The sequence below is a fragment of the Sceloporus occidentalis genome, unplaced genomic scaffold (genome assembly GCF_023333645.1).
Source record: "Sceloporus occidentalis isolate IW3139 unplaced genomic scaffold, rSceOcc1.0.p SCAF_6, whole genome shotgun sequence".
In the NCBI taxonomy this organism is placed as follows: domain Eukaryota; kingdom Metazoa; phylum Chordata; class Lepidosauria; order Squamata; family Phrynosomatidae; genus Sceloporus; species Sceloporus occidentalis.
Window position 1 is genome coordinate 79084434 of NW_028316986.1, and position 224695 is coordinate 79309128.

At 40.6% G+C, this 224695-nt stretch overlaps 1 protein-coding gene across 3 annotated transcripts; it reads right to left on the reverse strand.

Annotated features, from left to right (window-relative positions):
* Positions 1-6657: 6657 nt before the first annotated feature.
* Positions 6658-117933, reverse strand: SCAF8 (SR-related CTD associated factor 8). Of its 3 annotated transcripts, XM_089530154.1 has the most exons (21): positions 117671-117933; positions 99419-99502; positions 97569-97613; positions 95440-95601; positions 93011-93167; positions 90971-91101; positions 89778-89954; positions 88452-88534; positions 84812-84926; positions 74779-74910; positions 74338-74450; positions 73915-74108; positions 72271-72371; positions 71537-71650; positions 70014-70170; positions 68247-68377; positions 64590-64734; positions 63717-63770; positions 62210-62422; positions 59310-60966; positions 6658-7845 (listed from the first exon to the last, which is right to left on the reverse strand). In XM_089530154.1, the coding sequence occupies exons 1-20, from the start codon at positions 117698-117700 to the stop codon at positions 59324-59326; spliced, it is 3981 nt and encodes a 1326-aa protein (XP_089386280.1). In that variant the 5' UTR covers positions 117701-117933; the 3' UTR covers positions 6658-7845; positions 59310-59323. The 3 variants fall into 3 exon arrangements, with proteins under 3 accessions (XP_089386280.1, XP_089386281.1, XP_089386279.1); XM_089530155.1 differs by lacking the exon at positions 6658-7845 and having other exon boundaries at positions 58349-60966; positions 88452-88531; positions 117671-117932; XM_089530153.1 differs by lacking the exon at positions 6658-7845 and having other exon boundaries at positions 58349-60966; positions 117671-117932.
* Between the last annotated feature and the right edge of the window lie 106762 nt (positions 117934-224695).

Consider the following 224695-nt stretch of genomic DNA (forward strand, 5'->3'; position numbering starts at 1 on the left):
CATGGTATTACGTCATTTTTAAACTGTATCTGTTTTAACTTTTGTAAACCATCTTGAGTCCCAGACAGGGGAAAAGGAGGGATATCAATATGACAACAACAGCAACCAGAACCACTACCACCAACACCACAACACAATTGGACTAATCAATTTGCTTTGCAGGCCTGGAACTCATTAACCCATGATTTTAATCCAGATTCAATTAATAGTTAATAATAAAAACTGACTGAAAGTAAACATTCCAACTGAGTATATAAATGTTCAGTTTTCAAAAGCATGTTGAAAGGAACTACAAAATGAAATAAATGCTCAGAACATATCAACAGTGTGCTTTATTTCCCCTATCAGAAAAATAGTCTAGTTTGATTCTGTCTTGACATGTATAGAATTATGAACACTCTGCAACGGTAGTGTAAAAGGCACAGTAGGCTCTCATAAAAGGTTGGTGGATAGTTCCCCCTTGTGTTAACTGAACGAAGCACAACTGTTTATGATGGAGATAAATTTGCTAGGTGGCTAAATATTACGTAAAAGAATTTCACAAGAGGCATGTTTGTTAACAGCTACTAGGCATGAGAACCAAAAGAATCTAATTGTTTAGAGGCAATCTACCTCAGAGTGATAAATACTGTACTAGAATTAAACAGCAGGAAATGGCCTTCACTTTGAGAATATGCTAGTGAGCTTCTAGAAGAGGCATCTTGCTAGCCACCAGAGAGGAGGAATATCACAACAAGAATAAGCACAGACAACTTGGCTCCCTCAAGGTATTGTTGAACTGCAATCTGCACCAACCTAGTCAGCATAACTAATGGTGAGCAGTGATGAAAGTTGGAGTTGGAGGTTGTCCAGGCTCTGTTTAAATACTTCAAGTGAAGGAGAATCTAACACATCTCTGAATCAGTTGTTCTGTTCTTGAGTAGATCTTCCTATTAGGAAGTTTCTCTCAAATGTTCTATGAAAATGTATTTTTATGCCATTTCCACCCATTAAGTCTAGTCTTTTAGAACAGCAAAACCCAAGTCTTACTCATCTTCCATAGGCCTGTCCTTCAGATTTTAGAAGACTACAGTTGTATTTTTCCTTCATCTTCCCAGTCTAAACATATCCAGGTCTTTCAACCATGCCTCATGGTTGGACTTGCCCTCCATGACCCTCATCATACTAGTTACGTTACTCTGTGTGTTTCTACATCAAACATGTGTGCATACTAGTTGTCTTCATTATGTCAGATTGACAGTGATCTGATCCAGCACAGTAATTCATCTGTTCCTCTGTGGGACTCACTGAGAATCCTTCAGCTTAAGCCTAAAATAACACAGCTTCAAAATCAAAGCCAACCTTTCTCCACTTATATTCTACCTTAAAAATAAAATAAAAATCATACAGGTCTCATACATGACTGCTCTAGGGAAAACAAATAGAGAGAATCTGTCTAAGGACATTTCTGTGTCCTATCTATGGACATTTCTGTGGCTAACCAAAAGCTAATGCTGGAAATCTGGATATTAAAAATATTGAGAAAATGCCATAGTGTGCTTCCAACATGACCATGTAAAGAAAATACAAGCATGGTGTGATGCAAATGAGGAGAAGGAAAGCTGGGTTTTGCTCAATAGAACAATCTATTCTATTGTGCAATCTGGGGTGAGAATCTCACCTGCACACTCCAGTCACAGTTGTTATGGCGAGAGATTTGAGATCATTGAAATTAAATGGTCAGTTATTTCCACAAAACACTTTTTCACTTGTTTCCTCCATCAATCTGTGTTAATAGCCAAATATGAAAGCACTATAGTGAGAAATGTCATCTGAGTTGGTCTAAGTATTTTTAATTTCCATTTCTCTTGTCTATTTTACTCTTCTATTTCCTTCTCTATTATTATTTTGTCTGTTTTTGACTCTCTTTTTGTTGCAACACTTATTAACATCATGTTAATCACCACTAGTTGTTTTTGTGACAAAACTGAAGTTCTCATTGCCCATTTACTAACATATGAGAATGTACAATAAGATTTACCTAAACTTTGGTTGCCTCAGAGTTTAATGTGGTCACTTGGGATAATTTATGGGTGTTTTAAAATGATGTTAGCTACTTTGGTTATTTTGTAGATATATCTTTGGTTAGATATTTGTCTATCTAACTGGCAAAGTAACTCGCTGGCACGAGAGGCCCTACTTTATTCCTGCCTATAACAGTAATAAGATTGGGAACATGAGGAACCAGACTCTCTTGGTGGTGGCACCTAGTTGTAGAAATCTCTTCCAGATGATGTCTGACAAGCCTTTTCATTACAGCCCTGATGATCCCTAAAATGATCCCTAAAAACCTACTGGTTTATCTTGGCCTATAATACAGTTTTCATTCTATTAGAGCTATTATACATTTGCGTATAGTTAATTGCCATCAAGTCAGCTTTGACTTATGGCAACCCTATGGATAAGAGACCTCCAAATATCTGTTATGGATGGCTCTGTTTATGTCTTGTAAACTCAGAGCTGTGGTTTCATTGACCTGGGCCTGGAATAGTTTGCATGGAAGAAGAAGCCAGAGGCAGCTCCAGTCATGATCAGGCTGGGACTGCGGTGACCACATGACCCGCTCCTGAAGTGGGCTCCCAAATCCTGTCCTTTAATCCACACCTTTTTGATCTGGTCAAAAGGACCAGATTATGGTGCTGTAGCAGTGTCTGGCCACTTTGGGGGAGTGCATCACTTTTCTTGTTTAAAGTTTTGTTCTGGGTTTTGGAAGGGTTGTAATTAATTGTCATTTTAGTCTATTGTAATCAAACCTGTGTGTGAGAGACAGGGAGGGAGAAAAAAATGAGAGAGAGAGGATCTGTCTGTCTATCTATCTATCTATCTATCTATCTATCTATCTATCTAATCAGAATATATTTTAAAATGTCCTGCTTCTTCTGACAACTAACTTAGAAGACATCCAAATTTCAAGCAATTTTCAGACAAAAGGCAATGGCTAGGGCATCACGAAGTTGACCTGAAAGCGTAGACATGAAAGATGAGAAAACATATAAAAAGGAAGAGTGTTTAAATGTAGAAGAGAGTGGACCTGGAAGCTCCCAGTTCAAATGGTAGCTCAGCCAGTTCAAAATGTGCACGGGTCCTGCATCCATTTAATCTTATTTCCTTTGATCAATTCACCTTCTAGTTCAATACCCAGTAATATTCCATTGTGTGACTGGGAAAAAACATGGAAGAAAAATCTGAAATTTACTAAAAGCGCTAACCTAATTGAAAACTATTATAAGATGCTATATAGATGGCATTTGTCCCCACAGAAAATGGCAAAAATTAAAGGGATGAATGATAGTAATTGTTGGAAGTGCGGAGAAAACAATGCAACATTATTTCACATGTGGTGGGATTGTAAAATCGTGGAAAAATTTTGGGAAGAGATTCATAAAAGAATTCAATATATTATGAAATGTGAAATAGTAAAGAAACCTCAACTGTACTTATTAAATATTACCGAAGACTTTAAAGGAAAACTATGTCGAGAGGAAATAGAGGTAATATTGTATTTAGTGACAGCAGCACGTTTAGTCTTTGCTAAACATTGGAAAGGAGGAAAACAAGATCTACAGGAAGAATGGATGATTAAGGTAAATGATTTGATGGAAATGGACAAAATAACTATGATGATCAAAGAAAAGACAGACCAAAACTTTCAAAGAAAATGGAAAACAGTATATAATAATACGTTTATATATATAATAAACTATAGGAATGAAAACAAAAGGCGAAGGGAGAAAAGTGAAAGGGAGAGAAGGGAAGGGGAGAAGACGGGATAGGAAGAGGATTGATTATATATATATATTTCTTTTATATATCCCTTATTTATTTCTTGGCTGGAAATAAAACAATACCAGTCCTAAAGGAAAAATGGATATGCTGCACAGTAATATAAAAATAACGAAAGACAACAAAGAGATAATGCCGTCTTTTCGTTCTATCAGTATAACTGTGTTAATAGGTTAGAGAAACATTATAAATATGTTTTTGATTGTTAAAAAAAAAGCTAAATGTGCACGGGTGGCTTTTAACACTTGAAACATATTGTTTAAAGGCTTGTTGTTGTTGTGTAAAATACTGTATAGGATTGTCAATATGTTGTTTATCCTTTATAAGCATCCAACTATTCTCCTGATTGTACCCACTTTCTAAGAAGTGCCTTAGGGTTAGCTTTTTTAATAGCATAGTCACACTGATTTCTCTTAACTTTTTAAAAAAAGATTTATAAAGGTTTATTTTTTCAACAACTAGTAGCAACCTTATGCTTGCTGTGGTCAATCCTTTTGGATTTTTTGGATCTTTGTAGCATTCTAGCTATAAACTTGAAGACAGTAGACCTAAATATAGATACAACACATCCATTATCTAAACAATTTGGAATCAACTAGCTGACTTAATTTAGATCAAGTCTAAAATTATGTCAAAACAGATGTTCCTTTAGTTCGGCTGTTAAAGAAATTATCAAATGTCACCCATCTTATTTGAATGTGAACATGATATTGTTCCAATTGTGTAGGTGATTGATTCAATTTGTCAAAGTCAGCTAATATTATGTAGGAAGCAAGCTCTGCCTTGCATCAAAATATCTGAAGGCCCCAGAGGACAATGGCATTTCAAAACTTGTCTTTGAAATGTTGGGAAGGAAAAGAAGGAGGATAGATCTTGTAAATATTCATGTGCCTTCACAATGACAGGCTTGTCCAGATGCTTAGGAGCAAAAGCTTTTCAAAAGCAGATTTAGCCAGAGAACAAAAACTTCCAAACCATGGCCTTGTTCAAATGCCACAGGATATTCTCCCTCTCCCTTTCTCTTGCAACAGATGGAGCCTCCCTTTTGCAGCTATGGAGAACTGCCCCCTGTTGAAAACCATTACTCAATGGGATAGCCCCAGTAGGCTTGGCACAAATATTTCAGATATCATATAAATGCAGGCAAACAAACAATGCGATCTACAGATCATACAGTGAATATTAGCCAGTCAAATTGAGGCATTTTTCTGTCCTTTGGATGATACACATGTTTAAGTGTCCCAAAACTCTGGCTAAACTGTAATCTACATTGTTTGCCAGAAAGGGATTCCTGTGTCTAATCATGACAAGTTCCACAAGTCTTTAACACCTACATTGTAATAGAGATGGCCAGCTGATGAACCCATAAAGCATTTTTTCCAGGTCCACCGTCACCATATTTTAACAAAGAAACTTGCTATGATTTAACAACCAAAGGTTAATATTTGACCAAACCAGCTCCCAGATGTTTAAGGTAATGTTCAGAGATTCTAGGGGTTGACGTCCAAAATATCTGTAGAGTTAAAGTTTGAGCATCGCTTCTATAGACACTACAAGATAGCACTTATAAGACTTTTGCATCCAGGATTTGACAATACAGTTAATATTGCAGCAGATGCAACTCTTCTTACTTCTGTAATAACTAGGGGATTATATGTGGTCCTATTCTCATCCCAAAATGAGGCTGCATGTGCACCAAATGTTTGTGCTATATATGGATTTTTTTAATCTATAGTTTTTAGTACAAAAGACAAAAATAAAATTAAAAAGCTAAAACCAGACCACTTGTAAATATGTCCAAGTCATGAGGGGCTCTAAATATTAGTATCACTCCTGAAATTGGCAAATGCACATTTTTCATTCTGGTTTGTTCAGCCACACAGGAAAAAAAAACAGCCAGATAGATATTTTCTAGTACAACTACAGAGGCATAATTTGGAAAATTCAAATTGCACATAATGTAGAAGGTCATATGTAAAATGACACAAATTTAAGTAGAAATCAGATCCCAATAAATGAAGCCTAGGGGCATAAAGTCAGTGACAAAGAATTTAAATGTTCTTCACTCAAATATTTCTTGTTTGTTCTTTTAATTAAAGAACTTTTAATAAAACCAGAAGGGAACTGTCATAGACTGCCTTGAGCCTGACTTAGAGCACAGTCAGATTCGGATTCTGAGATGTGGAGGAGTCTGAGGCAGGGGCAAATCTGGTGCTGCCTGGATCTGCAGTCCCTTTACTCCTTTGTATACTTCCCTGTTCTGCTGTCCTTATTAGAGGTAAACAGGACAGGAATGCACTAATAATAATTGGTCCAAGCAACTCTTTTGAGAATTTCTCATAGGGGAAACAGAGTTATGGTGGCCCATTGGACGGGGTGGTCAACATTCAATAATAAAGTAATACCAATATTAAGGCCAATTAAACTGTCACAAAATTGAGATGTCTTAGCAGATTGTAATAAATATTCCCCTACTCAAAATAATAAGAATGTGGCTACCACAGTGTCACATATCTCTCGCCAGAATATGTGGTCTAATTGTACTTATATGTTTCTTTCCCTCATGCGCTCTGTTTTCTGGTCTTCACATACTAGTAGAGAAAGACATACACAGATACAGAGAAAAATGGGTATCATAATGACAGCACTGAATATATCAGCAAAACAACAGTGCTATGCAGAGTGGGGGGTAGGCCAGCTTTGTGCAGGGGACTTTTCGAGTATGTGGTTCTGTATGCAGCATGGCAGATTGAATAAGTCAGATTTAAAAGGCATAGTGTACAAAACAAAAAAGTGGCAAAAAAGGACAATGCATCTTAGCTTTTCCCCCTTTTCTTTTTCATTTATTGTTACAAACGTTCATAGCTATGGTAATCATGCAGGTACAGCATAAAGTGAATGATCTTGCTGAAAAGTTTTGATTTAAAGAGATCATAAGCCACTACATTCCAAGTGACTGGCCCTTTACCTTTGAGAGAACAAAATATAAATAGAGGATAGACAAAAAACGACATTTTCATACGTGGTGAATGACCATGGTTCTCTCTCTCTCTTTTCCTGCTGTAGTTGAACAGTAAACTTTGGTCCATGGAGTTTAACCAGAAAAGCACAGATTTTCTTTGGGAGCTCAGAGAGATCACTTAATTTAGGAATAAGCAGACTCTTCTCTGCTGAGTGCATTTTAAAATCAATTGATTTTTATTAACTCATTTTCAAATTTTGCTAATTAGCTTCTTTGGCTTTCAGTGGGCTGCCAAGAGACAAGTCTGGCCAAGTGACTGGCCCTGGGATTTTCCATTTCCAGTTCTTCTGAAACTCTGAAGGCTTTGAAATTTATAAACCTAAAAATGTTCAGGCCTTACCTAGGCTCAAAAAACCAACTGCAAGTCTTCCTGTGCCACAAATTAAGCACTGTCAATGCAAATGTCTGGAATTTAGGGGATCAGCCACAATACATGGTCTACACAATGACTATACATGTGGTATTACATGAAATTGGATCTCCAAAGAACATAATTTGATGTGTCTAATGCTAGATAGGAAACAGCTTTTCCACATAAGATATTCTCACTTTACAACCTGTCCTATGATTGCCAATGTTAGAAGATACAAGTGAGTTTCAGTCATGATTTATAATTTACAGTCCAGTGTTATCTTCCGGTCCTGCAGAAGAGCCTTTCTCTGTACTAGATGCCGAACTGTTCATTTGAGCAGATCATCCCCAAAAACACAGAAAAGGAGGTCTTTAAAAAAACAACTCACAGAGTTTATTGCTTTCAATTTATAAAATTAAGCCTGCTCCAGACAGGTAATACTGGTGGGTGAGTTCATAATCCCTGGGTTTTATCAGAAGGTATGTACTGACACACAGTGCCACGTCAATATGGAATGCCAGGTTCCTTCCTTCTAATACTTCACAACCAAGATCCGATGTGATGCCCATTAGAACACTGATGTAGTTCTCATTTAACTCGGCCGAGCCCAGCACACGATAAGTTGCCACAACATCCTTCATTATATTGCCTGTTGACAAAAGGAATAATTACTAGTTATCATTGAACATGTTTTCTGAGTTTAAAAATCAATTCTTGAAAGCTGAAGATGTCAACATTTGAATGCAAGTACAGGGTACTTCCAGAGTAATGCTCAAGCTTTCAGAGTATCAATAACAACTCAGAAAGTCTAATGATTGATTCTGCCTATTTCCTACATGTTATGCGAGATATACTGAACAATTGTCTCTGCTTCCTGTCACTTAATTAATGTTGACTAATATTTAACTGCAGATTTTTAACTACTGATAAAAGCTATAGAATTGTTATACACATTCCATAGTTTTTCCCCCAAGTCACATGCACATGGTTATAAAGATCACCAGATGAAGAGATGTGCAAACAGAACTTCTAAACATCCTTAATACATTGTTCCTTTTAATTCTCACATTTATGTCATTCCATATTCACATGGTTATAAAGATCACTAGATCAAGAGATGAGCAAACAGAACTTCCAAATATTCCTAATACATTGTTCCTATTAATTCTCACATTTATGCCATTATTAATTCCTCACCTAAACACTGTATTAACTCATTATACAGTGTGTGTGTGTTGGTTTTATATTAACAGTATTGCTTTGACTTATGTACAGAATGTATTCATAAATAAAATTAGCGTTCAGATGGAACAAAGTATTTGTGTATTTTATCTGGCCAGAATCTGCTGTGAAGGATTAGCAAGTAGAGTTACTGTAACACAAATAATGGGACTAGCAATTCATTATTTACTAAACTGATAGCACTATAAGCCACTACAGAAATGTTTGCATTTGGTGAGAAGAATTTTCGTATTATTGATCTAGCACATTCAAACCTAACTTACACTCCACCCATGGCTTAAATTGCACTGGTCCACTGGATTCACAGTCCAATGGAATTGAGAAGGAAATCATAATGTCACAAGGGATACAAACATTCTACTCTACATGGCTTTGTCCCTCCTCCAAAACAAGTATAAGCACCTTCAATTTTATACTTCACTGAAAACACATGAATTATTGATCTAGCACATTCTAACTTATGCTATGAAATTTTTGAGATAAGTGACAAAGCTTAGTTTTAGGTCAAATTGCACAATGTGTATACTCCATGCACGGTGGTGTGTGGAAGCAAAGTCTTGACTTAAGGAATCCACCATACGTAAGACATCCAGTGCAAGCAAGCATGTTTACAAGATGTTTACACATCTGTATACAAGAAGGCTCCATCCTTGAAGAAGGCTCATCTCCTTCTTTATGAGAAATGTTCCTGTCCATACTGTATAAACTATAAATATAAAATACTTTAGTGTCTTTTTAACGGGGGACTTTGGTGGCTGACAATGATGCCTTCCTGGTGGGAACCCTGCTACCCCCACTCATTTCAGACCATGATTCCCATGGTCTCCTAACAAGGACCAGTCACATTCTGGAGTCTCTGTGGGCAATCTCTTTTTTCTCTCCTCACCTGGAGAGAATTTTTAAACCAGCTAGAACTCCCTTTAGCCTGCAATTTCCATACCAAAGCTGTCTGTACCACAAGCTGCACAGAGAAACCTTAATCTGACAGAAGTCCCTAAACTCCATGGATTTTAGAAGTCTTGAATATGCATGAGCACAGTGGTAGAGCTATGTCAAGGCTCACAATGGTTGGGCCAGGTTCTGGGATATCTGACATTTCAGGCTTAGAGTTCTTTGATTCTATGGTGACAGCTCATGTCATGGCCCCCCTTCCTTGAGAGTTTGTCATCATTGGAAGACAAACCAATTCTCAGACAGTATTTAGGGAGAGTGTTCCACAGCTGTACTCCTTCCAATGCCTGGATAGCCTCCACCTATCTCTTGGACTGGGGCCACTCCTCCAGCTCTTCTTCCTGCTCTGAACCTGACCTGACCTGCAGAACAGAAGGAAGAGTTGGCTGGATATCAGGCCTCTGCTGTGAATCCTCCAAAGGCAAGTCTAGTTCACTTTCTGATGAAGATGAACTCTCTTGACACTTAAGCCTTGTGTGTCCTCTACTGACTCCACCAGTTCCTGAGGCTTTACATCTGTGTTCTGGTCACAGGAGTCAAGATATCCACAACCATATTATGTAGGCCCAACTGCAGACATCTTTACTTGATCAGAGGCTGTATGTCAGTTCTGTTGGACTCACAGGGAAAATGGTGGCATAAAGTTTTGAATTTAAAACACTTCCTAGGTGGCTCCTGTAATGCCCAATCGGTTTTGGATTTTGTACCTAGCTATAGCTTATTTATTCAAGGCACCACTGCTCCAACATTAATAACTTTCAAAAGTTTGGATTTGGTTAAAAGTAGTAAGTAGTAAAATTTTATTCGGTCATTGACCAATATAAAAATTGACAGTATAACAATTACACAGTACAGTTATTAAAAAAATTCAAATACAATTTCAGTTAAGCTGTAAACATCAGCTTTCGTCAACAACCAATTGGGGGCATAATTTACATACAATATAGCAAAATTTTGCCACCTTGTGAAGAACATCTGGTTTTCAGTTATCCAAGAGATAACCAAATACTGTTAATAACCAAATAATGTTTCTCATTCAGGAAACATTATATGCTGATTAATCACTGGCGGGATACAAACCGCCGCCGCCGGTTAGTCTGCGGGGGAGCCGGAGCCTCCACACGGCGCGGCTCCCGTGCAGACTGAAAAAGAAGCTCCAAAATGGAGCTTCTTCTTGAGTCGCGTTTGCGACGTAGCGAGGCGCCAGGGGCGCACTTGCTATGTCACAACGCCCGTGACGCGTACGGACGCTCAGCGTCCGATATGTCAAGATGGCGGCGCCCATGTAGAAGGGGCGCCACCATCTTGTATGTATTGAATACGTACTAGGGTTAGGGGGGTGCGGAAGCACCGCCCCTTCCTAACCCTAGTACGTATCCTATACGTACTAAATGGCGGTATGTATCCCGCCACTGTTATTTCAGAATGCCATCAAAGGCATTAAACAGATAATCAAAAGATACCTGGGAAGATGATCTTATGTCATCAAAAATAAACTGAAATTCAATCTAGACAAAATGAGGAAATTGAAATAGTTAAAGATTCCCATATCTAGGATCAAACATTGACCAGAATGGAGACTGCGGTCAAGAAATAAGAAGTAGACTAGGAATAGGTAGGGCAGCTATGAAAGAACTAGAAAAAATACTGAAGAGCAAAGACAAACAACTAAGCACTAAAGTCAGAATCATTCAGACCACTGTATTCCCAATTACAATGTATAGATGAGAGAGCTGGCCAGTGAAGGAAGCAGACAGAAAGAAACTCAACTCATTGGAAATGTGGTACTAGGGAAGAGTACTTAGGACACCATGGATAGCAAAGAAGACAAACAGATTGGTCCTTGAACATATCAGACCAGGGCTCTCCTTGGAAGCAAAGATGATCAAGTTGATACTATCATACTTTGGCCACATAATGAGAAGGCATGGATCACTAGAAAAAAACAATAATGCTAGAGAAGGTAAAGCATAGAACAAAGAGAGGAAGACCACAGACAAGATGGATAGACTCAGTCAGGGGGGTTATGGGCAAGGGCTTGCAGGACCTGAGCAAGGAAGTAGAGAATAGGGATTCTTGGAGATGTTGCCATGAGTTGAGGTTGACTCGAGGGCAGCTAACAACAACAAAGTGGAAACATGCACGCAAATTCAACACCCAGATTGCTGTTTCTACCTTGCCATTGGAGCCACTGTACAAAGCTTTAAAAAACTTTATAGAAAGACATGGACACTGCTGGGTATGAGGGTCACTACCAGAAGCTGTAACACACACACACACACACCCCTTATGAACCACCCACTGCAGGTTTGACACCATACAAAATCCATGGGTCAAACTCTGTCTTTTAAAATATGAATTCAGAACTAAACAGGGTAAAGCTCCCAACTATACATGAATATATCTGAGAACACAGTACAAGCATAGGTTGGAAAGTCTTTTATATTCAGCCTAACAGTTTTATCAGTGCAGAGTAAAACAGCCAAGGAAGCATTTGGCAGAACTGCTGCAAGACTGGGGACGAAATAAATAGCGATTGAATTCCCTCAGAAACATTAAAGTATCTGAAACCTAATATAGAGAATATGTTTAAACAAACAGCAATCTGCCAGCTCTCAAAAGAAAATTCAGATCTATTAAAAAGCCATGTACTTAAAATGCTGAAAAAGAATGTAGCCCAGCATATTAAAATATTTTGGTTAATTTCCTGTTCAGAAAAATTGCCCCATAATGACTGCTTATGGTCTTGCTTGGCTCAGTATAAAGCTCTAAAGTACTTGGGTCAGCCCCTTTATTTCTGCATATTTCTATATGTATGCAATTGCTAATTTTAGCAGGGGCACCTACTAGCATTGCAATTCTCTCTTCCTTCAACCAAGACTGTAAAGCTACTGTGGTCCTCTCGCTATGGAATCACTGTCCCAGAGAAAACTGACCCACCTCAGTCCTTTGTTTCAACGTCAGTGCTTCAGTAACTTAAATGTTTAAAGATTTCTTCATTTTGTTTTGCAGTTGCTTGGATTTCCTTGTGATTTTTAATGAATACATCTGCAGATTCATAAACACTCAAGAAAAACCCTGCTCAACCAGACCAAAGGCCCTACATGGGATTCTGTCCACTTTGGCCAAACAGATGCCTATAGGAAGCCCAGAAGAACAATATAGGTTCAATAGGAATAGGGCCAGAATCATGAATGCAACTGGTCAATGATTATTGCACAAGGATAAAGAGAATTACTGCAATAATTACTGCAGATAGACAGAAGCTGAAAACAAAAAAGGAAGAACAAGATAACTTTACTGCAAGATCTGAAAAATCAAAGAGAAATTTCAACCAAGAGTGGGGATGCTCTGCAACCAGCAGAGAAACACAATGCATGACCAAGATAAAATAAAAAGATGATAGAAGCAATACATTGAGTAGCTATTCAAAAGAGATGGAAGGATGAATGACACATGGGAAACAGATCCATATAAAGACAAACCTCAGATTTTGAGAAGTGAAGTAAAAGCTGCACTCAGAGCAATTGGGAAGAATAAATCATCAGGAACTATTAGATGGCATTCTAATAGAGTTGCTTCAAGTTAGATACAAAAGCTACTCTTGCCCTAACTACAATCTGTCAACAAATGTGGAAAACAAAACAATGGCCAAACAACTGGAAATGATCAATATGAATTCCTGTTCTCCAAAAAAGAGATGCAAAAGACTACAGTAACTTTAGTAATGACTGACTGCTTAACTCTTCCTACTGACTTGTTCTGGCTGAAGTGCTTTGAAAACTTACATCTCTTATATTACACCTTATATATCTCTTTCGTGTTGGTGGATGTATACAAAGAGACTTATGTATGTCTTCTTTGTTAGTTGATAGAAGCCTCTCTAGCTCTGAGCTTAAGAAACCTGTATCCAGCATGCCTAGGCAGAAACTGAAATCTCTCATGGATGCTGTTCCCCTCAGGAACTAGATCATGGCCAGTTTTACATAACTATTGACAACACAGTAGTCCTTAAAGGATTTAATGGTGGCACACATGATTCCTCCACCCTCATTTTATTCTCACAACAAACCTGTTAGTTAGATTAGATTAGATTGAAACAGGTCCAAGTCACTTCAGATACATGGTTAAGTAGCTCACGACAGCCAATATAAAGCTGCTTCGAGTCACAGTGGAGGTATGGTGTTTCAATGATACATGCGTCCTAAGAGTCCAGAAGTCGCACCAAAGCCACGCTCCAGCCCTAAGGACTGGAGCGTGGCTTTGGTGCGGCTTCTGGACTCTTAGGACGCATGCATCATTGAAACACCATACCTCCACTGTGACTCGAAGCAGCTTTATTTTGGCTGTCTGTAACAGGCCTCTGATTAATTCAGTGATTACTTGATGAAAACAGAAAGTTTATTCTTAGCTATTTAGTTTGAGTCAACTGCTTCTTCTGTATCTGACATATTCTTCCATGCACAGGGCTAAAACAATGCAAAAATTTTTTTTCTCACCCTGGCTCCATGGATCCATCAGTAGACAAATAATTTTATAAAATAGATACATAGCTAGATAGCTAATACCCAAGTTACCCAAATGAATGAATGAAGCTACTGACCAAGGTGTTTAAACTTCCCTTTCTTCTTTTAAGGAGCAGCATGCCTGATTATGTGATCTATTAACAAAAAGATATGAATATCACTCTATGGTTCTGCTTGTGAACTTGCCTTTAGCTATATCTATATCAGGCTAAATGTATTGGTGTAACATAGCATCTCTCTGTTTGTAGGGATTTCTAACTTTACCTTGTGTTAAAGAGACTATAAGTAGGACTGTCCCTTTTACTCTCTAAAAGGATCACAGCTTTATTTCCTCCTGCTATTAATATATACAGTTAAGATTAAAATAGTATTAAATCACCTGTAGAATTAAAACTATTTAAAACAGTAGCTTAAAAGCATAGAGTAAAAGAACACTAAACAAAAAGGCCTTTACATGTAAAAAAATAAAGCCTGCTGGAACAGAAAGGGGCTCACTTGTGGATGAATGGCCAACAAGGATGGAGCCAACCTGCCTTCTGAAGGAAGGGAATTCCCAAGTATGGTAGCAGCCACAAAGAATTCTTCTCCCACTAAATGTACTTGTGGAGATTAATTGACATTGACAGAAGTGCCTCCCTAAAAGATGTTACAGCTTGGGAAGGCTCATATGGTAAAATATAGTCCTTCAGATAGCTTAGATCCAGGCCATATAGGTCTTTATGAGCAGCATTTTGAATTGTACTTGGAAACAAAACAATGCCAACGTATAGCCAATGAAACAGTGTAACAAAAGAATTACATGCTTCCTATAACCAATCTGTGCAGCTGTTTGGCTGCAGTTGTTTGGAGTAGCTGAAGTTTCTGAATATTCTTCAAAGACAAACCCACATAGAGCATGTTACAGTCATCCAAATGGGATGTAACTAAAGCAAGTGCCACTATGACCAATTCAGATGTCCCTAGCAATGGGTGCAGTATGTCCCATTATGCTGTGGAATTACTCCCATTTAAATTAGTATAGCATTGCAACCTTAAATTTCCATTTATTAAATCCATTGGAGAATTCCAATTAGTATAGCATACCCCTATGCCTTTAAAAACAATTTCCACAGAGATTATTAGAAGTATGAAAGATTTTCCAAAGATGGAATGGGCCATTTTGGTGTTTTTTCTACATGTGCTCAGTTATCATATACTGTACTTCAGTGCTAAGAAACGTAAGTTGCCCTTGAGTATTTTTAATGCAGATGTTAATAGTTTGCTTAGTGCTAGTTGAATTTATTCAACAGAAACATCAGATAAAGTAAGAAGTACATTGTTTCTTACTTAAATATGAAAAATTCAAGTAATATACAGCATCTTACCTATGGCCAACGTTGAAAGGCCAAAATGTGAAATGTCACCTACAGAACCCAATAAGAATAAAATAATAACAATCAAATGATGGACCTGAAAGGTCATCTTTGCTAACACTTCCACCCCGGTGTAGAAATCTGCAGCTAAAATATTCCTAAAAGGTAGCCATCTCATCTGTTTACTAGGATAGTTGTTTATTCCAAAATACTACCAAGCTTGTGTTAACCTTTATGGTAATCATGAAGCCTGACTAATGAAATAAGCTCCACATGGAACTTCGACAGAAAATCACTAGAAGGAGGAGGAAGATGTTAATCACAGCTGCTGGATTAAAACAAAAATCCATGAGGGAAAATATATCAGATAATGGTTCTTCCTGTTTTCTTATAGTCTCCTATGTTAAGCTGCGGGTAGATTCTGAATGGTGCTTGCTTTGTAGTAGGTTTAGACATGCTTGACTGTCACTACTGCTTTTGAGAATGTCTTCCTTCCTCAAGGCACAACTCTGTATATCTTCCAAAAATGATAGCAACTCTTTTGGGAGATGCTGAGTCTTTTGCTGGCAGTGATAGCAGGAAATTACTTTACTCTTGGATTAATTTTCAAATTTTTGTTATGCATGATTATTTTATAATATAGTTCTGTTAATCACTGTTGTGAATTGGTGGGGCCTATGGAACTTGTTCTAGTTTCAGCTATTTGCAGCTCCTTTTTGAGCCCTGGAAAGGCCAGACTGGGGCCACAGCGTGCGGTTGCTGCAGCCCTGATCTGGCTGAAACAGGGGTGGCTCCATGCCGCCCCTTCAGGGCTGTCTGAACAGCCCCTTTGATACCTAGTAGAAGATACCCCTGCAGATTTTTAAAAGAACTCATTGAGAATTGTTGTTTCTTAAAAAATGCAACAACCATTTTCTTAAATGTTTGCCATCAAGTTAATGTCTCTGTACCCAGCATGTCTGCTGTGTGTGCTGAAAGTATTTTCATCTGGGGAATCCATTTGGAAAATAATGTGAGTAGCCTAAACAACAACAAAAACAAGCAAACAAACAAATCAGGTAATAGCAAAATATAAATCAAAAGCCTGTAAATGATTTGTGCAATAAGTGAAAGTTGTTGTATTAATGATAATCTTTCCTTGCTTTCATGGAAAGCCATCAATGCATATTCTCAAAGAAATAATTTTATTAATTTTATATTTTTGGTGCTAAAAATAAGAAATAATAAAATAACTGTAATCACTAGTGGGGGTGTCAGGAGAGACCAGTGGGAGATTACTGCTTAGTCCCTTGGCATTACAGTTGTGATGCCCTGGAGAACAGAAAAATCTCTCATCTGTAAGAAACTTCTGAGGGCTCTTTCTTCATGTTTTAAGGTTGAGTGTTACGAATATCTAGATGACACCCAGCTCTCTCTCTTCATTTCTCTGAATCAGGAGAGATGGTGCAAGCTCTAGACCAATAAATACACTTAAGTAAGTAAGCAAGTAATGTCTGGAGGAGAAAATAGGTTGGATGAAGGCAAATCAAGTAATACGATGGTTGAGAACCGATAAACCAAAAGGACTGAGATTAGCAGTTTACAAATTCAGGCCACTTATTTTGGGTGGAGTGGCATTTCCCATGCGCTTTGATTCCAAGATGTCAGTACAGGTCCAGGTGGGCTTGATAATGAGAGGCAACTATTAGTATCTTTTGGCTGATTTGATAGTTGTGACTGATCCTGGATTGACCTATGCTCTATTAACATCCCACATAGATTAATTACTAAAATGTGGATTGCATGGACCAATTCTTTTTACACTTGGCCCTCTATGTTCATGGATTCAAACATTCACGGTTTGAATTATATATATATTCCAAAAAGCAAACCTTGATTTTGCCATTTTATATACTTGAGTATCCATGGATTTTGGGATTCACAAGGATGGTGGTCCTGGAGCCAAACCCCAGCAGGTACCAAGAACCCACCGTATTTGTGAGCTGCGTTGGGTCCCTTTCTGGGAGAAAGGTGGCATAGAAATTAAATGAATAATTTCTGAAGACTGAAAGGTGCAGAATGCTTTATATAGGAGCAGTGGTGCGGAATGACAATGCCCTGTTCCCAAATGCACTGGCTTTCTATGATCCAACTGTACCCAACTGAAGGCCTTGCCACTGGCCTTTAAAACCCTAGATGATTTGGGGTCTAAGTACATGTGCAAGCTGTCTCCCTGCTGCCAACTAATCTGAGCCATTTGTTTACTGTATCATCTACAGAAGAGGCTAGATAGACAAGAGAAGGCATTTTCTGTGACAGTTTTCTGTTTGTGGAACTTCTTTCCTGGTGACTCAGTTTGTAGACACTTTCATTTATTTGGGGTTTTGACCCTTAATGCAAGTATGTTTGGTGCAGAGTGACCCAAGAGGATGTCACTGCTGCTCTCCTATTGAATTTTTAGCAATGGCATTATAAGGATCTTTATATTTTCATTAAATGGTCATTCTTTTTTCTTGTTAGCTGCCTTGTGTTTTAGTATTGGAAGAAAGGCAGAACAAAAGAAGCATAAACAAACAGAAAGAAACAAGAAGTTAGTGAAGAGAGAACCACTAATACTGAATGCTGGGATGCTAGAATTTTAAAGTGATTATTTAAATTGCAATAAAGCAAATAACTAAGAGGGGATAGCAGTGGATAGCAGAAGGAGTAGGAGTAGGACACAGTTTATTTTTCTGACACTAAAGTGATAGGAAATGGCAGAGTAATTGCTAAAAGGCAAGTCTGAAGGAAAACAAAGTATTTTTTTCACAGCATGAATATCCAGTTCATTAAATGTAATCCATGATTAAGTTCATTAAGAGGAATAGTATGGTAAGAAAAATAAAGTTTAAGCTAATACCACAAAGCTCCAGCAATGGCTATCAGATCAGGAAATGTACTGCACACACCTCACTGCATTTCTATACATTTCAATTAGCTTAAAGGAAATGCGACAATAGCATATTTTCAAACTTTTCATTTCATATAGATTTGCTACCAAGGAACCTCTGTGAATAGTAATGGATTCTGAGGTTTGGCCTAGGATGTAGGCCAAACATCCTAGGCCAAACCAATTTTTAAGCAATGACAGCTAGGCCTATTTCCCATAGAGTTTAAGTTGTAGTTGTTAACTGCCACATGTTAGACTTATAAAGTCTGTACAGGGCCTTAGTCTTTTCTATCAAAGAGCTCTGGTGCCACAATAAATTACAATCCCTAGGATTCCCTAGCACTGAGCCAGGGCAGTTACAGTCATCTCAAACTGGATTATTTCTCCAGTGTGTTTTGCTCCATAGTTAACTCTGTCCAGATTAACATCCAGAGAGAATTAGTTTTTGTATAGATTCCTGCCTATGAGAAACATATGAGTACCGAAATTGTTTTAGACCCTTGTGGCTCTGAATAATTAGTCTTATAATTAGCCTTATTTATTTATTTATTTATTTATTTTGTAACCTACCAACATTCACCAATGTTGAAAGACCTTCATTAATTTCTAGAAGAGCATGTTTATATAGGTCAACTAAAGAGAGGTGTTGTTTCTGTCCTGTTGTTCAACTACAGAAATCTCTTCCTATATGCCCAGGACTACTTTGGTTTCCTTCAAATATTTAAACACTATGTTATTTACTTAACACTTTTTGTGTATTTTAATTGTGGATATCTTTAAAACATCTTTTTAGCATTACTTTTTAAATTTATACCTTTATAGATATACATTCTGGTCCACAATTAATATTTAGCTACTGCTGTGTGATTAAATTTTATTTATATTTTTATGTCTTGCAAACAAACTTGTGAGGTTAAAGGTGAGATGTAAAAACGTTTAAATAAATAAATTAGTAATGTCTGTTTTATGTTTTCAATCTGTTTTATGATGTGTTTTGTATTCACTAAATTTCTGTACTTTTCATTTCAGTCTGCTGATTTGAGAAATCTTAAAATAATTTTTAAAATGACCACATTGCTTGGGTCCAACTATAGCAGGACTGGTGTGAATCTTCCCAAAAAAATATTTAAGCCAAGGGTGTCTGGCCTCATTTATGTGATAGACTTTCTTCAGAGCTTAGTTTTAGAAACCATTTTAAGATGCAGTTAGAAAAACTAGAGCCTTATTTTCTGTTTTTTTTACAAATGAAGGTATGCACGTGAAAAAATCTGTGGCCAACAATGAGTGGAACATTGTGAGGTCAAACAAGTGTATGCCATGTTCAAATGTCTTATGAATCTTCATGTAGTGTTTTGTATTTAGAAGTAACTTTGTTGGCCTTTTAATAGCAGTCCAATGTGATTGTACCAAATCAAGGCTACAATCCCTAGGACATCCCAGGTGCTATAAGCTTACTTGCTACTTAGCTTACTTGCTGTTCACCGCTATGATCTTTGGAATAGCGGTATATAAATAAAACAAATTATTATTATTATTATTATAAGAGCAAATGGAATTTCTCTACAGAGAACAGAGCTTCAACGTTGGAGGAAGAGGTCCACTCTTTAGATCTCCCTGCTTCATTAATCTTCCTGGGTTCTTTACTTCTGAGAGGAAAAGTAGGCAGATCAGGAACATGTAGTGCAGTGATGGCAAACGTTTTAGAGACTGAGTGCCCAAACTGCAACCCAAAACCTGCTTATTTATTGTGAAGTGCCATGTCCCTCTGACTTTCTAGTAACAAACTCTGGCAAACTCTGTGCTGAGGTGATGGTGTGTGTGCCCATAGAGATGGCTCTTCTGGCATTCGTGCCACAGGTTCTCCACCACTGAAGTAGTGAGTAAAGACTATGAGCTTTATCACACTAGCGGGCAAATGGGATTTAAAAGAAAGTTAAGCTAGAGAAAACCAGCAAATGCCTGAAGTTTATCACATGACATTTCCTGATTTTCTCTAGTTTAACTCTTGTTTAAATCCCATTTGCCCATTAGAATGATAAACCTCTACAGCCCTCCAACACCTACTTTAGAGAAATGTTAAACTAGTCCAAGGGCTCATTTAAATTACTGATTAGAGTGGAAAGGAAAATAGTAAAAGAATATAACAAAAGAAATAGAGAAAGAAAGAAAAAAATAAGAAGGAAAATTAGAGGAAGACCAGTGAATGCTATTCATTCCCTTTTGCTCTGCTGGTAAAAGCCAAGCATGGCTAGGAAATGTTCAAGAACTTCAGCCTAGTAAGTTTCTCCAGCAATTTATGTCATACTAGCTATAAGAAACATTTCGAAATACTTTCAGAATGGTGTCAAAAGTAATCATGTTGTGTGAACCAAAGGACAAAGGTCTATGGTGAAATTATTAAGAGCCAGTGAGGGAAAGCTACATTGTAATTACTTCATAGTCAACTGTTTCATAAATTTATAAAACTATAGCCAAGGTGCAATAGCACATACAACCAAGCATTTGCGTTCTCATTACAACAGTGCTTTCACAGCAGTCATTGTCAGGATTTCAGCCACTGCTCTGGCATGTGTTCTACACAAGACCAGTAGCATTACAGTCTGAAGATAGTTGTGATGAAGTATCTTCAAGGGAAAGAAAACAGTGGACCATGGGCCACATGCAGCTCCAACCCCATTTTAGCCTCCCCTAAATCTCCCTAAAGGCCTCAGATCCTCCAAAATGCAGAATCAGTTATATCTGTGGTTAAAGGAAGCTGAATCACCATGGATTCAGATGACTAGCATGTGTGATGATTATTAACAAAGCACAGGTTTCCCTCTAAATTGCTGGACATCATTGCATACTTCCTTGTGATTTCATAATAGAAAAAATAGATTGTTCTACCAAATGTTAAGCTAATTTAAAGTGCAGCTTTAAAATGTGAATATTACAGGGTTAGGGCTTCAACAGGTTTATTATGTGTTTAATAAAGCAAACCCATCTTAAACATATATGCTGTTTTCTCCAGCTACTGGGGCAGTACAATGCATTGGTGTAATATTATGTGTAACACTGTCACATTTTTTGATAATACAGTGATGGAACTGTTGGTTGGTGACAGCCTATGAAGTTCTGTAGAGATGAACTAAGCTTCAACATGGGACAACAATGCTAGAGTTCAGAGAAACAGTGATGTTAGTCTGGAATATCAGTATGCAAAGGGATCTTGTAGCACCTTTGAGACTTACTGTGCAAAAGGGCAACACTTTACTCCATGTATCTGAAGAAGTAGACCAGGTTTATGAAAGTTTATGCTACAACTTCTTTGGCACAGTTAGTCTCAAAGATCCCTTTGCATGGGACAATAACAAAGGGCCTCCAATCCTATATTTTTATTTACGCATTTGTTAACATGATAAATCAAACAATAATACTACAGCAAAACATTTCAACTTATGCCTTCTTCAACTGCTCTCAATCTGTCTGTATCTATCGTTTATAAAGATATGTCAATATCTTGTGTCACTCCAGATATGTTTGGACTTCAAGTCCCAGCAGCCCTAGATGGCACAGTTGTAGTTGGCATAGTCAATGATGAAGAATGCTGGAATCAGTAGCCCAAAAGCACCTGAACAGTGAGGAACTTTATAGGAAATATGCGTAACGGTGCAAAAAAATATACTTAGGTCTGCAGTCCTTCACAGACTTTATTTGGAAATAAGTATTAAACAAATCAATAAGGTGTGGTTCCACCTATGCATTTTTTACTCAGAGATAAAAGGTAAATTGTATCTGGCTGAATAGATTTTCTTCCCAAATAGCCACGCATAGGATTAAGCTCTGAGGAAATGTTATTAGGATCAGACTATTGAGTCAAAACCACTAAGTGTACTTCAGGTGCTGAATTATTATTAACTGTTAATAGTAAAAGGTCAAATTGGTAGTTACTCTTTCTATTCTGGGTCAGGAGCAAAATTTTCCACTTCAGTATGGTGCTGATATATACAGTAGAAAAGAACAGATTATCTGTATCAACATTTGAACTCTAGTTTTATTGAGATAACACACTGGTGAATGTAATTAAAACTTTATTTTAGGCAAGATTTATCATACAGATGCTTTACAGAAAGAAATAATACAGTTTCAAAGTTAATGTAAAAGGAAAGCAGGTGAGAAACAATTTCATTGTGTTAAATATTTTTCAAATGTCCACAAATTCAAAACAAATTTTGTAAGATTTTATTTTTGTTTTTGTAAAAGTTCACTTCATTGTTTCAAAAACTATAGATTTAATTTACTGTAGGTCAATTGTAAATTGTTCTGAAGCATAATAGGATTAGGACTATGGCGCTTCTCCAAATGACCAATTACATTTTTACACCTACATCAAAGATAGTACTTCTTCACCACATGCAGGCAGAAAAAAAGGCAAGCAGTTAGGCCAGCTTTCGGACAGATACCTTGCTGCTGGCTATACATTAAATTTTTGGTTGTATAATATATACTGGATAAAATGAGGATGTGCAGTTAGAAGCTAGACTCAGTAGACTTCTGGACATTCTTCAGCTTCGTGATTCTTCTATTTAGTAGCACTATATAATCCAAATCACACTTAAGTCAGTGGGATTCTCTATCTTGTATGCAAAATAACTAACACTTCAAATATATAGCACATCTCATGCATTCTAAATGCTTCTCATATTCTATTACAGTTATTTTAGCAACACCTTTGTATACTACTTTGGTATTATTCCCTTATGGCAGATTAGATATGGGGAGGTTACCACTTAGAGTCTTTCAAGGCAAATGAACAAACAATTACATTTTTTTAAAGCCGTAGCTGATTTTTGAAGCCATTTTCAGAAATCAACCTAATGGCATGATTTTGCAGGTCAATCCAGCCATTATTTTATCAACTGAGGTATTTGCATGCCTCTCCCAGGTTCACATGGAGGATCTACTGAGTGATGCAGTAGTACACCCATAGACTGGAGCAAGAAAATCCTTTCATTAAGGACCAAATATAATATCTATTTTTCCAACTACAATTGTAAGTATTGATGTAATACATGTAGACAGAGGGGAAGTAAGGCCATTTGATCAATTCTGTTGAGAGACCAGCTACCTTTGCTTCTTCATTAACCTTAGCTGCCATCTAGCTGCTATTCTATCACCCTGTAACAGAGAGAACCATTTCCATTCCAGCTGATTTTTGTTTCTTTAAGAACTGGTGCCTTTTTCCTTTGCTCTCTTCTTCCTTTTGTGCCATGTCTTTTAGAATATAAACCTGAAGGTGAGGATTGTTGTTGTTTTTTAATTGCTCTGTAAGCCTAAAGGGCAGGGTAAAATGCTTTAAATAATAAGTAAAGAATTAAAAACAACATATGCACTTGTTATTATTATATACCTCTACCCATCTGTGAATTTTCTTGAGGTTGAGATAATAATGTGGAACATAAAAGTAACTGAGAACTGGCCTTGCAAATATAATGTACAAAAGCCACCAGCCACTGAAGATCTGCAGCAGGTGATATGTGTAGATTTAACATCTTGTTTTTGCACAACACTAGTTTCTTGTTATACTCCTTGCTTCTTTTCTTCTTCCTCATCTTCTCCAATCTTCTCACCTTTGTAGTTGTTTCACAGTCTTGGAAAGATGATGGGAGGCAAAACAATGACCCTTAAACCATTAAATCAGATTGCTGGGGGCAGGGAGAGAATAATTCCCTTGGGTTGGAAAATTAACTGATGGCTCCAGTTGAGCAAGTGTGTGGTTGCACACATGAACACCTATTTCTTTTTTGCATTTACCTGCAAAATGAATAAAATGCCCAAGAAATGACACTTCATTATGAAACATATTTTGATGTGGTAGGCTACTATACTTTATCCTTCAAATACTAAGCAAAATCCTTTAAGATCTGCCTCCCACCACCACAAAGCAATTGTTAGAGGTCTTATTCAGTGTTCCTAACATGAATGCACTAATTTAGTGCTCATCTAGAAGTACTATAAGCTGCCAAAGGCCCACAAGGCTCAGGGGAGCAACACTTTGTTAGATTAAACCTCAAGGTATGAATTTATGCACCCATTTTTTCAGCTGTCACTTTGTGCAACACCTGCAACTCAAGAAGTATCAAAGACTCATGTTGACCCAGTGGTTTCACTTTTCAGCCTGAGAAAACTGCCAGATACCCACTGGAATCTGATAAAACAGAGTCTGTGCACCTGTAATCAAGGAAGGACATGTACATTAAAATGAACCCTGCAGATCAGTACATTAAAAGACACCTGATGACAGGTCATGGAAATATTTCTAATGGTACAATGATCAGGAGACAAAACCTCTAGTGTATGGGAATACAGTTTAATCCTGGATTTTAACATGATAACCTGAGTGGGCATGAGGGAATAAAAAAGAGGTAAATCAGTCATAAATCAATCATAAACCTTTTTTTTAAATCCATGGACTCATGCATCCATGGCTTGAAAATATTTTTAAAATATATAAATTCCAAAATGCAAACCTTGGTTTTGCCATTTTATACAAGGGACACCATTTTGCTATTCACTGTATTTAATGGAATGTGAACAGCCATTGATTTTGGTATCTATGGGGATTCTGGAACTACAGTACAGTACACCCGCATCATACGTGGGTGCATTATACGCGGTTTTCAGCATATGCTGAAAGCTGAGTGGGAGCATGCGGGGCACAAGGGGTGGTGCATCCTATTCAGATGAATGGGGTGCGCACCCATGGTGCACGTGCACCACCGCATGCATGAGCCCCATTCACTTGAATGGGGCTTGAGCATGCACGGTATTTGGCTTATGCGGGGGGGGGGGGGTCCGGAATGGATCCCCCGCATAAGCCAAGGACAGACTGTATATAATGCCTTAAGAGACACTATGGGAAATCATGAAATTATAGAAGAACTTGATTATGATGGTATTTATGATGGACAAAGGACTATGTTAACTGGTTTAGAAGGATAATGTTCTTACATATGTTAATTATTATCAGGTCTGTTACAGAGATGCAGAGAGATCAAAGTTCAATTCTTATGACAATTCCCATGGGAATGTAACATTCTAATAGTCATAACCTAATGTAATTTTATGAATGATGTCATACATGCAATGTAGTGTTACATAAATTAGCCAAGAATCTAGACATTGCTGTCTTTGTTTTCCCTATGGGGAATGCATATATTTTTATGTTTTTAGATCTATGAATATTTACAATAAATAGCTTAATAGTACCAAAATTACAACTCATTTTCAATATAAAAATCCTGAAATTCACATACTTAAAAATGCTTAAGATGATTGTTGATGTTAATTTGATCTGTCTAGTTTAATGCCCATCATATGTTGGGGACTAGACATTGATAATGGAACTCCAGACAAAATCTAGTATTAGCTGACAAGCGCCAAGGCTCCTTAATAACTCAGTGTAATATATAGGGGTGGGGAACCCCACCTGTTTCACTGAGATATCTTGTCAGGTCAGAAACAGTATGAAAGGTCAAATATCTTCCTCCATGTGACCTGCCACATCTGTGTCATATCGTTTTCTTCCTGGAGGATCTATTGTGCTATATTGGAACCAAGTGCAAGCTGGTTGCCTTGCTGGAACAAAGAATATAGCAGCTTGAGAATATGTATCAACACTTTGGCTTATCAGGAAGGCTGACACTTTTTTAGAAAAAGTGGAGCAGACCCTTCTGGGAGGGCAAGAAATGGGGGATTCCTCTAGTGTGGGAGACAGGTCTGGAACATAGGAAGAAGATACTTGGAGGAATGGGACACAGAGAAGCACAACTATCAAGAACCATGCTTCAAGCTTGGAGCTACATAATAGATTCCAAGAAATCCCCTTAATGGGTAATTATGAGGAACAAGTATTGAACACCTTTAAAGGCATGGAGGTGACCTTGGTGGATTCTGTGGATGGAAGGGCTATAGTTTATTCCCAGAGGAGCAAGAAATGTGTGATGGTATTAGGAGATTCCCTGTGGAGAAGAAGAGAAGCAGTAGTGTGAGAGCCTGTAAGATATCTCAAGAGGTATGTTGTTTCCTGGGGTGAAAATCCATAGCTGACGTGACTCATCAAGCAGACTGACCGTTACCCTTCAGTCCTGATCCATGTTGGACCTAATGACACTGCAAGATATAGCTTTAAATGTATTGCAAGAGACTATGAGGCTCTAAGGAGGAAGCTAAATGAGCTTGAGGCACAAGTTATTTCTCCCTTCATTCCTGTTAAGAACATAGCCAAGGAAGAGAGAGAAAAATACAAGAAGTGAACACTTGGTTCTACAGGTGGTGCCATTAAGAAATATTTGGCTTTTTGGACCATGGTCTATGCTTTCATGAAAATGGAGTTCTGGCTGTAAATGGGTTGCTGGGAGTCTCATAAATCTGATTGGGAGGGCTTTAAACTGAATTACATGGGGGAGATGGTATTCTAGAGAGCAAAGGTACACCAAGTACTGGGGACAATGGCTCTAATGATACAGGGAGAAATGAGCCAATAATACAAGGGCCCAAAGGTGGGTTGGAAAAACCAACAAGGAATCAGCTGGATAGAATGACCTAACATCTTAGATGTCTCCACACTAATAACCAGAGCATGGGAAACAAACAAGATGAACTTGAACTCTTAACACAGGAAATAAAATATGATTTAATAGGCACAACTAAAACTGGTGGGGTGAATCTCATGACTGGAACACATTAATGGAACGGTATAACCTATTTGAAAGAAACAGACCAAACAAGAAAGGAGAAAGAATAGCAGCATTATATGTCAGATGTATACACCTCTAAGGAGATCCATAACACAAAGAATGGCAAACAGATTGAAGCAGTCAGAAACAACACTGGCATCACTGTGGATATCTACTATAGGGCCCCCAAGTAGGCTGAAGATTTGCCTGATGCCTTTCAAAAACAAATGACCAAATATTTAAAAGGAGATATATAATAGTAATGAGAAACTTCAACCATCCTGATATTTGCTAGAAGTCACAAACTGCCAAGGTCAAACAATTCCTCACTTACCTTACAGACAATTTAATTGTGTAAAAGGTGAAAGAAGCAACAAGGGGATCAGCTATTTTGGATTTGATCCTAACTAACAGAGGTCTAAAACACACTGCAGAATTAAACCAGTTCAAGACCGCTTTAACTGTCCTCGCTCAGTGCTAGGGAATCTCTAGACCTGAACAAACAGGCCAAAATAAAGCTGCTTCGGGTCACTTTGGAGGTATGCTGTTTAAATGATGCATGCATCCTAGGAGGCCAGAAACCATGCCAAAACCATGCTCCAATCCAAAGGATTGGAGTGCAGCTTTGGCGCAGCTTCTGTAGAGCAGCTACAAAACAAGTCCAGAGTATCTATACTTCAGCATATTAGGGAGCAAGAGGATTTCCTGGACAGAACGGAACAAAAGGTCCTGGATGGGGACCACACAGAGGAAGTTGCTAGGGAGGAGGAGGTCACTTCACATACACAGGAGGCAGAAAGATGGAGGAATGTCACACAGAGAAGTAGGGAAACAAAGGATTGTTGTGGGAGCTTGCAGCTACAGAATCGATTCGAAGCTCTTTCCCTTATCAAGGAGGACGAGGAAGAGCAGCATGGACAGACTTCAGGGACAGAGTAGGGGAGCCTGAGAGTTCCACCAGAGGGAACAGTCACTGCTAAGCCTCGGAGGAGGTGTGTGGTCATAGTGGGGGACTCCTTGCTGAGGAGTACAGAAGCAGTGATTTCTAGGCCTGACAAGATGTCTCGAGAGGTGGGTTGTCTCCCTGGGGCAAAGATCCGTGATGTGACAGAGAGGCTGACAAGACTGGTCAAGCCTACTGACCAATACCCCTTCCTTTTGGTCCATGTGGGAACCAATGACACTGCAAGACAGCCTGCAGAATATCAGAAGGGATTACAAGGCTTTGGGTAGGTAGCTGAATGAAATGGATGCACAGATTGTCATCTCATCTCTTCTGCCAGTTGAAGGACATGGTCCAGGAAGAAAGAGGAAAATAGCAGAAGCTAATAACTGGCTCCGCAGATGGTGCCGCCAAGAACGATTTGGATTCCTTGATCATGGTCTGCAGTTCCACGAGGAGGGACTTCTGGCAAGGGATGGGTTGCATCTCACGCCAGTTAGCAGAAACGTTTTTGCCAACAGTCTCAAGAATTTGGTTAGGAGCTCTTTAAATTGATTTTCGTAGGGGAGGGAGACAGTATTCTGGAAAGAAAAAAGGCTGGAGAAAATAGCCAAACTGTCATAGAGGAAATAAGACAAATAGTGCAAGGACCCAACAGTGGGAGACAAAAAATCTTGCACAGGCAGCAAGTAAAGGGGACACATGGTCTTCGATGTCTCTACACTAACTCACAGAGCATGGGAAATAAGCAAGATGAACTTGAACTCCTAGTACAATAAAGCAAATATGATATAATAGGCATCACTGAAACCTGGTGGAATGAGTCTCATGATTGGAATGTAGAAATAGAGGGGTATAACCTTTTAAAGAGAAACAGGCCAAACAGGAAAGGAGGCGGAACAGCATTATACGTCAGGGATATTTACACTAGTAATGCAATCCAGGTGATTAGCATCTGGATAAAAATTAAAGGGGAGGGAAACAACAGAGATGTTATTGTAAGAGTCTACTACAGAGTCCCAAATCAGATGGAGGACTTGGATGACGCCTTTTTAGAATAGATGATTACACACTCAGAAAGAAGAGATGAAGTAATGATGGGTGACTTCAACTATCCTGATATTTGCTGGAATTCAATCTCAACAAAATCCTCAAGGTCTAGCAAATTCCTCACTTGCCTTGAAGACAACTTCATTGTCCAAAAGTTGGAAGAGGCAACAAAGGGGTCAGCTATTTTAGATCTGATTCTAACCAACAAAGATGACTTGGTTAATGGGGTGCAAGTGGTGGGATCATTAGATGGAAGTGACCATGTTCACCTGTAGTTTGATATATAGTAGAAAGGAGAAGCCAGGCATAGTCAGACAAATATTCTAGACTTTAGGAGAGCTGATTTCAGTAAACTTAGAGAAATACTGGAGGTGATCCCATGGTCAGGAATCCTAAAAGAGAAGGGAGTTCAGGATGGATGGGAGTTTCTCAAAAGTGAGATACTGAAGGCACAATTTAAAACAGTTCCAGTGAGGAAGTAAAATGGGATATATCTCAAGAAACCAGGATGGATGACTAAGGAACTTTCAACTGAGCTAAGTTTTAAACGGAACATGTACAGTGGACAGTTGTTATACAGTGGGGTTTAGTTCCAAGATCCCCTGTGTATAACAAAATCTGTGTATGCTCAAGTCCCATTAAATTTAATGACATAGCAAACTGGTGTCCCTTATAAAAAATGGAAAATCAAGGTTTGATATTTGAAATTGATACTTTTTTAGAACATTTTCAAACCATGGATGCTTGAATCCGTGTATAAAAAAATCCGTGTATAAGGAGGGCCGACTGTATAAGAAAGGGAAAAAGGGGGAAATCACCAAAGAGGAATTCAAACAAATAACGAGCACATGTAGGGGTAAAATCAGAAAAGCTAAAGCGCAGAATGAACTCAGGCTTGCTAGAGAGGTTAAGAACAATAAAAAGGACTTTTCTGGATATGTCCACAGCAAAAGGGAGAAGAAGGAAATGGTAGGGCCACTGTGTGGAGAAGAAGGCAAAATGCTAACAGAGAGAAAAGGCAGAATTACTCAACATCTTCTTTGCCTCAGTGTTCTCAGAAAAGGCAAAGTGTGCTCAACCTGAGGAAAATGGAGCAGAGGCCAGTATAGAGGAATTTCAGCAGAGAATAAGGAAAGAGATAGTACAGGAATATCTGGTTAATCTAAATGAATATAAGTCTCCAGGACCAGATGAACTACACCCAAGGGTATTAAAAGAACTGGCAAATGCAATATCGGGGCGATTGGCAATAATCTTGGAGAACTCCTGGAGAACAGGAGAAGTCCTAGTAGACTGGAGGAGGGCAAATGTTGTCCCCATCTTCAAAAAGGGGAAAAAAGAGGATCCTAACAATTATCGTCCAGTTAGTCTGACATCAATACCAGGAAAGATTCTAGAGCAGATCATTAAACAGAGAGTCTGCAAACATCTAGAAGGCAATTCCATAATCACAAAAAGGGTGCTCAACAATGGCTCCTTTTCATCCTAGAGACCAGTGGGGTCTCACAGGGGGCTGTCCGGGGCCCAGTCCTATTCAACATCTTTATCAGTGACTTGGATGACAGAATTGGGGGCATACTTATCAAATTTGCAGATGGCACTAAATTAGAAGGAGTAGCAAATACCCCAGAGAACAGGATCAAAACTCAAAACGACCTGAATAGACTAGAAAACTGGGCCAAAGCTAACAAAATGAAATTCAACACGGAGAAATGTAAGGTACTGCAGTTAGGGCGGAAAAATGAAATGCATAGATATAGGATGGGGGACACCTGGCTGAATCAAACTACATCTGAAAGGGATTTAGGAGTCCAAGTAGACCACAAGTTGAACATGAGTCAACAGTGTGATGCAGCAGCTAAAAAGGCCAATGCAATTTTAGGTTGCATCAATAAAAGTATAGTGTGAAGATCAAGGGAAGTAATAGTGCCACTCTATTCTGCTTTGGTCAGGCCCCACCTGGAATACTATGTCCAGTTCTGGACATCACAATTCAAAAAGGATGTTGAGAAACTGGAACGTGTCCAAAGGAGGGTGACTAAAATGATGATGGGTCTGGAAACCATGCCCTATGAGGAATGACTTAGGGAGCTGGGGATGTTTAGTCTGGAGATGAGAAAATTAAGAGGTGCTATGATAGCCCTGTTTAAATATTTGAAGGGATGTCATATTGAGGAGGGAACAAGTTTGTTTTCTGCTGCTCCAGAGAACAGGACCCAGAACAATGAATGCAAAGTGCAGGAAAAGAGATTCCATTTCAACATTAGGAGGAACTTCCTGCTGTAACGGCTGTTCGACAGCGAAACACACTCCCTAGAAGAGTAGTGGAATCTCCTTCCCTGAGGTCTTTAAACAAAGGCTTGATGGCCATCTGTTGGGATGCTTTGATTGAGAGTTGACTGGATGGTCCTTGTGGTCTCCTCCAACTCTATGATTCTAGGGAAAGGTAGGGTTACTGTAGAGAAGATGGTGAAATGCTAACAAGGGACAGAGAGAAGGCTGAATTATTTATTCTTTGTCTCAGTGGACTACCTTGGAGGGTGTTGGACTCTCCATATTTGAGCGTCTTTAAATAGAGGTTGGATAAGGATCTTTCAGGGGTGCTTTAATTATGTATTAATGGATGGAAGAAGGGTTGGAGTAGGTGGCCCTTGTTGTTTATTCCAACTCTAAGATTCCATAGCTTTCATGGGGCCACAGCAGAAAGAAACTATATAGAGTCAAGAAGGACAAAACAACCCAGATAATAAAAGCTGCACAAGATTTGACTCGCAAATCAGACCTAGGAGAGCCAGAAATTTAAATAGGAGAACATGTACTATGAAAACAGGAAGACTGAATTCAGTCTTAGTTAACAGGTCAATCACATCTGACCATTTGGAGGCCAGTTGTGAGCAAAGCCAGTCTCCATGAAGGAATTTGGATGAAGAAGAAACTGCTGCTTGCCAGACTTGGCAGATTAGAACAACTTATGTTCAGCACCCTCTCACCAAAATCCAAAGTGTATGGATGGCCTTTAAATAGTCATAGCAAAAAAGGTTTTGAATTGCTAGAGCCAGCAAAAGAGTTACATATTCTACATATGATCTGTATGAAAATTTTACAGGTATAAGATTGAGTAGAGATTTTGTTTTTCTGCTTTTGATGACAGTACCCATATATCAGCAATAAGTATGTTGTAAGATAATACAATAACTAGCGACGATTCTAGCCATTTGGCAAAATGTGTGACAGATCTCCTTCTGAATAAGGAGGAAAAAAGAGGAAGCAGTGCAGGGCTTCAACTATGATGCATTCCTGGATTTTTATTATACAATTGTATCACTGCCACCACCATCTCTATACCCTATAGAAAAGGTTAATTAGGTACAGTACTCCAAATGTCATAGGGCTGGAAATCCCTGCATGCTTCACTACTGGCAAATCTGGCTAGGGTTGTCAAGACAGTTGAGAAATGCAGTCTAACAACATCTGGATGGCTACACCTGTCTTACATAGTTAGCTACCGAGAAGCTTACAGTCTAAAAGAGATAATGGGAAAACACTCCTTAAATGTGATATGCTCTGGATAAGAGTGGGAGACAAGGATTGGAAGGGTAGGACATATGCAAATACTGTTAGAATGAAATCCTATACACACTTAACTGGGAGTGTCCCATTGAACACAATGGAACTTGTTTCTGAATAGACATGCTTAGGATTGCGTTGTAAATATCTGTAAGCAAAAGGATCTTGTAACATCTTTGAGACTAAAAGAAAAAAGTTGGTAGCGTAAGCTTTCAAAGATGAAAGCTCATGCTACTAGCTTCTTTCTTTCAGTTAGTCTCAAAGGTGCTACAAGATCTTTTTGCATACTGATTTTCCAGACTGACATGGCTGTGTCTTTAAACTCTCCTACTGTAAATGTTTGTTACAGTCACATATACACAGAACACATCATTAATAGATGTGTGTGAAAGCTTGCAATAGAGAATATATATCATAGATGGATGAAACCCGTCCATCTTTTATCTGATCTTGCAACTTTTAAGTACAAAGTACAAAGTAGTCAAACTCATAGGATTGGGACTTATCTCCCATATATTAAAAATAATGCTGTGGCTATTGTACAATGTTTACACAACAGGTTGTTAATAATGAGAGATAATAAGAAAGCACCAAACTACCTGGAAGCATTTATCCGAGAAGCAAATAAGGAAATCCAGATTCCAAAAAGTGGTGGGCTTGGTAGCCAGCACTTTAGTAAATATATGTATTTTGGCCTTGTGGAAGGGGCAGCCACTGCCACTGGGGCAGAAAATCCACTATAATACTGAACTATGGTCCATCACTAGCAGAGCTTTGTTTCATCTTAGAGCAGGAAGAGTGGTGGTAAAATCCAGAAAGGCTTAACTGTCCATGAAGCAGATATTCTGACAGTCACTGCTTTGTGGACTTTTCCTAAATACATTCATTGGGACTTCGCCGTCTTTAATCCCCCTATCTCTTGTTGCCCAAAACCAACAGAAGTCATAACAGTCTGACAAGATTTCTTGGAATATACTCAGCTTCAAGTGTTTTCATTAATCTGTTTAGGCAGTTCAGAGTACACAGTTTACTGAGAGCAAGTGGCCCCCAAATGACACATGGACAGGAAGCTTAAAGGAACACTACCAGTCAAACTTTGAATCCATTTGCACAGTGAGTTTGTTGTTGTTGTTGTTGTTGTTGTTGTTGTTATTATTATTATTATTATTATTTGTAACTAGTGTGTGTTTGCACGTGTGTGCCTTCAGCTCAGCTGTCGACTTACAGTAACCTTATGAATTTCATATCCATCTAAAGTGGTCTCACTATTAATTACATCTTCTTCTAAATATACGTGACTGGTCTAGAATGCATGGTTACAAAGTATGGTAGAAGCATCTCATCTATTAAGCAATAGGAATTCCTTATTGAAGTAAGCAACAAGTAATTTTAGAAATGTCCTTCCCTCTGCAAGAAAGTGTTCGAAAACTGTGCAGTTTTTGAGGAATATTCACAATTTGAGATTTAGCATAATAGAATCATAGTTAGAAGAGATCTCAAGGTCCTTCCAGTCCAACCTGCCATGCAGAAAACATAATCAAAACACCCCCAACAGATGGCCCTCCAGTCTCTGCTTAAAAATCTCTAAAGGAGACTCCACCACTCTCCGAGGAAGAATATTCCACTGTCAAACAGTTCTGACCGTCAGGAATCTCCTTCTAATGTTTAGGTGGTATCTCTTTTCCTGTAGCTTGCATCCATTGTTCTGTGTCCTAGTCTCTGGAGCAGGAGAAAGCAAAATTGCTCCATCCTCAACGTGACATCCTCTCAAATATTTAAACAAGGCTATCATATCACCTCTTAACTTTCCCTTCTCTAGGCTAAACATACCCCACCCCCCTAAGTCGCTCCTCATACATACAGCATGGTTTCCAGACCTTTCACCATTTTGGACACGCCCCAGCTTGTCAACATCAGTTTTGAATTGCAGTACCCAGAACTAGAAACAGTATTCCAGCTGAGGCCTGACCAAAGCACAATAGAGTGGTACTATTACTTCCTTCAATCTAGACACTATATTTCTATTGATGCAGTCTAGAATTGCATTGGCTTTCTAAGCTGTCACGCCACACTGTTGACTCATGTTGACTCATTTGTTCTACAAAAAATTCACCCAGTGTGTTTTCATGTTCAAAACAGCCTTTTTGCATAGGAAACAGCATCTTCTGCAAAGAAAAATATTTCTGTTCAGAAAAGGCAGTTTTCTGTGCAATCTCCTCTCTGCATTCTGCACAAACACATGCAAATTTTGCACAGAGTAAGTCCCCAAGTACAATATTTTCTGTTCTGTGCAGCAAGTATTATTTTTGTGCCAAAATACTAATTTCCTGCACAAAAACAACATTTTCCATGGGGGAAAACGTGCAAATTTTGTACAGAATAAGTCTTAAACTGTGAAGAATCTCATCCAGGAGTTTTTGTCAGAGTTTCTTGAGACTCAAGAAAAATGTTTTTGATCATTCCTCAAAGATTTTGGAAAATTCTTTCCATCCTTCTAAAGAAAGGCCTAACGAATTATATATAATCACAAATTCTACAATGAAACATATAAATGTAAGATCTAAAAAAAATTGGAATTGGTGTGGGAAGAAGTGGTAGCAGCAACCACCACGTTAAAATAGCTGTGTAGCTATGGGTCTGGAGGCTGCACGGGCCCGTTGCTCCTCCCCATGGACCTTTCCCTACCAGCTAGAGGCTGGAAAAGGTCCCTGGGAAGGAGCCACTGGTGCGTGCCTCTGTCTCCTTCTCCCCAGTGCCATTTTCTGGCTTCAGGCTGGGAAAAGCCATGGAGGAGGAGGAACGGGCACACGCATGCTTGTTCCTCCCTCTCCTGGGCCATGCCTGGCGAAATGGCATTACGTGCCACCCATGGCACGCGTGCCATAGGCTTGCCATCACAGAGCTAGGGATTCTCCAGTTAAGATTAATTCAAGATGTGTTGGGTGATAAGCAACCAGTGAACTGTAATGAATTACAGTATTATACAGCAATAGTTGTAACATATACATAGTAAAGTTGCATTAACTTTACATATAGTCTGTAATGAGTATGTTTTCAGAGCTGGAAACTGTGGCTCGCATCCTGTAGGGTGGGTTTATGATTTCATGACTTGTAGGTGCATTTATGATCATGACACTATTGCCACAACTGCAAATGTCTGTGCCCCCTCCACTAAAATCCTGAGTTTTGTAGCACTGGTGGGCAATGTGCCAAAGGAGTTGCACTGAGATCCCACTCTTCTTGTCACACTGCCACTCGCTGGGGGGTGAGGGTTGGACAGATCATCCTTCAGCACCCCACTCCCAACGCTACAGAATGTCATCCCTGGATTTTATGATGGGTTTGGGGAGCTCAAAACAGGAGATGGAGCATAGCCACTACACTGTAGGTACATTTTCCAATACAGGATCCTAGACTTAGATTTTTAAAAAATCATTGGTGGTGTGTGTGTGTGTGTTTATGCAAACATGTTATTTAACTAGGCTGCAAATATTCCAAGTTCAATCCTCATATGGCTGCATTTGGAGGAGAGAAAGTAGTAAACAAAAAGATGTAGTCTTGATTATCAGTGAAATCCAAGGGTTTCTAAGTGATTTCCTAGAGATTATATGACAGGAATGGCAAAATTATAACTACAGTGAACATTCACTTACTTTTTGGGGTGGGCTGGGGGTGGAGAGGACTGAAACATTTTACAGAATCTGACCGAGAACATTTGAATTTTTAATGGCTACTCAAGATCACTTTTCCTCTGATCTGTGTTTTGCTATGTTTTTATATGGGCTGTTCTTGCTTTCAAAACATAATCCATCACCAAAAAGAGATTAAACAGTAAAAATAAGGACATAGCTCAGCTTTCCCCAACCAGGCATCCTTCCATCCACAAACAGCATCAGTCATAGAATCATGGAGTTGGAAGAGATCACAAGGGCCATCCAGTCCAACCCCCTGCTATGCCTCCAAGGAGAGAGACTCCACTACATTCCAAGGGAGTGTGTTCCACAGCTGAACAGCCCTTACTGTCAGGAAGTTCCTCCTAATGTTGAGGTGGAATCTCTTTTCCTGGAGCTTGCATCCATTGTTCTGTGTTCTAGTCTCTGGAGCAGCAGAAAACAAGCTTGCTCCCCCCTCAATATGACATCCCTTCAAGTCACAGGAAGCATAACCAGTGGGCAGGGATGATGGGTGTTTAGTGCATCAGGCTGGGGAGAATTGAGAGTCAGTAAGGCTTCTTTACAAGCCACTAAGAGCAAACAAACAGGAAGGGAAACAAGAAGTCAAATACAGAGATATAGCTGTGTAAGGGCAGAAACAGATGGCCTAAAGGGGCAGCTTGAAGCCGCCCCTTCCGAAGATGGATTGGAGCCATGGCAACCACACACAGCACCCCAATCCACCTTGAAGCTGGCTGAAAAAGGAGCAGCAAAGATATATTTCTTTTTCGGGTGGCAAAAAGCTGGCTTTGATGCCGTGCAGTGTCTTGAAGCCAGCTACAAGGCACTCCGGTGGCATGAAGCATATAAACGCCACGCCATTGGAGCGTCTTGAAACCACCCATGTGTAAACAGTTGGGCAGCTTCAAAATGCCTTGGGGATGTGCAGCATATAAATGTCACGCCCCCAAGCCATGGGGAAGCCAGCCTTTAGAGCCGGTCTGTTCTGGTTCTTAGGTGTGAAACAGACTGTCCCGAAGGGGTGGCTTGAAGCCGCTCCTGAGAGGGCCAGGTTGGGGCCACAGCAACCGCATGCCATGGCGCCAATCCAGTTTCTTGCCGGCCCAAAAAGAATGCCACTCTTTTTTGAGCCAGCAAAAAGCTGGCTTTTCCCTCCCTGTCTCTGAATTCCCCGTATCTGAAGTAACCAAATGTAGTATTCATACACATAATTAAGAAGGTAGAATTCAAAGATATAGCCGTATTAGTCTGTAGAATGAGTATATAGAGAAATCTTATAGCACCTTTCAGACCAACTGAAAAAAAGAAGTTGGCAGCATGAGCTTTTGTAGACTTCAGTCTATTTCCTCATATTCAAATCTTTTGTGGATGGAAATGAAGTAGCAAGTCCAGTTTTAACTATGGTCGTCAGTGAACAAAGACATTGGGAACTGGCCAATGTGTATAGAAATGTGTATAGAAAACAATTATTAAATGAAGAGGCAAAACCAGTTTGGCTTTGGAAACTATCCTGTAGTTTGGGAGAATAGATGAGTGTAGGACGCCCCCTGAGGATGGGGGGTCAGATAGTGTTGAAATGTGTGTAGTCAGCCAGGAAGCCATTATCCCCACTCATTCCATTGCTGAGGGACAGTAGTTTATGGATGAATTCCAATAAATTGGAAAGAGAAGCAGCAGAATTGGAATTCATAGGCATCCCAGAGACTCTAGGTTCCTGAATGGACAAGATTGGGATTTCTCTGTAGCATCACTTCAGCTGTAGAAATCCACCTCAGGGAAGTCAGTGTGGCACCATTTCTGTTAATCTTCTAGCAAGCAATGAAGTATGCATTCTTTTTTTCATATGGTCTTTGGCCCTTATTTAAAAAAGGGTTGGCTTTTGGGAATGTTTTAATTGTGTTTTTAAAAACTGTTTTTTAAGTGTTTTAATCTGTTTTTTAGAGAATTTCTGAAATCTGGGCTGAGAGACAATAAATACCTTTACAATCAATATCTCAATTTCCACTTAATACTGCATCAAGAAGAGGTAGCCTGAAAAAAACCTGGTACATGTAGAGATAATTGCTTTCAACCCCTTTTCTCTTCCAGTATTTCATTCATTCTTACTATGACTACCACCACCACTAACATTAGAAATACTACTATTGTCAGCACTAGCATTTTTCTGCTACTTTTCAAGACTACATTTTGAGTCTTCCCTTTGGGTCCTAGCCCCACTTGATATCACAGCTATATCCATCTTTAGAAGTACTTGTAATAGTAGTAGTAGCAGCAGCGGTATTAGTAACAGTAGTAGTAACATGAACCCAAGAAATACTCTCTCCTTTTTAGAAATCTCATGAACTACATTATTTATCTAACATGCAACATGCTTCAATAAGAAACAACAACTTGAGGTATTTTAAAACAATGTTTTATTAGAAATCATTTGAACCAAAAAGAATGAGAATAGCTATTGGTGGGAAGAGTGGCCAAAATCAGAAGCCATGGTCCAAAAACATTAATGTTAAAAAGAAATGAGGGACATTCACACTCCTTGGCTGTTGTCTTACAAGGTTTAGTGGTCACCCATAAACAGTCATGTAATGTCATGACAATCCCAATTTCCAAAGTTTACTGTATATACTCAACTATAAGTCGATTTCATGTACAAGTAGAGGGAAAATTTGGAGGCCAAAATTATGGATTTTGCTATGACCCATGGATAAGCCGAGGGTAAAACTTAGGGGCATGTAGCATAGGATCTAAAGGATGAAGCAAAGCAAAACAATGTCAAAGAACTTACAAAATTCCAGCAGACATAACTCTTTGTGCTTACTCTTAAGGATGGATGTATGAGGGAGTAAAGGGGGTCAGTGCTTCCAGGACAGATTGTGCTCTTGCTTTTCACCAGGGGATGGTTCCTTCTTTTAAGTAAGAGTTAAGATACAGTACTTACATTGACCCATTGATAAGTCGACTCAGGTTTTTTGGGTCAATTTTTAACCTAAATTTCTAGACTTATACATGAGTATATACAGTAGTTCTCTGTGGAAAACACTCAAGAGATTTTCAGAATGTTCCAAATCAAGGGAGTGGAAGACCTAAGGTACAGTGCAGATCAGAACTATAGGCTATCAGAATTTTTGAAATGATTTTTATTGAAGAAAGCACTCTTAATTCAAAATTTTAGGAACTTATGGCAGGATCAAATGGTCTCCTTCATGTGCAGAAGATGCTTCCACTCATATAAGGAGTCACCTCCCACAATTTTAATTAATTCTCCTTTTCATCTGAACTGTTCCAAAAGAACCTCCAACTTCCTAGAGTGTCTTGCAGGGTCTAGATGACTGTGAAAATCCTCGTACAAGTGGAACTGGTTTGCTCTTCTCTGTGTAAACCAGTGGTTGAAATCATGCAGATCTTGGACCACAACTCCCAGGACTGCTTATCATAAGCTATGTTGGCTGGGGCTGTTGGGAACTACAGTTCAAGAAATCTGGATGGCACCACAATCCCCTCTTTTGATCTGAGTTGAGAAAAGATAGCTAGGGCCTAGTGGATTACAGGCATTTCTCTGTTTTCAGAAGTGCCAACTTATTGGAAGAAATCCAAAGAAAACTACTAGAAGAAGCAAGCAGCGTCAGAGGGAGCACATATAAGAAGGACAGCTATCCTTAATGTAGTTGAGAATAATAAGAACTTGGACCTCAGTAGATTTGGGCCACAAAAACTAGATGTCATCTCCTTTTTAGGAGACTGGGGGAAATCTGCAAATAATCAAACATAAGTTCTTTATTTTTCTTAATCCTTTTAGGAAGCCTGTTAATCAGTATTTACAATTAACTACATTCTGAAGAGTATTTACCATGACAGTCAATGGTATAGTTCCAGTGTCTTACATCTGCTTAAACTTAACATTGCATTAGTTGATAATCATTACTGTCATGAGACTTACTGCAGCATTATGTATTGCCCAAAACCCACCTCTGGAGAATTTCCCATCCCAAATAGATTTTGAGGACGTGCAGGAGATGGAGGAAATCACCCCTCTGTCCCCTGGTTCTGCTGACAGTAGTAGTTCCACTAGCAGAATGACTGCACTGGATCCCATTCCAGGTCTATATGTTGCAAAGCAGATATATGTTCATTCCCTAAGCTGTTTATAATGTATAAGCTAATTGCCCCCAACAAGCTGGGGACTCATTTTAGTGACTTATGGAAGGATGCCAAGCTGAGTGGACCTTGGAGCCCTGCCTGGGATCGAACTCACAACCTTGTGGCTTGCAATACAGGCATTTAATCCTTGCACCACCAGGACACCCTGCTTGGTTGAGAACTGTCCCCAGTGCCCTTGCAGTTGGTAGAAACAGTGCGGGAAAAATTCTGGAGGGGAGGGGAGAACAATGGTTGAAATTATGTTTGTATCCCAGGATTTCCTCTCAAATCCTATAGCAGTGATGGCGAACCTATGGCACGCGTGCCAGAGGTGCACTCAGAGCCCTCTCTGTGGGCACATGTGCTGTCGCCCCAGGACAGAGTTTGCCAGAGTTTGTTACTAGAAAGTCAGAGGGACATGGCACTTTGCAATAAATAAGTGGGTTTTGGGTTGCACTTTGGGCACTCGGCTTCTAAAAGGTTCACCGTCACTGTCCTATAGAGTTTGTGTTACCAGGTTCAAAAGGACTGGAACAAAATAATAGTCCTATTCCACTGGACCTTCAGAGCAAAGAAAGTAGAGCTCAGTCTGTGAAAGTAAAACATACTGTGCTAACACGAAAGAGCAGGTCTTTAAAATGGCGATATCATTAGTTAATACAAAGATAAGGGAGATTTGTACTTAGTGAAGTGTTACAGATATAAGTATGGCCGGGGAGGCTGAAGTTAGGGCATTTTGAGGCCCCACAAATATTCTACTTCCCAATGAAATTTTATTTCAGTCCCCACATTTTTAGAATTGCAGTAATTTAAAACTTCAGTTGAGATTTAGAAATACAGTTTAGACATCCAAAGAAAAGGTGGAAGCAAAATGATCAAGAGAATGCAAATATAGCAAATATAAATATTCTAGGTGTGAGTGCTTTTCCATGTCTCACTGTCTGCAATCCTAGAAATTTTGAGATTGAAGGACTAGTTCAAAGGCAAAATTCTTATTTGTGGGACAGTGACATATCCTCAAGGAGCACAGAAAGCTTGACCCTGTTTTAGTCATCCCAAAAGAAGTAGTCTTGGTAGTAATTAAGCTTATAGCTAGATAGCAAAGAGTCAATCTCTGTGAGGGTTTGTGACACTGAAAAGAAACAGCCTTCATTTTGCTCTTCTGCCTCCCCCCAATTACCTCTCATATCAGCCTTTCTCTTTCCTGTGTCTCTGCACTTTACAATTGCCACCACCCTTTCCTCTCCATGAACACAGATAGGTTCTTTACTCTTTTTACTTCTTTATCAGGAACTGAAAAAAACACCTCTTGACTATTCTTTGCCTAGGAAAACCCTATGAAATACATGGGTCCCCGTAGGTTGTCAGATGACTTAAAGGTACATACACACACTGTTCTGAAAGAATGAGGCTTTTTTAAAAAGTTGGATTTGAATTGAATTCCCATGATTTAGGAATGCATACCTTCTGATGCAGGCTTTTTCTTTTTTAAACATTTTACAAAGAGCATGTGCTTGTAATGGCTAAAATTTATCAACAGATTTATCTTTTCCCACACGGGGAACTATATTCAGCTTGAGGGAAATGGAGCAGATGCTGCAGTAATGGAACTGCAGCACAGAATAGGTAAAGAGGTAGAATTCAGGTCTCCGGAGCCAGATGAACTACATTCAGGGGTATTGAAAGTCATTACAAGTCAGCATAGGTTTCTCAAAAGCAAGTCGTGTCAGGCTAATCTTAATCTCCTTTTTGACAGAGTTACAGGTTTAGTAGAAGGGAATGCTGTGGATGTATCATATCAGTAAGTCCTTTGACAAGGTCCCCCATGGTATCCTTGCAAAACAGATAGTAAAATGTGGGCTAAGCAGTCAACTGTTAGGTAGATTTTTAATTGGTTGACCAACCAAACTCAAAGGTTTGGAGAGGAGTGACTAGCAGGGTTGCACAAGGTTCTGTCCTTGGCACAGTGCTTTTCAACATCTCTATCAGTGCTTTGCATGATAGAATAGAGGGCATGCTCATCAGATTCTCAGATGACCCCAAATTAGGAGATACAGCAAATAGGATCAGGATTAGAATTCAAAATGACCATAACATATTAGAAAGCTGGGCCAAAACTAACAAAATCAATTTCAACAGTGAGAAATGTCAAATACAGTGGACCCTTGTTATACGCTGGGGTTTGGTTCCAAGATCCACTGTGGATGACAAATCCATGGATGCTCAAGTCCCATTAAATATAATGACATAGCAAAAAGGTGTCCCTTATAAAAAATGGAAAATCAAGGTTTTATATTTGACGTTTATATTTTTTTGAACATTTTCAAACTGTGGAGACTTGAATCCATGTATAAAAAATCCATGTGTAAGAAGGGCCAACTGTAATACACTTGGGCAGTAAAAATAAAGTGCACAAGTATAGCATGGTTGACACTTGATTTGAGGGCAGTGTATTCCTAGTGGACCACAAACTGCACATGAGTCAGCAGTGTGATGTGACAGCTAGAAAAGCCAATGTGATTCTAGGGTGCATGCAATAGGAACATTGGCCCGGTCCAGATGGGCGCGATAGGATGCCCTCGTCACGTGCGAGGGGTGGCACTTCTAGACGCCCCTCGCCCCTCGCAATTGACGAGGGCGTCAAAATGGTGGTGCCCTGTACAGATGGACGCCACCATCATTATGGGACGGATGCATAGCATCTGCACATCGCGGCGCCATTATGATGTCGTGAGTGCGCCATTGGCGCACTGCGGTGTCATCGCACCGCGAGAAGAACCCGCTTTTTATGAGTTCTTTTTGGTCTGCGGGGAAGTCCTGCAGTCTGGAGGCTGCAGCTTCTCTGCGGACCAAAGCTAGGTGCCGGCAAACTGTCCTTTTTGGACAGTCTATCCCACGCCAATGTGTCTCAGGGAAAGTACCTGGAATATTGTGTTCAGTTCTTAGCACCACAATTCAAGGAGGATGTGGACAAGCTGTAACACAGGAGGGCAACCAAAATGGTGAAAGGTCTGGACATCATACCCTGACAGCAGTGTCTTAGGGAGCTGGCTATCTTTAGCCTGGAGAAGGGAAGGGTAAGAGATAACATGATAGCCTTGCTTAAATATTTGAAAGGTTTTCATATGGAAAAAGCAGTAAGCTTGTTTTTTGATGCTTCAGAAACTAGGATGTGGAGCAGTAGCTTCAGACTAGAGGAAAAAAGATTCCACCTAAACATTAGGAAAAACTTCCTGACAGTGAGAACTGTTTGACAGTGCCTCAAAATGTGGAGTCTCCTTTGAAGCTTTTTAAGTAGAGAATGGCTGTCTATCAGGAGTACTTTGTATATTTCTGGAGTGGGTTGGACTGGATGGCTTTGTGGTGACTTCTAACACTATGATTCTATTACAGGATGTGTATCCCTTATTAGAAATGCTTAGGACTGGAAGTGTTTTAATAATAATAATAATAATAATGTTTATTTATATACCGCTTTTCCTTATTAGATCAAAGCGGTGTACAACAGCAAATACAATACATAGTCAAAATAAAACATAACAGGCCTCTCTCCCCCTCAAGATGGTGGTCAGAAGGAGGGCTCTTAGTCTTTCAGGCCAGGCCTCTCTCCCCCTCAAGATGTTGGTCGGAAGGAGGGCTTTTTCTTCTTTCAGGCAGGCAGTTGGAGCTAGCCTGCCTCTCTCCCCCCAAGATGGTGGCTGAAGGGAGGGCTTTTCTTCTTCAGGCAGGCAGTTGGAGTTTTGGATTTTAGGTTTTTGTTTTGGGGTTGTTGGGGTTTTTTTGGGGGGGATTTTGGACTATTTTGCACATACATAATGAAATAAGTTGGGGATGGGACCCAAGTCTGATGAAATTCATTTATGCTTTGTATACATCTTGTATACATAGCCTAAAGGTAATTTTATATTTTTAATAATTGTGTAGATGAAACAAAATTTGTGTAATTCAAACAATCAGAAAGGAAAAATTTTACTATACCAGCCACCCATGTAGACAATTTTGGATTTTGGAATGTTTTCGATTTTGGAAGTCTGGATAAGACATACTCAGCATGCATAATCTTATATATATCTATTTATAAATTAGTTCCATTGATATTTATTCATAAATTAATGGGCAGAGGATTGTATCTTAAACTCACCATGGATTATTACGACCAAAGTTTATATTGAGATGTTTTTTTGTTTCTGAGTTGCACTATTGTTTTTTTGTCTGCAGTTTTTGTTTTAGGAAAAGACAAGTAGTCATCTAATCCCTTCCACCATTATACTGTATCCCCGGTCCTTAACTGAGAATAGTCAGTCTGGAATTAGAATTCAGACTTGCAAATGGGCAGAGAGTTGATTTTAGGTGGAAAGATAAAATATCTTATTTTCCTTTATTCCTTTCTAATACCTTTTTGTATTGGGGGGGGGGGGGGGTGGGTTAATTTCATGAGGGACATCTGCCCAACCCTAATTCATTTCTCCTGGAAACTAAATGATACGGGGATTAAACCATCAGGTTTCTCTCTTTCACCTTCCTCTCTTTCTTCCCCTTTAACTTCTGTCCACAAGATTCTAGAAGTGTCGGAAACGACTTGAAGGCACACAACAACAGGTTCAGGTAGTACAATACAATACATAAGAGGGAGTTTGGACCCAAGTTGTAGAGGGGTTTGTAGATCATGTAGGGTTCTAAGCTGGAGCCTTGTAGCATTATTTGGAGTTCACAAAGACCTTTTTTTTCTCTTCTAAAAAATCTTCCTGTGCAGAATTTGAACATATTCATGCCATATGTTTTGGGATAGGATAACATAAATAACATATCCTTGTAGTGTTTATCCTTCCAATCCTAATGATCACTATGCTGTTAAAATTTAACACTATGCTACTGAAATTTCATGACTCACTTGCCCGCTACTATGTGTACAGTGGACCCTTGTTATAAGCTGGGGTTTGGTTCCAAGATCTCTCATGTATAACAAAATCTGTGTATGCTCAAGTCCCATCACATATAATGACATAGCAAAATGGAGTCCCTTATAAAAAAATGGAAAATCAAGGTAAATTTATACTTTTTTGTAACATTTTCAAATCCGTGTATAAAAAATCCGTGTATAAGAAGGGCTGACTGTACATTTAATTGCTAGGTTCACAATCTAGCTTTTAATCCTTTGGAACCTATGTTTTCCTCCCTTGGACCCATAAAAAAATTGAAGAAATCTCCATTTTAGTATAGCTGTGATTAGACAGAAGTGTGTGTCACATACAGTAGTAACAAAGGATAGTAGTGAAGACCAGAATTCCTACCCTGTGAACAGAAGCGAACCTAGATTTTTCTTCTGTGGATAATGAATTGGTTATTTAGTATTTTCTTATCTATATGACAGTATTCTACAGATCTTGGAAATTCAATGCTGCTCTTTGTAATCTTGTCATCTGCAAACTAATGTACTTTATACTTAGGAAGTCCAACCAAGAATGTAGAAACCACTATATTTTTAGGGTGGTTCTATTTTGCTTTCAAACTGGTCAGCATTTGACTACCCAACCACTCAATTGGAGAGAGAATAATATATTTGGATTTATTTCACTTATAGTCTTTTATTTCAGTCTATGATAACTTAGGCCTGTTACAGACAGCCAAAATAAAGCTGCTTCGAGTCACTTTGGAGGTATAGTATTTCAATGATGCATGAGTCTGGAAGCTTCACCAAAGCTGCACTCCAGTCTTTAGGACTGGAGTGTGGCTTTGGTGCGGCCTTTGGACTCTTAGGACGCATGTATCATTGAAATACCACACCTCCAAAGTGACTCGAAGCAGCTTTATTTTGGCTGTCTGTAACAGGCCTTTGGCTCTGTATCACTGATCTGGTGGAAAACAATTACATTGCAATGAATTGCATGTTAATTTCCAAATGCTGTGTCATTAAAGAACTGTTAAATTGCTTTAGGAAAGACCTCTTTGAGTCCAAAATACTATCTTCTAAAAGTTATCTCAGGGGTCAAACAGACAGGTGACTTGAAGTGGCCTCTGGCCGCTGCAGCCCAAGTCAAGGCCTGGGTGGCACGGGACCACGGTGACCGGATGCTGTGGCCCTGAGGCTGGCTGCTACCATGGTCTAAAACAGACCGCCAGCAAGGACCTCTTTTTTGTGGCTGGGCTTGGGCAATGTTAGTCAGCCTCAGTCCAGCTTCCAGCTGCTCCGGGGGCGTGCGTCATCTGCATGCCAAACCCCCAAATGGGCCTGAAGGCAGTGTTTTTTGCCCATCTGTTTTGGGCCTCTGTTTCTGCAACATTCACTTCTCCAACTCTCTCTGTATAGTCATCTTTTGCTTTCAGTCATGCATGATTCACTTCTAATACAAATATTCAGCAGACAGTATCTGCCCTACAGGGAGGGAGGGTAACATGTTACATGTGTAGGAGTTAGTCCTCTGGCCTTGTTTCACCCATCAGGAATTTATGAAAATACCTTATAATGTGAAGTCAAAGGCTTTCATGGCCGGCATCCATAATTTTTTGTGAGTTTTTTGGGCTATGTGGCCATGTTCTAGAAGAGTTTCTTCCTGACATTTCGCCAGCATCTGTGGCTGGCATCTTCAGAGACAGTCTCTGAAGATGCCAGTCACAGATGCTGGCGAAAGGTCAGGAAGAAACTCTTCTAGAAGATGGCCACATAGCCCGAAAAACTCACAAAAATACCTATAATGAATTAGAAATTTGGTTCATCTAGTGCAGTATTGTCCACATCAGGTAACTTGAGAAGCACTGATTGTCAGTGGTTTTCTACACTGTCCAAACAGAGATCCATTACATTATCTTATAACTTAGCCTTTCTTCAGTTTTGAGACTTCAAGAATTGAATTAGCTAACTTTTGCTTGCCATGTTTGTACTATACCACTAATGCACGCACTTTCCATAAGCACCTTGTTCTATGAAATATGAAGAACCACTAGGCTTGGCTTTCTTGGGTCATGGGGCATATTCCAGTTCTTAGCATGTTTAAAAATAATCCTTTTCACGTGTAAGACAGAAACATTCCTAAGGACAGGGAACCTACATTATGAAGGAACTCCCACTGTCTCTAAAGATTGTCAAGAAATGTGCAACAGTTTTTGGGCACAATTAATGGAAATACAAAATGATGGAATGATTGATGGGAATTATCAAATCATTCTTGAAAGGTGGATATAGATGTTACAAAAATGGATTGATAATATTAATACATAGTAATTTAACAAAAACCTCTGAATTATTTTTTTATGTTAGACAGCTGTGTGCATCTGTGTAATATTACCAAGGGCAGTCTTTGTTTCTGTTACTTATTGGAGCATCCCCCATCTAGCATTTTCTATAATTTTTATTAATTGATGTATGCAGTCATTAGGATTGAGCAAAAAGCAAAGGGCAGTTTTTGCAAACATTTTCATCAGCATGTAGGGACTAACATGGCTATATTTTTGAATTTTCATCAACAGTTGTAGGAAGCCCCCTTTCAGTGACAGTGTGGGCAGTAATAGAAAAGACAACTAATGTGCTCATCTGGTTAGAAAGCATTGTTTTAAATCTAGTTCATTGTCACCATTTCACCTTATTGGATGCAAACATTCGAAGAAGAACTGAGAATACGGAGCCAATTAGAAATGCTTCAGCAATGGATTGAGAAAACACATGACAATAAATAGTATTCAAACGAATGAACATTTGCACACAGAAAAAAAGATGTATAAGCACACATTTAGCACTATTTACATAGTGAAAAATGGAAACAGGATGATGTTCAGTTCATTCCTGATTGTATTGCCAACCCATCCATACAATTGTTAGCTGAAAATAAAAGGGTTTTGTTGTGTTGTACCTTAGGTCTGAAGAGTTAAGAATGGCATTCTCAGCCACAGATGAAGGCAAAGGCAAATCCCCTCTGAACAAATCTTACCAAGAAGATCCTGTGATAGTTTTGTTTTAGGGTCACCATATGTCAACTTGAAGGCACACAACAACAAATCTTATTTTTAATAAATTAAATTGTAGAATCTGAAAACTACCACAGCTGAGCTTCCTAAGAGATGGCAAAAATGACAGTCACGGTGATGCTTTTTTTTCAAAACGTAATGACAACTACAATAAGTCAATGACAGATGTTACTTTACACAGATCCTACTTGCTGTAGGGACAATTCTGATTGCAGTCATTGATGAAAAATGCTTAGTTCACTGATAAGCAGTACAGAAATATTCTTGCTATTGCTATTTGTCAAAGCAATAGATTATTCTGAGTTTTCTTGTCTGGCTCTTTCTGTTTCTGCTTTTCACTTCTGGCATTTTGCTTCCTCCCTGACTCACCTGAGAAATTTCATACTGCCATCTATCTTCCTAGTCAAACTTTATCCCACACTTCCTGCATTCACATTCTGTGGCATTGTTTACGTAAGGATTTCCTTTAACACAGCTGTTACTCAAAACTTTTTGTCCTTGGGACCCCCTTTACATCTACATGCAGAAGTCTCATGCCCCTCCCCCAATGTAGTATATGAATAAAAATACTTTTTTAGTCTGTGTATTTTCATTCACACACTCATGTACAGTGCGCCTGTGTTATACGTGGGCATGCCTTATGCGGCTTCCAGCATATGCTGGAAGCCGTGCCGGAAAAATCCCTGGCGCACCCTGGAAGAAGTACTTCCAATGGGGCTCAAGCATATGCATTTTTCCCTTATGTGGGGGTGGGTGGGTCTGGAACGGATCTCCGTGTAAGGGAAGGGTGCACTGTATATTCATATTTTAACATTTTATAAGGAAAACAGCACCATTCAAATTGGAACTGTTTTATTTAAGCAAATTCAATATTTAACTCAATACATGTGTAAATTTTACACATAGAAAAGTTTAAGAGGAGGAGGAGGAGGAGGAGACATCAGAGCCTCTAAGGCTCTCACCCTCTTTGAGCAACTCTTGCACCTCGTTCCCCGGGTCCTGCCTCACCTTTTGAGAACCACTGCAGTAGCTCCATCCTGATCAGACCACTAAAAGAAGACAAAGGCGGGATACAAACCGCCGCTTTGCGGCGCTTCCCCGCCGCCGCCGTTTGCTCCGCGTGGGAGCTGCAGCAGCCAAACCGCGCGGCTCCCGCGCGGAGCAAAAAAGAAGCTCCATTTCGGAGCTTCTTTTTGCGGCGCATCTATGACGTCGCGAGGCGCCGCTGGCGCATTCGCGACGTCATAGGCGCCGCGACACGTCTGGACGCTATGCGTCTAGTACGTAAAGATGGCGGTGCCCATGTGGAAGGGGCGCCGCCATCTTGTACGTATAGGATACGTACTAGGGTTAGGGGGGTGCGGAAGCACCGCCCCTTCCTAACCCTAGTACGTATCCTATACGTACTATATGGCGGTTTGTATCCCGCCAAAGAATGCTCATTTGTGTGCTAAAGGAGCTGTTTGTATGTTTTACTTTCTGTATCTGACTCCTAGCCATGCCTATGACAGCCTACTCTGCAATAGAATTCATGTCACTGGCTGGAAGCTATAGATATAAATGCTCATTTTAACAGAATTGATGCATAGTTAAGGTGAACAAAAGCAGAACTAAGGTATATTTAATTCTATCCAATTTGTATGTTAAAAGCATGAATTCCACCACATAAAATTTTTGAAAAAGTAACTATTATTTTTTTAAAAAATTGTTTAAATGAAAACAAAAAAGCTGTACATTTGAGGGACTGTTTTAACTCATCCTTTTGAAAAAGAATGCCTTGTGTAAGTAATGTTAAAGATTAGTGCATTTCTTGTATTAATTGTGTAGCCCCCATAGAGTTTAACAGATATCATTTGAAGCATGCATATATCATAACTCCCACATCAGTTCATTACCTTTAATTAAATCCTTAACATTTAAAGTAATATATGTTTACTTAGCACAGGTTTAGATGTATTTTAAAAAAACTACAGCTACATATTTTTACATTAAGGGGATGTATTTTGTACCATTAAGCTAGAAATACAAAATTCCAAGCTATGGTCAATATGTTGCAAGACATCCTCATAAAACATATTTTAACAAAAATTCTATTCAGGTGATTAACCAAAATGTGAGCAGAAGGAGCAAATTGCTCCACCTCCTTTATTGCCCTTCTTCGGAAAATGACAGCAACTACATGTACAACCCTCTGTTTGACCAGAAACCAATATTTCAAGGTTCTTGAACACATGGAGAGCCTCCACACATAGCAGAGACTCTTCTTCAGATTATCGCCCTCCACATGAAGACAGCTTCACAGAGGAATATGGTATTACCTGCTCCTTTTGATCAGATATTCCATTTTAAGTGTCCCAAAAGAACTTTATTAAGAATATCAAAAATTATTGATGTTGAAAAAGTTACATTTTTGTTGGCATCTACAATGGTCTTCTCACCCACATATTTTCAGAAAAATGTAGCAGTTGCAGAAGTATACCCTGCATTAATTATTAAAATAGTGTGAAGTTGAAGGCTTTCACGGCCGGCATCCATAGCTTTTTGTGGGTTTTTCATGCTATGTGGCCATGTTCTCTCAGAGTTTATTCTTGACATTTCGCCAGCATCTGTTGCTGGCAACTTCAGAGATTGCAGCCACAGACACTGGCGAAACATCAGGAATAAACTCTTATAGAACATGGCCACATAGCCTGAAAAACCCACAAAAACCTATTAAAACAGTGTGAAGTCGAAGGCTTTCATGGCCACCATCCATAGTTTTTTGTGGGTTTTTCGGCCACATAGCTTGAAAAACCCACAAAAAACTATTAAAATAGTGTTTTTATTTTATTATGTTTAGAGTATCTTTTAATGCTATTTTTTAAATTTTGTTTTAATGTTGTTTTTAATTTGCATTTTTAAAATTTAGTTCAATTCTGTTTTTACTTTTGTACTGACAGTTTTTTTCAGGTTTTTTGTATCAACAGGGTTTTTTTTTTAACTTTTGTATTAACAGTTTTTTCAGTATTATGATTTTACAATATTGTATGCCACCTTGGATCCCATTTTGGGAGAAAGGCAGGATATCAAAGAAATTAATAAATAGGACTCTTTATCTTCCGTGAGAAAACATAACAAGACTGAGAGTTTAACCTTTCAAAACAGCTGAATGAAATTGATAAATTGAACACAACTGTGTTCAAAAACAGATATTACAAACATTAAGTATTTACACCACATCTTAGTATGTACTGTACAGTGCGCCCTTTTTTTATGTGGGGGGATCCATTCCGGATCCCCCCGTGTAAAAAAAAATGTGTATGCTCAAGCCCCATTGAAAGTATTGGGGCTCATGCATGTGGCGGTGTGGTGGCACACACACGCCACTGGCGTGCACCCCATTAATCTGAATGGGATGCACCACCCCTTGCACTCCTGTGTGGCTTTCAGCATATGCTGAAAGCCGCATATAGTGCGTATGACATGGGCGCACTATATTGCTTTACAGCTGCACAAATTGATAGGTTTGAAAGGATTTTTTTTTAAATGTTATTTTTATCTCATCCTTCATTGAGTACATTTAGGACAGTCCTTTATCCTTTAAAGAGTGCTGTGAAGTAAGTAAGCCTGAAACATAACAATTTTACAGTCAAGAGAAAATTGGAAGCTTAAGTTTCTCTTGCCCCAATATACTTGTATATAAGTCAATCTCATGTATAAGTTGAGAGCAGGTTTTGGAGCCAAAATTATGGATTTTGATATGAACCATAAATTGAGGGTAAAGCCTAGGGACATGTGGCAAAGGATATAAAGGGTGAGGCAAAGGAAAACAATGTGAAAGAACTTACAAAATTCCACTAGGCATAGCTATGCTCATGCTAAAGGCTGGATGGATGAGAAGGGAGCTATTGGAAATGGTGGCTGTGCAATGTGTGGGGAAGGCAACCAGGCGCAGACAATACACACGTCAAAAAGGTGCAAAGGCAAAGTAAGGAGAATGGAATTATATTAGCAGTGATTACAGGCTTTAATTTTAATGTGATAGCGTTGTCAACCCAGAAAAGTTGACAAACATACACAAATGTCTTATTCAATCCCTCAAAGCCAGATTCCTCTCAGTGTGCCTTTGAGGGAAAGCACTGAAGAACCGCTGCAACTGCCATTTTCCTACCTAGGCTTTGAAAAAATCCAAAAGCTGTGCCACAGCAGACAGAACAGAGATAGTGGCCTGTTACAGACTGCCAAAATAAAGCTGCTTTGGGTCTCTTTGGAGGTATGCTATTTAAATGATGCATGGGTCCTAAGAGTCTGGAGGTTGCGCCAAAGCCACACTCCATTCCTAAGCACTGGAGTGCAGCTTTGGTGCAGCTTCCGGATTCTTAGGGTGCATGCATCATTTAAACAGCATACCTCCAAAGAGACCCGAAGCAGCTTTATTTTGGCAGTCTGTAACAGGCCAGTGTTTCTTTTAGGTTCCCCTAGGACAGACTAAGCTATTGCCTTTTGCCACTTTCTTTTTTAAAAAGAGTTAAGGTACAGTACTTACACTGACCTGTGAATAAGTTGACCCAGTTCTTGGGGTTGATTTTTTGACTAAAATTTCTAGAATTATACACAAGTATATACAGTACTTCTAGCTACTGATCTAGAATGCATTACACAGTACTTCCCCCTAAACACACTGTGAATTCAAGAATCTTCTTCCCTTTAAAATATTCTAATCTCAAACTCAATATTTTGTTTTTAAAAATGCAATGACAACTGAGACTTCATTAAAAGCAGAAAATATGATGTCTTCAATGCAGATATTTTAATTTACACTATACAGCTACTGTTTCCTTTTCCCTGTATGGTTCTATGACAGGACTTCTAACCTTCCAATTTTTGCAGCTTTAATTTCAATTTAGAAATTAAATTTAATGCTCTCTATCCATAGTTCCATTAAAAAAATACTGAAGCCTACATTATCAGACCTGTCTTAATGATTTTCCTTTTCAGTTTATAGAAGGATGTTTAAAGGCAGAGAGATGTAAACTTATTTGCAGACACATTCAATTTACAACAATACTGTTAAATTATGATATTCTTCCAGGTGGTATTAGAAATTATTTCTTCAGGTCATTAGAAAAGTTAGTAAAACATCAGATTAAAGCAGTCCTCATTCATTCAGTATTCCATCTTGTCATCATGCAGCAACACGTCTGGACTCCAGCAAGTAAATCCCCTGTAAATGCTCCACCAAATGGTTGGTAAGGAATGGAGCACCACCATATTACTGTATATCTTAAAAGTCCAAGACCAGGTGATCCAAAGAGTATAATGCACCTTTTCTCTCCATGTCCCTGCTGTCACATGTTCAGAGCTATGGCTGTTCTAAACATTCCTTTGCAGTTAAAGAAGAAAGGAAGGAAAATGTGAAACATGACATTAACATGCTCAGATCAGCTTTTAATTCTTGCACTGGTACTGTGAAAATTCCATCCATCCATACTACAGGAATATTCCAATCTCAAATCTTGTAGTAAGACTGAAGAACTGAATTGTTACAAGAAAAGCACAGTATTTCAAAATATAAACACTCAAAGGATGTTCAGTGATAGCTTAAGAATGTTGGCATGTTAAACTCTTTTCATTTTAAAATCTTCCATGGTTGGTCATATCTTACTGTAAAACATGTTTGTCCAACCCTTGTGCTTAACGATTTGACTAAGGAGCAAAACAGACAGGCCAACAAAGCTGGCTCCCAGCAGATGACATCCCCCCCCCCCAAAAGATGCCCAGAAGACAGCTTCACGCTGCCTGGCTGCCCACATGTGGGCCGGCTACTGGGTGCTCCAGCAGCACAGCGTTTACACACCACACACTGCCAGAGTGCCTTAAAACGGGCTTCCATCTGCAACGGGGGCGGAAAAGCTGGCTTTTTGCCAGTGCAAAAAGGAGCGGCTATTTATCACTTCTTTTTGGACTGGCAAAAAGGCAGATTGGGACCGCAGTGTGTGGCTGCCACAGCCCCAATCCGGCTTTCTCAGGGTCTGTTTTGCTCCTAAATTAAGAAAGAAAAGGATGAGAGATTACATTTGTGCTGAATGGAATGGCCAGATGATCTTAAATGCATGTATCAAACTTCTTAGCATTGAATCTATAGAATGCATCAAAGATTTTCAGGTGAACGTAGTAGCACTTATATTTGAAACTTTTTAGAGCACACAGGAAGAATACAATTAAGGGAAGTAAACAATACTAAATTACAAAAAGATATGGCAAAACAGCACAACTTTCAAAGATTCAAGAAATTTCAGAAATCTTGGATCGGGTGTCAGGAGCTAGCCAGGTTATAGTTCCTCCTCACTTGAGAAATGGCATATATATAATCACAGTAGAATTATCATTTTCAACATTGTGGACAAATTTATTTCCGCCGAGAATAACTTTTAAATAGCTGGAAAAACTTGTGAGTAGCACTCCACAAAACAAAACAACTTAAGACAGCTTAATTAAAAAGCAAACAAGCACAATTTCTGAGCTCAAAGTTCATTGTATTGCAAGGCTGCATTTCTATGTATGCCCCACTGAACACACTGGACTCAAGTTAAATAAGCCTGCATTTGGTCAGGCTATAAGAACACTATTTCATTAGAAAGAAAGAAAGAAAGAAAGAAAGAAAGAAAGAAAGAAAGAAAAGCATTATGAGAAATTTGTGAATTAATCTATTTAATGTGCTAAAATCAAATACATACTTTTAAAAACCAATTTAAAATGGATTTTAGAGTTTCACAGTGAATAATACACTTTGAAAATGTGTATTATTGATTAAAGTATTTATAATTATCTATGGTTTTATCTCAATTATAGGAATTGTGTACTGCTGCTTACAAGTTTACATACTGCAGTGCAATCAGACTTGAGAGTAACTGAAACTGACAGAACTGCCTGAGGTATTTATGCTGAAATGTGTTTACTGAGGCTGGAACAGATATAAGTAAAATGATTTCAATTACCAATTTAGTTTCTAAAGAAATGCAGAATATTCCATATATAATTCACATTCAGGGTGATCAGTTACCTTCTCTTGAACAGACTGAGACAACATAAAATTTAATGGGCCCTTCATGTAGGGATGCCATTCTGCTAAATTAACAGCACAATAATATAAATTATCATTTAAATTTGTATGAGATTTTCTTCTATTAATTTGGAAATACTAGAATGTATTCCCTGGTAGAATAATACATCACAACCAAAACAGCATGCCGCAGCCCCGATCTGGCCTTTGCAGGGTGAAAAAAACAGCTCCCTTTTGCAACATTTACGTTACTCCTTCAGTGGAGTGGCATGTGGTGTCACACTGCCCTGGGGCTGAAGTCGGGGCATGCGCCATGTGGACGCCATGCCCCAACTCTGCCCCCAAGCCAGCCTTTAAGGCTGGTCTGCACAGCCCCTTAGGGTTCAACTGAGCAATGCAAGCTGCATAAGATGCCAATGGTCCTGCAACAAGAATCAAAGCCCTAGGAGGTATTTTGCATTTTATAGTGAAATTGCTAGGTTTTAGAACAAAATAAAAAGAAAAGGTTTCTTTTTCTCAAGATTTAGGACAGAAAGGAATGCTCCTCCAACAGAATTTTCTCAATATTACCTAATACGGGTAGAAAATTTTGGTTTGCTTTCAAGTTGTGATCAAATTATCAGCTCTTCTTATTTAAACCGACCAGTATTAGCTGACTAAAAAGAAAACATATGTTGTCAGGCAGAAGGTGTAGCAGACTTTGGTCTTACAATCATGTTTTAAGAGTCTGTTACAATCCTGCTTAATTTAACTTTAACCTGTATTAAAGCTTCTTTATAGCTAAGAAAGGGTAGTTTCTTACAATATAATCCTAAATGTGGTCATAGAGGCATGAAGCATTAGATGTTTCCTTTTGTCCCCCATCTCAGGCTTGTTAGGGTAAAATGTCATATGCTGGAGGTGGCAGGTATTTAGACTTTTAAGCCTGGCAGCTCTTTTTAGTTTAACACCCCCCCCCCCAAAAAAAAAAACCCCACCTAACCTAGATGTATATGGGAAGAAAATCCACACCAACTCCTTGCACACACAGCTGAACATCCCAACCTAGGCTTTTCTAAGGGGAATGGAATGGCTAATGGGCTAGCCAACTGATGGCATTTAAGAGTCTCATATTGTCTGTCCCAGATAGGTTACCAATAATGGCAGCTCTTCAATCTGTGGAGCTGGACCACTGGGACATCTGTAATCCCTACTGCAATGCCAGCCCTAGGAGGATGATATATATGGTGGTTAGTGCTGGTCTGGCCCTAAACCTGTTCAGTTCATATCCAAAATATGTATGAAATTTTATTACTGAACATGCTTTTCAAAATCAAAAATGTGTAAAATGCAATTACTGTACAAGATTGACTCTTTCAGGCACTACCTTAGTTACTGCAGACATTAAAGACTTGCAGAACTGTTTAACACAGCTAACTACACTGGCCAAAATTTACACAAAGAATGTAATTTAACACAAATAACAGATCAGAAAAACATAATTTCTAGTTGAATTATGTGACAACTCTCTCTCAAATTAGGGACATTCAAAGATATTCAGCCTATTACATTACACCCAATTAGCCCCCCAAAATCCACCTGGGTCTCATTGGTAAATACAGAGTAGTGATATAACTCACTTTACTCCATATTATAATTTGAAGATGACGATCTAGTAATCTGTATCCATTTAAACAGCCAGATCATCATCATCATCATCTGGTGCATATTATTTAATTGTTACCAACAGGCAACAGTGCACCAGATACTGTGATGTACACAGGAATCAAACTTTCAAAAGAAGTAAGGTAACTGTAAATTGGGACACTCTTTGAAACTGCATTTACTAAATTTCCCTGCAATAAAAAGTACCTGAATATTATTGGCTATGTTCTACAGTTAAATGTAAACTCTTTGAGCCTTTTCAACTTAAATCTTACAGATCAGTGGTTTTCAAAGTAAAAATGCAAAACTTTTATTTGCATCCAAAAAAGATCTTTTCCACAAAACTGTTAGTTATCGGAATATATGATCTGCTATTATTAGCTTCTTTTACCAGCCTGTATTATGAAAAAATGCACCGAACACTTTTTTTTCTTTTGAAAAAGAAAGGTCCTAATTACTGTATGATGCCAACAAAGCCCTCAATACTGATTTTTCAAGTTTTATTACAAAGGGTCAAATTTTAGCTAGAGATGATCAATTTTTGGAAACTATGGCCTGTTACAGACTGCCAAAATAAAGCTGCTTCGGGTCTCTTTGGAGTTATGCTATTTAAATGATGCATGGGTCCTAAGAGTCCAGAGGTTGCGCCAAAGCCACACTCCATTCCTAAGCACTGGAGTGCAGCTTTGGTGCAGCTTCCGGATTCTTAGGATGCATGCATCATTTAAACAGCATACCTCCAAAGAGACCCGAAGCAGCTTTATTTTGGCAGTCTGTAAGAGACCTAAATTACACACCATAAAATTGTAAAATCCTAGATGCCAGGACCCAAAACAGGGCAACCAGACATCTTCTGGGATTTTTTTTTTCAAGCTTGATATATAAAAAGTTAAGAATCAAAACAGTAATTAACTGTACAGCCAATTTATTTCAGTAACAGAGCAATCCTATGCATGTATACTCTGAAGTAAGTTTCACTGAACTCAGTAAAACTTATTCTCCAGTAAGGAAGCACAGAACTGCATCCTAAGTATCTTAAATGTCTGACCTTCCAAATGGTCAGCCATTAGTTTTAAGGTGAAGTGTTCTGTTGATCAAGTGACTCAATGTTTTGGACAGTAACTGTGAACCAGATATTCACTGCAAGCAAATAATCACAAAGTATTTTAATGCTACCACTTTCTACCCAGTAACACCAAAAATATTACAAAAAAAGAATTCAAACATTTGCTTCAATTTTCACTTCATACATATTCACACTTAAAAAACCAACGGCCCTAAAGCCTTAATGTATACTCTTTAGAGCATACAAGACTTCACCTTCTAAAGCAATACAAATTCAGAAGAGCAAATATTAATTTGATTTAACCACTCATATCAGCCTCTATAGTACACTTGCTACCTGAAGAAGGTGAAAGACAAAATTTCATTTTATAACCGAATTTCATTTCAGTTTTATTTAACTGTCTACATTATTCTGTGAGTGTGTGCACATACACTATCACACACAGAAACAGTGGTATCTACATACAGTTTTACACAAATATTTACATACATATGTTATACACAAACTAATGTGATTCCATGATTTTTCTTTTTTCTTGTTTTAGTAGAAAAGCATATGCCTTTATAGCATATTTTAATTGTTGCACTGGTCTTACAAGAGTACTATAAACCTTTTGCAACAATTAGCTAAAGCACAGTTCATCCAGGATTTTGTAGATTGTATATAAAAAATACAATACCTAGAATGCTTATCAAACAAATAATGCTTTATTGGCATCTAAAAAAACATTAAAACGTATGTTAATTTTCATTGTTTTGACCCACTGCATTACGAGGAACAAACCACGGACACTTATTTTTGAAAAACAGAGACTATAATGCAGAAATTTCAAGAACACACCATTTCTGTATTATTTATGCTCCCTCTTTTCTTTTTTTCTTTTTGTCATTGGCCAAACTGCAGGAACATTCAGAATCACATCTCTGCCTATGCTTTAAAATTTTGCAGCAGCCTAAAAATCTGGACACGATACACCAGCACCTTTCTTCAAGTATAACAATTTCTATGGCCAGTCTAATAGCAAGATCTAAAAATTTCCATTTCTTCCATAGGAAGTCTTTGTTTGACAAGCTGTTTTTTATCCTTGTGAAGTAAAAGCAAGTGGGGCAAGTTTGTCAGAAAAATTTAAAAAGAAAAGAAAAGAAAGGTTACCTACCATGTTCAAATTAAGAACAATATTCTATACAAGTCAGTCGTACATCTATTTAAGTGAAAGATGAACATGAACATCAGATTAACTTAATTCTGGCAGACAAAAAGTAAACTACTACGGTCCAGTCAGCCATTCATCTATTACAGAGAGAGATGACAACTTTACAAAAGGTATCTTTTTACCTACTGAGTGATGATTATGTCCCCTCAGTTTCTGTGCTTTCTACCACTGGTTCACTTTTTAATTCAGCTTCTGTGTCACTCTTCTCTTTTTTTGTGTCACCTGAAGGTGTCAGCTTTTCATACAGTTCCGATTCATCCTGTACTTCCACAGCAGGTGGCTGACTTTCTGTCTCTGTATTTTCACCATTAATTTGGGGCACACTGTCAGCTTTTTCTTGAGAAGTGCCACCTTCAAAATATTCAAATGCCCTTGGGTGTGGAGGGGGTATCCAGTTGTTCTGTATTCTTTCTCTCCCAAATCGGTTTCCATTAATTTCTCTACCAAAATTAAAATCTCTGTCATCCCTGTCCCTCTGCCTTTCCCATGGTCTACGGCGGTCATCAAAGTCTCTGTGAGTATCTTGTTCAAGTCCCCTGTTCCAGCTAGGACCACTTCGAGTTTCAAATCTGTAATTTGTTTGTCGAAACCTCTCTCTATCTTCCTGGAAGCCTTTAAGACCACCATATATAGGAAAAGCATGGCGCTCTCTCTCATCATAATCTCCTCTTTGTCCCCAGTGCTTATCTGAATTGAAAGCAAAATGATCTCTTCTGTTGAGGTTATCCATACCTGGTCTTCCAAAGTTCTCTCTTAAATCTATGTGTGGCCTGGTAAAATGTTCTCTTCCATCTACCGGAGGTCTTCCTAGAGCCTCTCTTGGATCTAATGGTGGCCTACCAATAGAATCCCTAATATCTCCTGATGATGGCCGATTAAGATTCTCTCTATTTTCCACTGGAGGAAAGCGGTAGTCTCTATCTCCCTCTTGGTGAATGCTATCATCTCCAAGTGGTAATCTTTTATCTGGATTAGAAATGTTGTCTATACTTTGCCTACCAGAACTTCCAAACGGCCTCTCTGTTTGAGTAAAAAGGTCTCCTGAAAGGAAAGGAGCTCTTAGTGGAGGAAGGGATGGGTCAAGGATAGTTGGAGGAGGAATACTACGCTGTATTGGTATTCCAGGCTGTAGTAATGGAAATCTTGGACCAGGTGGCTGTGGCATTAGTCCAGAGCGGATATCTACTAGAGGCATTCCAGGCAACCTTTGACTAGTAAGAGTTAAATGGGGTACAGTCTGAATTCCAGTGGGTGGCTGTAGCCCCAAAAGTCCAGATCCACTGGTAATATTTGGTGGTGGTAATCCTAGCAGTCCAGAACTACTTGAGACAATTGGTGGTGGTAATCCCAGAAGGCCAGAGTTGCTTGATACAATTGGTGGTTGAAGTGCTGTCAAAAGCCCAGAGGTACTTGACACTATGGGTGGCTGGACTCCTGACAAAAGCCCAGAGTTACTTGACACTATTGGTGGCTGAAGTCCCATTAGAAGGCTGGAGCTGCTTGAGACACTCATGGGCTGGAGTCCTGTCAGCAGCCCAGAGCTGCTTGAGACACTTGTAGGCTGAACACCAGTCAGGAGCCCAGAACTGTTTGAAGGACCAGATGGCGGCACTCTTGTCAAAAGTCCAGAGCTGCTTGAGACACTGGGTGGCTGCACAAGCCCAGAACTACTTGAGACACTAGGTGGCTGCATTCCTCCTACAAGCCCAGAACTTGTTGAGGCGCTAGGTGGCTCAGCTGCTGCAATGAGTCCAGAACTGCTTGAAACATCATCTTGAACTGAAATGCAAACACAAACATTTTAAATGAGCAAGGAAAGTGTACATACTATTAAATAATCAGTTTTCCTTTCATGTTGTGCTTGGAATTTTAACACAAACTTTACCATTATGACCAACAGTACAATTAAGCTAAATTGCAATCAACATATATAAACTGGATTCTCATCAAAATCCGTAATAACATGTTTAGACCAAGTAGATTAGACCATGGAATGAGTAAAGGTTTAGAAAAAGAAATTACAAACTTTAGAAATGGTTTAGCTAGCTAGAGTGACGTACTGAAGTAAAACCAAGTGAAAGAAAACCAAGCTCTAGAACTGCCTTTTTCAGCCTACCATGTTTTGGGTTTATTAAGATATTTGAATCATTTAAAAAAAAATTGCAAGTACAGTAGGCCCTTAGTATCCACAGGGGTTTGATTTGGTTCTAGGATCCCCATAGAAACCAAAATCCATAGATGCATGAATCCCATTACAGTGCGCCTGCGCTATACCTGGGCACACTATACGCACTTATATAAAATGGCAAAATCAAGGTTTGGTCTTTGGATGTTCAAGAAATATTTTAAAACCATGGATAGCTGAAACCCTGGATGCAGAATCCATGGCTATGGAGGGCTGACTGTACAGTTTGACAAAATTAACATGAACATACTAAGAAAGGCCTGTGACACTATAACAAAAAATGACAACATGAGGCCTTATCAGAACACTCCAAACTATAGGAAAGAATGCTAATTTTGTTCCATTTGAAACAGCAAGGAGCTTCAGACATGCTGAATCCACCTACTCTCACTCATCTAGCAGAAAAAAAGAGTTGTAGAGCTGTACTGATTGAAATGAGAATTTCAATCAATGAATAACATCTTTTAAAAGCTTCTGGTACACAGTGTTTAGTCTTCTACCTCTCTCCGATTCTGAATTTGCAGGCAGTTAACATATGTACAACATTCAATCATTTCAGTCTACCTACAGATACATCATGTATATCTGGTGAAGTTGACTTTTGGGCGTTTAAGACCAAGAAAGCTTTTATTTTCTGCTAGTGGAGTGGGGTAGCTTCTAATACATATCCTTTCAGATTAGTCATAAAAGACTAGGATAGTATCACTGTGGTTTGTAAAAATGTCTTGAGTGAAATTTAATACTGCAATCATAAACATGTTTAGTTAGAAGTAAGTTCCATTTGGACCTACTGTCAAGTAAGTGCAGAGAAGCTTAGTAAATTATTATACTACGTACCGGCTCTGTTTTCACTAGATGAGATCTGAACATCTGCAAGGTGAGATCCTTTCTCATCCATTTCGGAGCTATTACTTGAAAGAGGAGTAAAAACACTTCCAGCAGATAATGTTGTGGTGGTAAGACTACTTGAAACAGTACCCGCTGGTAGAACAAGGCTGTTAAAATCTTTCATTGACTCTTGAGCAATTGGTAGTGAAGGCTGTACAAGAGCTGTAAAAATGAGCAATGTATAATTAACAATCAATTAGGGACTGCTTACATCACAATCCTATGCAACGTACTCAGATGTGAATCCTAGACCTACATAAGTGAATTCATAGTAATGGCTGGTCAAAACATATATCTCTTTCTTATTTAATGATTAAATATCTATGAATCACATTTCTGCCCAAAAGGGCTCCAACAACCTTAAGTCAAAACAAACTGAAAACAGAGAAATCATCTGATATAAAGAGCCAAGTGAATTTCTGCAGCAAATGAGTAAAAAATCATTATAAACAATGGCCAGAATCCTGTTGGGGACTTATACATGCATAAAGACCAGAGATATGGCACTATACAGTGAATCTTATCCCAATCCCCATGTACTGTGAAGTAGCTGTTGCATTCAATGCAAGTATCTTCTCTCGATCAAGAAGCAGCTGATTGATGTTCCCACCCCATCCTGTGAATGATCTCTGGTGTGACAGGCAGAAGCAGGACCCCACTGCAATTCCCATTTTCCCAGGGCCGGGGGTAGGACTGTCAGCTAACTGCTTCCTGATCAATAGGGGAACAGACTCCTGTCAATCATAGTAGCTGCTTCATGTTAAGTGGAGATTGGGGGACTTTTTACAGTCTCTACATAGCTGCTTCCTAAACTAGAGCTATGTAGGGATTATGAATATGACAGTTACAGGTGTATAACTCTAGGTTTAGTTGCCAGCAAAGAAGTATGATTTATTCGAAGTCTATTAAGAGAATAATGACTTCTCACTTGGAAGTACTGATATATGAATAATTTATTTACAAAGCATGTGGGAAACAGTAATAAATGAAAACCATACTCATCTATTTCAATGCACACAAAGTAATTATTGGTCACCACTACCTAGGATTTGTACCATAATGAACCACACAGCAAGCATACATGTGGTCATCACATCCTGAAATAAGCACCCATATGAAAACAATATATTTATTTTGTTTTATTTATTTATTGGATTTAACCCCCCCACCACCTTTCCCAAAATTGGATTCATATATAACATGGAAGTGCTATCTACTGAGGAAATCAGTATCTTCATGTGTAAGCACCAGCAATCTAAGCATGATTAGTAAAGTACAAAATTTAATTTTTTAAATTTTTATACTACATTTACAGGGAAAATAATCCTGGCTAAGGCTCCTTCCTCAGTATAAAAATAAATCCAGAATAAATTGATTCAGAACACCACAGAAAATTCTAGTTTCTGTAACATTACCACAGACAGTATCAGTCACATTTGAAGAGGAAAAAACTTACATGTTGGGACTACAGGTGGAGGAACAGGGGGTGGAACAGGAGGCGGCATATAACCTAGAAAATAATAATAATAATAATGAATAGCACATCTAGTAAAGGTAATATGAAAAAAACTTGTCTACATCAAAGCAAGTTGTATATTTCTAGACCAGTGAATTACATGAAGACAAAAAACTAGCAAGCACTGAAGTGATAACTGAATTATAAATGCGCTCAAGCAGCACTGTTTCAGCAAAATAAATATTAAATTCTAACTGAACACTGTGCAGATACTGTGACAACGATGCTTAAGCCCCCCAAAGTTGCTGGGCTAAATTCAAAATAATGCTAGCAACAGTTGTGAGACTTTTTTTTTCTTTTGCCTCTACCCCACAGTCCCAAAAACCTATTCTGTGGAGCTTCCTAACCCTTCAGAGCAGGTTTTTAGAGAACACAAGGGATTGGAATAATGACACAAATCATCAATAAAAGCACTATCCAACTGGCCATACTTCCAAATCAGTATGAACAAAATTATAACCTAAACTAATATTTAGAATTTCACACAAAACCTCAACATATTATTTAAAACAGATAACTAACAAATAATATTAACAGTAACAATATCCAAAAGTCCACAAAACACTGATATTTTTATTAGCCAACCAAAATGTAACAGAAATAACATCTGAGACAAAATGTAGGTCTGTGACTCTAACATCATCACTCTTCTTCTGTATGATTTTAAACAGTCTGATTTTCTTGATGAAAAAGCCAGTGAAACATTAAAGTCTGCATGATGTATTTTGTGCATTTTGGATGGATTTTATATTTTGTTGTATTTTGCTGCAAAATAATAAACCGTAACATTGCAAATTAGAAAAAGTAACTTACCAGGAGGTGGCTGTGAGGGATTGAAACTTGCTCTCAAGAAAGGAGGTGGAGGAAGTGCACTATAGCCAGGAGGAGGTACAGACATTGCAACAGGAAATGCTGGTGGAACTAAACTAACAGCTGGCACTGCTGGAGCTACTGGAATCTGTTGGAAGAGGGAATAAAAAGGAATAATTTCGTTACTTTAAAGAAGGAGGGCTTTAACTAGATCAGACATTTTCTAACTAAAATTGCAATCATATGCAGATTTCTTTAGAATTTCAAATGAATTTATTTGGAAAGGCTATGTCCCTGAAAGACAGCTAAGAAATAGGTGAAACAAATAAAGGCATATTTAATATAGAGGTACATCTTTCTGACTAGACAGACCTAATATTGGGCCATGAAAGTAGAAATTAGAATCCAAATTTTGCAAACACTAGAGCAATGTTCATTCTATAACGTCTTAAAATTCAGTGCACAGATTGCTAAAGATGACACTGTCATCTAACTGATATGCAATGTTACTGCTTCTTGCACTTAATAGCTGAAGCCTTTCTAGATGTCATGGGCATATTCCTCCCCTCTTGCCACATTTTTCTCTGATGACCGTGTGGACAGCAGTACCAGGCAATACCTGCTACCTTCCCACTTCAGTAAACAATGGTGTTCTACTTTTGTTTACATTTGACTCACGCATTTGTACTCACATCACTCTTGATCAAACCTTATTGTATGTGCATTTAAATTAGTCTAAGGGATGAAGGAGACTGGTGGCTTGGAGCGGCTGGAGGCTGCCCCAGCTGCAATTGGCCTGGGACTGTCATGGTCCTAAATGAGCTACTGGCAAGGAGCAAGCTTTTCACACTACTTTTGCTGGCAGCTTCAGGCCGCCTTATGTGGCCTCAGAGCAGCTTCTGGCCACATCGGGGGCGTGCATCATCTGTACACACAAAGGGAACAGAAGCCACTCCTTTTGGCTCGTCTGTTTTGGGACTATTTGAACAAACCTCTAAACTCTTGTATTGTTTATTATTTATACAGTTAATTTATTCCCCATGTTTCTGGTGGAAGAAGTTCAATACCGGATTAAAAATATAACAGAAAAACAAATAATAACAGATATATAAAGCAGCAATAAATCAATAAAAACACTTTTCAACAACAAACCAACTTATACAGGTACTCAAAATGCCTAACTGAAAAGGTCTCCTACACAAGGATGAAGATATGGAGCCAGTGGGCAGAGTAGCAGAATTCCAGACTGAGAGTAGATCTCTTGGAACTCTAGCAATCATAACAGTTGGCAATGGGATCCAAAGAAGGATCTCTTGCAAAGATCTGAGGACAGGCAGGATCATCAACAAGAAATATAAAATCAAGGCCTTATTAGCTACAGCATGTCACCAAATGGTTGATCATATGATAATTAATTTGTCACAGCAACAATGAATACAAACAAGGTGATGAAATCATTCATCCTCTTCTACGTATGCTTACCTGACAAGTAATGTGAATGTAGAAGGGCTTACAAGAATTGTGTGACACAATTAATATTTCAGTTAGTTTACCTATTCTAAAATGGAAGGTTAACAACTATGTCATAATGAAGATTCTGAGATCTTCTAATATTTGGAAGAAAGAAATGTCTCTAATTTCAGCCTGACACATTTTTTAAGTGTGTGCATGTGTCAAACTCTTAAGCAATATTTCCTTGTCCCTGAAGGAAACTTTTGGATGGGGGAAGCTCAAAATAATTAACATTAAGAAAGAAATGCAATAAAATAAAGTGTCCAAATTAGGCATAAAAATAGACTATATTCCAGTAACATGCCATAGATATGTTACTTTTCTGTCATTAAAACATAACATAAGTATATAGTAAATTCAATTTTCCTCACTTGTTTAGTGAAAAAACCATAACCAGAAATGGGATATCAATAGTAGTAATTATTCTGGAAAGATCAGAAGATTTCTAGTCTTACTGCCTCCTGCCCTTGTGCAATCTTTAGCAAAGGCTGAATTCTGGTCAATTTTGTAAAGATTCCTGAATGTTACCTACTGGGAGAGGTCAATACAAATTGTTTTTATTTTATTTTATTTACTTATATCTCACTTTCTCCCAATATATGGACACAAGGAAGTGCCAATATTCCCTGCTACACAGCAAGTGGGACATTTAAACAAAAATGACCTCTCTTTGAAATGAATCACCACAGTGTTAGTGAGAAAACTGTCCTGATCTTTCTTAGAGATCACCACAACTTGTCAGCCCTGCATATTTGACTTTTGTGGATTTGATTATTCAAGAATTTGATTATGCTCTCTAGGAATCTTTAAAAGTTGCACATGAAAATTATATAAAATGTTGCCTGAGGGAAGGAATATATTTAATAGGTCTAAGTTGCTTGTATGTTCAGGTCTCCAGTTGACCTATGGCAACCCCATTAATTTCATAGGGTTTTCTTAAGCAAGGAATATTCAAGAGGTGGTTTTCCCAATTCCTGCCTCTGAAATTTGGCCTGGTATTTGTTGGTAGTTTCCCATCCAAGTACTAACTAGGGCTGACCCTACTTAGTTCCCAAGATCAGATGGGATCTGGTGCCTTTAGGGTATTTAGGCAGACAGATTTAAGTTACAGGGAGTTAAATTGTTGCTTAGCAGTGGGAAAATCTTAATGGTAAGATTTAGTGTAATAATGAAATCTATGGGGAGTGGGGACTTTCTCTTTGGATTTCCTGAATCAAACAAGGGGGTTGGACTGATGCTTCATGAGGTATCTTTTACCTCAATAAGTCCATGTGTTGAATCAAGTACTGCTCTTCTGTTTTGCAATAGACTACAACCCTATATGATAGAGGACATCACTTTTAGTGACTACCTCTTCCACTCTTGACTTTCCTCATGCTATGACCCAGAAGCCCTCCAGGACCTGAAGCCAAGTGTGCCAAAATGGCATTTAACAACACACTGTTTCAGTCCAGCTTAAACCTGATGAGAACAAACTAGAAGTTGAACCCTGGGGAGCAGAACTGAAGGAATACTTTTCATTTGTTTTTGTAAATTTATTACCAGCCTTGAGCCTGTACTGCAGTGGACTTATCTATCAGCTTTCACAATCACCCCATAGGTGATTGTGGAAATTCAGTGTGAAAAGATTCATCATCAATATTGGAAAACACAAGGGCTGGAATTTTCCGTGTTGTGAGGGACTTATCTTCCTGTCATCTTGTGGCTCTTGATGTCAGGGATAGCTTTTATCTCCCCACTTTACCTGACTGCTAAACTTGTTAGCCCAGTTAGTTTACTAAATCACAAAAGTCCTGATGAGGGAAACTGTTTCACTGCTCTTGTTACTGAGATGGATGATTTCACAGTAATGTTCTTCTATCTCTTCCCGCCACAACTGTGATATGAGAGATATTTCTCCCTCCAAATTATAGACGTCAGACACCTACAGAGTGTTTTCTGCTAAAAAGAAACACCCAAACTATCAGGCTTAGACGTCTATAAAAGTGCTGTTTTGGTGCTAGAAGTCAGCAATAATACAAGAGATGGAGTCATTTTGAATTGTGATTAGAAAATTAAAATGGAAGATTTTTGAGGTTCTGCAATCTGTTATAGAAGCATCTATAGCTCATTTCATATCTCAGCTACTTAACAGAATGCAATACTAACCTGTAACATAGTGACAGACTGCGTGTATGTTTCTGTTTGTGTTGTTACAGCAGTGGTCTTGTCAACAGTTGTAGTCTGTGTTGTTTGCACAGGTTCTTTTACTGTCTCTGAGCTTCTTGCAGTTTCCCATTCTAAGGAAACAGGATGATGAGATATTATCAGTATTTTGTAACAAGCATTTTCAGACTACTAGCATAGAAACATAAATCTTGGTAAAGATTAAAAAGTGAGGAAATGCTGAGAAATTTCCAACTATCCAGACACAGCCAAGTCACAAAACTTTTTAGGTATGGAATGATAAAAAATACTGGTAGATGTAGTGATGTTATCATTTATTTATAGCATTTGATTATTTTTATTTAATAAAGCTAAAGGCTGTTTGCAACAAATCTTTGATTGTATATTGAAGCAATCAAGTAAGTCACAGAATGTTATTTGGCATATTATTCAAGCCCATTTCAGAATGCTACAAAAAATCTAGAGAATACAGTAAGATCAATTGCAATGTCAAAACATAATTTAGTGAACATGATCAATCATCTAGTTTTCTTACTTACAGCAAGCCTAGAAATTTTGCATGGGAGGAATTACAGGGCAATCCAAAATGGCACTGTTCTGTGGCGTTTATCTCTTGGTGAATAAGTTTAGAACTATAGTCTTAAGGGTTGTCTGCACTGGCAAAAGAAAAAAACAAACAAAGAAAAAAAAAAAACAAAAAACAGTTTCACCTTGTTTTGAGCCTCAGCTGTTTATATGATGCATGAGGCCTAAACTGGGTGAAACTGAGACAAAGCTAAGCTCCATGGCAAAAAACTGGAGCAAAACAAAGCCATTTGCTCCACTTTAACGCAGAAAATGTGCATTATCGCACTGGCATATAAAGAACACAATGCCAGTGTGGGAATGAGGGAAGGCCCAGATGGTTTACGGAAGCAGTCTGGAGAATGCACCCTGGGCCTGAAGAGCTGCAACCACTGGTGCCAATGCTCACCATATGGTGTTTTTCATGCATACAGGTGCATGAGTGGCCAGATGCAACATCGACTCATCACACCAGTGAGCTGTCACACACTCCATGAAGTGAAAATACGACAAACATGGCAGGTCACCAATAATGCAATAGGTGTAATGAAAACATACAAAAATAGCCAGCAGGGGGCCATGGGGTGAAGGAGGAACATATGGGGGCCCTCCATGATTGTGCTTTGCCAACATGTCTCTGGGTACACCAATGCACTGTACAGGCAGTGTATTGCTCATGGAACTATGTGGCTGTTCATATAGGGCATCCAACTGGATGGCAGCTGGGTGGAACAAAGAAGGTAACTGGTGGTCAAAGGCAGTGTATTTGTGCAATCGGGCACATGTGCAAGGGAGCAAGAAAAAAATCAAGTGGCATAGCTTGACCCCGCATGGTGCAGACTGCCTGTGGGTGTACGGCCCACCTTGGGGAAGTGGGGGTTCCAGCTAAATCAAGAAAACCTGGGAATGGCCTGTTTTTTTCTCTTCATCTACTCAGCCCCTTAGTCTGGCAAAAAACTATTGAAGATGGAATTCTTCTACAAACCTCACTCAAAAATTGGGAACTCCATCATTTAACCTGATTGCCAACATACTGCCTACTACTTAATTAATTTAAAAAGAGAACACCTGTCATTATTATTCTGATGACCACATTCCATACCTTTGAACCACATTCTTCTGTAACAAAACATGAAAATGATGAAAATGAACTTTTAGTTACAAGGCACTCAAAGCCATTCTTACCACTATTTACTGTTTCTTGGTCAATCATGCCTCCTTCTGCAAAGCCCTCCAAATCATCCAATTTAACTTTTTCCCAAGGTATATATGAAACTCCAAGATCCACGTCCCAAAATTGTTTATATTCAGTTTTTACTCCTTTATTTAAAGCCCATGCAATCTGTAAATAAAATACAATGCAGTGGTAGTAACATACATCACAGAGAACATATTTATGAGCCTCATAGGTTTTTGTCAACTTCTGAGTCATCTTTTTTTGAGTGGGGGACTATTAAAGTTACAGTCACAAGAGCTGGAAGAGACTCAGGAGCCACCTATTCTCACCCCACATCAGTGCAACAATCAAACTATTCTATGCTTGTCTGAAATCCTTCCAATATAGCAGTACAGTCGTCCCTTCTTATACACGGATTTTTTATACACAGATTTAAGCATACACGGTTTGAAAATGTTCCAAAAAAGTATAAATTTACCTTGATTTTCCATTTTTTATAAGGGACACCATTTTGCTATGTCATTATATGTAATGGGACTTGAGCATACACGGATTTTGTTATACACGGGAGATCTTGGAACCAAACCTCAGCGTATAACAAGGGTCCACTGTAATTCTCTACCACTGATAGCAGTACTATTAGCAAGAAAAATACAATAATGGATATTTAGTTCTCAAATATTCTAAGAACAGGTAAATAAATTAATAACCTCATGGTCACATCCATTCTATTTACCATACCATGAGTAGAGAGAAAGCATTCAGAACTTCTTCTCTTTCAGTTATATTAGTGTGCTTTTGTCCAATTAATAGTGCCAAATAGAACAGATTCACTGAATCAACAGGAATAATGTTAACACTGACTTCAGCAACTGATTCAATTAGTCTATTCTAATCAGAACTAGCAACTGGATTTAAGCCTGTATTTGAACTGCTAGTGATTGCCATTTTCTGGCAGAAAGATATATAGATAAAACTGAGCTGTGTTTTGTATGCTTGACAGAAGAATATCCAAATTAGTAAGAACTATATTTGACTTGTCCACTTTACTTTGTTCCTCACCTATCTGGTACATACCCTTAGTCACTCTCTTTACTGAAATGTGGCCTCCAAGATCCTCTCCAAATTGGGCCAAAATATATCCTTATTTTTGATCTAAACAGTTTATTTATGGGCAATACTCAAAATGTCCCCACCACTGTCAGTTTCTACCCTTGGTTTACATGCAATTACTTTTCTAGACAATGTTTTAGTCCTCATAATCAATGGTATCAAGCTTATTGTCTTCCTTGACATTTTGTATGTTCTAGATTTTTAATTTAATATTCATTTCCATGTTGGATACCTACCACATCTGACTTTAATCACCACCACGAAAGGAAATTTTTTTCATAGGATTATCCCTCCCAAAATTTTCCCTCAATATCTAAGGCTTCAACATTCATAATTATTCTTATTATATATGAAAAGCACACATTGAACTATGGTAAAAAATAACTTATATTGAAGATGAGTTCTATTGAAGGAGTACCTTAATAATTTTAGATCCGATCTTGTAGGATCCGGAGCTTAGTTTCTGAAGAGCACGGTAGGCATCTTGTCTATGAACCATACAGACATAAGCACAACCTCTAGGAGGGATCATCTATATAATCAAAAATGAAATGTTAAAATGGAAACTGAGTAACAGGGATTCAGAGTTCCCTGCCTGAACAGGGAGCCTTACTTCCTCTCATAATTTGTGTCAAGTCCCATTCCTTCTGCCCCCTCCACATCTCGTCCCAGACAATTCTAAAGAGTCTTTAACTTTCCAAAGCAGCATTTCAAGAGGCACAAAGGGTGAGGCAGGCAAGCCCTCTTTTATAAGGAGCCCTGCATTCTTAATTCTTCGAATTGAAGAAAATTATTTTTCAGTAGCAACACTTATTTTAAATATAACTGAGTATATCTCTTAACATATACTCTTATGTCATTAGTATATATCAGTTTAGTGGTCTAAATACCCCGAAGGCACCAGATCCTGTCTGATCTTGCAAGCTAAGCAGGGTCAACTCTGGTTAGAACAGGGACAGGAGAACCCCAATGAATACCAGGTGCTGTAGGCTATATTTCAGATGGAGGAACTGGTGAAACTCTTGAGTACTCATTGCCTAAGAAATCCCTATGAAATTCATGAGGCTGTTGACAGGCAACCTAAAGGCATTTGCACACACATATATTAGTTTTTAAAATATGTTTTTAAAAGACATAGATTATTCCACTTACATTTATAGATTCTATTTGTCCAAATTCTTCAAATAAATTGGTTAAGTCCTGCTGTGTGGCTTTCTTGTCCACTTGACCAACCCAAAGTGTGGTACTGCAGACTGTCAAGACAAATTACATAAATGAAATATAAGGAAGTTCACTTAAACACAGTAGGCTGTCAACTTGCACAAGACATATAATCTACCATACAAATCAATAAAGTTATTTAATTTACATGTCAGCATTGTAGAATCTTAACTCGATACCAGCTTGTTTCCAGTAACTGCAAAAACAAGACATAATCCAAAATGTAAGCTGCTAATGCTCTGAATGTACTTATGTTATCTACAACTTGGAGAGTATGATGCAAAATGAGCAGAACAAGAGACACAAAACCAGAAAAAAGCTAAGTAGCTAAAATAAACCAAGGCGGGATACAGACTTCCCAAAAAGGGCGCTCCCTAAACCTAGTACTGCCGCCGCCATGCCAGATTTTGCCCGTCTGTAACGGGCCCAAGCTAAGATAAATAGATATTATAGGTCAAATTACCATGGTACCTACAAGATTACCAGGATCAACTAGATTTGGATTCAGGATATAATAAGCATATTTTCTTGTGAAAGGAAGGGGTATAAATTTAATCACTTCATCAAAGGTTAAGTATCACTAATGGAACCCAGTACTGCTCTTCCACCTGTACTAAGAATTTTAATCTTGAAAACAGCTCACTAACAGAAGAGGAAGGGAGATTACACTCTTTTATTCTGTTTCCTTCTGCAGCCCTCCACCCCTGCCCCCAACGTCTTCCACTTATTCTGGAGTGTTTTGCAACCCTCTTGAGTAAATACTGGGGGGAGGGTGGGTTGAGGCAGGAAGACAATCAATGACACTGCGTCTCCTTCTATTCCTTTTACCAAGATAATGAAACACTGGGTGTTAGCCCATGGCCATTTTGAAAAATATGAGAATGCCCCTTCACAAAAATGGTAGTATAGAGAGAAATAAGCCAGTCACAAAATGCTGGCATGGAAGATGAAGGTGAAGTATGGCACAAACAACTGGTAAATACTAGTATTATTTCATATTAATGTCTGATCCTTCTAAATCTAGTTATTTCCTTGTACTAGTAAATTCCACATTTTAGCTTGTCTCAAATGAAGTACAGACTAATTCTGGAAATCCACAAGAGCAGAGGCTAAGAAACTGTCAAGAGCTGAGGAGGAAGTTAGTATGCGAGGAGTTTTGAATGAAAATAAAGGTAAGATAGTAAGAAGGTAAGAGTGGAGGAAGAGAATGAAAGATATTCAGTTGATGATGGTTGAAAGAAGATGTGAAGTAGAAGGGAGTAAGGAGGAGAAGGACTTAAGTAAGTTGCATTATGTAAGGAGAAGGTTTGAGAAGGGGAAAGCAGGAGGAGGAGGAGGAGGAGGAGGAGGAGGAGGAGGAGGAGGAGGAAACATGTTAGCAACTGTGTATGCCCAGAATATGAAGATAAGGAAAGCCCAAAATTATGTGCAGCTTACTTTTTTGTTGGCTCAATCTTCACAGACTAGTTTTGTATGTTTGTTTTATATGTTGAATGTGATGTGATGTGATGTTATTTTAACTAATAAAAATAAATAAATAAATGAAACTGTAAACTGCAAGCAGATAAAGCTTACCACTTAGTGTTTTGGACCGTACAGGAGGTAATCCTTTTTTCTGTCGCTCTTTTTCCCTCTCTCTAGCTCGTCTTTCACTTGAATATGACCTTGAGGACTTCCTCTTTCTTTCCCTTGATCTAGAGCGTGAACGCTTCCTATGTTTACGCTTTCGAGAACCAGAACGTGACCTGGACCTTCTTTTCCTGGGAGACCTGTAAAACAATTAATTTAATACAGCTACCAAGAAAAAATACAATCACATAATAATAACTCATTTTGATTTTTCAATATACAGACATACATAGAGAGAAACATAACATAAAAATAAAGTAAAAGAAACAAACAAACAAACAAAGAAATTCAACCAATTGCGATGAACTCAGAGCCCATTTTGGTTTTTAAATAAAAAATATGTCCACTGGATTCAGAAAGTTACAAAACCTTGAACGAGATCTTGAACGAGTTCTTGATCTTGAAAGAACTGCTGATTTCTTCTCTTCTTGCTCAAAAACTTGTTGTTCAACAACTTCTTGACCTTCATCTATATCCATATCCTAAATACAAAGAAAATTAAACATTCACACAAAGATATAGAAAAAACATATTTCCTCTTATCTAGCAAAAAGAAAAAAATGATTGTATGTGCATATCATATTTTTTAAGATACAGGAAGGAGTACACATAGAATCTGAGCATACAAGTGCAACACTTCTGCACTGTGCAAACTACATCACAAGACATTATGACAGTCCATACCAATGTTAATTATTTATTCCTCAGTGACTGAGGGAGAAAGCTTTGGCTCAGATGCTGACCTAGATTAGTATAACCACTGAATTCACACACACCCCAACCACTTTCAATGGAAATAGTGGATTTCACCTGTTGTTGGACATCCATTGAATTATCAGGATTTGGCTCTACTTCTAAAAACGGTTGATGGCTGCTGTCTTGTGAAGGGGATGCTGAGTGCTCAGAACCAAAATTTTCTTCTTGTGTTTCCTCAGGGCTGGCCTGGAAAGCAAAAATATATTAATGTCTTTTATTTCAAAACTCTACATAAAAAGTATGTGGTAGCATAATTTGCAAGCCAGTGTGGTATAGTGGTCTGAGTATTAGACTATAACACTGGGAGAGCAGGGTTCAAATCTCCACTCAACCATGGAAGCCTACTGATTACCTTTGGCAGGTAACAATCTCTTAGCTACAAAGGAAGGCTTGAGTAAACCTTCACTGAACAAATTCTGCCAAGAAAACCCTGTAATAAGGTCATACTATGATAACCATGTCAGAAATGACTTCAAGGCTAACAACAACAAAGCATAATTGACATAAATTTGTTTTATCAGGAATATTTTGTTAGCAATATTATTTTTACATACCAGTTGCAGTCTAAACTGGCCTACTGCAACACTACTTAGAAAACTGTGATGTAGACTTTACTTTTCTTAAATCTTTCCATGCATTCAGACAGCCACTGTATAATAAACTGTAAACTGTTCCAAATGGCAGATATTATATCACTTTATTAGGAAATCCTGTCCTCTTCATCAAACTCTTGAAAAATAGGCACATCCCTTATATATAACAATGAATTTAACAATTTAGGAATACACACTAAAGTTGCATTTCATTTATATCTTCTCCTTGCATTGTCATAATATGAACATAATTTTAAATAATTTCATCAGTTCATCTGTGCTTCAAGAACTGGCAAAAGACAAGTATGACACTGAGTATGTCTTAGCTGTAATAAACTATATCAACAAGATGGCAAATACTCACAAACTCAAATTTTGTATTTCAAAACAATACAAACCTTGAGAGAGCCTAATTTCAACCAATATACAACTGACCCTCCATATTCATGGGGATAAGGGCCACAGGACCTCTGCAAAATATCTCTAGGTCCCCCCCAAATTTTAACTCATTCTATATTCCTATCCAGCCAAGATAACTGTGACCAAAAAGGAGGAGAAGAAACAATGGATGATAGGTGGAACATTTCAAGCAGTCAAAAACACGAGAAGAAAAAGCATAGGTCGACAGGAACAAGATTAAAGCCATAAATGCTACTATCCAACAACTGACGCACAAAGAAGAGGAAAATCTGTACAATACAGAGAAATAAAAGCTGAAAACCAACAAGGAAGAACAAGAGATCTATTCCAAAAGACCTGGGAAATCTAGGCAAAATCAAAGGTTGGGGATATTCTACAATCAGAAGGGGAACATAATACACAACCAAGAAGAAATTTAAGAACTATGGAAACAATATACAGAAGAGCTATATTAAAATGTGAAAGGATAAATGACACATGGGAAGAAGAAACAACTGAAGATGAACCTCAAATTCTGGAAAGCAAAGTGAAAATTGCATTCAAAACAACTTAGAATAATAAATTACTAGGAGTGCATAACATACCAATAGAACTGCTATAATCCACAGAATCAAGATCAATTCTAACTAAAACAATTCTAAAAAAACTAAAAAGACCACTCCAGCTCAGACGCCAAAGCCAAAGCCAAAGCCAGAGCAAGCTTCCCAACAACACCGGGACTCAAGGCAAAGGCAGAGGTGGGGCAGAAGCAGCTGAGGAGGAAAGGGGTGTGGCTGGGGCGGGAGTCTTAAGCCCCCCAACCCACCCCCTTCAGGAAGACCACTCCAGCTCAGACGCCAAAGCCAAAGCCAAAGCCAGAGCAAGCTTCCCAACAACACCGGGACTCAAGGCAAAGGCAGAGGTGGGGCAGAAGCAGCTGAGGAGGAAAGGGGTGTGGTTGGGGCGGGAGTCTTAAGCCCCCCAACCCACCCCCTTCAGGAAGACCACTCCAGCTCAGACGCCAAAGCCAAAGCCAAAGCCAGAGCAAGCTTCCCAACAACACCGGGACTCAAGGCAAAGGCAGAGGTGGGGCAGAAGCAGCTGAGGAGGAAAGGGGTGTGGCTGGGGCGGGAGTCTTAAGCCCCCCAACCCACCCCCTTCAGGAAGACCACTCCAGCTCAGACGCCAAAGCCAAAGCCAAAGCCAGAGCAAGCTTCCCAACAACACCGGGACTCAAGGCAAAGGCAGAGGTGGGGCAGAAGCAGCTGAGGAGGAAAGGGGTGTGGCTGGGGCGGGAGTCTTAAGCCCCCCAACCCACCCCCTTCAGGAAGACCACTCCAGCTCAGACGCCAAAGCCAAAGCCAAAGCCAGAGCAAGCTTCCCAACAACACCGGGACTCAAGGCAAAGGCAGAGGTGGGGCAGAAGCAGCTGAGGAGGAAAGGGGTGTGGCTGGGGCGGGAGTCTTAAGCCCCCCAACCCACCCCCTTCAGGAAGACCACTCCAGCTCAGACGCCAAAGCCAAAGCCAAAGCCAGAGCAAGCTTCCCAACAACACCGGGACTCAAGGCAAAGGCAGAGGTGGGGCAGAAGCAGCTGAGGAGGAAAGGGGTGTGGCTGGGGCGGGAGTCTTAAGCCCCCCAACCCACCCCCTTCAGGAACACCACTGTAACTTTAAGGGGTTTGGGAGTTTGATTAGGTCATCTCAAGATCTGAGGAGATTGTGGGTCGAATTAAATCTCCATTGGCCAGTAGGTCCCTTGCCACCTGATTGTTAGACCACAGGGCCAAAGGGTTGGGCCTGATTTATGTCCCAATCATTTTATCTTGCCAATGGCTATGAATTCCACCACCCCACCTGAGGCCGGGAATGTGGCGGGGGCGGCCATTGGAGTTGTGCTGGGGAATGGGAGGTATGGTTGGAATAGAGGGAACAAATGTTACAAAAGAAGACGGGATCGCTGCTTGAAAGCTATCCCGCCTTCAGTTCCCTCTGTTTCTCAGAATGGCTTGGAGAGCAGACCAACCATTCCACAGAACCTCACTCTGCTCCTCTGCAATGCCAGGTCAGTCAAAAACAAGACCCACATCATCCAGGACCTCCTCCTGGATGAGGATGCTGACCTGGCCTGCTTCACAGAGACCTGGCTGGGAGAGGATAGCGCAGTCACCTGGGCGCAGGCCCTCCCAGCCGGGTATTCTGTCAGTGAGCAGGTGAGGGGAAGTGGGCGGGGGGGGCGGAGTGGCTCTGGTTCACAAGAACCACCTGGCCTTGACCAGGATACCTGTCCAGAACACAGTCCACTTCGAGTGTATGTATCTCAGCCTGAAGACCAGGGATAGTCTGGGGATTTTGCTAGTCTACCGACCACCCCGTTGTCTAGCAGACTCCCTGACTGAGCTGACGCAGCTGGTCTCTGAGCTACTGTTGGAGTCCCCCAGACTTCTAGTTTTGGGGGACTTCAACATTCCGCTCGAGACCAGCCTAACAGGTGCGGCTCGGGAGTTCATGGAGACCATGACAAACATGGGCCTATCCCAGCTGGTCATTGGGCCCACACATTGTGTAGGTCATACACTCGATGCGGTCTTTAGTACGGAACAGGAATATCCGTGGGCGGAGGTGGTAAGTACCTCCGCATTGTCATGGACGGATCATTTCCTGGTCAAGACGGCACTAAGAGCCAATATCTGCCCCACCGGGGGTGGTGGACCCATTCGAATGGTCCGCCCTCGAAGGCTAATGGAACCAATAGGATTCCAGAGAGCCTTAGAGGGTTTAATGGTTGGGAATGCCGGTGACCCTGTTGATGCTCTGGTTGATACCTGGAACACCGATCTTACCAGGGCTATCAACACGATCGCTCCCAAGCGTCCTTGCCAATCCGCTTCAAATCGTAGGCCAGAGCTTAGGAGAATGAAGCGGTTCGGACAACGACTAGAGCGTAGGTGGCGGAAGACTCGACTCCTATCTGACAGAACTCGCCATAGGAACTTTCTTTGTTCCTATCGGGAGGCAATTCGTGCAGCAAAGAGAGCTTTCTCCTCTGCACGTATTGCGTCTGCAGAGTCCCGTCCAGCAGAGCTGTTTAAGGTGGTGAGGGAAATGACGCAGGTACTTCCTGCGCCAAATCCCTTGCTTAACCCGACGATGGCCTGCTGTGACGCGTTTAACAACTTCTTCGCAGATAAAATCTCTCAGATAAGAGCCGACTTAGACGCCACTGTTGGAACAGAATCTATAGGCGAGGTGTCCAGTGACTCCGTCAATGAAGTTATTCTGGATCAGCTCCAATCAGTGAGTACCGAGGACGTGGACAAGCTGCTTGGCAAGGTGAGGAAAACAACCTGCCCTCTCGACCCTTGCCCATCATGGCTGGCCGTCCAGGGGGGGGATGCATTGAGGAGATTCCTCACGGATATCATCAATGCATCCTTTAGGGAAGGGCATGTTCCATCTTGTCTGAAGGAAGCGGCTGTTAAGCCGCTTCTGAAAAAACCTTCCCTGGACCCCCTGGATATGAACAACTACAGGCCTGTTTCTTTGCTGCCATTTTTGGGCAAGGTAATCGAGAGGGCGGTTGCTCTTCAGCTCCAAGCTGTCTTGGATGAAACCGATTATCTAGACCCATTTCAAACTGGCTTCAGGACAGGCTTTGGGGTTGAGACTGCCATGGTTGCCTTGACTGACGATCTGCGTCTGAGCATCGACAGGGGTAGTGTGACCCAGTTGGTGCTCTTAGACCTCTCAGCGGCTTTCGATACGATAGATCACAGCATCCTCCTGGACCGCTTGGGGGGATTAGGTATCGGAGGCACTGCATTGCAGTGGTTCCGGTCCTACCTCTCAGGCAGGTCCCAGAGGGTGCTGTTTGGGGACAGTAGCTCCAGAAAGAGGGAGCTCCTTTGTGGAGTCCCTCAGGGAGCTATTTTGTCCCCAATGTTGTTTAACATCTATATGAAGCCGCTGGGTGAGATCATACGGAGTTATGGTGCTGGGTGCTATCAGTACGCTGATGACACCCAAATCTATTTCTCCATGTCTCGTTCGTCGGCCTCGAATTCTAATGGCATCTCTTCTCTCAATGAATGTCTTCGGGCGGTAATGGGCTGGATGAGGAAAAACAGATTGAAGCTGAATCCGAACAAGACGGAGGTGCTCACGGTAGCGGCCCCGAAACCAAGAATTGGGTTGCAACCACCAGTCCTGGACGGGGTCACACTCTCCTCTAGTGACTGCGTTCGCAGTCTGGGGGTGCTCCTTGACTCGTCGCTCCTGATGATAGATCAGGTTAATGCGACGGTCAGGAGCGCCTGTTATCAGCTTCGGCTGATACGCCAGCTGCGCCCTTTTCTGGAAGTAAGGGATCTCGAGACAGTTGTGCACGCGCTGGTAACCTCACGCCTTGACTTCTGTAATGCGCTCTACATGGGGCTACCCTTGTGCCTGGTTCGGAAACTACAGCTGGTTCAAAACATGGCAGCCAGGCTTGTGTCAGGAACATCCAGAAGGGACCATATCACTCCGGTTTTGAGGTCCCTCCACTGGCTGCCTATTGGTTTCCGGGCCCAGTACAAGGTGTTGGTTATTACCTTTAAAGCCCTAAATGGCTTGGGCCCAAGCTATCTCAGAGACCGCCTCTTCCCATACAATCCTCCCCGCGCTCTCCGGTCCTCTGGGAGGAACTTGTTGCAGCCTCAAAAATCGAGGCTTGCGGCGACCTCCCGGAGGGCTTTCTCTGTTGTCGCCCCTAGGCTCTGGAACGGCCTGCCGGATGAGATCCGTCAATTAACATCTTTGGACAGCTTCAAAAAGGCTGTCAAGACGGATCTCTTCAGGCAGGCCTTCCCAGACTGAAATATCCCGGCCTCAGGATCTTAGGATTTCCCCCTCCTCAGTAATGTCTCCAAAGCCCCCTTTTCTTTAGAACTGAAGTTGCAGTGGTTTATTGGTTGGTATTATTTTGTTTAATTTATTGTTATTTTAACTAGTTATTGTGGTTTTAAATTAGATATGTTGTTTAATTACTTTTTAAGGGGGGAGGGAAATAAACTGTTTTTATGCTGTATGTTATTTTAATGCTGTAAACCGCCCGGATTGGTTCGCCACAGGGCGGTATATAAATAAAAATTTATTATTATTATTATTATAAAATCTGCCAACAAATATGGAAAACAAAGCAGTGCCCCACAGACTGGAAGAGCAATATACATTCCTTTTCATAAAAAAAAAAAAAACCCACACACAAAAGATAGCAGTAAGTACAGGACTGCTGCAATATTTCCCCATGCAATCAAAGTCAAACTTCTGCCGAAAGGACTGCTACCATACATGGAATGAGAAATCCCAGAGGTGCAAGCAGGTTTTAGAAAAGGAAGAGGCTCTAGGGATCATCTGTATGTGCTTCACTGATCACAGTACAACTTTTGACTGCATAGGCCATGAAATATTCTGAAATGCCCTCAAAGAAATGGGAGTACAGTCTACCCTCCTTATCAGCGGACTTGCCATACATGGCAAGCCCCCATTTTGCTTAAAGGAGGTGCATGCATGCAGCTATACTAGTGGGCGCACATAGAATCATAGAGTTGGAAGAGACCACAAGGGCCATCCAGTCCAATCCCCTGCCATGAAGGAAATCCAAATCAAAGCATCCCCGACAGATAGCCATCCAGCCTCTGCTTAAAGACCTCCAAAGAAGGAGACTCCACTACACTCCGAGGGAGTTTGTTCCACTGTCGAACAGCCCTTACTGTCAGGAAGTTCCTCCTAATGTTGAGGTGGAATCTCTTTTCCTGCAGCTTGGATCCATTGTTCCTGGTCCTGTTCTCTGGAGGAGCAGAAAACAAGCTTGTTCCCTCCTCAATGTGACACCCCTTCAAATATTTAACATTTAAATATATAACATTAACATGCACAGTGCTGCCATTAATTTTAATGGGACCTGAGCCTGTGCAGATTTTAGTATCGGGGGGGGGGGGGAGGGCAGAATGGATCCCCTGCAGATACAGAGGTCTGACTGTACCCCTACGTTTTATTGTCCTGACGTGCTCAAGACCTGTGCTCAAGACAAGAGGCTGCCATCAGAAAGGAATAAGAGAAGCAGAATGGTTCTCAATTGGAAAAAGGGTCAGGGAAGGCTGCATACTATCACCTTATTTATTCAACCTCTAGGCAGAAAATACTGTACGCAGAGCAGGCAGACGCAGGGGCAAGAAGACTGAAAATCAGAGGAAGGAACAGTAAGAACCTAATATATGCAGACAACACAATATTACCAGCAGAAACCAACAAAGATCTGGAGAAATTATTGAAGAGGGTCTAGGAAGAAACTGGTAAGAACATTAAGAAAACAAAATTAATGACCATAGATGATCTGGAAGAACTCATCCTAGATAAGAGATTTGAAATAGTCAAAGAATTCCCATACCTTAATCAGAATGGAGACTGCAGTCAAGAAATTAGAAGAAGGCTAGGATCATAGAATCATAGCATTGGAAGAGACCACAAGGGCCATCCAGTCCAACCCCCTGCCATGCAGGAACCCTCCATCAAAGCATCCCCAACAGATGGCCGTCTAGCCTCTGCTTAAAGACCTCCAAGGAAGGAGACTCCACTACACTCCGAGGGAGTGTGTTCCACTGTCGAACAGCCCTTACTGTCAGGAAGTTCTTCCTAATGTTGAGGTGGAATCTCTTTTCCTGTAGCTTGCATCCATTGCTCCGGGTCCTAGTCTCTGGAGCAGCTGAAAACAAGTCAGCTCACTCCTCAGTATGACATCCCTTCAAGTATTTAAACAGGGCTATCATATCACCTCTTAACCTTCTCTTCTCCAGGCTAAACATCCCCAGCTCCTTAAGTCGTTCCTGATAGGACATGGTTTCCAGACCTTTCACCATTTTAGTCACCCTCCTTTGGACACATTCCAGTTTTTCAACAGCCTTTTTAAATTGTGGTGCCCAGAACTGGACACAATATTCCAGGTGGGGCCTGACCAAAGCAGAATAGAGTGGCACATTACTTCCCTTGATCTACATACTATACTTTTACTGATGCGGCCTAAAATCACATTGGCCTTGTTAGCTGCCGCATCTCACTGTTGACTCACGTTCAACTTGTGGTCTACTTGGACTCCTAGATCCCTTTCACATGTAGTCTCATTCAGCCAAGTGTCCCCCATCCTATATCTGTGCATTTCATTTTTCCACCTTAAGTGTAGTACCGTACATTTCTCCCTGTTGAAGTTCATTTTGTTAGCTTTGGCCCAGCTTTCTAGTCTATTCAGGTCATTTTGAATCCTGATCCTGCCCTCTGGAGTATTAGCTATTCCTCCTAATTTGGTGTCATCTGCAAATTTGGTAAGTATGTCCCCAATTCTGGCATCCAAGTCATTGATAAAGATGTTGAATATCACTGGGCCCAGGACAGCCCCCTGTGGGACCCCACTGGTCTCCAGGATGAAAAGGAGCCATTGTTGAGCACACTTTGGGTTCGGACAGTCAACCAATCACAAATCCATGTAACAGTTACCTTGTCTAGCCCACATTTTACAAGCTTGTTTGCAAGAATGTCATGGATTGGAAAAGGAAGTTAAACAGTAAAGACATAACTCTGAACACCAAAGTGAGAATCATCCAAGCCATCATATTCCCCATCACCATGTGAGAGTTGGAAAGTGAGTAAAGAGGATAGGAAGAAAATCAACACATTTGAAATGTGGTACTGGAGAAAAGTGCTAACCATACTGTCAACAGCCAAGAAGACAAACACATTGGTTCTTGATCATATAAAGCCTGAATCTTTTTGGAATCTATTTGAAGTGGAAAGTTCTGCATTTTAAAGAAGTAGTGACAAAGAAAATCTGATTATATGTTGGAAATTAGCAATTATTCTGTTCTTTGAATAAACTAAATAATAATTATATTTCTTCTAGATGTGGAAATTTAAGAGAAAGGTTAGATTTTATATTATTTTAAAGCTACCTTTAAAATCTCTTAAACAGAAATGCCTGGGGACATCTAGTGGTAAATCTATGCAGTTTTTGCCTGAAGAAAGGCCTTTTTTCAATTATGGCATTACTGCAGAATACAGATATGTGTATCTAGATCTGCTTATTCACACGACTATCCTATTCATTTTATCTGATTTTCAGTTCTTTCATTAAGTTTGCAGTGCTATTTTTTGTTTGGTTACATTTACTGATCTTATACATAATTTTGGTAACTAGCCACCTAGACATTATCTACATGCTACTACACGAGCTGCCTTGAGTCCCTATATTGGGGGTAAGGCGGGATATAAGAAATAAAGGAAGGAAGGAGAAAATAATAATAATAATAATAATAATAATAATTCTCCTTCTACTAGAATCTCTTTACAATTTTTTAAAATCTTTTCCTATCCTGCCATTCAAATATTCTCATAAAATGTGAAAGATTTTGTAGCAATACACAGCTATAAAGCAGGGTTGCTTTGCTCCAAAACAAAATCATGCACCTCTGAAGGGAAAATCCCTTAAAAAAAAGATTATGCTCCTGATGCCACAAAGATATGCAAATTCTGGAACATCTGTTTATGCAAACCAAGTTTTTATTTGCACTACTTTTTCATCTACAAAATAAAATTTTCATTTTTCCATTTAGATGAGGGATTTTGTGAACACTTTGCAGTGTCCTCTCCTTTAGTGATTCTTAAGCAACTGATTTAAAAAGAGGTAGAAGTATTTGTCTATTCAGAGTAAAGGCACTGTCTCCTCAATTAGTTTGTCCTCAGCAATGTAGCCAATATAGCTGACTAAAAAGCTCTATGATATCTCAAGACAGTAATCAGTAAAGATAAAAAATGTCTGAGCAAAACAAAGAGAAAACAAAGCAGTAGACAGGATTAGACAATGTCAATATGATTGCAATGAAATGAAAGTGAGGCGTGAGAGTAGTGTTTTTGCCCTTCTGAAAGCAAACATTTCCGTCCAAAAATCTAAACACAAGACTGTTGACCAGGATGAACTGCTTTCCACTTTGGACATTTAATTGTAGGGCATGGAAAGCGGATTAAATGCAGTGTCCAGAACTACCTCATTATCCAAAGAACTTTATACCTTTGGCGGTGGCTGCTCCAGAAGTTGCTGGCGAAGATGTTCTAGGTTTTGTTGCTGTAACTGTTCAGCTAGTTGATGGAAAAGTGAGTTGTTCACAGATTCAGATACAAGTGGTCTAAAATACACAATCAGAACATTAATTTGTTGTTGTTGTTTTTACTTCACAGTAACAATCTTGTTCAGCAAAAAGATACATTTTGAATTGATCTATAATCTGTTGATACATCTCACAGATTGAGAGAACGGTTTGGATCTAAAATGCTGTTGTGAGAATAGAGGGAACTTCTGTCCAAAGAAGGGCAGTCTCTAAAGTTTCATTTTTATTGCAACTTCCCTAGACCAGATCTTATGCTTATTCTTCAGAGTTCCCAATATTTGACCACTGATCCTTTTAGAGAGGTTATGGCCCCATACACAGGCCAGAATAAAGCTGCTTCAAGTCACTTTGGAGGTATGCTATTTAAATGATGCATGCGTCCTAAGAGTCTGGAAGCTGCGCCAAAGCCATGTTCCAGTCCTAAGGACTGGAGCGTGGCTTTGGCAAAGCTTCCGGACTCTTAGGATGCATGCATCATTTAAACAGCACACCTCCAAAGTGACCTGAAGCAGCTTTATTTTGGCCTCTCTGTATGGGACCATCGTCTCTCTGAATGTATAGTCCATACTGAACAGCTTTTGGGAGGCACACAGGGCTGCTGTGAGAAGGGAGAAATGATAAGGTTCTCTTCAGTATTTATTTATTTAGGGAACTTATGTCCTAATCTTTGGGTTTCTAAAAGAACTGTGAAAACCAACCACACAGTAATTAAAATAATTATTAGTAGAATAAAGAAACATATTCTTTCAAAGCCAATATTCTATCCACAATTAAATCACTGAGGCTGGGAACTTTGAAAACAGATTTCAGAACAAAGCAGAAGTCTGCAATATTTGTATCAATAAATCAGTTTCTGAAAAATACTAACAATTGTGCCAATTAGGAGATCTTCCTTCAGTTAACTGAGTGTAAAAACAGTTCCAATTAAGAAAATTCCTTAATAAATTGATTATCTAAATAACACTATAACTATTAGTAGGAGATAATATTTTCCAACTATTACCTTCCATGGTTGGTTTTATCTTAAATTATACTGAACTGGGAAGGAAGGGAGAAGGAGAGGAGTTAGAATATGAGAATATCTCTGGCCAATTTTTAATTACAACTCCTCATATCATATTGAGTGCCATTAAAAATGTCCCTGGTCCTAAGGACCACTGGATGAAGGGGAGACATTCTTAACATTACAACTGCACAATATGAACACTTTATAACACTTTCATTTACTTTTTATTTGAAATAATCACAGTGCACTTATCCAAAGCAATTCTTCAGATCCCAGTTATGATGTATAAAACTGCTCTTGAAAACTAATCAGAAACTTTAGGTGGTATAAAATTCTTGTCTGTGGCTAGACCTCTGACCAAAGATTAGTTACAGCAAGCATGTAACTAATTTTTACTAGTTGCTGATACATTTTGAGGCAAACTTCAAAATGCTGGCTACAACCTATATAAGCCTTATAGAGCTTAAGAACCAGCTTCTTGTGAAGACTGCATTTCCTTATAAAATGTTAAAATATGAATATGCATGAATGTGCAAATGAAAATATTCACATTAAACAAACAAAACATTTTCATTCACATACTACGTCAAGTGGGGAGGGGGGCAAAATGTCCTCATGTAGATGTAAAAGGGGTCACAAAGATAAAATGTTTGAAAATCACTGGCCTAAACCTAATTTGCAAGCTGTTTTGAAATGAAAAAAAGCCTGCTTTATGTTGCATTTATTAATCATTTAAAATCCATGCATCTTGAAACCGATGTCACTTACAAAATACCTTGTAAAACCTTAAAAGATTAACATGTACAAATGATTAGTGAATATTTAAAAAAATCTATTTCAAAAGTAGAATCTGTTCATTTTGTCTGAAATACGAATCAAGCTAATATGGGCATACCTCAATTAACAAAACCATTGACAAACAAGCTCCTTTTTACAGTGTCTTTTTATGGGTGCTCACTACAGTCCCTCCCCCATTTCTTGTATTCTATCTAGTTGAATGGGGTGGGGTGAAGGAGGGTTAGAGGAAAACAGATTTTCAGTGTTGGGCTGCAGTAGCATGTCTGCAGTAAATAATACAATAAAGCTGACATTCTGATCTAGGTGATCCTACTGTACTTGTGTATGCTTACATACAAGGTAAACAATGTGTCTCCAGAATCACTTACTGAGCATGTGTGAATAGAACAACAGGAAGAAAAGGGGAAAGGAGAGTAGCTTGTCTCACCAGCTATACTAGCATATTGAAAAAGCACAGATCTATAAATTTCACCACCAAAATGGAAATCATAGGAAAGCAGGGGCTTTTCAAATTTTAGAAAATAATCCCAAGATGCCTTTTAGAAGCTTTCAGGTAGTCTCTAGAAGATTCAAAATGTTTTTGCTTACTTATGTGAGGCTTATGTGACCTAGTTGTTCCATTTCACATGTGCTTAATGTATGTTCTGAATAAAAGGTTTGCTGAAATATGTTGAACTGCTTTTCTTTTTTGTGGGATAGGAACCTCTCCCTATTCTTTCCATATTATTTGTACTTCTGGAACCAAATTTCTGATTAATAATAATAATAATAATAATAATAATAATAATAATAATAATTTTATTTATATCCCGCCCCTTTGAGGTCAATCGGAGCGGCTAACAATAATAAAATACAATACAATATATATCAAAATCTACTTCCCTCCCCCCTTAAAAAGTTATTAAATCAATTATAATTAAAACCAACAAATTAAAACAACATAACACATACACACCATTACAAAACAGACAAAAACAAAACAGCAAACTGTGGCAGCAATCCATTCAAATTTTCAGAGAGGACCTTAGGGACTCTCATGAGAAGAGGGTTCCTGAGGGTGGGATTATCTATCCAGGAAAGGCCTGCTGGAAGAGATCCGTCTTGACAGACTTTTTAAAGCTGTCTAAAGATGTCAGTTGACGGATCTCGTCCAGCAGGTCGTTCCATAATCTGGGGGCGACAACAGAAAACGCCCTCTGGGAGGTAGCCGAAAGCCTAGATCTTTGAGGCTGCAGCAAATTCCTCCCAGAGGACCGAAGTGTGCGGGGAGGATTATATGGGAGGAGGCGGTCCCTGAGATAGTTTGGACCCAAGAAGTAAAGTCCAGGAACACATTTACTTCGTTAACTATGATACACCTGTATTCTAAATGACCACCAGGTTTTTAACTTTGAGAGGCTCCTGTCAGAAGGCAGAAACAATGGCAATAACAGCACACAAAATTGTGCACATAAAAAACTCAACAAAATGAAGTGATTTTAAGAGACTGCATTTACACTTGAAAGTATCTGAAGTTAAAAAAACCAGCATAAATATTTGGGAGAGATAAAGAAACTATAAAATGTTGTTAGTGGCAACAAAACAAATTGGACTGTCTTTTTCGCTACTGAAAGTCTGAAAAAAAAAAAAACTCCTAAATTTTCTCACACAAAAATATCACACAGAAGATGCACTTGCTAAATTACATCTAATTAACATACTAATGAAGTGCTTCTAATAAAAAATATATAAAGTCTTACAGTTGAGAAGTTGGAGTTTCTTTTTTAGGTTCTTCATTAATATCAACTTCTTCCCTAAAATCCCCAAACCTATCCATCAGCTTCTAGGAGAAAACAAAACTTGCATTAGAAATTGTGAAGACATTACTTTAAAGACACTAATAAAGAAAAGACAAACTAGTTGAATTTATCTGAACAATAGATACTTTTAATGTTTCAGATATTTATTTAGTGGGCTGAGCCAACATTAGGTTAGTGGAAAAGGTACAAGAAGTGGTATTGCTTCCCTGCAGTTGTCAGACTTGGTAGATGTAAAGCACTTATTTAGAAAAGCTTCTCCGTTCCTGTTTCAAATAGCACATACTCTTTACTTAGGCATCTTTCACTTAGCATACTTTGTTTCATAATGTGTAGCTGAAACATATGCTTATTTTACAAGTCTGATTGCTCAGGCACTTATCCTTGAGGAAATCCTATTGTGGCAGGAAAAAATGGCTTAATTAAGGGATATACCTTCTCCTTGGTGTATAATTTGATCTTTCATGTATCAACCTATGCACATTAGCACATAGTGTCCAAATCTTAATGAGCCATAAAACTACCCGAATAAGCAGAACTGAAGTAAAAGAACTGACATCTGTACTAGGATGAAAACAGTGTTTCGACAAGTAGTTTTCCACCATATGGGAACCAATGCACTTACTTGGCATGTAAAAAAGGATAAAATACAGATAAGCTATACAACCGGGTGTGTGTGTGGGGGGGTGGGGGTGGGGGGGGTATCTGATGAACACAAATTAGTCTTCCAGAGGTGCATCTTGTGCTGTACTTCAATGTATGTAAAAAATGAAAAAGAATGTTCCAACCTTGTTAACAATATGGATTTAAAGTAGATTATCTGTGCATACATCAAGGATCAGCGTTCCATGTTCTGCTGGTAAAAATGTACAGCACCACTGACTCATACGGTACCATACAGTACCAGAAATCTGTAACCTTGTGTAGGTAATACTGTTTTCTATGATTTGGAGATTTATAAAGATCTTATAAAGTGGTCTAGTAGATGAAATGGTAAAGCCCAGGAATGCAAGAAAAAGAAACTCATAATACAACCTGTTACCTAAAAAATGTAGAAGACAGGATTTTAGGGTAATACTAATCATCCAGCACTCAGGGCTGTGCATGAAGATCTCAACTGGATAAAAAACTGCAAATGAAAGACCAAACAGCTGGTGATAACACTGATCACCTCCTTGTGGATGTGCTGGACAAAATCCATGAAAATACATATTGTCATTTCAAGTCACAAGCAAAATGTTTGTTCAAGGTTGGCAAATCAACTTCTACCTTATTAAAAGAGACATTCTGTTCTAGCGGATTAAGAGTATTGGCGGCAGCGGCAGCAGCTGTAAGTTGTGCAGTGAGGGCTTGTAACTGAACAACAAGTCCAGCATCCAGTGCCTGAAGCAGTGATGGCTGTGGTTTCTGCTGTTGCATTTGCAATGTTTGTATTAACTGCTGAAGCTAGAATGGGGCAGAAGGAAGAAGAGAAGGGACAGTGACAATTTTTTGTTAAAACATAACATGTTATCTTAAGTTTGAAAATAAATTCTGATATTGATAATTCAAGTGTGCTGCATGCTCAGCTACAAAACAAAAACAACTCCATAAATGCTTCTACATATATTCTGGGGAGAGGAAATGACGCAAGCTAAAATTATTTCTATTTTATTTTTCATGATACTAATTAACCAATGACAAGCCAAGTATCAAAACCAGTTTTAAAATAATAACTATTAACATTTGAATTAATCTTCACTCCTTCCTTGGGAATTTTAACTACTGTATTTTCCAGCATATAAGACTGGGTGTATAAGACGACCCCCAACATTTCTTGTTAAAATATAGAGTTTAGGATATACTCGCTGTATAAGACTACCCCTCATCCAAATCCAAGGAGGGAGCAGGCCAGTGGTGCTCGCGCTGGCCGGGCTCCCTCGCGACCTCTGCGGAGGCCTTGGCCTCCTCAGAGGCCAGGAAGGAGGGAGCAGCCCGGCTGCGATCACGGCGGCCACGCACTCCTTCCAGGCCCCTGTGGAGGCCTTGGCCTCCTCAGAGGCCTGGAAGGAGGGAACAGCCCCGCTGCGATCATGGTGATCGTGGGGGCCACGCGCTCCTTCCAGGCCCTTGCGGAGGCCTCGGCCTCCTCAGAGGCCTGGAAGGAGGGAGCAGCCCCGCTGCGATCGTGGCTGCGCTCCTTCCAGGCCCCTGCGGAGGCCGAGGCCTCCTCAGAGGCCAGGAAGAAGGGAGCAGCCTGGCCGCAATTATGGCCGCACTCCTTCCAAGCCCCTGCAGAGGCCTGGACCTGGGAAGGTGGGAGCAGGCCGAGGCTTAACCCGGCGTACAAGACGACCTCCAACTTTGAAGAACATTTTCATGGGTTAAAAAGTCATCTTGTACGCCAGAAAATACGGTATGTATAGTGATAAACCAGCACCGTTATCCAATTTGAGAATATGGGAGAGCTGAACCTGATCTACCTGTTGGCCTTGTGGACTCTGTAGGATCTGTGCTACTGCAGCAAGAGTATCTGTATTGGTTATCTGAGACACCCAAGGATCAGGTAAACTCTGGATCACATTGGCTGGTGTAGCAGGTGTTACTGGAGTTCCTGAAAACAAGAGAAAGGCAGGAAGTTCTCTTTCTATACTTATTGACAACAACAGCAAATGGTAATACAAAAATTAAAAATTATTTACATCTTTATCCAAATTTTCTTCAATAAAACATGTAAAAACCAGGTTTCCCATCAGTTTGGCTAACAATTAACAGATCCATCTAGATGGGACACAGGCTAAGATTAGTCAAAAAGATAATAAACAGACATTCTCTACCAGAATAGCCCTGCATAACTTTGGGGGGGGGGACCCCAAAAACAAAAAACAAAACAAAACAAAACAAAACAAAAAACAAAAACAAGCATTTCCCCACTATCAACCAATTTCAAGCAAGGAAAGCTTAAATCAAACCTAGTTCTGGGAATGAAATATGTATACTGTTACTATGCATTTCCTGCTTGCATAAACCTCATACACTAGGCCTCCCCAAACTACACAGGGGTAAACAGTGGGCCAAGGCCAAGTGAAGCATCTGTGACCCCTTCTCCATGGCCTTCCACAGGTACCCAAACTACTGCTGCTGTTAATTCCCTCATCCTTCAGTGTGACACCTCTGCAGCAACAATTATGCTGGAAAAGGCAAAGCAGATGGACACTCAGAACATAACAAAATACAGATATTGCCCAGTTCCTTGTTTGTTTTAATAGCACCAGAAGGACTTTTCATTTTCTAAGAAAATCTGACACTTACATACTGTATTATGTTCTCCTAAAAAGAAAGAATCATGATTCTTCTTTTTTGGAATATACAGTTGTCCCTCCTGATTTGTGGGGATCCATTCCAGACCCCTTCCCCCCGCAAATCTGGAAAAACACAAATATTTAAGTCCCTATTGGTTGCAATGGCAGCGTGCGCTCCCACATGTGCCACTTTGTCCCTCCCCGCTTGCTGACCATGAAGGAGTTAGTGAAACTGCAGACTCCAAGTTCGCAAACTGGGAGGGACAAGTGTAGTCCAACTTCAGTCCAGAATTCCAATCCACAAATAATCTTTTATTGTAATAAAGGTAGAATGAACCTAAAACCACATCATATCCCTAAATACGCTTCCAAACACATGACTAAACAGAAGCGAATGGTATAGATTCAAACTTCCTCCCTCCAACCTAGTGAACACTGCCTATCTAAATAACTATATTGTTTGGAAACTGAACATAATGGTGTGCACACATTCCATAACTCAACTTCAACAAATGCTGTGTTGAGCATAGGCATATTGCTTTGGACACAAAATATGCCTACTCAACACCCAAGGAAAAAGAGTTTATTTTCCCTAGCCATTTCCTGTCATTTATCCTTCTAGAAAAGGAGTGGGCAAATTGAGGCTCCTGGGCTCTAATCTGTGGCCACTGAAGTCCCTACCAGTACTCCAAAGGCCTCCAAACCCTCCATTTAAAAAAACAACAACAACAATCAGAGTGATTTTGGGCCCTTTTACCTTAAATCCAAGCAGAACTGTGCTCTATGAAAACATACAACTTTCCTTAATGTACAAATGGTGTCATGTGTATTAACTTTCACTAAGTATTTTATTGCCATGGCTTTTTCATTTGATAAAGTTGCTTACTCACCTGACAACAATCCATTTTTCTACCAATAGATGATTAATTAATAAGATTAACCACCTGAGTCATAAAATGGATACTAATACATTTTTCTCTTACATTAATTTATATAATATTACATTATAAAAATATATCAAAATACCAAAACTAAAATGTCAAAATATTAGACAAAGTAGAAGCAGCTAAACATTTGTAAATATAAAGCAGGCATCTAACTGGAGGCACCAGGAGACAATGAACAACTGCAACAAAAGTATTCTGCAGAAGTAATACATCTTCCCTTATTACATTCAAGCCATTAAAGTCAACACAAAGTTATATGAACACATTCTGTTACCTGGTGTATTGTTACTCATAGTTGCTGTTGTTCCAGGCAAGACTGGGGTTACAACTGGAGGAGGAATTCCTGCTGCCATATCCAGTAGAGGCTGTATAATTTCACTCTTGAACACATTATTCTTCTGCCATAAATTGAGCACTCTAACTATTTTACTCTAAAGAGAAGAAAGGGTAACACAAATTTAATACTGGCTTCACACAAATCTCTACTATTGTAAATTAAATAGATATTGAAGTAACGCTTTTGAGCTGGGCTAATTAGAATGGTTCTTCAAAATATCATCTGGGTTATGAAGAATATGCAATGAGCTTGTTCTTTTTTATTCACTTCAGTATCTATTTCCTCCTCCATGTCTAGGTCGCTGTAATTACTATCTGCCACAACCTCTGCATCAGGCAACATGATTAGTCTCCACACCATTGTTTACAATCCCATTATAATTCATGGAATAGATTCTATGCTATGGTATACTTAGAAGACTATGGTGATCATAGTCTTTCTAGTTCACAAATTAGAACAAATGAATTAAATGAAATAGTATAGAAGAGGAAAAGAAAGAGTGATCAAACTGCATGCTCCTGCCCTCCAAAGTATGTTTTAAAATAGAGTAGAGCAACTCCCTGAACACCAGAAGTCACATAAATTTCCTATTGGAACTGAGAGCTCTGCATTTTTCCTGTGCTCCTAGCTCAAACCTTTCAAAAAGAAAGAAAGAAAGAAAGAAAGAAAGAAAGAAAGAAACCCTCAGGCTTTGTGAGTCTCGTGTGTGTGTGTGTGTGTGTGTGTGAAATTTTGTAAGGTTCTGCCTCTGAATATGATTTTGGTCAAGGAGGAACTTTTCCCAAAATTTACAGAATTCCAAATCCTAGGATTCCTAGGATGGAGCCAAGATAGTTAAATTAAGACTAAACTGCTGTAATTGTGTAGTGCCACACAATTTTAGCCCATGTGGCACAGTAAAGCAACTACTCAATTTAGACTATAGTATTTTAATTTAATACCATGAATCATTGCAATACTCAAAAGATTTCACTCAATATACATTCTCTCTCCCTATAATGGAATATCATAGGTGCGGTACAGACCGGCTAAATGCGCCATGCTCCCGGCACGCACCAACCGCATGCTCCCTAACCCTAGTACATGTGGGAGGGCGCCATGGTTGTGCGCCCTGCCCACACCTTAAATAATAAATAAAAATAAAAATTTTATTTATATACCACCCTTCTATAAAATCAAGGCGGTGTACAACAATCATAAAATACATAAAATACAATACAAATGGAAACAAAACCTGTTAAAAACACTCCAGCCAGCTTGCCACTGCTGACGTGGAGAAGAGGGAGAATTTAGTCCTTGCACACGGTGATGTTAGCTGCACAGCATCCGAATGGCGCTGCAAAGCTGCGACGTCACCATGCTGTCCTACTGCGCTTTGTTGCGTTGCAGCTGCGCAACAAATAGTATCTGCTTCTAAGTGCTCCTTTTTTGCCGCGCAGCAGTACCACACCATTTGGTTGCTGTGGTAACGCTGCGCAGCAAAGAGAGGCAGCTGCAGCCTGCCTTTTGCAGGCGGTGTGTACCAGGCCATAGATTCCCAAAATCTCTTTCAAGTTAAATGAAGAAAAACCCCAGAATGCTACCCTCTTTGGCTTATCATAGGACTTAGAAGTGTATTAACAGTAAAACTCAAAGACATTTTGATCTTTCTTGAGATTAGGTCAGCTACAAAATTAATATTCCACCTTCTCTCTAAGAGAAGTGGATAATGTTATCTTTCCTTGGTAGTATTACTATGGGCCAGAACAAACTGGCTGGTAAAGCCGGCTTCTGCATGGCTTGGGAACATGGCGTATAGACACGACATGCCCCAAGACGTCCAGAGGCCACCCTGGGCAACCAACGTGGGTGGCTTCAAGATTCTTCAGGGGCACAGCGTTTACATGCCGCATGCTTTTGGAGCAGCTTGAACCCTGCCCTGAGGTTACGACCGGGCCACCTAAAGCTGCTTTTTACAGGCCCATATAAGAGTCGATCTTTTCTGCTCCTCTTTGTGCTGGCTCCAGGGCAGATTGGGGCAGTGATATATGGTTGCCACAGCACTGACCCAAGCGACACCAGGGAGGCCCCAATTTGCCCTTTTGCAGTAGTCTGTTCTGCCACTAACGCTTGAAAAGATTACTGAGATTAATGTTAATGAAGTCCTCTGAGCAATTAGCACAAGCATTTTACTATGATCAACAGTGTTTATTAAACAGTAAGAACAATTTAAATACACACAAAAGCTATAATCCTATATTCAAAAACTATGCTCTCTATACAAACGTATATCTACATCTGTGGGCTACAATATTCAAGTGAAGTAAACTGAAATTCAACAAATGAATTGTTTACTTTTTGAGGGGGGAAAATAAAAGTTACTGTACCTTGTCATCCCCAGGGCAACGATATAAATTCTGAAAAGTGCTAATGATGTTATTGCTAAATCTTGGAGCAAACACATCCTTTTCTTGCCCAAACTGATGTCGAGACTGTCGAACAATGGAATCAATGACATACAAGCCTGGCACCTTGTATTCCGGTTTACACTACAAAGGAATGGGAAAGAATACAGTACTGTATTTTTATGCATGAACTACTGGATCACTGAACTTTGCACCTAGAAATCTAGTAAGTAAAAACAGTAAGAGCAAACCACTTCAGGTTCTTTAGCTATCTTACCATTTATAGTGGCAAAAATGAATATCTAAAGCTACCGCCCCAAAAACAAACAGAAATACAGTGGACCCTTGCCTTACGCAGGGGATCCATTCTGGACCCGCAGCATAAGGCGAATAGCGCGTATGCTCGAGTCCCACTGAATATAATGGGGTTGGGTGCAGCAGTGCATGCACGCCACGTGCGTGTGTGCCATTCATCTCATTGCTGCGCAGCTTCAGCGTAAGCTGAAAGTAGCATATACAGTCGGCCCTTGTTATACACGGATTTGTTATACACGGATTCAAGCATACACGGTTTGAAAATGTTCAAAAAAAGTATAAATTTCAAATATGAAACCTTGATTTTCCATTTTTTTATAAGGGACACCATTTTTCTATGTCATTATATCTAATGGGGCTTGAGCATACACAGATTTTGTTATACACGGGGGATCTTGGAACAAAATCCCAGTGTATAACAAGGGTCCACTGTACTGTGCCCGCGTATGGTGCGGGCGTACTGTATATCTTGAATAGAATGGAATTACAGTAGCTTAAGCCTTCCAACAAGTCTAATCAACATCAAGCAGAGATATATTTTTCAGGGCATGTTTATAGGACAATGACAATTAAAGTGCAAATGTGCATAACTAAAATAAAACCCTCATGTTATTACTGAAAAAACATCACTCAAATATGCTTTAAACTATGAATATTTCCTCCACCAAAATCACAGTAAACATAACCAATACATAATGGATACACTGGGCTATAACAATAAACCAGGGCTCTGGAGGAATCCTACCCTAGAAACTATGCATAGAATGCCTATGCACACTTCCTTTTGCTACCCTTGCATAGGATGACATATAAAACTGGCAAGCTACAGGTTCTCCAGCCTGTTTTTCTCCCAACAAACTGCGTACCTAATTCTGAACTATATTTTCTGACATGTGAGGGAGAGAGAAGCCAGAAAGTTGACTCCTTCCAGGTTTACACAGCAAAACAGGCAAATCACAGATGCAAGGTTTACGGTGAGCAGCACAGATGAATCAGATAGCATACTCTTGCTGGCTGGCTTGTCCACAAGAACCTGGTATTCCCCTAGATTCCAGATTGCTAAACTATGCCCATTAAGTTTATTTATTTATACAGGGTGAAATCTAAATGTCAACAGAGCAAAAAACTAGTGGACCTTCTCCTACCTCCCTGCTTTCAGACGTTCCACAATTCTGCTACAGCATGGCTACTCACAACAGATCTGACAAGGTGCAGGGGGAGAGCTATGTGAGCTGAGGTTGCCTCACATAATTGAACTGGATGGAATTCATATTATTTACACATTGTACAGTAACAATGCTGGAAGTCAGTCTAGGAAGGTTTCATCCGAAATGTGTTGTATAAACATTTAACACTAAAAAATAAAGTGTTATTTAACACTCAGTGAAGCAAACATGAATCATAATTTAAAGCATTTATTTCTCAGTTGTGATGAGAACTGCATATATTAAGTTAAAAAGAAGGCAGGGAGGAGAGAAAGGAATGCAGAAGCACCCTTAAGACTAGCTGGTTTTTATTTTAACATGAACTTTTGTGAACATAAAGCCGCTTCTTCGGATGCAATATGGAATGATATCCAGGCCTTGGGGTATAAAGCATATTTATACAGTTGTGGGAATATGAGTGGGATGAAATACAATAGGATTTTTTTATTATGAGGCTATTAAGCATAGTCTAGGAATAAATTAATCATAATTTTTTCTTATGCACTTACATCTATCTTGAAATATCTAGGTTTATATACACTTAAAATACAAAAGATACAATCAGAGATTTACATTTGTTTAGTAACATACCTTCTGAATGAATTTCTCAACACTTTGTACAACATGTTTGTAGAACTAAAAGAAAGCAAAAAAGAATTTTTACACTAAATATAATAATGCAAAATTTTACTCCTCTTATCTTTACAACTTCCACATTAATATGCTAGCCTCAATTCAGTCAGGTATGTATATGGTACTGTGCTGTGAGGTGGGTGGCCTGCTATTTAAAGGAATCAATGCAACACTGTATTAGAGCCAGTATGGGTTAGTCATTTGAATGTTGGACCATGACTCTGGAGACCAGGGTTTGAATCCTAGCTCCACCATGGAAATGCACTGGGTGACCTTGGGCAAGTCACCCTTTCAGCCTCAGAGGATGGCAACGGTAACCCCCCTCTAAAATACGTGCCAAGAAAACCCTGTGCCTTAGGGTCTCCATGTCAGAAATGATTTGAAAGCACAAAAGAACAACCAACAGTCCTCGCATATTAAAATCAATCACATGACTCAAGGAGACAATGGGACGATACAGACCAACACTAAAAGCTGCCTTCCAGATGGCTGCAGGCAGCTTGGGGACGTGACATACACACACCGCATGCCCCCACGATGCCCTGAAGGCACCCAGAGCAGCTGCATGTCAGCTGGCTTCTGGGTGTCTTGGGGGCATGGTGGTTATACACCGCAAGCCCCTAACACACTGGGAAGCCGCTGCAGGACTATGGAAGAGCTGCCAAAGGTGGCTTTCCTGCAGCTGAAAAAGAAGCGGTTGAAAACTGCCCCCTTTTTGGCCAGTGCCATGGTGGTTTGGGACTGTGATGTGTGGCTGCCATGGCCCCAATCCATCTTTGGGTAGGGCGGCTTCATGCTGCCGCATCCAGGCTATTTTGGCCCAATCTGAGGAACTAATCTATAAATTGATTAGTTCCTCTTCCCTGCAACGTCCCCTTGTGCTGCTCAAATGCACCCCCATGTTTATAACAGGACTCTATTTTGCAGCTTTTAATTTTTTAAAACAATCATCCAATGAATTAATAAACTATTTAAACTGTATTTAAACTAGAGGTGCTACACAGCATTAATGTGTGCATAGTGCTTTATAAATGTCCAAGCACAGTCCAAGTTTATTATGTTCCAAATTAGGGGAAATGCTATTATCAATGTTAGAATGACAAATTACAGTTTGGCCTTCGTATCCACGAGGGATCCATTCCAGAACCCCCTGCAGATATGAAAAAATGTGGGACCTTAAGTCCTGTTGTCCCTAATGGAGGGGCGATGTGCATGCAGGTGCTAGTGCAGCCACATGCACACACCACCATTGGGGACAACATCCACAAATGCTCAAATGCACAGATTTAAGCTTGCGATGGTGAGGTCCCACTGTAATTTGTTGTTATGTGTCTTCAAGTATTTTGTGATTTACGGTGATCCCAAGGTAAATCTTGTTCAAAGGGTTTTTTGCCACTGACGTCCTCTAAGGGTGAACAATTATGATTTGATCAAGGTCACACAGTGAGTTTTCATGGTTGACTGGTGATTTGAACCCTGGCCTCCAGGTTCCTAGTCCAACACCTAAATTACTACACAATGCTGGCTCTTCTAATTAATTTGTACACAATATTTAATTTATTTTGCACAATAATTAGAACTGACATTATCTTAAATCTTGAAACTGAAGCATCATAAACTGAAGATCAGAAAATGATACTGCAGTTTTAAGGACAACTACCAGGTTGTTGTTGTTGTTTCAATTATGTATTTTTAAGTATGTTTTTTTTTCTTTTATTGTGTATTTTTTGAAATAGCCTGGAGATTTATTCAATAAAGATGTATTGTATTGTATTATTGTATTAAACAGTATAGTCAGCTTCTCCTACCTTGATAGCCTTGATTGCAGCCTTGGTAATCTGTGTCATTTTTGCCTTTGAAATGGGAGGTTTGTAGTCATTCAGCGAGTACAGCTGAAAGAATGGAGAAAATATGACTATGAACAAGGACAGAAAGATAAGTTATTACAGTGTTTATTAGCAGAATACCTATGCAGCTTTTTTAAGGCGTTACAAGGCATTGGGTCCATTGCCAGTGGACAGATGGGCTGGGGAAGGAATATGTACACGAAGCAATTTTCCGCCAAAAGACCACGATTCACTGTTCAGCAAACTGAATTTTTAAGTGCCACATATCTAAAATGGAAAACATGTTAGGAATTGCTCATCTGAAAGATGGTAGTCATTACTGCTCTTATTGCTACACTATGTCCATTGCTCAGAAGAATGAAAAGTAGAACTGAAACCTTTATTAGAACCAACTAAAATGTCAAAACATATGCAAGCTTTTGAGTTCTTCTTTGTTTTTAACCAGTCTAAGTACAGGTTGAGTCTCCTTTATCTGAAATGCTTGGTGCCACAACTATTTTAGATTTTAGATTTTTAATTTTTTAAAATTTATTTTGGAACACCTGTCTTTGCATGCACATACATAACGATATTTCAGAGATTGGATCCAAGTCTAAACACAAAATTAATTCACATACACCTTATATACGCAGCCTGATAGTAATTTTATACAATATTTTTAATAATTTTGTGCATTAAATAAAGTTTGTGTAAACTGAACCATCAAAAAACAAAAATGAAAGTAACTTAGCCACCCATGAAAAAACCTCTGATTTTTGGAGTATTTTGGAATTCTAGATAAGAGAGACTCAACTTTTAGTACAAAAGTTAGAGGATGGAGAAGTCCAGAAATTTAGTTCAGCCACTGTAGCCATAAGCTCTCCATTTAAATTCAGTTGTAAAATGGAGAAGACTAAATTAGTTACTGATAGGTGTCCAGATATAAGGTTAAATTTAGCAATGCATATCTGCATGAAGAGGTAATGTTTCAGGAAACCTTCTGTTTTCAGAAATGGAGACCCACCATCTTAAACCAGTCAATGATATTTCTTCTATTATTATTTCTCCACACACACACACACACACACACACAAGTTTTATACTCAATCTATCATACATATGTAATTCTACAGAATAAGCTATCTTGCTCTTTGTAAGAGTGGGCAGATTCTACATTTATTCTGGCTTTTATTAAAACCCGAGATCCAACAACCAGAGCTTGGTCCTCACGGCCCAAACAGACAGGTCAAAATAAAGCTGCTTCGAGTCACTTTTGAGGTATGTTGTTTAAATAATGTGTACGTCCTGTGAGGCTGGAAGCCACACTAAAACCACACTCCAGTCCTAAGGACTGAAGCGCAGCATTGGCACAGCTTCTGGCCTCTTAAGATGCATGTGTCATTTCAACAATATACCACCGAAGTGACCTGAATTAACTTTATTTTGGCCTGTCTGTTCAGGCCCTCAGTTACATACCGTATAAGACTGGGTGTATAAGACGACCCCCAACTTTTCCAGTTAAAATATAGAGTTTGGGATATACTCGCCATATGACTATCCCTCTTCCAACGCACACCAAATAAAAATTAAGAAAACATCAGAGTTGATTTCAATATGGTAATTTTAATTCAAATGCTTATGACATGCAGGTCCTTAGCAGGAAAACTTGTTGTATACAAAGCCTGCTTGGATTGGTCAGCTCTCCCTGCCTGCCCAGCCCTCCCCATCTCCAAGATTTTCTTCTTGTATATCACCGCCCTTGCTGCTTTCATATAGTTACCACATATGGAGGGTATGCGGCCGCAGCTGTTTTTGAGCTCCCCTCCCCACCATATGCGGCGACCGCAGGTTCTCCAGTCTGGCTCGGAAGTTTCAGCCCTATAAGACGACCCCCGGCGTATAAGACGACCCCCGACTTTTGAAAAAATTTTCCTGGGTTAAAAAGTAGTCTTATACGCCAGAAAATACAGTACTTAGGATTAAAGCGTCCCCACCTGGTACCTGAACTGAATAGATGTAATAACTTTTCCATCCCAAAATGCACTCCTAGTTACTCTAGTTATCGTAATTTTCACAGTATATACAGTGCACCCGCGCCATACGTGGGCGTGCCATACGCAGCCTTGAGCATGCGCGCTCAAGCCGCGGGGGCGCGCGGGATGGAAGGGGCGGCGCGTCCCATTCAATTGAATGGGCGTGCGCACTGCCGCGCCGCCGCGCACGAGCCCCATTGTTTCCAATGGGGCTCGAGCATAGGCAGAATTCGCCTTACGCGGAGGGATCCGGAACGGATCCCCCGCGTAAGGCGAGGACGGACTGTATAAAGTGATATTAAAGAAACTTTTTGATGCTGTTTTGTTAAATGTATGTGTGCATGCACATGCATTCAAGTCACCTGTTGACTTATGGAGACCCCAAGAATTTCATACGGCTTTCTCAAGCAAGGAAACGCCAAGTTTAGTTTTGCCAGTTCTCTCCTCTGAAATTTGGCTTACTGCACCTGATATTCATTGGCAGTACTAACTAGGGCTTGACCCTGCTCAGTTGCTGAGATCAGACAAGATCTGCTGCTTTAGGGTATTTAGGGGGGCAAAAATCCTTTGAGATCTACAGCAAATCACATAAAGATTTATCATCAAATTCAGAAATACATTCTAACTATACCTCATTTACAGCTTTAGGTCCTGTGAAAAATGTCAAGGCCTGAATATTTGCCTCTATGTCTGAATTAACTGCTATTTCTAGATCTCATACAAAAGGTAATGAATAGAGTATGCTGCTGAAAGAGTTATGCTTATAATTCTAAAAATAATTTCTGATTTATTTAAATTACTGTAATAAAAAATACTTTGTTTGTCAGCCCATGTTGCTTTGTAATAACTGACTGTAACTCCAAATCTGTCCAAATATGGCTAAGATTTTATTTAGTTAATCTGTATACTGCTTTCTAATACATATTTCTAGGGTAGATCATATGAAACATATATAACATAATGAATACATAATTAAACAATTAACAGAATAAAAAGCCTTTATCTCAACAGATTAACAGCCTCGAGTAAATGAAGTTTTCATTTTGTATGAAAAATACATTTATCTAGAACAACAAATGTAATTTCTGGGGTATTTTCTGGCCCCGTGGAAATTCCAATAGAATTCATGGGAGGAAACTGCCTCTGACCTACAGTAATGTTGGAAGTACAGCAGATGGGTATTCTACAATATTCAAATCCCCAAAGCCAGGAAACAGATATCCACATGAGGTGGAAATATTTACTGATCTTCTTTTTGACATACAAACAGCCAAGCAAAATAATTTCTGTGTCCTAGAAGTACCACTACAGTTATTACCAAATGAAAGCAAGAAAAACATCATGGTGAACTCCCTCCAAAATCTAAATGAGCATAAACAGTTGCTTCTCATGATGTAATTATCTCTCCTTAGTAATTCAAGTGTGATCAAATGTGAACTTGCTGCCCTCCGACCTTTTGGGCACTGTATGGGACAAAAAACTACCCTATGGCAAAATGCAATTGAGTGGATGATGAAAAAAAATACAATCACCCCTCTGTTTTCTTGGAGGATCTGTTCTGGAACACCCCTGTGAAAATGGAAATGCGAGTATATTCAAGACCCATTAGCTTGAATGGGGACATGCTCCCATGGGGCAGCTGTAAGCATGTGCCATGGGCACGTGCCCCATTGTTTCCCCCTTCATTTCCCACTCACATATGTGAAGGACACAGATCTCAAGTCCAGGGAAATGGTGGGGTGACTGTAGTACAATGCATATTGTGTAGATCTACCTCCTTGTGTGTTCTGCAACAAACATGCTCTTTGGGTACTAAAAATTTCCTTCGGCTAGGATGAGGTTTAAAGCAAGCATTAAGAATGTCTAATATATTCAGTATATGCAAAACCTGTGGAAACCAGAGTAAGGCCGATATTAACAAATCTAACAATCTGACCATTGCCAGGCCCTGGCAAGCAACCTGAACTGTGCTTCCTCTGAAAGCTGCACCTACAGTGGAGATAAATCCATCCCTTCCCAACCAAAAAGTTTGAATGAAATGTGAAATTTGCTTTACCTCTATCCTTGCCAGGTGAAAATGCAGAACCATAACAGACCCTTGCCCCTCTTCCATCTGAGAAGGGTTTGTTTTTGCATCTGATGAGTACACCAAGACGTAATGAGAGAGCAAACAAACATATCTACTCATCTAGATACATGTTGAAGGGAGACAGCAAAGGCACATGAGCTTATTTCTGTGCTTGACAGAATTTAGACAGGACTGAGTCCCTATTAAGCATGCAACCAAGGCAAACATTTTGTCCCCACTGCTCTAAGCTCTTAGGGGATGAGAGCTTGTTTTCACATTGGGTTGAATGCACCCCAAGCATGGAATGAGAGAAGCAGGAAATTTTACTTTTAAATTGTATTTCATATCAAAGGTGTGGCATAATATCAAGAATGAGGCCCTGATTTTTGGGATCCTGTGTACAATGAAAAAAATTGCCCAGCTAACTCAATTCTCAAAGAGCTCAGCAAGCATGTTGCTGAAGACTACAAAAGATCCTTAACCACTCTGAAAATGTCTACATAGACAACTCCCTGTTGATATATACACTAGATAATGAACTCAGATCCATGGCTAGTCTAATGAAATTGAGGGGTGAAACAGACTGCCCCTTTGCACCAGCTTGGGGGCGGCACCAAATTGCAGCATTTAGATGCCATACCCTCTGATACCACCCCCAAGCTGGCGTCATGCCATATGCCTGACCATATGGCGAGCAGCTTTGTGGCGCTCCGACATTTATACACCACATGCCACAGAAATGCCACAATGCTGCTGCAGCAGCAGCCAAAAAGCCAGTTTTTTGCTGGCTCAAAAAAGGAGTGGCTTTTTGCCGCTTCTTTTTGTGCCAGCAAAAATCCGGGTTGGGGGCGTGCCGTGCGGTTGCCACGGCCCCAACCCGGCATTCAAAGGGGTAGCATCAAGCTGCCTCTTCAGGACTGTCTGTTTTGTCTCGGAGTCTTTTACCACCTGTATTCTAGCTGCCTTCTCCAAAACAAACAAACAAACAGCTAAGCAGTTGTGTTACTGCAGAAATGGCTTATTCCCAAGGACTGGAGTGTGGCTTTGGCACGGCTTCCGGACTCTTAGGATGCATGCATCATTTAAACAGCATACCTCCAAAGTGACCCAAAGCAGCTTTATTTTGGCCTGTCTGTATGAGGCCTATGTTTCCTGAAAGATGCCTCATTCTTTGAAAGTCTGCACTCTACAATCATGCACTGGAGAGTTTTATATTTTCTTTTACAAATATAATGCCTGTTTATAACCCTGGTAACTATTTTACTAATATGCCTACATACTTTACTACTATACTACATAACAGTATGACAGCACAAGAGACTCAGTTAAACTATTCGGCAACAATGGAATCTCCAGATTTCAGAACCTTATCCAGGTTTTGATTTACTCAGCATTGAACACTTGTGCTCAAAATAGGCATGTTTCATTGTGTCCATCCCATACTTCACCCTCCACTTCTACATATGTATGTACCCAGCTAAGCTGGATGGTTCCATGTATATGAAGGATGAATCCAGTCCATGGAAAATAACTGGATATTGGAGAGAAATCTCACATTGCTGAAGAGTTGCAGGAGATGAAACTCAGTCCCACCTATACTTAGAATCATAGATTCATAGAACTGGAAGAGACCACAAGGGCCATCCAGTCCAACCACCTGCCATGCAGGAAATCTAAATCAAAACATCCTCGACATATGGCGATCCAGCCTCTGTTTAAAGACCTCTAAAGAAGACTCCACTACACTCTGAGAGAGTTTGTTCCACTGTCGAACAGTTGCCGCATGGTCCCTAGCCCTAAAATCAGCGCCAGCATGGCGCATTTGCATGGTCTGTACTGTGCCCTAGTGATCATATTAATGCTGCATCCACCCTGCAGAAATTATCCAGGTTGACACCATTTTAATTGCCATGGCTCAATGCTACGGAATCTGGGAATTGCAGTTTGTTGTGGCACCACAGCTCTTTGACAGAGAAAGCTGAATGTCTCATGGAACTACAATTCTCAGAATTCCATAGCACTGAGCAGTGGCAGTTACATAGGTCTCAACCTGGATTATTTCTGCAGTGTGAATGCAGCCTCAGTTAAATTTTATCCAGACAGATTTAAAAAAACAACAACAATTGACATGTATCTAATTTCTGGGATATTTCCTGACAACACTAACATTACAGAATTCTTCATGGGATAAAATGTCCCATGGCCACAGGGACTGCACAAAGTGAGAAAAGAAATGTATTCCATATTATCAAACTATCAAGAACAAGAAAATACATCTGTGCAACACCTTTTCTGAGCAGTTGATAGACCCTTTTCCCCCCCAGAAATAAAAGGAAAAAACTGGGAAATACATATTCACAGCAGAAGAATCAAAGGAGAAAAAATCCCATGTGCTACACAATGGTAAAAACCTTTTTATTTTTTTTAAAATAAAGCACAGTGCATTTTGGCCTTATCAGCAATTAGCCTTCTACAAGGGCTATTATAAAATAAAGAGAAACACATTTACGATGTATGAAATGACTGAGACAACATATAAAACATCTTTTTTAAAAACATGTTTTTCTTCTTTAAAATAGAACACTTTTTATTCCACACAGAGAAAGGCAATGGCAAACCTCCTCTGAACAAACCTTGTCCAGAAAACCCAATGATAGTATTGCCTTAGGGTTGCAGTAAATCAGAAATGACTTGAAGGAATACAACATTATACAGTGGGCCCTTGTTATTCGCTGGGGTTTGGTTCCAGGACCCTCCTTCAATAACGAAATCTGTGGATGCTCAAGTCCCGTTCAATACAGTGGCATAGAAAATATATAAAATAGCAAAATCAAGGTTTGCTTTCTGGAATTTATATATTTTTAAAGCATTTTCAAACCGTGGATGCTTGAATCCATGGATAAGGAGAGAGACCTGTACATATGAATATATACATATCAATACCCACAAATTTCTGGAGTTGCAGTCTGCACTCTATACAAGACATCTAATTATTAAATTATTACTAGAAGAAAGGAAATATGTTCTTATTTATTGATTCTTATTTACAGACAGGTTCTTATTTATGGATTTTTTTAGATTGGCATGTATATATTTATATGTAATCAAAAAGGAATGTCCTAAAAATATTAACAGGTATTTCCAAATGTAAACAAGAAAAACTTTATTGTAAAACCCCAAACTGATATGAAAGGCATAACGCCTGAAGGAAAACAGCACCACAAGACATAGCATCAGAGTTGCTGTCATTGGGTGCCCAAGCTATTTCCAACTTATGGTGACCCTTAGGGGACCCTAACATGGGATTTTCTTGGCAAGATCTGTTCAGAGGTTTGCCATTGCCTTCCCCTGAGCCTGAGAGCATGTGACCTACCCAGTGGGTTTCATGACCAAGCTGGGGATCAAACCAAGCTGGTCTCCAGTCCTAGTCCAATACTCAAACCACTACACCACAATAAGAGAATATTTACTCTTGAAGGAAGTGTGCCCCAATTATAAGCCATTCTATGTACCAGCTACTTCAAAGACAACTAGAGGGTGTCACTTGGATGCTGCAGTGGTATGAGCAAACAAATTTACCATATCTGTTGCACTTTCTGCTTATTTTCAGATCCACTCCTACTGAAGAAATGAAGGTGTGCTGAGCTGAGGCAGGAGGTATTCCTATTCCTATCTAGTTTATTCTGTCAAATGGTGCAAATTTACACCTTTAGTTTGCAAACATTCTGCCGTTTTTAACCATGGAGAAAAATGCCTCCCACAATATATTGCCCAGTGGAGAAAGATGTTTCAACTCGGTTGTCATCACACTGTAACCAAACTGGGCTTTCTGTGTCATACCAGGTTGTCTGTCTAGGTAAATTTCTCCCTTCAGAGGCCTTGATTTCCTACAGTTTCATTCACTCTCCTATATAATATTCTGTTTAACACCAATTGATGCCTTTAATCACTAGCTTTGAAACAACAGTTTGGTAACACTTTTCGGGCACTGTCATCAGAAAGATTGGCCATAGACTCAAACATCTTTGCATAAAAATGAAGTTTGGGGCCCAGATCCATGCCCTATGAGGAACGACTTAGGGAGCTGGGGATGTTTAGCCTGGAAAAAAGAAGGTTAAGAGGTGATATGATAGCCCTGTTTAAATATTTGAAGGGGTGTCACATCGAGGAGGGAACAAGCTTGTTTTCTGCTGCTCCAGAGAACAGGACTAGGAACTATGGATCCAAGCTGCAGGAAATGAGATTCCACCTCAACATTAGGAGGAACTTCCTGATGGTAAGGGCTGTTCGACAGTGGGACAGACTCCCTTGGAGTGTAGTGGAGTCTCCTTCTTTAGAAGTCTTTAAGCAGAGGCTGGATGGCCATCTGTCGGGGATGCTTTGATTTGGATTTCCTGCATGGCAGGGGGTTGGACTGGATGGCCCTTGTGGTCTCTTCCAACTCTGTGATTCTATGATCATTTCAAAATTTAAAGTTCTTATGTGAAGATTGGTATATAAGGGCATGACAAGAACGTCTCTTATGGTGGTTAATTTGAAAGTGCCTCTTTGAAATGGTTTGTGAATTAGAAACAACTCTAGTTATAATCATATTTTGACTAATTTTTAATGTTATTCACATGTTGCTACTTTTCGTATTGGTGCAGTTATAAAGCAGGAGTGAGGAACTTGGTGCCATCCAGATATTTCTGACTGCAGTTGTCATCCATCCAAGTTACCATGGCCACTTAAGGGATTATGGAAGTTGTAACCCAAAACATCTGCAGATTACATAATTATCTACCTTGAGACTATTATCTATCTTGAGACTTACACATATGTTGTTTAAAGATTGAACACAGAGAGATCTCTTCAAATCATATAAGATCAGGTAGTGTTTAAGTAGATGTAGCAAGTTTTAGCTCGGCTCATTGGCCGATAGATACAAACCAGCCATACAATTTACTCTGTACTAATAGTTGCCTGCCTTACAGGGTTGCTGTAAGGAATATAATAATAAAAAAAATGCAAGGACATTTCAAAGCCATATATGGTTACAAAGTCAGATTGGATTTTTGGAACAATAGAGCCTTTTGTAGAGAGATGTTAACTTCAGTCAGTTCTTATCTTATCACTACACCCTCGGAGTGTAATGGAGTCTCCTTCCTTGGAGGTCTTTAAGCAGAGGCTAGATGGCCATCTGTCGGGGATGCTTTGATTTGGATTTCCTGCATGGCAGGGGGTTGGACTGGATGGCCTTTGTGGTCTCTTCCAACTCTGTGATTCTATGATTCCAGATATGTTCCACTGGGAAAATTATACAATGTCCTCTGTCCTCTCTCCCTGTAAATCCACCTTGTCCTATATCTATATTCAGATAAATGAAAGGAAGGCATCCACCTAGACCTTTCAGAGGTCCTCCAAAGGTTCTAGATCAGTGGTGGGACGAACCTATGGCATGCGTGCCAGAGGTGGCATTCAGAGCCCTCTCTGTGGGCACACGCTCTGTCACACCACCACATAGTTCACCAGAGTTTGTTACTAGAAAGCCAGTGGAATGTGGCACTTTGTGATAAATAAGTGGGTTTAGAGTTGCAGTTTGGGCACTTGCTCTGTAAAAGGCTTGCCATCACTGTTCTAAATGATGTCATACAGGGACATAACCAGATACTACTTTGACAATTCTCATTCACTACAGTCCACTACACAGCCACTCCCTTGTCAACTGGAAACCATCCTATTTCTCCGTATTCTGTCCTGGTGGCAACCTCTTATCCTGAGTATGTCAGGACAATCAAATGTTATAGCACACCCATTTTTTAAAGAGCTATCCATAGTCTTTTGTGATATACACAATGGAAGGCTTTGCTATAATCTATAAACCACAGGGTGATATTCTGAAGTTCTTTGGTGCAACCCATTAGTCAATGTATGTTTGTAGTATTATCTGTATGATTCTAGGCTCAGGATATGAGACCAGGTTGAAAAGATGGACTCTTTCAGCGGGGCAACTCTGCTATCTGACATGGTGGGCAAAGGTGTGTGGTTTTTGGGGGATGGTTTTACGTTTCCCATTTTGGTGCACATTACTGAACAATGCTTAAGGCGCTGTCTGCATCACTCTTAACAAAGGTTGATGTTAAACACAATGATCACTTTAACCAAAATTTGAAAACAGTGTTTCAAGCAGATTTGCAAGAACTGATGTATTTTGTTTGTGCTAAACTCTGTGTAGATGTTAATGTCCATGTAGACATTATCCTTAAGAACTGGGAGAAGGGTGTCTGCAAGAAATATCATGAATAGCTTTGCTCTGGACACTTTCAGAAAACTACATTCACTGATCATTTGTGGCCTGACACACTGTGATACCAAATAAAAGATACTTAGGGTCCAGTCTGGAGTCCAGGTGATGGAACTCAGGGGCAATCTGATTTTTTATTACACTGTTACCACCATCCAGAAAAATTATGGAAGTCCATCCATTTTCCTTTTGGCACAGCTGTGAAAATAACCGTGTCACCAGAATAAATATGTAATCCAAGGCAATCATTCAATTACAAGGCAAAAATGCACTGAACCAAACTATAGTACAGTGGGCCCTTCTCTTATGCGGGGGATCCATTCCAGACCGCCCCCCCCCCTGTGTAAAAGAAAAAACACATAAGCTTTTGCCCACTGCGCTCCCATTACTTCTTCCGGGGCGCGGCTTCCAGCATATGATGCAGACGCACTGTAAAAGAGAACGACTAAGGTTTTCTCTCAGTCTATGGATCTGGTTTTAGCTTAGATGGCTGAACTACACCTATTATCAAGATGAGGATAAGCAGCAAACTATATCACAGTATTTAATACTTATAAGTGTCTTGCCTTTTTGTCTTTTATAATAGGTTTAAGATGCTGCATTGTAACTGATTACAGTAACAGAACAGCTTCCATTTATGGGGTAGGCTACCAGGATAATTCTTTTTTTTTCATGCAGCCCTCTGCTCACCTTCTTTGGAGGGTGGGATGGCTCTCAAGGACAAAATATGGTGGGGTTAATGATCATCAGAAGGAGAGATTGTAAGTGCTCAGGTGGAAGTCTACTTGCGCAACACTGATTTCATTGAAAAATTTGGTATTTTAAAGTCCTATCCATAACAGTGCCAAGATCTGCAATTTCAGAGGTTCTAAAACAATTGGGGTGATTTGACAGATGTCTAAAATAAGAGACTACCTTAAAAGTCTCTGTAGTTAAACACTTATTTCCTGGTTGATACCTTTATACATAAAAGAGACTGAACACATTATGTGAAATTTTCACAACTTCCTCTTCCTACTGCAGCCCTGTATTTAAATACTACACTCCAGGGTAGCAGAAGGATCACATTATTCCATTTTGAGATATTCAAAGGAGGCAGCTCTTCTACCATTCTCACATGCATGGCTGGTGGAAATGAAGGAGAGGGCCTTCTCAATGGCTACCTTCAAGCTTTGGAACTCTCTTCCTTGGGAGGTTAGACTAGCTCTCTCCTTGCTATCCTTTTTTATTTAAATAGGGTATAAGGAAAATGTGGTTTGCTGTTTTTATTTTATGTTTTAAATTATTCTTAGTTCTATTCAACTATATTTTACTTTTCTATGTTTTTAATGATATGTATTATAATCTGTATTTGTTTTAATTTTTTAAAGCCATCTTGATTTCTAGTTCTGGGGGGGGGGGGGGGGGAAAGTATAATAAAATCACTAGCAATAATAGTAAGAATCACCAACCACTAGCCAGAGACCACAAGAAAATGATTCAGACAAATGAGCTAGCTAGTAGAAGAAAGGCAGAGAGTTCTGTCCCTCCTCTGGATCTATCCCAGAAATTAAGCATAGCAGTGGAAGCAGAAAGCCCCCTTCTCTTCAGCCAGAATGCACAGAAATTCAGCAAGCTGCTAAAAAAAGGTAAATTTCCTCATTCTTCTTGTCACACACACACAGTAAACATTGTTGTGATGCAGTAATGTTTTATATATAAGTTGTACTCTTAAAGCTTTTCAAAAATATAACTATGGAACAATTGGACTCTTTTTGGCAGCAATTCTGGACTCCTAAATTAAAAGTCCCTATTTATTCTGAACTACAGAGTAAATTGTATGGCTGGTTTGTATCTATTGGCCAATGAGCCGAGCTAAAACTTGCTACATCTACTTAAACACTACCTGATCTTATATGATTTGAAGAGATCTCTCTGTGTTCAATCTTTAAACAACATATGTGTAAGTCTCAAGATAGATAATAGTCTCAAGGTAGATAATTATGTAATCTGCAGATGTTTTGGGTTACAACTTCCATAATCCCTTAAGTGGCCATGGTAACTTGGATGGATGACAACTGCAGTCAGAAATATCTGGATGGCACCAAGTTCCTCACTCCTACTTTATAACTGCACCAATACGAAAAGTAGCAACATGTGAATAACTTATTAAAAATTAGTCAAAATATGATTATAGCTAGAGTTGTTTCTAATTCACAAACCATTTCAAAGAGGCACTTTCAAATTAACCACCATAAGAGATGTTCTTGTCATGCCCTTATATACCAATCTTCACATAAGAACTTTAAATTTTGAAATGATCATAGAATCACAGAGTTGGAAGAGACCACAAGGGCCATCCAGTCCAACCCCCTGCCATGCAGGAAATCCAAATCAAAGCATCCCCGACAGATGGCCATCTAGCCTCTGCTTAAAGACCTCCAAGGAAGGAGACTCCATTACACTCTGAGGGTGTAGTGATAAGATAAGAACTGACTGAAGTTAACATCTCTCTACAAAAGGCTCTATTGTTCCAAAAATCCAATCTGACTTTGTAACCATATATGGCTTTGAAATGTCCTTGCATTTTTTTATTATTATATTCCTTACAGCAACCCTGTAAGGCAGGCAACTATTATTAACATTGAAGACAATGGAGACTCCCCAAGGCCTCAAAATGATTTTACAGCAACTGTGCAATACAAACGCAGTTACAGTCCAAACCTATGCATCCCTACCCAGCTGTAAATCCCACTCATTTCATTAAAGCTTTGTCTCAGTTAAGTACACAGACATATTTACTGGGAAGTAGATACCACTGTTTACTGGTGCTAACTCCCAAGTTCCAATCCTCCAAAAACAATTTGCAGCCTAATTTGCATAAGATACACATTTAGATTGCCCTAAGGTACAAACTTGCTTGGAATTACGTCCAATTAAATAGAATGGATTTTACTTTTGAGTAGGCATGCACCAGTCTGCATTTTTAGCCAATAATTTATAAACCTGTAGCCCACCATTCTTGTACTGGATCCAAAGCACTGGCTGCCAGTTTGTTTCTAGACACAATTCAAAATGCTGGTTATGACCTATAAAGCCCTATATGGCTCAGGTCCTGGCTATTTGGCAGACCTTATCTCCCTGTTTAAGGCAACCGAGACGGTGAGATCCTCTGAAGAGGCCCTTCTCTCCGTCCCACCCTCATCTCATGCACAGTTGGTGGGGATGAGAAAAGGGGGCTTTTCTGTGGCTGCCCCTGGACTGTGGAACTCCCTGCCCAGGGAAACCAGAATGGCTCCCTCCTTGTTGTCCTTCCGCCAGCAGGTTAAAACCTTCTAATGCAGACAGGCAGGAATGCTTTTAAAGGACTGGCTTGGGGTGTTGTATCATTTTAAGTGTTAAAACAAATTTATCTTTTTAACTGTATTTTTATTCTTTTAATAAGCAATCTATTTTAATATTACTGTATGCTCATATATAAGTGTAGAGGTTTTAGTCGAAAAACTGACCCAAAAAAACCTGAGTCGGCTTATCCATGGGACAATGTAAATACTGTATTTTAACTCTTATATCAAAAAGGAACCATCCCCTGGTAAAAAGCAAGAGTATAATCTATCTTGGAAGCATTGAACCCCCTCTATTCTCTCATCCATCCAGCCTTTACGGTGAGCACAAAAAGTTATGCCTGATGGAATTTTGTAAGTTTTTTGGCACTGTTTTCCTTTGCTTCATCCTTTAGCTCCTTCGTTACATACCCCTAGGTTTCGCTCTCAACCTATCCACAGGTCATATCAAAATCACTAATTTTGGCCCCAAAACCTGGCCTTGACTTATACATGAGGTTGACTTATATATACAGTATAAAAATTTAATTCTGTTTTAATGTGTCACTTTTCTATGTTTTTAATTGTATTGTTCTTTTAATGTTCTGAGCCACTCTGGATGCCAGTTCTAGAAAAGAGCAAGATATAAATAAATATAGTAATAACAGTAATTTATATATGCCAAGCACTTTCAGCATCTGAAGGTATGTATAGAGATATGTATAATAGTATTCAAAAATTAACTTCATCAATTGTTTCTATGGTGTGCTTTCAAGTCATTTCTGACTTTTTTGGTAATATTTTCTTTTATTTTTTGTATAAAATGTCAATATTTAAAAACAGCAACAATCATCTTAACAGTTATTAATAACAAAATAGCAAATCAATAATGACATGAATATGATAATGCAGAAGAAGGGTACTGAGGAAACATAAAAAAGTTCACAGGGTTAATGAAGTTCTAACATTAATCAGGTCCTGGCACAGTTGAGTCTTCATGTAGAATAAGTCATTTCTGACTTATGGCAACCCTAAAGCAAACCTATCATGGAGTTTTCTTGACAGGTTTCTTCAGAGGATGTTTGCCATTGCCATCATCAGAGGCTCAGAGTATGTGACCTGCTCAAGGTCACCCAGTGGGGTCCCATGGCCAAGCAGGAATTCAAACCCTGGTCCCCAGTCGTAGTGTAACATTTAAAGCACCATGTTCAGCAACATAAATGCTTACTTGTTTGAAGAACAAATAATGGGTGTCCTCATACAGGATATAAACTCCTAGAGCATTTAATTTCTGCCAGAGGTGAACCTTCATGTTTAAAAGCCCGTTGAAACCCAATGTATACTTCCTGGGAAGTACAAATGTTTGCAGTGCAACATACTTTACAATAAACTAATGTTACAATCACAGAAATAGATTTGTAAAAGCTTTGCTCTACAAGACCATACATTCTGGGTAATCAGCACCATAGTCTTTGGTTCACAAGCAACAGTGTGGTTGGTTCTTTTATCCATTACAGTCCAAAAGAGATCCATTACTTTCTTTTTAATAGAAAACCAATTTCCTAAATAAAGCTGTTTCAGATACTGTACACTGTACAACTTTGTACAGAACAATATTAAAATACAGCTGGCCCTCTGTATCCACAGATTATGAATCCATTGGTTCAACTATACATGGTGTGAAAACAACAAAAAGTAAATCTTGATTTTGTCATTTTATCAAGCATGGTATAGTGGTTTGAGTGTTAGACTATGACTGGAGACCAGAATTCAAAGCCATGTAAACCCACCGAGTGACCTTGGGCAAGTCACACACTCTCAGAGAGGATGGCAATGGCAAACGCCCTCTGAAGAAACCTGCCAAGAAAACCCCATAAGCTTGCCTTGGGGTGGCCATAAGTCAGAAGTGACTTGAAGGCACACAACAACAACAACAACAACAACAAGAAACACCATTTTACTATCCCATTGGACACATCCGCAGATTTTCGTATCTAGGGGGTTCTGGACCAACCCCCCAGCTGAACCAAGGGCCCACTGTACACAGTTTCCCAGTTTAGGGGCAGGGGACCTCCTGAATTAATGTAGGTCTCATAGGCATGCAGGTTCCCACTGACTTTAAACAGAGGCTGGATGGCCATCTGTCGGGGATGCTTTGATTGTGATTTCCTGCATGGCAGGGGGTTGGACTGGATGGCCCTAGTGGTCTCTTCCAACTCTACGATTCTATGATTCTATGACTGGTATTTCCTTTCCTTCTCACACCAAGAATTTTTTTCAGAATAAAACACTGACAGCCAAGTTCCCCTGGCCATATGCGAGACAGAAGTTTGTTTTGTCACGAACAATATGGGTACTGTCATCTCTTCATGTGGTACTCTCCAAAGCAGGGTGACCAGATGTCCTAACCGCAAAAGGGACACAGCACTTAAAAATGTAGGACATCCAAGAAAAAAAATGTAAGATATGACAAAATAAAAGCTAAAGAACATTTGTATAAATGTAAATCCATGCTTTTTTGTCATACTCTAACCGTCTAACTAAAAAGATTGTATGTACAGCGCTGTGTAAATTTACAGCGCTTCATAAATAAAGGTTAATAATAATAATAATAATAATACTCAAAATGGAGGACATTTTTGGAATTCCTCCTGGACAGAAGCCTGAAATGTAAGGTAGGTCCTGCGAAAGGGGGACATCTGGTCACCGTGCTCCTGAGGTATGAGTTCTCTGCCCTATGATGCTGTTCTCTGAACTAACACACGGAGATGCAGACTTGCATTAGGCTTCTCTTCCACCATCCGCTGTTCCGATATCCCAAAATGCAACCTATGAGGCAAAGATTGGCAGAGTGGATCTGAGTTTTCACTGCAGCAGACATTTTGGGTGGGGGTGTGCCTTCCCCTCCAATAATGTAGGCCCTCCTGATCACAAGAGAGCCAGGGTAACCAGATGCCCTCACTGCAAAGGACGACAAGGCACTGCAAAATGTTGTACCTTCAAGGAAAAATGTAGGGAAATGACCCAATAAAAGCTAAAAACACTAATATAAATCTAAATTCATGTTTCTTACCCCTGCTCAAAATGTTGGGCCTTCAAGAAAAATGTAAGGACATGACACAGTAAAAGCTAAAAAAAACCCCCACTAAATATAGGGGGAAAAGTAGGGACATGACCCAATAGAACCTAAAAACAGTAATATGTAAGTGCAAATTCATGCTTCTTAGTCCTGCTCAAAATGGAGGGCCTTCAAGAAAAATGTAGGGACATGACCCAATTGAATATATATATATATATATATATATATATATATATATAATATATTTATATAATAAATATAATGTATATAAAATATATTACATATATAAATAATATATATATATATATATATATATATATAAATATTATATAATACACACACAATTATATATAAAACATTATATTATATATAACATATATATATATATATCCCTGCTTCTTGGTCATGTGCATGACAGGGGACCCTTTGAAACCCCTCCTGGACAGAAAGTGATGAAATGGAGGAGAGGTCCTGGAAAAGGAGGACGTGTGCCTGGGCTCCCTCGGCAAGGAACAAGGAGGGGCACTGGCAGTATTTAAAACCGGGGAAGGAAGGGGGAGAATAATAATAGAATCATAGAGTTGGAAGAGACCACAAGGGCCATCTAGTCCAACCCCATTCTGCCATGCAAGAACTCTCAATCAAAGCATCCCTGACTGAGGGCCATCCAGCCTCTGCTTAAAGACCTCCAAGGAAGGAGACTCCACTACACTCCGAGGGAGTGTGTTCCACTGTCGAACAGCCCTTACTGTCAGGAAGTTCCTCCTAATGTTGAGGTGGAATCTCTTTTCCTGCAGCTTGCATCCATTGCTCCGGATCCTAGTCTCTGGAGCAGCAGAAAAGAAGCTTGCTCCCTCCTCAACATGACATCCCTTCAAATACTCAAACGGGGCTATCATATCACCTCTTAACCTTCTTTTCTCCAAAGCAGAATAGAGTGGCACTGTTACTTCTCTTGATCTAGAGGCTATACTTCTTTTGATGCAGCCTAAAATTGCATTGGCTTTTATTAATAATAATGATGATGATGATGATAAAAACCAGGGTTGAAGGAAAGGTTAAAAGGAGGAGGAGGAGGAGGAGGGCGGCAGGAGAGGAAGAGCCAGAGAAGAAGCCCTGCAACAAGGCTCAGGAAGGGAAGGCAGCAGGGGATTGGTGGCTCCCTCCCTCCCTCCCTCCCTCCTTCCCTGCCCCTCCCCTATTTTCCCACCCTGAGAAAGAGGAGGAGGAGGAGGAAGAAAAGGAGGCCCCCTCCTCAAAGCTGGCCCTCCCTCCTCCATTAACCCTTAGCACCCATGCAAAGATAGATATTGAGAGAGAGAGAGAGAGAGAGAGGCCCAGGGAGAGCAAAGGAGGAGATGGAGAAGATGGAGGCGATGGAAGAGGCGACCCCCACGAACACAGAAAGGCCCCACAGACTCCCTCCCTCCCTCCCTGCATCCTTCCTTCCTTCCTTCCTCCCGACGAACCTCGCTGTTAAAGGCTTTGACGGCCTCCATGTTGTGGCTGGAGAAGGAGGGGAAGGAGGAGGGAGGGGCGAAAGGGCTGCTCGCTGCTCCGCCGGCGGCCGTTGGTCTCCTCAGGGCCCGCGGGGCCTCGTCGCCATGGCGGAGGGCTCGCGGAGGGGCTCCTCTGGGCCCAGGCCCCCGGGAAACGCTCCCTGGGCGCTGCAGCCACAGACGCGCAAGAGCTGCGGCGCGGGCAACAATATGGCGGCAGGCAGCGACTCAGGGAGGGAGGGAGGGAGCAGCAGCAGCAGCATCGGAGGCACAGAGACGGCGCCTAGAGCGGCCCCTAGCGGAGAGCCAGCGGACGGCGCCGCGCAGCTAGAGCGCCCTGGCCGCCCTTGGGTTACAGGAAGGCCGCTCCGTGCGCGGGCGCCCCCAGCTGCAGGGAGGGCGGTACTGCAGGCGGTGGCGGTGGATGGGGATGGAGGCCTCCGTCTTGTTTTGTCATCTCTTGCTGTGGAAGAAGAGGAGGAGGAGAGGCTGCCTCCACAATGCAGCAGCAGCAGCAGCAACTGCTAGTGCTATACGATATTGTTATTATTATTTATACCCCGCTCTTCAGCCAAAAGGCTGTCAGAGCGTCTTACAATTTGTTAATTGGGCATTTCCCCGCCCACTAATCTATCAGTAATCCATAACACTAGGACACTCATCCCTCCATATTGGCAGCCGTGACGATTCACGGATTTGATTAATACGTTCTCTCTAGGAATATCTAGGTCCTCCTCAGTGCAACTCTATGGTCGACTGTAACCTAAAGTCGCACTGCAGGAGCTAGAGATCCCTAAGAGAAGACTCTGCTAGGCCTTTGCAGCTCCTCCAGAGAAGTTCTGTGGCCAGTGTCTGTCGGATGTCAGCCACAGAGTTGCCCTGGAGGACCTAGAGATCCCTAGAGAGTGTCCTCTCAGGGTAAAAACGTTGTGTTTTTGTTATTTGCGTTTTTTCCATATTCACGGGGGCCTTGTGCCCCTGACCCCAGCGAATACAGAGGGACAAGTCTACATTTCTATACCGCTTAGTGCACTTAAGCACTCCCTAAGCAGTTCACAAAGGCCTGTTACAGACTGCCAAAATAAAGCTGCTTCGGGTCTCTTTGGAGGTATGCTGTTTAAATGATGCATGGGTCCTACGAGTCCGGAGGTCGTGCCAAAGCCACACTCCATTCTTAAGCACTGGAGTGCAGCTTTGGTGCAGCTTCCGGATTCTTAAGATGCATGCATCATTTAAACAGCATACCTCCAAAGAGACCCAAAGAAGCTTTATTTTGGCCGTCTGTAACAGTCCAAAGTGTAAGCTATTGCCTCGAAGAAGCTGGGGACACATTTTAGCAAGGATGCGCGCCTGAGTCGCCCCCTGAGCCCCTGGCTGGAATTGAACTCACAACCTTTGCAATCCGGTTTGGTGCCACTTTCAACAGCCGTGGCTGAAGGCTATGGAATTCTGGGAAATGTCATTTTGTGAGACCTTTCAAGTGAGCCATTGACTCAACGGCTGTAGCCCCTTTGGAATAATGATCCATTTGGCAATACTTTACCTGCCACGATTCGATGCTGTGGAATCCTGGGATTTGTAGTTTGTTGTGGCACCTGAGCTCTCTGACAGAGAAGGCTAAATGCCTGAAGAAATTACATTTCCCAGAATTGGATAGTCTTCAGCCACAGCAGTTAAAGTGGCTTAAAACCGGATTATTTCTGCAATGTGGATGCACCCTCTGAGAGCAAAGCATATCTAGCTGTTGTTGTTGTTGTGGTTCCCATTCATGGCAACCATTAAGGGTTTTCTTGGCAAGTTTCTCCAGAGAGGTTTTTGCCATGGCCATCCATTCTGAATTTTAAGTATGGATTGTTTTAATATGTGCGTTCCGTGTCCTTTTTAAATAGCATATATGTCCTTTATAAACTGTATTTTACCTGATGTGTCTTAACTGATGTGGTGTGTCTGTTAATTGTTGTTGTTGCCCACTTTGATCCACAGGGAGAGGCAGGTAAGAAATAAATAATAGTTATAATTAGAATGGTTATCTGTTGAGCCAGGATTTGATCCCTGGTCTCCAGTGTCACAGTCCAAGGCACAAACCACTTTATCATGCTGGCTCTCACATACCTACCACTCATGCTATAAAGAGTCTCCTTCTTTCGAGGTCATTAAACAGAGACTGGATGGCCATCTGTTGGGAGTGCTTTGATTGCAATTTCCTGCATGGCAGGGGTTGGACTGGATGGCCCTTGTGGTCTCTTCCAATGCTATGGTTCTATGTGTGCCTTCAACTTGGTTCTGACTTATTGCAACTCAATGGTGAACCATTCCCCTATGTTGAATGGGGTTTTCTTGGCAAGGTTTATCCAGAGGAGGTTTGCCATTGCCATTCCCCTGAGACTGAGAGAATGTGACTTGCCCAAGATCACCTTGTGGGTTTTTCATGGCCAAATTGGAAGTTGAACCCTGGTCTCCATAATCATTGTCCAACACTCAAACTACTAAGCCACACTGGTTCTAGTGTGTGTGTGTGTGCATGTTAACTGCCCTGGAGTCAATCTCAACTCATGATGACCTTGCAGATGAGACATCTCCACGACCCTCTGTGCTCCACTGCTCTTCTTAGTTCTTGCAGAGTAAAACCAATGACCTCCTTAACAGAGTCTATCGGTCTACCATGAAGCCTTCCTCTCTTTGTACTACCTTTTACTTTTCCTAGCATTCTTGTCTTTTCCAATGAATCATGCCATCTCATGATGTGGCCACAGTACACCAGCCTACGTTTAGTCATCTTGGCTTCCATGGAGATTTCAGGCTTGCTCTGTTCTAGGACCCATTTGTTTGTGTTTTTGGCTATCCGTGGTATCCTTGGCACTCTTCTCCATCACCACATCTCAAATGAATTTATTTTCTTTTCATCCATTTTCTTAACCATCAAGCTCTCGCATCCATACATGGTAATAGGGAATACAATTACTTGTACGATTCTAACTTTTGTCCTTAGTTGTCCAGTATATCTTTGCTCTTTAGGAGCTTTTCCAATTCGTTCATAGCAGCTCTCCCTATCCTTAGTCTTCTTCTGATTTCTTCACTGCAGTCACTGTTCTGATCTACATTTGATTCCAGGTATAGGAACACTTACTATTACCATTTCCTCATTGTCTAGGTTGAATTTATGTAAGATCCTCCAAAGTTTCAGAAGTCAGTCCTGACTGAGTCGAAGAGGATTCAGAGACATAGCCGTTTTAGTCTAGAATATCAGTCTGTTCCAAAGGGGTCTTGTAGCAGCATCTTTGAGACTAATGGAAGAGGATTACAGTAACATCCAAAATCCACAAAGCAGTGATACTTTTATCAGAACAACCAAAATTCACAAAACACATATCACAAGTTTCCACGCAGATTGCAATCCAAAACCAAATTGCTAGGGAGTTAACATCCACTGATATGATGCTAGATTTGATTTGTGAAAAAAGTGAAAGAGGGGGAGGGTCTAACTGCAAAAATAAAGCACTTTGACACCACTTTAACTGCCATGACTCAGTGCTATGGAATTGTGGGATTTGTAGTTTGTGTGATACTTTGCATCTGTCACAGAACTTTGGTTCCAAAACAAAATGCAAACCACAGGATTCCTTAGCATGGCTGTTAAAGTGGTGTCAAATTGCATTAATTCTATAGCAGCAGTGGCAGCAGCCTGAGACTTACGGGTTTATTTCAGCATGATTTCTCATGGATATTAATCTACTTTTTCAGCAGATGAATGGGATAAAGTATTCAACTACAGGTATGTAAGTACATTTATATAGCTGTCAGAGTAGTATCAGAATATTCTGTAATAGGGTAAAGAAAGTCAAAAACTGTGGACTTTGTTTAAATATGCTGGTTGTCCGCCATGGAAGAATATAGCTAGACTAAATAGGTTCCTGGTCTGTCCAGCACTCCTTTTCCACTCCTAAGCAGTGTCTAAGCGGTTTACAACTGTAAGCTAATTTGCCCCCAACAATCTGGGTACTCATTTTAGCGACCTCAGAAGGATGCAAGCCTGAGTCAAGCTTGAGCCCTTTTGCTGGTCTTGAACTCACAACCTTGTGGTTTTGAGTGAGTGGCTGCAGCACAGGCATTTAACCACTGCACCACCAGGGCTGCAATACCACAATGGTCGGATGCAGAAGAGCAACAGAATCCTGTGCCTGTAGAACATGGAATTTTAGTGGGTGTCATTTATGTGATAAGATGGACCTCTTGAAATCTTTTCTTTTGCACAAGTACTGAAGATCCATCATGCCTAGACCCAGAAGCAGACGAAAGACCCTCCATCCTAAATACCATTGCTATAGCCTCAGAGAGAGAGAAGAAGAGGCAGACAAAGCTCCATCATGCCAAGGCCAAGAAACAGATGAAAACCTGGGGTATAAATACTCTAAATTACACTGGTACCTCGGGTTACGAAATTAATTCGTTCCGCTATTCCTTTCGCAACCCGAAAATTTCGTAACCCGAAACACATTTTCCATTGAAAATAACTAATGCGTTCTATGACCTCAGACTGAACCTGCAAGTGAAAACAAAGGTACAATAGAGGCCTATTAAGCTAAGTACCCTACAATACAATGTAATACAAAGTTGCCTGAGGCACTAAAGAGCTTAAGAATGACATGCAGGTCCATTCTAAAGGATAAAGAAAAAAAAGGTTTTGACTTATCTTTGCTGGTCCTGGCATCTCAGAGTGAAGCAGGAGGAGGAGGAGAGGGGCAGCCAAAAAACCAAATTCAAACCAATTTAACCAATTTAACCAATTCAACCAATTTAACCAATTCAACCAATTTAACCAATTCAACCAAATTAACAAAGTTAACCATTTTAACAAAGTTAACCATTTTAACAACATTTTTTTTTTAAATTTGGTGTTTTTTTTAAGGGTCCTGAGCACCTTTGCCCTTCTTGGATGACGGTTCTCCCTCTCTTGTGAAGAACTGGTCCAAGGATGTCTGCTTTTGCCGGGCCTTAAGCAGGTTCCTAAAATGGCTAAGGCAGACATTATCAAAATGGGCAATGGCATGGCTGGTGAGCACCTTCTCAGGATGATGCTTCTCAACATAAGAAGACACATTGTGGAATTGCCGCAAAATGTCTTTAATTTCTGCCGTTGGCAAAAATGCCCCCGCAGCCTCCTCCTCCTGGCCCCTGTCAAAATGGAGCACGTCCTCATCCACGGCCGAGTGTTGCATGGCTGCCAAGGCCTTCAGGTCCTCTGTTGTCAGGTCCTCGCTGTGCTCCTCGATGAGTTCCTCCACGTCCTCGTTGTCCACGTCAAGTCCCAGGGACCTTGCGATGGAGACAATCTCAGTCACCTCTTCTTCTTCACCTGGCTCAGCACCCTCGGTCTGTGACCCTTCCAAGGAAGAAGCATCAGGCCACAGCTTCCTCCACGCAGCAATCAGGTTGCGCCTGGTGATCTCCTGCCAGGCCAAGTCCACCATCTTCAAGCACACGACGATATCAAAGTGCTGCTTCCAGAACTCTCGCAGGGTCAGCTGTGTGCTCTCCGTTACATCAAAACACCGCTTGAACAGGTGCTTGGTGTAGATCTTCTTGAAGTTGGCAATCACCTGCTGGTCCATGGGTTGCAAGAGGGAGGTCGTGTTGGGCGGCAGAAACTGGACCTTGATGAAGGAGAACTCAGCAAGGATGTCCTTTTCCAGGCCATGCGGGTGCGCAGGAGCATTGTCCAAGAGGAGGAGGCACTTCAAGGGCAAATCCTCTTCCTCCAGGTACCGCTTCACAGTCGGGGCGAAGACACTGTTGATCCACTCCACGAAAAGGAGGCGTGTGACCCATGCGCGGCCATTGGAACGCCACATCACTGGCAACCTGTCCTTCTGAATGTTGTGTGTCTTGAAGGCCCTTGGATTTTCCGAGTGGTACACCAACAGGGGCTTGATCTTACAGTCCCCGCTGGCATTCGCACACAACGCAAGTGTGAAGCGGTCCTTCATAGGCTTGTGGCCTGGCAATCTCCTCTCCTCCTGGGTGATGTAGGTGCGGCGAGGCATCTTCTTCCAGAAGAGGCCCGACTCGTCGCAATTGAACACTTGCTGCGGGACATAGCCTTCCTCCTCCACCATGGCCTTGAACTCGATGACAAATGCTTCGGCGGCCTGGTGGTCTGCGCTGGACGCCTCGCCGTGACGGACGACAGAGTGGATCCCGGTCCTCCTTTTGAACCTTTCAAACCAGCCACGTGATGCTTTGAATTCCGGGGTGGCTGGCTCCTCCTGGGAAGAAGTTCCTTCACCTGCCTCCTTGCTGGCCAGGTCTTCGAAAATGGTGGTGGCCTTCTCACAGATGACCGAGGTGGTCACAGTGTCCCCGACTCGCTCCTTTTCCTTAATCCAGAGGAGCAGCAGGCGCTCCATCTCCTCGTGCTTCGGTGTCCTCTGCTTGGCAATCGTTGTCACGCCTTTCGCTGGAGCCACAACGGCTCTGATGGCCTCCTTCTGCTTGAGGACAGTGCCAATTGTCGAAGGGTTTCTTCCATACTCCTTGGCAATGTCCACCAAGCGCACGCCCCTCTCATGCTTGGCGATGATTTCCTTCTTGTCCTCCAAGGACAAGGGAGCCCTCTTCTTTTTGTCACCGCCGCTTTTATCTGTGGCTTTCTTGGGAGCCATAGCTCAAGCCTAAAAAGGACAAAAGGCACAGGCACTGAGCAAAAGCCACAATTGGAAACCACCCCCACCCCCATGGTCACACTCTCTGGCCCAAACTTGCAAAACTCACACCCCACACTCTCAAATCATCACAGCCATGACCAAAGCACCCAAGAACCCAAACTCAAAGGCCAGAAACCCCAAATCTAAAAATGCAACCCCAAAGTCACACTCTCTGGCCCACATGGGACCAAGGCCAAACATGCAAAACTCACACCCCACACTCTCAAATCATCACAGCCATGACCAAAGCACCCAAGAACCCAAACTCAAAGGCCAGAAACCCCAAATCTAAAAATGCAACCCCAAAGTCACACTCTCTGGCCCACATGGGACCAAGGCCAAACTTGCAAAACTCACACACCACACTTTGAAAACATCACAGCCATGACCAAAGCACCCAAGAACACTAACCCAAAGGCCAGAACCCCAAAATCTGAAAATGCAACCCCTAGGTCACACTGTCTGGCCCACATCAAATCATGGCCAAACTTTTAAAACTCACACACCACACTTTGAAAACATCACAGCCATGAGCAAAGCACCCAAGAACACTAACCCAAAGGCCAGAAACCCAAAATCTGAAAATGCAACCCCAAGGTCACACTGTCTGGCCCACATCAAATCATGGCCAAACTTGCAAAAATCGATGCCCACACTTTGAAATCATCACAGCCATGACCAAAGCACCCAAGAACACTAACCCAAAGGCCAGAACCCCAAAATCTGAAAATGCAACCCCAAGGTCACACTGTCTGGCCCACATCAAATCATGGCCAAACTTGCAAAAATCGATGCCCACACTTTGAAATCATCACAGCCATGACCAAAGCACCCAAGAACACTAACCCAAAGGCCAGAACCCCAAAATCTGAAAATGCAACCCCTAGGTCACACTGTCTGGCCCACATCAAATCATGGCCAAACTTTTAAAACTCACACACCACACTTTGAAAACATCACAGCCATGAGCAAAGCACCCAAGAACACTAACCCAAAGGCCAGAACCCCAAAATCTGAAAATGCAACCCCTAGGTCACACTGTCTGGCCCACATCAAATCATGGCCAAACTTTTAAAACTCACACACCACACTTTGAAAACATCACAGCCATGACCAAAGCACCCAAGAACACTAACCCAAAGGCCAGAACCCCAAAATCTGAAAATGCAACCCCTAGGTCACACTGTCTGGCCCACATCAAATCATGGCCAAACTTTTAAAACTCACACACCACACTTTGAAAACATCACAGCCATGAGCAAAGCACCCAAGAACACTAACCCAAAGGCCAGAACCCCAAAATCTGAAAATGCAACCCCTAGGTCACACTGTCTGGCCCACATCAAATCATGGCCAAACTTTTAAAACTCACACACCACACTTTGAAAACATCACAGCCATGAGCAAACCAAACCACCACCCCACAGAAAAAGCATGGTCACACTGTCTCACCCCACAAGAAGAAGGTAAAAATCCATCCACCTACCTGTAGAGAAATTCCTGATGGCAGGTCTTGATCCGAAGTGTACAGTACAGTCCAACGGCAGAAAGCCAGAACAAGTCCAAAGGCAGAAAGCCAGGAAAAGTCCAAACCTCTACAGTACTGGAATAAAGAGTTAGAGTGCAGAAGCAACTCTTCCTCTCCAGTCCACAAGGCCAGACAAAGGAGCAGATCAATGGAAGCCGGCTTTTGTTTCTGAAGCCAGGCCACCCCCCCAATTTCGTTAGCCAATCCAGATGATCAGCTTGATTTCTCAAGCCAATCACTGCTGCTAACGAAATTCAAAATTCGCGCCAAAGCTAACCCCTAACCCAGCCCCCTTAGCTTTCCGTTAGCCCTGGAAAGCCTATAGCTGCACTTTGCAACATTTGAATTTCGCGCCGAAATGAATTTCGTAACCCGAAAAATATTTCCTAACCCGAAACAGTTTTTTCCAATCCAAGTTTTTCGTAACCCGGAAATTTCGTAACCCGATCATTTCGTATCCCGAGGCACCAGTGTATTTAATGCAGAAGCCACCCTACCTTTCTTTCCTTTGTCCAATGCTTGTACTATCATGCCTGCATATATAGGTTCTCAGTAAGCAGTCAGTTTGTTCCTAGGCCACTGGACTGCCTGATGCAATGCTGTACATGTGTGGGAGCTGACCCTGTGAACACAGAAGCTCATGGAGTAAACTCTTATTAGTTCTAAACAGAAACCAAATCCCATTCCTTGCAAATGTCTAACACTTGTGAAGACATTCCTGGCACAGCATTGCCACATAAAAAGTGTGGATGTGGATAAACAAGCTCTGACTACTTATGCTATCAGAGCTGTTCATCAGATACAGCATTATGCAGTTGTATCCTAATAATAAGCGTGGCTTAGACCTAGTTGAAGATGTGGCTTTACTGCTTGTATCAAAAACTATTTTCATCATTGCCAAAGCTGAAATTAATCTCTAGGGATTCTGGGCACCCTCTGAGAAGCAGAGTCTGGATAAAGAAATATTCCCACTGGGTAGGCTGTTTAATAGCAGTTTTAGATCCGGTGTGAAATGAATGGAATGAGAAATTTCCTTCTGATTTAGGAGGTCAGGAAGGTTACAATCCTAAGTCTGGTGAGAGGAAGCATGATCCATTGAATACGGTGGAACTCACTTCTGAGTAAACTTGTGCAGGATTGAAATCTAGATGTAGCAGCACACTGTGGCATACATAGGAGATTGCTTTGCTATAGCACCCCAATTGTGGAATGCCGTTCCTTTGGTGGCCCAATTTGTGCCAACATTGGCTTTATCCCAGTGTCATTTTAAGGCATGGCTTTCTATAATACCTTTGAAATTACTGTTGTAACCCGCTTATTATTATTATTATTATTATTATTATTATTATAGATCCCCCCGCAAAATTTATGTACACATGCTTTTAAAAGTTTAAAATCATTCAACTGTTTAGTATGCTTTTAGTCTGTTTAAATTATTTTGATTGTTTTAAATTTTAAACTGTTACATTGATTTTACTTGTATGTCACTCTGAAATCCCATGATATAGGACATAATACTACAGTATAAATAAAAATAATAGACAAACAACATCCAGACCTTTCTGAGGGGCACAGGTGAAAAAAGGTTCCTACAACTTTAATAATATAGTTATATAGAATAATTATTTTCAGCAGGTTTTCCGTGTGACTATTAAATCTACAGGACCCCCATCATGCCCCTGCTGATCCCTGGATCGTGGCTTTGGCATGGCTTCTAAACTCTTAGGACGTCTAAAGTGAGCTGAAGCAGCTTTATTTTGGCAGTCTGTATGGGGCCAGTGTTTTTCTGGTTATTTTAGAAGCAAGACCATTATAAAGAGGCACAGATAGAAAAAAACCAACAACATACTAAATCATTCATCATGAGGACAATAGCACCATCTAGTGAAAAATCCTGTAGATAACAAGCAAGTGCTGCTATTATGCTTCACATGGATCAGACAAATGTGTGAATATTTACATGTCTTCAAGTCACCTGTCGACTTGTGGCAACTTTCTGCATTTTCTTAGGCAAGGAATACTCGGAAGTGACTTTGCCAGTTCCTTCCTCTGAAAGATAGCCTACAGCACCTGGTGTTCATTGACCATCTCCCATACACACAAGATAATTCAAATCCCTTTCAAGAGCTGAGAAAGAGCCATATAGCATGATGGAATAACAGCTCTCATAAGGCATGTGTGTGTGTGTGTCTCGGAGGGAAATGGCTATCAGTGTCATCTTCTTTAGTATTTTCATGGCATTGCCAGATCCAAAAGAAGATGATTCCTGCACATTTAATGGTTATGTAGAAGAGGGTATTTCAGCAAGTGTAGTTTGGGGAGAAATGTAAAAATCTTTTAAGACATGGTTTCTGGGTCTCTCTTTATATACATATACAGTTGTCAGCCCTCTGTATCTGTGGATACGACCATCTTGAAAATATTTTAAATTGTATATAAGGGGCTGTTCAGACTGCCCTGAAGAGGTGGCATGGAGCCGCTCCTGTTTCAGCAGGATCAGGGCTGTGGCAACCTTACACTACGGCCCCGATCTGGCCTGTCCAGGGTGCGAAAAGGAGCAGGAAAAATGTGTCCTTTTTGCACTGTGGAAAGGTGCCATAGCTGGGTTGCCATGACTTGGCGGCACTCCTTTCAGGGCTGTGTGGTATCGACACAGTGCCGGAGGAGCGCCATGACACTGCTCACCGTGTGAAATGACGCCTTGGGAGCAGAGTCGGGCATGTGTCATGTGCTGATGACGCTCCAACTCCACCCCCAAGCCAGGGGGCCTAAGTACAGGGCCTAAGTTCTAAGAAACAAACCTTGATTTTGCTATTTTGTATAAGCGACATCTTCTTCGAGATCTTCCGTAGCCCTTTGGAGCATCATGCTGAAGAAGATTGTAAACAGAGTTGGAGCGAGAACACAACCTTGTTTCACACCGTTATTAGAAAGAGCATTGCCTCCCCAAAATAGTATTCTACGGTGAACTCGCCATGGGTCAGCATAAGAGGGGCGCTCCAAAGAAGAGATACAAGGACTCCCTGAAACAACATCTCAGGCTTGGCCAAATCGATCACCAACAATGGTCCGCCCTGGTCTCGCATTGGGAGGCATGGAGACGCACTATCTACGATGCTGCAGTCTTTTTTGAAAACTCACGCCGAACGAGTCTCAAAGAGAAACGACAACGCAGAAAGAACCACAACTCGGAAACATCACCCAAGGAGACTTTCTGCTGTGCCTTCTGCAACCCAACTTGTTTATCTCGGATTGGCCTTTTTAGTCATCAATGCACTTGTAGAAAGTGCGGGATGAGTCCTTCCTGAATATTCGTTCGTGAAGAAAAGCCAGAGAGCAAGAGATAAGTGACACCATTTTACTACACATTGTATTTAATGGGGCTTGCACAACTGTGATTGTCAGTATCCACTCGGGGGGGGGGGGATCCTGAAACCAAACCCCAGCAGATATCAAGGGCCCACTGTAAATCACTAAGAGATTGTCAGTTGCTCTGAGGTTCAGTTTATTTCAGAGGAGATCTACATTAATTCAGAGACATTCTTGTGTTCTGAATTCAGAATACATCTGAAGCACTACTTCCATTTGTGACTTCATGTTCAGTATACACAGACATAATATGCCAAGAATATAAACAGAAATGCATATAACTGGGGCAGTGCAACCAACAATACTCACTTTTGCTCCAAACCAAACCATGCTGGCTGGAGAATTCTGGGAGCTGTAGTCCATAGAAGACACTTTCCCTCCCAGGTATATAGGAATCTGCTTTAGACTGAGTCAGAGAAAAGTACTGTTCCATCTAGCCCAAAGCTGCAGGCTCTGACTTGCATTGGCTTTCTGGGGATTTCATAGCCACCAGCATTTCACAGATGAAAACTGGGATGTGTATGGCCAAGCAGCATCAGTGTGAGTTCAACATGTGAAACGTTATTGATGAGGGAGAACCTGTGGGTTAGAAGAAGCTGATATGGCAGCTTGTTTTCCCCTGAGCTTTTTGGAATATCCCACTATCTCCTCTCCTTTCCTCCCTGCTGAGTTGAGAGCAAACTATTTTTGAACTCTAAACTCAGTTTATATCAAGTGAAATAAACCAGGACAAAAGGAGAAAGTGGGAGGACAATAAATTGGGGAATGTTTTAAAAGCAGGATTTAATGGGACTGTTCCTGCCAGGTCAGAACAGTTTGAGGGTGTGCGATTTCAAGAATTTTCTTCTAGCTCTCCTTTGAGATATTATTGACTGAAACTTTGAGCTTCCACATGTAAGTCATGTGCTTTACCACTAAGTTACCACCATTAAAATACATAGAACTGTAGCGCTGTCTGCCTTGTGTTCTATACATTTCAATGCTAGAGTTCCATCTTTTACGTAAAACTCCTGATAACGGATACTTTCATTCTAGGCTTTAAGGTTAAAAAGCCACAGACCATGTGGGAATGATCATATCTCAGAATTATCCAATATCATTTTTGACAAGTGCAAGATGGTAGTAGTTGTGGTTGTCTGCTGCTTAAAAATGTACTTGATTTGGTAAGCGGTTGTGCTTATTATGTAATTTCCTGAACAGATTCTAAGCAGGATAACAGCTAAGTTCCCGGATCGCAGCTCAAGGCAGAAAGCAACTTAACTGGGCTACTGACATGGGCTGGAAAAGAATGTACTAAAAAAAGAGTGAATGGCACCTTTGGGAAAATGTATATTTTTGCTCAGAGTATCCTAAATGGTCAAAAATATTTTAAGAATCCACTGTTGTGACTGAACAAAGAGGAAACAAAAGAGGTGTGCAATTATCCACTATTTAAGCAAATTGCATACATTTAATTCATGTATATAGTTTAATAGCTATTTGCCCATACCAGCAGCTAATCCAGTCTGAAATAGTTTGCTGCTGTATCAGTCTGGACCTATCTCTAATACAGAACTGTATTTACCTGTAGTTTTGGTCCTGAAACACCCCCGAAGCATATCACCCGAAATATTAAACAAGCTTCAATTACTGTCAAAATCTAAAGCTATCAATAAAAGAGAGAGACTGGGATGCTTGAACATAAAAAAATCATAGTAATATAACAGCAGAACACCCCAAAGGCCTTCCTGAAGAACCAGGTTTTCACTATTTCACTTGCATCTCACTAAATTGTAAAGGGATCTTGTAGAAACGTTGAAACTAATTGTGCAAAAGAGGTTTTAGCATAAGCTTTTGTAGACTTGGGGGCAAAGCAGATTGGCAATAAGAGCTGGCTTGAGGGTGGTGTGGGTGCGTGGCGACCGCACAATGTATGCCCCGACTTCACCCTCAAGCTGTAGTCACACAGTCGACCCACCCAGATGACAGGCAGCATGGGAACACTCTTGTGGCGCAGCGATTAGGCATGGCGGCAACAAAAGGCCAGATCAGTACTGCAGCATGCAGTTGCTGTGGCCCCAATCTGGCACACAAAGGGGAGGCATAACACACACCCCATTAGGGCCATCTGTTTTCATCCTTAATCTACTTCCTCAAATGCATGGAGCCAGCACACCATGCATTTGAGGAACATTGTTCACTCCATGCGTCTGAGGAAGTAGACTGGCCCGTTACAGACGGGCCTAAAAGTGCGCGCTCTGCGCGTGCTAGGGTTAGAAAGGGGCGGCCTTTCCAGGCGCCCCCAACCCTAGGATGCGTGGAGTGCACACAAAATGGCGGCCATTCCATACGGCCGCCGCCATTACAACGTCACAACTGCACTGCCTCTAAACGGGGCGGCGCGGTTGTGATGTAGTGGGGCCGCGTGAGGGCGCATAGAGCGCCTTTTCTGTGGCCCCGGAAGGAGCTCCGTTTGGGAGCTCTTTCCAGGTTTGCGTCGCTGGGTGCAGCCTTTACATGGCTGCGCCCAGCGACGCAGAGGAGAAAGGGGCCAGAGTTCCAGAGCCATACATCTCAGAGACAGACCATATGACATTAATTAGATCTCCATAATCTGATAGGCAACTTGAAGGCACTCTCTCTCTCTCCCTCTCTCTCTCACTTGTTACCATCTTCCAGGGATGGCCCAAAACATTTGTCTACTGTAGATGGAGAACAAATTCCAGCCCTCAAATTAAGATGTGTAGCATCCAAGGTAAACCAGCTTATTTAAACTCTTGAGGCCAACCATTTCACAAGTAATCGGGCAGGGGACATGCAGGCCACACCAGGCAACTCCCTAAGGGGGGGGGGGTGACACCACTGCTCCTCATACATCTGCTTTTGGAGAGGCCACGTGTGTGTGTGTGTGTGTGTGTGCTAATTTACATTTTAAAATTTTTATTCAGACAGAGAAAAGGGATCAAAGGAATATTGCAGAGGCAGAATTCTCAGAAAGAAGTGTTTCTTTCATTGAGGGGGAAATTCACACAATGCAAATTCACTCAAATGTATATACCAGGACTAAGAAAATCAGGAGTTTGCTTGGAATAGCTTGAAGCTGAACTAAAGGTGATACTTACACAAGATGAGGCTTCATTCCAGATCAAATTGTGAGGGGGGTGGCATTGCATACAACCATTTGGGTGAGCGGAGGGAGAACGGACGTACTGGGACCAGTCAGAGTTCATAAAGACAGAGTGTCCCTGTGCCTTCTAACTAGCTCACTGATGAAGAATTTTGGGGGATCTTTTATAGGCAAAAACTAGACTGAAGACAAATGCTGTTTGTCGTACATCAAAGGAAATCAAATCTACATTGTAAAGGATTGCTTGGACTGGCAATGTCCAGGTTGAGAATTAAGTTGTAAATCAGATTTATTGGGTTTGTCCAGCAAAACATCATCCCCAATTAATATTATTAATAATAATATAATTTATTTATATTCTGCTTTTTCGCAGAGGAATCAAAGCAGATTACAACAGTTTAAGAATAAAGCATCATACAGTTAAAAATTACAATTAAAACAAACCCCAAACCCCCCACTCCAATCATAAAAACAATGATCAACCCATAAAACAAAATTAAACTGTAGAAGAATTTAAAACATTCCAATGTCAATAAAATAAAATTACAGGCAGATTAGCACAAAAATGTGTCTTTCTCTGGGGGAAGAAAGGGGGATGGGGACGGTGGTATCAATGCCGATTCTAATGTCAGTAGGGGAGGCAAGTCTAACAGATCTAGTCTAGTCTGGAAAGGCCTGCCAGAAGAGATGTGTCTTAATAGCCTTTCCAAGGTGGTAATGTGGCAGATCCCATCCAACAGCTTGTTCCAGAGCCTGAGAGCGGCAGATGAGAAGGTCCTCTGGGTCACCGCTGACAGTCTGGTCTTCTTAGGTTGTAGCAGGTTCTTCCCGGAGGACCGAAGTGTGTGGGGTGGATTATGTAGAAGGCGGCGCTCCCACAAGTAGTCTGGACCCAAGCCATGTAGAGCTTTAAAAGTTAAAACCAACACCTTGTATCTTGCATGGAAACTAATAGGCAGCCAGTGTCATATGAGGGCCAAAAGTACAGCAGCTCTGGTATACACAGTATCAGTGGTCTCATTCAGTGTAAAGGAGCTTCTTATGCTTGTATAAATTACCATATATACTCACGTATAAGTCATGTATGTATAAAGGGTAGGTTTGGGGGCTAAAATTAAGAAATGCATGGGACATGCAACAAAGGATGGAAAGGATGAAGCAAAGTGGGGAAATGCTAAAAAGCATACAAAATTTGGGCAGGCATAACTGTTTGTGCTCTCCAAGGTTGGGTGGAAGAGGAGAGAACAATGGTAAATGCTAACTGTGCAGTGAGGCAGGGGGGAGGCAACCAGGTGTGGGCAGGGCTCAGAAAATGAGCACTGGTCAAAAAGAATATAGAGTGGGCCCTTGGTATCTGCTGGGGTTTGGTTCCAGGACCCCAGGCTGATACCCAAATCCATGGGTGCATAAGTCCTATTAAATACAATGGCACAGTAAAATGTTGTCCCTTACATAAAATGGCAAAATCAAGGTTTGCTTTATGAAATTTATATATATTTTTAATATTTTCCACCCATGGATACTTGAATCCATGGACATGGAGGGCTGACTGTAAATAGCAATAGCATTTACATTTCTATACCACTTCATAGTGAACTCAGCACTCTCTAAGCGGTTTACAATCTGTAAGCCAATTGCCCTAACAAGCTGGGTACTCATTTTACTGACCTACAAAAGGATGGAAGGCTGAGTCAACTTTGGAACCCTGGGATCAAATTCACAACCTTGTGTCTGGAGTACTGGCATTTAACCACAGCACCAACAGAGCTCCTTCCTCTTCTCCATTTGAAGAGAAGATTTAAGATATATCTATATCTATATCTATATATATCCATCCCCTTCTCTAAGTAGAGTGAGAAAGGTGAGACCATAGTCCATCTCAGGAGAACCTAAAAGAAGCACCATCCCCCTCTATCTCTTGGCATTCCTTTGAGAGAAAGCTCTGAAGAGCTGCTGCCACCACCATTTTTCCACCCAGACATTCTGAAGGGCTAATAGCGGTGCTGCCATGGAGAAAGTAGAGGGAGTTGATGCTTTTTCGAGGTTCTTCTGGGATCCTACCTTTTCCCACTCTACTCAGAGAAGGGGATGGTTCCTTTTTATATATATGCATATGAGTTAAGGTACAATACCTACATTGGCCCATGGATAAATCAACACAGATTTTTGGGTTGATTTTTTGACTAAAATATCTAAACTTATACATGAATATATACAGTAATACAGTGGGCCCTCCACTTTCACAGGTTTAACATTCTCAGATCTGATTATTTGTGAGTTTGTCTGCGTTACAGCCAGGAAGGATGCACACATCCTCCTTCCCCTCCTCCTCCTCCCCCCCAGGGTAGGGTTGCCATATCCCGCCAGGGGGCGGGACAATCCCGGTTTGGGTGGTGCCAACCCGGTCCCGGTCCAGTTTGGCGCCCAAACCGGGATGGCCCCGCCCACCGCGGCCACCTCAGACCCCGCGGCGGCTCCAAGGCCTTGCTGAGGCCTGGGAAGGCTCTCCGCGGTTGGAGCTCCAGCCGCGGAGACGCTCCCTCCCGGGCCCCAGCGAGGCCTTGGAGGCGGCTCTGCGGTCGGAGCTCCGGCTGCGGGGTCCTCAAGGCCTCCGCGAGGCCAAGGAGGAGGAGGAGGCCGCTTCCCACCGCGGCGATCACCGCGATGAGGGGCGGCCCCCGCCTCCTTCCCGGCCTGGGAGCCAGGCCCAGACTTCCTCCTAAGCCGGGGAGGAAGCGGAGGCTGCTCTCATCGCGGCGATTGCCGCGATGAGGAGCGGCCCCCACCTCCTTCCCGGCCTGGGAGCCGGCCGAGGCTTCTTCCCAGGCCGGGAGGAGGAGGAGGAGGCCGCTTCCCCTCGCGGCAATCGCGATGAGGGGCGGCCTCCGCCTCTTTCCCGGCCTGGGAGCCGGCCTAGGCTCCCTCCCAGGCCGGGAGGAGGAGGAGGAAGCCTGGCACCGCGGCGATCGCCGCGATGCCAAGCTTCCCCGCGCCCTTCCCGGCCTGGGAGCTGGCCTAGGCTCCCTCCCAGGCCGCGAGGAGGAGGACGAGGACAAGGTTTAAAAATCTAGGACTTTTTTTTTTAATTTCCTAGCCAGGAAATTAAAAAAAAATATGTCCTACATTTTCAAACCTTGTCCTACATTTGTCCCGGTTTGGAGGTCCTCCATTATGGCAACCCTACCCCAGGGCCTTGGGGGGGAAAAGCCCAGGAGGGAGGGAGTAGCCAGGAAGGACATGAACATGCCCCACCTTCCTTCCCCCATGCTTTAGCTGGCTTTCCTCAGCCAGCCAAAGCACTGGGGGGGGGGGGTGAAGAGGAGCATGAAGCTGGCTAAAGCATGGAGGAAGGAATGCACACACGGGGGGTGGGGGGGTGGAGCATGTGTGCACACCCCTCCCCCCACATATTTGTAGTTTTTCCACTTTCATGGGGTCTTGTGCCCCTAGCCCCCACAGATATGGAGGGCTGACCACAGTCCTATCTGATATTGGTGATGCATACTAAGATTAATTGTAGGATAGGGCACTGCTTTTCTGCTATAACACTGAGTGGTTTATCATACAGTTCTGCCTGCTCACAGCCAACTCTGAAATTATACATCTTGTACACCTCAACACATGCGTGAGTGGCAGCTTAACAGTACATCAGTGAATACCTTCTCAACTTTTAATCGAACCTACGAGTCCAACAAATTATCATCAGAGCCATGCTTGTCCTGCATGCCCATTCACTGCACCTATGACTCCTGTCAGTGTTGAGAAATGTGAAAGATGCTAGGGTATCTGTCAAGCAGAGTAATAAAATTGGTAAGGCAGAACAACCAGTTACCACTGCCCACAGGATTTTGCAGAAAAAGAAGCAAGTTTCATCTTTATAAATGTAAAAATTACTTACTGTATAAAACCTTTTGCATAGGCGAACAAATGATCTAATGGAGAAGAGGGAAATGGCTAAGATTCGAGTAATGCAAGCAGAGAGAGATGGTGTGAAAAAAACCCTATCAAACAGGAAGTCACCATAAATGCATATTGTACAAGCTAGCAATTTGTGAGTATAGGCATGCAAAGGTTGCTAACTCTAAGAGTTACAAAAATAGCAAGAGTTTAATTATAAAGCAATTGTCTAGGCATGCAATCTGCACTTGAGAAATGTATCATTTTGGACTACGTGTCTCAGAATCCCACAGCCAGTATGGTCAGTGGCTTAGTTCTTAGAACTCTCTGTTTTGCACATGAGTGGTTATATTATTCTTTTTGTTATATTGCAACCCCACAGCAGAATTATTCTTTGGCTTGTAGTGTGTGTCCCAACTGGACAATAAGTCCAGTTGCACAACCAAGCATTGCTGTGCTATGTTAGTGATTTGAAAAGGGTTTCTGACATCATAGGTCGAATCAGCTGGGCGCTATCCCAGAGAACAGAATCTGGCCTTTTAAGCTTCCCTGAATGTGCCTATTGACTTGTTGGCAGGAAGCGCTGTTGAGATAACCAAAGAATGAACAATCTAGCAGGCTCAGGAAAGCCTCTGCTGATGCCCCTTCCGTTGGACCCTCTGTTTCCAGTCTGCTTGACCTGCCTTCACATTTACGTCACAGAGTCTGGCAAAGTTTTTTTTATTCTTTTAATGTCAAAAAATTCATACAATCAGTCTTAAGGGAAGAAAGAGGGACCCAGTGCCTATTTTTAATAGCAAGGCCAAAGGCCATCAAGATTAAAACAAAACATTAATAAAGGTGTGGACAATTGGTACACTGTTTGTTCCCTAGCAACATGTAAAGGATGTCATAACATTAAAGGCCAGTTTCTTATGAGGGATGACATACAATTCTGTTGGTGTAGGCCTGAACTCAGTGCCAAAAGTCGGGACTGGATTCCTTTACCACATTCATATGGGAAAACAAGGAGAAAAAGAATGTAGCTCTAACTCAGAGCTTGCAAAAGTAACCCTTTTAGATGACAGCAGGAGCTTTCGTAGACTTAAGTCTACTTCCTGAGATGCATTTGATGCATTCCTCCAAATGCATCTCAAGAAGTAGATTTAAGTCTAAGAAAGCTCATGCTGCCAATTTCTTTCTTTCAGCTAATCTCAAAGGGGCTACAAGATCTCTGCATACTGATTTTACAGACTAACGCAGGTGTATCTTTGAATTTTTAGATGAAAACTCACAGAATCTTCCAGTAAGTGTGGCCAAAAGCCATGATAATTTCTGAGCGTTAGTCCCCCAAAATAACTTTTCCGCGCTTCTAGGTTTAATAGAAAAGGGGATTTTGGAGGGCTCCTTTAGAGGTTTCTAACAGCACTACTGCTTATTTAATCTCTCAGATTCCTCCTTTATTTGTACACATTATGCAAAGCTGTTCAAACCTGTTGAAAGACAGAGGGGCTTGGCACACCATTGCTAAGAGGTGGTGGCGCCCCACCCCTGGAAACCCTGGGTTGGGGATGCAGCAACCGCATGCCACATCCCCAATCCGGTAGTTTCATGTCACAAAAAGAAGGCTCATAAAGCAGCTTCTTTTTGAGCCACGGGAAACGGCACACTAGCTGCTGTCACCATTGCTTTTCTGTGGCTCTTTGGCACAGCACATCTACATGCTGCACCAAAGACACAGCATGACACCACCAAATATGTGGTTGGTTGGGCAGCATGATGCTGGTGTGGACATGGGCGGCAGGTGGTCACCACGCCCTCACTCTGCCCCCACGCTGGTGTATTTTGCCAGTCTATTGAGGGCCGAAAACACTGTGGTGGTATTATCAACTGCTTCTAGTAGCTGTGAAACTACCTTCTAACCACTCATCCAGAAGTAAGACTAGTCAAGTCAAGGTCAGGCCCACCTATGGTCTGAAACAGATGGCCCTGAAAGGGCGGCTTCACGACATCCGTTTGAATGCCAGATTGGGGCCACGCCAACCGCACGTTGCAGCTCCCATCCAGCTATTTGCCGGCTGAAAAATAAGTGGCAGAAAGCCACTCCTTTTTGAGCTAGTTTAAAGCCGGCTTTTCCGCCATGGCAGCAGCTTTTCTGCACTCCTGCAGTATGTGCCGTATAAACACCACACCACTGGAGTGCCACAATGTTGCCTGCCCTGTGAGCCTACTATGTGGTAGGCAGCATGACACTGGTTTGGGGACGGCATTAGGGTATGTGTCATCTAAACGCCACACCCCCATATTGTTCCAGTCTGCTTTGCCCTTATATCTCTCACACAGGTGTTTGTTCTCTGTTCTCCAGCCCAGATTTGATAGAGAGTAGCTTGGGATACTTACAGTTTTTCCCTCCTGAGAAAAATATGAGGAATTCTCAGGGACTGTAGAATGTAAAGCAAAGTGTGTTTTAAAATGTGTTTTTAAAATGCTTTATCTTTGTACTGTTTTAAATATTTTTATTTGTACATTGCTTCAGGACCCCCTGTGGGGTTCTTTTTTTAAAAAGAAATATTTTAAATAAAATAAATAAAGCAGAGGTGGGACCCTTTTGACTTTCCAGATGTTTTGATCATGCTATACTAGCTGAGGCTTCTGGGAATTATTTTATTTTATTTATTTATTTAGGTATTTATACCCCACCCTTCAGCCCTAGTGACTCTCAGAGTGGCTTACAATTATTATTTTTAATCAGACTGTTCCCTCCTCTCCCAAGGATCGAGGGGGTGTGCAATAACAAACATACAACATAATAAAATACATCCCATTACTCCCATTCATAAAACCACATAATAATAATAAAACTGTAATACAATTAAAATCATTAACATGCCCAAACCATCTAGTGGACAAAAAGTTCCACACCCTTATTGTAAAGTTTGCTTCCTTCTTCCATTGCAAAATAGATAGCGTTAATTATCCTTTAGTTTTTTTGTGTGTGTTTTTCGGGCTATTTGGCTATGTTCTGGAAGAGTTCATTCCTGACATTTCACCACCATCTATGGCTGGCATCTTCAGAGAATGCTGGCATGGAAGAGAGCGGGATATATATACTGTGTGACCCTTGGTTGAGAGGAAGTGATTTACATGTTAATCTCTGTGTTGGTCTGTTATGGAATGGCAACATCATCCGCAAACCAAACCAACATTTGGGCCACAGAGTGTACAAAAAACCTACACACACGGACAGATACCTACACAAAAACTCTAACCATCACCCAAGACAAAAGAAGAAGCACAATAAAAATACTGGTAGACCAGGCAAAAAGGATCTGTGAACCCCATTTCCTGGAAGATTAATTGAAGCACCTAGACTGGGCTCTACAGGGTAATGGTTACTCTAGCTCAAACATCAGAAGGGCTGCCAGACCCAGAACAACCTACACGAGTGGAGACAAACAACCACCCAAAGAGAAAAAACTATGGATGCCGGCTGTGAAAGCCTTTGACTTAATTATCCCTTGGTTTCCATTATTATGAGGGGAATAAGATTGTATGGATTTATTGTTGTCATGGATTTTTCTTGGAAAAATTTGTTCATAGTGGGTTTGCCATTGTCATCCTCTGAGGCTAAGAGAGTGTGGCTTGCCCAAGGTCACCCAGTGTGTTTACATGGTTAGGCAGGGATTTGAACCCTGGTCTGAAGGGTCCTAGTCCAACATTCAAACTACTATGTGGTCTCAGAGACACAAGCAACATGTTTCAACAGGATATAGAATGGGATGGACAACTGTGCTGGGGGCAAGTGCTATTTTTTATCCCTGTGCCCCCAATGGACTAAACAGACATGGTTTTTCAAACTGGAAAAAATATAACCCTCATCCCCTTCCCCTTCTCCTTTTGTGTTGTGTCTTTTTTAGATTGTAAGCCTTAGGGCAGGGAACCGTCCAATTAAAAAGATTGTATGTACAGCGCTGTGTAAATTTACAGCGCTTTATAAATAAAGGTTAATAATAATAATAATAACAACAACAGCATCCTTCTGTGATGCCATGGAATGCTGACCAATATTGCTGCAGTACAGTAAGTTTGTGGAGTCGAAGGCTTTCATGGCCAGCATCCATAGTTTTTTGTGGGGTTTTCTGGCTATGTAGCCATGTTGTAGAAGAGTTTCTTCCTGACGTTTCGCCAGCATCTGTGGCTGGCATCTTCAGAGAATACTTGCCTGGAAAGGAGTTGGGTATATATATACTGTATGACCCTGGGAAGGCAGGAGTGATCTGCATGTGTTTTGTTCTGTTGCTAATGGCAGGCCTCAGGGTGGGAGGGTATGCAAAACATCTGCTTGATTAGTTGATTGATTGATTCCCAGCAGACAATGAGCACACGTGTGCTTGTTCTATAATAATAATAATAATAATAATAATAATTATTATTATTATTATTATTATTATTATTTGTATACCGCCCTATGGGAAACCAATCCGGGCGGTTGACAACAGTAAAATGTAAAATACAACAATTAAAAACATTTTATCCCTCCCTCCCTTAAGACAGTATTAAACAGTATAACATATTAAAAACACAATATCAAAGCATAAAAACAACAATTAAAAACTAAAACCCCTGATATCCCTCTGTTGATCCTCAGCCATCACTAAGATGGGGCCACGGGAGGAATGAGGGAATCAGGGAACCTGGGCCGGGATGGTTAATCTGGAAAGGCCTGCCGGAAGAGATCCGTCTTGACAGCTTTTTTAAAGCTGTCTAATGATGTCAACTGACGGATCTCATCTGGCAGGTCGTTCCAGAGTTTGGGGGCGACAGCAGAGAATGCCCTCTGGGAGGTCGCCGCAAGCCTAGATTTTAGAGGCTGCAGTAAGTTCTTCCCAGAGGACCGGAGAGCGCGGGGAGGATTGTACGGGAGGAGGCAGTCCCTGAGATAGCTTGGACCCAAGCCATTTAGGGCTTTAAAGGTGATAACCAACACCTTGTACTGGGCCCGGAAGCTGATAGGCAGCCAGTGGAGGGACCTCAAAACCGGAGTAATGTGGTCCCTCCTAGATGTTCCTGAGACAAGCCTGGCTGCCATGTTTTGAACCAGCTGTAATTTCCGAGTCAAGCATAGGGGTAGCCCCATGTAGAGCGCATTACAGAAGTCAAGGCGTGAGGTTACCAGCGCGTGCACAACCATCTTGAGATCCCTTACTTCCAGAAAAGGGCGCAGCTGGCGTATCAGCCGAAGCTGATAACAGGCACTCCTGACTGTCGCATTTACCTGATTTGTCATCAGGAGCGACAAGTCAAGGAGCACCCCCAGACTGTGAACACAGTCACTGGAGGAGAGTGTGACACCATCCAGGGCTGGAGGTTGCAACCCAATTCTTGGTTTCGGGGCCGCTACCATGAGCACCTCCGTCTTGTCTGGATTCAGTTTCAATCTGTTTTTCCTCATCCAGCCCATTACCGCCTGAAGACATTCATTGAGAGAAGAGATGCCATCAGAATTCGAGGCCGACGAACGAGACACGGAGAAATAGATTTGGGTGTCATCAGCGTACTGTTAAAACCCAGCACCATGACTCCGTATTATCTCACCCAGCGGCTTCATATAGATGTTAAATAACATCAGGGACAAAATAGCCCCCTGAGGAACCCCACAAGTGAGGTACCTCTTACTGGAGCTACAGTCCCCAAGTAGCACCCTCTGAGACCTGCCCGAGAGGAAGGACCGGAACCACTACAAAGCAGTGCCCCCGATACCTAACCCCCTCAGGCGGTCTTAGAGGATGCCGTGATCTATAGTATCGAAAGCCGCTGAGAGGTCTAAGAGCACCAACAGGGTCACACTCCCCCTGTCAATGCTCAGACGCAGATCATCGGTCAAGGCAACCATGGCAGTCTCAACCCCAAAGCCTGTCCTAAAGCCGGTTTGAAATGGGTCTAGATAATCGGTTTCATCCAAGACAGCTTGGAGCTGAAGGGCAACCGCCCTCTCGATCACTTTGCTCAAAAATGGCAGCAATGACACCGGCCTATAATTTCTCATATCCAGGGGGTCTAGGGAAGGTATTTTCAGGAGTGGCCTAACCGCCGCTTCCTTTAAACAAGATGGAATATGTCCTTCCCTGAAGGATGCACCAATGATATCCGTAAGGAATCTCATCAATGCATCCCCCCCCTGGATGGCCAGCCATGATGGGCAAGGGTCGAGAGGGCAAGTTGTCTTCCTCACCTTACCAAGCAGCTTGTCCACGTCATCAGTACTCACAGATTGGAACTGATCCAGTATGACTACATCGGCGGAGTCACTGGACACCTCACCTGTCGACTCTGTTTCAACGGTGGCATCTAGGTCAGCTCTTATCTGAGAGATTTTGTCTGCAAAGAAGTTGTTAAACGCGTCACAGCAGGCCGTTGTCGGGTTAAGTAAGGGATTTGGTTCTGACTCCTCCCTGCGATTTTCGGGCTTCCTGCTGTCTCTCTGAGACAGTGAGAAGCCAGAAAATAGCACTCGGGAGAAGGAGCGAGAAGCCTGGACCTCTGGCTCCTCCTCCCAGCCCTCTCCCGGCCTCTCCCAGACAGTTGGAGGCCAGGAAAAGGGTGGGGGGAGGAGGAGCGACTGGCACGTGCCAGTTGCTCCTCCCCAGAGACCTTTTCCGGACTCCAGCTATCTCCAGAGGGAGGGCTGGGGGCAGGAAAAGGTCTGTGGGGAAGAGGGATGGGCCGCGTGCTGAGGCCTCTTCCTTACGGTTTGCCTTTCCTCTTTCCAAACAGACTCCGAGGAGTCCTTTCAGGGTGAGGAAAAGCCTAGGAAGGATTGGGCAGGCTACATGCACGTGCCCAGGCCTCTTGGTCCTTGCCTCCTTTCCTCTCCCCTAAAGAGTTCCAAGGAGCCCTTTGGAGGAGAGGAAAAGTCTGTGACTGAGAGTCTTGGCGTCATGCCCAGGCCTCTTGGTCCCTGCCTCCCTTTCCTCTTCCCCAAAGAGTTCCAGGAAGCCCTTTGGAGGAGAGGAGAGATCCAGGACCGAGAGGCTTGGCTGCGCTTGGTCCCTGCCTCCCTTTTCTCTCCCCTGAAGGAGCTCCAGGGAGTCCATCCGGGAGAGAAGAAAGGTCTGGGGCCAAGAGGACTGGGCACGATCCTATGGCTCTGCCCCCCCCCCCCGGGCCTTTTCTGGGGCTGGGAAAAGAGGAACAGAAGCCATGCCCTGGAGGGCAGAAGTCCCAGCCCCTGAGGGCTGGAAGTCCCACCCTCCCACACGCAGCCCCATCCTTGGGGGCAGAAGCCTTGCACCGTGGCATGCGAACCTCAAAAGGTTCACCATCACTGATCTAGGATGTTCCATGATCTAGGATGTCCAGAAAGGGGGTTGGCTTTTGCTAATGCTACAGGTTTTATAGTCTTCCCACTACAGTTGATCATTTACATGTTAAAATAGCTTGTTTTCATGCTTTTTAGGTGAGAATCTATTCTTACTGATAATAAAAAAGGGTGTTGAAAATCTACACTGTCTAAGTGCACACATAGACACTGCTGTTTCTAAACAATAAGATGTACAAAATAAGTAAGTCAGTTAGTCTAAAACAGAGATGAACAACTTTTGGCCCTTCAGATTTTCTTGGATTACTTTTCACATTTCTCCTTATCTGCTCTAAAGTGACTGCAGTGTCAAAAGAAGGTATACATGAGGGCAAATGTTAGCTTTGGTATACCTGTGAACAAGACTAAATTAGGAAAAACAGCATTGTGTCTGGAATCCCCTCTGTCTGATATTACCCATTACCCATTTCATACACCAGGTGGCAGTAAAAACTGGAACATGCAATAATCAAGTTAGCCTAAATTGATATGATATGATATGAATATGATGAGGGGAAAACTGTACTGGTTCAAATAAGGGTTGAGATCGAGGATAATTTATTTTCTTCTCTTAGTTGAGACAGTCAGGTATGTTCACTATAAGATATGATTATTGCCAGGTGGTGTGGTTATAAACTTCATTGACATAAAAAAAAAACCTTAAAGTGACCTCTTCCCTTCAACCTGCTCCTTTGGCTTTGTTATAGATTTCATAATCTCTTAGCTATTTTTAAACATTTCTATATCTTGTCATTTTCATCACTCTTATTTAAGTTTCTTTGAGAACTTCTAGCTGGAAAGATTGCTCTGTTTTAGCAATAACAAATCATATTATTTAAAAGAGGATGGAGCTGTAGATGATCGTGTAGGACTGAATGGTGCTCTCAGAAAATCTTCTCATTATACTACGGCGCAGTACAAACTACCAACAAGCAGCGTACCAGTGCCGGCATTAGGGTTAGGGAGCGCGCACCATGTAAACGCTTCCTAACCCTAATACGTCATGGCGATGTAACAATGGCGGCGCCCTGTATACATAGCTGCCGCCACTGTTATGCAAGCGCCTCGCAGTGTCTGCACAGCGCCACGTGGCACTTACGTAACCAGTGCACCAGTGTCGCCATAGGGTTCTTCTTCTGCCAGTGGGAAGCCACATGGTTTGGTGGCTGTGGCTTCGCTCTGGCGGAAAAGCCACTGCCGCCAGCTCGGACCTTCAAGAAGGTATGCACCGGGCCAATGTTACCCAGTATTACACAGTGAAAATCTTGGGCATGCTGTTTTTAGGAGGGAATTCTAGAAGATTGATGCCACAACTGACAAAGCCCTGCTGTCTTTCCTTAGTTCAAAGATGGGAATTATACAGTCCACCAAGGCCATCTGTGTGTTCTCCTCAGTACCCTCACATCATTGAAACAATTTTAATTTTAAGGACTGCAGTTGAGAAATCAGAAGACGAATAGGACTTGGAAGGGCAGCTAAGAAGGAACTAGACAAGATCCTGAAGTGTAAAGATGCATAATTGAATATTAAAGTTAGGACTGTCCATGCCATCATATTTCCCATGTCTATTTTATATGTCTCAGTACCAATTTAAACAAACCTACCAATCTTATTACCGTTACAAGGGACAGATCATTAGTATTTTAGTATATAAATTACTGTTCTAGGAGAATAAGAAAGAAGGTTTATACACATTCAACTAAGGGGGAAAATAATGATATGTGGTAAGGACAAGGTATTGGGATAAATAAATGTAAATACAGAGAACAAAAACCTTCAACAAAGAAAAGAAGAAGATATTTGCAACAACGAAAAGTAAAAAGAAGAAAGTGCAAACAGAAAGGACAAAGATGAGCTTAGTTGAAATTATGTATTAGTTAGAAAAGCTTTAATTTTTATTATTTTCTTAATTTTGGGAGAATGTAAGAAATGTACATCTTTGGCTTTATCACACACAGTTTAATAAAAAAATACATATATATTTCCCATTTATATGTACAGTTGTGAAAACTGGACAGTGAAGAAAGCTGACAGGAGGAAAATAGAAAGATACCTATATGTGTGTAAGTTCTTCTGAATTATTATTTCTGTTTTTTCCTCAGCCCACCAAAGATCAAATTATGCAAACAGTGGTTGCTGTAGCTTCTCCACTTCATAGTCTTCTAATCACATACAGTATTACTCAACACATGCATGAAAATGAGAAGTCCTTGTTGTCTGTTCAAAGGATAATAAGGATGGTCCAAATGCTGTTCATCCCTATAACAAGAAATACAAGAGCACTTCAAAGTGTGGTTTGTTTTGTTTTTATTTGTACCTTATTTTGGCAGGGCTGGAAATTACAAGGTTTGCTTGGGTTTGAAGAAGTAAGTTTATGTGGTTAAGAAATTCAGAAATGACAGAACTACTAAACTGAGAAATATTTCCCATCTTGTCCTGTAGATGTGAGCCAGACTAGAATGTGATGTTAATTGTGTGAATGCCATCAACATGCTTACTTTTAAAGCGTTAAATACTAACTATGGGGAAGGAGGTCAGAATTGGATCTGAGCTATGTGCCATATGGGGACCAGTTAAACCTTTTTTCTTATATTCATGAATGTAAAATAACTTCTATTTCTGTCCTGCCTTAAAGCTGTAGAATTAGATAATGTGAGCTATGACACTCAGTGATTTCAGTGGTCCAAAGGCAGATGCATTGGATACTGGCTGGGGGTTGGAAGTCTGGCTCCCCAGGGCTTTAATGGTATTCATTCCCCAACTTTAAAGCCCACATTTCTATAGCTCTTTGCATGCTTTCTTTTTTCCTTGTTGTTGTAAGGTTACTGTGACTGAGATGTCCTTGAATATGTCTCTTATAGGGGAAAAAAATTGTGAATTAGTATAGCATTTACCTTTTCTATAGAAAACTACCAGCTTGGGAACTTATTTTGTTGAAACCCCTACAGTCAGATTGCTATTTTGCATTAGTACACTATCATCCAAAATCCACAAGATAGTGATATGTTTATTGGGCCAACCAAAATGCACATTATACAGATTGCAGGCTTTCGAAGCTCCGCTGGCTTCTTCTTCAGGCAAAGGAAGCCTCCATGCTTTGCATCAGGAAGGGTTTTAGGTGTTGTTAAGGTAAAACATACTAATGCAGTCCCAGTTGAAAATAATTTTTTTAACCTTGGTTCAAGATAGAAACCTAAATAGATAATAAACTCCCAATCCCTTGGCTCTCTTTTTAGGATTCCTCATGTAACGGCTAAAATACGGTACAATATTTTCATATCCAGAAAACACTATATTTTTCAGAATTTAGAATTTTTAGGTTTTAGGATATATTTTGCATTAGGTTCTGTTGGGTGCTTCTAGTTTCTTTCTTTCTTTTTTCTTTCTTGGGTTTTTTCCCCCTAGCCTGTGAAGAACAGGACTCTCTTTCCTTCTGATGAGCTATAAGTACAATAAACAGGCAACATACAACGTGAATCAGCAGTTGACCATATTGCAGCAACCACATATGTCAGGATAAGGAACTATAGGCAATGGATCACATGTCAATCAGTTCACAGGATAAATAAGTCTAATATTCTAAAGCTTCTAAGGCTTTTAAGATTCAAAAAGTCCCTCACTTGCTTTTAAGAAACCTTGTGAGTGCCCTATGACAGATCTTGCTGTCAAGTCACTCTTGACATCCCTCTAAGATTTGCACAGGGAGAGGCCAAAACATTCAAAGGGGGAGGGAATGAATACAGAAATTCATGCAATTCAATCATCATTTGAATCCTCTTCAAAAAAATATCTTTAGATCAGATGATCAAACATACTCAGTTTCACTTTATACTGCCACTCCAATATTTAGATATTTTTGCCTGAAGGAAATCAGTATTTGATAGGCATTTTTTGAATGACTGATACATAATGTCAGTGTTCCCCTAATTCCCTCTTTTCATGAATGAGTTGTTGGAGCAAATTCTTACAGAGCTGTCAATAATTTCTTCTCTTGGTTTCATCTCTCAAGATAATTCAAAGTATATCCTCATTCCTACAGCTGTGGTTGTTAAGCAGAGGCCCTTACTGCAAACATTTTCCTGTACTCAAGAACAGTTTACAATATAAGCCTTTGCATCATGTCTGCTCAGAAGCAGTGCCATCACTAGAGTTGGCATCAACTAGGTCACCTCCCCATTGACCTCCTCCCACACATCATACAGAATCTTTAGTAATGTTTTCTGTACTGTTATTCAGAAATCATAATTACCGTATACCACTGAATGTAATAGTAATAGTTGTGACACACAGGCTGTGCGGAACTCCCCGAAGGAGCGGCCTGCAGGCACTTCCAGCTGCGCTGGATTGGGCCTGCGGCAACCATATGCCATAGCCCTGATCTGGCCTTTCCAGGGTGCAAAAAGGAGCCACAAAAAGCAGTTCCGTTTTGTGCCCTACAGCACCATGGCTTTAAGGTGCTCCTTTGGTGCTGCGTCATGTGGCCGCAGCACCAGAGGAGCGAGGTGGGCTGAGTGGAGCAGTGCGCGGCATCATGCCATCATGGGCGCGGAGTCAGGGCGTGCATCGTATGGATGCTACACCCCGACTCTACTCCCAGGCCAGCCTTAATGGCCGGTCTGCAGAGCCCCAGTCAACTAGCAAAATTAAAAGTACAGTGGACCCTTGTTATACGCTGGGGTTTGGTTCCAAAATTCCCTGTGTATAACAAAATCCTTGTATGCTCAAGTCCCACTAAATATAATGACATAGCAAAATGGTGCCCCTTATAGAAAATGAAAAATCAAGATTTGATATTTGAAATTTATACTTTTTTTAACATTTTCAAACCGTGTATGCTTGAATCTGTGTATAAAAAACTGTGTATAAGAAGGGCCAGCTGTATACCTTTAAATTACAATATCGTGTGCACAGCCTAAATGTATTTACATGTACATTATTTCATGTGGTTAAAGTGAAAATTGGGTAAAATGAGTTTTTTTAAAGAAAATATAAAAATGAATAACTTTTCAAGTTTTTTTTTTAAAAATATCCATTTTTATATTTTCTTTTAAAAAATCTAATTTTACCAAATTTAAATTGGTAAAAAAATTAAAACTTTATTTAAAAACACACATCTCCTCTCCTTTCTCCCCGCACCAAGCTTCACCTCACTCACACCATCCCTTCTGTGTTTTAAATGGATGTCAGCGATCACCACAGTTCATTTCTGGCAGATGTTTAGGGTGTTACCCGGTTCGGCCTGCACCCTCCTTAGTGAAGCCTATGCTCAGAAGTAAGCCCCGCTGAACTCATTGGGACTTACTCCAAAATAGTCTAGTCCAAGGCTACACTCCTAGTCATACTTAACATGAATCTACATCTGAGTAGACCTGTGTAGAACTGCACTAAGTCATATATAATGGCAAAAATGTGAATCTTGTGTCCAGAAAAATATTTCTTATGATTCTAGCTGTGCTGAAGAACATAACAGTTTAGAAGTGGCTGACAACTGTGCTCCAAAAAAGTAATTTTTCCAAGCTTTCAAGGCATGCTTGAAATTTGCAGTGAAAGAGTCATGTGTATAGTGGACCCGTGTTATACACTGGGGTTTGGTTCCAAGATCCTTGTGTATAACAAAATCCGTGGATGCTCAAGTCCCATTAAATATAATGACATTGCAAAATGCTGTCCCTTATAAAAAATGGAAAATCAAGGTTTGTTATTTGAAACTTATCCTTTTTTTAACATTTTCAAACCGTGTATGCTTGAATCCATGTATAAGAAATCTGCCAACTGTACTTACACAGGAGGAGAGTTCTAGAACCAGGGAGCCACGGTGGCCCTACTTCCTGTCACTACTGCTTTAATTGATGCTACTGGTGGGTATACAAGCTGATCTTAACAACTAGGCAAGATTAAATGGAATGAGGAGAAATAGTTCTTTAAATAACCAGACCTGAAAACCTTTCAAGCTTTAAAGGATAGCTCCCGCACCTTGGATTGGATCCAGAAACACATCAATAACCAGTAAATCGGTGCAAAATTTATTTTTGTTTGGACCTCCTGGTACACATTAAATTATGGTCAACCCCAGAGGAATCCAACTAATGTACTGAAACAGAACATTCCTCCATACTATGCTTTACAGGAATCAAGGCTGGTGCATGAACAACCATAGTAGAAAGAGTACTGAAAAGCACGTATATAAAAGAAGAAAATAGCCCCATCTTCTGTGAGATGGTCAACTTTATTCTTTTCTTAATGCTCTATGCATATTTATTTATTTATTTATTTATTTATTTATGTCCCACTCTTTTCCCAGGACTGGAACTCAAATATCAAAATCAAAGCAGGTCTTCTTCAGATGCATTCAACAAAAATCAGTGGGGTTGTTGACAACACTCTCTAAAGGGCTGGACCATAAAGTATTAACATGCATGCCCCATACTAATTTTTTTTTTTAAAAAAAATCACATATACCACCATGGTCTAGGTAGCTAATCAATTAGAACAGTTTACAAGCTTCTTGAAAGAGGAGCAATAAAGGCCCCATTCTCACTGGCAGTTTTGCCCTGGAAAGAACTGGGGAGCTTCGGTTTCCCCCTCCCCGAATCCCTCTGGAAGCAAGTGCTCATTACCTAACCAGGGGTATTTTGTCCCGAATGCCCTCTTGAGAAATTGGGGTTTAACATGAAGGCGCCTGCTGTCAATCAACTTTCAGTTCCGCGATCATCATAGGTGACGTTTCCAGCACTCATTGGGGCATCGGCAGTGTGTTTCCCCCCTCCTTTTTTTTTTTTAAAAGGACCAGGCACCAAAATGCTCACATTTTGTCAAATTTAAAAACCTCCTGTGTGTGTGTGTGTGTGTGTGTGTTGTGGGCATTTGGTTCAGTGCAGGTTATGATCTGCCCTTGGCCCCATTTTCAACTCCAAAATGCAAGCTAATGCCACCTCTGCATCCTGTATCCCCCCTCCTTGCCACCCCAGAATGCCTCATACACATGTAATAATAATAATAATAATAATAATAATAATAATAATAATAAACTCCTCACCTCGGAAATGCCAGAAAAGGAAGCAATGCCATGCATGCTTTTCCTAGGCTACCCCTTTGAGACAGTAGCAAAAGCATTCTGTGTATCAATTTGCCAGTTTGCCAAATTGGAAAGAGAAACATATTGTAACATTCGCATTATAGCATTCATTCACAAAGCAAAAAAGCCTCTTGCAAAGGGCTCCTTTCAGCAAGGAACCCAGGAAATGAAAAGGAAATTGAACAAGCAGCTAGCCACATTCTATCTAAGTATAGATCTACCTATTGCAAAAAACATGCGCATAGATGGAGAAAAATAATTTTTAAAAAATGAAAATCAAAGGGAAAAGTTCCCTGCTGGAGAGCAGAGCCTTGGCTTGCTGTGGCCCCCTGACCTGCCCTGAATTGACCCTTCCTCCTGCTCAAGTTCTATCTATATATCTATTGCAAAAAAGATGGATTTTGCCCTGAATCTGGATGACCTGGGCTAAAGGGCATTTGCTTGTGCATGCCTTGAAATGGACTGTGACAGAATCAGGGCCAATATGAACTTCACGTGTTAGAATTGATTCCTGTTCCGGGGTAAAGTGTAGTCTGAATGGGCCCACAGTCTCAATCCTACCATCCTCCAAGATCAGCAAATGGTGCTCATTTCACCTCCTACCTGTATCGAAGGAATGTTTGAACATGGGAAACAGCACTGCATGCAGATATCTTCAAATAACCTTCTAGAACACAGAGCAACAGCTAACTTTTAAGAAATACAACTATTTGACTAAAATAGGCTCTGGATTGTTTTGGTCTCTAAGGAGATGACTACTCCACCGAGGCTGCAGCCACACTGGAGAAATAACCCAGTTTGGCACCGCTTTAACTCTTTTCTGGCTCAAGGCTATAGAATTCTGGGAGTTGGAGTTTGTTGTGGGGCCCAGAGCTATTTGCCAAAATGCATAGGACAACAAACTCCAATTTCCAGAATTCCATAGCCTTGAGCCAGAAAAGAGTTAAAACGGTGCCAAACTGGGCTATTTCTCCAGTGTGGATGCAGCCATAGTTTCGGCACAAGAAATGAAATCTAGCATGGCTTACAGGGGAAATACTGTGTACATCAATTTTATTAGAAAGCCTTATCCAAGGTTGTACCCATGTTGTGCAGCTCCCTGATACCAATTACCACATGAGCCTTGGCATTAAAACAACTGACAGAGGAAGGAAAGAGGAAACTAAGGACTTTATCGCACCATCTCTAGTGCCTGACTTACTTTTTCTGAATTGGGCTCAAATTTGGAAGTTACACTGATTTTATTGCACTGACATTTTCCTTAAAATGGTTTCCTGTTCCCTCCAGTGTTGAATTCGGGCCCCATAAGTCGCTTCGGTGGCCATTTTTTCCAATTCAGAAGCTTTGGAATTGGAAAAATTGGTCACTGAAGTGACTTATGGGACCCAAATTCAACACCAGAGGGAACGGGAAATGTCAATGTGATAAAATCAGCATAACTTCCAAATTTGAACCCAATTTGGAAGAGGTAAGTTGGGCACTAGAGGTGGTCCGATAAAGTAAATACATGGAACTCCCCTCCCCCTGCAAATATATTTGCAGTTTGCAGGATAGAAACCAATTAAGCTTGCAAACTGTTTCAACTGTATCAAGCTGCTACTCTAATGGCAGCGGTGGAGAGATGCATATATCTTTTTCCTCTTGCCTGGGGCTGAGCCCACCAAAACAAGAATTTGCACCCTTGTCTCCTGCCTGGAAACTCAGGGCCAGGCTATGAGTGTGCCTGATTTTGATTGTTTGTAATTGTTTCATTGATTTGAATTGTTAGTGGCTCTTGACACTATTCTTTTGAAGTACAAAGGATGGATAAAAATGTTTAAAACAGCAATAAATCATCTGGGAAATAATTCTAGTAAGCCGGGCCAGAGCAAGCATGCATGGGCACAGAATGAACAACCCAAGATTAAAGTCATCCCATCATTAAGAAGTACAAAAGAAAGAAAATAACTGATATTCCATTGAAATGTAAAATCTAAAAATACAAAAGATACAGAAATGGAAAACACAAGCCTTTGGAACTTTGTCACCCAGAATAGTATTTGGTCAGGAGGATTCAAAATGCCATAGTTGCAAGTTGAGTACTTTGTACTCAAGGTGTTTCAGTCCATAGGCCATCTCAAATAAATCAGGAAATTCACAGCATGTTCATGTGTGTGCATACACACGTACAAGCACACCATGGTATAATCCTTCTGCAGAATTTAAAATTCCTCCAAACACTAGTTGGCAGGAAATGATTTATTTTCTGTTTTAGAGCCAACATCAGGACTGAAGACTAGCCAATGTTGGAAAGCCAGTGTAATTTACGAATCACAGGGCAGTATAAACATGAGCTTTCCAAATCTTATGCTAATGTATGGAGATGATGATCTCATCTGGTTACACGATCTAAATCTGACACCTGTGTGAGATCAGAGCCCTCCCATAGGAAAATTAATGATACAGTCAAAGACACTCTTTGAAAGTGGCAAAGGGGGGAGTTTTCTGGCTTTAGAAAACTGGTGCTTGTTTGATTATGTTGACAAACCTTCAAACTCCAGCCAATTTCCATCATAAAGATCAACACAAAAATGAAAACAGAGCATATATGAGAGGCACAGAAAAGGACAACACAAAGGATGAAGTGTAACAGAAGAATATAGAAGGGGTTGTACTTTCAATGCACCTAAAAGGAATACAGGAACCGGGGGGGGGGGGGGGGACCTCCTCAGACACACCAATGGCCACAGAATACCCCACAAAGATCAAGATGCAGTGTACAAATTCTCCCATGCATCTAGAAAAGATGGGGGGTATAGGAGAAGATGAGAAAGGGGAAATCCTATTTTGTAAGCAGAAGTTCACTTACCGTACATAACACCAGATGTAAACAAACAAGAAACCTTTCTCCTCCTTTTATTTATATGCAGCAGTTTCTATCAATTCAATTTGTCAATGGTTGCATCCACATTACAGAAATAATCCAGTTTGACACCACTTCAACTACCATAGCTCAATGCTTTGGAATTCTGGGAATGGTAATTTGGTGGGGCACCTGAGCACTGTGACAGAGAAGGCTAAATGTCTTACAAAACTACAGTGGAGTTTTGTATTTTGTTACTGCATTTGAGATAGTTTCTATGGACTTCTCATAATTCTTTATAGACTTTTCACAGAATTTACCTGAAATGCACTCTAATGTCTCCAGAATGCTCCAGTCTTAATTAAACAGATTTTAACAAGAGAAAGGGTTCTGAGAGAACAGTTGTATACACTACCACACAACTGAAGAAAGGAACACAATGTTAGTTGATGGAGTGATAAATCAGTACAAGAAGATTTTTTTGTTCTGGAAGTAGGTGGATTAGCCAATGCCCCAGTTGACTCTGGGTACTGGGGCACAAGGTGATAATAGGACAACTGTCATGTTATTGTTCTCTGTGATTGCTGACTCCATCTCCAGTCTCTGTACAGTAAATACAGCTCCAATTATTCATCCAGGGAAAGAGCAAGTATCATTAATGGGAAAAGCTTCATGCAAGCAGAGTCTTGTACGAAAGAGCACACTTTAGGGTCACTGTAGGCCAAACTATACATAAAGTTAATTGCATAGATGCAGTTATTAAGAAAAGGCTTTTAAAATACAAAAGGTCAGGGGCAGAAGCAGGATGGTAAGAGACAGAGAGATGGTAGGGTGGTTAGATATCCAGCAGGACAGGACTTCTGACCCATAAGAATTGCATAGACGAGGGAAGATCAACAGGTTTAGTTTGCAAGACAAATTCCCTTTGAGGACTTTATCACAGCAGTCTGCTGTCCTGCCTCAATTGCACTAGTTTGAGAACAGAAGCATACTGGTTGGGCATCATTTCTTATCACACTTTCCCCCACAATAGCACTTTGGAGATTCATGGTTGGGTGATCTGTTTTCCACACAGCTGAATGCTGCCTTCTGGGAGGAAGGGGGGGTTGGATAAATGATAGAGGCTGCCAACTGCCACCTGATGCCAGTTGCTGTGTGAACGTGCACACAGCAGCCAGATTCAAAAAAGCATAGGTGGCCATTACCATTGCCTCCCTACTCCAAAGTATACACCTGCTATGTGCATATCTACACAGCAGTCCTGCTCTTCAAGAGGGATGGGGACAAGAGATCACAATTGCTGACCACCTCCCAAAGCTGACTGCTATGCGAATGTGCACACAACAGTTGGCGTAAAAAAATGTTGCACATTCACACAGCAACTCCCTGCTTGTGAGAGGGACACAAACAATTGAGGCTGCCAACCGCCTCCTGAAGTTGACTGCTGTGTGAATGAATACCCAGCAGCTGGCATCAGAAGAAGGTGTTGGCAGTCATGAAGGGTAGAAGAGCAGAATCACACTCACGCCACAATATTATTTGAGAAACAGAACCACAGCAGAAGAGACCTATTGCACGAAGACAATAATAGAATAGCAGCAAGATTGAGCGCCTATTGACGGATAGTGAAATGGTGCACTACAGTACCAAATGGAATGCAAGGCTACAAGGCAGGATGGACCCTACATTGTGTGATAAGTACATGTGAAAGACACTTTTATACTGTTAAATCCTACTTTTATAGCTTCATGTGATAAAGTCCTGAAACTCAACTCACCAAAGTACAAGAAGTCCTGTTGCTACTGGTCAACCAAAGCACTTCCACTGCCTTTTCCCAAGTGCAAAGGGAAGGTTACAAGAGTTCTTCTCATAAAACTAGTTGGGTCAGCAGAATATCCTTCACTGGAACTTTACCTGAGGGATTAACTCTTCCCCATTTTCCATGGCCCAGGTATAAATTACTTCCCTAAAGTTGCTATTTGTTCCAGAAGGGAGGCCTCCACTGGACCATCTGACCTCATAACACCTGCAGATCACCCCAGATGTAAGAGAACTCTTTCTTTGATATATATAGGGCAGGATATAAATATTTTAATTAATACATTTATTAATTAAGATATTTATATTCTGCTATATACCCAATTATCTCTGGGCTTACAATAAAATAAATTTAAAGCAACAAATAATAACAATAATTTAAAAGACTAACAATCTTTTAAATCATATATTAGTTTAAAACCAGACAATTTGGAACAAGTTAAAGCAATTTTTAAAAGTGCCAATCATGAGCTATCATGGTGTAATGGTTTGAGCATTGGACTATGGCTCTGGAGTTCAGGGTTTGACTCTGTGCTCAGGCATAAAAACCCACTGGGTGACCTTTGGCAAGTGACACTCTCACAGCCTCAGATGATGGCAATGGCAATCCCTCTCTGAAGGAACTTGCCAAGAAAACTCTATGATAGGTTCATCCTAGGGTCACTATAAGTAAAAAATGACTCGGAGGCACATAACAACAATAGAGCACATGTGCAACCTGGATAAAATCAGGTTTGAAGGCTTTAATTAAAAAAAATCCAAAAGAATGGTATTATGCAACTGGGATGCCCCCACAGAGAAGACCCTCTGCCATGTTCTTCCCTTACTAGTGGGGTACAGGAGAACCTTTCCAACAGCCCTCAGTTCACAGACTGGCATATATATATAGAAAGAGGAGCTCTCTATGTGACATTTGTTGTTGTTGTTAACCACCTTCATCAATTCGACCCATGGTGACCCTACATATGAGACATCTCCAAGACTCCCATTTGTTGTTGTTGTTAACTGCCTCCACATCAGTCTCAACCCAGGGCAACTCTCTTATACCTAGGATCAAAACCTGCAATATTAACTGCAAAGAATGTGGAAAGGCACTCAGTGATTTCATTCCATTCAGTTTTGAAAGCAGTTTTTCAAACACCCCTTTCTTATGTAATATTAAATCTCACTGTGGACCAATCTAATATTTTCTTCTGGCATTCTTGAGAAAGAGCGTGCATCTTGCAAGGATAAATTCCTATTAGGGTCATACATTCTGTTCTATTATAACATTCAAACTCTTCTGGGAATGCTAACAAGAGAGAGGCTAGTCCAACCCCCATTGTTCCCCAAGGGGGGGTTAGTCACTGTACTTGGAAGCTGGCACTGGCCTCAGGAAACCACGGTTGGATCAGTAATGTTCTGCTGCCAATATTTTATGAAAGAGTCCCACAAATACTCTCCCCTGTACGTGAGAGAGTCCAAGTACAACACGTGCACTTAGATACAAGCAAAGCCATCCTTGCAAGGAAAAGAAAACATCACCAAAGTTTTTCTCCTTGCCTTATTTTGTTTGCAGTGAAAATATTTTCATTAATGTATTTCAAGAGGCAAACAACATTTTAAAATAATTTATTAAAATGAAAATGAAAGAACTCACAAAGATGTTCTTACTCTAAACTTGTGTGTATACAATTGCAACTCTGCCACAAAAATATGTCACCCATGTCACACTTGGCTCTGTTTTAACCAGAACCCAATTAGGATGTCCAAATAAAAAATGAGGATACAGTTCCTGAATGTTTGAAACATTGCGCACAAAAGAGATATTAGGTCGATATAACTTGCTTGTCAAGCAACATCTGTTGTAATTTCCCTCTTCTCTATATCTATTCAAGGCCCCATTCTCTTTTATATTTGGCCACCCATCCAAAAGATTTTTTTGCTTTCAATGAGATTGATACCAGAGATGGTGCATTGCTCTTTAAAATTTACATGGCTGCAGGATAAATGGCCCTGTAATTTTTATTATTGTAAATAGATAGACAATCAGAAAGGAAAAGGAGGTGCAGTGATCTGGGGTCCATGGAAAAAATGGTGAAAGGTCTGGAAACCATACCCTATGAGGAGTGGTTTAGGGAGATGGGCATGTTTGGCCTGGAAAAGAGACGTTACGGTAAGTGTGATATGATAGCTATGTTTAAATGTTTGAAAGGATGTCATATGGAAAAAGGAGCAAGCATAAGACCAAATCATACATAAATTGCATAGATGCAGTTATTACGCAAAAGCTTTTTAAATACAACAGCTCAGGGGCAGCAGCAGATAGTAAGATGTTTTCTGCTGCTCCAGAGATTAGGACATGGAGTAATGAATTCAAACTACAGGAAAAGAGATTCCACCTAAACACAAGGAAGAACTAGATGGCAAGAGCTGTCTGACGCTGGAATATGCTGCCTCGGAGAGTGATGGAGTCTCCTTCTTTGGATATTTTCAAACAGAGGCTGGATGGCCATCTGTTGGGAGTGCTTTGATTGTATCCATTCCTGCATGGTAGGAGGTTGGATTGGATGGCCCTCTTTCAGCTCTATGATTCTATGATTTCAAACTTATAGATACAGCTTGTTAGTATTTAAGCAGCCACAAGATTCTTCTATTTGTTTCTTTTGTAATTCTCCTCCTTTCTATTGTGAGAAGATGGCATGACTAGAGGATGGAAAGTACTGATGGAAGGACAGGGCAGGAGTAGCTGCTGCTAGTGCTCCATTGTGCCCACAATCTCAGAAAAGTATATGGCAACCCTATCTTTATCCCCTTCCCACCCTTGACATGAGACTCCATGATTACCAGTACATGCACTGGTAACCTCTCACCTTGATTTCTGTAACACGCTCTACATAGGGCTACCCTTATGCCAAGCTTCAACTGGTTCAAAATATGGCAGCCAGATTGGTCACTGGTACTTCCAGATTTGACCATATAACTCCTGTTTTAAAATCACTCCACTGGCTGCCAATCACCTTCCGGGTGCAGTATAAGGTATTGGTTATTACCTTTAAAGCCCTATATGGCTTGGGCCCGAGTTACTTGCAGGAACGCCTCTCCTGATACAATCCACCCCGCACTCTCAGAATATCTGGGAAAAATCTACTGGAAATACAATCTACCAAACTGCACACGACTTCCCAAATAACTTTTACTGCCACTGCCCCTAAACTGTGGAACAGCCTTCCGGAAGAGATCCGTCTTATCACTACCTTAGACTCCTTTAAGAAGGCAGTCAAGACGGAGCTCTTCCAGCGGGCCTACCCTCCTGAGCCCGATGAGGACATTCCCCTCGAAGAAGACTCTTTGTATATAACCACTGATGTATTTATTGGAACTGGATGTATTTATTGGAACTGTTGGATTTTATGATTGCACTGTATGTTTTTATCAGGTTGTAACCCTGCCTAGATCCATAGGGAGAGGTGGGGCAATATAAATTAAAAATTTATTTATTTATTTATTTATTTATTTATTTATAGACACCAAGTTAAACTAGTGTCCGCCAGGTGTGCTGAACCAGATGTGCTGGTGGGGGGTTATCATTCAACCTATCTTGGAGTCACCAGCTCTGGCAGAGCTGAGCTAGATGCTTATACAGTGGACCCTTGTTATACGCTGGGGTTTGGTTCCAAGATCCCCCGTGTACAACAAAATCCATGTATGCTCAAGTCCCATTAAATATAATGACATAGCAAAATGCTGTCCCTTATAAAAAATGGAAAATCAAGGTTTGATATTTGAAATTTATATTTTTTTGAACATTTTCAAATCGTGTATGCTTGAATCTGTGTATAAAAAATCCATGTATAAGAAGGGCCAACTGTATATTTGCAAGAACAAGCAATCCAACCAACTGAGCATTGCTTGGCAAATCCTTAAGGTCCATGGGCTGCACTCAGCACCCAGCAGACCTAGGCGGACTGCACATTCCCTCATGCTTCCTCCTATTTCCCTACTGTTAAAAAAAAGGGTGGGCAAAAACTTCCTCACACTTCATAAGAGGCAAAATCACATCTGTTTTTTTAAATATATCAATGGGTTTAGAGCAGTTTAGGGGAGGGCAAGAACACAATGAAATTCTCCCCATTGCCCCTAGTGAACAGCAGTGATTCTCAGCCTTTGGTCTCCCAGATACCTTGGACTTCAACTCAGAGGAATTCTGTCAGTTGAAGTGCCAAACATTTGGAGGACCAAAGGAACCACTGTCCTAAAGAGGCCACTTTTCTTGAAAAAAAAATCTGAGGGGGGAGGGCGTGTGGCAGGCAGGGAGGTGTAGATGCACGGGCCACACTGTAGGTACATGGGAACCATGGTCCATAATTTGCTCATCTTTAGAACAGAAATATACATCTCTATACCACATATCAGTGAACTAGCACCCCCTAAGCAGTTTACAATGTATACGCCAATTGCCCCAACAAGCTGGGTATTCATTTTACCGACCTACGAAAAGATGGAAGGCCAAGTGGATCCTGGAGCCCATCTCAAGACTCGAACTTACAATGTTATGGCTGTAGTACTGGTATTTAACCACTGCGCCACCAGGGTTCTTTAACTGTTGATGTCCCTTATGGCAGTGCTTCTCAAACTGTCCCATGGGGGGACTGGCAAGGGAGTTGAACAAAAATACCAGAAGCATAGGCAGAAGCAAGTGCAGATCCTCCATTTTCTGCTCAAATAAGTTCTGTTACCTTTTTACTTGCTGTTTTCAGCCCCTTTCTTCTTTCATCTCCCTGACTATAGAAGGTGTATCCCCCCCCCCCAAAAAAAAAAAAAAAGATATTGGAATACAACTCCTACCCACACCAGCTACTATCATCTGCAGTGAGAGATGAACTTCAACAACATTAGGAAAGCCACATGTTCCTCTTTACTGATTGAGATCCTATTGCTGTCTAGAGTGAGTTCACCAGTAGGAACTGATTCTATGGGTAACTCTTGCCCTTTGCCTAATTCATGATACACTGAAGAAGTAGAATGCTACAAACATTTGCAATGATGGTAAGTATGGCCCTGCCTTCTTAACAAAGAAAGGAATCATGCAGACTTCCAGATGTTGTAGGTCTGCAACTTTCAGCACTCCTAACTGTTGGCTATGCTTGGCTAGGGAATGCTGGGAATTACACTGCAAAACATCCGGAAGGCTGCATAATTCCCACCCATTCAGACAGACCTTAAGAAGTTTGTAGCATGTATATTTTCAGCAAGGCAATTAGCATGCATTGAGCAAGGAGATACAGATGAAAGACTTCCTGGCTTGGGAATCAGTACAGCTGCTTGGGCAATAAAGCATATCAACAGACCTCTTTTTAAGAACCTGCTGTGAGATCTCAGATCCTACCCCAATCTCTGTCACAGCAAGCAGCTTTATTAAATCTAAAATTGTTTTTAAAAGGTTAATCAGTTCAAAGGAAAACAGTTCATTTATTTAATCTTTTCCTAGATTTTTTGTACATTCAAACATATTTTCCCATCAACTTTCACATAACATTGACTAAGAAGAAATGAATGCTTTAAAAATTCTGGCCAGAGAGCAGCATGTGTCTAACTCTCTGCATGTCCAGTGGGATTAGCAGACATCAATATACATAGGTCATAGCCTTCATTACTGCAGGTAACTTCAAGCACAGCCCTCAATATATTCCAGCAAATATACACACCTCTTTGCTTTCATATTGCTTCAAATGTACTTATAACTCCTCCTACTTTTCTTGGGAAGCTATATATGTACACAACCAAAGTTTGATAACAAGTCAGTCAGATTGTTTGGTGCAATTAGGGGGCCCAGATCTTATGACCTGGCTCTGAGTCTGCAGTTTTCATGAGTCATCTCAGTTTCATGAATTTTCATGAGTTGCTGTTGCTGTTATCCACCTTCAAGTCAATCTTGACCAACAGCGACCCTGTAGATGAGACATCTCCAAGATTCCTTGTCCCCTACTGCTCTGCTCAGTTTCTGCAAATTTGGGAGACATAACACCCAAATCCCATGGATAAACAGGGTTTAAATCCTAGGAATATCCTTTAAGAGTTGGGTTGTTTTCAGACATGTCAGGTGATTTCAACATTTGACCCGTGCAAAAAACTGCAAGGTACCTGAAGTTAAAAAGTGGCATGATTTTGCAGCTTTCTGCATGGGTTAATGTCACATTAATGCCCAAGTTGCATGACATCTTCTGAAAACAATCCCGTTCTTGTGGGATATTCCCGGGTTTAAACCCTGTATATCCATGGGATTTGGGAACTTCCCAAATTATAAACTCCTGTGTCATATCTCTCTGCTCCATAACTCCATACAGTTTACCAAATATTCTTATATTCAGGTAATACTTTATAACTTTTAGTTATCCACAACCCCTCCACAGCATTAAGAACCAATTATAATGGTTAAGTTTGTACACATGTACTTGCTGAACTCTGCTCTTTTTATGCTAAAATGCAAAGTAAATTAACTGCAACCGTAGAAAATATTGCTAATTATTATTTGATTTAGAAACAAAGTTTTCTGCATATTTTTCTATTTCTGTTTGTACTTTGAGAAGCCTTTCAGGGCAACACATTTGCAAAGAATACTTATGTAGAGTTGTTTTTGTTTTTCCTTTGCATTAAAAATACATTTGATTTTTCAGAAAAAAATGTATATTTCTGTGCAATGAATTGCCCTGAAAGTCTTCTCAAAACTGCAATGATTCTTGTATTGTTTGTTTTTCTCAACAGGTTTTCCTAAATGCCTGGAAACCCCCTTTTCATTCAGAAAACAACAATGAATAGATACTATTTCTACCTCTTCATGCCACACAATCTTTTATATAGTATTTAAAATAACAGGTAATTCCAGATTAGGCTTTTAACTGCCTCCTTTTTTAGGGAATCTAACCAATATGGTCTTCTATTTTTAACCTTCTTGTGTTTTCCCACAGATATTTCTTCTAATCACTAAAATTACCAAATTTTTTTTTTTAAAAAGATGGGAAAGACTGAATAATTCAACTATGTCTTATAACTGGTACATTAAGGCAGCCATCTGATGTTTTGGCCTACAATTCCCATCATATCCCTCCTACTAGGCCAATTAGCGACTGAAAAAATATCCATAATTATTTGTTCCCACACTGAAAAGTGGGTGTCCTGACAGACAGGTAACCCTGTTGGGAAGAATAATAAACCAGCAAGAATTTTGTGCAATTTTCCCTTGATATTTGAATATTTGTTTTTTGTAGAGGAAATATTCTGCAGAGATTTGTGTGACTCTGCTGTTTCCTGGGCAGAAAATGGGTGACCTGCACAAAAAACACTGTTTTTGCATGCCTGCATGCATATGTGTGCATACGTGCATGCACACATGCATCATACACACACACACACACACCTCTTTTCTCTACAGAATCATTTCTCCACACTTTGCAACATTTGAATACTAGAGGAACATTTGCAACAGGAAAAAAACTGCCTTAAGTATTAGTCTTCACAGGCAAGGACAAAATAATTAAGGATTTACATCTGGGAGGGAATTGTGGGAGCTTTAAGTCAAAAATCTAGAGCTCAAATGTTCCTTATACCAGTTTTAGGACATCTGTGAGCACCAAAACAGTGATAGAAACAAATATGAAATAGCTTGCTTTAATTGTTTTTGTTTTTTAAGAAAAGGCTGCTATTTTGACTGTTTTATTTTGTTATAGGAATCTGTTGCTATGGCTGTTGGCTAAAAACAATGAAACTATTCTGCTGTCAGTCTATATACTGCTGTTTTTAAATCTAAAGAGGTGTCTGGTATTCTGCCAACACACCAGGAGTGGCAGATGAACTTTTAAGGGTTAATTCTTGCATCTACATGCCTCCCTCTTTTGTTAAGTAGTGTGCAAAAACCCCATCCCAAAAGGGTTTGGTTCAGTTGGTGACAGACTGTCTGCTTTATAAACTCTTTCAAGAAAGTGCCTGAGGCTTTTAACAAACCCACCCCCTCTTGGTATAGACACAGTAGAAACACATGTTTAACACTCTTACTTCCCACTAGGACTGTAACTGTAAGTCTTGACCTTTTCAAGAATCCAAGCTATGTGTGTTTATTGCGAATAGTATTCTACTCTCTCCCTTTTCACTTCACCACTCCTAGAATAACAGATGCAAAGCACTTTCCAAATTTTCCTTTAGTTCTGTATGAAGCTATTGTCCATACAAAAGGTCCAAATTCCTAAAACAGTGTTTATTAAACTTTTATTGCACACAACAATTTCTAGAGAATACACATGCATATTTACTCCTAGATAAAGTCCTGTAGGCTTTCTTCTAGAACCTATGGCTGTCCAAATATTGGTGCACTACAATTCCCATGTTAGCCATGCTTATTGGAGGCCAACATCATGTGGAGAACCTCAGGTCTCCAGCCTGTTCTGTATGAATTGGTTAAATTGCATAGTCATATGAGTTTGTTGTTAACTGCCCCTGAGTCGACTTCAACTCATGGCAACCCTGTGGATGAGACATCTCCAAGACCTCCTCCACTGCTCTGCTCAGGTCCTGCAAGCCTAGGCCCATGTCCTCCCAGATCAAGTCTAACCATCTGGCATGTGCTAGCTCTACCTTTCTACTCCCTTCCACCTTCCCTAGCATCATTGTCTTTTCTAGTATTTCAGTTCTAACCTCTGTGTGGTTGCTGGAAGGGTTTTATAATGGTCATGATGTTCTGATATTGGTACACTATATCCTACACAACATCTGCAAGGTAGCTGTCAATGTGGAAGCATCTCTTAAGCTCCCTCCTGTTGAAGTCTATGTGAGAAAAATTCTTTGTGACAAGTCAAGTCCCACCATAAAGTTGTGGTATTATTAGGACTATAAGGTTGTATTCTGGGGGAATATAGTATCTAGTGAAAGTGTATTCCCATATGCCAGCTACCTGCTCAAGGCTCCACCTTGAAGTGTGTGAATGTAGGTCGGAGGCGGAGGGAGCGCGGACACTGGGGAATGGAGCCGGGGGGGAGGGGGAGGAGGGGGGATACTGTTTTTTTAACTAATTGCAACATTGGTAGAATGGCTTAGCAGCTACTTGTTTCTGCAAGTAGTTGCTTTGCCAATCTATCGCTTTTACATTTAGTTTTTTTTTTTTAAAAAGGACCCACAAAGGCAGCACTGGGTTTGTGATGGATGACACCCCTGTGCCATTTGTCCCTCCCCTTTTTAAAAAATCAATTCTGATCTGGTGTTCTCACTGTTAGGAATCACGTCAGACTCGATTTTTGCTGAAAGAACCACCAAAAACCGGCTACCAAAATGCCCCGGGCTTTTGGCGTTTGCTCCACATTTTTTCCACTGGAATTGATCCAATGAGGATTGGGATCGATTTCCAGTGGGAACTAGGGGCACATCCATCGAATCAGGATTCAAGGTTTTTCCCAGTGGGAACAGCCGACTTCTCAGCACTATCACCTGGACTATTTCTGTCCTATCATTAAACAGAAAACTCTCTCACAATAGATGGGACAGATACCCTCTTCAGGTTGGCTCTACAACCCCAGTCCTTGAGCTCCTATCACTCATCTTGCTCTTTTCTACCCTTAAGATCTCTTTCTGGTACTCATGCCTCAGTGTGATCACTATACTGGAAAGTAGCTGTGTTGATCAGTAGGTTCCATGTGGTAAAGCATTTTTCTTTGTTAACTGTTAAATGAAAACATCCAGGCAGAGTTGTAGACAGTGAAAACAGTAAAGATTTATAGCAGCAGATAGAAGAAAAACATTCAGCATTATGCTGGTTCCATACATAGTATGTTATAACACATCAGTTTCAAACAAAGTAACAATTCTCCTTGAACTCCTCCCACAACCTCAGCTCTCAGTTACTCTATCAAGAGCTCCTCCATCTCCCTCTTCTATCTTAACTGGCCCTATCTTATTTTCTATCTGGTCCTATCTCTCTGACTGACTAGTTCTGTCTCTGTTTCTGACTCACCCTATCTAACTTTCACAGACATGCGGTTGGTTTATATTTTCTCTGATAGGTTCCCCTCCCAGCATTCCATGAACTGTGATGTTCTGCTCTACCCAGACTTGCCCAGCTTCTTGCTTCATGTTACACATTAGATACAGGAATGAATCATGTGAAAGAGAGACATGTTTCTTCACTGGGCTGCCACTGTCCCCTGGCATTTGTCTGAAAACTTCTAACCACCTCCAATTTATGTTCTTCTCCTTGGAAGACAATTTCCTCCCTTCATTAGTATGCAAAGAGATCTTGTAGCACCTTTGAAACTAACTGAAAAAAAGAGGTTGGTAGCATGAGTTTTTGTAAACTTAGGTCTACTTCCTCAGATGCATCTACACTCAAGTCTATGAAAGCTCATGCTACCAACTTCTTTCTTTCAGTCAGTCCAAAGGTGCTATAAGATCTCTTTGCATCCTGATTTTTCAGATGAACATGGCTATGTCTTTGAATTCTTCCCTTCATTGTTTTCATTATAAACCTTATCAAGTCAGTCTCAATGTGAAGTGTTCTAACAGAGTCTGTACAATCTATCCACTTCACATCATTTTGAAGTTATTTTTCAGCATCATCCAATTTGATTTGTCCTGTTGAGAAATCCATACTCAGGGCAAGAGGCTACTGTCAGAACAGAATATGGTGAAACAGAACAGTTCTTAGTTGGCAAAGGGAAGGTTGAATTTTATCACCCTACTTGTTCAACTTGTACGCAGAAAACAACATATGAAAAGCAGGTTTAGACTCCCCATAAATACCAAAATCTGTAGATGCTCATGTCCCATTAAATACAATGACATAGTGAAACGATGTCCCTTATATAAAATGGAAAAATCAAAGTTTACTTTTTGGAATTTATATTTTAAAAAATAGTTTCAAGCCATGGAGGGTTGAATCCTTGGATGCAGAAGGCTGACTGTAGTTTCATTTTGTCTTTTTAGCAACTTCTGATAATCAGTTTCATCGGCTCATCTCCAAATTCCAAAATATATAAACATTTGAGCTTGAATAATTCTTTCTACTAATTTCTCTGGGACAGAAGTTAGGCTTTCTCTGTAATGTCCCAGACCTCCCCTGCAAAACGTACATGAAATAGTGACTGTACTCTTCTCTGTTGATATTTGAATGTAATAGCTGTATAGCTTTGTTAAAGGATCATATGTTTCCATGTCAAACCCCTCTGTAAAAATATATAAAGGAACATTTGATGACCAGCAAAAACCTAGGTACTAAGTAACTACAGACCAAAATCTCTTAGCTGTGGGTCTTTACCCCATTTATGCCTTATGTGCAGACTCTTCACCATGAGTTTGCTTACACCTAGCAACTCACTGTTGGTGTGTTTGCTTTTCATTTTGTCTGTTTGTGCCCAGGTTGCCATGTGTTTGCAGGCAATTTTGGTCTTGTTTTCAACTTTTATTTAACAAGATGATTGGTTTTAAATCTGACTATTGACTGTTGACAGAATCTGGCAGGGAGAACTCTTATGGCCTCACTACAAAAAATGTGGTTATTCTGGTGGATGTTGCTGGTGTTGTGAATGCTATTTGGACAGATGAATCTTTTATAACATTACAGAAAGCTTTATATATCAAAGTCTCATGGGAATATAGTATTTTATTAATCAGCTACATAAAACCATAAGATTAGGTGCATCTGCACCAGGTTACCTACCCTCCCTTGGCTTGGGTTGTATCTATAAGACCTGCTGCTATTGTTCACTTCTGTGAAGTGTCTTTCCTGGGTAAGAACAAAACTACATGTTATTCTAGCAAGCATGTGCCTACCAAGGGAGGGGGTTGACATACCAATGTGCCAGGGGGCCACATGCCCATATGGGTTAGTTGTTTTCTTGTTCAGAGTTTGGGATCTGCGCCTGGTGTGCATCATCATGGCACATGCCATTGGGATGGGTGCCCGGCATAATGGCAGCTGGGCGGTGCAGTAAGGGCTTCGAGTGTGTGGATGCTCAGCCCTCACCACACGTACAGGCTGGCACAATGTGCTGCTCTGTACAACCCTTAAATTCAGAGTTCAAAAGTAGTGTGCCCTCAGTTCTCTCACTCAATTAATTGATGGGGGGGAGGGAGAGGCGAGGGGGATAGGTACTCTTACTTTTTCAGAAGGTTCAAGCAAAAGCAAAATGCTGCAGCCTCTCCTAAGTTGTGTGTTCTTCCTCATTAATAAGTTTTGCCATCTTGGACACATTCCGATGCTGCTTGGCCACATGTGTCCTAGTTTTCATCTGTGAAATGTTGGAGAGTATGGGAAATAGCTATGTGTGCCAGGATTTCCACACAGTAAATTGGTATATTAATTAAGAAATAACCTTTACTTAGTTCTAAGCTTGTATGTTGGTGAATGTGTGTGTGTGTGTGTGTGTGTGTGTGTGTACATCACATCACATCACATCTAGTCCCTCCTGGGACATTCTGAATGTGCAGAGAACAGGATGCTGGAACCAAGAATGGAGAATCATGCTTTCCAGGGTATCATTCTCTGCTTAATGGCTATTCCTTTTCCTCTCCACCCCCGCCAATCCCAAACTTCACATACGACCAAAGCAGGCATTTTGGAAAACCAGACATGTCTGGTTTGAAGAATAGGTAGATATACTCTGTAGTGCTCCACGGTTGAAAATGGGACTGGTGCAGCCCCAAACTTTCTGCAGTTGCCCACTATTCTCTAAGTGATCAAAATGCTTTGGCAACTCACTCAACAATCCTTAATAACAAGGCTTTATTAACATCATTGTTTCCAGAGGGCTGGCCAACATACAGTGGAGAGACGCTTTTGGTGGTGTAATAAATTGGTGAGGCATGACATTAAGTTGTTGTCCTTCTCAAGGTTGGCACCATTTGAACTGTGTTTTTCAGAGGAAATAAGTGCCTTGGTGATTTCAAAGCTCATTCTCTTAATGATTTCAGGCAGAAGATAGTAACCATTACATTTTAGCCAAGGTAAGAAAGCTTTTCCCTAAGAAAAGAATTAAAGAGAAATTGGAATGCTTCTATATGAATAGCTGGAACCCTACCAATATAGGTTGCACCCCATCAAAATGTGTGATCTGTAGTGGGCCTGTATGGCCTGTAGTTCCTTATGTCTGAATTGTAGGGACCAGGATTGCTTAGGAGAATGTACAACCTCTATGGCAGGGATGGGGAATGTGTGGCTTTCCAGATGCTGTTGGACCACAGCTTTCATCAGCCCTCACCACCAGCCATGCTATTGGAAAGGCCACTCTTTTCCCCACATCCCTCTCCTACTTAGGAGGTAGAGGTGCTTTGTCTACTAATTGTATAGATCTGTAAGAGAATCATTGTATAGAACAGATAGATGGGCTTAGCCTATACATTGTATAGAGCTATAAGAGAATCATACTTTCTGGACACAAACTACTTTCATAAACACAGAAGCATTAAACCTGGGCTAGAATCCAAATGTTTAGCAGAGGACTGCAAGAGTTTGGGTTGGGCACATACTTAGCAAAAGAACTGGGAAGAAATATGTACTCTTTGACTAGAAAAATATAGTGCTCTCTGTAACCACCAATGAAAGAGAAGTAATTACAGCACACAACATTACAGTCATTAAATGAAAACATTCCAGAGTCGGCATGGTTTTTTCTCCTTCACATGAAGAAATGAGATTTGAAAGATTACATAGGTACCACTAATCTCTGGTTTGAAGACTCCAACATCTACCCAGTAAAGGGTTGGCAGGTCAAAAGGCAAACATAGCTTCAAAAGAATGAAAGTTCAGTTGTGCATGGAACCTGCAAAGATTCAGTCAAAATGATTGGAAGAAGAGACACATGCCCAGGAGGGGGAAAATAAAAATAAAAGCCCAAATCTGTATGCAAACATGAATATATGTTCCCTACAAACTGAAAGCATCCATCTAATCTGACATGATGACTCTGAATGTTTTCTAGTGGAAAGAACAAGACTGAGCTGAAAGCTGAATTTTATTAGGAAAACTGGGTTGCCTAATGTCCAGTGACATTGCAAAATCACAGTGCAAGGGAAAAAGTAGTGAAATGAATAGGAAATAAGTCACTTATCTGCCTGATGTCCAGTAGCCACATTCCTTGTAGCAATCACAGAAATGGTACACTTTGGTGTCTTCTTGCAGGATTCCATTCCCACAACTAATGCAATGCTCTATTCCTTCCAAACATGTTCTGAAACGATTTTGAATATATAGTGTTAATATATGCCACACTCAAGGGATTACATGGCAACAAAATATACTACAGTGCCTTTAGCTCCAACGATGGTGATCATTCTCTGAAGCCCTAATCATGCCTGTCCTTATATCCCAAGGGAAGAACTGGGTTGAATTACTTTGTATTTGGCTTATGTACTGTATCTTTATGTCTTAGTCCTCCAATAATTCTTTACACAACAAGTAACAGCTGTATTTTTTAGGTTTCCTTTCTTCCTATAGTCAGGAAATATCTTTGTTCACTCTCCCCCACAAAATATGAGCAGTGATCTCAAGAACAGATATATCTGTATCCTCCGTCTTCTCACACAACTAGGAAAACAATATGTGAACATCTAATTTGTTTGGATGAAATCTATTTTCCATGATGCATTTTAGGTCTCAGGTACTTTCCCCTCTTAGATGAGGAATGAAGGAGTGTATTTTCTTTAATAGAAACATTGTGCAATTGTTAACACAGTTTCTGTTGGGGGCTCGGCATCTTTCCGGAAGTTTTGCCAGAGAACAAAAAAATTACACACCTATATTAGTATATGCCATCTTTAGTTCTGCTTGGACCTTGATTCAGGAAAATTTATGAGCACCTATGGGTAGTGTTCAAGGCTTTAGCTAGAGAATGGACAAAATGAGGGCATTGCCCCAATTAAAAATGTGCCCCCCATGAAATTTTCTTCAGTCCCCAAATTTCTAGCATTGCAAATTATTCAGAACTAGGACTATCATATTTGTTGTGCTCACATTCCCTCGGAAAATTTGTCTACCTCTTGTCTTTGGATGCCTAAATTAAATTTGTAAATGCTGACATTACAGAAATGCTAGAAATCCCCAGACTAGCTCTCTATGAAAGAAAAAGGGCAAGCAACACAAGCGCAAGACTGTTGACCTTGTGTAAGTTTTCATACTTGCCAACATTTTACAGATAAAAACCTGGACACATGACCAGAGTGTGGTCAAGATGGTGAAAGCTATTAATAAAGAAAGAATGCACACGTTTAGAGAAACTGCAGCAGTTTACTTTTGCCTGAGCCTATTGGAAAGGGCAGCATTCTGCTTGTCTCCTCTTCCCCTGCTGAGTTAATTGAATACAAATTACTTTTGCACTATGAACTCAATTTACAGCCATTAAAACAAACTGGTGACAGGGGGGTGGAAGGAAGAGAGAGAAACTGGGATATTTTAAAACATTTTAAAAGTGGATGGCAGAGGATTATTTGGGACTGTCTCTGTGAAATCAGGACAGATCGAGTGTATAGGTTTGTTTGCTTGGATTCCCATCGTCTCCTTCAACTCTCAGTTCTCAGGATTGTTCAGCAGGATATGTATGAAGCAAAGACATTAATCGGTGAGATAGCACAGGCAATGGGGTCAAATGGATGTGTCATATTGCTGTACCTGAGCAATGAAAGGTGTATATTGTTTACTCATGCTGCTCACTCTGATGATGGTTATCTGCAAGTACTTGGGAAGTAGGTTGGGCATGTATGCTCTCAATATGTCCTTAGGCCTTTGAAGGCTCTTGTGAAGAGAGATGTTGACTCCAGATTCCTGCATAATAGAAAGTGGTGAGTTAGGCAAAAAACATGTTCTTGAATCTGTTGAATTGACAAACATACAGAATAATGATGAATGAAAAATGTTCTGCCAAATAGTAGGTGTGTGCATTTTATTCTGTTGAGAGTTAGACTGTTTCTCCCAAAAGTGAGATGGGGAACCTCCAGTCCATGGTCCAATCTGGCCATCTGGAGTTTCCAGTCCAGCCATAGAATATTCCTAATAAACTTCTCCAGGTCCTACCAATGGAAGGATGGGAGAGCTAGATAAAATACAGGGGGCTAGTGATATGATTTTGTCTTTGAGGCAGAGTGACCTCAAAACCCTTATTTTCATCATGCGATGTGAGCAGGAAGAGTGGGTGCCAAAATATTTCTCGTATAGGGTGGCCAAATACTTAGAGCCGGCCCTGCTCTCACCTCACATCCTTGCAATGTGCTCCTCCCTTATTCCTTGTGCTCTGATGCTCACACCACTTGCTCTCCTTTCCTTCTTGCTTGCTCACCTCACTGTGAACCCTGCTCACACTATCCACTCTCCCTTCCTTGCATCTGAAAGAGGGTCACCTTGTTTCTTGCAGAACAAATTAACAGAAGAGTGCCTCTACTTTAGAAAGCAAATTTTAATTAGTGAAAACTATGCATTTAAGACAAGAAGTAGGGTAATAATACATATTAGACCTAAGGTAATAGTACAAAGGGAAATAATATTATTACCAGAATTAGGGTAATAATACAAAGCAAATTCTTTTTTATTTGAAACAAAATGGAAACACAACACAAACACTTATGCCTTTTCATTTGGAACACTGCATGGAAGGAGATGTGTTCCTGGACTTGAAATCTGCACAAGGGAACTTCTTAATGCTATTATATAAATTTAACAGGGAAGAGGAATTAGAAGAATACTAATATGAGATGCAGAAGATGGCCCAATTAGATATGTGTGTAATCAGATTAAGTACCTTATGTAATGACCATGTTCCACTTAAGAAAAAGTAGTCATCCATTAAAAAAATACAAATAATGAAATCTATTCCAACACAGAAAATAGATAATTACAGTGGACCCTTGTTATATGCTGGGGTTTGGTTCCAAGATCCCCCGTGTATAACAAAATCCGTGGATGCTCAAGTCCCATTAAATATAATGACATAGCAAAATGGTGTCCCATATAAAAATGGAAAATCAAGCTTTAATATTTGAAATGTATACTTTTTTGGAACATTTTCAAACTGTGGATGCTTGAATCCGTGTATAAGAAGGGCCAACATATTAGATTTTATTATTTCCAAACCAGGATAACAGTAGGCAATGTTTTCCACCATCTCAACTGCTCTGGATGCACCCTGCAGTCTACCTTGCACACAATGAGGGTAGTCCAATTATGTCTGCCAAATTTCTCTTGTGCTTCATTGTAGAACTACTAATGGACTGCAGACTGGAGCTAGGGCAACAACACTATGCCCCATCTTTCTCTTCCTCCCTACAGATTTAGTATGTCATCCAATTTGGTGAAACATTGGCAGTTTGCTCATGACTTTGTGATATTTTGGCTACTCCTCCAAATAAAAGTTTTGTCTTTTTTAATGTACCAAAACATATATCTATATGGTTTGATGTCTTTCCCTGAAATGATCACATATTTCCATTTTTGAGAACAACTTAACACACTTCACATAAGCACCCTAATTCCCTCATTCTAGTGCCCTTACAGGCAAAGATGTGAACCCTCCCATAGTTTTCTTCCTAGGAAATTCCAAAGGTTCCTTCCTACAGAGCTTCTGTTGTTCAGGAACACCAGTAGGGAAGGCTAAATGATAATTTTATGTGATGAAAATTGCACTGAAGTATAGAGTGATGCATAAAGGCCATGCTGCTGGGGATGATGAAAATTCTGTGAATGAGAGCAGCTGAACAATACAAACCTTGTTTATAATCATCCTTTGCTCATGAATTTTGTGAACCTCCAAGACAGAAGTGGGAAATGTGTACTCTTCCTAAGGGTTTTGGATAACAATTTGCATCAGCCCTAGACAGCAGCATATACAGTGGTGAGGTCTGATAAGAATTGTAGTCCAAGAAAATTACCCTTCTCTGATCCAAGATGTACCTCTTGGCTGAAAGTATAGAATGTCATGGGGCATAGTAAGGGAGATAGTATGGGCTAGTACAGTATGAGTCAAGCTTACACTATTTGTGGAGAATCAAGCATTGATATATTATGGACTATCTAGTGCTTCATAGCCTTCCTATTTTAAAATCTTAAGCAGGCACCAAGAAAGATTTATTTTCTGGAGCTGCTGTTATGCTGTCATATGTGGTAGGTGGATTGTAATAGATCACCAGTTGACCAGACCTCCTCCAAAGGAAAAATGCCCCTAGGACTCTTGTTGTGAACATGTGTTGTGTTTATTTATTTATTTATTTTTATGGTGGCACTGGAGGTAATGGTTTCAAAGCAGAAGTTCCAAATTCTCTCTTGCATGAGAATCCCTCTTTGGTTATTCCTTCATTGTGCTTAATGTGCTTGGCCACTGAAAGAGTAATTTATACTGAGTCACATAACTAAATTGTTGTTCAGATACCAACATGGTTAAACTTGAAATATGTCACATTAGAAAAAGAAAAACCAATCATAGGCTGGGTATCAATTTAAATGAAACCAGTTGTTAAGCTGTGATTTTAAATTGCTACTGCAGCTTCTTGACTAGACTCTACCAACCCAGTTCTTCTAATATGATGAGATATCTGGATTAATTAATATTGTCAAGTGAGGGCAGAAGAGGAAGCAGCAGGGTTTAGGGTAGCTGTTTGCTCTCATTTATTCATTTCTCACACCCACACAGGTGCTAGTATTGGCCAAGGCATGCTGATACAATAAATATCCCATAGATCTGAAAATGAAACTTGCAATTTGTAATACATATATTTGCATCACAAAATACTAACAAGCATATAGGCTTCAATTCTGATAGAGTCATTACAAAACTCAGTAATATGCACACATTGATGAATTGGAAGGATTTGGTGTGTTGTGTTTTTACTGGGTTTGTTTGTTGAATTGCCATCATGGGTAACTCCTCTGTTTGACTCATTTCCCTGACTCAGGTTGGACTAGATTGGCAATTGAAAAGGGTAAGGATGAAGCAAATTATTATTTGCATCATAATGTCTTGCCCATAACTGCATGTTGTGTAAACATTTGGGTGGTGCTTGTGATCTTATGTCTTGCTTGATGTCCTGTTAATCCACTTCCTTATAGAGGGCATATTAAAAAGCACGTCTTGATCACCATGACAATATGATATAACATACATTCTGTAGCAGAGGTGGGGAACATAATCACATAATCTACTGTATATATACTGTATACCTGAAATTCTGGATAACAATTCGTGCATCTAGTAGGGCAAGCTACAGTCTATAAAAGTTCATATTATATCAACTTGTGGTACCATAATGACTAGCATATTTATTAGAGCTCGGGCAAATTAATATTTTGGATGACAACCCCTAGAATCCCCTAGACAGTATGGCCATTGCCAGGCTAGCTGAGGGATTCGGGAGTTGTATTTCAAATTTTTTTTATTATTATTCCAAGTTCTGATACATTTGTTAGTCTAGACAGTGCCACATTAGATATAACAGACTAACACAGCTAGAAACAACAAACAAATAAAAAGACATAATAGAATTCAGTAACACTTTCAAAAGTAACTACAAAGAAGACATTTCTAGTATAAGTATTTGTGGATTCAGTCCATCACATGCATGGAGTGGAGCCTCTATGGACAGATATGTATATCCTGTGGTGGGAGGGGGAGCGTGAAAAATAATGGAAATACCAAACACATTAGAGTGGTGAAATCTATAACTGTATTTGTAAAGAGTTAGTTAAAGGATGAAGGTGGGAGCTAAGCTTTGCATACAAACTCAGATACATTGGTATATTGGAAGAAAGCCCTTGCCTAGTGCATTGGTGAAGTAGACTTGAAGAAGAATCCTTTTGTCTATGTGCAGCTGTACTGAAAATGACTGTCTTTCTTACTTACTTTCTTGCTTTTCATTCATTGTCATTCCAAACCTTGGTATTTTGGGCTAGTAACACTATAAATATAGCATGTCAAGATACCATTGTTTCTGATCAAACCACTCCCAATGGACTGCAGTTTGTGGGTATAGCCTAATTCAGATGTTTCTCTTTCCAAACTTCTTTTTATTTTTTCTTTGCTAGAAATTTATGCTAGAAATTTCTTCTTTCCAAATAGTATTTATGTCTTTTGATGCAATAACAGACTAACATGGCTATCTCTTCAGTTACTAGAGACATATGTTAAACAATTTCCTCCTAGGTTGGATAGCAAGTTAGCCAATTAGTAGAAACATTTATGTGGCAATATCTTTATTGAGAATATGACACCAAATTAAAAAAAAAATCCTCAGTTACAGGTAATTATATCGTCTGTGTGTATTTCTCTGAGTATAATTAGGTATTTCCATGTCAGAAAAAAAGAGGTTGTAAATAAAGGTAGAGTAATAGCTAACAATAGTACAAACAATGGCTTTACTACTTATTCATCTTATAAAAGTTTTTCTTCTTCTTTTAGTAATGGCAGAACTGGATAAAAGTCTGTGGAAAATGTTACTCTCACTTCTTGGCAAAGCAGTATACTACTGTATATTTAATACCAGAGCAATCTTGTAATCTTGTACATCTTGTCAATTCATATTAAAAATAATAAAATTTCCTTTGCCTTCTTTCTGCAAAAGAGAATCTAATTCACATTCTGGTGTGATTATATTACTGAAAAATAAAATCCTACTGGACATGCCATATGTTCTTGTTCAGTACCCTGATGATACCCAAATATATTTCTCTATGTCTCGGACTGAAGCAGTGACTAAGGATGACATCTCTTCTCTGAATGCCTGTCTTGGGGCGGTAATGGACTGGATGAGGGAAAACCAACTCAAGCTGAATCCAGGTAAGACGGAGGTACTTGCTATAGGAACCCTGAATCCAGGAATGTAGTTGTGTCAGCCAGTTCTGGATGGGGTCACACTTCCCCTGAAGGATTCGGTCTGCAGTTTGGGGGTGCTCCTTGACTCATCGCTCCAACTGACAGCTCAGGTGGATGCAACAGTCAGGAGCGCCTGTTATCAGCTTCGTCTGATACGCCAACTGCACCCCTTTGTGGAGTCGAGGGACCTGGAAACAGTAGTACATGCACTGGTAACCTCTCGATTGGACTTCTGCAATGCACTCTACTTGGGGCTACCCTTGTGCCAAGTTTGGAAACTTCAGTTGGTACAAAATATGGCAGCCAGATTGATTACGGGAACTTCTAGGAATGACCATATAACACCAGTCTTGAAGTCCCTGCACTGGCTGCCTATTAGTTTCCGGGCAAAGTACAAGGTGTTGGTGATTATCTTTAAAGCCCTGCATGGCTTGGGCCCAGAGTACCTGAGGGAACGCCTTCTTCCCTATTGTCCGTCCCGCACACTAAGGTCCTCTGGAAGAAATCTATTACAGCCAAAAAAATCTAGGCTAACATCAGTCTCCCAGAGGGCCTTTTCTATTACTGCTCCAAAACTACGGAACGAGCTGCCAAATGAGATCTATCATATTTCCACTCTGACAGCTTTTAAGAAAGCACTCAAGATGGATCTCTTCCGGCAGACCTTTCCAACTTAGTTACCCTCCCCAGATATAGAGATATTTGTCCCCTCATTTGTCTATTCTTCCCCGCCTATCTTTCTGCCTATTTTTTTTGTTAAATGTTTTCAATGTTTTTAATGTTTTTATACTATTACTGTTTAATTCTGTTTTAGTACTGAGAACGGGGGGGGGGGGGGTAGGTCTAGGGTTTGATTTTATTTTTTTTAACTCTATTGTTATTTGATGTATTTTACTGTTGTAACCCACCTGGATTCTTTGTGATTGGGTGGGCTAGAAATAAATAAATAAATAAGTAAATAAATAAATAAATAAATAAATAATTGTCATTAGGGGTTTTCATTGTCTTTTCTTCAATGAAGTCCTCCTTTCAATATCCATAAATCCTATTAAAACAATAATAATTAAATAATTCAGAGATGTAAATGAGATATCTTTGGCTTAATTTCTTACTAAGCTAGTGCCTAGTTTTAAAATGTGATTTTCAGATATATGTTGTGTCTGTAGCTTGTTTCCCTACAGCTACTTGTTTCCCTACAACTCTCTCTCTCTCTCTCTCTCTCTCTCTCTCTTATTTCTGTCCAAATATTTTTAAAAGTGATAGTCATTAGCAACCTTATGCAATAGATCCATCCCTTGCTACACATATAGGGTCTTCTTTGTGCAAACAACAATATCAAGGGGATTCTTATACATTTTCTGACCCCCCACCCCATCTCAACTTCAGGCTCCTTGACTGGCATCCTGACTCAGTGCTGCTGTACTGTGACACTACTGATACACCACAGCATCTTAATCATTATTAGTTATGTGATGTTGTAAATAATTGTACATCTCCATACAATTAATTGACAGTTAGACCACCAAGTTTTCTATTGGCTAGAGCAGTGGTTCCCAACCTGTGGGTCGGGACCCCTTTGGGGGTCGAATGACCCTTTCGTGGGGGTCACCTAGGTCCATTGGAAAACACCTATTTAATTACAGTTATGAAGTAGCAATGAAAATAATTTCATGGGTTTGGGTCACCACAACATGAGGAACTGTATTAAAGGGTTGCGAGTTTAGGAAGGTTGGGAACCACTGGGCTAGAGGCACATAATGATGCCTTTTATCACTGTATCTTTTTAATGTACACCCGAGATGTATTGTACAGAAAGCAGAATTAGAAGAAGAAAAGAGATGTGAAAACTGAAGAAAATAATATCAACATTTCAACATATGAAGATAACACCATGTTACTAGCCAAAAATAGCAAAATTTGGAATGACTATGAATGCAAAGTAAGAAAGTGCAAAAACAAGGTTAGTGCTGTTAACTGCTGTTAAGTCAACTTAGATTCATGGCAAACCTATGAATGAGAGACCTTCAAATCACTCTATCATCAAGAGCCCCACTTAGGTCTTGCAAACTCAGGGCTGTGGCTCAAGGGTTACACCTGTATATTAAGATGACAGAAATAATGACCACAGATGATTTACTTTACTTTGAAGTGGATGATGAAGACACTGACATTTTTTTAAATTATATTTTTATTTTCAAAATTCTAAAGTTACAAACAATACAAGTAAACAGGAAAAAACATACCGGGATTAAATTGAAGAAGGCTCCAGGTCCAGATGGCTTTTCAGCCCTATATTATAAAGTGTTCATAGAACAGATTAGTTCTCCACTTCAAAATGTGATGAATTCAATGATATCAACAGCTATATGGAAAGAGGCAAATATTTGTTTAATACCAAAAGAAAATAGAGATAAATTAGAACCCCAAAATTACAGGCCTATATCTTTACTAAATTTAGACAATAAAATTTTCTCTCTTATATTGGCAACAAGATTTAAAGAACTATTACAAGAATGGATAGGTGATGAACACTGTGGCTTTTTACCAGGTAGACATATAAGAGACAATTTGAGAATAATTTTAAATCTGATAGAATATGCAGAAAAACATCCAGATAAACAGATTGCTTTAATGTTTTTGGATACTGAAAAGGCTTTTGATTGTGTGAATTGGAAATTTATGACAGAAGTATTAGAAAAGATGAGGGTGCGATACAATTTTATACAGTGGATAAAAGCAATATACAATTCACAATATGCCAAAATTGTGGTAAGTGGGGAAAAATCAGATCAATTCCCTATTTACAGAGGAACTAGACAGGGATGCCTGTTGTCTCCATTATTATTTCTATGTGTTATTGAAACCTTAATTGGAAATTTAAGAAAAGATAAAGAATCTAAAGGGATTAAAAAAAATTAAAAAAAGAATTTAAAACAAGGGCATTTGCTGATGATTTGGCTTTAATTTTAGAAAATCCACTGGACGGTTTAGGAAAATTAAATGAACATTTATTTGAATTTGATTAAGTGTCAGGTTTAAAGATTAATAAATAAAAGATGACAATGATAACTAAAATATGACAAAAATGGAGGAAAAGAGAATGATGGAGGCAACAGGCTTCTAGGTCAGTAAAAAATAAAAATATCTGGGGATTATGTTAGCAAAAAACAATTCAGACTTATACAAAAATAATTATGAAAAAATATGGAAAATAGTAAAGGCTGATTTAATGAGGTGGAAAGACTTGAAACTATCATTAACAGGTAAAATTGCATCGATAAAAATGAATGTACTCCCAAAACTTCTTTTTCTATTTCAAACAATGCCCATAATTCATAATGAATTTTTTTAAATGATTAGCAGGATGAGATCTCAAAATATATTTGGGCGGTGAAAAAAAACCAAGAGTGAAAATGAAAATATTACAAGATACTAAAGAGAGGGGGGATTAGGACTACTCAATTTAAAATTATATTTTAGTGCAGCATGCCTAGTATGGATTAAAGATTAGATCACTTTGGGGAATACCAATTTATTAAATTTGGAAGGTGAAGAATTAAGATTTGGATGGCATGCTTATCTTTGGTTAGATAAGGAGAGAGTAAACAAAGACTTTAATAATCATTTTATTAGGAGACCTCTATTAAAGATATGGAAAATTTACAAGAAAGATGTTCACCACAAACACCCATCTGGATTTCCCCACATGACACATTATATAAAAGAGAAAATTTTATGAAGAACACATGGATGAAATTTGGAGACGTAATTAATCAGCAAACAGAACAAATTCAAATTTGAGAAAAGAGAAAATTTAAGATTAGAAATGAAAAAATAATGGTATAGGAGGAGACTTAACAAAATTAGAAGAAGTCTTGGTGAAAGAAAAGCAAGAAACTCTCTCTAAAATATATAAAATATTATTAAAATGGGAAACTGAGAAAGAATTTATTAAAGATTCAATAATTAAATGGGCTAAAATGTTGGACACAACATAGAATTAAATAAGTTATATGGAAAAACACAATTAAAATTTCATTGGCCCAAAATATAAAGGAAGTGAGTGGGGTGAGGCTTAGTGGGAGGAGAAAAGGGAGGCCCCAGGTGTTTTTTAATTAAAATTTCAAATTTCATTTTTTAAAAAACATTAAAATATATTTTTTAAAAACATATTTCAAAACATTTCACCGAATATTTCACCGAAATTTCATTTTAAGCACATGGGACTATGCATATGTAAATACAGCGCGCCCGCGTCATACACGGGCACGCCTTACGCGGCTTGAGCATACGCGCTCAAGCCGCGGGGCGCGCACCGGGCGGAAGGGGTGGCGCGTCCCATTCAATTGAATGGGCATGCGCGCCCGTTGCGCCCTGCGCGCTGCCACGCCGCCGTGCACGAGCCCCATTGTTTACAATGGGGCTTGAGCATAGGTGGAATTTGCCTTACACGGAGGGATCCGGAACGGATCCCCGCGTAAGGCGAGGGCCCACTGTATATTTAGGCCATGTGTATGATACTGTAATTTAAAAATTTTAACTGTGCTGGTTGTTTATGTGACAACTATTACTATTACATTCAGTGATATATACGAATTACAATTCATGAGTAACATTAGTACCAAAAATGACTAAGGGTTCTGTATGGTGTGGCATGAGAGGAGATTAATGGGGGGGGGGGGGTGACACCATAAGTTACCTCACTAGGTGCCGCCAACCCTAGGAATGCCACTCACCAGAGCTAACTGAGTGGCTTAGGAAAAACAGCTGAGAGGATGGTGCTGCCCATCAATGTCTGGCACTTGAGGAGGCTCTCCAATGATAGGCTAAACCTTGTTAACTCAGAACAAAATGGGAAAACTCTGCAACGGTATGGAGGACTCTGCAACTGCAAAATGGGATGGACATTGCTGATTGTTTTAGTCTGCTGTTTCTGTCCTTTTATTTGTTTTCAGAGGAAAGGAGACAAAAGAGGGCACATCTATGTCTTTGTGATGACAGAACCCACATCCTTTGAACTTAACTTCTTGCATGGGCATCATCTTTTGAACAGGAGCTTATGTACTGTTTGAAGGCACCACAACATCAGACTTGTGTATCTCGTATATATTGCACTCTTCTTTTCTGCACTCATGAGGTTAAATGTTCATAATGCTTTTAAGTCTGGAGATTGCTCCAGGCTCTTTTATTCTAACCAAGGAATTGTAGTTCCTCCCACCCTCTTCTGCCTATGGAAAACTCCTTTGATGTCAGCTATCTGCTCCCAGAATCATTGTGCCTCAGAGTAAAGAGTTTTCAGCAGTAACAGCAGAAGACAGATGTTTTCTAATGAACAACACACATCCTTGCCAACTCCATGTGAACAATGTAAATAAAGACCTTTTGAAAACAAAGCTTTTGCATTTTGTGGATGGTAGCAAGTGGTGCAGCCATCAAAAGCAAATAGCTTTCTGGCTGAGCATGGATGTGACAGCTGCTAGGGCAAATGTTCCCATTGCTTAACTGTCTTCATGTGTCTACAATAAGGTTTTGTGTTAAAAAAAAAAAAAAAAAGACCACCCGAACATATAAAATAGAAATGGAAAGAAATGTCTTTGAAAGGATCTGTAATAAATACAGTGTTATTTTTGTGCAACTATATTGTATCACATTGTTGATCGTGAGAGTGATGTTTGACATGAGGCACTTCTGAGGAAAGAAAATTAATTTTTCTTGGGCATCTGAGCTCAGTTTCTATAGATCAGGGGTGGGGAAGCCGGATTCCTAAGAGCAGGGTTAAGTCCTAGCAGGAAAAAAAGCCAGGCCCCCAATTAGGATTGTCAAGCTTTTCAAATAGCAATATGTGTCAGTACACATAAGGCAGTCCTATATATAGCATTCCTTGCAAATGTCCCAGTTTGGCAGGGAAAGTCCTGATTAATTCTTTCTAGTCCCATTTTTTATGTGCTTTCAAAATGCTCCAGTTTCTCACGCCTCCCCCACCCCCCAGTTTACTCTTTTGTACTCAGCTTGCTTTCCTTGCTACAGAGTTCAAAGTGTAAAAGTAGTTTGCACTGGGAGGAGAGAGAGCAGGCTCAGGCAAAAGGAAACTGCTGCAGCCTCTACTAGATTGTCTTTTCTTTCCCATGAATTGTTTTTGCTATCATGGCCACACGCTGATGTTGTTTGACCACATGTGTCCCAGTTTTCATCTGTGCTTTGTTGGAGACTCTTATAAAGCCCATCTCAGGTAGGGTTGCCATTCCTCAGGACCTCCAAACCGGGACAAATGTAGGACAAAATTTTCAAATGTAGGACACATTTTTTGTGTCCTGCATTTGAATAGGAGCCTCGTTGAGTGGAGGCTTTCCCTCCCGGCCTGGGCTCTGGCCCTGCAGCAGCAGCGGCAACACTGGAGCTCAAGCGGGGAGGGAATCCTCCCCTCAGGGAGGCTTCCCCCCCTGCCTGAGCCCCGGCTTCGCTGCTGCAGCGGCAGGGGCAGGGCTAAGGCAGGGAGGGACTCCTCCCCTCAGGCAGGCTTCCCCCCCCCGGCCTGAGCCCCAGCTTCGCTGCCGTGGCGGAGGGGGCAGGGCTAAGGTGGGGAGGGAATCCTCCCTTCAGGGAGGCTTCCCCCCCCCCCCCCCGGCCTGAGCCCCGGCTTCGCTGCTGCGTCGGGAGTGGGGCTAAGGCGGGGAGGGAATCCTCCCTTCAGGGAGGCTTTCCCTCCCGGCCTGGGCTCTGGCCTCGCTGCAGCGGCGGCAACACCAGAGCTTGAGCAGGGAGGGAATCCTCCCCTCAGCCCGGGGGCGGGCGAAATCCCAGGGTGGGGCCAAACTGGGGCGGGACCATGCGGACCCACCCAAAACGGGGAAAGTCCCGCCCACAGGTGGGATATGGCAAGCCTAATCTCAAGTCTTGTGAGGAAAGGGCTTCTCACGATTATTCCAAGCTTTTGCAAGATTAAAGATCTTGCAGGGGCCTTGAAATCTTAAAATAATCCTTGCCTTCACAAGATGTGATGTGGTTTGATATAGGCCTGTCTTATGTTCTGTCTGCCTCGCTCACCTGGGCCTGGATAGCTGAGAGCAGGAAGAGTGGGCACCAGCTGCTCTTGCAACAGACAGATCCTTGCAGCATTTGGTATGTAATGTGTGGCCACTTGACTGTGTACTAAGTGCTTGTGGGTTCATTTGTTGTGAGAGTGGCTGGTGCCTGCTCTTTCCACTTGGTAGCTCAGAAAGGGCAAGATTTAGAGCAGCTCTGTCCTAAAGACAAATTTATATGCACCATAGTTGAGTTCCAGGCCATTTCACCAGTTCAAGGTGCCTCTGTATTGTTTAACATTTTAAAAAAAATACCCATTTGTAAGACCAGAATTAGACCACTAGCCACTTTGAGTGTTTTGTTTCATTTTCTGGTAGTTCATGCAGCCCGCAAAGAGTTGTAAGGCATAAAATGAAATGGCCCCTGTACCTACCACAGTTCCCTACCCCTGTTCTAGTATATACATAGTTTGAACCAGCATTGACCAAACTTAGCACTTGAACTTAAGTTGATATGTGATTAACACATTAACACATTTTTATGAAATTGATGGATTGGTCAATTCTGAATGGGACTTGTTGGGAAACAGATTCTAAGGACTGGAGGTACTATCAATCAAGCATTTGTTTCCTTCAAATCATAACCAAAATCACCATCTACCCAGGTGATGTGAGAAAAATTTCCCAGTAAATGAATAAAATGGAAAGCCATCAGGTGCAGGTCTGGAATCTTCAGGAAGAGGATCTATTCAAAGCCTTCATTTTCTTTTTGCAAATAATCATTTCAGGGAGGAAGGAGGCCGAGCCTATCTCTACTTTGGCTCCATTCTTGGTCAGTTATAGTTATAACATATGGTGATGCTTTCAGATTAGATTGCATGATCATATTTCCTCATACATGGAAGTTTATGTAAAGTTCAGATGTCATCATCTTCACTTGGCAGTCTTGCCATGTTTTCCTGTGTTGTTTTTTGCCACAACTCAATGTAGTTCCATCCCCCCTGCCCCCCGGTGAGTTCTTTTGGTGCTGGACAGTAACACACATTAATGCTGTAAGGGAAGCTTTATTGGTGGTAAATGATGCAGCAGATGGTACACAGCAGAGAAACATTCCAGCCCTTTTGTTGAGGGAGCCATTGAACGCCAATAGTATAACTGGCCCCCAAACTAATTCCCTTGCTGGATATCACATTTATTCTCCACTGCTGACTAAATGGGGCCCACTGGGTGCACCCTTTCCAAGAAACACTGATGGAAGATGGAAGGTGGAAGGTATCAAAACAAAGAAAATCAGTGTGCAAGGTGACCCATCCGCCCGTCGCAATGAGAACTGTCTAGGAAGGTTTGTAATGGAGGAAATCACACTCCCCCGGTTAATTCTTAGCCTTCATATTTTTCCCCACCAGGGCTGCATCTGCACTGTAGAAATAACCCAGTTTGACACTACTTTAACTGCCAGGTGTCAACGCTATGGAATTCTGGAAATTGTAGTTGGTTGTGGCACCAGAGCTCTCTGATTAAATGTCTCGCAAAACTACAGTCCACAGAATTACATAGCATTGAATTGTGGCCGTTAAAGTGGTGACAAACTGGATTATTTCTGCAGTGTGGATGGCTTTAAGGTGTCTAATAGAAGATGATTCTTTCTCTAAACTGGACAGCTGTTAACATGTGGCCATGATGCTAACAAGGACACCAAACTGCATCTACCTGGTGACAGAGGCCCAACTCACTACACTTTTTCTTAAAAAGAGAAAATCAATTAAAGGAAAAGATTAAAAGTTTCACAGGATCTTTTAATTGTGACTGGTTGAAGCCCTTTCTCTGAAAGTGCCCTGGAAACTCCTAATTTTTATTACTGTGAAATCCAGTTTAATAAATGCCTTGACTTTGATTTCTTTGATATCAGTAGTATTTATTAGAGTGGGCCCTTGATAGCCACCAGGCTTTGCTTCCAGGACACTCTGCAGATACCAAAATCCATGGATGCTCAAGTCCCATTAAATACAATAACAGAGGGGCTGGAGAGATGGGTGGCATCTAGCCGCCCCTTTACTGGCCAGATCAATGCTGCAGCAACTGCATGCTGCAGCACCGATCCAGTCTGTAGAGAGCACAAAAAGGAGCTGGAAAAATCATCTCCTTTTTGCACCCCCTAAAGGGCATCATAGCTGTGGTGGTGTGGCTTTGTGATGCCTTTTTGGCACTGCATCATCTAGATGCAGCGCCAGGGCCACACCATGATGCTGCACACCATCTAGAAGGGCGCACAGCATCATGATGTGATGGGGTGGAGTCATGGCATCCAGTGTGTGGATGCTGTGCCATGGCTCCGCCTACAGGCCGGCAAAATTCAAGGTTTGCTTTAGGAAATTTATATATTTTTTTAGTATTTTCAAACCCTGGATGTTTGAATCCATGGATAAAGAATCTCCGGATATGGAGAGCCAATTGTACAATGCTTTCATGCATAGTTATTGTGCCTGTTGCATCACTTGGGGATCAGACTTTGCACATTGATTCTTCCCATACCTTCCCAGGTAGGTCCCTGGACAATAGTGACATAGTCTGCCTCTAGGGCCACAAGTGGTACCTTGCCAGCCTGGCAGGACCTGCCAGAGCTTCAGCTCCACTGGCATAAACTCTGAGAACCAGAGCTGCCTCTACGTCACAATGAATCAGAGAAGTTGGATTTTTTACTATCATTCAATAAATAAAAGGGGAAAATGGCATGATGGGATATTTTCAGAATATAGAGGCATGAGAATCAAATAAATGCAGAGCTCTACAAATGTCTGATCAAACTTGCTTGCTTAGGCTATTATACTGCTAAGAACAACCTGACTTGTCCTAGATAAACATCTATTGCCTGATTAGTTCAAATGTATCTCCTTTAATTGCTGCCAAACCCTTCAGATTATGAAACATCTGCATTTCATTATTAAGAGGAACTATTTCAAACAGATTTTCATTTATTCATTTATTTTTGCATCCACTACCATTTGGGAGGGGGGGCAGGGGGGGCCTGGAGGACTGGTTACACTTTGACATATATTCCTGCTAACAATTTAAGTTTGGCTGAATTCAGAGTTCAGTTGATGTATAAGGATTTCTTTTTTTCATTAACTGTACTAGATTCAGCTGACTTGTTACAACAGTATAATAAAGTTATGTTATTGTGTTATTGTTATAGTACCAAGCTCCCATTCACTCTATTTCTTAATATACAATATACAGTATGTTGAATGTATTTTTAAAATGTTTTCAATTAATGTTTTAATTGGATTGGTTGTGCTTTAATAGAATTGTGTATATTTTAATTTTTTTGTAATAATACTTTTGGGTTTTATTTTAACTGTCCCCCTTTTTAATTGATTGTTAGTTGTGCTGGGAAAAGTCAGCTATAACATTAAATGTTATTGTACATTATTTATTTATTAGACCACATATAGTTGGAAGATTTTTGCATTCTCCTTAGATAGATCAGTATTTCTTGCTTGCAAACTCTTCTCCCACTTTCATTCAAACTAACCATGTGATTTAGGTCACTCCCCCTTTTAGAGAGGCTAACAGACACTCTAAAAAAGGTTTTCTACTTAAACTGTTGGTTTTCCAACTTTCTCCTCTCACAATTTTCTTTGGAAAGATGGCGAGATAAATATTTCTTTTTATTTTAACTATTCACTAGCTAAATTAGGATATAGGTTCTATGTCTCTCTGGCTTTGCTTCGTGAACGAAGATTCAGGAAGGACTCATCCCGCGCTTTGTACAAGCACGTTAGTGACTAAAAAGGCCAATCCGGGACAAACAGGTCCGGTTGCAGAAAGCACAGCGGAAAGTCTCCTTGGGTGATGTTTCCAGGTTGCGGTTCTTTCTGTGTTGTCGTTTCTCTTCGAGACTCATTCAGCGTGAGCTTTCAAAAAAAGCTGCAGCATTGTGGATAGTGCGTCTCCATGCCTCCCAATGCGAGGCCAGGGCAGACCATTGTTGGTGATCAGTTTGGCCAAGCCTGAGATGTTGTTTCAGGGAGTCCTTGTATCTCTTCTTTGAGGGGGCCCTCTTATGCTGACCCGTGGCAAGTTCACCGTAGAATACTATTTTTGGGAGGCGATGGTCCTTCATCCTAGAAACATGTCCTGCCCAGCGCAGCTGCGTCCTCAATAGCATGGCCTCAATGCTGGTGATCCCTGCTTGCTCAAGGTTCTATGTATATATACATTAAAGCCATAAATAAACTTTTGTTTGAATTGCTAGCTATTTGTGTGGTTTTTGAGTCAGCCTCAGTTCTTAGGGAAGAGTAGCTAGACAGAGGCACATTTCTGCTACTCTGCTGATTTAAAGCTAGACCCTAACAGGCTTGGTTTTGATATTTTTGATGTTGGAATATTTTTGTTTCCTTACCAAAAGGTTGAAGTCTTAGGAAGGTTACAGTACCCTACATGTATGACCCAGTTTTTCTGTAAAATCAGAGAGTATGTTGTTGCGGTTAAGATTAATGTCTGAAATGCACATGACACATTTTCTACACATGCACATATACATATATGTGATGAATGCATTATTCTTTCTATCTATATCTATCTATAGGAATATTTGAAAGCCAGTGTGGTATAGTGGCTTGAGCGATGGACAACTGGAGACCAGAGTTCAAATCCTTGCTCAGCAATAAGAACTCACTGGGTGACCTTGGAAAACACACACTCTCTGAGCCTTAGAAGAAGGCAGTGGCAAACACCTTCTGAACAAATCTTGCCATAATAGGGTCATCTTATGGTTGCCATAACTCAGAAAAAACTTGAAGATATTCAACTGCAACATATAAATGCCATAAATAAATAAAGACTATCCTGCCACAAGCAGCTTCATAAGACCGAGAGAATGAGTCAACTTTACATGTCACAGTTCCATCCTATGGAATTCTAGAATTTGTAGTTTGTTGGGGGTGCCAGAGCTCTCTGACAGAGAAGGCTAAATAGCTCACAACACTACAAATCCCAGAATTCCACAGCATTGAGCCGCAGCAGTTAAAGTGGTCTCAAATGGCATTAATTCTACATTGTACATCACCCTGGCTCTCCAATATGTCTATAGATAGATATAGATAGAAAGAATAATGCACACATCACACACACACACACACACACACACACACACACACACACACGTGCATGTGTAGAAAATGTATCATATGCTCTCTGCAGACATCGATTTGAACTGCAACAACATATCCTCCAACATTTCACACATAAAAATTGGGTCACATGTGGTCAAATAAATAAAATAACATTGTGATACACAATATCATCCAGTATCCACAAAACAGCGATACCTTTATTGGAACAACTAAAATGCACATTATACATGTTGCAAGCTTTTGAAGCTCCATTGGCTTCTTCATCAGGCAAAGGTGTTAAAAATCATACAAGCGAAAGGAAAACAATGACAATGTTAGTTGCAGATTTTGTCAAGATGTTGTGGTTGTTGTCCTCAGTTCAGTTCAGAATGTAACAATGTTACATTATATTATTTATTTTATGTTATATGCTGCCTTTCTCTAGCACAGCTTGCAACCAATTAAAAGAAAGTACAACTTTAAAAAAAAAACCCAACTATGATTACAAAAATGCAGCCTTAGCATCTCACTTGGATGGCCTTGTGGTGCTTCCAGTGATGATGCCATTCCTGGCAGAGGCTGAGACATAGAATGCTCTCTGCCTGAAGGAAAGAATAATCTGAACCAAAGGGATTGAGCAGACATGCTAGGACAGCCTGGGCTCAGCCTGGGCTCAGCTATCCTGGCCCCAGTGCTTTCCTGGGTTGGTCCCTGGATTGGCGTGGCCATGGGTGGGTGTTTACATGCCCTTCCCCATGCTGACCTGGGACCCACTACCACCATGTGCTCCTTACCTTGTTGCACTGTCACTCTTAGTCAGAACATCTCTGTCAGACTTGACCCCAAGAAAACAAACTCTTATTTTTTCTTTCTATATTCAACAAAAATCAGAGGCAGTAGTGAGTTCGGCAGTAATGGGACAGGGAGATTTTTTAAATTCCCCTCTCCTATGCTCCATCTGCCCTTTAGCACTGGATAACAATGAGCCAAGGCATGAGGTACCATGATGAAAGATATAAGGGATGTCTGCTTGGTCCAGCATAGTCCTGACCCTGGAACTGCCTTGAGCTCCCTCCATTACATGGTACCCTTTTCCAATGCCTTTCCCCCAAAAGAACATGAGTAATCTCCATGGTAATCCCAGGAAAGCTACATAGGCAAATACCACTGATCTCTAATCCTAAAGAGGCTCTTCTTGATTTCAATGATAAATTAAGATGGTTGTTTCAGAGGAACTGTGTGATAACTACTAATTAACTTCTGCTCATTTTATGCTGTTATTTTGCTGCCACTGTGGTTGTGTGTGTTTTATTACTGTTCTATTTGCTTGCTTTGCTTTGTTGCTAAGCTGCTTGATGGATGGAAAGGCAGATTTCTGATATTTTAAATATTCATATAAGTAACTTCCCAAGTGCTAACACTGCACACAGATGTGAGGCAATGCAATTTAAAGGAGACATCGGGCAGGTGTAATGCTAAACAGGTACATACTTCTTACACACCCAATATCACAATAGACAGAGCATGAGTAATGTAATAACAAAAATCTAGGCTGAGCACAATTTAGGCCATAATACTAATTTGTAATGGCTTATGGAATTCTATGGTTGTGACTGTAATATATTTTTTTTCTGTGAGAGATAATTGGAAAAACATTGCCTCTTGCTTATATAGGTTTTTTCCCACCCCTAAATCACCTCTTCATTTCTCCTTACATGCTTCCTCTCAACTGCTTTTATGCACAATCTCTTTCCTATATCTGAAAGCACTGTTATAAGCAAACTGCTTTTGCAAAAATGTGCTCTTAGATCTGATTACTTTCATCTATCGTTGGCCAGCTTTGACTTCTTTTCCTGCTAATTTCTTACTATTCCTTTTCCTATTTAGGAACATAGGAAATTGACATATCCAATAAAGAATAGGCATCCAGGAGGGAATTTTAGAACCTCCCTTATACCAGGTTTGTTCATCTACCTCAGCATTGTCCACTGACTGACAAGGGCCAATGGTACTGCCTTGGAACTGCTAACCCCTTCTCAGTATCCCTTTTCTTCAAACTTTTCTTCAAACAAGCTTTTTCTGCCATCCCACACAAACTCATTGCTATGTCAAGATCTGACATAGCCAATATATAAACAGAGAAGGACTAGATCTTTTCTGATTCTTCCTCACATTTTCAAGTGCTTTTCCAGTTTTCTGCTTTAAGGACAGCAAATGCCAGCTAGGCTATCATGGTCCTGCCTTGCCAAACTAATCACTTTCTGGTAAACATAACCGAGGTAGGTATGTAGGCAATACACCAAAGTAGAATAACATCCAAAAGTCACAAAACACTGATACCTTTATTGGACCAACCAAAATATACAAACTACATAATGCAAGCTTTCAAAGCTCTGCTAGCTACTTCATCAAACAAAAGTGTAAAAAATCATATAGGAGAATGAAAATTTGATGATGTTAGAGTCACAGGCCTATAGTTTGTCAAGATGTTATTGATGTTCTCAGTTAAAATGATATGGAGGCATATCCATGGAGAAAGAGGCCATTCCTTTTGACTGTGTGGGCTCTGGGAGACTTAGGGGCTGAACAGACAGCCTGTTCAGGGGTGGCTTTATGCTGCCCCTGGAAGAGCTGGGTTGGGTACACAGCAGCTGCATGCCACACCCCAACCTGGTGCAAATAGAAGCTGCGAAACATGGCTCCTATTTGCACCCTAGAATGGGCACCATAAGCACCGCAGTGCAGCCTTATGATGCCCCTTAGGTGCAGCACCGTTTGGGCGCTGCACATGATGGACGTCATCATGGTGCATGCCATCTGGACGGCCGTGTGCCAAGATGGCACCCACAGTGTGCAGTAAGGGCTTTGAGCATGGGGATGCTTAGCCCTATCTGACCCTAGTTCAGGTGCAGGCTAGCATAAAGTGCCGGTCTGTACACCTCCAAAAAATCTTAAAGTCCAGGAAATAAAATTTCAATTCTGTTAGCAATACAATTCTGGTAGTTATTTTGTGTTTGTAACTGCCAAACAATTCTGGTGGAATCCAAAGGCCAGGTAATTTATCCCACTCTGATATTTCTTTATTAATCTCAAATTCAGACAGATGTTGATTTTTTTCCTTGGGCTCCTCTGCCTCTGTATGTATATTATTTTATTTTTCATTTATAAATTGTGACATCAATAGCTTTGATCTATTTGCTGGTTTTAACTGCCAATACAATAAGCAGCAGGCAGCACCCACTTGTGTGTCAATGGGCCTGTTTTAATGTAGATCTGCTCATGGTGGGTGCCAGCTTTTCCCTACTCTCTCAGGGCCAGTTCAGATCAAGATGCTTATGTGAGAAGTTAAAATGTCAACCCACCCTTTCCCATAAAGAAGAGGAGACAATCCATTATCACTGCAACAGCTGTCCGCCAAACCTCCAGTAAAATCCTCATTAGGGATGCATTGACTCCAGAGCATTCTGAAGAGAAATTCCTCCTTTCCAACACAAAAGCTCAACTATGTGGAGTCACTGGGGAGAAATCTCATCCAGCTGTTGTAAAGAATGTGAAGGATTTCAGGGGGGTTGTCCCACATAGATACAAAGCTTCAGCATACCCATTATCAAAAAACCCTAATCCTTTCTGCCACACCTGCCTCCTATCCATTCTGCTTCCATCACATGCTCACACTGCATGGTAAGCTTCACTAGACAAGCACAAAACCATGTTTTAAATATAGCCAACAAAGCAGTGCTTAATTTGAGAGCTGCATCCCATGATCCCTCATAAGGCCACAAAGGATGATGATGATGATGGGCTGAACCACAAGGTTGTGATAAATCATGAAGTGCAAGTCCTCATTAAAACAATAGCCATGCAAACAGTTACTATCTATCTATTATTAGCATAAACTAAATATAAATATGCACATATACACCTTGGCAAAAACATTGTCATAAAACACAGAAATCAAAACAGCCAACTAAGCAATAAACCACTAATGGAATATCAAAGTTAACTTTATGGGGGCTGACTACAACCCTAAGCTCCATTGGTGCTTACTTCTGACAACATAGATTCAGCTTGTATCATATGCTGAGCTGTAACAAAAACATTCAGCCAACTGAAATACAGACTGATGTGATTCAAATTCTTTTAAATGAATTCACATTATTAAAACCCCTCCTCTATCTCCTTCATTAGTCATTGTGCGTGTGTGTGTGGGGGATCCTATAAGGGAAGAACTACATCTAGAAGTAGAAAAAAGTCTATCATAGTTAGCATTCAAATGTAAATAGTACTAGTATTCTATATAGAACTACTCTGCTTCCTTCTCTGTACCAGCAGTTTTCATTAGGGATCCTTCAGTTTCAACTGAGATACCAACATATGAGTAGAGATGACATGTTGTGTGCCTTCAAGTCATTTCTGACTTTATGGTGACTCTATCACAAGCATTTCTTGGCAGGTTTTTTCAGATGGGGTTTGCCATTACCATCCTTTGAAGCGGAAAGGGTGTGATTTGGCCAAGGTTAGTGAGGTAGTAGGTTTTCATGGCTGAGCGGGGATTCGAGCCCTGGTCTGCAGAGTCACAGTCCAACACTCAAATCACTACAGCTTTCAAAATAATCACTGCAAAGAAGGGTTAATTTGGAATGACAATTGGAATATTTGCTATGGCTATCTTAGAAAAGGGCAAATCAAGTTCTGAAATCGAAGCTGCCCTGTACATCCCACGAGTGTTTCAGCAGGGACCAGACCTAGGCAAACATACACCTAATATTGCAAATCCACCTTTATAATATATGCAGCTGTTTCAAAAACCTTTTGAGATTCCCAGCCATGATATTCAGATAGACACTGGCTGTTTGATTATCTTAGCGTAGCAGTACTTCTGGGGTTTCATATGACTATGAACCTGGGAAAAACAAACCTTGTAAGATAATCTCTTTTACCTAATACAATCAATTTCATCCTACACTCTAGCATTTCAGCTTGTAAATCTGATCAGCATATCAAGCCAACCATAGATTTTTATGGAACTTTTGGGTTTGTGGAGGGTTTTCTTGTTTTATTTTGTTTTCATTTTTTGAGACAAAGTTGAATAAATGAAAGTATTTTCTTCTTTCCCAGAAACAAAACTCAGACAGATATGATTTGACGTGACAGTAGAAATGGCGGCTGACCTGACCTATGGCACTGAGGTGGAATGGTCTAATGCTTTAATCCCCTAAACCACCATGTCAGCTTAGCTCTCTCTTTTCAAAAAAACAACTATGCAAAGAGTAGTTCCCCCTCCTAATTTCATGTGACAAGCCAATAGATTTTCATCCTTTCTGTCTTTGATGTGTTTGCACTTATGCATGTCTCATGATTGAATGAAATGAAATGATGTTAGAACTGCATGTGATGTACTTAACGTGAATGTGGTACTGATATTTGGAGGTGACATATTACCTTATATAGAAGCATATATCATTCAGATCAGTTGTGGAGATCCCCCCCCCCCATTAACTGATCTACCTCAATACTGTATGCAGTCCCTGTGTTTTGTAAATTTGTAGAACTAATAAGAATTAAGCTACCTTTGAAGTACACTGGCTAAATTTTCATTCCTTTGGTTTTCTGATCTCTAGATAGACTATACACAACTTCAGAAACATTTATTATGATCTTCTTTACTGGAAAACATCATAGTTGATTCATGCAGATGAGTGACTGTGCATTTATCTCTCACTTTGCAAGAACAAAGCCATGTGGAGAAATGTTAAAAATGAACCAGCATATACATTTGATGTGGGAATAGCAATATAGTGCTTATTGCAGGATCTATACATTGGATAATGATCAGGATTTAGTTTCAATCAAATCTTCAAGTGTTTCTCATTGGTATCAGATCAAGCAAGAGCACAATATTTACAAATGCTTACCTTTGCCCCTCTGAAAACTGCATTTACAGAACTACATTTCGAAATGATGCCAATTTCTGTCTTGGATGGCATATGCAGAAACATTCTTAGAAATTTGAGGCTCCTCATTTGTGGCATGGGAGAGGTAGAGGATGCTTCACATTATTTACTCTATTGACAGCTTTATCCAAACCCCAGAATGAGTTTCTTGGGACAGATTTTGGCTTCCTTACAGGGCGAGAGCTCTTATGTGAAATTATGCTAGCTACTTTCAAACTGTGATCAATATGTTACACACAAAACAGCCTTGTTTCCTAAAGCTGCTAAAAGTATCTGTGCTAGTTATTTGAAAGATATTGCTATAGGCTATGCAGGGGATTCACTAATCTGATTTTTTGCATGAACATACATGTACATGTATGTAGGTATTCTTTTACTGGGTTTTATTGGTTCTTTTGATTTGTAATGACTTTTAGTCAAATACAATAAACAATTGACTAAAAAATAGTGGTTATTGTAGACTTGGACTTGGGAGATTCAGAGTCTAGATGAAACTGAGCCCTGAAACTTTCTGGATGACCTTGGACTACCCTGTTTCAGCCTGAGTGCCTAGCAGATTGTTCTGAAGATAAACTGAGGAGGTGGAGCACTACATGCTGCTACAGCTCTTTGGAAGAAAGACAAGATGATATTGTGGATAATTTTGTTGTTGTTTGTTGGCTTCTTCTGCTGATAATCGTAATCATGAAATGGGAGCCAGAAAAAAAAGCAGCCCATCCCTTCCCAAAGCCATGCTCCTTCTGAAGCTCCATAGAAAAGAGAGGAGGGAAGACAATAAGTGAGCTGAGCTGTGACCTTAAGGCTACAGGTTAGTTAGCTTTGTTCCTCCTCAGCTACTGCTTCAAGGAATGCTCCCTGCCAGACCATATTTCAGTCTCACCATTTAAAACTTGGGAAGAAACAGACGAAACAAACCCAACTTGAGACTTAATTGAAGTCTGGAGAGGAGTTTGCCCAAGTATGGGTCAAGTCCATTCTGCCCACTGTTTATCATCCCAAATGGGACAATGAGTAAAGGCAAGGCCAGCTCAGCTGGTGCCTGGAGGAGCCGTCACTTCAAAGATAGGCCAAGTCCCCTTCTCCATGCTTCTCTTTGCACAGGGAAAGGTAAAATGGATGTGAGGAGCTGGAGAAAGACTTTAGGGGGCATTCCTCCTCATATTTGGCCCACCAGATTGGACATGCAGGCTAGTGTGAATCCTGTGGCCAATGCCTCTTCAGACTGAGGCTGCATCCACACTGCAGAAATAATCTGGTTTGACACCACTTTAACTGCCATGCCTCGATGCTCTGTTTTGGTGTGCTCTGGTGTCACTACAATTTCCAGAATTCCATAACATTGAGCTATGCTGTTAAAGTGGTGTCGAACTGGATTATTTCTGCAGTGTGGATGCAGCCTTAGGGGCCATTCAGACTACCCTTTGAACCGAATTGTAACCTGGATTAAAAGTTGGAAGTTCCCATTGGCACCCGTTTAAACACATCAGAATTAGGGTCTTTCACACTCAATCCAGGGCAAATCCCCCTTAGAGCGTTTTTTCCGAAAGTGGATTATTTCCTGTGTCTTTTAGGAAAACTCATTTCTTCCCTGCTGCCAGCAAATGTGAACTTGGCCCTGGTCATGATCGAGTCTAGTTCATGTCTAAAGGGTGAGCAGTGGGTGGAACATGCCTCCCCTCTCACAGGGAGCTTTCTCTCTCTCTCTCTCTCTCTCTCTCTCTTTTTTGTAATTTTATTTTTGACAGATTGTGTGAATGCTTTTTCTACAGGTTGATACATATTGATAGAATGTGTCTGCTTTCATTTGCTTGCTGCCGGCACGGCACTTTGCAAGTGGCATTTTTAAAAAATTATTTTGTGTGTGTGGGTGACAGAATATGCGAATGCTTGTGTTTCCTTTTAAATTTGGCAAATTGATACAATGTGTGAATGCTTTTGCTACATATGTATATGTGTATGTAAGGCATTCTGGGGTGGCAATCGGAGGGAAAGCAAAGAAAGAGGATGCAGTGAGGTATTATTATTATTATTATTATTATTATTATTATTGAGATGGGAAGAGGCTGGCATTGAGGGGGAGGCAAGGGCTTCGGAGGTGGCATTGGGCTTGAAGGGAAGGGAAGAGGTTCCAAAGAGGAGTAAATGCTTGGCGGGAAGCAGAGGGGAGGCTAGAGGCTGACATTCAGAGGGAAGGCTGTGGAACCCATGACTTTGGGGGAGCTACACTCCCTCAGCCTCAGGGGAAAGGCAATGGCAATTGTCCTCGGAACCAATCTTGCCAAGGAAACCCCAGGATGGGGTCGTTTTAGGGTTGCCATAATCTGTAATGATCCAAATACACACAACACACACACACACACCTGGAGGTTTTTCAATTTGACAAGTTGACAGAGTATGTGAACACTGCCACCAATTTTTTTTTTTAAAAGGAGGGGGAAAGCACCCATTTGATTGGCCAATGATTGTAGGATATGTCACCTTTGAGGAAAGCAGAAGTGAATTTGATGGACAACAAAGGAGGCTCCATTTTAAAGCAGTACTGCAAATGTGAACTTCAGATGGGCAAATTGCATCGATCGAGGTAAAGGGTAGTACAAACTTCTTTCTGAGAAGATTCGGTATGGGGGCAACCAGATCTGCCCAGTTTTATCCAGGGCAAATGAGTGAGTGGCATTGGGACCTTGGTAACCCATCTTGGGCATTAGTACTTCCTTCTCCTAGGCCTTAGGTAGTAGGCCTATGCTTATTTACAGTCTCCTACTCTGGTAGAACCATTGAACTTCAGCATATCAAAAGGTTAGGTTTTATCATCCATGCTTTGAATTGGGATAACAGATTTCTGTCTCATTACAAATGGCAATTAACTGATGAATTAATTAACTTATCAATGCCTAGTGGTTTGTGTTATTATTAACAATGATCACTGCAATTAGTCTAAGTGCACTGTTTCATCTAACTTTACTGCTTACAGTTACACACACAAACATATACACAAAACTGCGTAGATTTATCTACTTGTTAACCTAGAAAAACACAGTGTGCATTATTTATTTATTGGGTTTATATCCCACTTTTCTGCCTAAAATGGGATTCAGCTCTTTTAGTCAATGATAGTTTCTAGCCAACGGTGCATATGCCATTGTGAAATTGACAGGTAGTGCTACAAAAACCTTTTGCTTCCTTCTCCTCAGCCATTTCCCCTCCAGGGTAAAGTGAGGCTTATAAATAGCAATTTAACTTTTTAACAAATAGATTTGCATTTCCCCATGAGAATATATGTTTAGCATCTCTCAAGTCTGGCAGCAAGAGGAAGAGCATACATATATTTCCAAGACTTTCAGTGATGAGAAAACCAAATTCTGTGCATATTTGGGGGCGGGGGGGGGGGGGACGGGAACCCACATACAAATATGGTTTAGTCACTGGGAAAATCCCAGTATGCATATTAGCAAAAGGTTATACAGAATACACATGCATGCACACACATATACAAAACACACTTAAAAATATATATGAATCTCCTTGCAGGAGGGAAATAATTCATATAAAACACATAAAAATTACATAGAGATTTCAATTTTTTAAAAAATTCTTGCAACGCAATATGGAATTGGGACAGAACTAATATGTTAAAAATGCAATGAAAACATGACTGACTGATTTTCACACCCCTTTGGAAGTTATCTCTGGCAAGTATAAAAACAGCTGGAAGGAAGTGTTGTAAGAGGAAAGAGAAGGCAACAGGCATGTTCGGCAATCCCCTTCCATCTGCTGCTTCTCTACTTTAAGTAAGTCCTACATCTGCTTTCTAGGAATTCAGTGCAAGCATTGAGAATTTTGAGAACATGCATTCTAACGCCATAACATGTAGTTAGGCCTGGAGCAAAGTCATTCTTCTCCATTTTAAAGTATCTGTCTCAAATAGAACTTGGAAACATTCATTTTTAGCCACTATAGCCAGTCACTCTTATTTCAAGCCAGACATTTTACCAAGGTGGCTTTTAAAAGTTTCCGAGCTTTCAGATTAAAACATAGAAGCCTGAATCCTATTGTTAGGCCCAACTGGAGTAGACCCACTACAGCTATTGTGGAATTGTGTTTCCAGTTCAGACTGTGGCTGCTGCCACACTGCAGGACTAATGCAATTTGACACCACTTTAACTGTCATGGCTCCATCCATTGGAATCCTGGGATTTGTAGTTTGTTGTGGCACCAGAGATCTCTGACAGACAAGGCTAAATATCTCACAAAACTAAACATCCCAGAATTCCATAGCATTGAGACACAGCAGTTAAAATGGTGTCAAACTACATGAATTCTACAGTGCAGATGTAGCCATATATAGCTGGGGGGGGGGGGGGAGGAGACGATAACTGAAGAAAGAATATTTTCCTTCCTGAGACACAAAATACTCCATTCGTCAGTTAACTTTTCTTTGCTATTTACTTGTATTTGCATCCATATCTTGCATACATTTGGTATGTTAAGAAGTTCAACCATTTGTCACTATCCTCATGAAGAAAGCTTTTTATACTGATAATTTTCCCTGATATTGGGGCCCATGGGAGAATTGCAGGGGCTGCTTTTGCAGTTAAAACAGAATTAAAATAGGATTTTTCTGGGGATCCCCCCCCCCCCCCAACAAAGGCCCTATTCAGACATGCCAAAATAAAGCTGCTTCAGGTCATTTTGGAGGTAGGCTGTTTACATGATGCATGCGTCCTAAGAGTCTGGAAGCTGCACCAAAGCTGTGCACCAGTCCTTAGGACTGGATTGTGGCTTTGGTGCAGCTTTCAGGCTCTTAGTACGCATACATTATTTAAACAGCATACCTCCAAAGTGACCCGAAGTAGCTTTATTTTGGCCTGTCTGTATGGGGCCAAAGTTACTTTTTTCAAGCTCTTCCAATCTGATCATGTGACTCTCAAGCAGAGGTGGGAAACTGTTGGGAGTTATGGGAACACATTGGCCCCCAGGGGACCTAAGATGGCCACATCCCAGTCAGAAAATAATAATTTTGTTTTGTCTCCAAATATTCTCTAGGGAATATCCATAAGAAAGTCAATTTCTGGCTCACTTTGTATTAGAACACAGCCCTCTCCTAGGTCCAAAATGGCATATTGAGGGACATCTGCAGGCAATTTTTGACATTTATTCAGACCTTGGAGGCCACAAATCAGCTTGGGGTTCACATGTGCTACAGAGGTCAAACTTTCCCCATCCTTGCTCTGACATCTCTTGACTCGTGCATTTAACAGTAGTAGATGAATAGATTGTCCTCATGGCTTAAAGGCGAAAAATATATTGTTTTTTTAAATTATTATAATCTTTATTCACCAAAAGTAAACAACATACTTCATACATCTTATATTCAAAATCATGACTTGACACACAAAACCAATATAATGATAAAATAATAACAAAGCAATATTCAAACATTATCCAACCTGTATATCCCTACCACCAATTTTCTTTATAAAAGACACTATTTATATTGACTTCCCTCTATATAAGCCTCACATTTTCTGATATTTATTGTTACATCTTGAGTTGAACCTAGTCATACGATTTTATTTTTAATCAAGCGAAAGAATTGCTTTACCTTTACTATTTTTCTGTCAAGTCAACTTGAAATTCTAGTTTTAGTCATTACTTATTTTCCTTTTTATACTTGTTTCAGCTAGTTGATATTATAATGTCTCCCCAACTATTTTCCAAGTATTCATATAATATTTGCCATTCATTTTTAATGGATTCTTCAGTTTTCCCCCTTATCCAGCAGGTCATCCTATCCATCTCTATGGTGGTCCTACAGTGAGGTGGACTGAAGAGTTGCCATTTCAGCTAACAGCTCACCAAGAGTAACAATTCTCTGCTTCCCACTATTTCAAATATTTTTCTGCTGCTCTGGAAAGCTCCCTTGTGTAGTTTTTCACAGTTGGAAGGAGCACTTGGAAAACTGTCAGTGCCCCCGTTACCAGTCTCTTTTTCTAAGGAATCCCTTTTGTGGCTGGTGCAGCTAGGCAAAGACTACTCCTGGCCTCTAGCAATAGAAACACTGCTGCTGCAGTGATGCAGGGGGAACCCTCTTCCACCATCACTGCAATGTAGTGCAGTGGTCCCACCACATGAGAGCTTACAGGGCCCCTGCTACTCTTCTGAAATTTTTAATGAAAGAAATTTGAAATTTAGAACCGTTGCAGTCATCATTAGATAGGGTTGGCCTCTGTTGATTAACAGGCAATAATAAATTCGGAGTCCCTTGCACTAGGCCTTGCTGATGGTGCAAAGAATAGATCAGAGCATGAACATATTTTGCTTCTCCCAGTGAAGAGGTATTGGACTTTACCTATTTGCAGAGGGTGGAAAAGTTACTATATTGGGACTTTTGTGTGTGTGCATTAAGGCAAATTTCTTCTCCCTCCATGATACACATTCACACACACTGAAAGAGAGAGGGGGGAGGGAGGGAGGGGAGGGAGAAGTTTCCCCTTCTACACACTTCAAATTACTACTGCTTATAAATGTGACACTCAGTGCGCTAATAATTTGAAACTTTACCTTGCCTGATTTCAGATGCTAAATAGGGGTAGGCCTAGGTAATACTTGCATGGCATATCATTATGGAACATAAGAATCTCTAGACAGAACTAGGAAAGAATCCTGTTGAAACCTTGCAGAGTTGCTGTCAGTCAATGTTCACTATGGGATTGTCCGCATGGGCTAAATAAAACGTCTTCACACCATCCTCTCTGTTGGAAGTCCGGACAACACACAGCCCAAACCCTGATTCTGGTGTGAACAATCCGGACAACATTCAGCCAGTTCAGGACTAAGTCTAGGCTACATCATTAAAACATTTTCTTAAAAGTTGCTATTTGGTCTGGATCTTCCCAGAAGTTTCTGAAGCCTCCATTGCAATACCAGGCAGCTGTTCACATGCATTTCCGGCTGTGCTGCTTGCTGCAGCCACTGTGGTTGCAAGTCATTCACTCAGAACAAAGTGCCAGCCACATGAGCAAGACTGGACATCATCTCCTGACCTCAGAGCGAGTCATCGCAGTGGCTGTGTGTGTGTGTGTGTGGCACAGCAGGATTTGCATGCACACAGCCCCCTGGCTTTGCAATGAAGGGCTCTGGGTAACGGAAATGTTGAGACAGCTCAGGGGCCAGAATATTCAGGGCTTCTCCTGTGTTATTCTGGCCCAAGTGGACCTGTTCTTTAATAGGCTAGATGGACCAAGGTTCTTAGGTGCTCGACATACCCCCCCCCCTTCAAGTATCTTACCAGCAGTACCTCAGAGAGCCTTCTTCTGTTTTCCTGACCTAATGTATATAACACAATAGGGGCATAGTCAACACTGCCTTTCTTCCACCTCAGCTGTCCCAAGAGAGCTGCCTCTTTTTCAACAACTGAATAATATCTGGTCCTACAAAAGTCCGCACCTAAATTCACCAAATGGATTCTTGGGGCTCCGTATTCCCCCCCCCCCCCCCCAACACACACTGTTGTTTTGCTTTAAAAATTTTGTCAGAAATATGTTAGGGAGTTTTCTTCTATTTCCTTGCCCTTTCCCACCTAGGAAATCTTAGAAGCAATACCTTAGCAATCTCCTTTTCTCCTGCCTTCTTTTTCTGCCTCAAGAATCTAACAACAGCACCTCAGAGAGCACTATGTTTTTCCTGTCTTCATGCCCTTAAAAGATAATCCTGATGATTTGTGACATTCTTCTCTCTCTCTCTCTCTCTTGCTTTAAGGAGGCCCCCCTTTTGTTATTTTGAATTTAGAGTGGGCATTTTCTCTGGGATCACAACAAAAACACTGTCAGATTTTGAAGCATATACAATTATTTCCTAATGAGTTATTACTGTTCCTCTTCCTTTGTTCAACCAACAATTCCCTCCCCCCAAATCTGGAATGTTGGCTTGTAGTTCAACAATGCAACTTGGACAACAACAAAAAACATAGCATTAACTTGTGAAGTATTTGGCATGATGCCCCAAGAAGTTTGGTTGCAACACCCACACCCGCACCTATTTTTATTATTAAAGTTGCCAATTCCATCTTCCCCATCTGGATTTGGGCCTGAAATATGAAGACAAATGTGGAACACAGAAGGTAAGGTATAAGCACACACTATTTGTAACATTAGTCTATGTTGTTTCAAGGGTAAGCAGATGTTATAACTTCAAAGGAGGACAAGACATTGCAAAATGAAGGATATTCAAGAAAAATGTAGGGCATTACAAAATAAAAGCTAAAAAAGCTAATATAAGTATATATTTTTGTTGTTTTTGTTAACTGTCCTCCAGTTAGTTTTTAGGAAAGGTGAAGGGAAGCACAAAGAGAAGAAGGCCTCATACTATTGCAAATACTGCATTTTATTATCTCTTTATTATTTTTATTGTATTATATTTTATTATCTTGTCCTGTCCATCTTATCCTCCTATTTGTGGTGAGGACAGGCTGCCAAGTAGACACATTTCTCAAACGCGAACAGCAAACATGGTGCTACTCAGTGGGTTTCTTAGTCATGCTCAAAATGGAGGACATTTTAAAATTTCTCCTGGACAGAAATGTAAGGCATGTGCTGGAAAAGGAGGACATCTTATCATCCTGATGGTTCCTGATTACAAAGCATGCCCATTAAAAATTTCCTAGGTTTGTGACGTATGAGCCAACATGAGGTAGCCTTATTTCTGCTATTCGAGCAGCAGGATTTTTCATTTTTGAGTATGTATGAGGTTAGATTCAGTTTTCCTATTAATAAAACTTTGTTTATAGGATGCTACTACTAGATATGATAGCAATTTCCAACAATCCCATCACCACCATTACAGCTTACTGTACCCCCTGACAGCCTGCTTTTGAGGCTATGAAGGACCTTTCAAGGGTTCAAGGATCTTCTGGAACATTGTAGGGAGAAGAAGCGATTACCCCAAATCATTCCCTCTCTTCCTTAAGTGGGAATCTCTGTTGGACCTCAGGTCCTCCTGTGAATGGAAGGAGCCCCTAAACCTAACCTGTATCAGATTCAATTGTCTTACAACTGTTTTTTAAAGCTGATCTTTTTATTTGGAGTTGCTTTGCCCTGTTAGATCACCTTTCAACTGAAAATGTAATGAGATGTGGTCTGGGGAATGGTTTCAGTTCAAAACGGCAAGTATGTTTCCTTTTTATGAGTTGTGCATTAAAATATATGTGTCTTTCATGGCAAAATAAGCAGGATGTGTGTGGGAGCTAGAGTTGCTCAATACCTATTAGTGTAAAAGACTCCAGACTTCAGCTGGAGATTTTTATCTCTCAAATTGTAACTGGAGCCCCGTTAGAACATTTGGAATGGTAATTAAAAATACACAGTGCACACAAAATCTTCTTTTCAACTTCTTTTCTTTTCAGAAAGAAAACATTGGAACATTTAACTGGCCAAGTGGGAGACAAAATAATATGGAAGGAGCAGTTGAAGGACAAAGGAAGAAAGAGGTTGTGTCTCCAGTTAGCAGCTTCTGAAGAGATGATTTAATGCTGAACTGGGAAACTGGAATAATGAGTGGGGTAAGTCAAGGAACTAAGATAATGGTTGAATCCACACCTGCAAAATAATTCAGCTCCAGTGTATAATATCCAGCCCTGGTTTCGCCTCATTAGTATCACATTCCCTCTTTTTTAATCCTAATTCAAATTGATTTTAGAGCCACACATTTCCCCCACCCAAAGTCACATAGGTATAAATGAATGCCAATGTCCACATGTTCAATGAGTTGGATTATTTTGGGCCACTGGTGGTTCTGCTTTTTTCCCCTTCCCAGCATGCATGTGGAAATACATATAGCTGCATAAACTTAAATAAACCAATACACTTTCTTGTATTACCCACATATGCTCCCACTGGATGGCTCCCTTGGCAAGTTCCCTCATTTGGGATAATTAAAAGCCTCCTCACTTTATTTATGAAAATGTACGGCTTTGAAGAAAGAAGGACAGAGACAGGAGGAATGTAGTAAAAAGGAAAGATGTAAAAAGAGTTTGTTTCAGTTCCAGCTGCAAACCAGGCAGATCTGCCCTGCACCCAAAGATGCTGTTTCAAGCTGCTTCACCCCACTTTACAAAGGAGCAAGCAGAGCCAGGAGGAGTCTGCTTTGCCTTTGCATTCAAGCAGTTTCCCTCCTCAGCTTCACAGCTCATTCCCATTCTCTGCAGTTCTGATCCATGGAATAAACAGTATTTCTGTTTTGTTAGTTTCATAGTGCTTACTTCTAACCTTCCCCATAATATCCACTGCTTTTGCTTCCATTTTTCATTCCTAAAGGATTGGGCTTTGTGTATATGTATGTGTGTGTGTGTAAAAAGGAAGCCCTGAGGCAGGTAAGCATGGGGCAAACCTTGTACTTGTGTGTGTGTACACACACACACACAAGTACAATGTCTGCCCCATGCCTGCCTGCCTTGGGGCTTCCTTTTTCCTTTGCTGCCTGGGTAAACTGCACAGTATTCACAGTGGAGATGAATGGGAGTGACAGCTCCCTAAGCCCCTACTCATAGAGTATGGTTTCCAGACCTTTTATCATTTTGGTTGCCCTCCTCTGGACACGTTCCAGCTTGTCAATATCCTTCTTGAATTGTGATGTCCAGAACTAGACACAGTATTTCAGGTGTGGCCTGACCAAAACAGAATAGAGTGGTACTACTACTTCCCTACATTACTATGAACGGAATGCAAACACAGAAAATGTTCTATGTGTGAAAGATTTTTGTACAGGGAAAAAAACCGGGAGTAAAAAGTATACTCCTGGCAAAATTATGCGATTACACCAAACATTTTCAGGTGATGTTGTGCTCATCCAGGACTTATCTCTGGACTTCCCCATGAATGGTTTGTTGCTGGAGCATTCCTGGTTCTTCCCAAGAGAAGTGCTGGATCAGTGTGATGTGTCTGAAGATCTTCAGTGCGATCGTGTGACTTTTCTGAGAGCATGCCTCTTACTCCCAGCTTTTTTTCCCCTTATGAAAATCTCCAAACCCTCTGCAATTTTAGAAATTTTTACTTGGGGACCACAATTCTTATTTGGGGGCAATGCCTTCCTTTTGACCCTCTCCCCTGCAGCTACACTACTAGTGTGCTTGCAGGTGTGTACTAATATTTCTGCTATGTTTATTGTTTTAGGGCCAAATTAAGACATATTCCAGTCCCAAACTAGTTCAGTTTTGGGAGGCATAGCTTTACCCAAAAATGTATTATTCTAGCAGGTGGTGGTGGTGACAGTGGTTTTATTCAGAAACCCTCACAATGCAAGGCCCAAAATTATAGTTTTCCTAGCTTGAACCCATTTACACTGCACTATTATTCCACTTTGGCTGCCATGTTTCTATCCTATGGAGTCCTGGGATTTGTAGTCTAGATCTCTATGTCTGAAAATTCTAAATGCCCCTCCCTTAACTGCCAATCCCAGAATGCCATTGGCTGGAACCATGACAGTTAGATCGTGCTATAATTGTGTAATGTGAATGTGCCCTCGGTGCATAAGTCTGGTACATTTCATTTAGAGTTACTGAAATAAGATCTTTAAAGCATATTACAAAAACGGCAGTGTTAACCATTTCAGTAGTATCAGTTCTAAAGTTGGTCTCAGAAAATGGAGGATTTCAGAACTGTACTCTGGCCATTTAACCTTGAACTTCTGTGAAACAAAAGGAAGGCAAACCATTTCAAGACTGATTGTTGATGACAACCTGTCTGGAAGCTCCGCAAATGGTTGTGTTCAGGATATATATATATATTTGTAAAAGTATGGATTTTATTTATCCAATCCCTTGGGTGGGTTTTCTTGAAGAACTCACTTTCAGAATCTACTCTCACTTGAATAGATGGCACATTTCCTACTGAAATGGGTGGAAGAAAACTTTCATAGTAGTTCTCATAGTTGCATTAGCTTTTTCTTTCATTTTCTTTCCATTTGTGTGTGAGAAGGGGCACATTATTAAAAGGAAACAGTGGCCACTTAGATGGGAAAATGCTATAATAGCAGGGTGCACTTACAACATCTGTATACTGCAGAATTACAATATGTTGGAACCTCCGTATCCAGATTCTTTGATTTGTGACTGCATTCCTCATAGGCTGAGAGTACAGTATATGACTTCCGTAAGGCTAGAGATTTCTGTGGCTCAATAGGGTCTCTCAGAGTTCAATGCTCAAACCACCACACCTTTCCGGTTCTCTGAAGACATCATACCACAGAACAGAACTCTCTCATGTGGATACTGGAGAATCCCATTTGGTCTGCATTTAATCCACATGTCCTGGAGTAGGGCAAAATAGAATATTCTACTGGCACAGATTTTGGAACATCATCTTCTCTTTTCTGAACTTTCTGCACTATCCCTAAAATATCTCCCTCCACTACAAGGTTTTCCCAGTCCTCCATGGCTAGGTACACAAGGGGCTGCAATCTAAAGGGAATGACCTCAGTCCTTTTTCTATTGGATTCTGCTCAGATGGTGGATTCCGGTACTAATATGCATAGTGATCCTTCAGATCTCATACTTCTCTGACTTTTGGAATGCATTGCTATGTTGAAAAAAATCTTATCTAAAGTATTTATTGAAGGGAAAGTTGTGTACAAAAATGTTGTGTGTATCATCGCAAGTTCCACAGTTGGTAATTGATGTGCATTTATGAAGAATTGCAGTATGATGCAAAAACCTCAAAATCTACATGTGCAATTGGGGAGAACCTGTTTAATATTTTCCTACTATCGCACACATTGCTTATATTATAATTATAGGAGTTGTTCCTGAGAAGAGTCATATGCAACTGGTTTATCACCTCTTTTTATATACCAGTAAAAAAATCTGACATGGATACTAATCTGTAATGTGTGTGTTCCTGGCAATGGGCTGCCAGACCAAAGGAGCCCGCATGCCCAAGCAGGGCATGAATGTACAAGATCAGCAATATGCATGGATATCAATTTAAAAATGAAATAAAACACTAGATCTTAAAAGTGGTGCCATGAGGCTTATGGTTCATGATTTGGTGCCTTAAGGAAGATAATTATGATCATAATCCTACATTTATTTGGGAGCAAGCCCTACTGAATTCAGTGGAACACAGAAGTAGGCAGCTTTAAAACTGTCCTGTAAATGAACTGGGAGACACACTCATTATAGATGATAATCACTATACATGATTATAGCTGTAAGGATGTCATCCTGAGCCCTAACAGTTGTGCTGGTACACTTCTGTTTTTGTATTTCATTTTAGATGAGTACATTTAATGAATGAAATATATTAAAATGTGACTTTTCCTATATTGGGTTAACATTTAAAAATCATTTGTGAAAAACTACTCATGTTAAAGTCACAAAACCTAACTCTTGATGCAATTGCTCTGTTTTACTCAATAGTTAAGTGATTTACCATGCTTCACATTAAGGCAGCAGACAAGAAGACAAGTGCAGGAGGAGTCTGCAATTGAAAACAGCATAATTAAACACCATCTGGCAAAACTGCCTTCAGCAAAACTGCTGGTGAAGCTCTTATTTGTTTAATGCTTGAGCACAGAGTCACGCCCCCTGAAACCCAGCTGGCAATGAAACAAGCAAGCAAGTTCTTGTATATTTGGAGCTCTTGGCTCACCTTCTGTGGTAGTTTACTGTCACGGGACATGTACTTTTTGGTCAATTCAGCTAACCATTGTTACACAGAATTTGTTACTCATTAGCAATAGCATTAGTGTCCTAACATTAAAGGCACATAGGCATCTCCCCCAATTCAAATGAGAGATTTAAATCAGGACTGTGACCCCAGTGCATTAAGATTGTGCATGGGATATGACTGGGACCTTGGTTCAAGAATGCATTTATTTCCATTTAAATAAAAGACATAGATTAGGATTGGGACTCTGGTGCATGTAAAAAGGAATGTTAATACCTCTCACCATACAATCTGGATGAAATTTATTTTCCACCAAAGCCTGCTGTTAGCCTTATAGAGAGAAGCTTAAATTGGTGCCAATAGTTGAGTTTGGAAAAGTTGCAGAAGATGGCCTATAAGATCTCAGAATGACCAATAGCTATGCTGGCTCAAGGATCCTAGCTAGCTTGAAAACTCTGGGAGTTGTAGTTTAAAAATGTAACATAGGCCCTACTTAAACAGGCGCGATGAGGTGCCCCATCACATGTGAGGGGCAGCACTTTCAGACGCCTCAAGGGCATCAAAATGGCGGCGCCCAGTACATACGGGCGCTGCCATTTTGACGTGATGGACGCCTAGCATCCGCACATCGCGGCGCCTTTATGATGCTGCAAATGCTGCATTGGCGCCTTGCGATGTCACAACGGTGGCAGAAAAAGAAGTCGCTTTTTGCAGCTTCTTTTTGCTGCGTGAGGGAGCCGCATGGTTTGTCCGCTGCGGCTCTCTCGCGCAGCAAACTAGGGTGGTGGCAGACCTCCCTTTTGGGCAGTCTGTATCCCACCATAGTTAACAAAGTCAAATGTGTGATGTGGTGGCCAAAAAAGCCAATGCAATTCAAGGCTGAATTAACAGGAATATGGAGTCCAAACTGAGGGAAAGTCATGTTGCTACTCTTCTGCTTTGGTAAGACCTCACCTGGAATACTATGCCCAGTTCTGGGCATCACAGCTCAAGAAGGATATTGACAAACCAGAACATGTCCAGAGAAGGCTTATGAATATAATGAAAGATACCAAGTCCTGTGAGGAATGACTTAGGGAGCAGGGTATATTTCATTTGGAGAAATGAAGACTGAGTGATGATACTTTATACAAGAAGAGATATTATGTAGAAAATAGACCAAACCTGTTTTCTGCTGCTTCAGAGACAATAAGATAAACCAGTGGATTTCAAACTGCAAGAAAAGAAATTCCACCTAAACATTCAGAAGAACTTCGGGGCCATTCAGACTACCTTTTACCCTGGTTCATATTGGCCCTGATTCTTCCACAAGCGAAATCAAAGCTTCCACACCTGTTCAGGGGCAAGTGCCCCTTGGCGTGGGTCTTTTGAAAGCGGACTTTAAGCTGTATCTTTTCAGAAAAACCAGGTCCGGCAAATATGAACTTCGCCCAGGTCATGATTGGGTCAAGTTCAGGGGAGGGATTAGGTCAGAGGAGGGCAGAGGGCAGAACATGCCTCCCCTTCATCAGGGCGAAGGAGGAGGAGGAGGAGGAGGAGGAGGAAGCAAAGGAGCCATGGAGGGCAGAATCGGGGTGGAGGAGGAGGAGGAGGAGGAGGAGGCGGAGGAAGCAAAGGAGCCTGGAGGGCCGAATCAGGGTGGTGGTGGAGGAGGAGGAGGAGGAGGAGGAGGGAGCAGGACGAAGGGTCAAGTTCAGGGGAGGGAATTAGGTCAGAGGGAGGGCAGAGAACGGAACAAGCCTCCCTCTCGCAGGGAGGCAGCTTTTTCTCTCCCCCCCTTTTTTGGAATTTTTATTTTTGACAGACGATGCGAATGCTTTTTGCTACAAGGTGATACATTTTGATAGAATGTGTATGCTTGTGCTACATTTCCCTTTCTGCTTGCTGCCGGCACAGCACCTCACTTTGCAAGAGGCTTTTTTAAAATTATAATTATTTTGTGTAATATGCGAATGCTACAATGCAAATGTTACAAAAGATTCCCTTTCAGTTTGGCAAATTGATACAATATTTGAATGCTTTTGCTACATATGTATGTGTGTGCATTCTGGGGTCTCAAGGAGGGAAAACAAAGCAAGAGAATGCAGAGATGGCATTCTGGGGTGAGGAATTATTATTATTATTATTATTATTATTATTATTATTATGACGGGAACAGGATGGCATGGCATGAGGGAGTCAAGGGCTGTAGCATTGGGCTGGAAGCGAAGGGAAGGCTGGAAGGCTGAGGAAACCCATGACTTTGGGGGTGTCACACTCTCTCAGCCTCAGGGGAAAGGCAATGGCAAATGTCCTCGGAACCAATCTTGCCAAGAAAACCCCAGGATGGGGTTGTTTTAGGGTTGCCATCATCTGTAATGACCCAAATACACACAACACACACACACACACACACACACACACTTGGAGGTTTTTAAATTTGACAAGTTGACAGAATATGCGCATGCTGCCGCCAGTTTTTTTTAAAAGGAGGGGGGAAAGCACCCATTCCATTGGCCAATGGCAGTAGGAAACGTCACCTTTGACGAAAGCGGAAGTTAATTTGATTGATAGCAAAGGAGCTTTCATTTTAAACTGGTACTGCAAATGTGAACTTTGGAGGGGTAAATTACCCCAATCAAGGTAAAAGATAGTGGGCACTCGTTTCCAGAGAGATTCGAGAGGGGGGAATCCAGATCTGCCCAGTTCCATCCAAGGGAAATGCATGAGTGGGAATGGGGCCGAATACCTGAACTTCAGAAGAGTGGCATACACTGACTTGGAAGGTGGTGAACTCTGCTCTTTAGAGGTCTTTCAACAGAGGCTGGATGGACATCTTCTATGAGTACTTTAGCTATGTGTTCCTGCTTTAAACTGGCTTAGAAGGCCCATGTGGTCCCTTCCAGTTCTATACTTCTAGGGCTAGGCTCTGGCCAAACAGAATCTTCTACCTGAGCATGACAACATCTTTCCAGGGATGGGGATCATTGGGACCATGGTGGGGAGGGAAACATTCCAACTCCCCATTGTATGCCATGATTCCAATTCTCTCCCCCAGTTTTCTTTTAAATGAAAATAACTAATCCATTTCTGTATTTAATACTTTACATATGATTTTTAGGGATGGCAGAAATCACATTGGGGACCATATGCACAAGCAAAGCTATGACAGTACCATATCTTATATAGGAGTGTTAAGGAGGGATTAGTAGTTAAAAGGTGAGCCTATGATAATTCCAAAATAAGATGTCACTGGATTAATCAAGTTATAAATTCTTATCGTTCAAACACAAATATTTAATAATGACATTCTAGACCATCTCAGCTGTTACCAAGCAAGTAACACATCTCTAACCTCCTCCACAAAATAATTATACTCTGCACAAATACAGTGCTCTTCACCAACATACGCCGTAACAGTTCATATATATACAGATTGTACACAATAAATCTAGGATTTTCTGAAAAGATTATATAAAAGGATTTTCCAGTCTAATGATTTTGAAAGAAAGAGGCAGATGTGAAGCCTTTGGGATATATTTTTCTAGAGGCTTTACCTCTCTCAGAAATAAAAAAAAACAATATTTACAATAGGGGCTTGATAGTTCCCTACTTTCGAGAGACTAAAAACATTTAGATCTATAGCAATCATGAACAATCTGATTTCCCCCCTCTTCACAAGCGATCTGTGTTTGAAGGTTAAAACCACTCCACCAACACTAAGGTCAGGGAAAGAACTGATTTGAGCTGGAGCTTGATTTAAATCTAATAATATTAAGCTTTTGTATTGAATATGTTGTACCCATTGAATCAGTGGATTTTACACAAGTATTTTTTTTACCAAGTTCTCATTGATTCAATTATTTTACTCTTCTTGGGACCAAGAATTGAATTTAAGTTCCCTAGTTGTAATCCTTAGAATACTATTCCTACACTGAAGACAACAGAATAATAGAACCACAGAATTATAGAGCTGGAATATATCGTGGAACTCATCCAGTTCAAGCTCCTGTTCAGAGCAGGATGCAATTACTAGTCATCTACTTCTGCTGAAGTACCTCCGGTGAAAGACAGGCTACTAACTCTTGGGGCAAACCTGTTCCATAGTTGAACAGCTTGCTCTCAGGAAATTTCTCCTTGTCTTTACCTGAAATTTGGTTCTTGCGGTTTCCACTTATTGATTTTAGTCCTGTGTTAAGTGAATAGAGAATAAGTCTGTTGCAATTTCTTCCTGAAAGGCTTCAAATATTCAGATGGCTAATATGTCACCATTGTTCTTCTCTTTCCCAAATTAAACTTATAAAGCTTTTTCAACCATACTATCCTTAAAAACTGGGATGGAGAAGTGTTTTTGAACTCTGGGTCAGATTCACGTCCCTCTAGCCCTGGATGAGACTGGAGATAATAGTGGATATTCTCCATGTTCCACTGGATTTCTCAGTTGTTATATTGGATTGGAAATAACAGGGTGATATCTTCTTCCTTCTTGTTCCCAACTGGAAAGATGAGTAGGGTGTGCAGTTGGGGAGCCCTAGCAAGTGGGGTTTTCAGGCATCCTTGAACCATCATTAGTGAGATTTCATAAGGCAAATTAGGTTTATGAGCTGGAGCTTTCCTTCTCTATTATAGAACCTGGTTTCCAGTCTGATGAACCTCCTTTGGGTATGCCCCAGATTTCACTGCTGATAACTAAAATGCACAGCTTAAGTATATAGTGATTTAATGGGTTAATCAAGATATCAAATAACAAATTAAATTATGCAGTGTTTTAAGATCAACAGATTAGCACTCTTTCATGATTTGACTTTAATGTATTAGCATTACCACCAGTGTTGCCAGTCTTTCTATAGAGCCAGTGCTTGTTTATTTGCTTCAGTATTTCTCAAGGCGCCAGTGTACACAGAGTGAGTTGTGAGTAGTAGCATTCTTGTTCCATTCTGTGTCAGGAAAGACTCCCATTCCATGCCTTCCCCCTATGGGAAGAAGACTGCTGAGGCCTGAACACAAACTTTGATCTTTGCTTTCATGTTGTCATTGCATTTTTAATCCCTGAGGGACACCGCCCTTAAGGTAGCATTGAATGTCTCCCACTGCTCTGGATGCAAAAATAAAAGTGTATTGTCTGATTTGTGGTATAATATCTGCTACTGGAGATTACACTGCAAAAAGACTTCATACCCTGTTGTCTCTTTATGGCCTCCAGCATAAGCAAAATACATTGGATCTTGTTGCTCTAATTCCTGCTAGTGGCTTTCCCATTATGTAGCCATATTTGTGTTTCTTTCAAGTACAATAGAATCTGAGGAAGAGGTCACCAAAGTCATTTGTGCATGAAGAGACAGCAAAGCTCCTGGCACGCACTTGGTTCTTGTGGAAGTTTCTAATTCTTGCCAAGTTTGGTGGACTCCTTGACCGATGACAGTCCCTTCCAATTATATTTTCAAAACTGAAGTGGTCTCTTAGAATTGGAAAGAAAACATAGGCATTGTCTCATTTAAGACTTTAGGGAATTGCTTCCCCCACCTTTTTTTGTATGTAGGTAGTTTCCATTTGGGAGAGTGTGGAGTTGCAAGATTTCTATTAGTAGCCCAGACAGAATAATTCAATATATTTTTGGAAGATCAGGCAGATTTCTATAAAAGATTACATCAGATAATTGCTCTAGCTTTTAAATGTATTTTGCAGATTCTCATTTGAAAAATGTACTTCTGTGGCTTTCACTAACAGTTCACTTCCACTAACAACTTTTGTCCTCCTTTGCAAAAATCCAGACTCTTGTTTAAAAGTGCCAGTTCATGTATCCGAGAGGAAATGGACACTCAGTCCTCCTGTGAATTCACTCTTCCAGAACCATTGTCTAACAAATTCAGAGAGAATGTGAGAGTAAAAGAGAGAGAAGAGGTTGTTCTTACTTAAAAGTCAGGAAAAGCTATTAAGGAAGGCAGAAACATTGTGTGACCAATGGATAATGAAAATTATTAACACTTATATACACCACAATATATGACCATAATAGCAACAATCACAAACAGAAAAAAGTAATAACTGTGTAAAACAATGAAAGAGTTGTAAAGCTTCACATTAATATTCTTTTGCCTGCCTAACATTCTAAGAGATGAGATGCTACAAGGCAGCTTACAGCATCAGCTTCCTTGTGAGTAAACAAAACTGCATGTTTGCAGACCCTTGGATGCATGTGGCCAAGCAACCTCAGAGTGTGGTCAAGATGGTAAAAGTTATTAATAAGGAAGAACAGATAAGTGAGGAGAGGCTGCATTAGTTTGCTTTATGCCTGAGCCTACTGGGAAGAGCAAGATTCTGCCCCTTCTCCCCCTCTCCCCCAATGAGTTCATTGAGGGCAAACTGCTTTTGCACTTTGAATTCAGTTTGTAGCAACTGAAGTAAACTAAGGGGAAAGGGGGAAGTGGGAGGAGAGAGAGAAACTGGGACATTTTAAAAGCAGCAGAAAAAGTAGGATAAGAAAAGATTAATTGGGATTGTCCTTGTCTAATTGGGATGGTTGAAGGGTATGCCTCTGTAAGTTGCTTTGTAATATCGGCTTTGTAAAACATTTATTAGACAGAAGAGTGCAAGAAGACATATGCAGTTTTGTTGTTGTTGTTGTTAACTGCTGTCTGGTTTACTTTGGCTTATGCTGACACTATGAGTGAGAGACCTCCAAGCCACCCTGTCTTCAATAGGTTTTGCAGACTCAGGACTGTGGCTTCCTTTACTGAGTCTATCCATCTGCAATATAGTCTTCCTCTTTACCTATGGCCTTCCACCTTGCTAAGCATTATTGCCTTTTCTGGTGAATGATGCCTTCTCGTGATATGGCCAAAGTTCAGTCTTATTAGCTTCCAAGGAGAGCTCAGGCCTGATTTGCTCCAGGACCCATTTATTTGTCATTTTGCCAGTTCAGGGTATTCTCAGCACTCTTCTTCTCCAACACCATATTTCAAATAAGTTGATTCTCTTCCTAGCAACCTTCTTCACTGTCCAGGTTTCACAGCCATACACAGAGATTGAAAATCCAGTTGCATGGACAATTCTGATTTGGTGTTCAATGACATATCCTTACACTTCGTGATCTTGTCTAGATCCTTCATAGCTGCCCTTCAGTCCTAGTCTTCTGAAATCTTGGCTACAACTCCATTTTGATTAATGCTGAACCAAGGTATATAAAATCTTTCACTATCTCAATGTCTTAATTGTCTACTTTAAAGTTACGTAAATCATCTGTGGTCATTATTTTCATTATCTTCATGTTTTATTTTCTTCATCTACCTTAGCATTATCTTCCTTGGCTTTCTTCAGTAGTCATCCCAAGTCTGCTAGTAGTGTATTGTCATCTGCATATCTTAAATTGTTGATATTCTTTCCTCCAGTGTTCATATATCTCAGAGTCTAATCCAGTTTTTCTTGAGAAGCTACAGCAGTTTCCTTTCACTTGACCCCACTGGGAAGGGCAAGATTCCACACTTTACTCTCTCTCCCCCTTTGAGTTAATTTAGGGCAATTGACTTTTGCATTTTGAACTCATTTTGCAATAACTGAAGTAAGAAGAGGACAGAGGGGGAAAGTGAGGGGAAGAGAGAGAAACCAGGACATGCAAAAGCTGCTGAAAAGTGTGATGACGGAGAATTAATCATGATTGTTCCTTTCAAATTAGGACAGTTGGATGGTATACATGCATGGAATTGCCATAAGTTTAAGTCAACATGGTAGCAAATAACAACAAAGTCTTGGTTTTGAACTAGAAATAGCAGCTGGAACCTTTGCAATTTTACTTCAGATTTGTTACCTCCATTTATGTCATCTCTCCAATAATGAACCCAAACAGGATGTGAAACTAACAAACCTGTTAATCGCTCTTCAATTGGTCTCCCCCAACGTATTTTTTTCACTAACCTAATGGCATGTCTTAATCACAGCTAGTTACATAGACTTTGTCAGACAGTGATTCAATCACAGTTAATTTACATTCATGTCTGTTAAACCAACAGGCATCTGTGATGTCTGCCATTCTGCTTTGGCAACAGGTGATGAAAAAATATTTTGAAAAAACAGTGAAGAGAGAGAAGATGAAAAAAGAAAAAGAAACAACCCCAAACGTGCTTGGAAATCCATTTCTGATTTTGAAAAATTGTTAATTTTAATATTAAACAATGCAGGAAGTGCCCACAACCTATTGAAAAGGTAAATTGCTGCTCTTGGATGCTTTCATGACCGGTTTTGTTATTGTGTGCTTTCACCTCTTTTCTGACTTATGATGACCCTAACGCAAATCTATCACAGGGTTTTTTAAATGGCAAGATTTGTTCAGAGGGGGTTTGCCCTTGCAGCGACCAGGATTTTAGACCCACAATGGTGATAGGCCAGCAAATGGTCTCTTTAACACTAGAAAAACAGAACTGAGAAGTCAGAAAGATGAAGCAGGCAAAGAAATGGACAGTTTTGGTGATAAGGAGAGTTGGGAGGGAAGGACAAATGACTAAATTATTATTTTTTAAATGGTAGACAAAAAGAAGGAGAAGTGTTTGAAGAAAATTGTTTAGAGTCTAAAAAGCATGGTAAAGTTACAGAGGTTTCCAACTTAACAGCTAATACTGCAGTAGTTGAAAAGGAACTGTGAAACTGGGTCCAAATTAAGGGAGTGGTGTTACTATCAAAACTCCACTGCTATAGTAGGTTCAAACACACAATATCCTGATTTTGTGAGTTACAGAGACCACAAAGAATATTGATCTGTTTCTGGGCACAATTCAAACTGGTGGTTATTACCTATAAAGCTCTATACAGCTTAGTTCCAGGCTATTAGAAATCAACATGAGTGTACTCAAATTTTCAAATCTTCAGAGAAAGACTTTCTCTCAGTCCCACCATACATAAGTACATTTGGAAAGGGAACAAGAGAAGGTCATCATGGTTTCTTTTCCCAGACTGTAGGACTCTCTTACATGAGAGAGAGTGAATTGCCCAAAGTTAATGGGCTTCCATGGCTTAGTAGGGATTTGAACCTTGGTCTCCAGAGTCATAATCCAACTTTTAACCCACTACACAATTCTGGCTTTCTTCAGAGAAGGCTAGTCAACCATTGCTGGTCTTCCTTTTTTGCCAGAAATAGGATGTGCTCTCTCTTGCTTGCTTGCTCACTGGGGTTATTCAGACAGTGAAAATAATCCTGGTAGAATGTGGGTTGAATCTTTGTTGTTCACATGCATTTTGAATGCATCTGATTAAGGTTTTTATGCGGGGGAGGGGCTGCCAAAAATCCCACTGAATCCAGGATAATTTATCTCAGGGCACATTCACACTCACTTTTTTGTCCCAAGGAGATTTGGATTGCTGTACTGATACAATACCAGATCGTTGTTCCCATGTTGGGTTTGCAAATCTCTCCAAAGCATTTTAACCTTGTGTGTTAGTCACACATGCCTGGGCAGCCTCCCTTGCCATGACAACTGCCAGTATCCCTGCTGGAGAGTGACCAGCAGCCTCAGGAGGGTTTCCAGTACTCCTCCTCCTTCCCTCTGGAAAATATAATAATAATAATAATAATAATAATAATAATAATAAAGATTTATTTCTAGCCCGCCCAATCACAAAGAATCTGGGCGGGTTACAACAATAAAATACATCAGATTACAACAGAGTTAAAAAATCAAACCCTAGACCTATCCCCCCATTCCCAGTACTAAAACAGAATTAAAAGTAATAGTATAAAAACATTAAAAACATTAAACAACCAAAAAATAGGCAGAAAGATAGGCGGGGAAGAATAGACAAATGAGGGGACAAATATCTCTATATCTGGGGAAGGTAACTAAGTTGGAAAGGCCTGCCAGAAGAGATCCGTCTTGATTGCTTTCTTAAAAGCTACCAGAGTGGAAATGTGACGGATTTCCTCCGGCAGGTCGTTCCATAGTTTAGGAGCAGTAGTAGAAAAGGCCCTCTGGGAGACAGATGCTAGCCTAGATTTTTTTGGCTGTAGTAGATTTCTTCCAGAGGACCTTAGTGTGCGGGACGGGCAATAGGGAAGAAGGCGTTCCCTCAAGTACTCTGGGCCCAAGCCATGTAGGGCTTTAAAGGTAATCACCAACATCTTGTACTTTGCCCGGAAACTAATAGGCAGCCAGTGCAGGGACTTCAAGACCAGTGTTATATGGTCATTCCTAGAAGTTCCTGTGATCAATCTGGCTGCCATATTTTGCACCAACTGAAGTTTCCGAACTTGGCACAAGGGTAGCCCCAAGTAGAGTGCATTACAGAAGTCCAATTGAGAGGTTACCACTGCATGTACTACTGTTTCCAGGTCCCTCGGCTCCAAGAAGGGGTGCAGTTGGTGTATCAGTCAAAGCTGATAGCAGGCGCTCTTGATGGTCGCATCCACCTGAGCTGTCAGTTGGAGTGACGAGTCAAGGAGCACCCCCAAGCTGCTAACAGAATCCTTCAGGGGAAGTGTGACCCCATCAAGAACTGGCTGACACAACTCCATTCTTGGATTCAGGCTTCCTATAGCGGGTACCTCCGTCTTACCTGGATTCAGCTTGAGTTGGTTTTCCCTCATCCAGTCCATTACCGCCCCAAGACAGGCATTCTGAGGAAAAGGCTCAGTGGGGCCAGAGGCGGGTCAGCTGGGCAATCTGGATCGATTTGGTAGCATATTCATATTGCCAAAGATGTGAATTGATGTGGATCTTTCAAGAAAACTCAGGAAAAAAAACTAGTATTGAATATCCTATCTTAAGTGGGTTTTTCGGTAGCCTCCCCCCTCCCCCACAAAAAAATACATCAAGTGCATTTGAGGTGAATGTGAACACCAAGGAAATAACCCAGGTTTAATGTGAATGGAGCCTCGGTTATTTCTCCGAGTTTTCCTATAAGATTCAAATTGTCTCTGTGTGAATAACTGATTTGAATAGACCCAGGATAAATCGGGATAAAACTCTTCATGCTTTGAATGTGCTTTGAGTACATCCACACCATCGACTCTATCTTTATTTGAGCGCTGAAACATTTGAGTAACAGAATTTGCAGAAATGTGCATAAATACGGTTCCAATGCAAAAAGAAGTGTGAACAACAAAGCTGGAATGCATTAGTGAGATGATTTGGATAGTTGCACTAAAAAAACAACATCTGGTTAGTATGTGTGTATAGCTACAGTGCAGCCCAAGGCATCAGTTTGTACACCCCTGTGCTATAACATATTGTTAATGAAATGGCTAGACATGTGATCAGAAAGCACATTTTCAACAGTCCATAGACCAGGAAAAGCAATTAACAGTGTCTGCATGATATTTAGGTGTAATAATATCCATATATACCTATATCTAGAGGTGATTTAAAAGCAAACAGCACTGCTTACAAGTTTGCTCTGAATCTCAGAAGGATGCAGTTAATCATAAAAAATATATATTTAGTAGAGTGATTAACAAACAGAACATAATAATTAAATTAATGAGCAAAACATCTGGTTTTTGCCTTCCTCAGTTGTTTAACATAAAAGTGAGCTTTTATCAAGGCAGCAGTTTAGAATATTCCATTGTATAAAAAGGAAAAATTCTGGATCCCTAGACTCAGAACTTTAACCCTACTACATGGTCTCAAGTTAGATGACAATATACCAGCCACTTAAGATGGTTAACAATGGAGTATTCTCAGCTGCCACCTTGGCTACAAGCTCAGATATAAATTAGGCCACTGAGGGAGGCCTAAAACGTTTTGCCTGTTAACTGCACTACTAAGTTCTGTTTGTTACTCGCCTAAGAAATAGGTCTATTGTTGTGTGATTTCACATCATCTCTGATTTATGGTGACCCTAAGACAACCCTATAATGGGGTGTTCTTGACTGAATTTGTTCAGATGGCATTTGCCCATGCCTTCCTCTGAGGTTGAGAGAGGGCAACTTGCCAAAGGCTACCCAGTAGGTTTCCATAGTTGAGTGGAGATGTGAACCCTGGTCTCCAAAGCTGTAGTCCAAAACACAAACCACTATAGTTTGGCTCTCCAATATGTCTATAGTTAGATATAGATAGAAGAAAATAATGCATGCATCATTTATATGTATGCATGCATATGCAGACATTCATTTAAGTAGTAAGTATTCACCTAAGCAGTGATAAAACAGATTATGAATAGATTATTTCTATATGACAAAGTGTATCTTGTGAAATCATTAATTGCATTTAGTGAATGAGGAATATAAAATGTATGACCACTCTCAGATAATAACGAATGATATTTAATTACGTGATTGATATGTTGCCAGCATTTACAGTTCATTAGGCTGAAAACCTGAAATTTTCAGGTTGAACGTGTATGAACGTGCACTCCATTGCAATAAGATCATAGAGTCATGGTCCAAAAATTGCCAGTCAAGGAATCCACAGCAGATTCAGTGAGCCACCAAAGGATTTTTCTTAACACTAACCAGAAATGTCTAACTTCTGTGTAAGACCTATTCCAGGGCTGGCTGCAGAGGCAGCCATCAGAGGAACAAATGGCAAGATATTGGAGAAAGGGGCAGACAGCACTATAATTCCTGTAGCAAAAATTTTGCTTTGCATTGTTTAACTCCTTCTGTGCATTCACTTGTATCAGGGTGGACACTTGCTTGGACCTAGTATCTGGTGTGGCCTGTTGTGTCGGTGGCAAGAACTAGATCTCAGCAGTCCTAAACCCATGACCTATTTCTTACAAAAGGTTGCTTATAATAAGAATATTTGGATGCACTTATTGAATTATATTTTAATCCAGCTTTCTAGGCAGAAAATCTCTCCTAAATCAGCTCACAACAATTAAAATGTAATATTTATTTATGTAGATTGCTTTATACTACTGTTCTCAACGCACATCTGTACACTGCTTGTCAAATACATAAATGATAAGACAAAAACCCTACCAGGGGCTGTATAAAATACAAGGTATGTGGGAATGGTGAGCAAAGACATAGGACTGAGATCACATAGACCATGTGTAGTGAGGTAGATGTAGAGAGAGCTAGAAGGGCTAATGGGGACCAGGTGGAGACACAGGTGGAGTCGGAAAAAGAGGCGGAGCAAGAGGAGGAGCCAGGAGTGGTCCCAGGGAGGATAAGAGGAGAGGGGCAGAGTTGCGCGGGGAGAGAGGGGCGGCGCGGAAGAGGAGGTCGGGAAGTGGCGGCCGCAAAAGGGACAGCGACAGTGACGCGAAGCCCACAGCGGGACGGCGCCCCTGCCTCTCTCCAAAGGAGATCTGGCGGTCGAGGGCGAGGGCCTCATGAGGAGGTACGATTAAGAAACCCACAGGAGGAAGGGGACCTTACTTGCCAAGACGCCGAATTGTGGAGACAGCCAGGAGGGAGAGCCTTAGAGGGGCAGTGGTGGGACTCTAAAGGAGACAAGTGGGAGGCAGGCCCTATTCCTAGAGAAAGGGAAAAAGCTGAAGTAGAGCCCCTTGAGAAACATTCGGGCGGCCGGCGGACTCGACCTGGAGACCAAGAGGCCTGCATGCGGGAGATTCCTGAGCCCTGAAGAGGCTTGCCTTGGTGACAGACAAAGGGTTGGTAACCTGGACTTTGAATTGTTTTTGTTGAAGAGTTCTGTTTAGGAAGTTCCTATTAAAGTTTCTGTTACTACTGCACTAGAAGTGTAAGTTTGTTGCGCACGTGGGGCTTCCGTGTGCTCAGGACACGTGTTCTACTGAGACATGCAACCTGCCCCGCCCACACCATGCCAAAAACTTTTTAAAAAGAAGTGAGTTATTAACTGGCATTTCTAACCACTTAGAGGCAGGCTGATCTTTCTTTAATTCGTGCTAACAAAGAGTTATTTGCACATTGCACTGGGCAGTCCATGCCAATGTGTAATGCAGAATGAGAATCCAATTTTTGATTTAAATCTAATAATACTAAGCTTTAGTACTGAATATGTTGTATCCATTGAATTGGTGGATTTTTACACAAGTATTAATTTACCAATACTTTTCAAACACTATCATCAAGAGAAGGTGATGGCTTCCATGTCAATGGAATGGTGATTCCACTCAAGGGCTTATTCCAGACTTTACAAGAGCATTCTTGGTGCTGAACTCTATCCCCAGAATAGGCTCAGCACTTTGGACATCTCTTTTAAATGTAGGTTGAAGTGTGTAGTGGATTCACTGCCCCATTGACACTGAAGCCGCCGGCTGCTGCTGACTATAATGAGTAATGAAAATACAGTGGTACCCCGGGATACGAATGCGCCGCCTTACGAAATTTCCGGGTTACGAAAAAAATCTATTTAAAAAAACTGTTCCGCGTTACGAATGTTTTTTCGGGTTACGAAAAAACTTTTGGTGCTTTTCGGCGCTATTTCGCACCAAATCGCGGCTTGGGTTTTTCGGCTTACGAAGCCTTTCGGGTTACGAAAGCGGCGGCGGAACGAATTATTTTCGTAACCCGGGGTACCACTGTAAATCACTTACGAAAAATAACTTCTCAAGCTCTACTAGCTGGGTTTCAAACCCTTATTCCTAGTGGTCTGTTTGTACTTTCTCAAGTCCTAACAGCTAAGCAGTTATGTGGGTGTTGGGATGTCCACCTTCTCTTACTCTCCCTTTATGTGTGTTGTGATCCAAAACAGTGGTTGTTGGGAACATAAGAGGGTTGAACCACTGATGGCAGGATGCTTGATGATTGGTAGTATGAGGAGGTTGCTTGCCATTCCACTAGGGACAATGGAGTGAGGTGCTCTGGCATTGTTTTATGTGTTGTGTGCATGGCAGTGGAGAGGTCTGTCTTTGTCACTGTGAGTTTGTTGGCTCCTCCTGTGTATGGCTGAATATAGACAATGCCACCAGCACAGTTCCTGATTAGTGAACTGCGGCAATATTTCCAGGGACGTTCTTGACATGTCTTTCATTAGTGAAATCATTAATTGCATTTAGTGTGTTTACACTTTTCCAAAAGTTTTGACTGTCTTCTTTCTCTCTCTTCCTAGGCTGAAAACAACAGATATGGTGGTTCTTCTGCTGATGTTGTATCCCCAGTCCTGGTGTAATTTGTTGTTGCTAACTCCCCTCAAGTCAACCTTGATTCATGATGACCCTGTGGATGAGAAATCTCCAAGCTCCCCTGTCCTGTTCAGGCCCATGACCTCACTGACTGAGTCTATCCATCTACTGTGTAGTCTTCTTCTCTTTCTACTACCTTCTACCTTGTCTAGCATTATTGTTTTTTCTAATGAGTCATGCCTTCTCATGATGTAACCAAAGTACAACAGTGTCAATTTACTTATCTTGGTTTTCAGGGAGAATTCAAGCTTAATCTGTTTTAGAACTCATTTGTATGTCTTCTTGGCTGTCCACAGTATCCTTACTGTATCCTCACAGTATCCTGGTATAATATGAATATATAATTGTTTGATGCATTACCTGAGTAGTAGTAGAATCTCTGAGGCAGCATAGCCAATGGGAGCGGCCCCTACAAAAGCCGGCCCGCCGGCTCCCCCCGAAGAGGACGCCGCCGCCGTCGCCCTATTCCACCTGGGCAGGGCGGCTGAGGACTTTGCCCGCCGCCGCCGCGGCGTTTCTCCAGGGGGCGGGGCCGGTGGGAGCGGCCCCTACAAAAGCCGGCCCGCCGGCTCCCCCTGAAGAGGACGCCGCCGCCGTCGCCCTTTTCCATCTGGGCAGGGGTGGCCTAGGGGACTCTGTCCGCCGCTTACACCATCACGGCGGAGTGCCTGTTGTTGGGGTCTTTTTAGAGGGAGGGAGATAGAGAAGGGCTTAGTTATTTTTTTCTCATCAGGGATTGATTGGGCTACGTCCTGTTTTTTGCTGCTGTATACTATCTAATGTATTTTTAGATTGCTTTTTTATTTGATTGTATAGGATGGATTTATTGTTGTATTGTACTACATGCTTTTTATGCTGCTTGTAATTGTATTGTGAATTGTATTGTATTGTATTTTACCTGTTGTAAACCGCCGTGATCATGGGAACGGCGGTATATAAATAAAATTTCATTTCAAAATTTCATTTCAATGGTCAATTTGACTAGGAGATTCTAGAAGTTCTAGGTAAATAAATCCAAGCTTCATACCGTATGGACTAAAATTCCCATTAGTCTCCATCATTGTCTATGCTATCTAGGGCTTATGAGCTCTGAAGGGCTAAAAGTGACCCACCCTGTCCTGATCTAGAAGATGAATGTGACTCACTGTGTGAGTGGAAGATGCAACCTGACTGCAGAAGACAGAATCTGATGGCCACCTCAGATGATGTGAGTTTTTCTTGTGACTCACTATGAGTCACATCTCTCTGTCACATCCCATTCAGAATAAGCTTCTGTTTATCCTTTCCTGTAGATTAAGTGTAAATGGGAAGGAGCTAATTTGGGTTAGACTCTATTTGTATTTAATGTATTTCTGATCTTATTGAATTCATTTGGGATAAACTGATTTGAGTAGGCAATTAGGATTCCTTTTCACAAGGCCTGCACACTCTGAGCAGGCCTAAATGCACTCTAAAGACACCAGATCCTCTTTGATCTTGGAAGCTAAGAAGGTCAGCCCTGGTTAATATTTGGAAGGGAGACCACCAACAAATACTAGTGATTATATTTCAGCGGAGGAAACTGACCAAACCACCTCTGCATATTCTTTGCCTTAAAAAACTATGAAATTCACCATAAGCCAACAGGTAACTCAAAGGTGTGTGGGTGTGCGCGTGTGCGTATGTGTGTGTGTGCACGTGTGCGTGCGTGCGCACACACACAGACTGAACACAATGTTTCTCCTTTGCAAATGTGGTTTTATACTGTAGTCAA

What these genes read in the sequence shown, in the direction of transcription:
- SCAF8 (XM_089530154.1), bottom strand. Translation starts at nt 117,700, where the DNA reads ATGGAGGCCGTCAAAGCCTTTAACAGCGAG. An exon ending in AGAATGTCTCTTTTAATAAG is followed by an intron (nt 88,535 to 89,777) that starts GTAGAAGTTGAT and finishes GTTTTCTCCTAG; the next exon opens with AAGCTGATGGATAGGTTTGG. An exon ending in GACAAATAGAATCTATAAAT is followed by an intron (nt 71,651 to 72,270) that starts GTAAGTGGAATA and finishes TTGATTATATAG; the next exon opens with ATGATCCCTCCTAGAGGTTG.